This window comes from Poeciliopsis prolifica, unplaced genomic scaffold, assembly GCF_027474105.1.
Source record: "Poeciliopsis prolifica strain line A6 unplaced genomic scaffold, Auburn_PproV2 SCAFFOLD022, whole genome shotgun sequence".
Lineage (NCBI taxonomy): Eukaryota > Metazoa > Chordata > Actinopteri > Cyprinodontiformes > Poeciliidae > Poeciliopsis > Poeciliopsis prolifica.
Window position 1 is genome coordinate 1,700,406 of NW_026562397.1, and position 259,132 is coordinate 1,959,537.

The 259,132-nt window shown below is 40.0% G+C and overlaps 7 protein-coding genes and 2 long non-coding RNA genes across 19 annotated transcripts; 3 read left to right on the forward strand and 6 right to left on the reverse strand.

Annotated features, from left to right (window-relative positions):
• Positions 1-1,263: 1,263 nt before the first annotated feature.
• On the forward strand, positions 1,264-74,690 carry nf1a (neurofibromin 1a). 4 transcript variants are annotated; one of them, XM_055045707.1, is made up of 57 exons: positions 1,274-1,558; positions 6,705-6,848; positions 7,297-7,380; positions 7,687-7,877; positions 8,708-8,814; positions 9,258-9,325; positions 9,418-9,493; positions 10,119-10,276; positions 10,360-10,533; positions 10,652-10,780; positions 10,874-10,948; positions 11,047-11,178; positions 11,340-11,477; positions 11,679-11,792; positions 12,363-12,442; positions 12,745-12,868; positions 12,973-13,219; positions 14,466-14,539; positions 14,846-14,929; positions 16,359-16,742; positions 17,115-17,254; positions 18,456-18,578; positions 18,677-18,760; positions 18,943-19,059; positions 19,379-19,560; positions 19,684-19,895; positions 20,509-20,670; positions 21,758-21,855; positions 23,792-23,927; positions 27,921-27,983; positions 35,385-35,543; positions 36,450-36,547; positions 36,791-36,937; positions 37,031-37,177; positions 38,103-38,213; positions 54,193-54,625; positions 54,732-55,072; positions 56,467-56,669; positions 57,582-57,775; positions 57,860-58,000; positions 62,831-63,110; positions 63,260-63,474; positions 63,707-63,768; positions 63,866-64,007; positions 65,060-65,161; positions 65,879-66,019; positions 66,467-66,593; positions 66,819-66,950; positions 67,276-67,411; positions 67,511-67,671; positions 68,654-68,776; positions 69,094-69,212; positions 69,289-69,389; positions 69,775-69,917; positions 70,028-70,074; positions 70,758-70,974; positions 71,602-74,690. In XM_055045707.1, the coding sequence occupies exons 1-57, from the start codon at positions 1,499-1,501 to the stop codon at positions 71,742-71,744; spliced, it is 8,325 nt and encodes a 2,774-aa protein (XP_054901682.1). In that variant the 5' UTR covers positions 1,274-1,498; the 3' UTR covers positions 71,745-74,690. The 4 variants fall into 4 exon arrangements, with proteins under 4 accessions (XP_054901686.1, XP_054901682.1, XP_054901684.1 ...); XM_055045709.1 differs by having other exon boundaries at positions 16,362-16,742; XM_055045710.1 differs by lacking the exon at positions 27,921-27,983.
• Positions 40,447-45,878, reverse strand: omgb (oligodendrocyte myelin glycoprotein b). Its single transcript, XM_055045712.1, has 3 exons — positions 45,580-45,878; positions 42,933-43,130; positions 40,447-42,585 (listed from the first exon to the last, which is right to left on the reverse strand). Exons 2-3 carry the CDS (start codon positions 43,118-43,120, stop codon positions 41,649-41,651), a joined length of 1,125 nt encoding a protein of 374 aa, XP_054901687.1. The 5' UTR covers positions 43,121-43,130; positions 45,580-45,878; the 3' UTR covers positions 40,447-41,648.
• On the reverse strand, positions 46,515-50,632 carry LOC129369988 (protein EVI2B-like). Its single transcript, XM_055045713.1, has 2 exons — positions 50,310-50,632; positions 46,515-49,223 (listed from the first exon to the last, which is right to left on the reverse strand). The coding sequence occupies exon 2, from the start codon at positions 49,179-49,181 to the stop codon at positions 48,177-48,179; it is 1,005 nt and encodes a 334-aa protein (XP_054901688.1). The 5' UTR covers positions 49,182-49,223; positions 50,310-50,632; the 3' UTR covers positions 46,515-48,176.
• LOC129369989 (uncharacterized) lies at positions 52,134-60,377 on the reverse strand. Of its 2 annotated transcripts, none has more exons than XR_008607007.1 (3): positions 60,024-60,377; positions 53,888-54,048; positions 52,134-53,758 (listed from the first exon to the last, which is right to left on the reverse strand). It is a non-coding gene; the product is annotated as an uncharacterized LOC129369989 (long non-coding RNA). The 2 variants fall into 2 exon arrangements; XR_008607008.1 differs by having other exon boundaries at positions 53,888-54,053.
• A 5,037-nt stretch (positions 74,691-79,727) lies between the features above and the next one.
• Positions 79,728-92,302, forward strand: zgc:113279 (uncharacterized protein LOC553749 homolog). Its single transcript, XM_055045714.1, has 12 exons — positions 79,728-79,837; positions 79,939-80,050; positions 83,569-83,690; positions 84,238-84,262; positions 84,470-84,516; positions 84,609-84,735; positions 84,821-85,127; positions 86,068-86,173; positions 87,626-87,772; positions 88,283-88,343; positions 88,717-88,899; positions 89,512-92,302. The coding sequence occupies exons 2-12, from the start codon at positions 79,948-79,950 to the stop codon at positions 89,595-89,597; spliced, it is 1,314 nt and encodes a 437-aa protein (XP_054901689.1). The 5' UTR covers positions 79,728-79,837; positions 79,939-79,947; the 3' UTR covers positions 89,598-92,302.
• Positions 92,303-101,443: 9,141 nt separating this feature from the next.
• Positions 101,444-106,244, reverse strand: atf5b (activating transcription factor 5b). 3 transcript variants are annotated; one of them, XM_055045715.1, is made up of 4 exons: positions 105,589-106,244; positions 104,746-104,967; positions 103,208-104,396; positions 101,444-102,720 (listed from the first exon to the last, which is right to left on the reverse strand). In XM_055045715.1, the coding sequence occupies exons 2-4, from the start codon at positions 104,885-104,887 to the stop codon at positions 102,534-102,536; spliced, it is 1,518 nt and encodes a 505-aa protein (XP_054901690.1). In that variant the 5' UTR covers positions 104,888-104,967; positions 105,589-106,244; the 3' UTR covers positions 101,444-102,533. The 3 variants fall into 3 exon arrangements, with proteins under 3 accessions (XP_054901690.1, XP_054901693.1, XP_054901692.1); XM_055045718.1 differs by lacking the exons at positions 104,746-104,967; positions 105,589-106,244 and adding an exon at positions 104,664-104,700; XM_055045717.1 differs by lacking the exons at positions 104,746-104,967; positions 105,589-106,244 and adding an exon at positions 104,598-104,669.
• A 14,590-nt stretch (positions 106,245-120,834) lies between these two features.
• LOC129369994 (uncharacterized) lies at positions 120,835-128,193 on the reverse strand. Of its 2 annotated transcripts, XR_008607009.1 has the most exons (7): positions 127,931-128,193; positions 127,351-127,453; positions 126,640-126,679; positions 123,615-123,717; positions 122,914-123,071; positions 122,751-122,814; positions 120,835-120,953 (listed from the first exon to the last, which is right to left on the reverse strand). It is a non-coding gene; the product is annotated as an uncharacterized LOC129369994 (long non-coding RNA). The 2 variants fall into 2 exon arrangements; XR_008607010.1 differs by lacking the exons at positions 120,835-120,953; positions 122,751-122,814; positions 122,914-123,071; positions 127,931-128,193 and adding exons at positions 127,697-127,761; positions 127,838-127,924 and having other exon boundaries at positions 123,497-123,717.
• A 47-nt stretch (positions 128,194-128,240) lies between these two features.
• LOC129369992 (alpha-2-macroglobulin-like protein 1) lies at positions 128,241-155,563 on the forward strand. Of its 2 annotated transcripts, XM_055045720.1 has the most exons (36): positions 128,246-128,474; positions 131,370-131,550; positions 133,139-133,295; positions 134,029-134,081; positions 134,985-135,005; positions 135,409-135,577; positions 135,673-135,757; positions 136,249-136,369; positions 136,800-136,914; positions 137,006-137,115; positions 137,454-137,609; positions 137,924-138,160; positions 138,351-138,414; positions 139,372-139,517; positions 139,614-139,763; positions 139,877-140,107; positions 140,742-140,814; positions 140,894-141,032; positions 141,777-142,002; positions 142,089-142,215; positions 143,386-143,507; positions 144,802-144,853; positions 144,989-145,072; positions 145,198-145,374; positions 145,652-145,733; positions 147,706-147,862; positions 150,198-150,272; positions 150,495-150,660; positions 151,365-151,561; positions 151,636-151,851; positions 152,320-152,438; positions 152,522-152,612; positions 152,676-152,744; positions 152,838-152,943; positions 153,026-153,067; positions 154,941-155,563. In XM_055045720.1, the coding sequence occupies exons 1-36, from the start codon at positions 128,389-128,391 to the stop codon at positions 154,961-154,963; spliced, it is 4,425 nt and encodes a 1,474-aa protein (XP_054901695.1). In that variant the 5' UTR covers positions 128,246-128,388; the 3' UTR covers positions 154,964-155,563. The 2 variants fall into 2 exon arrangements, with proteins under 2 accessions (XP_054901694.1, XP_054901695.1); XM_055045719.1 differs by lacking the exon at positions 154,941-155,563 and having other exon boundaries at positions 128,241-128,474; positions 153,026-153,114.
• Positions 155,335-235,806, reverse strand: phldb1b (pleckstrin homology-like domain, family B, member 1b). 3 transcript variants are annotated; one of them, XM_055045722.1, is made up of 21 exons: positions 235,681-235,806; positions 234,411-234,512; positions 230,300-230,423; positions 229,280-229,450; positions 209,823-209,948; positions 199,046-200,559; positions 186,529-186,792; positions 185,000-185,146; positions 184,762-184,899; positions 184,238-184,366; positions 182,366-182,521; positions 181,600-181,710; positions 181,413-181,502; positions 176,819-176,935; positions 176,293-176,395; positions 173,313-173,637; positions 171,673-171,763; positions 169,895-170,041; positions 169,104-169,323; positions 166,938-167,023; positions 155,335-159,437 (listed from the first exon to the last, which is right to left on the reverse strand). In XM_055045722.1, exons 1-21 carry the CDS (start codon positions 235,714-235,716, stop codon positions 159,297-159,299), a joined length of 4,338 nt encoding a protein of 1,445 aa, XP_054901697.1. In that variant the 5' UTR covers positions 235,717-235,806; the 3' UTR covers positions 155,335-159,296. The 3 variants fall into 3 exon arrangements, with proteins under 3 accessions (XP_054901697.1, XP_054901696.1, XP_054901698.1); XM_055045721.1 differs by having other exon boundaries at positions 186,472-186,792; XM_055045723.1 differs by lacking the exons at positions 155,335-159,437; positions 166,938-167,023; positions 169,104-169,323; ... (3 more) ...; positions 176,293-176,395; positions 176,819-176,935 and adding exons at positions 178,193-179,627; positions 180,980-181,114 and having other exon boundaries at positions 186,472-186,792.
• Positions 235,807-259,132: the final 23,326 nt, after the last annotated feature.

A 259,132-nucleotide genomic window follows, 5' to 3' on the forward strand; every position in this document is an offset into this window, starting at 1 on the left:
AGGCATAATCTGATAATTACTCAACCAGGATCTCATGAGAAAACATCTTTCAATAACTACACTGTTAAACAAGTTACTAGAGCTCAAACAATTTGAGGAAACTGATTGCCTCAGTTTAGGTTTATTGAACTAAACAATTGAGTTTCAAAAATATAAAATTTAAGGACATTTAACTCATATTTTCTGTGAGAGCAGCAAGGAGAAAAAGTTATAGTGCCAGTTTATTATGGAACGTGAACGACGCTAGCAGCACCAGCTAATTACTTTTCAATTACTTAAAACGTGTTGATTGCACTCATCACTGAATCAGAATAACTTAGATGGTAAATTTTATTTAAAGAAAATCCAATTCAGCAAAGTTGTTCAGCTTCATTCGTCTGATGTAATTACAACATTCTAGTTGTCACAACATCCAGCTACTCGATTCATTTGAGGAAACCTAAAACTATTTAATTAACCCAATACAAACAGACGTTTTATACTACAATAAAACGAAATATGGAGTTTACTCAAAACAAATGTGCAAACTTCCTTAAGAAATCGTTTTCAAAACTTAAATGTAGGTATTCGCAAGTTGTAATTAATTAACATTGACTTGTGGAATTTCAGTGAGCGTAACTTCAGCTAATTTCACAAATCAGTGAGAATATTGTAAGAATTCCTTCCACCTGATTTGTGATCAATTGGCCAGGAGTGACGCATCAAGCTTCATTTCCTGTCCTTTCCTTCTTTACATCTGCCTTCCAGTCTATTGGCGGCGGTAATGCGCCTCATTTAGTTTACCATCCGCCAATCAAAGAAGAAGGAGACGCAAGCTACCGCCCTCTTTCTGCACGCGACGGTGTTGTTATCGAACCGATATCTGACATTTAGTTATTGAAAACATCCTGACGACAAACGAGCATTTAGTTCCTAAACCAACTGCGGAAGTATACCAAAGTAGCTCTCCTTCAAAGTAAATTAAGAGAATTACTAACACGAATCACAGTTGCATTTTTAATAATAGGTAACGCCAGAGTTATTAATAATGTCCTTTTTCACTGTATCTGAATAAGTTTGGTATTTTCAGGCATATATGTTAATAGCCGTGACATACAATAAAACATTTCATGAGAAACATAATGGTTGGGAAATCTGAAGAAAATAGTTCAGAATTGGAGAGGCTTCTGTTCTGCTTAAGATGCAGTATGACAATTTCAAAAATAATAAATGTATTCGAGCAGCAAAAGCCCGTAAACAGAAGGGTCAAGTATTTGCCTGGAAGCCATTAGTTTCAGCTAACTTGATCCAACGCCTCCCTTCAGTTGACCGAAGAAGACTTCCGGTGGCTTGTCATGGCGGTGGATCCATGGTGAATCCAATAGAAAGGGGGAAATATTTGCCCGCTTTGTCCTTTCTGAGCCACCCAAGTCATATTTTCATGGGGAAATACGTCTGTCCACCCCGACTCTAAACCTCGGACTTGCCAGCAGAGCTGTGTGTGTCCCCACGGCCGGCCATGGCGGCTCACAAACCAGTGGAATGGGTCCAGGCCGTGATTACCCGATTTGATGAGCAGGTAAAATGGGCTAATTGAGGTGGGCTAATTCAGCGGCTTTGTTGTAGCAGCGCAGAGGTTTTGCTCTGGACACAGATGTGACATGCACATCGAGTTAGGAAGCGGGTTTGTTTCCAGCCAACTAAAGAAATCAACCTGTGTTTGAAACACTAAAGATGAGCTCGGTGCTGCTAGCGTCGTTTCTTCCCAGCTCTCATGTTTCTCGCAGTTCAGCCGCCTTGGGAAGAAGCGCTCAGATTTCGAAAGATGTGCAGTAAAACATCGTTACGTTCGTTTTAAAGATGAATGAGCTGCGTGGAGCTACTTGGCTAAATTTATTTGATCCCGGATAGCAAGCTAACAGTAGCAGGCCAAATACAGCCGGTCGTAAACAAATGCTTTGCTAAAATTCCTGCTGTGGAGTCCGAGCCAGTTTTGCTTCCTTCTCATAGTTTAATGTTCAGACATGTGCGGCGACATGAAGCTCTGTGCTTCCTGTTAGCAGGTGAAACAACAAAGTTCTTTTCCTCTTTTTTTTTTTGTTTTGTTTAAAGAACCCGTTTTTTGACGCGATCTTGGCATTGCTTCTGGAAAACACTTGGAAAAATGATAATCGTAAAATCAGAGAGTGCTGACGTCAGTGTTCCGATCACTTATTACTGTCTTTGTTTTCAAAGCCTCTTAGAGGTTTTTCTTCAAGTGTTAAGTGGAATAAATTATGGCTGTTAAACAGATTTAGCAGCTCAACTTGGATTACGGCAGTTAAGAGTTATTACTACTCTGAACTCCAACTAAAGCCTTTCTGATATTTTGGTTAATCTTGGTAACATTATTTGTGACCCGAACAGTTTTATTTCCTTCAAGCTCTTTTGTTGTGAAGTTGGAAAAATGGATGAGAAGGGGAATACTTACGAGCTTGAGTTCGTTTGTGGGTATATTTTCTAATACACAGCTCTATCTTGTCTGTTACTCAGAGTGGACCAATTTATTTTAATAAATCGGTGGACCGATTTATTGGACAGCCGATTTCCTTAATTTTGGAGATCTGCAGATATTTGCATGTGGAGCCGATCTTATCTTCCTCGGCAAAGGTCTAAAAGTCAACCTTCTGCTCTCCTGTAAGAGAAATTGACTGATACACCAGGTCATGTCTGACCTGATAATGTTTGCAGTTATCAATAGTCACCCCACTGTTGCCAACTCAGTGACTTTGATTTAGCGACATTTCAGACAACAAAAAGTGATATCAGCCAAAACTGGAATCAGCAGGTCAGACTTTTTAAAAATCAGTAATTGGTGATCGACCAGAAAACTGCAATCGATGCACCCATCCTTTTCACTTTCCTAGCAGACATTTAGCTGCTCCTGTTTGGTTTCTTCTGCTTCAGCTCTTCTGCTTTATAACTCAGCCCTAAAAGAAATAAAGATCACAGAAAACTATTCAGGAGGACTTGTGAGATTGACTAGAGGTCTTGTCACATTCTTATCTTAGTTGGAACATTTATTGCCTTTCTATTTAATTTATTTATCATAGCTGAATTTGTGGCCCTCTCTTCTTCTCTGGTTCCTTGGTTTACTCCTTTTCCTGTTCTCATCCCTCTCAGCTGCATCTCTTTCCACAGCAACAAGTTTGTTAAAATGACATTTCTAAGTAGTTTAACCGTTGTCTTTGCTGAGCTGGCATCTAAACTATTTACACTTTTTGACTTGTTGCCTCTTTTCCCAACCTTATGTGGTGCATGTTAAAAAATTTTTTTTTTAGAACTTACATTTTTATTACTTTTACAGAGCAATTATACAGCCATACACCATTCATAACACAAATGTTGACAATATGAAGTTTTCCATAAAATAAAATACTTAGTGAAAGTAGTTGATGTGGCAAATATAGCATAAAAAACAAGAAAAACTTGATGTTGACCAGTAGGAGAAAAGGTGACTGAGTACCTGCCAGTTTGAAGGAAAGGTAATTGACAATGTGAAGACAAGAAAGAAAACGGTAAATAAACTGAAATTCAAAGAGGAAATGTCAAAGGAGAAAATCTGCGATTAAAAAAAAAAAGGTGACGGTAAATATACAATAAAAAATACAAATTCTGAAAAAATTAAAAAAAGAATTAAATGAAACATGACCCTAACTAAAAACATAAAATAAATACAAAATATGAAGTAAAAATTGAAAAAGAAAACTAAACTATAAGATTGGAAAGAAAATAGTAATAAAAGAGCCAGTATAATAATAATGGATGCAAGTCATCACTTAATAAGTTAATCTAAAGTAGATTGATTTTATTGCTCAACTAAAGATTAACTGACAAGCAGTCTCTTTCTTAAAAACATTTTAAGAATGTTTTTTTTCATGCAACTGCCTTTCCATAACACAAGGGGCTAAATTTTTCATAATATGCTGATTATTATGATTAAATTTCACTATTATTTTGTGTCAATTCTGTATTAAAGCTGCAGCATGTAACTTTTATTGGAAAAAAATATTTATTTTCTTGTTGAAACTGTCACTATGTGGTGATGGGTTGGGCAGAAACATAATTTGGAAAAAAATGAAGCTCCTCTGGAAACAACCAGGAGGAGGGTCTTAGTGCTGTCAATCACCCTCCTGTCCGCTGTTAGCTCTCCGCTATGCCAAATGGAAATGGCTTGTACTTGTTTGCATATTTAAATACTGACTGAATAAATAGAATATTTTTCTCACGTTACATATTTAAAAGGTATAACAAAAATAGGAGCCTCTTATGCTGTTCACTAGAAAAATTAAAGATGGAAAAAACAGTTAATTTCACATGAACAGACATATTCATATAGAAGTACTGTACTGTCTGTGGATGCAATAGAAGAGGCTTGGCTCATACCGGTCCTCAAAATCAGCCTTACTTATTTGGTTCTGTTTTCACCCACAATCGTTCTGCCTCATCCCTTCTGCTTTTCTGTCTTCACATCGTAGAACATCATTAATGTCTGAATGAGTAGTTAATGCTTCTCCAACTCGGCTGAATGAGTGCTATGAGAGTGAAATTTGAGAAGCTCGTCGAGTGTTTAAGTTTCAAAACAGATACACAAAAAGTATGTTTTGCATCCCACACAACTTTGTTTCTACTTTTTCTCTTTTCTGTTCTTGCTCTGGCCCTGCCATCGTTATTCCTGTGTTTCCTTTCCGTCAAATTGATCCACTCATGATCTGACCAGCCATGGTGCTTCATTTGCTCTGCCCTGCCATCATGTGGACAATATATGTATAACAGGCAACAGCTTTAATGTGAATAATCAAATGAATGATGTTTGTGAGGCAGCACATAAATTCTGATTATGGTCTGAATTTTGTCATTATCTGTTTATGTTTCCAGTTTTCAAAAAGAAAACTGGAAACAAATGGAGGAAAGGTTTGCGATATGAACAGGCTTTTTACTTTGTAACTATACTCACGTCATTTTATTACACATATCATTTTTCTGCTTTAAAACATTTTTTTTTTTACTAGGCTCAACTTCGGTCAGTTTCTCTGTTTTGAGATGATTTCATTCGATATAGTGAGCTGATGAAGCGCTTCATGTGCATTCTGTGCTTGTGTACTAAGAAATGCATCTGCAGTTTTATAGAAATTAACATTTTCTGTCCTTCCCAATATTTAGGATTCTGCAATATGGTCCAATATTAGTATGCTTGCCTTTATGCAGGGCTCTATAATGCCTCAGCACAGATGAGGTTTCATTTCATTAAAGTTCATTTAAACACAACAGTCACTTCACCCTTTAAAACATCAGAAATTAGGAGAGAGAAATTAGAGCACAGGAGCCCCTGTGTTGGGTATTTGACATTACTATAAATGATTTTATTATTACTGTGTGCTGAACATTTCATGAGGAGAGATCAAAATGTTGCCACACATGGGAAATTTTGGTCCATCACAATGAAGGCACTCAAAGAAATTGCAAACACACATGCAATAAAATCCTTATACCACAAAATGTGATAAGTGGGAAAGGCATGCTTTTTTTTTTTTTTTTGCCGTCCTTTATTTCGATTCACAAGCAAACAGGAGCCGGTTCCTCTAGTTACATAGTATGGTCCCACTTGAAAGGCTTTAAACAGACTGTCTGTCTCATTCTGTCATGCCTGCTCCATTAACACATGCCTCTATGGAAAGCAATCCAGCTCAAATATGCATAATTTTTAAAACATAAACAACACTTAATTGTTTTATACCTGCTTGGGGTTAAACCATTTCTGGCCTCACCTGGAATCAGATTTTGGGGTTATGCAGACTAAAACACAACAGACTTAATTGATGAAAATGGGTTTTCTTAGATTTTTAAATTCATGTAAGATTTTTATTATCATATATGCTACATACTGACTCAAACAGCTTTGTAACCCTAGGTCACAAAACAGGTAACGGATTCAGCATTCACAGAGGAGTCTGTCAAGGTTGTGGAAGTTAATCATAATTATTTATAAAGCCTGTCGATATGCTGTCCTTTCCAATTAAAAACAGTAGAATGACTGGAACTGATGTAATGGACCAGCCAATAATAAGTCGGTTGTAGGATCATACAACCCTTTTGTTGAAATGTGAAGATCAAATCCCATTAACTCTTTAAACCATGAATCTGTTTTCTAAGGCCTCTGGACTTCAACCAAGTTTAGAACATAGCGGAGCTGTTTTCCCTGAAGACCATCCGCTTCCACTATTTAACCTGAAAGTAAAAGAAGATTTGAAATACCTGGGAGTTGTGCTGAAAAAGAATAAATCGGTGTCTGATGTGGTGAATATCTAGAACTATTCATATGGTAGGAGTCTATTAGGTAGGATGGAGAGCCTCTCCAGATTTATCTACCCGACTTGTTCTCTTTCTGCATTGACCAAGATGATCATCGGCCATCATTGGTGGCCATGGCTACTAGCGTGGCAGCCTCTGTTGTGGTGAACCAGCTGTGGCGTAACAGAGAGAAAATTGACGAGCTTGAGCAGCATGTTCACCTAAGTGATTGACAGCGCTCAGACCCTCCTCCTTGCTCTGATTGTTTCTGATGAAGCAGTAAATTTGTTCAGATGGGAGTGGGTCTACAGGGAGAATGATGAGCAGCTCCATATTTTTCACAGATCTGTCTCATACTGTCATGACATTGACATTGTGTTTTTGTTTTCCTCCAGCTTCCTATTAAGGTTGGACATCAAAACACACACAGCAAAGTCAGCACGGACCACAACAAAGAATGCTTGATCAACATCTCAAAGTACAAGTTCTCCCTTGTTATCAGTGGCCTCACCACTATACTCAAAAATGTCAACAACATGGTAAGTGTTGCAGTAATCACACTAATCTGTTTGTGTAAAAAGCCAGTAATAGCGACAACTGATTTTTTTTTTCATTACTGTCACAATTACTGTTCTTCTGTTTCCAACTGACAGCATCGTGAACTTGATTGTTCTCGGTAGTCACATGCAGACTGAACTTGTTTGAGATAACTCCATGAAGAATTTTAGTGAACACAAAAAGTGTTCTAAGCTCTTAATAAATGTAGGATGAGCATATCATAAGTTACTAACTCAAAGCTGCCTGAGAACATGGCTAATAGTTCAATGCATGAGTAAATTCTATTGTGTGGTGCCGAACTGACTGACTGGTTGTTTCTGGCCAAGCAGTAGACTTCTGTACAGGAGCTCAATTTCTATTTTTTTTTATTTGTGTGTTTATCTTTAACTGCTCCAATGCATTATATTGATGGGTTTACTTTTCCATCAGCGAATATTTGGAGAAGCCTCCGAGAAGAATCTCTATCTTTCTCAGCTCATCATCCTTGACACACTTGAGAAGTGCCTGGCAGGGGTGAGTATTTTCTCAGATTTCTTTGACAAATTTCCTGCATAGTACTATATTTAAAATGTTTGTAGAATTATTGTGCAAACAGAAAAAAAGGAAACTTCACCAGTAACCCAATTTGTATAAATAGAAATATATAAGTTTTACATTTCCTGTAACTCATCTCTTGATCTTGAACTGTGAGAATATGTGATTACCTTTTTTTCTTTTCTTTTTTTTGTAGCAGTTGTTGACTCATTGCTAATCCACTATTTCAAACAAGACAATCAAATGAAACTGCTGACATTCTTTTCTTCTCTTCCATCTCCGCAGCAATCTAAAGACTGCTTGCGTTTGGATGAGACCATGTTGGTGAAGCAGTTGCTGCCAGAGATATGTCATTTCATCCACACGTACCGTGAGGGCCACCAGCACGCGGCAGAGCTGCGCGCCTCTGCCTCAGCCGTCCTGTTCTCTTTGAGCTGCAACAACTTCAACGCCGTTTTCAGCCGCATCTCAACGAGGTGAGGCATTTATCCAGTGCACTGTTATTTTAAATGCTTCTCAAACCAGGAGTGATGTGTATGTGCTGCTCAATGTGCTAAAAGCAGAGAAATAACTTCTCAATACAGAAAAACTGTTTACACCCCGTCGTTGGCAGCCATGATTACTAACCTGAGCTTTATGCCAGACTCTCTGCCGGTCTAGTGGGAACTAGCTGCTGTGAAGCAGAGAGAAAGGGGGAGGGTATGACCAACACTTCTACTAGGATGACTGACTGACCTCCTCATTAGTTATAACTAAGCTGTATATTTCTGCAGATAGCAGTAGGAGCACAGGGAGAGGCAAAGGAGCTTCACCTTTTAAATTGTTTTTTACAGATGATGTATCTCAGGCTGTACTTATCATTTTAAGCCAGAATCATTAAGAATCAACTGATATTTTAAGTATAAATTTCCGTTGAGTTCTCTCAAACTCCTCGGTTGAACACATAGCTGCGTTGAAAACTGTCGCCTCTGCATACGATGCGCCAGCTCTATGACAGAGCTACATGGTTCCCCAGGTGTGAGCACTTTTTAAAGGACGCATTCACGCTTTCATTTTTTATTTTTTTTGGTGGGGAAGAAATTGTGGTATTGAGAAACTGCTGAAGACATCTCTGGAGCTTCTGTACAGTTTCTTTCCCTATCGACAAAGTGTCTCGCTCAAAACCCCAAATAAATAGTGAATATATTTTGAACAATTTATTAATGAACCATGTCTATTATTCAAATAAACAATATTAATTTGATCAGTTCTCAAAGGCCATTTTACATCCAACCATCCCAGGTAAATGAAAGCTTTTCTGTCGCAGGCTGCAGGAGTTGACAGTGTGTTCAGAAGATAATGTGGATGTTCATGACATCGAGCTCATGCAGTACATCAATGTGGACTGTTGCAAATTGAAGAGGCTCCTGCAAGGTTGGAATTTGCTTATTTAATATTGTTGGTCTTCTTGAAAAATACAACTTTAAGAATAGTTAAATTTCTATTTTGCTATTCTATTTAACATTATGTAATCATTAATTTTATGTTTGGTATTTTAAAAGTGATTTTCTTTTGTAGAAATTATTTGTCACTTATGTTAAAGGATTTTTTTTTTATTCAAAAGAAGCTAAATCTTGTTGATCATGATTGTTGTATGATGAACCATTCAAAGAGCTGAATACTTTTCATATGAGATCTTGATCTCAGTGTGGCTTTACCTGGTTAAATGAAGGAAATAAAAAATAAATAAGAAAACATATGTATGCATATCTGCTGTTTGTATGTACCTGTGTTTCAGTTTGAAGATCAGCCGTTATATTCTCCAGACACATCAGGAGATTTAGTTGTGTATGATGTTTTTTTCTTCTTTTCATTAGAAACCGTGTTAAAGTTTCGGGCTCTCAAGAAAGCCGCACAGCTTGCTGTCATCAACAGTTTAGAGAAGGTGTTTTCTCACTACAATACAGAATAAAACCATCATTTCATTTACTTCATGGAACCAGAATAAGATTAAATGATCCTGGTATATCTCTGCAGGCATTTTGGAACTGGGTAGAAAATTATCCTGATGAATTTACGATGCTATACCAACGCCCTCAGACAGATATGGCAGGTATGTATAGATTTAATATTTGTTAACTTTGAACCGGACTGTCATTCTGAAGAAGACGTACAAGGGTTGTCTTATGGAGTTGATGATTTCTATGATGTCACCAAACGCATTTGGGTCATTTGTTTCCCAAGACAAAAATTGCAAAACAAAGTCAAATGGTTATATCCAAAACATTATATCCTCAAGGAGGCAGCTAAAAGCTAGGACACAGAGCTATTACAAGCAGAAGGCTCAATGCTTCCGTCAAACTAATGGCCAGGACGTCATTACCATAATATATCCATGTCTAAAATAACCTTTGCTCTGATTTTAGCTTTATTTGGAGATTACTACTGTGCTGGTTACCTGCTTTCAGTAGAGAGAAAGAACTCAGTCAAAGTCTTTCTAGATAACCACTGATGTGGGTACATTCTTGAAAAAAATAACATTTAACCAGAAACTTCAAAGACCACTAAATGAATGTAATATGAATTGAACAGTTTCTGTTTTCTGTTTAGGATCCAAATAAATTTTGTCATTAAATCCTGTGTTGCTCACAAAGTGAATTGGATCTGCTTCTCCTGTGAAGTGCTTTGAGGGGGAAATTGTTGTGAATTGGCACTAACATATGTTGTTTCATTCACAGAAGCGGCAGAGAAGTTGTTTGACCTAGTAGACAGTTTTGCAGAGAGTGCCAAGAGGAAGGCAGCTGTATGGCCGCTCCTGATCATTCTTCTGATACTTTGTCCAGAGATTACTCATACAATCTCTAAAGACACAGTAGAAGAGAGCAAGGCCAACAAGGTGGACTGAAGGAACTCTCGACAATCACATTTAAACAGGTCATTGGTGTCTTCAGTCACTTCACTTCTGTGTTGTATCTGCAGAAACTCTTTTTGGATAATTTGCGGAAAGCTCTAGCCGGCCAGTGTGGGGGCAAACAGCTGATGGAGAGTGCTGCCATTGCCTGTGTCAAGCTTTGCAAAGCTTCTACTTACATCAACTGGGAGGATCATTCAACCATTTTTCTTCTGGTCCAGTCTATTGTCATGGATCTCAAGGTCTGACGTCTCTCTCTTTTTTTTTTTTTTTCCCTTTATTGAAATAACGACAAAATGTCGATCTGTATAAAAGTCAGGGGTCATTTACATTAGCTGTAAGATTTTCTTGTTCCTCCAGACTCTGCTGTTTAACCCAGCCAAACCGTTCTGGAGGGGGACCAGCAGTCAGAACGCTGACGTGGAACTCATGGTGGATTGCTTTGTTTCATGTTTCCGCATCAATCCTCACAACAACCAGCACTTTAAGGTAGATTGACAGGAAGTAGAACTCTTTGTATACACACACCGCTTGTGATTAAATGTGCTGCCTTTGACTTCATTTTTCCTCTTTGCTCTTTAGGTCTGTTTGGCCTCCTCCTCCCCCTCAACCTTTCACTTTGTCTTAGTCAACTCATTGCACAGAATCATTACCAATGTAAGTGTATAGAACACATTTTCTGATACCTTACTCACTTGCTTTTTTAAAAAAAAAAAACATTTTGACTTTACTTTTGTTGTGTCGCCTACTTTCAGTCTCATCTAGATTGGTGGCCGAAGATCGACGCAGTGTACCATTACTCTGGAGAGCTTCGCTTCATGTTCTCAGACACCCTGAACAGGGTGGTGCAGAGCACTGGCACTCATGCTCCATTACGCATGACACCGGTGAGCTGATGACTGCCATCCATACAGCTGACATATTGCAATAGTTGTTATAAGTATTTATTGGAAAGCCTTTATTGAAGGACTGTTAGAAGATAACACATTTGGAAATGCTACTTGTAGTTGCAGTAATTGTCACCACTGGGCCCTTTGTCTCACTATAGAGTCTGACATTCATTGGAAAGAAGACCACAAGCCTTAAGTTTAAAGAGAAAGCCACAGAGCAAGACACTCGAAGTTATAAGTGCCTTCTTCTCGCTCTGGTCAAGCTCATCCATGCAGACCCAAAGCTGATGTTGCACGTAAGTAAACCTAACATGGTGTCTTTGATAAAAAGAACTGATGTTAATGCAATTCTTTTGCTCAGGCTGATTTTTTTAAAAATTTATTTAATGGTCTTATGTTGATTTAAGTGGAATTCAGCTAATTGTGAGGCTACAGCAACAACATCTATTTAAGTCAGAATTATTTTAGCTTGATTTTCCACTTTGTTTATGTGATAGAATCCAGTGAAGCAAGCTTCAGAGATCCAAAGCAGTACAGCAGAACTCATCACTGGCTTGGTGCAACTGGTTCCTCTGAACACCACTACTCAGCTGTCACAAGAAGCCATGGAGGTCAGACTGTCCTTTTCTCACTGCCATGCCATACCTAAATCACTCCATCTCCTGCCCATTAACATAGTGAATACACTCAGACTTGACTCTGATGTATACCCTTTAAATCATTTGTATCTATTTATATAAGTGGTTACACTGCAATTAATTGATTTCTAAGATGCAAATAAAAAATGATCTGTTAATGGAATGTGGTGGACTTCAGTGTAACATGTAACAGTTGATGAGTTAAAACTATGGAAGCTTTGTGGCATTCAACAAAATGAGCATTAAAAATAAGTCACAATAGTTAGTCATTAGTGTACCAGTACTTATATTATTATTAATATAGATTTGATCCAAAGGTGACTGCTCTCCTGACACATTGTACACTTATGTCTGTGAATCAGTAGAAATCAGATAATCTTTCCATCTGTAGACGAGACCTGAACACAAGAGAATTTCAACTAAACTTTACATAAAGTAATGATTTTATTATAGTTACTCATCAATGTTTTATGTCGTGGCAGTAATTCACTAATATATAAAGGTTTTTTTCCCTTCCCTCTCTTCTCTTTGTTTAATTTTCAGGCTCTGTTAGTTCTGCACCAGCCAGAGACCATAGAGCTGTGGAATCCTGATGCCCCCATTGAGACATTTTGGGACATCAGGTACTAAACACTCCCCTGGCCTCTGTCAGTAGATTAGAATATACTTTATCGATATTCTATCAGTTAATAAATTCTATCAATTATAATTAATTACACATTTTGTAATTCAGTGCAATCTAAATTTTTGTTTTAGAAGAAAAGGTATATAAGTGACGCCTTCATATTAGAATTGTTTTTAATGGATACATTCATCATCATATTTACTAGCTTACTAGCAGACATGACCAAACCTGCTATGGCCTTTTAATATACATCCTTTGTGGACAAATCCATCAATATATTTTTGTTTGTTCTGTTTTCAGTTCGCAGGTGCTTTTCCTAATCTGCCGAAAGTTAATTGGCCAACAAATGGTGAACAGAACAGAGGTTCTAAAATGGCTGAGAGAGATCCTTATCTGCAGGAACAAGTTTCTGCTCAAGAATAAGGTGCCGTCTGTTTTCTTATTGATGGCACAATGCTTCTCTGAAAGCTGTAATGGCGTGCACGTCGTTATTTATGCTTAACAATGTGTTTGTCCTGATTATCCCAGGAGTGTGCCACCATGGGGGGTGGCATTCCCATCTGTCGGCAGGCGCAGACTAAACTTGAGGTCTGTCTCTACCTGTTCCTGTGGAGCCCAGACACGGAGGCGGTGCTGGTGGCCATGTCATGTTTCCGTCATCTGTGTGAAGAGGCCGACATCCGCAGTGCAGCGGATGAGGTGCCCGTCCAGAATATTCTCCCCAACTATGCCACTTTCAGTGAACTGGCTTCTGTGAGCACCATGATAGGAACAGGTCAGTACTTTTGGTTTGCTTTTTATTAAATTAGCCTCTGCCTTGGTAATTAGATTTTTTTACAAACTTGATTGGCTGATTCCTGAAAAAGAAAACAAAGAAATTTGTTCTGAGTAATCAGTTGATCTAAATTTACCGATCATATAATTTAGACTAGATTAAATGCAAAATTGCATTAATTTCTAGACAGCATGAACATGTTTGATCACACCTTATTTTTACCCTTATCATTATTACATACATATCATTATTACATAATGATAAGAATGGTTATATGGGTACATGACCAATATGCTACCATCTTGCCATATTGATAAGTTCACTGAGTCATCTATTTGATATAAATGGTGCTGCTTTGCTGTCAGCAGTTTATTGTATTTGCCTAGGCGTGTCACCATAACAAATTTTGCTGGACAATAATTGTCCCAGAGGTTATTTGTTGTTTTGAGATCATTTTCAAGTAATGTGAAAGTGATGGCATAATAACAACAATGTAAGAAGATATTCTCAAAGATCAATAAACTTTACACTCTAATAAACATTTAACATAGTCACTTTAAGACTCTTTAAATATACAAAATAAATAAACAAAAGCAAAACATCAAATGAAATGAATTATAAAGTCTCCGGAAACAAATCTGTCCTTCAAAAAAGGCTAGTAGAGACCAAAGCAGCAAGCTGAAGATTTATCATCCAGTTTTTAGTAGAAAGAAAGAAAAAAGAGAGAAACAATAAATGATGCTCATGGAAATTATTGAGTTCATTTTAATTTACTATAAAATTAATTGACTTATTGCGACAGGCCTATGTTTGGATAGGGTCTGATAATGGAAAATGAATCTGGCCGGGTTGGACCAGAACTGTACGTGTTGGAGGCGGTCTTGTTGGAATCAGGGCATGCTTAGTGAAGAGCCATCAAACTGTTTGGAGGCTCCCACCCTAAGAAGCAACTGTGGCTGAAGAGGAAGGAAACAGTCTAGGCTGGTCATGGAGCCTCCAATATAACACTCACTTAGGTCTAATTAGCCTGTGATGGGTCAGCCTGGGGCAGGGGTGTACTGTAATCAAACACTGAGTTACATCAAAATCTAGAAAGTTTTGAAATTAGTTCAATTGGGCACATTTTTCCCATCCTATAAACTGATATCCACTGTAAATGTCACATAGCCCTGTGACGGTCAGATGAACCTTTTTTTTTTCAGATTTTCATAGTTGTTCCTTGGCAGCATGTTTTTTTCCCCCACAGGCCGCTCCACCTTACAGAAAAGAGTGATGGCCTTGTTGAGAAGAATAGAGCACCCTACACCAGGAAACATTGAGGTATTACTGTTCCACTCTCACATGCTTCCATTGAATGTTGCCTTTTTAGTGACAGCTTTCAGTTTGGTTTAAAGTTAGTTGAAGTTTTAAGATTTTAAAACCCTCCCTATATGTTTAAAAAAAAAAAAAAAAAAAAGAACAAGGGATAGCGGGAAGGGCCCTAACTATGTCTTTTCAAGATTTTATTTTATTTAGGAGCTGACATGCTTTACTATATAAATATTAAACTTTAGGTACCTGTTTCCTGCCAGTTGTTTTGGATTTATTACTATTACTCACTTTGTTTTCCCGTGCTGCTTCATGTAGGCTTGGGAGGACACCTATGCTAAATGGGACCAGAGCACAAAACAGATACTCAACTTCCCTAAAAATAAGGCTGATGATGGACAGGTAAGCAGGTTGTTAGTCAATCTATTTTCTCAAAGCAGTGGCACTTTTTTTACACCTAAATACAATCTTCATGAAAATATATAATTAAAAATGTAAGTCTTCACAATTGTCAGCAATACAATGTTTTGTCTCTGAGGAGAGAAGACGTGTGGTCACCTGTTCAGCTGAGACAGAATTAAAATCCAATCCATCTTAGAGTAACTGTATAAATTAAAATTTTCAAATAAACATAGCCAGCACAAACATTTGCCATTACTGATTGGGGGTCACAGCAGGTGGCTAGAGCAGTTGCACAAAAAAATGACCTGATAAAGGATTAATTTCTTTGTTAATGAAAAGTAAAGCGTTAATAACAGGAGAGGGATAATGTTGAGTTTTTGGCAGTTGTATGTCAGCCAATGTTGTCCTTCGAGAATGCACTACATCCAAACAACATGCCAGACCAGCGGCCTCATGTATTAAAGAGTCCACAGTTTTCACACTAAAAATTGGCGCAGGGGAAACCTTTGAACAGTGCAGCACACATTTTTTTGATGTCTAAAATTGTGTGCACCCATGTAGCTGCACGTCTTTCCTTCATACATCCCAATTTGCGAGGAATAGAGCAAGGCTGCAGGTGCTGCCCTGTCTTCACCCTAAAATACATGATGTAAATTAACACAGAGACCCAGAAGGCTGTCAAATAACGATGGCAACAGATCTTGTTTTTAGTAGAGTAGTTTTAATAATAATAACAATAAGACATTTTATTTAAAACCTGTTGGAAAAAAATAACCTATGAATATTTTTTTATTACTCACAGACACAAACTACTGTTAAATCTTTTCAGGTTCCTCTGTGCGAATCATAGATTCCATGTTACACGTCATAAAATAACATTTTCACTTCTCTGTTTTGAACATTTGGAGCAAAACTTATTCAAGAACCCGCTTAACATCTTCACACTAATGTATTTCTTTGATAATATTTTTCCTAAATACATACGCAAGTCAGAGAATGCCACTACACAAACCTGCTGATGTTGAATCACAAATCCAGCTTTCTAATCCACACTGGGGAAAAAGCCTGTTTGTCACACTGAAAGTGGAGCAAAAATGCTGTGCTGTGTGGGTAGTACCTGTCCCCGTACAGCAGGGGGCGAATTCAGCATCAGAAACCACAAATACCCCCATCTGAAAGAACTGTAAGCTTTCAATAAATGTCATCAGAGTATAAGAAATGGTCAAATTGAGTTTCTGTCACTGTCCACAAATCATTTGTGAATCAACCATAACAGACTGTTCAGTCTATTATGGTTGAGCTCTGTATTTTCTGTCTCACCTGTATGTGGTTAGAAATGAAATGGAGTGGAGTCATTCCTTCACAGCAGACTTTATTTAGTACTGAAGATTTGAATAGATCATCACAGAATCTCTCTGTGTCCCCACAGCAGGAGTGGATAAATATGACAGGCTTCCTCTGTGCACTGGGAGGTGTATGTCTTCAGCAGCGCAACACTCCAGGACTCGCCACTTACAGCCCACCTATGGGCCCACTGAGTGACCGCAAACCCTCCATGATCTCAGTGGGGCCCGGTGACATGACCAACCCGACTCCCTCTTCCTGTCCTTCATCTACCTCCATCGAGACGCCCGTCAGCCGCTTCCTGGACCGACTGCTGGCTCTGCTGGTGTGTGGCCATGACAGAGTGGGCCTTCATGTCCGCACCAATGTCAAAGACCTACTGGGCCTGGAACTGAGTCCTGCACTCTATCCCATGCTCTTCAACAAACTGAAAAACAGCATCGGAAAGTTCTCTGACGCGCAGGGACAGGTTTGTTTAGCTATTGTATTATTTATTATTAGGAATTCTACATATCAACCATAAAAAAGGTAGTGAAGCATCTGTAAGCACAATAAAAGTGGGAAGAAGGTAGTCTCTGTTTGGAGAAACAGACCTTTGTAGTTATTATTTAAATTGTTTGATTATATTGTTCTTTGTGGTTTAGGTCCAAAACATTCAAGATTGAATTGATTCCAACTCTGAACTCTGTTACCTTGTGTATAATTTTTAAACTATTTTTTTAATTAGTCTGGATTTAAGGTTGAAGAATTCACCAACTAGTGAAAAAAGCAAAAAGTTGATTTGCTTAGTTTTTTGATTGATACGATGATGTCTAATCAATCACTCTAAAATTGTTTTCAGGTACCCATTACTGATGCGAACACCCAGTTTGTGGAACAGACTATAGCCATCATGAAAAATCTGCTGGATAACCATACAGAGGGCAGCTCTGAACACCTGGGACAGGCCAGCATTGAAACCATGATGCTCAACTTGGTCAGGTAGACCCCAAGAACAAAATGATTTTTTCATATCTCTTTCATTTGAACGAGCTGATATCTGAAGTTAGTTGTATGCAGCAAACATTTTTTAGAACAACATGATCCTTGTTAATGATCCTTATTAATTCCAGAAATACCCCAAATGACATGAACCAGCAATTTCCAAAAGTAATTGGTTTATCTTCCTTACCTATTGCACCAAAGAGTTTCAGTTCTTTGGTAGAAACTTTATCCCACTGATGGAATTCTTCTTGCTTAAAATATGCTAAAGCAGGCCATTAAAGAAAAGGTGGACTAGAGTGATCTAAGTTGTTACTGGACACATACAGACAGATTTTTGGTACATTTTATCTTAACTGGATCTCTAGTAGCGGAGTCTTTCTCCTGTGGAAATCCAACTTCTTGGAAGGAGTTGAACCCGCCCACATAGTTTACTGTTAATAAAGGAGAATTGGTCTTTAGCTGATGACTGTAAGCCAAGAAGCGTATCAAATTAGTGTAGTGGTGCAGTGACTGATGTAAGAGAGGTCAGTGTCCATGTGCTCTTGTAAGACTAGATGTACAAAAAGGAAGCACTTAGTGAGTCTGTGAGCTGAGTTGGGGAAGTGAACATATGGCTTGGCATAGAGGAAAGTGCCTTTGTATTGTAACGGTTAAGTCCCCACCACCTTGGCCCCACATCTGTGCTGGTAGGGGAAGTGCGATCCATAAACAGATGGAAACCCTGCTTTCTTTGGTACACTGAGCGAAGAAAATCAACGTATTGGTTTTGCAAAGAATTTGGCCGTGTTCTTTGAGTTATTTTCTGTACTGATATTCAGTGGCTTTCTACCAATACCCAAACTTAAAAAGAGCCATATGTTTGTACGTTAAGTTCTGAGTGTGATTTGGAGCTTGATGAAAGTCAGTACTTATAGTATTAGCATTTCAGAGTCAAATAATATGCTGTAATTTAAAAATAATGGTTTCATTAAGCAGCAATGTTTTTATATTTTATGAGATAAGAACATTTATGTCATCTGGTTTTAAAACAAACACTTTTTATACTAGCATTCACAGGTCCGTGTTGATTTGTATTGTCCTTGTCTCTCAGCTTATTCATGCTGTTACACGTTTTAAAAAATATGGAAAGAAAAAAGTGAGAAAATATTGTGAAAAAACACCCGATTTGAGGTGTTTTGATCTGTTTTACATCTTTCAGGTATGTGCGTGGTCTGACCAATGTGGTACACGCAATTCAGGTCAAAACCAAGCTCTGCCAGCTGGTTGAGGTGATGATGGAGAGACGGGATGACCTGTCCTTCTGCCAGGAGATGAAGTTCAGGTCAGTGTTTTAGGCTGACTAGACTTGAGATTTCTGCAAAAATGAACTCATACCAGTGTTACAAGTGTTGAACATTTCTTGCCTCTCCCTCTTTAAAGGAACAAGATGGTGGAGTACTTGACAGACTGGGTGATGGGAACCTCTAACCAGGCTGCTGATGATGACATCAAGTGTTTGACAAGGTGCAGCGCCTTGGACTCTTTTATGCTTTTCTATTTTTAGTTTTCAGTGTTAGTTTTTCCTTTTAGGCACTTTGTGGATTCTGACCGGTGAAAGGTGCTATTTAAAGTTTGTTTCCTTACAAAATGAATTCAGACACTGGGCACACCTCCCTCTCAACATTTTCCTTGCATGTAATCTGCAGAGATTTGGACCAGGCCAGTATGGAGGCAGTTGTCTCCCTTTTGGCAGGCTTGCCCCTACAGCCAGAGGAGGGTGATGGTGTTGAACTGATGGAGGCAAAGTCTCAGCTCTTCCTCAAGTAAGGCAAAATCCAGAACACTACTAGTGACATTATTTTTCATATAGTGATGGGAAGATGTCTTAATAATTTTAGGCTTTTATAAGAACAGAACAATTATTTTTCCAAATAAAAGATAAGAAAATATCTGAAACACTTACAGGTGCAGTACGTAACTTCTACATAAATGTGATTTTTCACATATGTCAACCATACACATATAATGTATCACCCTCCCCCATTATGTTGCCTGATGAAATAAACTCTAAGTCTAAAATATGATGACGGTGTGTTCATTTAGGGGTGAATTGTTAGACCTTGTACTTTGTGCTGTGTGCAGGTATTTCACCCTGTTCATGAACCTGTTGAATGACTGCAGCGAGGTCGAAGATGAGGGTCAGACAGTGGGGGGGCGGAAACGAGGAATGTCCCGGCGCCTGGCGTCCCTTCGCCATTGTACCATCTTGGCCATGTCCAACCTGCTCAATGCTAATGTGGACAGTGGCCTCATGCATTCCATTGGTCAGTATTCTGCTATGGATTTTGCCAGAATGTTGAGACTTTATTTGATTTTTTTGTTTGTTTTTTTACATTTCTGTTAAGATCTGCAGAGTAGAAACAATGTGTATCATGTTTTTTTTTTAGGTTTAGGCTATCACAAGGATCTGCAGACTCGAGCCACTTTCATGGAGGTGCTGACCAAGATTTTGCAACAGGGAACAGAATTTGATACGTTGGCAGAGACAGTCCTAGCTGACCGCTTTGAGAGACTGGTGGAGCTCGTTACCATGATGGGAGACCAAGGAGAGCTGCCCATTGCCATGGCATTGGCTAATGTTGTTCCTGGCTCTCAGTGGGTATGTCGTCCAGCTTTTTTGTATGATAGGTCAAAAATTTTGCATAAATACTTGTATTCTGCAGACTTTAGAAGAAGAAACTTACATTTGGATGCGTTTGACTTTGACTTGGCTTGGTGCCGAGGTATTATAACCAATGTGTTCCAAGCAACACAGAAAAGTAGTTCTTTAGTGAGGCTATGTTTTGCAAAATTGTTGAACTTCTGAATGTTTCTTGGCATTTTTATTTACAGTTAAATCTGAATAATTCTCCATCAAAGCACACTTCAGTTGTTACAAGAATTTAATTAGTGCATTATTTAAACCAGTATTAAATGTTCGCTTAGTCACCTTTGCACAAGAACAATGTGTGTTCATGCTACATTCATTAACATCACCACATTGCATAAAATAATGTTTCTGCGCTAAATACAAATGTTTTTTTAAATCCTAGCACAATGTCAGTTGTGATGTTTACTTTGTGAATTCTTTCTGTTGGTTGCTGGATCACAACTAATAATATCAGTTATTTTGGTTGATGGTTATTCTTTATTAAGAGTATTAGTTTCTGGATTGGTCAGCCTCTGCATAAAGTGTGTTTGTGGTCATGACCCATCTCATCTCTGATTTCCAGGATGAGTTGGCTCGAGTTCTGGTGACCCTTTTTGACTCCCGCCACTTACTCTACCAGCTGTTGTGGAACATGTTCTCTAAAGAGGTGGAACTGGCCGACTCCATGCAGACACTCTTCAGAGGGAACAGCCTCGCCAGCAAAATAATGACCTTCTGTTTCAAGGTGAAACCAAACAACACAGTTAGAATAAAGTCGAGGTCCTAAAAATGCTTTGGTCACAAGAATCGGGATTAGCGTCGCATGCTCAAATCTCACTCTTACGTGTCTCATAAATTTGAGGAAGACAAGCTTTGATATTTCTGACTCAAACGGACAACACACTGATATCACTGATATGTGGTAGAAGATCAGAACATTGTCATTCTACGATTAATAAAACTAAGTTGAGCGTTTATTTATTATTGACCAGTTGTTTCACTCTGGGTTTATGGAGAGACTTTAGATGTGTACTTCTTCTGAGAACAAAGGCAAATACTGAGTTTAGTGTCAGATATATACAGTTGAAACCAGAAGTTTACATATGTTATAAAAAGACTTGCATGCATTTCTTTCACACCGTCTGACATAAAATCAGAAAACATTTTTCCTGTTTTAGGTCAGTTAAAATTACTGTACCAACATTTGTTCTATTTCTAAATGCCAGAATGTTGAGGGAGAGATTTTTTTCAAGGCAATTGTTTTGTTTCTTTCTTCAAAATCAAAAGCTCACATACACTTTATTATTATAATTATGGTTGTATCTCCTTCCAGAAGCTTCTCTCAATAGTTGGCAGAAATTTTGGCCTGTTCCAACTGACAGAACTGGTGGAACGGAGCCATGTTTTTGGCTGATTTTTGAGCTTTGTCCTTACATTTTCAGTTGGATTACAGGGGCGGTGAGGCTGTCCTCTGGCTGTCCTCTGGCTGTCACTGGCTGTCCACTGGCTGTCCACTGGCTGTCCACTGGATGTCCACTGGCTGCCCACTGGCTGTCCACTGGATGTCCACTGGATGTCCACTAGCCGTCCACTGGCTGCCCACTGGATGTCCACTGTGTTTTTGTATTCAAAGATGTTACGTTCATAACAAATGTAAAAGTATTACAGGGTAATTATATGTTATGTGAAGACATTGTCAGTGAAATGCTATTTAAACCCACAAATATCGAGTCTTAACATTATAACTGGTTCCAGATCATTACTCACATTGAATATATTGTTGGCCTAATTTAGATCAAACAAGACAGGTTAACTTTTTGTTGTTGTAACAGGTATATGGAGCAGCATACTTGCAGAAGTTATTGGAGCCTTTGTTAAGGGGAGTTATTTCAACCCCTGAACACATCAGCTTTGAAGTGGACCCCACTAGGCAAGTCATTTTATTTCTGCACCTCTCACAGTTCACCAGTGTATCACCAAAACACAGTTTGGGTCAAAACCTTCTTAAAACAAGTCAAGTTTAATTTTTCGTAAGGCAGCTGCTTGGTAATTTATTTTAATCTTCCTTTTATGTTGATATGCTGACTATGATCTTGCTACCAATAACCAGCTAATAGAGCTGGAATCTAAGTTTGGATATTATTACATATTATTTAAATTCTACTTACTGACCTGTCTTAATGTTGCGCATGGGCATTTGTTTTGAACAAGATTTTCTAACTAACCAAAAGCCTTTACCTTCCACAGCTTCAATTTCCTCCCAGAGGTGTTTTTTTTTCTTAATATGAAAATGTTAGTTTGAAGGAGATCATTGTTTTGATCTGTGTGTAAGTTTGGTTGTTAATTTCACCAGACTTGCACTCAAGTTCCAAAACCACAAATGGTTGTATTTTTAGAGCAAGACTAATGGGATAAAAACAAGAGATTTGTATTAGAGCCAGTTCAGTTTAAGTGCACTGTGTCCCGTTACCAGTATGGCCTCCTTCCATCTAACGAATCTTAGGAAGTTGAATGTTCCTGTTGGTTGCAGCGATGCATCTTGGTACAACTTCATCACAGCCCGACGTTCAGGTGCACAAACCCAGACCCTCACATCCCCCACAGTCCCACTGCCTGGTGGTGAGTCAGGAGTCGGTGTGACATAAACAAATATTTTAGTAATCGAGTAATCTATTGATTATTCTTATGCATAATTGAGTAATCAGATAAAAAAAGAATAAAATAAAACATTGGTAAATCTAACATAACAGCAGTATTACTATCGCTTACCATCATCAGTCCAATTTTTCACATTTGAGTTTCCCTAACAACAACTCTTCTGTAGTTTAGAAAATTAAACTGGAACAATAATGGCTCTAAGTTAACCTGAAGAAAAGTTATACAAAAATCTGAAATTCTATTCAATTTAACTATAAAGATGCAGGCTCACCAATACGTTTATAAAAAAAACATGTCTATACTCCAGCTTTTAGTTCATTTAAATTCAGTGAGTTTAATAAATGAACTCTCAGACATTTATAGCATTTGTGTTCATGTTGGCAACAGGATTTGACGTCTGTGTTCGTCACACACAGAAACATCTACTAGCTACGTGCCGTCATGATGCGCTTCGGGAGGAGAAAAGTTGCTGCACGTCTCGCCAGTCATTTAAAGATGCTTATTGGTCCCCAGAAAAACAACAAAAACCCGCACATTATCATAAATCAATAAAATCCTCCCAGGCCGAACTTGAAAACTGGACTGCTAACACTTCATCAACAACTGAGGCAGAAGTGAGAGCGCTGTGCAACGCAAGTAATACGATGCGTTAAATAATAAAATACAATTTAACAGAAGCTTCGAGGCAGATGCATTTTCCTCGAGGAATTTTAATACTAGAGGTACTCAAATCACTCGAGGAATTGTTTCAGCCCTTAAACAACTGCAGTGTTTAAGAAGTGGGAAAGGCAAACCCTGTTCTTGCTGCTCGCTCAGGACAAACAGGCTGCAGCTGAGCTGCAGAGCGTTGTCGCCACAAAAGTCTCCAACAACACAGAAAAAGAGTCACTAGATTTATCACTGCTTGCTGGTTTTAAAAAAGTCACTAAAGGAGCCTGAAAACTCAATAAATATAGCAACTAAGTGGCTATGTTGACAACAGCCCTGCTCATTCCCACTCTCTGTCATCTCTCTTGGCTCCATCCACTTTGCTGGAATTTTTACAGATTAGCCAGGAGCAGGTTTGCTTTTACAGAAGGATTAATTATATTTTAATAAGCAGCCAAACTAGCGACAGTTTGCAAACTAAAAAGGACTCGGGGTGCCTTTTTCAAAATAAAAAAGGCACCATGAGTCACACAGGTACTTGTTGGTTGTTGTGTCATCAGATTGGAACATGGTGAAAATCTAGAGGAGAACCAGAGGAACCTGCTTCAGATCACTGAGCGCTTCTTCCAGGCCATAATCGGCTCATCCAGCGACTTCCCCCCTCAACTCCGCAGTGTCTGCCATTGCCTCTACCAGGTATTCCCTTCATTTTTGCCTCTTGTCTTCTCATTGTCCCATCACTGATCATTCAGTCTCATCCTACATCTGCTTACACACTTAGGGCTGATCTTCTAAAGGGTGACGTATATAAAAATAGGTTTAAAATTGATGTCATGCACAAACCTGATCTACAAACAACACGCACACAGGATCATGGACCAATACATTTATCACGTCTGCCTTCATGAATATACAAAACATTCTGATCATCACAAAATATTGAAAAGAGGAATATAGGCAAATAATTGAATTTACTAAACCTTAAACAGAATGTGAGGTGCTGTTTTTGTGTCTAAAAGGTAATGATAAATTATTATGGACTTACCTTGGTTTGCAGTATTTGGGTCAAGTAAGTAAAACCCCTTATTTCTAAAATGTTACAAAGATGAGAGGTAAAGTTGGGCCATGAGGTATTTGCAGAGTTAAATAGAGCAGTTTGGTTTCTCCTGCTTACTCTGCTCTATGCTAATTTAAATAAAATGTATTATTATTATTGTTTAGTGGTGTCCCGATACCAGTGTCAAGCTCTCCTGCTCATAAGAGCAAGTCAAGTCAATACTCCAAACTCAAACCACTTTTCTGCTAGATTTTTCTTCTGAGCTGCTTTGCTGTGCAACTCAAAGGCTAAACCAAGCTTCATCCCAGGTGATGGTGATAATACACCAATATGTTATTTCACATCAATTTTTAAAATGACATGTATTGCATTTCATTTTCATTCTGTTTCAAATTCAACAAGCTGAACAGATAAGCCACATTATGCCATCATCAAGCTGAATACATAAACATTTTTTCAGCAGAAACAAAAGTTTTGAAACAAACATTCACCGATTGAAGTGATCAGAAGTCGCCAAGACTCTGAACATTCAGCAGAAGAATTATTCTGCAGCAGTGGTTCAGCTGCTCTAGAAGCGCTCTAAAATCACTTGTCCATAACTCTTCAACGCGTCGCTGTCAGCTCTCAGAGAGCATTCAGATCAGAGATGATTCTCCAATTGAATTCATTTTGTTTGGCTTGATTAGAGGCCTTTTTGCACTGGCCTTTCTCGGCCCTCTTGTTCATGAGCAAAGGGTTTCCTCGAACGTGGACGAGGATCATCTTGTTAGTCAAAGTCCTGTTGAAGTTGCAGAGGCAGCAACGGAAAGAGCAGACTGTATGTCTTGAGGAAGCTAAGATGTTGCAGATCTTCTATCAGTCTGTTGTTGAGAACATTATCTCTTCTGCCATTATCCGTTTGGGGAATAGCATTGAATCAGGGACCATAAAAGACTAAACACCCTGAAACAAGGCTGGTTCTGTTCCGGTGATGACTGTGGACCTTCTGAAGATGATGAGGGGAGGAGAGTCAATATTTGTTCATGCAACCCTTGAAACGGCACAGCTGGACCCGATCAAAACCTCCTCGAGTCATTAAGCTGAGAAATAATGAGATTTGGTATTTAAGTATAAACCAGGCTTTAATGTCAAAAATGATCAAGTCTTCAAAGTCATAAAAATGGATAGAGTCAGAGTGATAAAATACGGTGGTCGACAGGGGCAGACATGCTGCAAACACATGTAAACAAAACAAATGCAACAGAAAAGTGATGCAAAAAAAAAATGCTGCAAAAACAGAAATAGAAGCAAAAACCTTCAATCAACAAAACAAATGAAAACAAAAAGGCTGCAGGTCAGCAGGAGGAAGAGGATCACTGGGAGATTCTGGGACGCTGCATCCAAACCTGGAGCTGTGGCCTCTCCTCCTGAATACAACAATAACAAATAAACTAAAAAAAAGTTCACCCTGCACGTCAGAAGCCAAGCCATGGAATTGTGAATCTCACACACGCACGCACACACACGCACACACACACACACGCAAACGCACACACACACACACACACACACACACACACACACACACACACACACACACACACACACACACACACACACACACACACACACACACACACATAAGCAGAAGTGAAAGTGAAATGTTTTTCTATGAATTTCCATACAAAAAATTCCAAGGAAAGGAATATAATTTGAATGTATAGTTTGTATGGGAAGAAAACACTGTGGCAAGGTTCAGTAAATTCTAATATCTTCAGAAGTATGGAAATCTCCTGAGATGTATATTAGATTTTGTTACACGTATCAAACAGAATGTTACAAACGTATAAAAAGCTTCATATCACACTTTGAGTCGCTACAAACAGGCAGTGGAGAACGACAGAGTGACATGTTGAGATCACTCTGCGTTTAGAGGGGAAGACGCACTCCAACCGCCAGCTGAGCACATTTCAAAGAAGCCTCAGTTTGGATGAATTAAATGAACAGTTGAAGCAATGAGAACTGCTCTCTGCCTCTATTGGTCTGGAGAACTTCCTTTTTGTGGAGCGAGTTTTCAGTTGTTTTTGATATTTGCACCGTTTGTCCCCCTTGATCCTTCTTCTTGTGATTGCAGCATTTTGTTTGTGATTATAGCATTTATTTGTGTTTGCAGCATTTTATTTGTGACTGCAGAAGTTTTTGTTTGCGTTTTTTGTCTTTGCGTTATACACCAAACTGCAAAACTGCTCGTTTCGCAGTTTGCTGCATATTTGCACCTGTTGGCCACCATAACAAACACCGCCCAGCGCAGGGCTCCCCTCGGCTCACATTAGGGGTGAGCAAAGTGAAGCAAAGGTTGTAGTGCTTCTCTTTCTGCACCTTCATTATGGGTACTATCCTGCCTTAATCAGTTCTTGTTTGTGTTGCTGTCGCCAGTCTTATACATTTTGGTTAGGTAAGCATGCAGCAGTGTGCATGTGAGCAGATGAAGAGATAGAGGACAGACACAGCATGATATATCCAAAACAATTGTTTTAATATAAATTAAAAAACGGTATTCTGAAGGTGAGGGCTTTTTTAAAAAAACATCTATTGTTCAAAACATAGAATTAGATTGAATAGACCAGTCTCTATTGATTGGGCACCAATACGCGACCTAGAATTTTTTCTAAAATTTAGATTGAAGTAGGTATTAACACCAGATTGGTTCACGTCTATGATAGGCTTAATTAAAATCTCCTTGTTAGGTCTGAATGCCGCTAATAAGATGAATGCAAGTCAATACAAAGTTGTCAGTTTGTGTAGAAGTACATGGGTGTGTCTGCGTGCGTGCGCACGCGTGTGTGCATGCGTGTCTGTGTGCGTGCGTGAGTGTGTGCATGTGTGTGTGCGTGCATGTGTGCATGCATATGCGTGCGTGTGCGTGCATGTGTGCGTGCATGTGTGTAGCCTTACGGTTGATACATTGCAATGACCATTTCTTTAACACATACAACATTGTGGGGACCAACTGCTCCATAAGGAGCCCAGTCTCTAAAGTATGTTAATCTATTGCCCATACTAATGTATTTTTATGATATAAAAGTATATGTATGCTATCTTAATTTTATTTTCCTCTGGGGTTTTCTGACAAACGAAAGACATGTCTTAGTGCCTCTACTTAAATCTAGCAGTAGATTAGTTGTTGTAATTACAAACAGTGTGGAATGTATACACGTAGGCTACACTATAATTGTAATGTCATATTGACTTTACATTTTCTTTGAATAATGTTACTTTTGAATAGTCATATGTCCCAGCTTTTTCTACTCCTTCAACCACATTCTGACCTCAGGGAGGGAAAACATGATGAAACATTTTTTACTCTACAAACAAGTCTCTTTGTGTATCATTAGCATATTTTTCTAATTTCCAGGACTTTTGTGACTGCTTCCATTAAACTATGTCAAGTTTTTTTTTCACTCTAAATTGACGGTCTTATATAAATACCAGTGCTTTCAATAGGCTCTACAATTGACTAACGAGCATTTTTGTGCATATTTAACTCTGCTTTAGGTCCTTTAATGAAGGAGTGTAGCTTTTGTCATAGATTGTTGAGACTGTTGTTTGTATCTGGTGCTGTGACCATGATTGTGCTCATCTCTGTTCTGTAGGCTACTTGCCACTCTCTACTGAATAAGGCAACACTAAAAGAAAAAAAGGAAAACAAAAAAGCAGTAAGTTTGGTGAATCTACTTTCCTCTACACACTTTCCCCCCTAAAGCAAAAAAAAAAGAAAAGCATTTTAGCATTTTGCTGTTTATTTTCTTCATTCTTAAAATACTGTTTTCAATTTTCTTTTTGTAATTTGTTCTTTTTTTTTCCATGTTTAACTTTATGTGCAATGCTGTCCTAAGAATCTTTATTTAACATTCTATTCACTTTCTATTAACAGTTCTTGGGAAATTGCATTCACTGTTACCTCTGGTGTCTCTGTTGGTGTTCCAGGAGACATTGTAATGCATTTTGTCTGCATTGCTTTCATGCTGCTTCATCTGATGACTGAACTATGTATCCATCTTACCCTCACTCGCAACGCTGCATGCCTTAACCTGCCGTAACGTACTGAACTATTCTTAAAGACATAATTTCTTACCAGCTGAGAAATTTAAACAACTTCCTTGCTGTTGTTTGTGATTCTTTAATATGGTTCAGCACTCCAGTCTGCAAAAGTTTAGTTGTTTGAAGCTATTTATGAAGACAATGATGATTTTCATTTATATACCACCACATTTAAAAAAAGAAATGACTTTGTTAGTTTATTTTTTTTAACCCTCTGATGCATAAGTGAGTCCTTTTGGACCCGGTGAGGTCGTCTTTTTGCAATATTTTTGTAATGAAAAGTTTTCATCTCTTTATATTCCCGGTATTCCTCAAACATGTTATGGATATCATGCAATTCAAATTTTTAATTTACCTTTTTATACATTTTAAGAAATAGCATGTTTTATATTATTACCTCATTCTTCCATAAGTGGGTCCAAAATGACCCGCATTCCTTTCCTATGGAATTTAGTGGGAATCTTTGTTTCTTACCAGCTGTGACATTTTTTTGTGAACCAAACACACTGAGTCCTAAGTGTCACCCCTGAATAATAATATTTTACACAGCAAGACCTTTTACACATAATAATTATCTTTATTTTTACCTCATGAATGTGTGTCTATCATCAGTGCTGTGACAGTGTTATTGTCACAAATCAACCTAAAAGCCTTCTTTGAAGTTAGCTAACAGTAGTTATTTAACCAAGCCAGCTAACATTATATACGATGTATATAATATGTGTGTTATTTGTGTGTGTGTCTCTGTGTGTCTGGATGAGAAAACCAAAAGAAAAAATGTGTTGAATGATGTGCAAAACTTGTTAATCAATGTGTTCAAGGTTCTTTCTTTAATCATCTCAATAAATAAAATAAAAATGTATAACTATGTAAATAAATCCATAAATAAATGAGCTGAAAAAGAATAGAGTGCCTTCTCCGGGTCGGGGAGGATGTCCTGCCCCAAGTGAAGGAGGAGATCGACAGACAGATTGGTGCAGTGTCTGTAGTAAAGCGGGCGATGTACTGGTCTGTCAAGGTGAAGAGAGAGATGAGCCAAAAACCGAAGCTCTTGATTTACCGATCGATCTACGTTCCTAAAGTTCACATCCATGTCAAGTTAAAAAAGAAGTACACAAAGAAGCCACTGAGCAGATTGCCGAAATTAGTGTTAGTTTTTTAGGGTGTCTGGGCTCTCCCTTAGAGAGGGAAGCTCAGTGATCTGGGAGGGAATCAGAGTAGAGCCGCTGCTCCTTCATGTCGAGAGGAACTAGTTGAGGTGACCCTTGCATCCGCTTAGGATGCCTCCTGGACACCTCCCTGTTGACGTTTTTTTTTAAGGGTGACGGAAAAGTCTGACAACCATTTATCATTTTGATAGATTACACACACCTGACCTCTTAATTCAAACATGCAGACAGTTTCAACTTCATGTACAGAGAACATCGCAGAGGTCACTAACTCATTCAATATAAGAAAAACTTCCATCCGAGTTTCATCTCTGATCTAGAGGGCCGACTGTGGTGCATTGAAGAGTTATGGACAAGAGATGTAAGAGTTCCAGGCACGACCCACCCGGAGAAGACCCAGGACGCGCCGGAGGGATTATGTTTCTCAGGTTGCCTAGAACTTCTTGAGATTCCCCTGGAGGAGCTGAAACAAGTGTCTTCTTAGGTTGCTATCCTGCAACCTGACTCCAGATAAATGGAAGAGGATGGATGGATGGATGGATGGATGGACGGACGGACGGACGGACGGACGGATGGACGGACATATACACACACCGTCATGGATGATACGCACAGCACAATATAATACAGACGGCAATAGCTAGCTAGTTTCAAGAAACGTGCTCTTTCTACCCCCACACACATATAACAGACACTGACATTGTTCCAATATATAAAAAAGTGAAAAATTAAAATATTTCAAACATGAAATACTGTGTGAAGTAAAACAGCAAAAATATACTAAAAACAATATTTTGAATCAAAATGACAAAAGTAGCATAAAAATTCATTGATTAAAACCAAAAAGACCCACACATGGAAGACAGTATAGTCAATATGTCATGCATCAGAGGGTTAATCAAACTGAAACATGGTTATTGTGAACAATAACTGTTAGAAAACATGAGTCTGGTCTGTTTTTTTGTTGTAATGTGGAATTGGAACGATGCACATCCCCACATCCCACATTTTATATTTTGGCCTTTTTCCATAATATTATATCACCATAATCTCTTTCCTCAAATTACATACAAATACAAATAATGCATGAGGACAATATGGAATTTTTTGAGAGTTTTATAAATTCACTTTAAATATGGAAAATCAAGAAAACACAATGACTCAAGTATTCACCAGTAGTGGCTGGTTCGCTATGTAAGTGTATCTTAGAAATACAGCTAAATGGCCAATCATGTGAGGTTGCTAGAGAAAAAATAATCAACATTTAGCCACTCTGCATAGCTCAATTTAATGTCTTTGGGGACTCAGACTCTTGACCCCTGTATGTTAGAAGATGCCTGAAAGTTGTGAGTCACTAAGGTAATATAGTTGATAGTGGCGATGATGGCAGTCGAGGGAAAGCATAGACTGACTTCTCCACATTGCATGACAGCGCAGAGGATTTTCCAGATGGCTGGTAAGCTACAGCTTCTGTTCCTCTGTGTTTTATTACTTTTAGCTAACATATCACTCTGCTCTTTCTTGTTGTTTACTTTTTCAGTTCATCAGCTACTTCATTCATTGCTGATTATCGGTTATTAATATTTCTGTGATTTCTTTGCTGCTCATGATGCTCTGCTTAGCAGAATGCTAATGCTGCTCTAGATAAATGCTGCTAATTTTTCTTTTTTTTTATTGTGATGCTCTTGTTGCCCTCTTTGGGTTTCTGCTGTTATTATGATGTCAATGTCTGGTTGATGTGATGTTTTCTGTGCTTTTGTTCAAGAAGGAGCTGAAGCCCTGTTTGCTGACTCAGATCTGTAAAAATTCATATTTGTAACATTTTGGCAAACACCTGATTGTCAGATAAATCCTGGCGGTCGCTTGGTGTTGTGGTTCCAGCAGAGTTTGAAGTCTTTTGGATTAAATGTTACTAGCTGTGATTATTTCATCCTATATCAGTGTGTCTTTTAAGTTGGAAGATCTGCTGCTTTGTGTCATGAGTTGATTCTCTTCAGTTTTAATAGAACTTGGCCTGCTGTTTGTCAGAGTTAAACTAGTTTGATATTTTTCACAATTTTGAATTTGATTTGGAATTAGCTGTCAACTTTTATGTAATGATAAAATGTGGTATATTCCACTAGTTACTGGACAAACCTTTCACTTTTATCTAATCTAACCCTCCATGTTACCTTGGAGGGCGAGCGACTGTCACTTCAATGTGCAAAATGTAGAGGAAGTGGCGTTCCTCCTGTGTGTCAAACCTGAGATTAATATATTTTGAAGGGCAAATTTTCTTAGAGACATAATATTCCATTTAATTTATTTATGGTTTATGTATTTTGAATATATAAAATGTCTTCCAGTTGCAGCGTTCTTTTGAAATTAACTTATTGATCTTTGAGAGGGTGTACTTGCATTGTTATGCCATTTTTATGCAATTAGTCCCACCTTCTCTAGTTGGACTCCTGTTATGTTGGATGGGCATCTCTTCAGAGATGTTCAGTCAGATTCAAGTTGGACTTTGCAACTCTGGGACATTCGCATTCACATATCAGTCCATTTTAAAAATGGAATGACTTTGTTCATTGCTTTGTTTTTACTGAGTGGTTCTGAAGCTAGTCCTCTGAGATCTTGCCCAGGTGCCTTGTGTTGTCGTCCTGCTGAGGAGCAGGTTTTCATACAGGATGTCTCTGTACATTGCTGCGTTCATCTCTCCCTCTATCCCGACTAGTCTCCCAGTTTCTGCTGCTGTAAAACATCCGAGTTGTTTTGGATAAAACACTGTTTTATTTTCCAAAACCCAGCTTTTTTGCCAGTGAGTACACAGCCTGACTTTTGGCATCGGAATGCACTTCCTTGTTTTAGAAATTCTGCATAGATATGCAGTACATATATAAGATGACTACTGAGTGTTTGCAAATTTTTTTGTACAAATAGTTCTGTTGAATATGTTGACAGAGGAAATCAGGCCGAAGCATTGATAGAGACTCAGTCTGTCAGTCTGACAAGTTGGTCAGGGATCTAGTGAGCTGCAGTCTTCAACCAGAAGCCGAATTAAATTAGTGGAAGTCTTTACATAGTTAGTGACTTAAGGTGTTGCTACAATAGTGAGTAAAGAAACTCTTTACAAAGTTGACAAATGGTCGGGAGAGTTATTTGGAAAACATCAGCATAAATGATCAGATCATTTATGCCGATGTGGTGAGTGAATCGTGTTTTTTTTGTTTTGTATTGGGTTTTTTTGCTTATTTTTTGAGGTAGCAGCAATAGAACACTTGACTTAAAAAATCTCAGACTGAAGAAGGATGGGTCTGAATGCGGCTTTGTAAGTTTAAATTCACCTGGAAAGCACCAATTGCTACATTATTCTGCAAAAAAATACAGATTTTTACAGCTATGTTGTCTGTTCATTTTCTAATAATTAGTGTTAGTCATTTGTTGAAGATACAAAGATACTTGAACATACAAAATTAGCTTGTTTCTCAGATCCTAGAAGATTATAGATTATTATTATGTTAAGGTCAGGCTTCTGTGGTATTATTATTATTAATACAATAAACAGAGAAAACCAAAAGAGAGTGCACAATAAAATGGTGTTAATTTATTTAGTCTAAATAGAATAGACAGCCTGTTGAGGAGAGAAAGAAACTGAGGTGCAAACGTTCATTAGACTGTAACAATAAATGCAGCTCCACTAAAAGCTAACAGGAGAAGAATTTTCACTACTCACTTCATTGATGGTCTAAAAACGAAAGCAGTAAAAGCTTAATTCAAATATTATGTTGGGTTCCCTGCTTCCACCCCCTCCTCTTGACAGAGTAGCTGAGCACAGAGCGTAGTCTGCTTGTTTGGTTTCCTCTGTATTTTCCTTGAAATGTCTCCAAAATGAGAGTTTCCGAAAATTTTCCGTCTTGTTGATGGGTTTTTTTAAGGGTGACGGAAAAGTCTGACAACCATTTATCATTTTGATAGATTACACACACCTGACCTCTTAATTCAAACATGCAGACAGTTTCAACTTCATGTACAGAGAACATCGCAGAGGTCACTAACTCATTAAATATAAGAAAAACTTTCATCCGAGTTTCATCTCTGATCTAGAGGGCCGACTGTGGTGCATTGAAGAGTTATGGACAAGAGATGTAAGAGTGTGGTTTTAAACTACTGCTACAGAATTATTGACTTCCATTCATTCCTATAGCCTAAACCTTACCCATACCCATATCCTAACCCTACCCATTACATACCTAATCTTAACCCTAACCAAAACTCAATTCACACCTTATTCCTACCTCTGACCCCTGACCAAAAAACAGCATTTCCTCTTGTGAGAACTAGACTTCGGTCCCCACAAGGAGCAGTGGATCCCCACAACATAGTATGTGTCAGAAAAATGGTCTCCACAAGGGATTACAAACAAATGCAACCGAGTGAGCCAGACACTGTTTGCCATCTGACTACTGCTACTTCACTACTACATGGTACAACATTGTTCTGTATCCCCGCTAAGAGTTAATAGTTCACGGTAACCCTTTAAATATGAAGCCTTGTCCAACTGCATTGTCCCTCTGAAGGCAAATATCTTTCAAACATCATTTTATTTTATTTGTCCGCGTACAGTGGTGTGAAAAAGTTTCCATCTTCCTGATTTCCTATTTTTTGCATTTTGTCATGCTGCAGAGTTTCAGGACATCAAACCAATTTAGATATTAATCAGCTCATAATCACTGAAACTTAAATAACCCTTAATCTTCTTTTTGGCCATCAGTGGTTTTTATTAGGGAACACTGTCATGCAGTCTGTTTTTGCTCAGTCTCTTTCTTATGGCAGAAGTATGACCTCTGACTTGAACTAAGCCAAGAGAGGCCTGCAGTTGTTTTGATGTTGCTGAGAAGTTGTTTGTGACCTGTCTGATAAGTTATGCTTATCAGGGGTTGGGTGATTTTGGTCTGCCGACCTCCTGGGAAGCTACCGTGTTTTCACCATGTGTGGATAACATTTCTCTGGAGTCCCAAATCTTTAGAAATAGTATAGTAGCCCTTTCCAGACTGTAGATCTCAATGACTTTTTTTCTTATTTGTCCTGGAATTTCTTTTGATCTCTGAATGATGTCTAGTTTTTGTCACTGCAGAGGAAAAAGTTGATACGTTGCATAAGTACGTATAATGTTAATAAAGCAACTGAGATTGCGTATCATCACTGGGAACAATTAATTTATGACTATGTGATTCTGAGATCCTCCAAGGCTAGTGAACATTATATAATCTGTAGTGAGTCAATGTCATGTTGTCCTACATAAGCCAAACACAGCAGTACAGAAAGTAAAGTACCTACAGACTGTGAGTGAGGATCATATATATAAAATGTTTCACTTCCCCCCTTTGTTTGGTTTATCACTGGAAGCAAACCACTGCTGAGTGTACTACACTTCCAAGCGAACCAAAACCCACTTTTTCAGGCAGACCAAAGTCCAGTTGTTTGGCCTGCATCAGAGTTTGGCTGCTCTTTCACAACCAAATGATGCAGACAATGAAAGGTCCTGTGGTTGTCTGTTCAAAGCAGCATAAACTGCTCCTCCGTGAAAAGCATAGCCATACTGTCACAGAGAAAACAGCTCTGAATGAACTACGATTGTCTTCCAACCATTTCTCTTCCTAAACTTTTACTAGCCAGGTCAAACCTCACTTTGCTCTGTAATGTCACATATTCTTCAAAATCATTCATTTTTAAAAGTGTCTTGAAAATTAGCCTAAACACTTCTTCCTTTATCTCAAATCCTTTGTTTTTCTTCTTTATTCTACATTCTTTGTTTTCTCTCTGCTTTGTTGTCTTCCTCCCAACCTCTCACCTTCCCTATCCATTCAGGTTGTGAGTCAGCGGTTCCCACAGAACAGCATAGGTGCAGTGGGTAGTGCCATGTTCCTACGTTTCATCAACCCGGCTATTGTGTCCCCCTACGAGGCTGGCATCTTGGATAAAAAGCCGCTGCCCAGAGTGGAACGAGGTCTTAAGCTCATGTCCAAGGTAAGCCAAGAAAGCAAGTTGTCTCTTTGGAGGGGCTGACAAAAAAGAAATGCAACAACACAGTGAGAGTCTTACCACTGCATTCGCAAGTGGCTCTTATGCTATGTTCACATTGTTTAATCCTGCTCAATTTTCACATGATCACTCATACTACTAAATAATGTGACTGAACAGTTTCTGACCTCAAAATAAGATGCAGAAGGACAACAAACACATCATACAACAACATACACTTTACAGCACTAATAACTGATGACATCGTCTATGGATTAATTTTTAAAATATTTCAGAACTGACAGTGTTGTCACAAGATCATAATAATAGGAAAACCTGTAATAGCAATGGCCTTTTCTGGTGCACAGGCTGCAACTGGTCTGTGTGGATCTGTAGTCAGAACTAGTGGTGGATTCGATGTGCTTTATTGACACAAACTTCTTTAAGTGTTTTATAATTGTACCTTTCAGCCATGGTTGTCATCCAGATGTACTGCTTCTGATTTATTCTTATGCATTATTATGATGCGCATCTCACATCTGATAAAAGTACCAACTTTGAATTTACCCCCACTGTATCTGAATAAAAACTGATTTCAGGTTGATTTTCTATTAATGTCATAATAATAAACAAAACAGTGAATGGGAGTTCATCCAAAGTAAAAAGTAAGCCTCTCGTCTTGCTAAAGCCCAGGCAAAACGGATTTGAAAGTTTTTCCAATGTAAGTTTAGATTTAAGGGAGATGGCTATCTGATTGAATGTCTTGAACCTCGTCTTTTGAATGTGCATTGGAATTGGATAAAGGCAACCCATGTGTTGATGCGTTTATGTGTAATCAGTACGAGTAGATAGAATGATGTAAGTCATTTTAAAGATGAAGTCTTTCCATATGTACTTGTGTTTTTCCTGTAGATTCTGCAGAGTATCGCAAATCATGTGCTGTTTACCAAAGAAGAACATATGAGGCCTTTTAATGACTTTGTTAAAAGCAACTTTGATTCAGCAAGAAGGTAAGAGATTATACCTTTCTTTCAAACAGCGCATGAGCAAACCAGAAAGACATTTTTTGATATACAGAATTGCTATTACACCTAACAGAACTCAAACAGTGATTATTTAGCAAGCATTGTTCATTAGACTTTGTCGCTTTTTAGTCAATTTACATATTATGACTTGATGCTGAAGAGAGCATCAACATACCAAACCTGAGTTAAAGAATTAAAGTACCTGATTAGCTGTAATGTCTGCTGCAGGTTTTTCTTGGACATTGCCTCTGACTCTCCACCCAGTGACTCAGTCAACCACAGTTTGTCATTCATCAGTGATGGTAATGTGTTGGCCCTCCACCGCTTGCTGTGGAACAACCAGGAGAGGATTGGGCAGTACCTCTCCAGTAACAGGTCAGGGTCTGCCCATTATTGTTTGTAATCTCAAATGAGAAATATGTTCTAATAAGATGCTTACCTGAGACATCATTTTTTAAATAACTCCAGAGACCACAAGGCGGTTGGCAGGCGACCTTTTGACAAGATGGCCACCCTCCTTGCCTATCTTGGACCTCCAGAGCACAAGCCTGTGGCCGATACTCACTGGTCTAGTCTCAACCTGACCAGCTCCAAATTTGAGGAGTTCATGACCAGGTACAGTAATTAACTTTGTGTTTATTGCATCTTTGTTTTTATTTGTTCATGAAGTATTGTACTTCACAGACACTGAAACTTTCATGAAGAGAAAAGTCAAAACTACAGAGAAGATATAAATAAATAACTCTACATAATATTATCTGCATCTCAGATATCAAATTTAACCATTTGTGGTAGTTCTGAATAAAACTTTATTAACACATTTTTGATCAAATTTTAAGGGAGACAAAAAATGTTTTAATATTTCTGTTCTAGTAATTTATATTCTTTGAGTACATGTCCTATTTTCAAGGAATTACTTTCTATGTTTATTTGCCTGTGGTCTGATTTCTCCTATCTGTGTGTTTAGCCTAGTCTAATGAAAGTAAACAGCAAGAAAAGTCAATTATGCTAATCTGTCTTAATATTGGATCAAACTTTAAATACAATATCTGTACTCCTACAAATAATGTACCTAATCACAGAACAAACTGGTGAGGCAATCTAGCTATAACATAATGTACAATGTCTTAAATAACTTTAATCTGATTACTGGATTGAAAACGGCAACACATTAGATTACTCTTTGCGAAACAAATGCCAGATTAAAGTGGCACGTTACTGACGTTAAAGGTTGACTCAGGACTTCTTATGGAGAACAGCATTCATGTCTTTGTCCTGCTACTGATGCACCAAACACCACCATGCCCTGTTCACTGCATCGACTCTAAACCAGTTTTTCAGAAATGTTTCTGCTCTGCCAGTGAAGTGTGCAGGGTTTGCAGCAAAGACACATGCGGTACGGGGTCTCTGGTGTATACAGAAATTCAATTCAAATTCAAATCAATTCAAAATAAAAGTAAGCAACACTTAGCCTGGGGAAAGTAACTACAGTTTGCAAAAAAAGTGACTAGTCCTAACCCCTATATTTGCTGTTTCACAGGCACCAGGTTCATGAAAAGGAGGAGTTTAAGGCTTTAAAGACACTTAACATATTCTACCAAGCAGGCACCTCCAAGACCGGCAACCCCGTGTTCTACTATGTGGCTCGCAGGTAAGATCATTCACTGTTGGTCTTCATACAAGGAAATCATTTTTCTTTTAAGGCTTGCTACTAATATGATGTAGCATTTGTGTGTGACTGCTAACGGTAATAATGCAAACACAGGACTTCAGACAATTTTGAAATGCAATTTTTAATGACGTAAACATATTAACTAGCATGCTTTTCTTAGTATCCAAAGCAATCAACATATACATGAATGAACTAAACTACCAAACAGAGACTCACTTGAGCATCAGCCTACAGTCTCTGACCCAGAAAAAGCTGGGCTAATCTAGAACTGCAAGCAGTTTAATGGGTTTCTTGCCCGACCCGACAGGTCCCCTACTTGTTTGCTCGCATGAGTCAACAGTCAGGAACTTTTCAGGATGGTTTTTAGTCCCTAAAGTTTTAAATGCAGGACAGTCTTGAAAATGTCCTGTTGTGCCAAATGTGACTTTTGAGTTTTGGTTGTGAGGACAGCATCATGCTTCATAGGCCATCTTCAAAAACTTCCATGTGGAGTTTTCCTTCTTCTTCTCTATTATGAAAGGTCGCAAGCAACTTTCAGGTGCATACTGCCATCTACTGTACATGAGTGTGCAGCAACATTACTTTACATCCATTAAATTCAATATGTTTTATTTTATATCATGAAGATAAATATAGTTATTCTTAATCTATAAATATTTTCTAAGTATCCTTCAGTTCCCTATATTTCTTTAAGACTCCATTCCTGCTCTGTCCTCTACAATATTTTTCTCAGTCTCTTCCTTTCAGGCTCATATATTTTACAGTCCATCAATACATATTCCATATTTTCTTTCTCTCAACATCCTTCATTTTTAACTCTCTTTTTCCTCCCAACTGACTTTTGTATTTTATATAAACACCTTCCTTTCTTATCTTTATTACATATTTTTCTGCCACATTTCTGTTTCTTTACTCTTAGTAATTGATTTCCCTTTCCCAAAAGGAATTGTAATTGTTTGTGCCTTCTCTAAAGCCTTTTTAACTTATTTGTCTGCCTTTTCATTGGCTTTTACACCGTCATGTGATGGTACCTAACAAAACCAAATATCAATCCCTGTGTAATTGAAACAAACTGTGCTGAATTACAGTGCTATGATTTCATTTTTTCTTAATAATCTCTCTTATTGGTTTGGAATGTGTGCACATCACCAGCCTGTCTGGTTGAACCTCCTTTACCAACCGCAAGCTTGTCATGACTGCCAACCAACAGATAGTTGGTTTGATAACTGTTTGGAAAACTATATTTTAAACTTTGGAATAAACATTCTTATTCCCACGCATCCTTCTGTGTTCTTAGAACCATCTGAATATACTTTAAGGCTATTAGAATATGAGTTTCTTAAACGTACATCAGTCCTTACCCGATTACATTTACATTCCAGTCATTTTTAATTTTAAGCTCACATTTCTATTTACTTCAGTTTTGCTCCATCATGTGGCCAGATAGGATGACTACACTATTTAGGCAATGTGATTGTCCTTTATTATATGAATTTTTATGTGTTCAAAAATTCAAACATTCCCTGAAACGTTGTAGTTTGCGGTAAAAATGTGAAAATTTTACCAAATAATCAAACTTGCTTGTCATTTATACTGAATTTTTTAATGCTGTTCTGTTGAAGTATAAATGCATAAAATAACTTTACACATCGAGAACACTCGGTGTCAAAGTCTGATTTGCTTTTCTTCAAACAAAGAAGCACAGAATCTTAACAAATTTTGCAGGATGACTAAGACTGATATGTTCCACACAACTGCAAGCAATTTAGTTATGATTGTCAAAAGATTGTAAAAGATACAGATATTTGTGTTAAAAGACAAACTTACAACAAAAGTGATGGATAATTTGAGCTCATTTGGATTTTTTTAAAGGATTTTTTTAAGGTTTAGAGGTCAGATTAAGCATTGGGCTGACTGTTCTGTTATGGGGTTTTTACCTACTTTGTTTTTGTGGTTTTTGGCGTTGATTCCTCCTGATACACTTGAAAGTGATCTTTGCTCTAGTGGCTCATTCAGATGTTGTCTGTAGGTTGCCTTGGCAATGGGTCTGAGTGTAGTATAAAGCCAATAGAGTGAGGAAAAGCAGAACACAAAGGTTTTGAGTTGTTCTTCACCTGTTTTTGGTGTCATTTTCCCTTTGCTGTGGCACACTGCAGCCGCTGTAATTTCTTACAGTTCAATAAATGACGAAAACTGCACTAATTCCCACATTTATTTGTAGAACATGGCAGTATTTATGACAAGTATTAAATAGGATGAAATACTTTATTTCATAAAGTATTGGAGCCATAGTGAGTTAAAAACTGTCTTTTACAGCAGCAATTATGTAACATTTAATTATTTACAAATATAAAAGATTCATTTGCTCTCTCTTGCATCTTGACAAATTGACAGAAACCAAACTGATTACTGCTACATCCGAATCAGAATAATTCAGGCTCTCTCCACAGTGCAGGACGGTTGTTTACGACGCAGGGAGTTTCTAGTAAGCTTAACAGCATCCGACTGGCGTGTTACATACAACATTGGCATTTAGGTGACATTTCAATGTTCAACAGAGCACACGCCTCCTGGAAGCAATCGTTTCTCAAAGCGCACGCCTCCTGGAAGCAATCGTTTCTCAGTAGTAGAGAGTCCAAGTCATCTGTACGTAGCAAACAGCAGAGTACAAGGTCGACTGCCCTTTAGTCCTTAAAACTGATGTTGGCAAGTTTTCCAGGGAAACCTTGTATGCCTAAGATTTCTGTAAATACATTTTTATTTGCTAGGTACACTATATCTATGTTTGTTTGTTCTTCTGCTTTTTATTTATGCTGCTCTTATTTTGTATTGTCCTCCTTCGTTTGTGACGATGCAAATTTTCCACTTGTGGAGCTAGTAAAGCAGTATCCTACCATGATTGTAGAAATAAGTCTGCTGAAACATTTTTCATTGAAAATATTGTCAAAGTTTCCAACTTTATACAACACTGGGAAAGAAAAACAAATGTTTTGGGTTTTTTTTGTTTTGTTTTTATTTTGTCTTTTGGCTCATCATTAGACCCTCATCATGCATCAAATATTACACTATACCAATTATTACAGCCAAACTTGACTAAGGAATCCAAGAAGAAGTCGTGTTACATTGTAATATCGCTCTACTATAATTCTTGCGGTTCTGCTTCCAGTTTTGTATTAATCTTGTTGGAAATCTTCTAGGGCGAACAAAGTTTATAATTATTATTGGAAATCTTCTAGGGCGAATAACAAATGATCTCAATAGACTTATTTTATTTCCCGCAAAAGGAATGTCTAGATCATGCATTTGTGTTCTAACTATTGAATTGCAAACATAATTACTAACATTTGTAGGCATCATATGGCACTCCATATGTAAGCATAAGGATACTGTGGTGTCTAATTTAGTGCCTTTAGTTCAGTACATGCTGAATGCTATTGTTAGAACAAAAATGTTTAGAAGCACCATATCAATCTGAGCAAATACTTTTTGACTTTTGCTCCGGGAGTTGGCCATCTTGGGCTTTACAGTGGAAGACAGCAGGTGCTCTGTTGTGCTTGTGAGCTTGGAGACGCTGTGAAAACTTGTAGAGGAGGTCCACATCCCCAACCCAGACTGATGCTGTGAAGGATTTGTCTCAGAAGCAGAAGTCACCACTTCAATCCTTGCAGTGGGCATGTCATGATATTCTTCTCCTCTATTGTTCACGGTTGACTCTGTGAGTGGAGCAGGATCCAGGTGTCTTTCCTTTGTTGCCAAATGGCTTTGTCCACAGACTGGTGTTGTATAACAGGGACACCCCAACACAGTCGCATGAGTTTGCTCTGCCCATTTAAGGATTCTTGTTATGTTGTCTTCTTCCTCACAAGCCCAGGGATTATCTCCAAGTGTGATTGTTTTCAGTGCTCTCAGTTTATCAAATATACCTCGAGGCAGTACTGAGAAATGGTTAGCATGCAAATACAATTTAACCAGCTTTGGTAGACGATCCAAAGAGCCAGGCAGAATCTGAACTAAATAGTTAAATGACAAATCAATAATTTCCAAGTTATGAGGCATGTTTGTGGGGACAGTCCAAAATCTGTTGTGACTGAGGTTGAGAGAAGTAACACTAAGGAGAGTGTTGTTGATGAAAACTATTCTCTCCAGTTCGTTATGCGACAGATCCAGCAGTTTAAGGTTCCAGTGGTAAGCTGTATCTTTCTTGTCGAGCGAACGTAGACGGTTCCACGCTGCTTTGATGTCCCATAGAGACCGTGGCAAGACAGACGGCAGGCTTTCCAGGTGGTTGTAGGAGAGATCCAGGATCCGCAGGTGATCATAGCGGCTGAGCTGACCGCCAAGATCCTTCAAGCTGTTGGAAAAGACTAGTTTTATCAACTAGTTTCCTGTATATAAAATTAAACACGTATGCTTTCGACATGCATGAAAGCATACGTGTCGAAATTCATTTGTAAGCAGTACGAGTGTTCAGCAATAACTGAAACAGATCAATTTATCATCGATGAATATGTTATTTGTATACTGTGGAATGACAATACTTGTTTTTTATCACTCATGTTTGCCTTAATCTTGGTACTCTCTGAAAAGAATACAATTTGACTCGTTTTGCGTTAGTTTTTTGACCTCTTGCTCAAGATGTTGAGTAAGTATCTAACATAAGACGTGTCAGAGGTGAAGTGTAGCATTACAGCTATTTACCTGTTAAATGAGAGATTGAGAAAACGGATGTTGTGCTGCAGGCCATGTGGCAGCTTGGTTAGGCTTTTTAAAGAACAGTCCACGTCACGGTGACCGCCACTGCAGGAGCACATAGACGGACAGACGGACAGGACCCAGCCTCCCAAAAGCCCACAGAGCAGCACAAGGAACAGGGAGGAGGTCAGCATGGTGAGGCCTCTAAAGAAGCAAAAGTTAGATGCATGTTATCAAGTTTTCAGAAGAATTAAAAGAAATTGTTTAAAGCCAGTTATGTGTATAAATGTTTACTTGCATTACAATTTTATTTGTCAAATTTGTAAGCAAAGGCTTTATTTGGCATTTTATTTTTGCAAAAATTTCGAAAAATTTTTTCTGTCACGCTGGGATGCTGAGTGAACATTCATGAGACATAATATAATTACGTTTATCTTAGCAAATGGCTGCAATAAAACAGAGTGAAAAATGGTTAAGGGGTCTGAATACTTTTTGTACCCACTGTACTCGTATACATTCAGCACACATCAAGTGAAATTTTTGAAGCTATTATTTCTTATAATTGTGATGATTATGGCTTGCAGATAATTGAAAACTCCAGATTTAGTCTTCTAGAAAATGTAAATACTACATACAGTAAATAAAAAAGGACATTTGAAACAGAAAGGTTAGGATTCTGAAAAGTATGTTCATTTATGTTCCCTGTACACTTGCTTTGGGCTCTGTGCATAAATCCCTGAAACAATGCAGGGATTCATGCATTGTTACAGGTAGATCCCTGCAGTGGTTCTGCTGAGGTCAAAGAACAGGTTGCTCTGATAGCAACCTTCAGGTCTTCTGCATTGTTGGGTCAAATATCTCTTATCTTCTCCTAAACAACACCTCATCGTATCTCTATGTTGCTAAAGGTCAGGGGAGTCACAGTTAAGTTTAGTATTTACTTTAAAATGAGCAACACATTTTTTGGCCTGTTATTATGACTCATATCTTCCTTGCACTAAGCCAAAGAAAATGTTGATAGAGACATTCACTCTTCCTCTTGCAAAGTCATTTTAAAGCCTCACATAAAGCTTCAAATATTGTATATTTACAGCTAAACTACCTTTTATTTTTATTTTGTTATTTTTGCCCAGCTTCTTCCTGGTTAAAGGTTCAGTGTGTTTTATCTCCACAAAAGGCTGTTTGACTTGCACATAAAAATAAGGCGCCATGTCGTGTTGACACTGTTTCCTCCTCTCTGTGTGGACATTTACAATGTAGATAACTGCAAGAATAAATAAAAGTTTGACCAGTTTATTTTGTATTATTATGGCATAGTATCTGGGACTTTATCACAAACTACATCTTCAAGGAATCATCGATCTCTGCCCAGACGCATTGATGTTCATATTACTAAATTATTTCTTATAGTTGTGATGATTACAGCTTACAGATAATTAACTCCTAAGAGAAAAGTAATTCAGTTATTTGGCAATGCATTTTTCATATTAACATTTTTTTTTTGGCGCTCACATTAGAGCAAAAGTCGATTGGCTGATTTTCAGACCTTTGCTGATTCTAATCATCGGCCGATCACTATAACAAATGATAAATTGTCCTAGAACTTATGGTGATGAACAATGATATTGTTGTTTTGATGAAATAATATGGTATTGGCAAAATAATGCAAGAATACTTTCTCAAACATCAATTAACCTTAAATTGTAATGAACATTTAAGCAGTGGAACTGGAAGACATTTTAAATTTCTAAAATAAAAAAACTAAACGACAGGGGAAAAAAATGAATTATGAAGTTTCAGTAAACAAAAATGTCCTTCAAAATAAGGGTTGTCCTTTTCCATATCCATTTGTTTTTCTTTTGTATCCTTTTTCTTCACACGAGTATACATCACTTCTTTTTGGTTTGAGATATAAATTTCCCACAAACTGAAGTATTGCATTGAGATTTAAATACAGGACCTGCACAAACTAGTGTATAATTGGAATGGAGAGAAAAGATGATTGATGGCTTTCATCATTTTCCTCATGTCAATACTTATGCTGGGCAATATATTTTAGAAAAATGTTTGAATTGTGATCTTTTTTAGTTTGCATTCTCTCCTGCTTCATTATGAAACTGAGTTATTCCTGAGTGTCTTGGACGAAGTGTAAAATATAACTTTTTGCCATCATCTCCTGTCGTCTTACAGCTTTTTAGAAGTATATTTCACACACCCATCTCATAACTAAGACATATTTATATATATGCAATAAGACTAAAGTTAGACACGGCCAATTACCACAAGTCAAGTCGCTTGTATGTGGTGGCACTTTAAATCTTGTTTCTGGGAACCAGCTCAGCCACTAAGAATACTGCAGTGCAACAAAAATATTTAGAGCAGTAATTTCAGAAACTAACACATTATTAGCATAATGAAGGCATTGATGTTTTTTTTTAATCTATATTCTTCCTACATATTTATATATAGATTTTCTCCTGGTTTCATTTTTGCCGACAGGAAATTACTTTTTTCATTCTCTCTGCTAAAGATCAAGACATTTGCTGAACAAGACAGCTTGCAGTTTTTAACCTGCGTTCAGCAATTTACAACATCAACATTCCTATCCATAAAATTAGTCATCCGTTTCTGGTATCATGCCAGGATCACTCACCTTGTGATTTCAGTATTAGCACCATCTCTCCCAATCTCTGGTCATTAACTCCTCAAGCTCCACTCGTCTTCCTTTGTGCATTTTAATATGATAAAGCCAAGCACTTTTTCTGGGCTGCTGTGTGTGTAGTGATGCGTCTTAGTCAATGCTTCGTGTTAGTCCCGGCTTCTGCACGGCTCAGTTATGCAGGGAGTTCCAGGTTGCAGTGCAATATGTGGTGGTGAGGGAGAGAAAGAAAGAGGGAGAAGAAATGCAGCAAAGAGCCAGTCCACTGGGCCTTTGATGAGGCAAGCACAATCTGTGTGCTCGATAGGAGCAACCCTTTTTTTTCTCAACGCTGCATTTTCAGTTTTCTTCGGGTAATTTTTATTTATTTTTAACTAATTTCATAGACCTGTTGAGCTGGATTTCTTTGGTACTTTTTCTCTGTCAATTAAAATTTCTTCCCTTTCTGTTGCTATGGTCTTAAACTGATCTTCATCTCTTTATTTGGACAAGCATAATGAGGTAAGAAATCTAAATGTTGGAGCAGAGAACTCTGGCTGGGCTTGTTTGTCTTTTTTGCTTTCCAGAGTTTGAAGTTGCATTTCTGGTGGTTTGTCCCACTGTATTCGCTTGGTTCCTCCAGTCTGTCCTTTCCTGCTGATGGAACCAGCTCAGCCTCTGGTTGTCCACCAGTATTATGCTGTGCATAATTTAGGGTTGAACAATTAAAATTGTGTTTGTCTCTGACGTGAGATATAAAAAACAATCATAAGCCTACACTGATCATGATGGCATTATAGGTTAGAGATATGTTGCTGCTGTGAAATACTCATCTCACAAACCATTTTTGTGGTTTGGGCACAATTTGGTCAAGAACAAATCATGTTTTGTTCTTGACTACAATTTCAACAATAAGAAGAAACAAAAAGGATGACAATGATAACGTCATTTTATTTCCAACATTAAAAACAAATGTCAAATTAGAGAAATAATGACATAAAAATAGGAATGATAACCAAATACAGAAGTTAAACTTTAACACTTAGTTCGAAAAGGCATAGGAAAACACTAACGTTCAATAAATCTTATCCCCAACTAACTCATCCAGTTTCTTTGTCCGTTTCAGTCTTGAATAAAGGATCCAAATACTTTCCAAGCTATAAATATTTATTCATGCAATTTGATCTCCAAGTCACAAATATTCACTGTACACTTTCAAAGAAATTATTTACACAAATTATTAGACTAGTCTACAGCATCTGCACAATCAACAGATTCCTGTAAGATGGCAGTACAACTTCAAAACAACCAAGAACCATTTTCTGTTCTTTATAATGCGATATACATACATAATATACATGCACTCATTTAAAATCACCCAACAACATGCCACTGGAGGCCCATTTTGCCCTTAAAACACTGCTCCATTCATAAGTATTTGCACTAGTCATTTTTAAAAATGTATTGAACTTTACACAGCGTGAAGTACTGTTGCAAATTATCCTAATTTTTGTCCATGCTTTGTTTCCTAAATACACCTCTTCTTTGGAAGAAGGATTTTGTTATTATTTTCTGGCAACCATTGTTTTGCTCTGTACATAATTATACTTGTTATAATTATTTTTTAATTGGATGCAATTCATAAATTTGATTATGTTTCACTTTAAAAACTATGTTTGTGTTCTCTAGATAACCCAACGTATAAATTGTCCATCTTCCTCTTTTTCATAGAGGAGAATAGATCAAAGCAAGAAGACTAACACATGCCTGAACTAATTTTTTAAGCGTGTAAGATAATAGATTTAATGGATGGATGGATATTAATTTCCCCACATTGATAAATAAAGCATTCATCTATCCATCATATTGACCAACCATTTCAACATTTCTAAACACAGATGACTAAACAGAGCTTTGACAAAGAAGCATTTGTGTTGCACTTGATGATGAAACATCCTTATAACGCCATAATTAGTTTTCTAGGTCTTTAAAACTAAACTGGTTTGTGATATCCTGCATATTGAGTTTATATCTCCTAGAATATGGTCTCATGACGGTATTCTGAAGATCTTTTGTTCATAGTGCAGTCTGCATTACTGTGTAGAGAGCAAATCAAGCATGTGGCATGTCGGCAACATTTTATCTTGCTGTGTGTTCCTCTTACAACACTTCCTTCTGCTTTTCATTAAAGAGCAAGAGAGATCTATACATATCCAGTTGCATTTTGCACTAGCCAAGTAAATTCCCCAAGAAAAAAACGATTCAGATAATTTCTGATTGTCATATTTGTTGATATTGTAGGTTTAGTTACTGTGTGCTGATGTGAGCATAATGATCCAGGTAATGACTGTATTAATGTTGAAATGTGACACAAATTTCCACAGTGCCCCAAAATCCATTCTCAGGCAGGAAACTAACCATACAGTTTTCAGATTTGATTCAAGATTGGATGGCCACCTTTTGTTTTTTCCGTGAAAGCTGAACACTTCAAATATCAGAATGACCTTGTCTGAGGATGATTGTTGGTTCACTAAAGAGAACTCTGCGGCAGACATTACAGCTATCTCTTCAGTTTCACTTCCAGTGTTCTCTTCTGGAACAGCAGCTGCAAACTATTTTTCTTGTGTATCATTTCCATCAATGGCTTGACCAAAGGTGCTTCCTTGGTGTTTTTCTTCTAATGTGCCTCTTGAAGTGATATCTGTCATCTCATTTGTTTCTGGAAGTAAAGAAAATGCCTTTGAAAGTCTGTTTGGCAAAAAACTGGTCATGGAAATTCGGTTGGATGATCCCAATAACGCATTGTCATTGTTAGCTTCCCCATCCATTAGTGGCGAAGGACCTGCCCAGCTAGTAGTCGTCTGCTCCTTCTGAAGTCTCTGTATGCGGATGTATATCAGCAGAAATCCCACAATCATCAGTGACAGCATTGAACCTATTATTGCTGCCACAACTTTGCTGTCTTGTGAACCTTTTTTCTTTGCCTCATCAATGATTGGTGTCTCTGAGGTGGAGGATTGTGTCGTGTCACCACCTGGAACTCGCTTGGTACTTTTAGATTTTCTTTCTTCAACCTTGATCGATGTGGTTCTTGTATGAGTGGCCATCAATGTAGATGTCGGTATAAATGAGGAGGTCACTTCGTTTAACTTGATCGGTGAGGTTGATGTTCTCTCTGTGCCGCGGTTTTGCGTAATGTTGCTTAGCATCGGAGGTGCTGTTGAATTGTTGATTCGCTGACTGGTCTGACGAGTCAGAGTTGTTATGGATTTCCAAACATTAGACTTAACAGTTGGTGTGTTTGATGAATTGGTGACAGTTGGTGCTGTCTCAGTATTTACTGAAAGTATTCCTGGATGTGTCATCTGAGTTGTGTGCAATGTAGAAGTAGAGATTCTTGGGTCCTTTGGTGTAGTCCTATCAACACTGGTAGTAATTGTAGTATTGACGGATGGGATCTCTGACAGCTGTTCTAAAGTTGATGGCTGTTGTGTTGCCAACTGAGTGTTTTGGGTCATGTTGCCTGTTGTCACATCTGTGGTGTTGATTTGAAGCTCAGATTTTACTGTAATGATTGCTGCCATTGGCAGAAAAAGAATGAAGGTAAAGCTGGTCATTTTGGCCTCAGCTCTTCTGTTACACACGCCTGGTGTTTCACACTAAAACAGACGGAGATCCAGATTCATTGTCAATGACTTCTCACAAATAACCAACACAAAGATTTGTAACTTGATATGCTTCATACATCATAATAATTTTTTCTTATTGTTGATCCCAGGTTCATATCTTACAGTTATTACCTAGGAGAATGATAAATTACAAATTTTTTCATTGCATTACATTTTTCCATGTACTGATGTATATAATATATGGTGCTATCAGGTCTTTCTGAGATCTTGGATCTCAATGAGAAAACCTGCATAAAGATAAATAAATAAAAAACATGACAAAGCATACGGAAACAGAAGGAAAACTTATTTAATTACCACATTCTTGAAGCTGCTTCCGTGTTTTACAAAAAGACACACAGAAGTCGCTCACACTGCATGTGAGATGTACTTATCTTTCTAGCCTTTGTTTTAAAGATTTTAATATCATTTGGTGGACATTATAATTTTGCAGATTTGCAAGTTAAATCTGTTGACATGTTTGCTGGATTTTATATGTCCAGTAATCCAAGGTGAATTGTGACAGATTTGGAACTCAAGCACATCATATTCTGTGTATTATTTTTTCTTCAACTGAAGTTATATTTGGCCTCAGTGAAGGCTTCAAGCAATTGCAAGTCAACCGTATCCTCATGCTAGCACCTTGATGAAAATTAACCCCATATTTTTTCTCGTATTTGGCTTGTTGAACCAGATGTCCAACCTACAACAGTTGCACTTAGAACATCATACCACTGGCCTTCTGAGATGAGCTTGTGTTTGGACAGTTCAGTTGTTTTTCTGTGTGTAAGTGATGGGTCCTTTTTGGTTTTACAAAGTTTTAACAATAAATATATAAAAATGTTCTCCTTATTGAGTCTTAAAATGTATGAAAAGTAACCTTACAAATGACTGAAAGTCAGTTTGAAATATTTTAATAAAATCTGACATTGCTTAGCGGCTAATTAATAATTTGAGTTTTACTGTATTTGTAAGATCGCATTGCATCTTGAACATCTTTTCTAGAAACAGCCATAGAACATGAACCTAATTTTTAAGACAATAAGAAGTATTTTAGATTCAGAAATTTGTACTTACCTGTGACTCTACAAGGATAACCCGGGTTTGGTATCAAAATGTATTAATAGCTTGAAGATTAACCTGTTAGATTCACGTAATGTTGACCGAAAGACAGCAGAAACTAAGAGCAGAAAATAACCCCTCCTTTTTGAGATGTTGAAACCGACACTTTGCTCACTGACAGGAAATGAGACATTTCGAACTGACAACCTTATGTGCTTGCTCTCCAACTATTTTGCTAAACCCTAGATAAGAAGACAGTTAATGTAAGACAAAAGTTCAAATTTAGAAGCTAAATTCTGAAAATAATTGAGCTTCTCTTTAGTTTCTGTCAAAGATTATTCCAGTTATTTTCTGTCAAAACTAATGTAAGAATTCACCATTAAAATAGTTAAAATAACTGATTACAGTCATTAATCAGCTATTAATGATTGTAATTTTATTTTATCTGCAGCATAAAATATCTACAGCATTTTTTTGCAGATGTTTAAAGACTTAAGCCTTTATAGAAGTATAAGGTAACGTTAATTAGAGGACGTACATCAATGTGTCCGTAATACATCTGTAGAGAAACCATCATTTTTTGTCCAGGTCTGTTTCATTAGTTGATTTTTTTTCAATGATTCTGCTAAGCCACATTTCAGAAGCAATGTCTGGTTTACATGGTAGTACATTTTTATGTGAAACTTGTCACAGTTATTTTGGTGAACATTATGGGCTTTTTGGTCATTAATAGAAGGGTGCCAAATATTTTGCTGACAAGTATATATTTGGAAGCTCTGGTTGAACATCTCTATAACTCTATAGATCATCAGCTTTGCCTGCACATAAGATCAGCTGTGTCCCATCTTGATTACATTTCTATAATTTTTTTTTTTTTTTGTTGCACAGCTCCAGCTTAGTAAGAGAGTGCTTATGTTCTGGTAACCAAAGTCCAATCCTACTTGTGAACATGTTGATAACAGATCCAGAAGAAGGCCAAATGTATAACTGGAGATCCTCAAGCTTCTTTCTGGAGAGCGGTACAGGAACTAAAAAACACAAACCACCTGACTTAGAGACAGCTTTTTTCCTAGAACTGAAATTTTTTCCCACCCTATTGTAAACTCAACCAACTTCCAATGAGAAACAAATACAATTATGAATATGAAAGCGGTTGATGACATAAAAACTGTAACTTGCGCTTTTCTATACATCTCACCTCAAATTAGTGCTCATAAGTTCTATGTGTAACTAGCACATATTATTCTCTGCACCTGTGAACAGAATAACCAGCCGAAATTTCTTTGTGTGATCACACAAGGACCAAAAAACTGATTTTGGTAAGATCAACTAAGATCTAAAAGATTTTTTGATCTTAGCTGGACTGCAATACCTGTTTGATTATTTATAGGGCTGCACCTATTAATTTAATTTAACCGAAATTTAGGGAGCTCAGTGATCGACCGATGATTAAATATGAAAGCAATATTATCCACCGATCTTATCTACCTCAGCAAATGTCTGAAAATCAACTGCTATCCTCTTTTGCTCGCTGATAAGAGGTTTGACTGACAGACCGGCCCACCAGGTCATATCTCCATGTTTGCAGTTAATTGTCTCCCACTGTTGCCAACTCGTCAACTGAATTGGTATATTTAGCAACATTTCAGAGAAAAAATATTGCTATCAGCCAAAATTGGAATAGGCAGATCAGGGCTTTTAAAGATAGGTAATCAGCTATCAGCCTGGAAACTACAATTGATGCGCCCCTAATTATTTAAGTTCTATGTTTTTCTTTTTTCATATAGAAGATGTAAAGACCACACATTATCCAGAGTCTATGTGTGTCATTAACTCAAAGCAAAAATATTGCAAGGCTTTTTAAAAAAATTATTTATTTATTACAAATCATATCATTATTGTGACATTCACCAATATTATTTCATATTTCAGGTTTTTCTAGTTTGATGCTGATCCCCAAGCTTTCCATTGATCCATACCATTACCCTTTCACTCTGGAGACTGCAACAAAAAAAAAAAAAAGCGCTATCTGAAGAGAAGAGAATGCATGTTATGTTATTGTCTCCTGAACTGTGGATATTTTGTCATGTTTTAGTCACAAACCTTATCTTATTAGGATTTATTTGATAACCAGATGCAAAGTACTGGATAATTTCGAAGTGACATGAATGCTTACATAAGTGTGTTTGAAAAATTATGGATAAGAGCTACACTCTAAAGCACTTATTGGCTGTCAGATGAGGTTAAAGACAACATTATAATCAGAATATTCTGTCATGAATGCAACAAAAATGTGTTTTTTTTTCCCCACAATCTCTCAAAGTTTTGGATTAAAAATGCACGTATTGGGATGTCAAACTAATTCTTCATAATTTGGACTGGATGAACTCTTTTGTAACTGAAAGTTTAAGATATTCTTTCAAATTTCTCATATCCTATGAACATAAGTAAGTATTTCACATATTTATTTCTGCATTTCCTTTTCCTTTGTTTAATTGATAGTGACCAAAAGTAGTACTGTGGCATCATACAGCTCAAACATCAAACTTTGCTTTGTGTATAGACACTTTTTTTCACATTTAAACTTGAATCTGTTAGTAAAAAACAATTTTGACACAGCTATACTTTTTCAAAAATTGTACAATTTGTAATCTTCCACCAATGTTAATTTGTTGGTTTCTCTATAAGTTTAAATAAATCTTAAATTCTAAAGATAATCCCAATTTTTTAATATCCAAGTAGCTTTACGTTTTACAATAACTTTAGTTTCTAAAAAATAAGGATAAAGACAATAGAAGAAATTTGGTATTTTTAGACAGGGGTGGGTTACCATTTCATACAACAAGAGGCATGTCTTCCAAATCCTTGGGGATCTCCAAACAGGAATCCTTAGAACTGGAGCTCTGGATCTGAAAGACTTTTTCTTCAGGTTCAGTAGAAGTTGTTTTCCCTTCATCAAGTCCTGCCCAAGCTTCTTCCTTAGTCCCCTGTATGTCAGTCGTACAGTCTGTTCTCACCTCCTCTAGCATAACAGTAGTGTCACACGGTCCGACCAGCCCTTCTATCTCTGTTTGATCTGCTTCCCAGTAGTGAGTACCACTTATGTCCGTGTTAGATCGGCGACTTCGGGGGATGTAGACCCGGTGCTGAAGGACACAGATCTGACATGCAAGCACAGATGTTGTAACCAGTAAGCAGAGGATTAATCCTCCTGCTGAACCAATGGCAATAAGACCCATCTCAGTGTCAATTAAGCAGTCGCCACCAGTGGCGTTGATTGCAGCAGCTGGGTCTTCATGGTAAGTTGCTGTGAGGTGGGACTCTGCTGTGAATGTTGGGCTGCCTGTTTGGTCTTGGGATGTGGGTAAATCCATGGTGGTAGTTGAAAGACCTTGGTCTGCTTCAGCAGGGTGGAGCAGGAACAGGAGAAACAGGCACAGAGTTCTGGTGGTTTTCATCATGTTCTGAAAAAAAAAGAATGTCGTTGGGGAGAGCAAAACCAGTTTTGGTTATCTTTGCATTATTTTTACATTTTCTTCTTACCGACTATCATTGCTTTAAATTCTTTGCATTGTTTCTAGTTCAATACTTACATAAGGTAGCTTCCAGAAGGCCTGTGTGCTGAAACGGAGAGATGAATAAACTGATGCAGACTTGAGAACTGCTGTGAATGGTCCTCTCGCCCTTTGCGCGTGATCTTTTTCTCTGCTTGGTTATTTCAGGGTGTCAGGTCTGAGCTTCAGAGGCTGAAGAGCTGTTCTTAAAGAAGCAAATGCATCAGTATTTTTAGACATTTAATGTTTCAAAGCATGCTTTGTGTCTTCTGTATATTTGTGTATTTGCTTTACAGAAAAACCCAAGGGTATATTTTACCATATCTATATTTGTCTTTCCTCAGGTTCAAAACAGGCCAAATTAATGGTGACCTGCTCATCTACCATGTACTCCTCACCCTCAAACCTTACTATGCTAAGCCCTATGAGATAGTTGTAGACTTAACTCATGTTGGACCAAGCAATCGCTTCAAGACTGACTTTCTATCCAAGTGGTTTGTGGTCTTTCCTGGCTTTGCATATGAGAATGTGGCATCAGTTTATGTCTACAACTGCAACACCTGGGTGAGGGAGTACACCAAGTATCATGAGAGGCTTCTTACTGGTCTGAAGGGGAGCAAGCGCCTGCAGTTTATTGACTCTCCAGCCAAGTTGGCAGAACACATTGAACAAGACCAACAGAAACTCCCAGCAGCCACTTTGACTTTGGAAGAAGACCTCAAAGTGTTCCACAATGCCCTCAAGCTGGCTCACAAAGACACCAAAGTTTCAATAAAGGTACGGTGGCAATGAAAAGTTAGATTTCAAACAAGCAAGAATTATATAATTCTAAAGGATGCAGCAAGAACAAGATTTCTGAAACCTATGAATATTTTTTACTCAGGTGGGTTCCACAGCAGTTCAGGTAACCTCAGCTGAGCGGACACGGGTGCTTGGCCAGCCCGTCTTTCTCAACGATGTTTATTATGCCTCAGAGATTGAGGAAATTTGCCTGGTGGATGAGAGTCAGTTTACTCTTACCATGGCCAACCAGGGAACACCTCTCACATTCATGCATCAAGAGTGTGATGCCATTGTTCAGTCCATAATTCATATCCGTACTCGCTGGGAGCTGTCTCAACCTGACTCAATTCCCCAGCACACAAAGATCCGTCCTAAAGATGTCCCCGGGACCCTTCTCAACATTGCTCTGCTCAACCTGGGAAGTTCTGATCCAAGTCTCCGGTAGGTAGCTCAAAGGCTTCAAGCCAAAAATCATTTCCTCATAAAGCACAGCAGCTTGTAGAGCTGTAATGATTCCTCAAATCATTCGACTACTTCGATCACTAAAATTCCTCAAGGCAACTTATCTGCCTCGTAGTGTCTTTGAATTAGGTTTTATTACTTAGATAAATAAATAAAACAGCAGTCATTTTTAAGTTTTTTATTATTTGCTTCGGCCGGGTAATTATTTGTGTTGTGCAACGCTCTAACTTCTGCTTGAGCTGCTGGCAGTGCTAGCAGCATAACATCCGATTTTCAAGTTCGCTCCGGAGGATTTTATTGATTATTGATAATGTTCGGGGGTTTATTGTTTTTTGGAAGGCCAATAGGCATCCTTAAAATGACTGGCACGATGCATGGAATGCAACAGCCTTTCTCCTTCTGGAGCTACTGCCGAGTGACTGGTCCAGAACGAACCTGTATTCATACAGGTGGAGCAGATAAACCCAACACTCTGGGCTGCTGTGCTGCAGTTGATACTGAATGTAGCATTAGCTTTACTGATGAACCGGAAAATAAATTTAAAAACGTATGCCGGTCGCAACAAATGGGTGGCGGAGCCCATTTGTGGCAGTACAAAGCTGGTAGATGTGTTTCTGTGAGTGACGGAGGAGCCAAGTCCAGTTGTTCACATGGACACAAAATCTATAAAGGGCTGGAAAAAGTTGGAGTTCACCTATTAAGATGCCTAAAGATAAAAACATAAACTAACAACTGGAGTATAGACTTTTTTTTGGAAGTATCTTAAAAGTAAAAGTAAAAAAGTAAGTAAAAATACTTTACTTTTTTAGAAGTAAAGTATCTTCTAAAAAAAGGTAGAAGATATAGAACCTGCCTTTTTATTATTAAATTAAACATAATTTAATAATAGAATATTATTTCATGAAATATAATTTCAGATTTTTGTATAATCTTTATCCAGATTAACTTAAAAAGTGAGCTATTACTTTTACAAATAATTTTCTAAACTACAAAAAAGTAATTTTCAGGGATGCCCAAATCTGGACATTTGGCCCAGTGTTGATATTTGATATTAATAGTGCCATTATGGTAGTATTTACCAGTATTTCATTTTATTAATTTATTTGATTACTCGATTAATCATCAGAGTAATTGATAGAATACTCGTTCCTAAAATAATCACTTAAAACAGCCGTAGTAGCTTGTCAACATTATACTAATTGAGCTCCAAAAGCATGGCTGATCCATGTATGACTGCGTTATGGAACAAAGACCAGGAAGCACAGATCTGTGTGACAAACACAGTCAATGTTGAATTTAATTAAGACCAGCTGTACTTTGTATAGAAATACTTGACCTGACCAAATATTCCTCATTGTCTTTTCCACATCCAGGTCTGCAGCTTACAATCTCCTCTGTGCGTTGACTTGCACATTTAACCTGAAGATAGAGGGACAACTGTTGGAGACATCCGGTCTCTGTATCCCAGCGAACAACACGCTTTTTATTGTCTCCATCAGCAAGACCCTTGCTGCAAATGAGCCGCATCTGACTCTGGAGTTCTTGGAGGAATGCATTTCTGGCTTCAGCAAATCCAGTAAGACTGCTACACATTTAGCGTGACATTTACCTGAAGCAGGTATTTGACACTTGACACAATGTAGACAATTTGCTGGTCCAGGAGGAGTGAATGCTGCAAGGCAATGGATTCACAAAGACTCTTGTTCTGCTAAAGCTGACAATAAATTTAAATTCTGATCATTTCTGAAGTGAGGGTGTTGCACTGAACACATTCAAAGTACAGGGTAGAGTAGAAATTTACAAATATCTCTCGCATTTAATTTTTATTAGTTTAAAAAGAAGATTTTTTAAATGAATCAGGACTAACTAACTATTTATTGATCGATCAATCGGAATGCAGGAGTAGATCACATTTTTTGGAGTCAAAAAGTGGTGAAGCAAAACCATAAGTTTGCTTCTCACCTACTTATAAAACTGGTTTCTTCACTTCATTCTTCAAGTGATGTTTTGTAAATGTTTTGTAGAGTATTAGAGCTGTAATTCGAAAGATTCCTGGTAATTTGAAGGAACCCCCTGCAGGGCATCCAAAAATAGCAGAGGTATTTCTTACAATTCTATGAAGCTTAGTTTGTGCTTTGTCTGTGGTAAACTGTAGTGTGATTGTAATGGTATTTTTGTGCTTTAGTGATACCTGATAGTTTGCAGCGAGACCCCCACTTTATAGAATGAATGCACAAGTGTGTCCTTTATCTTTTATTTTTTAAAAATTTGATGTCAAAGTTTTTGCAACTCCTAACATGTCCTAAATCTCCATGCAATAACTATATGATTTGGAAGGCAATTGTAGTTACAGTGGATAGCAGGACTTTAAGGAAGACTCATCAGTGTCAAAAAAAGGAGAAAATGCCAAGAAAAGTTTTGATAATTAATAGTAAATACTTGTGTTTTCTGTGAACGTTAAGCAGAAGTTCTAAATGTTTTCTTACAGGTATTGAGCTCAAGCATCTCTGCCTGGAGTACATGACACCCTGGCTTCTAAACTTGGTCCGCTTCTGTAAACATAATGACGATGCCAAACGTCAGCGTGTCACAGCCATCCTGGACAAACTTATCACAATGACAATAAATGAAAAACAGATGTATCCCTCCATCCAGGCCAAGATCTGGGGCAGCCTGGGCCAAGTGAGTTTTAACCCAAGAAATGGAGAACCTCTTTTCATTCCATCAAGGTTCTGTCAGTTTGGGACTCATTTCTCTCTTTTTTAGATAACGGATCTGCTTGATGTGGTGTTAGACAGCTTTATCAAGACTAGTGCCACAGGAGGCCTCGGCTCCATCAAGGCAGAGGTCATGGCTGATACTGCTGTTGCTCTGGCTTCAGGGAATGTTAAACTGGTGTCCAATAAGGTAAGATTCTCCACAAATCAAGTGTTGGTCATGTGTGGTGTTGCATTTTTTAAATAATGTAATACAAATCTGACCTCTAAAATGTAATAAAAAGTAATTAAAACTACATTAAGCAAATAATTAGAAATGTTACATAACAATTTTTTAAAAATCTGTGAGCAAATTTTGTAATAGTTTTTGGCGCATTATGCAACGTTATTACATTTTGCACTGACACTAAATGCAGAAGTAGCTCTTTAAAAGAAAATAATGTGGCACATTTTGTGATGAACAGTCACAGATCAGTGTTTGTGTTCATCCTAATATTTATGCTTCTTATAATGATCATTTAATGATCATCCAGTAACTTTCAAAGATTTAAATCTTTGAATGTTTGGCGTTCTAATATTATTGCTTAGGATAATCATAATCAATCATCCTGGTGTGTGTTGTATGTTAAAACTGGTCTGGTCCAGTCAGTAGAATGACGGAGACAGGTAGCCAATCAGAAAGTCAGACAATATATAGCCAATTGATTATATTTCATTGCCAATTTCAATATTGTGTCTTTGGGCAATGACAATAAAATAGGGATGTTCTGTTCAGGTTTTTTCTTTGCTTTTGAGTCCTTTGATTTTGAGTATCGGCTGATGCTCACAGCAACTCTCACTGTTTTCTCTAACTGCTTTCAGTGGTTTCCCATTTTTTCGCCAAAGTATCCAACAAACCAGAGAAACTAGCTGGATTTGTCGCTCATTGCTTTTTTTCTATACACTCAAACTGGGATGGTTTAAATATCAGATTTATCCTGCATGAATACTTTCTGGGGATATTCTTTTACCTTTGTTTTAATCAGTCCTAAATCTCCCTGGAACTAAACCCAGCAGGCCTTGATCCACCCCAAACCACGAGGGGTTCGAAACATTTTCATGAAAATTGTGGAAGAAGTTGCCTTGACCTGCTGTTCGAAGCAGCTGATCAGATGTTAAGTCTCTATAGAAGCTGCCCTGATCCCCCGCCCCACTGAGTTTGACAGCTGAAGTTCAAGTGACATGTACTTTATTAAATCATGAAATATCTCATTTCTAAAAAATAAATCTGTGCATTTAATTAAAGGCACATATAATTCTATATTTTATAAATCATTCCTATATTTTCTTTTTTAAATAAATTAATTCCACATTTAAATAATTATTTCATAGCTTATCTGTGCTCTGCATAGATACTGATGTTGTTGTCCACCAATCCAAATACCATAGTTGTGGTGCTGCAGGTCATATTTAAACCAATTTACTCTGAAATTTGAATCTTTCAGAGTCCAAACCTGTCGCACATTTAATAAAAGATCCACGAATTAAACAAATGTTTTAGTAGATGTATAGTATAGTTAATATGTGTTAGTAGTGTTGTAAAAGACATTGTGCAGTGGAAGTGGATTGCTTATTTTTTTACAAACATTTAAAGATGGAAGTAGTTTTTGGATTAGCTTCTATATACCAACATTAGGCCAACAGGATAAACGCATGGTGCACGACTTTATTCTGAAAGATTGGAAGGTCATTGGAAGAAGACTGTTGCTGTTTAGTGCAACTTCTCTCAGTGTCTCAAACTATCATGTTACACCCATGAATCATTGTGAAATGTCCATAGCAGAAGAGCTTGGTAGATTTTCCTGCTACAATGGGTGGTGATTACTAAAACCTACATGTTTTTTTTATGTATATATTATATGTTTCATGCCTTTTCTATAGTTGCTAAAATATACTAAGAATTGTGTCTTGAGAAAGCCTCATGGTTTGTGAAACAATTCTTTTGGCTAATACTTTTTTTGTGGCCATATGTAATATGAACTGTTCAATTTGATATAATAAAAAAAAACACACACACACCCAAATTTTAACTGAAGGTTATTTTAAGATGTCAAAAGAAATAAAATTTTCACCCTAAAAGACTGGAGACAGAGCTCTTCACAGAACACAGCGAATACATACAATGTTGGACGTTTTGTTGTGAAAAGTCTGCAGGAATTGTAATCATTACTTACATGGTAGAAGTGCAATTCCAAAGCAGTCAATTCCTCGTGACTTACAGAAAGCAAAAAGAAAAACTCATCCACTCACTATCCATCATCTGTGTGCTTTGTGTCAATTTCAGCCTGCTGCCCAGATAAACAAACACAACATACACAAGCAGACACAATAGAAAATTCTGGGCCTGGCTCCTATTATGGCACACATCAGTACTACTTTGAATAGTGGTCATTGTGAAGACTGTTGCCTAAGAAATGGCAGGCAGTGTTTGGTTTGAGCTGCTGCTCTGCTGTGGGTTTAAAGTGGCTTCACCAAACTGTTCCAATGGATACTGATATGATCCCACCTGGACAGCAATAAATACATACACAAGATGATAATAGTTTCCTCAGACGAGCTTTTTGAGATGGTCTTAGAATAAGTCAGCAGTTGTTTACCAATTCATTTCAAGGCTCAGTTAAGATACATGTGACTTCCATTCTATCCTGGCCAACATAAAAACAGATCAACAAGAGTTTAACCCATTCTAAAACACTCCTGGACCTTGAAACTGCCTTTGCAATAACACATAAAACTTTATTTTTGAAACTTTGAGAACAAAAAGCTTGATTCCACATTGAGCTCACAGTGTCAGTCTGTGATCAATTATAAAATTCCTTCTCTTTACAATTTTTATTTAAAGCAAACAAAAGCAGAACACAAAGAGGGAACAAGGGGGCACTATTTTCAAAAAGCATTACTTATATGTTCAAATAAAGGCAATTGTTTCAATATAAAGGAAAAAAAATAATTCTGGGGCTGTGGAGGACTTTATTTTTTATTTATTGCTTGGATCATAGAATGAGACTAAATAGATCAGCTCTTATCGCCCTTTTTTCATCATTATCGGATTGGAGCATTTCTAGACAGGGTTAGCCACAGAAACAGGCTGCAATACCTCGATCCACTCCAGGAAGGTGTCACTGTTAAACCGAAGCCAAGATATAACTTCAGTGAACAGACTGCCCTGCTATGGAATCGGCTTTAAGGCACACCGTCTTCCAGGATGATGCTTAAAGTAAACTTTTCTTTATGAAGCTTACACAGTTTTTCTCAAGAAAACTTGCTAAATCTGGTGGCAGAGGCGCTGTGGCAGTCCACCAGCAGCCAAAACATTAAAGGTGAGAGGAAATTAAAAATATCTCTTGGTAATTATATTGGAAGACATTATAGAAAATACTTACACAAACCTATAATCTTAAAAAAAATATGCTTGAATTTTATCACAGACCATAGATCAAGGATTTTAACATTTAATTATTGAGATTGATAATACTGTTAGATCAGATTTAATGATTTCAGCATTGATAGATTAAATATTTGTAAAATATTGTAGAGGAAAAAAATTCTTCACATACTCGGGGGCCACAAGTGATCAGTGGCTTTGTGTCTATGTACTAGTTGATAATTTTCCCATTTCCACTATAAGTTCTATCTGCTAGATTAGAGAGTAATGTCAGATCTGGACCTGGCTATAATACCAACAGTATGTAGCCCTGTGCTGTACATGGGGCTTTACTCTAGTGTTATCTGATGGCTTACTGTTTGTTGTCATTCCAGGACAATGTCCTGAGCACAATGGAGCATTGTCTGCTGGCCTTGAACTCTTTGTCACCAAAGATTTGAATCAATTCTTTTTTTCTTCTTCAGATGGAAGAGCTGTTGCATTGTCATGTGCATCATTTACCACACATCTTTAATGTGTATTTGCATTTGTTTTTATTAGTCCAACATTCTTTTAAAGTATTTTACAATACTGACCCATTCAATAAATTAGAATCTTATTGAAAATGAAAAGCCCATTTATTTCAAGACCTTTATTCTGGAAGGTCCTGGAATCACATACAGATTATTACACACATAGGTGTGTAATAACAAATCATTTATTGATGATTTTGAAAACATGACATTGAAAATTAGAATATTACATTAGACTAATTAAAAATATATATTTTCAAAACAAGAATTTTGACTAGATGAAACATAAATTACATATATATATATATATATATATATATATATATATATATATATATATATATATATATATATACTTGTTTTTTGAAAAAAGATTTTATTCTAATGCTTGCTTAAAGATTATTTTCAAAGGGTCTTTTTAACCTGACAAAATGGCCTCTTCATGGTGCATATGAGATGAACATAATTTGCACAAATATTTGACTAATGTAAGCATTAAAAACAATTAAAATTGTTTCTTTAAATTGGGGAAGTCAAACTTGAAATGAATTAATTCTGAACAGAAGAAACTCTTCACTGACCCACTTTTTTCCAGAGAATTTATTAACAAATAGCCCAACATAACAGCTGAATTATCCTGTCAATAACCTCTTTCTCTAAGTACCGACATGCAGATGTAACAAGACATAGCAAAGACATGAAATGACGTCAGACTTGTTCAGCCGTTTTCAACCAGACCTAGTTGCTTAGTTTTTAGTTTTTCTTGAGGATAAGCTGATCTGGGCCTTTCTTAGGTATTGTCATTTAAAAATAAATAATACAAAAATTCATATGATATTGTGGTGCATTATAGTGGGGAAAAAATGACATTTTTGTGTAGTTTCTGTTCTTAAGCATTGGGTCTAAGAATTTAATTTAATGGAAACCTTTACTGGGCTGCACAGTTGGTACCACTGTCGGCTTGCAGCAGGACGATTCTGGGTTCTCTGTTGTTTTCTTTTCTCAACTGTCAAAGTAACTACACGAGGTAGTCTGCTCCTGTTCGTGACTTTCAAGGTTTAATTGTTGGCTTTTTCTTTGGCAGGTTATTGGTCGGATGTGTAAGATCATAGACAAGACATGCCTGTCACCAACTCCGACGCTGGAGCAGCACCTCATGTGGGATGACATTGCGATCCTGGCCCGCTATATGCTCATGTTGTCCTTTAACAACTCTCTGGATGTTGCAGCCCACCTGCCATACCTGTTCCATGTAGTAACGCTACTAGTTGCCACTGGGCCACTGTCCCTTAGAGCCTCTACCCATGGTTTAGTCATCAACATCATCCACTCCCTGTGCACCTGTTCACAGCTCAGCTTCAGTGGTAAACAACAATCACCTTTGTCTGCTGATATTTAGATATTGAAAGCTTTTCTAAAGTCAAGACCTGAAGTAAAACTCAGTCAAAAAATACACAAAATTTACACAAACTAATAAATAAGAAACTTGTTTTGTTGTGTTAAATCATTACAGAGGAGACAAAGCAGGTTCTGAGGCTGAGCCTGACTGAGTTTTCGTTGCCAAAGTTCTATCTGCTGTTTGGCATCAGCAAAGTCAAATCAGCCGCCGTCATTGCCTTCCGCTCCAGCTACAGGGACCGCTCCTTCTCACCAGGCTCCTACGAGAGGGAAACCTTCGCTCTGTCCTCTCTGGAGACCGTAACTGAGGCCTTACTGGAAATTATGGAGGTCAGACAGACAATTATGCATCTATTAAGCAGAACTTGGTCTCTTTGTCATAGTAGTTGATTCTCAGAAAATATTTTTTTGAATAAATATTTACCACCATATTTCTTTAATTCTCATTTTATCCTTTTGTTTGCCACAATAATAGTTTGGTTTACATATACTGTATGACTTTTCTTCAAGAGCACATAACTACATGTATGCTTATTGTATTATTTCTCTCTTTTGACTCCAGGCCTGTATGAGAGACATCCCAACTTGTAAGTGGTTAGACCAATGGACAGAGCTTGCTCAAAAGTATGTATCTTTCTAAGATATATAGATGTATATATTTTTTAATGTATATAGTTTTGCTTAAGTTTTGAGGTATCTAATCTTTGTGCTTGGATTGTAGATTTGCATTCCAGTACAACCCTTCCCTACAGCCCAGAGCCCTCGTGGTCTTTGGCTGCATCAGCAAGAGGGTGACTCATGGCCAGATCAAGCAGATCATCCGAATCCTCAGCAAAGCCAGCCCTTTGCTCAGCATAGACCGGGTAAGATCAGTCACAGTAGTGTCCCATTCCACTGTCTGATCCATCATCATGCCGTGCTGCAGCAACCCAAAAGTTAGGATCATACTGCAGTACAAACCAATCCTTAAACTTTGACCTAATCATCAAATGACTCCACTTTCCTACCCACTTCAAATCATTTGGTAGATTTTGTAATGTAGGCAACCTAGAACCACAGGTTAGCTTGAAATGTGTTTTACTGGACTACTGCAAAGCACTTCTCACTAGGATTCCTAGAAAGAGCCTGCAGAGGCTCCAGTTCATCCAAAACTAGGATCCTGATGAGAGCGCACAAACAACCATATCACTTCCATCCTCCTCTCTCTTCACACCGATTCTCCCAACTATCTCAAAGAAATGCTGAGCCTACAAAGCACTGAACCAGACAACACATGACAACACCTTGTTCATTACACAGCAGCTGGTGAAAAACATCAGGAGATTCTTTTCACCAGCTCCTGTGTAATGATTGGATGGAACTCTGAGCTGAAGTCAATGAGAAGGACTTGTTTAGTTTCTCTTCTTTTCTAAGTGTGACAGAATGTCACGGCGTCTTCTTTCTGTATGTATAGAGTCCAGATAGACCAGATAGTCCAGATAGACGGTGCTTGTTAAGGCATTGCAAGTTGGCAGAATATAGTCAGTGATGTCATGAAAGTCCAACCAAATAGCTTTTAACAGATAAAGAGTAGCTGCACGATTGGTTTTCTGATCCCGGTGACAGTTTGTTCCTTTTGGACTCGATTCTGCATCATTAGATTTAAAAACAGACAAGCTTATTTGTGGCTGGATTTACTTCTCATTTTTGATTAATATCTGAATGTAGTCAGTAATGGAGATACTAAATTATACAGTATGTTGTATTTGTTAGAACTACTCTCATGGCGAAAGAATATTTTGCTGCTGTTAGAAACGGTTTATATGGTGACTGTTGGTGTTTCTCCTACATCCCTAAAAAGTCTGACTTTATGTGCTGCCCTGTGATCAGTTCTGTCTCATAGGCATGTCTCCCTCTTTTCTGTGGACTGTTTTAGGGTCTTGAGAGCTGTTTGAAGGGACCCGACAATTACAACAGCCAAGTGTTAATTGAGGCCACTGTGATTGCTCTGACCAAGCTGCAGCCTCTACTCAGCAAGGTATGAAATTGAGCCAGTCGCCACTTTATTCTGCCATTTCTACTGCCACATTGAATGGCCTTTATTTTCATGTCATCATGACAAGTTGTCATGATGAAAAAATGTCTTCATGATCTTGCATTGGTCAGATTTTGTCATAATTTATATTGGAACTCTAAACTATATTCTGGTTGCCCGTCACAGCGTGTTTCGAGCGACTAGTGCAGCGCAATTTGAAGCGTTTGACGCGTCAAGTGTGTCAAATTAATAGGCTGGCAACGAAAAACAACGGCTTTGGTGATTCTGATGCAATCTAAACTCGCCTCCACTTAGACTTTGATTGTAACCCGGATGTGCCTGACGCTCAAAACACGTTTGGTGAGAACGCATCAATAGAATATCCCAGAAACCCCACATTCATCCCATAAACCTGCAGATACATTCTCCACTGGGATGAGAGGCTACAGAATCCTTTTTACCTCGAGTATAAAAGCCAGATGTTCTATTTGACTGTAACATCTGTTCAGAGAAGTTAGATTGACAGATAAATCTCCTCACACAGAGAGCAACACGTCTATCTGTGACACAGCAGAAAATCTTCAATTTTACTATGATCAGTTTATGAGCTGTCACTAAAACAGCTTTGCAGTTTTACATTTTTTGAAGTGGTTGGTAAGGGGTTGCTGTCATTGTTGCTGCTAAATGATTTGCTTCCTGTGTGAACGGACGTGTTTGCAGGACTCTCCGATGCACAAAGCTCTGTTCTGGGTGGCAGTAGCTGTGCTGCAGCTGGATGAAGTCAACTTGTACTCTGCCGGAACTGCCCTCTTGGAGCAGAACCTTCACACTCTTGACACAATGAGGATCTTCAATGACAAGGTAGAGCTTACAAGGAATGACAGAAGCAGCGTCATAACATCTGTGTACTTTGATGCCTCGTGGTCAAAATTTGTCATAAGACAGAGAACATTGTCAGAGAACTTGTCTGCATTTCTTTTAGGTCAAAGAATAGATGCATGAAAATAACAACAGGGCTCACTGTCTTAAAATAGCTGCCAGCTTGTTTTCAGCCAGAAGAATGTCTCTTCTTCCTCTGTTGAGTTTACTGCAGTTGTTTCAATGAAATGTTCACACACTTGAAGCATTTTGATCTACTTATTAGAACTTTGTTTTGTTCACAAATTTCTACATGAATCACTTTCATGAACTGACATGCTGAAATGCAATATTTTTACCACTTGTATAAAATTTAAAGAAAAGTCCTATTAATAAAGATGACATGGTGATATGGAGCACTTTAACCAAATCTGTTGTTTGTTTCTTCAGAGTCCAGAGGAAGTTTTCATGGAAATTAGGCGTCCTTTAGAATGGCACTGTAAGCAAATGGATCATTTTGTGGGCCTCAATTTTAGTGCTAACTTCAACTTTGCATTAGTGGGACACTTACTCAAAGGTAAGGTCGTTTGCATTTTCACTTTCTTGACTAATATTTCATTGTTTTATCAATCACTGGAAAAACCGTGAATGTAGATAAATCCTAAGTCAGGAATAAATGTGTTGACTTTTGATCAGTTCGTCTGCAGTGTTTGTGAATAATTGTCGTTCATGAGCTAAGAGGCATTTTCTTTGCTACCGTCAGGTCATCTATATTTATCATGTTCTGCTTTTGTCCCTGCAGGCTACAGACACCCGTCTCCCACCACCGTGGCCAGGACAGTGCGGATCCTGCACACGCTGTTGGCTCTAACAAGCAAACATTTGAAATGTGACAAGTTTGAGGTCAACACTCAGAGCGTGGCTTATTTAGCTGGTAAAAACCAACATGCAATACATTCTTCAGATCTTCACCTTCATTGCTACATGATATTGTTCTAAAACTGATGACAAGCCCACACTAAAGTGGCCTGAGCGTAAAGAAAGTTTCACTAAGTTGTGCACTTCTATGAACTTGCAGCTAAAAATAGTTATTGCTCGGTACACATCAACAGTTTTCTATGATTAGATCATCTGCTGCTGTCTTGGTTCTGAAAGCCTTGTTAAGGTTTGTTAGACACGTATACAATGACCGCACTTCATATTCAGCTTGTTTTGCTCATACAGAGATTACTTTTTTTTTACATGCACTTTTTCTGCAGCCTTGCTGACTGTGTCAGAAGAAGTCAGAAGTCGATGTAGCCTCAAACACAGGAAGTCGCTGCTTATTTCTGAACTGTCTGTGGACCCTGTCCCCATGGAGACGTACACCAGTCACATCACCAACCCCAAATGCAGGTGTGCTCACAAATGGGACTTTGTTCTATTCCCTCACGTGATGCACCGGAGCAGAATAAATGAAATGCTGCATTTCTGCTCACAATGTTTTATTTTCAGAACTGTGCAAGAGACTCAGCCATGGACATCACCTCAGGTTTCAGAGCGCTACCTTACTACCCATCATTACCCCACAATGGGCCAGATAAGCCCACGAACGCGCAAGTCCATGAGCCTGGACATGGGCCAACCATCACAGGCCAACACAAGGAAGCTTCTCGGTATTTATTCTTTCCCACATAAGAGAATCCATATTATGTATGATATGGTGTGTGTGTGTGTGTGTGTGTGTGTGTGTGTGTGTGTGTGTGTGTGTGTGTGTGTGTGTGTGTGTGTGTGTGTTTGTGTGTGGGTGTGTGTGTGGTGTAAAGAAGTTTATTTGAGAGTGTGTGCCTAAGACTGACATGACACTGTCATTAACATGACATAACACCTGTTATGACGATGAATGAGTCTTTATGAATGTTTATGACTGTTGTTATGAAGTGTCAAATGACATTTCATGTCTGGTTTCTCCTGATTGGTAAATGACACTTCATTACAACAGTCATAAACATTCATAAAGACTTTCAATGCAAAGTTAAAAGCCCATTAAAAGTGTCATTATTTACTTTGTGACACTTCAAGACAAGAGTCATGAACATTCATGAAGACTCCTTCATGTTCATAATATTTATGTCAGTGTCATGTCAGCGTTATGCACATCCTGTCAAATAAAGTCAAATACCAAACAGGTTTGTTTCCCTCCTGTTTTCCTTTTTTTGCATGTTTGACGCTTCAAAAAGTGTTTTATTGAGGGAGAAAAAATACAAACCCACCTGGCCCTGTGTGCAACCTAATTGCCTCCCCGTTAAAACAGTATTGTAGTTCATAGTTTCACACAGGGCCACATCGTTTTGGATGTTTTTCTCTTAATAAAAACACCTTCATTTAAAAACTTCATTTTGTATTAAATTGTTGTATTAGTTTTAGAAATTCATGAAAAGCACTGCCTGGTTGCTGAAAATTTGCTATATAAATAAAATGACCTTACCTTATTTCATTAATATTTAAATTGGTTTGATTTTTTGAAATGTTGAAGTGTGGCAAACATGCAAAATATATGACTGCATATGTATATTTGTGTAAATGTATATTATATATCTAATTGGATTTATGTGGCTCTTCAGTTGGGTTGTCCAATGAATACATTGTCTATTCCAGGTACTAGGAAGAGCTTTGATCATCTCATATCAGACTCTAAGGCACCAAAAAGGCCAGAGATGGAGGCGGGGATGACGACCCCCCCGAAGATGAGGCGTGTAGCAGAAAATGACTACGAGATCGGTAACAAAACTGAACACAATTCCACACCAAACACATCAACAACGTAAGACGTGTGACAAAAAAAATCATTTATTTTCTATTGACTCACTTCAGCCCCTGAGGCCCAGCGTTATTTGAAGCCCTTTTAAAACAAACACTTATTGTGTAACTTGACAGAATTGCAGTGATTTGTTCTGTCTTAGCAAAATTCACCCAGTATTAAAAAAGAACTTCTTTCGATTCCCCTTTGGTGTGTTTTCTATTTTTTAATTAATTTATTTTTTTCTCTTTTCTAAACAAGCAGTTTGTAATTCTGATCTTTATTGTTTCTGGTAAAGAGACGCAAAGAATTGGAAATTCTCACCTGCGAAAGGTGTCTGTCTCAGAGTCCAATGTTCTGCTGGATGAGGAGGTGCTGACTGACCCGAAAATCCAGGCTCTGCTGCTCACTGTGCTGGTGAGTTCCCCAGCTCAGGCACCGTAGAGATGATGTGGTGCCTCCAAACTTTTCAAGTTCTTCTTCTGTTCTCCAGGCAACCCAGGTTAAGTACACCACAGATGACTTCGACCAACGCATTTTGTACGAGTACTTAGCTGAAGCCAGTGTTGTGTTTCCTAAGGTTTTTCCAGTTGTGTAAGTTCTAATATTGTATTTCTCACTTGAAATGACCTTGGTCATGAACTTGACTTTTGACCGGAGATGCTTGTTTTTGAGTTCCTTTCTCACATTCCATGCTATGCAGGCTCATTAAAGTTAGACTTTCTTTCACCCTCATTTGCATACTGTAAAAAGAAAAACTATTGTGTCTTTTTTTGTCTGGTTTTGCTTTTTGTCTCCTTTTTTTGTTCTTTACTAAACTTACCTTTCAAAATAAGAGTTACCAGTGTTGCCTCTATCTAGCCTGCTTACTGCTGCGCCTAAAAATTCTCAAGCATGAAATGTGGCAATATTGAAATATTGCCACATTTCAATAGTCAACTTCCTATTGGTGATACATGTTTATATGTGCCCTCCTCAGTTATAACTTACTGGATTCCAAGATCAACACTGTGCTGTCCATGTGCCAAGACATCAACCTCCTGAACCCCGTCCACGGCATCGTACAGAGCGTGGTGTACCACGAGGAATCCCCCCCGCAGTACCAGCCTTCATATTTACAAAGTATGACATTTTGTTGTCTTTGCATCTTTACAGATGGAATGTCTTCTAAAGTCATGTGAACTGAAGTGGATACGTTTGTCACCTGTCTCTCATTCATTTTTATTGAACAGGCTTTGGCTTTAATGGGCTGTGGAGGTTTGCTGGACCTTTTTCTAAGGTATGGAGGTTTCCTCTTCATGTTGTGTCTTTGTTTTGTTCTGGAGCGTCCTTAGAGCTATGCAATACTTGTGCTGCTAAATTGGTATAGCGATAAAAGAAGGAAGTGCATGCACTGTCAAATTCACATGCAGCTAACGCAGAAAACAAACACGCCTCTTCTGCTTTGGAGATTTTAGTGAGTAATAAATACACAGTATTCAGCTGCATTTCTATACTTTGACTTCATTTCTACACAGAGGCAAAAGTTGCTTATGTTACAACTTTTTCCAGTTTGGTGACCTTAATAAGATCTTTAATAAACTGTGAGCTTCATTATTATAACCAAACAAAAGTTTCATAAAACATTAGGTCTGGTGATTGAACAAGATAGTGACATTAATATTCTTAGAAAGTGTTGATAAATTGCATGATCTAAAAAATAATTGAGATAACGTAATTTTAGGTTTGTAATGTTACAGAAATAGTAAAAGATTTTCTGGCTGCGCATTTACAACTGAGCCAAATCCCATTGTATTGTTTGGCTTTAAAACTGGATCCCATTTTTGTCTGGTTGATGTTACATTGTTTATTGCATTTCTGAGTAACAGGAAGTATATTTTTATGATGTTCTGAATCAACACTGGGCCAACTGTCCGCATTGTAAGCACTCATTTTTTTTTTTTTTTTTTTCCGTCCCTGCAGCAAACGCAGATCCCAGACTATGCTGAGCTGATTGTCAAGTTTTTGGAAGCGTTGATCGACAGCTACCTGCCCACAGCCGATGAAGAGAGAGGAGAGGAACAACTACGAACTCCCACATCCCCGTATCCTCCCAGCAGCCAAAGCCAGCTGAGCATCACTGCCAATCTGAACCTGTCAAATTCCATGACCTCACTGGCCACATCACAACACTCCCCAGGTGTGACCCAAACACAAATACACACTCTCAGTCAGACCTGCTTCAGAGTTGAATATTTCTTTTGGTCTAGGCCTCCTTAACCTTTAAAGGTTATTTTCTGGTTGGATTAAAAAATATATATATACAACTGACTGGATTCACAACTTAATGTTTTTGGATCTTCAGTTTTATTGAGCTCCAAATACACATGGTAAACCGTCACAGCAGTTCTGAAGTCGACTGTAAAGGGGTGAAAGTTCCAGGGGTGTGCAGTATGATGGCATACATAACACAGATTGTCTCCTCAATCTGCCAAAGCAGAGATGATGGGATTATCTACAGAGCAGATGATTTGTTCCAGAAGCAGCTTCATGGATTAACTTTTATGTTGCAAGGCTGCTGTGATTGCAGTTCTTGCTTACTTATGAATTTAACTTTGCCATAAAATTTCGCTTGTAAGTTGTGAAAATAATTTTTTTAAACTATTTGCATGACCATAAAAGTCATCATGTTTTCTTCTTTGTCCGTCAACGAGGTCATGTAGTCATTTGATTTTGATGTTTTATATCTAGGTCATCACGCTTGCATTGCGGGAGTCGTACACTTTGTTTTTGATAGAATGCATCTGTCCTTTCTTTGCTCTTCCAGGTGTGGATAAGGAGAATGTCCAGCTGTCCCCCAGCTCTGCTCTGTCCAGTGGTGGACGCATTCGCCACGGGTCAGCCAGTCAGGTCCAGAAGCAGCGCAGTGCGGGGAGCTTTAAGAGACCCAGCATTAAGAAAATAGTCTGACTGCCCCTGCAGGCCGAGCCGCCAGCCTTCACGCTGCGCTCTCTGTTTACACTCTAGTTTCTCCTTGTTCTTCATCCTCGCTGCATTGGCAAGACAAGCAAAAGAAGGAGTGCGAACTGAACGGAGGTGTTTCTCTTCTCATTCTTTGACGGCAAAAGGTATGGGAGATGCTTCTGAACTGCACTCTGTTCTGTGTGAAAGCGTTTCCTACCTGCAGGAAGTGACGGCGGGGACACTACAGCGTTACGTTGACACGGACACAGAGGGACATGCAGTTGAAGTTCCTGGGTCTGAGTCAGTCAGATACACAACATGAGAGCAGCGCAGAGTGATGGGACCAACATACTCGATCCGCTTGGACATATCAGTTGCTCTCTATCCTGTACATATTTGACATAGACTGATGATGTACATCCAGTCCTTTATGCTAAATTTGCTGTTTTCTCTATGGTGTGCCTTTGTATGTGTTTTTCTATATGTACACTTTGTAAAGTAAAAGTCAAACCTTGCTGGACACAATAAACAGGTACTAATTATGAAGACAGGCTACTCATATCAAGCTGCCATGATCTGCCTGCGGTGACGGTCAAACAACAGTTAACCCCGATGCCTGACACTATTTACTCCTGTAGAAGTAGATGATGCTACACAAATCTTCCTGTTCTCAAAACACTTTCCAAAAATATATATATATATATATATTTTCTTTTTTAACACTTATCCATTATTACAAAACACTATGAAAAATACAACCATGTAAATACCTGCAAATATTTTTGGTTTCATTGCTTTTCTGTTTTTCCAATGATAAATTTTTAGCAGCAAAATCGTGTTATTCAAGATTTGTGTAAAGGGCAATAATCTGTAGCTCTCCAAACGCTTTTCCCCTCCGATTAGCAACAGAGCAAACGACTCACTGGGGAACGGAGGTGACCCATCCCACAGCTCTGCAGCCGACCCGGGGAGCGAGTCGCCTTGGTTTTCACCTCCTTGCTTTTGTTTTTGTGCCATCGACAGGCAATATTATCTATTGTTTACAGATAGCAAACAATAATAATATTGTTTCCTAACCATCTCCGTGTTGGTTCTGTTTTGTTCTTTTTGTTTTTCAGCGTTGTGTTTGTTTTTGACTTCTGTATAGAACGCGTAAAGATGACCAAAACAAAAACAAGTTCACAAATTCATAATCATGGAGACTGGCCAGGCAAACGCAGCACATGTTCCATATGAGAACATCTTCATGTTCTATATTTTAGAACATCTACATGTTCTCATAGAACAGAAGACATTCTCCGTGCTTGTGCTCCATCGTTTACCATCGCCACTTCCCCCTCACACTCCACTGTCTCCAGGAATATGACGACTATCTCATTAAACTTTCATCTTGGTCTGCGTTTTCTGTATAGCTGTTAGGTTTGTGGCAGGATAATACTGAGAGTCTAACATGCCACTGCAGATAGTTCAGGGTTCTCAAATGTTCAGAACCCAGGTTTTGCTATTCAGTTCAGTTCTTATGTTTTTAGTGAGCATCTGGTAGCTGCTGTCCTCCTCCAGGTTAGAAAGATTTAAGACAAGCAGCTGAGATGAAAGAATTGCACCATGACAGTATGACGTTCAGTGAAGCTGAGTTTGGGTTGGGGAAATGGAAATAGTATTCTAAAACTGCTCCTTGTCAGCATGAAGATGGGTAGGGAGCTCCTTTAAAGACGAGGTGAAAAGGTTCCCTGAGGTTTGATTCAGTTGCCATAATGTGTGTTAAGAGACTGAAGTGTAATTATCGACCTGTGGTTGAATCAAGTTCCCACCATTTTCATTTATACATTTGCACAGATCTTGGCTACTTCTACCTGGAACATATGCATCAGGTTTAGTCTGAGCTGTCGGTGATTAGTGCATGCAAGTTTAGGACCCACAGATAATGTTCAATTATGCCCATCACTGTGTGTTTGATGTCAGAATTACAGAAACAGTCACTCAGTGTTGACTCAAGAACACTGAGTGACTTAGTTTGTGAATGTTTGGTTGTTTCCAACCCCTTAACCATCACACCCAAACGTGTTCATGTCAGTCATTGGGTCTGTGAGGACAGCAGTGTCTTTATGGCGAATCACGAGTCGAAGCTGCAGTATGTAACTTTACAAAAATGTTATTTTATTTTTTTAACATATTTGTTCAAACTGTCACCATGTTGTGAGACATAATCTGTGAAAAGATCAGTTTCCTCCCCCGCAGTAACTGCTATTGAGAAATCCACCACCGCTCCCAGTCAAAAACAACCAATCAGAAAGGCCTCAGTGCTGTCAATCATCCTTGTGGTACATGCTGCTAAATGTGTACACAAGTTACTGGACACCTTAGCGTTCCAGTAAAGCTGTTTATCCGCCGTCACTGGTGGCTATGCTAACTAGCATTCATGACAGGCTGTGAAACAGCAGTGACCTAGCAGAGAGCAAAGGAAGCGCTAACACCCTTCACCTGGCTCTAATGGTCGACTGCCCAGTTTTCGCTCTAACACACTTGAAGCGCCATGCCTGGATTTCTTCCTGAAACATGCAACATGTTCACCTTTGACCTACAAGAATCTGAGGGCAGCTCTCTGAGACTGACTAAAGAACAGATTACATACCCAGGACTTCTGAAACAGATGGATGACTTGCACTAAGTTTAAATGGGTCATTGCTTTGTAAAGATGAAAAAAAAAAAATCCAAATGTGGCATGTTCTTTTAATGTTATGCAAAATCTGTCTTGAGTATGTTCTGAGTAGTCTGAGTTTTGTTTTTAATCCAGTATGTGTGATAATTGTAAAGATTTTGTGTACAATTTGAGATGATATATTTACTACACTGTACATACCTGTGATATTGTATCATTTTGTTTTTGTAAAGCAGGTAGTTTCTGTATCATAACACATATTACAGTGTTAGTAATAAAAGGTTCTGCTAGTGCCTGACATTGTCTTCTTTAAACTTCAATGCTTCTAATTTATTAATAGAAGAGTTTATAAAAATTGTTTAAGCATGCATCACTGGCACTTCCACATTCAAAAAAACAATTGTAATAAATATGTATTTTAACTAAGCATGTTATTTGAGGGGCAGTATTATGTGTTTTCCAGCTAATTTGTTCCATTTTATAGCATCATAATCAAGTAACTATGTTATCCTCAGTTCTATGTGTATTTCGAAATATATTAAAAATGTTACTTTGTAATTCAACACTTTGAAATTAGTCATCACAACATGGCTCCTCTATTAACTCTAGCTATATTTTTACCAGCCTTGCAGTGAGAAGCAGCTCGTTTAATAAGCTCATCTCATGCGCAGTTGCACCAGGTGTTTGCTAACTGCTGCAGGCTAGTCTGAAGGAGCTGCTTTGTAAGGTGGAAGCTTGAAAACTGCATCTGAGAGGAGGAGCCTTGCCCTCGAGGCGACGCTCAGTTTGATTTGCACAGCTGAAAGGTTGCCAAGGGAGATTAAAGGATTTCTCCAACATGCATGAAAGGATCACAGTAACACTGTGTATGTTTTTGATGAGAGAATAACATTCTAACATGAGGTACAGCCCAAAACAGTCAATTGTATGTAATACCGGCCCTTTAACATATGCAATGCCCACCTGATGGTCTTTTGGAGCCATTAGAACCAGAGACACAACACTATATGTGTAAGACCCCACACACACACACACACACACACTCTATTCAAGCTGTTATTTCAACAGTAAGCTTTTTTTTTCTTTCTTATGTATCCATATTTTAGTTACAAACACATTTGGGCTTAATAAAGCTGTTTTTTTCTTTATTTGCAATTTCTTCAGCTCACTGATGAGTTTTTTCTCTCTTAAATATGACATCCTTGTCATTCGGGCCAGTTCAGAAAGACTTGGCTCACAAACTTAAGACCCAGCAGTTTTCTGAGCTGCGTCACCACCCAGGATGACTTTAGTTCCCCAGTGCCAGGATGACTTTAGTTCCCCAGTACCAGGATGACTTTAGTTCCCCAGTACCAGGTTGACTTTAGTTCCAGTACCAGGATGACTTTAGTTCCCCAGTGCCAGGATGACTTTAGTTCCCCAGTACCAGGATGACTTTAGTTCCCCAGTACCAGGATGACTTTAGTTCCCCAGTACCAGGATGACTTTAGTTCCCCAGTACCAGAGGGTCTGTGGGTCAGAGTGACTGTCCCTCTAGCTGCAGCTCTGTGCATAGCATCATGTAAAACCTTAAATCTGGACATAAATACAAATACTAAAAACACATTGACAGAAATTTACTGTAAGAGGAGCCATGAGAAACCTTCCAGCATTTCCATGTGGTGTACATTGTTTAATTTATGTGATGCGCTGTGTCATAAAAATGAATTTGTATCGTAATTTATTTAAACTAAAATATATGTATTTTTTTACTATTTGAAACATATTTGCAGGTCTTATTTAATTCATTAGGTCTTCATCTGGGCTGAGTTTGTTACAGTAGAATCTATTTTCACAGACTGAGCTGCGATTGATGGGGAAAAACACTGGAAGTCCGTGAAAACTGTTGGTCTTTCCTTAAATCTGTCTGTCCAACAGGGCCCTTTCAGTCGGCCCTCACCAGGGCCCCTGACAACCAGCACAATTGAAAACTCTTTTTTCACACAGAGGAGTTACAGGATGTTTTGACACAAGAGACACATTTTGAGTTTTGTCCCAAAATTTGGTTTTTAGCACTGGTGAAAATAATACAAACTCATTTCTTCAGCGTCTTTCGTCGTTGGCTGCAGAGGAAGTTTCCTGCTGATGTGGAAGGACAAATGCAAACACCAGATGGCAGCAGAAAACCAATTTTTCACCACCTAAAATTCAAGTTCACATAAAATTGAAGCATTGTGACATAAAAAGTGCATCTGAAGGGTGAAGGTTCAAATGTAAACTTTATGACTAACATTTGTCCATGGAGGTCATCCGGCCTCACAATGTCTGACTCTCATTTGAGCCCAGAAGTTGTTCTAAAGTGTGTGTTTACAGCCAAATTGACTGAAGTCTTGTGGTGGATTTTTTTTCGGTATGTTTGCATCATTAGGTCTCAGGGCTTTGGTTCTCCTGTGTCTTTCACCATTCAGCTCCACAGTATCAAGCGTAGGCTGCACATTATGGACGATGTGCTTCTTGGCAGACAGTGAAAGGCCGCAGGCATAGCTGCCTCACGGCACTGCAGAGTGAGCCGTATTTATAAAGCACAATTCCCATTCAGACAGTCATCTAAAACAGTCGAGCATCAACCATTTAAACAAAGCAGGGATTTGGTCTTTTTCCATCAATTGGAAGGAAAAAAAGGGGATGAGGGGAGAGGAGGAGGGAAAGAATCTCTAATCTCCACCATTGCTCTTTTGACTGCAAAACTATATTCACTGAACTTCTGGTGCCTTAAAGCAAATCCATTTATCTGCCACACGCTGCTGGTGGGAGAATGTTGTGCTTAAGAATGCTGCCTGTAGCTTATCTGCTGAAATCAGAGATAATACTAATATGAAAAGATTTGATCACATTTTCTGCTGCCGGGAACCACAAGGTGTGAAACTGCAGGAGTTTTGTCTTCCAGTTTCAGCGCAACAACACAAAGGGGCCTGAAGCAGAGGTTTTAGCAGCTCACATGGACAGCACACTTCCCCCAGGCAATTCTTTGAGCCTGTAATTGCATTTTCAACCGTCCTAAGAGTATTTCAAGCCATGTCTGCAGGATTTTCACCCATCCTGTTTCGCCCAAGGCGTCTTCAGGGAACGCAGTGGGTCTCCCATGCTCTTGGATGAATTTCATGAGGTAATGCAGAGTGGGATGCTTGGTCTGTTCTGTTACATTATCCTGGCACAGCAGATGTTTGATCTGATAACCTCTGAGTTTCATTCATCCATCTCTAACTCTGAAGAATCTGAGTCAATATCACTTATAGCAACATTTCATTTCCAATAAAAGTATTTTTGAAGTTGAAGCATTTATCTTTTTACATCCACTTCATTCTACCTCCAATGTGATGATTTGATTTAAACGCATTTATCAGGTACAGGTACTATACATTTGTTTAAAACATACTGTATGTTTTAAACAAATGTACAGTATGAAGCTTCAGGTGAAAGACGGAGAACCAGGCAGATGAACACGCAGAGACAGAAGGAGACCAATTCATCAGATGAAACATGAACAGTACTGATCATTTATTTGATAAATCATGCAGTGATGATGATTTTACTGTCAAAACTGAATACCCCCCCCAAAATAATTTTCCATCAGTGATTTTTATTCCCAGGTGGCCAATATAATTTGCAGTAGCAACATGTGTGCATACAGAGCCAATAAGGTGAACTATAATTTATCTAACTATAAAACTAAAAGACAAAATGGCTGCCTAATTTCTCGTCTGGGTCATAATCAGCCACAGTTTATGCAAGATATCAGTATTGCCAACCTGTAAAGCAGTGTGTAAATGATATACCTCCATAGCAATAACATTTTAGACTGCTAGCCAGGAAGAAATCTAAAGTATTGCTAAGCGTCTGCTGAGGGCCCTGCACATCACAGGGCCGGCCCTGCAAGAGCCTCTGCACTGCGGCGCTCTCTGCTGGAAGCCAAGGTTAAAACAGCTTTACATTTTTCATTACAGCATAGTTTTTTATTTTGTTGTGACTTTTTGTCTGCCTAAATCAGTTAGCTTTAGGAGTTTGCTAGTTTTTATTAGTTATTTATAGTTAAATATTGCTTAGTTTTTGTTTAGTTTTAGTTTTTTCATGCTTTGATTAAGTCGTAGGTGCAGAATTCCAAAAGGTCAAAGTATTGTATTGTGATTATGCATATATTGATTACTCAGGTGAGTATTAACTGGTCAGAAACCAGTTGAAGAAGCATTGAGGGAAATCCCAGGATGAGATCAAACCAGGAGCCGAGGGCACTGGGTCAGAGGTCAACGAGTCGGTGGTGAACTCAGGATCTTCGAAGGAAACTGTGAAAGTTGAGGCCAAGGTTCCCACAGTGTGTGTTAGAACCATCTGCTGTGTGTCTTTATTAGCCCCCCACACACACACCTGAGCGTAAGCAGTGGTCTGGTAACTGACTACTTATCCTGTCTGTCTGCTATTCATCTTTTTTATCTGTGCCATAATAACTTCACAGGAGCCTCTCATAATCTTGTGGCATGAAGTGTTCATGACAAAGACAAATAGTTTTCGTGGTTGAGCAGAAGGCCTCTTCTCTGTTTTCACTCCCTTCTCCTGCCTGACTGGATCTTCCAGTGAAGAATTCTCACGATATCTTCTGGCCTGTAAGTGCAGCTCATGCAGGTTGTCAACGGCCTGCGTGACAAAGTGTTTTATTGTCACAACAACACTAATAATACTATACTGATGCATCTTTTTGGCTCATGCATTTGACAAAAGTGGCATCAAATGAGAGGCGGCCGTCCTCAGTTTCTTTCTTGCACGTTGTTGTGGCCATTTATGCTACATTTTGTGGATTGCAATTTCTACCAATTTAGTTTTAGAAATTTACAAAACTGTAAAACAGCTAAAACTCTGAGTTCCTTTAAATTTGGATTAAAAACACACCTGTGTAGAGTTTGCCTTTGAAACAAAATCAATTGAACATTAATTAACAATCTGATATGTAATGACGTCGAAATGTAATGTCTCAATTATTGACTGTGTCTTCTATGACTATTTATTTTTGTTTTCATGATGGAAAGCATTTTGCCTTGTTGCTGGAATGTGCTTTTTTTATTTGATTTGGAGCATGATCACTACTGAGAACCTTTCTAGCCCAAAGGAGCTCATATAAATCTTATAACTCCGTAAACAGGAGTTGCAACCATCTCCAGTATGAAGCGTGTTTCCATCATCACCTGTGATGTTGCTCTAGCAGTTAAAGTGATCGGTATGTGAGCCCGCCCTCCAGCACCGCGTTAAATCTGAGAGGCTGGTCTTCCTGACAGCATTCCTTCTCCTCAGTGGAACACAGAGTTCTGGATCAGATCAGATCAGAACAGAACAGCAGCGGCTCTTCAGTCAGCTCCTAATCGAGGACGCAGCAGCAGGTCACAGTGACGCCCGGGGTCAGAGGCTGCTTTTAGTGAGTTTCTGTTTCTAGACACATCTTCGGCTCCATAGAAAAAACAAAAAAATATAAGAAAACTTGGTCTTTGCTTTCAAGAACCTTGTGTTCCAGAATAGATCCAGGAGATGAAAGGGCAGAAGAACAGAAAGACAGCGGGGGCCGGACTGGGCCCTCTGCTGGAGGAGCCGCCCGCCGAGCCAGGCCCGCCTGGCTGCAAACGAAACAAAGGTAGGAACCATAACTTTTACTAAGGAATGATGTGAACAATACGGCATTTCAATTTAGTTCAAGTAGTTCTAGTTGTTGAATATGTTAATAAAATAGTTTCTCATGTATATATGGGTGTGACAGGCCCCTTTAACATGACATTTGTTTGATGTCACTATCTGTAATTACTTTCCAGGTGTCTTAAAATTAGTTTAAGCTAAAAACAACTTCAATTTGACTACCAAGAATTTAAGATATCCACATTCAAATTCTGATTGGTCAGGAGAACAATTCAATATGTCCTCAATAGCATTTTGATGAATAAAATGCTTTTTGAGATTTCTCAAATGATGTTACCAGATTAGCCATTTGAAACATCGCGACTCAGATTAAATTACAGCTAGTGGCTGTTATATTCTCAAATATCTGAAATGAGAAATTACGCCTGACAGAAAACATAAAGCTGCTTTTGTTTGATTGGCTGGTTATCAGATAATGCCAAGTGCATTTCAAAGCATTTATCAGGGTTTGCCAACCAACCGCAGGATCAGTGAAACAATCATCTCCAAACTCCCACATCGCTTTTACTTCCTAGTGAAATATAGAGGCTCTTACCTTCCGTCGTTTCATTAGATGTCAGACTTTTAATTAGTATGATACTTATAACTTGGAAATTTCACAAATGTTGAGGCTGGAAGGCCTCCCTGCCATCACCCCAATCTTTACCTTCCACTCAGAAGAAACATGTTTGCATGTTGTAAGCTAACAGTGTGTTTACTTATAAGCTCTCAAACACTGCAGCAACGTGTCACGTGTAGTAATGGTTCAAAGTACCATCACAAAGTTTTACATACAAGTCGGTCATGTTGAGAGACATTGAAAAATCTTTTGAATTATACTCCACTCAATTATACACACAACCTCACACAGTTGACCCGTCCTCAGTGAGAACATTTCTTGCCTCACTGGATTTTCCATCGATAGGAACAGATCAAAACAACAGGCTGACACAACAAATAACTGAGGAGGATATTAATAAAGTAATTTCAAAACTGAAGGGGAGCAAGATGATGCTTTAACCATGAACTCTCTAGGGGGGAAACACCACCGTCTTGCAGAAGAGCAGTGATCTCAGTGAAAACAGAGTGTAGTTCTTACAGACCAATGTTCGTTTTAAACATTTATTACAGGATATTTGCAACAATACTGGCTAACGGGATGAAATTCAGAATCCCAGAAATTTCAGACAGGATCAGACTGGTTTTGTTCAAGACAGGCAAACCCATGAGAACGTGAAACGTTTTCATGGGTCTCACATTATCATGAGACCCTCATAGACCTCATTTGGTCTATGAGGTTCTTCACCTCATAGACCAAATGAAAAACAGAATCGATAGCTGTCAGTTTAGATGCAGAAAAGGTGTTTGACTCTGTGAGTTGTAAATATCTTTACTTGGTTTTGGAAAGATTTGGCTTCAATAATCAAATGATAAATTGTCTTCAGTCATCTGCTAGGATTAAGACTAATGGGGATCTATCAGATAAAATACAATTAGAAAGGAGCTGTCACCACGGCTGCCCCTTAACGCCCCACATTGTTTGTGCTTTTAATTGAGCCTGTAGCCATCAGAGAACACGACAACATTATGGGTGGAACCATTAAAGGCACAGGGCACAAGATATGCCTCTACGCTGACGATGTGTTCGTAACTCTAAGTAACCCTGATCGACCTACCTAATCTTCTTTCCTTACTCAAGACATTCGGCACCTATTCAGGGTATAAATCAAATTTAAAGAGAACACAAGTTCTCTCATTTAACTATCAACCATCACCAAGAATTCAGACAATGTCCAGATTCAACTGGCACAATCAATCCATAAAATATCTGGGAGTTCAAATTCCTGCAGAGTCAGCCAGCCTTTTTGAATGCAGTTACATCCCACTGACAACACAATTGGTCTTTGTTACTTATGAACTTAAATAATCGAATAGACATATTAAAGATTAACCTTTTACCAAGGATTCTTTATTTTTTCAAGCTCTGCCTACAAAGATACCTAACAAACAATTATGTGATCAGGATAGAATAATCTCAAACTTTATCTAAACAAAAACCGAGAGTAAAATTTAAAACATTACAACTGTCAAGAGAAATGGGTGGATGGGCTTTACCACATCTAGAGGATTATTATAGAGCAGCGCAGATGAGAGTGTTGGTTGGTTGGTGTGACCCAACATGTGAAGCTAAATGGAAAGAGATAGACCTGACCTACAGATGATAGAGATAGAAATCTTCTACCCGCAAGAATGGAGAAGAGATTTACACAGAGGTTACAAAAAGGCATCACAAGTTACTGGAAGATTACAAACCATAGAGAATCAAAAAGTTTGAAACAACTTCAAGATAACTACAACCTGAAAAAATGTGACTTGTTTACACACCTTCACCACTATAAGAAAAGTATGAAACTTTTGGAGGAGGACGAGACAAGTATACTTAAAATCCTTTTAGATTCAAGCAACAGAAAACCTCCAAAAAAAATATCCAAACTATACTCATGTCTACAAACAGAGAGAAAACATAATACAACATATCTTAAGGTTAAATGGGAAAAAGAAGCCAAAATAACAAGAACTGATGATATTTGGTTAAATATATACAAATCTGTGATTCACACATCATGTTCTAGAAATTTTTCTGGAAATGCAGTGCGTTTTTTTTTTACACATAATATTATAAGTAAACGACGTTGAAAAGGCAAAATGCAGGAGGAACTGTGGGAATACACCTGTGAGTTACAGATGTTTTTGCAGCTGCTAAAAATGATAACAGAAGTTATCTATCAGACTTCTTCAGTTCCTGAGGTGAATTACCCAGGAAAACCACAGCGTAAATTTATGACTGGAAAGACATAATAGAGGAAATTCATGCAATCTAAAGACTGACAATTTCGTTAAGATTTGCCACGTATGAATACAACAGATACTGGAAAAAATGGAAAATTCATTGGAGCCTGACACCAACTGTATAATTGATGTAATTGCCTTTTCTTTTCTTTTTTGTTTTCATTGAGTATCACTCAACTGCTCCTTGTCAAACTAGTTGCTCTGTAATTTTTGTTAGAGGGAATTCTAACTGTTCAATGTATGCATGTATGTGTACTTGGAAGACCACTAAAATGATCAAAAATAAAGTATTTTTAAAAAAGTCAGTCATGTTGGATTGTGAGTTTGTTCCCTCTGTGCATTCTGAAGTGTTTTTTTTCCCAATCTTGAGGTTTTAACTTCAGAGTAAAACTAAAGGACAACATGTCAGCCGATGACAATCGTATTTATTTTCAACTCGGGGGTTAAACACTTGGCTGGGGCTTTTCAGTAAACATATTCAACCCAGGTGTGTGGATCAGAGAGCCAACAAAATCTTATTACCTAACCTCAAATGCTTTCACTCTTTCACTCTGTAATTAATGGTAGCTGGAGTTGAGAAGCAGTTTTGATCCTGTCCAACAGGCCTTTTGTTTTCTGTTTCTCATCGAGGCACAAGATGTTCAGTCTCTGGCGGTGAGCAGGTCTACCTCGGAGTTCGTGTCAGAATGCCGGTGAGGGATCTGCTGAAAAACATCCGAGTGCCCAAAGACATGGACCCCGACGACTTTAACGTAAATCCTTTCTTCTTTTTGTTTGAAAATGACTGAATTGGTGAGCATATGTCCTCTTCCACTTCATCAGTAATTTTTTTTAAAACAACAGAAATTTAAAGGCAATGTCTAAAAGCATTTCCCTTTGGGTTTGATGAAAATACTTCTGGAGACACTCTAAATGCAGTGAGATGATCTTTATCTCCTTAATTTAACTCCGGGGACAGAAACCACTGTCTCACTGTTCTATACACAACATTTCACAAGTTCTCCAGAAACTCAGACGATATCAGTGAGTCAGTCCAGGTGTCTTCAGGGATATCATGCATGTACAAGTACAGAGATGCAGGCTTGACCTCGCTCACCATGTCTTTGTGAAATATTGAATGTTTTCATGCCATTCAATTTTTTTTTATGTAGTTGTAATTTAAATCAGTGATTCTTGAAGTGCAGTCATTTGCTATGGTGCATGAAGAAGCAACATTTTAAACATATTAATATACACTGTGCATTGATGAAACTTTTTTTTTTTCACTTTTCTCCACAAAATCTGCATGTGTGAATGTAGGAAAAAGGCTCGATAAAAGGCTCTGGTGAGTGAACTGATGTCATTACTCCTGTTCAAAACACTGAAGCTGCTCCAATAATATTTCTTGGATAAGAAAACTGAGTAAACTGTGGTCTATGACAAGACAGACCTGTAAAGCTGCCTTGTTTTTGTCAGGTTTATATGAAAAAAAAACAACTGTCATTGATTTGCTCCTTGATCTCCTGATGATGTTTGTCTCTCTGTTCAACAGGAAACAGGAAGCGTGCCAGAGCCCGCTCAAAAAACAAAGTTACCAGGGTGTGTGTAGGATCATAAAACAACAGTGGATTACTCATCTCCATTGGTGACAGATTTTGGATTGCTGAGTTTGGCATTGCTTTTACTTTCAGGCACAACACCCTGTGAAAAGCCTGGAGGAACTGGCGATCATCCTTGAGGTGTTGGAAGAGGACCTGAGATCCAGCTGCATTCCTCGCTCCCTGATCCCAAACTCCCCTCCGTCTGATTCCACTTCCTGTAACACACTGAGCACTTACAGTCCGATTCGCTAAAATCGGGTCTGGAAGAAAAACTTAATGCTGCCCCTGTGTTTCCCTTGTAGATGTAAATTCCAGTGACGAATACGATGAAATCATTCCCAGCCCAGAATCCTACATGGCCTCCTCTCCCACCGCCTCGGAACACGACATGCCCTGGACCCGACCTGACTGCATGTTTTTCAGCCTCCAGTCCTCCGGTGGAACTGATACACAAAGCTGCAGAGACAGAGAGGAGGGCTGGTTCGAGCCTGAGAACAACTGGGATCTGAACACTTCTGCCTTCTTCTGGACACAGCTGCAGAAAGAGGAGAGCCGGCTGAGGACGACCTCTGATGCTGAGCTGCTGACCACCGATGAGCACGGCAGGACGTAAGCATGTTACTGTCTGGGAGGAGAGGCGTCTTAAGCTCACTTTTTACACTGATTTTATGTTCCTCCTGGTTGACTGTGAAATTGAAAGTTTGATGACTAAGTTATGGTCCTCCAAATATTTTGAGGACTATAAATTGCTCTGGGATTTAAGCAAAAAATGAAGAAAATCTCATTTAGATTAAAAATCTCAAGGGAATCCTGGGCAAGACTGGCAGCAGCACCACTAAACATTACAGAACATTCGCAGCAAAATGAGGTCAGTGGATGTTGGCCGCGCTTTCAAATACTGAGCAGTCAAAGTTGGAGAAAGAGGAATATTAAGATATTTTGTTGCTGGCAAAGATGTACCGGCCCACAATTTCCAATACGTTTCATTAAGCTGGTGCATTGCATGTATCACAGCCAATAGATGATGACTGGGTCAAATCATTTACTGTTTGAATACTTTAGTATTGAATTGATGGTGAAGAATCTGAATCTTCTGTGTCAACTTGGCAGACACAGGCAGTTGTTTTCCATAATTTCTCTAAATTGTTCTGAACCAACACTAGTAAGGCTTCGTCCGTATTCACTGCCTCGTGATTTTAACGTCGTCTATAAATAGATGCATTTGACGGCGCTGTCATCTTTCTATGATAACAGAGTACCAGAGTTTCCTAAGATCAAAAAGTGTAGAAAACTGCAGTCAAGTGAGTCTGAGGTTCAGTTTTATTTCTGACTTCAGATCAACGTCTTGTCATGTTGGCAGGAAGGTGGGAATGAAATAATTCAACCGCAGGCAGCACTCGACTCATCCTGACTGCAGCCTTTTTCGTCATGCTGGCTTATAATGTATTTCATTATAAGCCAGCATCCGTGTTTTAGATTAGTAACTTTTTCATTTTGTTAGATTCTCAAATGCATCTTATTTTCCCAATCTGTCTGTTTCTCCCTCCAGACGTCTGCATAAAGTGGTGTGTCTGGGAAAGAGAGCAGAGGCGTATGCCATCGCCAAAAGAATGTGGGTGATCAGCAGCTTGGACCTCAAAGACTCTGATGGAATGGTACCGTACACACACTTTTTACACCAACATTTAACCGTTGAAGGTTTGCAGACTATTTTTGCCACCAAAACTAAACACAGCAAAGCCGTTGAGATATGGAGAGAAAAGCAGTGAAACAGTTCACCCTCTATTCCTGGTAAACTGAAACATGTATTGCCTCTTTATAAATGTTGTATTTGTCACATGTTTCTGTTTATCAAAAAAAAAATGTCAATATCAGATTTCTCAGGAAAAAAAAATGTTTTGAAAGGATGATTTTATTTAGTGATGGGAGACAAACCAATCTGGATCATCAATTAATCCCCAGAAAAGAACATGTCTGACGACACGAGGTGAGGTAGAATATCTTGAAAACAAGCAACTTTGTCATATTTGTTGCCAATCGTTTGACCCACATGGAGAACACATGCAGGAGATGGAGAAATCAGTCAAATAAAGTTTATTGTACAAAAAGCAATGAATGGGTTTTCTTTGTCTGGGACCTGGAGCAGCTACAGGAACAGCTGGGGAGTCTGAAGCACTGAGGACAGAGGAGATGAGAGGTGAGCTCAGCTTGGCAGATGATTGAGAGATAACCTTACTTTGAGGTGCAGATTGATCCACCGGTCGAAGAAAGGCTGGTGCTGGGGCTTGGTTCCTTCACAGGAAGTTGGGACTGTTGCTAGGAAACCCAGTGAGACTGCTAGGTGGTTGTTTTCATTGGGAGGTGAGCAGGTAGCAGCACAGGCTGGTGAACATGGAAGTGGTTTGTCATGGACTCCAGTACCTGAGGCTTCTTTATGGAGATTCTTGTTGTTGAATGGTTGGACTCAGGAGGCACAAAGGGTAACATCCAGAGCTCCACTGGAGAACCTGCAAGGAGATCACAAAGGTGGGTTGAGTGTAGCACTCAGAAAACTCAAAGACTCAGGAGGAGCAAACACTGATGGGCACAGAGTACCATGAACGGCACCGAAGGACAAATATCAGGCTTCTTTTGTACAGTGGCTGATGATGCAGATTAGTTGTGGCTGTGTGGACTTGTAGAAGTGTGTCACTTATAGATTCATGGAATTAATGTTGTTGTCCCAACATCCCTGTCAGTGATAGGGACTCACTCCTGTTGTTAGAAGCAATAATGGCTCAGCAACTTATTTCAAATGCTTAACTCAAGCGGTTGTTAGCTAATAACTTTTCCACATGGGACTTTGTTATGTTCCACAACGTTTCTCTCAAATTTAATGAAGAAATAATGACACTTTAGTATTTACTCAGGCCATCTTTGTCTAATATCACATTTTGTTTTATGAATCATTTAAGTGAGACAAAACCAGATTACATATATGGGGGTAATATACATATATATTTATATATTTACAACATTGTATTTTGCATACTTGTGTAGCTTTAGTCTGCAAATTGTCACAAAATTTCCGAATGATGTAAAATTATGATCACGCTTTGCACCCACAGACTGCCCTCCTGTATGCAGCAAAACACAACCAGCACCTCATGGTGGCGGATTTGATCCGCCTGGGGGCAAACGTGAATGAGACCAACAACCTGGGAAAGTCCTGCCTGCACCTGAGTGCTGAGAATGGCTACATCAGAGTGTTAGAGGTCAGATGATCTGTGTGCATTTTGTTTTTTATCATTATTTCCATCACTACTAGAATCAGGAGCACCGATTTATGATTCTGCTGTTGGTTGCTCACCATTGACAGACCTATTACTGGACTGAACGTCACGTGACTAATGGTCACGTCGCCATCACTGTTTTGGATATCGATCGTCGGGGAAAATAACAGTCATGCAAAGAATCTGGAAGAGACAAAGTGCTTTACAAACTGATTAGTACATTATTGCGAGAGAATGCAAAACCCATTGTGAGGGAATCTATCCAGCTGAAAAACCATCTCTTACATGAAACATTTTTTAAGCAAAAACCCTGAGTTTCTCCAAAATTGTCATGTTTTCATTGATCAAATATATTTTCCTAATTACAATTTGAATCATTTTACAGTCCATGGAAACGCAGCTAATAATGAGCATTGTCATCAAACAAGATCACCTTCCTTTTTTTATTCCCCCCAAAAGAATTTCTTTCCTTTCTTTTTTCCTCCCTTCCAGGTTTTAAAACAAGCAATGATGGATGGGCTGTATATTGATGTGGAAGCCACTGATAACTCTGGTAAGTCCTAGTCTGCTTAGCTATTTTCAATATTAGATAAAATAAGAAGAAAACACTATTACAACTTAAAAACAACTCTGTTTAGGAAGAAACTAGAAGCATTTGAATTTGGCTACTCTGGTGCTGATACAAGGCTTTACTAAGTTTAGCAGAGCATCGTCTGCACAGCATTATAGGTTGTGCCTGATATAACCTTTGATATTATGTATCATAAATGCAGCAAAGATATCAGTAATGCCTTCACTAAGCGACTCATTGGAGAGGGAAGAACTTCACACATAGAACTTAAGAATTGTCCAATTGGGCCAGTGTGTTTCTTGTAAACATAGATTTATGCACCAGAATGTGATCAACATCAGTCATTTGCTCTCAGGGATGAGTGTCCTCCAGTGTGCCGCTGTGGCTCTGAAGGCCAGCATGAGTGAGGTGGACAGCAGCATGTCTCTGAGTCCCAGCAGACTTCACACTCTGCGCCAGGAGCACATGATGGAGACACTTAAGTGTGTCCTGCAGATGGACAGCTTCCTGCATGCTGCTGCCAGCTGGTCTGCTACAGGTATGAATGAGAGGGAAACTGATTCACAGCTTCAAACACTGGATGCACAGAGACTGCTGGTTAAACACAAACCTTTCGTGTTATATATACACATATACATATACATATACATATATATATATATATATACATATATATATATACATATATATATACATATATATATATATATATATATATATATATATATATATATATATATATATATATATATATATATATATATATATATATATATATATATATATATATATATATATATATATATATATATATATATATATATATGTATATATATATATATATAATTTGGTGGATAAAGCATTTTTGTTGCACAGAATTCTCCCACAATTCTGTGAGGTTCTGGTAAAGTTATTGGAACATTAATATTGAGTACATGTCTAATGCAAAAAAAACAACAAATTATGATTTATTGAAATGATTTCAAAGTAACCAGGTTTGTTTCTCGTGAGCAACTTTAAGAATTTTTAAAAACAAATAGTAGTTATTTATGGGTTGGTTTGCATCACAACAGGAACTCTAGAGAAATAATAGGTCTTTTTTTATGTATTGTGCCATGCATAAAATGTTATGTTTTTTCTTTTCTTTCAGATCCAGAGTACACTGTACAAAGCTGGCTGAACAGCCAGCATGTTTGCCCTGCAGGGCATTTTGGAACCCCGACAGTAATGTTCTGAGTTTGTTCAGGCTTGACTTCAGTCAGAGAGACTACAAATATTTAGTTTCTCGCTCAAGTACAAGTTCAGGTCTGTTCTGTATGTGAAGCATCTGTTAGGCTGTGTGTGGTTGCAGGTATCTGGCTTGTAGTCAGTCCTGGACTAAAGCCAGCACAGAAAAATCAGATGCACCTTCACTGGTTTCTGTGAAACTTCCATTGTTTGTTACAGTTTAGTAACAAGTTGCCTCTTAACAACTGCATCCCTGCAGACTCCAAAGTGAAATCTTTTGGCTTAACTTAAAGTATGGTAGTGTGATTGTGCCTTTCCAGCATATTTCTTCAGAATGATTATGAAGTTCTGTAAAAGAATGTTTGAGTCTTTGTTAGCATGTCTCCATCAACGTCTTTTTACGCATATTTTGAGGTATTTCATTAAAAAAACTTTGACGGAAACAGCAAAATTTTAAAAACACTTCATTTTTGGGAAAAAAAAGAGTTAAGGGGGCAGTGTTACATAAAATCTACCTTTTTAGCTTTACATCATGTTATAATGTTATTGTGTTTCCTCAATTCCTTCATGCATGTTTGAGAAATCCTCTAATCTCATTGGAACCATTAAGCTGTGCAGAACATCTGGACTTAGCTCCGCCTTCGAGGCGCAGCTCCTCCTCCTAGCTACAGTTTCCATGCTACCGAGCTTCTGCCTTACAGAGCAGCCCACCCCACTCAGCTCCTTCAGACTAGTCAGCAGCAATTAGCAAAAACCTGATGGAACTGCTGAGCTCATTATACTCACTTCTCTTTTCAGTGAAGTGCTAATAAAAGTGCTACTAAAGGGTTATCTTAAAGAGATTCAGATAGAGGAGGAATTTTTAAAGGGACAAAGGCCCAATTTGAAGGCAATACATAATACTGCTTCTTTAATCCACAAAAGGGGAGAGAAATACATTTGCTGAATAAGTTCTGATGTAGCAAATTTCCCATCTGTGCCTCAAAACTCTGAAAACTTCAACGTTTTTGACATGCGTGAGCCATTCTTGTTTGTGCAGTCTACTTCCTGCAGACAGGAGAAACATGAACATCTGGCAAAATGACATCCTGCGTAGCCTGGTTGATTCCCTTCAAATACGGTTAAATCTCGCTTTCATTTATTTTTTGGTTTTGGGAACATTTTAAAAATTGGCTTAACATTTGCATGACTACTGGATGTAAGAGCAGCTGTTAAACAATGGGAGTTATTCCTCATTGGTCGCACTTTAACTGCAGGCTGGTTTAAGATACGATATATGTCCTGAACATCTGGTTGGTGAATTGAATAAGCACAATCACAATACAAATATAAACCAGGTGAAAGGTTTCAATCAGATCAAAGGCACTGGTTTGACTAACTGAATGGAGAGCCAATGAGATCCAAGAAAAAAAAGCCAAAAAATTAAATTTACATGTTGGATGTTTTCAGGACTGTTGTTAAGAGCGCGTTGAATAGTGAGTAGTTATGGGAAAGTATTTCAGTTACACTTCACTGCTTTCCCACGACTCACTAAAACCATTTGGTGTGTGGAGTTTTTTGCATAGTCATTATTTTACCTAATGTCACATAAAGAGTCTTTCTTTATAAAATGTAATATTTTTGTTCATTTATGTGTCCTATGAATATATATATATTTTTATCATTACAGTTTGAATTTTAAAAATTCTCAGAGAAATGAGTTTAAAACCTAAAAAGAGAGAGGGATGTTTTCTCACTTAATATAGCAACTTTAGTTTTTAAGTAAAAAGGGAAAAAATTGTATTTGTTAATTTCCCCACAAAGAAATCCCATTTATTGTGTCAGTTCTGCTGAATATGTTTCTATGTTTGCACCACCTCTTGTTGTTTGTATAAACTAAACAGATTAGTTTATGGGCTATTCTTTCTGATCCATGGTGCCATGTGGTGATCATGTTTTATAAATGTAAAGAAAACTGTATATTGCATTGGGAATATTGTATATCAGTAAGGGTTGTTATGGGTTATGGATGCTTTACTTTGAATAAATGACTTTTTGAGTATCTCTAATACAAAATATGCAAAGAATTTTGTATTTGTAATTGTAGTTTCTAATTTTTGTTGTTGTTTTAAATGTATTCTGGAGTTTTTGCTGTGTTTGGAGGGCGAGCAACGTCAGAAGTTGGATTTTCCACACTGGCAAACGGGGAGCAACTGGATGCTCGCTGAAGAAGGTAACGCTTAAAATGATGTCTGTAAGAGGAACTGCCAGCAATGTCTGTGGGCATCGTCATGTTGAAATTCCTGCTTCTTTTCTGGAATGCTTTGTCCTCAAGTCTGAACCTGTCAAGACATCTCATAAATCACTGAGGCGTTGCTTACTCATACCACAGTTTTACCTCAGGCTTTACTAGGATGACACATCAAAGTTCGGAGTTGGCTTCTTTTCTTTTTTACCTTTAGTTTTTTAAGTTCAAGAGCACAAACCTAAAATCAACCCCCACAAAGCTGGTGATTAAACCTGAAAAGGTTTCTACAGGGAATAAAAATCCAGAACATGACACAAACAAAGCCATCAGTTTCTAGCAGCTCCTGCCTTTATATTCATTTGTTATGCACAAAACCTGTGAATTGGTTTGTAACAAACGTACTCCCAATGTTAATGTAAACGTATCCCACAGTCTTCTACAAATTTTAATCCTGCAATTCAATAAAAAAAAAGGTTTATTTAACTAATTTATAGTCTGTTGTGTTTTAATTACCTACATAATATAATTATTGAAGTGAATACCTGCTGCAGTTTGTATGTGTGTCCATAAAGCACATTTACCTCTGACAGATCAATAACTGATTATTGACTCACTATGGCGGCGCATGCGTGAGATATAGCAGAAAAAAAGAGAACAGTCCTCAAAGTTGATGTGTTGGGACATAGGGGCAACTTCCTGAAGGACTGGTGTGGACATGTCCCCACCTACTCTGGCATGAAGGGGACAGTCCCCACCAATATTTTCTGCCCTTTTCTTTTTTTTATGTACCTGCATCTATATAATGAGTAGCAGCTGCCGGTTGCATTAACAGCCAGGCGATGCTTTTTCAAATTTCTTTGCAAAACGTAAATGGCTAGTCTGCTCAGTGATGTAGTGGCCTGGACATCAGGTGACTTACTGTGCGCCACATGCGCCGCTGCTTTGCACTGAGTCAGGAATGTCAATGAAAAACACTTAAATGAACAAGCTTTTGTTCATGACTTGTTACTTTTTAATTTGAATAGGGTTTCTATTTTTGATAATGTAGACTTTTTCTGGCAGTTCAAGACTAATAAATAAACATGCTCCTGTACGTAAAATTAGGGTGAAGGGGCAAAATAATCCATGGTTTTCCCAGCTATTGGGGCTCTGCTTAAACAAAGAGATGCAACTTGGGCTAGGACATTTAAAAAAAAACAATAGTGAGGAGAGCTGGCTTTGTTTTAGAAAATTGAGGAATAGATTTACTTCATTAATTAAGAAAGCAAAGTCAGACTATTTCCTTGCCGAAATGACAAAACATTTAAATGATCCAAAGAAATTTTGGAAAACAGTTAAATCAGCTACTGAGCAGGCGCCACTGAGTGACTTTCGAAATTTTGTTTGGAACAAAAGTAAAATAGTGTCTGATAAATGAGCGGTTTTAAATTATTTTAATGAGCATTTTATTTCTGCAGGCTCTCTGTTTGATCATTTAAATTCATTCGGCCAAAATGTAAGTACTGATGAACTGTTTTTGAATAATGATTGTAATTCCACCACTTTTAACTTTTCCCCTATTTTTCCAGATGAGGTTCTCAGAAAACCAAAAAACATAGACACCAGAAAATCAGCAGGGCCAGATAACCTGGATCAGTTTTTTCTAAAGTTGGCTGCAGAGTTTGTAGCAGAGCTTTTGTCTCATATTTTTTAATTTAGTCTAATCTCTAACAAAATCCCTAATGTCTGGAAATCAGCATTTGTTTTGCAGCTCTTTAAGGGTGGGGAATCATCGCAGGTCCACAATTACATACCAATCTCAAAACTATGTATCCTCGCAAAAAAGCTTTAAAATTTAGTTGCAGATTAATTAAAGATTTTTGTAAGATTCTAATTTTGTTTTACAAAATGTACAATCTGGTTTTAGAAAAAAACATAGCACTGTTACTGTCTCTTTAAAGGTTTTCAATGATCTTATACAGGTTCATGATAACAAAAAACATTGTGTTACTTTGTTTATTGATTTATCGGAGGCATTTGACACAGTAAATCACACGCTTTTAATTGAAATGCCACACAAGATTGGGCTCTCACATCAAGCTACCATGTGGGTAGCTGATTACTTGTCGAACAGGACCCAGAGAGTCCAATTGGCTGGCTTCACTTCTCCTATGCTCACTATTTTAAATGGAGTACCTCAAGGCTCAGTTCTTGGTCCACTTTTACTCTCTTACATAGATCTGTTAGTTCTCATTCTCTATACTCTAACATTATTCTTCTGCATGTTCCACATGTTCGAACTGAAAAAGGGAAGCAAGCATTCAGTGTGTTGCTCCTACAGCGTGGAATCAACTTCAGTCGGAACTCAAGATGTCGGAAATGGTTTTATTGGACTTATTTTGAGCGGTTCTTAAAGATAGGAAACAAGATTCTATAAAACAGTGTCACTGCTTTTAACTTGTTTTTTTTTTATTGTTTCATACTTGTGAATATGTATTAATTGGTTTTATTTTGTAACCAGGTTGCTGTGTATTGCAGACTTCTGCCCACATCCCTCTTGAAAATGAGATCCAGATCTCAACCGGGCTTACCTGGTTAAATAAAGGAAATTTAAAACATTTTTAAAAAGAAATGATGCAATCAAGCAAAGAATCTGAGAAGGGGATGCAAAATTTTGATATTAATTGTCATCACTAGGACAGCAAGACAACAATGTCCAAAGGGATTATTCGTTCCATTTTCCAGATATCTTTGAAGAAATATCTTTGATTTGTTCCAAATACCTCAAAAACTGCTTGACCTTCTTGAACTTAAGGGTGAAGTAATAAAGTTCTTAATTTTGGTCATATTTTTAAAAAATATTTCATTTTAGTTTTGCAAAGCCCTGATATGATGTAGATCTCATCCAAGTCATTTCCCCTTTGGTCTAACAGTGCTGAGTGCAGTGACCTGTCAGGGAACTGGGCGGTTGTGTTTTCTCCATGGTGCTCTCCAAACACTCCCAGCTGGTAGCCAGCAGAGGGCGCCAAGGTGAACCAGTTGCAGGGTTGAGGACTAATTCTCTGCAGGCGTGGCAGATCACCTGCAGCTCCCCAACACTCATTGCATCTTGGATATAAGGAGCTGATTACGTGTCACTCTTTGCCATGTGGTAACGTCAAGCCTCAGTGGAACTCCTTGTGTTTCCCCTCCTTCAAGGTCTCCCTGAACATCTCCTAGGCTCTACCAGTGAAACCTTAAGTTGAACCAGAATCAGCCATAACCCTGAGTTGGTTTCTCATTAGGGATGCATCTATTTATCGGCCAGCTGATTTATTGGGGTCCCTTTTTCTTAATTTTTAGAGATCCGAGATTGGCCGATTTTTACATATGAAGCCAATCTCATTCACAAATCCTAGCTAGCTTGGCAAGAACCAACCACTGTTCTCTTTTGGTCTCTGATGAGAAGGGTTTTGACTCACAGACTGGCCCACCAAGTTATGTCTTGGTATCGGTCAAAAAACTAAAATTGGTGCACCACTAATTCTCATGACTGGTAGCTTTAAGCTCCACCATCAACATCATTGTTGTACTACCTGTCTGTCCTTCAATAGTCCTGCACAAGTCACCATCAGGTTCTCTGGCTACCTGACTCTGACTAGTTGACCTCATAACTCACTGATGGACTTCCCTATATCATCCTCTGTAAGTCCATGTCCTACCTTTCCTCTGGTTGCCTTCATCTGCTCCACCTATTCATGATTTCTTCCAGAAGTTCTGCTTCCAGATCACCATCTTTGCACGTTTTTTCCACTTTGTAAATAAACACTTTTAACTCTTTTCATCTGTATGTGGGTCAGAAGCTTCAACAAAGATATGGCATGAATGTGACTTTGGGATGTGTTCACAGTGCCTAAGTGTATCAGAATTGCTCCTTTTGCCAAAATTAGATTCATTAACTAATATTAAGATAATAGAGTTTTATTTCAGATTTTTCAACATCACACCAGATGTGCTGTTTTTTCCCCCCAAACATAAACTAACGTTGCATTTATCCTGGGGAACTTTACTGGAAAAGAAAACAGCTCTCGGAAACGTTTTCTTTCTGTCTCTTTTTTTTTTATTTTAAATCCAATAACTGAAGTGTGCACATCTTTAGGCTAATACTTTAAGTGCCTTTGGATCAACACAGACTTTCTACATCTCATATCTTGACTTGATGGTCTTTGCCAACTTGACCTTGCACAAATTCTCTAAATCTTTTAACATACCAGTCTGACCCCACAGGACATACGCCACATTAAAAATGGGAGCTGAAAAATTATTAAAGTCTAATTATTTTTAAATGATTTTTTTTTCAAATCATAAAAACCTGGTATGTGTGGGATCAGTGCATCTGCAGTTCAAATCTATTTCATTGATTTTTACACTGCAGCAGGGAGTCACTTTACTCAGGTTTGACCAGCATACTCTGTGCTGCTGTAGATTCTTTAAAACTTGATGATCATTGTTAGACACCAAACCTCACCACCAGCTTTCCTGTGAATTACCAGTTAATCTAGTGAAATGTGATATGAACAATTTGTAAAACACTGTTTGCATAAACCACTGTTGAGTTGAGTTATTAACTTACAGAACCCCAATTATAACATTTAATATTTTTTATCATTGAATTTATTTGCAATATCACAATTGTGTCTATTTTATTTTATTACAAATTTTATATCCCTTACATATTGTATTTATTATTATTTAACTGTACAGAACAAACAAGCAATTTCCATTTGGGATCAGTAAAGCATATTCTATTGTATTTATGGAAAGACTGAGACAAGATAACATCATAATAATTAATTAATCCTCTTCTGACAAGATAATATCCAGATCACCAGAATTTATGCTTTTGTTTCAGGAGTTTGCCTTATTATTTTCATCATTAAAACAGATGTGCAATAAATAAGTGCTCATGCCCTTTTTTTAAAGTAATTTTTTTACTTACTGTGGAAGTTGTTTGTTTTTATTGTGTACTTTTAATGTTGTAATCACAGAGTAAAGGAAGAGATGAAAACTTCATGCCCCACTCTGTCTGATAGAACGGTAATAAGAGGGAGAATGAAACAAGGTCACACTGTGAGGAGGTGGCAGAATAAATGTTTCAGGCTGAACATTAAATTCTAATTATTATTATTATTATTATTGCAGTATAAAATGTGTGGTATGTTAAACCAAAGTCAAAAGTCAAACCACAGATTTACCCTCTTTTTCTGTCCTCACCCCTCTGCATTTGTCTGTAACTGTATCCAGACCGTTATTTAAAATTTAAAGCCCTCTCACTATCCACACACACACACACACACACACACACACACACACACACACACACACACACACACACACACACACACACACACACACACACATGCCTTGAACAGAGCTCCAGGCCATTTTCACAGTGAGCTACATCTCCTCACACTCTTCCAGTGTGGATGTGCTCCCTTTACCCCACCTCCTACCAGCCTCCTCCTTTTCAGTTTCCCTCTTGCATCATATCCCTCCTCTCCCACATGCTTCTCCCTCTCCAGCTCCAATATCTTCCTGTGTTGCCTTCATCTTCTTTCTTTAACACACATGTCTCCATATGACCTCTGCCTTGTTGAGCATGGAAATTCCCATATGGAAAAGCTGATGCAACAATGGCATGATGCCTATGTTCATGATTCTCCACTGAAGACCTGCTGATGTTATTGGTCAGTAACTGGTGCAGATTCTTCTTCTTCTGTGGAACCTAAACTGACTTGGAACTAAAGTTCTGCAAATCCTTTGACCAAACTAAATGTGTGAAGCATATTGGCTGTCGAGTCTCTGACAAAAGTTATAATAGAGGTTCAGCTGTTTTGCATTTTGTCACAATTTCTTTTTGCATTTCATGTAGATTTTATGCAACTATCACAACATAGCACATGATGTAGTGTAACACATGTCCTAGTGTCATGTGGAAAGAAAAGATATTTGCTTTTAAAGGGGCCATATGATGTGTTTTCCAGACACATGGAGCCATTCTATGTTTCTTTCAATTGTTATAAAAATGCTATACATATCCAACGACCCCTAAAAGAAATTTGACTTTGTATTTTAATGCCTTGAAATTGTGCCTCTGTCTCTTTAAGAAGCTTCTCCTCTTTCTGACACTCTGCTTCAGGAAGTCATCTCAACAACCTGTCTCCATTAAGCCTTTAACATTCTTACCCACGTTGGACTGCAACTGGCGAAACAAATGGACGGAGAGAACAGCTAGACCAGGGGTGTCAACATCCAGTCTTCAAGGGCCGCTGTCCTGCAGTTTTCTGATGTGCCACAGGTACAAAGCACTGGAATGAAATGGCTTAATTACCTCCTCCTTGTTCTCCAGAGCCTTGCTAATGACCTATTATTCTATTCAGGTGTGGTGCAGCAGAGGCACATCTAAAAGTTGCAGGACACCGGCCCTCGAGGACTGGAGTTTGACACCCCTGGGCTAGACAGACAACACTGAATACACAGTTTCAACAAGGACCCAACGAGGAACAAGGAACACAGGTGGGGTCAAATACACAGAGGGTAATCACAGAACGAGACACCCCTGGGAATAATCAAAGGGAGACAGGACAACATGAAGGCACTGAGATACAGAAACTCAAAATAAACAGAAAAACGCACATCACGACAATAGTGCTTCGTTAATGTTGTGTTTTTGAATTTGTAATTGTGTTATATTAATATTGAAGTGGTTTGCACCCAGTGACGGCATAGTTAAAGTAACTTTAATCAGATTACTGATTACTCCTTGAAAAAGTAACTTAGTTAGATTACTGACTACTTGATTTGGAAAGTAACTAAGTTACATTAAAAGTAATTTTTCAGTTACTTTCAACAACGCTCCACCACCTGTCAAAGTTACATTGATCTTTGCCAATACTTAAATGTAAGCTGTTTTATAATGGTAACATCAACAATGTGTCTCCACTCAAAAGGTTGAACTGAAGAGCGGTGTATCTGAATGTTAACTTCTTTTCCTCCCATTTAGCCGCTCCCCACTCTGGAAGTCTGAGGTGATTGGCCGACATAAAATGAGAAGGCGGGACTTCACCAGGCGGCCTGATGGGAAAAGGGCTGCCAATTTCAAATCTGCTGCTTTACACAAGGCTCTATAAATAAGCCTTGTTTTCTGTACAGCCAAGACTGACTGACTTCTCTTTCCACATCTTTCAACATAACAGCAACAAACCAATTCATTTATATACTGTAACTATTGGCAGATGTTTTTCTAACAGATGAGCAGTGACATTTACAATATATATATATATATATATGTTGGATTTTTAGTAAGCATTACATTTTGTCAAATGTCATCGTTACACGAGACTCAGTAAATAAGCACCAACATCAAATGAGTTTTAAACAATTAATATCAAAAGCTCTAAACAGGCAGGTTTTAACTAACTCAGTATTTCAGCTGTTTTGCAGTTTTCTGGAAGTTTGTTCCAGATTTGTGGAGCATAGAAGCTGAAAGTTCTGGTTCTGGGGATCCAGAGCAGATCGGAAATAAGAATTTGCAGCATTATTCAGTTGCTACATGTGCAAAGCTGTAAATTTACAGCTGTAATTACACAGAAAACTAGTTGAACATGGTACCCAAAGAGACTAAAAACACATTTATGTCATTTCAATTCTAGCTTTTACTGTGCCACTATTTCTTGTCACAAAAATGCATGACTTTTTTTCCCCCTCAGTTTGTCTCAATTCTCTACATAAACGGCTTTGCTCTTGTTCAGCTTTTTGCCACCGTCTCTTTAATCTTACCGAACTGGGGCATCAGAAGGAAACCTCACGCGTGCGGCTCTTTTTAAAGCTCACAGTGACACCTGGTGGTGGTGGTGGGGATGTGTGCCCACGTTGATGCAACATGAAACATTCGACTCTTGATTCCAAGATAAATGTTCTCACTATCTGATTTTTTTTTTTTGCTCGTTTTTTTACAGGGTTTCTACACTTTTATTGTTTGGGAGTTCAACACTTTTCCAGACTCAAATATCAAGATTTTTTCTACTTTTTTTCTTTAATACATAATCTGTTTGTAAAAGTAAGACATAAGATTTCAGAGTATAAACCTTATCTAATTCTTGGATGCAAAAGCAATCTAGATTATCCATTTTAAATTAACTTTGGGTTATCTCACTTAGTTAGGTGATCTAAAATCAATTTCTTTTTCAAAGTGTGTTTTTCAGTCTTTATATTTTGAAAAAAAAACAAGCATGATTAAATCCAAAAATCTAAAATTGAGAAATATATTTTTTCAACCAAATTTAAATGAATTACTTTTAAAATAGACACATTTTCAACTAGTTTAACAAAAAATAAATACATTATGGTTAAATGTTTCAGAAAAAAATTATATAAAAAATTAAAGAATCGTTTTTGTTTTCAAAATTCTGATTTTGTCTTTTTGCTGACAGAATAAGAAAAAGTTTGGGAAATCAAACATTTTTCAATAATCAAGGTTTTTTAAAATATTTTTATCCAAACCTAGAAAAAATGACCAATGGAGATTCCAGACTGCATAGAAACCCCGTTTTTATGGGTGTGTCCTGTACATTGAGAATTTCCTTGTATTTTTGTCAGATTAAAAGAAAAAAAAGAAAAACTTAAATAAAAAATTATTTTAGTAAGCAATGATCAATTTCTCCCTGTCAACCATAAAGTCAGGCACATATTTATTGTAGCTTTATCTTTCTGCTCTGGTCCACCACCAACAGACACAGAAATAACCACAAACTCACACGTTTCATCTGTTCACTTTTATTTTAATATATTTACACACATCATTTCGATGTTCGCCAGTGGTAATGAGATTCTAAGCTTCAACATGAGAATCCATTTGGTATTCATTTCCATGTCATATCTTACACAAACAGAAACAAATCAATGTTGAGTTATAATGAAGCCTTATGAATCTTTGTCAGGTTTTTTTTTTCTCCCCCCTAACAAACAGAAGCGATAGGCTTTAATGACATTCTCTGTCAGGCCGGCTCGCTCTCATTCTCACACTTCACTTTGGGTCTCTCTCCGTCTCCGGCAAGTATTGTGCGATATTGCCTCATTCACTTGAAAGGCCTACAACTGCTAGGGGAGATACCAAGAGATTTCACACACACCCGTCTTCACACACACGCACGCACGCTCACACACACCCACGCACGCAAACAGCCTCTTCAAGCTGTAGTAGATAAGATAGGCAACTTCTGTTGTCTGTTGACAGCTGCAGCTTGATACGATTCCACTCGGCCCCATGGGGAAACCATCATGATGAATGAACAAAGAGGGTAAATGTCTTTTTTGTTGGGGGTTAAGGGGGGGCTGGATCAGCCATGCTTTCTCAACCCCAATAGTGATTTAATATCAGATCAGAATTCTTAAGGAAAACGGTTTTATTAAGCTGTCAATCAAAGCCTGTTTTTCATTATTATTTTGCTCTTTGTGATATTACTCGACTTGTGCAACCCTAATCCCAAACCCCTTCACCCTTACCAGCAGTGACCCTACCTGGTCACTGCTGGTAAGCATTGTGATGGCTACAAGACAAACGTCTGATAAGCACCATGCAGCCGAAACAAAAACAGTCCAAAGGCAGAGATGAGTGACACCACATAACTGGTTTATTTGGCTGTAATCTACCTGATGAATAAGAAATTCATTGACATCCAATAATAAAAAAAGGACCTGAATCTTAAGATACATTAAATAGAGCCGATTGACAACAAAATTCCCAGGAAGTCGACAACGATCATTGTTGCCTCGATGTGATTGTGTGTCCGCAAAATAAAGTCAAGGGGCAGATAGAGAGGTGTAAAAAAAGGAAGGGACCTAAAAAGCGGGGTAAATGTATTACTCTCCGTCCAGGAAACCAAAAATCTGAGCGGAAATCGCATCAATTGGGACAAGATGAGAGAAAAGTCGTAGGCTGATTGGACGGAGAACTGATGCGAAGTGAAGATCTTGAAGCCATGCAGTTAACATAATATTGCCTTCAAATAACACTCGCACATGCGTTTCCAAAATCAAACATGCATCGGGTATCTCAGTGGAGAGGGAGGGGGGACAGGTGGAAGTACTCAACAGTTTAGCAATACAAATTCTCTAAATGTCTGCAGTAGTGAATATTCATAAAGCATGTTACACACTTTCGCCAGCAATCCCCTTTATTCATTTGATTGTTTTAACCAAACGATAAGTTATCAGGTAAAAATAAAATTATAAAATAAAATATATATATTTAGTATGAGTCTGCCTTGATGCTGCCGATGTGTGCCACGAAAAAAAACGACTAGCAAATTTCGAATGACTACCACGAATCCAGAGAGCAATGACGATCCATCGGCGCGTCATCACAAGGCTGTGAGTTCAGTTCGGATCACAGTGGTCACGGACAAGTTCGGCATCTCCTCACGAAGCCACCTCACTAAGGCTTCTCACAGTTCACTCACCCACTTCCACACTTCTCTTTTTCAGGACAAAGTTTCTTTCTGTTCTGTCTCTCTTTTTTGTTTTTCTGGATATGAACACTCAGGATCATGCAACTACCCTTTCAATTGTGCTGAGACAAAAACCAGTTGGTGCTCTTGGCGTGATTGTTCACTCTGTGCTGGCTGGGAGGAACGGTGGTTGAGGTGAGAGGAGGGTGAGGTTGGGGTAGTGGAGGATGGGGGACGTTTGACGGGGTGTCTTCAGGCACTGCCATCCTGTTTGAGCCGCTGACTGCGAGCTTTGTACACCTCAATCAGTAAATCTTTGACGTACTGGATTTCTCGCTCCACCGACTCCGCCTTGTCACGTAGCTCCCGGTTCTGTCCCTCGAGTCCGTGCAACTCCTCCTCCAGAGAGTCCAGCTCCGCCCTCTTACGCAGCCTGTACCTGTAACAGGGACAGAGGGGTGGGCGGGGGAGGATTAGGTTGCATGTACTGATTTTTGCTGCCTTGCAAATTTAGTCATGAGTCAAGGTCCCTTCACTATCCTAAGTTTTCATCGATAGTTCTGAGTTCAGTCCAAACAGCCTGACAGAATCAGCTAGGTGGGGCAGAATTTGGCAGCCAGTGAGGGGCTTTCCGATCCCTCCTACGCTCCACAGGAACAGCTAAAGTACTGTGGTCTATATAACAATCAAGCCATCCTGGAAAAGATGACATCGTCTTTGTCTGATAGAGGGGACATAATATTGCCCTGGCTCTGGGTGAACCCATCTCTCACCCTGACAAGCTGTAGGGAATGGACAGACGCTCACTTATGCTCTAAGTTCATCCCATTTCTTAAACCTAGTTTATCACTTTGTCTTGATTCAACTGTTTTCCAAGGTAGGACCATGCTTTCTAAGGAAATAATAGAGTGAAGGGTGTTGCTTACCTGTGAGCAGCGGTTTTGTTCTGGTCTCTTTTCTTTTGCTTCCTTTCTCCATTGCTGGTATCCAGGGAACCCGCTCCCATCACCAGAGCTGGCTTCATGGAGCAGGGCTCGTCCTTTAACCTCTGGGTGGGGCGATGTATGGGGGCACCCAGCAGTGGTCCCTCACCTTCCCCTCTCGACAGACATTCATAGCTTTGGTCCGCAAGGCATTCTGGATAGAGGTAGTGGCCGTGTTGGGGCTCCACAGCCTGTGCCTGAGCCGGCTGGTCTAGGTCTCCTATAAAGCTATGGTACGGATCCGTGCTGGCCATGGACTGATGGAAGTAGCTGTCACCGCCCGCCATTGTCTCTTGGGGAAGACTTCCAGAGAGTCCGCCATCCTTGCTGCAGTGCAAGACCTCAAGCCCTGCGCTGTCGTAACTTACATTGACCTTCACGTTGTGCATCAGCTGTCCTTCTCGCTTGTGGTGGCCGTCGAACGAGCTACCCAAGCAGAAACCTCTGGCAATCTCTTCGCTGCAAAACATTCCTTCGGAAAAACAGTAACTCTCCTCCTCCTTCAACGATAAAGCACATTCTCTCACCTTCTTCACGCTCCCGATGCTGTTCTTGCTCACGGTCTTCAGTGTGGAGTAGTGGTTCACGGAAAACTCTGTGCTCCCTGAGTAACATCCCCTGGAGCCCCAAGTTTCCAGACCCACTTCGTCGCCGACTTTCACCGACTCGCCCAGGATCCTACGGCCATTGTTGTGGTGGTAGCGGTGGTGGTAGCTGTATGGGGCGGGCCGTGCAATTTTGGTTCTGCTGATGGGACCACCACAGAAGCTGGCCAGGTCCAGTTCCCCTGTTGCCAAGGTAACTACCACAGGGCTGGTTTCTGATTGGCTGGTCCCGTATGAGCCATAGGGTAACTGATAATAAGACTGGGAGCCCATGGCTTGGGAAACCTTGTCACATTTTGAGGATTTCTCCAACTTATTTGTGGTGGATGTGGACTCGGAGCGGAAGTAGTCCTCCAGCTGAGCCAGCTCCTCCTGCAGTAGGGAGGTCATAACCTCCAGATCCGAGGGCACCTTGACATCTTGTTCTAACGGCGAGGGTGGAAGAGATGAGCTCGGAGAAGACTCGCTCGTTGACACAAATGAAGACAAATCAACTTTCTCTGTCATCCAATCAGAGTGACCATCACCTAGAAAAAATGTGATATAAAATTATAAGAATGTGTTAATTTTTTTTAAAGAAATCCATTTTGTTGCAATTGTTTGAATAAAATATGCACAATAAAAAATGACAAAAACAGAAAAAAAACCAAAAGAAGCGAGCATCAATTTGAAAAGGCTTAAATCAAAAGCAAGCAACACATCCGATAAGATCCAAGCGAACAACTAACCGATCATCTGAAAATGATTGAACAGCATTGTCTGCATTCGATAAAAATCCACTTAGCAGTACTCACTGTACGACATTAGCCCCCGTGCTGCACTGCGGCTCCAACCTCGGGATGTGGAAAAATAAAAAACCGTCTTGGCAAAACTCACCAATTAAGCGCTGCCTCTCCGCTGGCTCCGCCCCCGACCTAAGCCGTGATTGGCTATGGTTAGCCTGTGGGAGAGGGGGAGAGCCGAGCTCGCCTGTGGAAATGGGGGGAATTTTCTTGCGAAGGATCGATGCCGCCATCATGCCGACTGCTTCGATCGTGTTGTCCAAAAGCACAAACCATGCGCTGGCTGGAGGCGAGAGTTGTGGAATTAACTGTAGACCTGTAGAAAAGTTTAAGAAAGCTGTTAAAACCCACAATATCTAATTGCATATCAATTTCTAATTCATAATAACGCAAGACAAAAAAAGTCGATTTATAAATGGCTAACCATGGTTTTTCAAGTTTAAATAATCTAATACTGATTCTTTTAAATTGAATCTGCCGTTGACCTATAATTTTACAGTATGAAAGGTGTATTGGATTTATGGCATTTATTTCAAAATCATTGAGCAAAAATTTTACACAAAAAAAATTAAATATGTATTTTTAATTAAATAAACTTACACAAATAATAAAAGTAAAACCAAACTGTTTAGTTTGGGGACAACAGGTTTGTAGAACTAAAATATTTATAATTTAAAGTTTACTAATGAACTAAAGTGAAACACATCCCTGGGGTTTCTTAGTATACCAATATTTTTAAAAGAACTGGAAAAAAAATGTCTTTTCTTAATAAAAAAAATTCTGCTCGTCCCTATAAATAGAAATATCAATTAAAGTAGCGCTTCAAGTTAATAACTTCACTAACCAGTCAGTAAAACAAAGAGTCTCAAAGTAACTGTTAACTAACAGTTGTTGTTTCCCTGCTAACTTTCCTCTGCTCCTCCAAAGCTGTACTCACCCCATACTTGCTCGGTTGTTTTGTAGGAGCAAAGCAAGCTTAACGTCGCAGAAGGAGGACGCCGTTCAAAGAGCCATTATTTCGCTTTTGGAACTCAGTGACTCTTCATGGAGCGCTAGAACCACGAACAGACTTGCAGACAGAAAGTTTTTAAATCCGCTACTTCTCCAACTCCTAATGCCCAGACCTGATCACCGAGCTGGAGATCAATCCGCAGTTTCCAGACTTCTCGCGGTCGTTACGTCATGAAGCCGGGGACTTTCCCATTATCCAGAGACCTCGGGCTGTTTGCGTCAGCGGCACGAGCCCGTCCGACAGGTGCTGCTCCAATTTATGTCAATACCACGGTGTTACTTTTACTTTCTTTTCAAGAAATGGCATACTGCTCCACCAGAAAAATAATTTCGCTTTTCTAAAGGTATTTATTTGTACTTTTAGAAGGTTTAAAAGTTATTTAAAAAGCCTAAACGGATGTGTGTAGTTCGTAAAATAAGAACGCTAATAACCGTGTGTAAAGCCTCTCAGTTACTTATCTAATTCACGTTCTCGTCACGCCAGAATCAAACTATTTAATTAGAAACTAAAAAATGCAACAACAAAAAATAAAAAACACAGCGTGGATGAATAATGAACATCCCGAGCAGATGGAACACCCGGCACTAGTTTCGGGTGCGCTGCAGCGGAAGGACATCATGTTGCAGTTCGGAGTAGTAACTTTAGTTGCAGTCCTGTTGCATCAGATCCGCAAGGGATTCGCTGAACGCTGTAACATTGTGGCCCCATCATTGGTCTATCAGGGGGAACTTTTCTATTCCTATTGGCCCTGCCATCACTTATTCTCTGATTGGTAATCATTAGGCATTAACACCAACCTGGGACCAGAGACCGGAGCCTGGCGGACTGTGGGTCAGAAATAGTGGAGCGTGGGGGAAAGGAGGAGAAACTCACCTGCACCTGGAATTACACATAATCAGCAAATGCCATTTTCTCCCCTTCAATTAGTTTTTAGTGTTTGGCGTAACACGTGTGGATGTATTTTGGACTTTTTAAGAAAAAAGCAATAGCAAATCTAAACAAAAAGTATCAATCACTTTACCAAACATTTTTAAAGAAATTCTGATCTTTTCTGTTACAGATGTTTAATCCTAGTTGTTTTATCATCCGTTAGTTTTTTTGTTGTTTGTTTTTTTCTCAAAGAAAACAGAAGTGGGCATTGATTTTGAGGTTTGAAATACCAAATTTTATGTCACTTAAAGGATTCTTATAAAAATTATTCATTTGTTTATTTTGATATATATTATCAGTCATTATTACACATAAAAGTAATAACAACAACAATAATAATAATAGTAGTAATAATAATAATAATAATAATAAAGGAAATAAATAAATTGCAAGAAATGGAAGAAATTCTAAAATTTACATGAATTAAAACAAACAACTTGGATCTGCTGTATCAGCTGTCTTAAGTTAGTTAAGTCAAAAAATTACATGTTTTTATTCCTTTCTTTGATCTTTGATGGAATTTGAACACAGAGGCAAGTTTGTGCATATGCACGTTTTTTATGGCACACTTATTTATTAGATGAAACGAGCTGATAATGAAGGGTTGTTTTGATCAGTGATGTTGTTCCCCATAAATGTTCTTACAGCTAAATACAGAGAGAGAGAGACCCAGAACAAAGGCCTCCAGATAGACCTCCTCTGAAAATGTCTTCAACTTTTAACAGGAAGTAACAAATGTATCTTTAAAAATATGACTGAAAAAATAAATTGATGATTGTGCGGTAAGCAAGTGTACAGGGCTTCAATTCGTCTTTATTCTTTTTAAGATTTAGGCAATTTTGAAATGTCACAGAAAAGGTGTTCAGCAGCAAGCTCACTATATGCATAAGAATAAAGACAGTAGCTCCTAATAACTTCTGATGGCTTTAGTTAGTTCGATTAATCAATAATAAACTGAACAAAAAACAGTTGGAAACAGTCACCAGGCTGGAGAGAATGAGACACTTCAAAATGCTTATAAAGAAAGCAAAAAATACAACATAAACTACCAATGCTTAGTTTTAAAATAATTTTTGCAACATTAAAAGCATCAAAGTAAGAATTAGACAAATTATTTCTAATTTTTCCAGAGATCTGAGGATCCACAAAGAACAATTTTAGCCAAACGTGACAACCATATTTACTAGATCAGAGTCCCTGCATACTCTAGAAAATTGGCCTCAACTCCTAAAACCTGTAAGAGATGAAGATCTAAAGATTGTTGAGTTTAATAAAAATGGACACGAGTCAAAATATACTGTGTCAAAATATTGAAATTGATTTGAAAGCTGATGATAGTGGTTTGTGCCATGTCATTGTATTGTCTTGAGATTTGTGCCTCAAGACAATACTGTTTCCTAAGTCTACAGGTCTTTTTTATTTTCATTCTTGATGTGTGACCTCTGACCTGCACTGTCAACTGTGGAACCTATTATTGACAGGTGTGTGCCTTTCCGGTCAACTGTGTACACCATTTACTAAATTTGCAAAGAATCTGACATGGAATATGGAATATAAAATGTGGAAGTGAAGTCAAGCGCTTTGAAAACTTTCCAAATGACAATCTGGGGATTTTTTTTATTTTTTTCTACAATTTGGAAGATACAAGTGTGCACTTCAGTAAAATGAATTACACAAATGTATAAACATTTGTGTAATGTATAAGCATTTCTTGTTTATACATAATCTACCATCAGTGTTTACATAGGCTCTGTTCCACATTCTTGAACATATCATGGTCTTATTATTGTAATTGTCAGGCATAAGAAAATTTTTAATTTGAGGAGGAAAGAAATTATATTCATATTTTCCTTCAACTTTTCTGTTCTGTTAAAAACAGCCATTTGCTGCATCTCTCTTTGCCCTTTTTTCTGTCCAATGAGTAAAAAAATAAGGCACCATAATTAAAAAAAAAATAAAATAAATACACACGTATGATTTTACATATGCTGTCCATACCATTTTTTCTACATTTAATATTATTACATCTTAATAGTTTTTAGTTTTCAGAAAAGCCAATCTAGGGATTCAAACTAGCCTAGGCTATTCTATTCACTTTGTCTGTGTTGATGTGCTTCTGTCCCTATCAAATAAACCTAATAAATAAATCTAGCTTTTTATATTAAATGTATTAATGATATTTCAGTGAAATGTGTAAAGAGTTAAAGACTGGTCTTACAATTAAAATAAAAAAGTACATATTTCTTGTGTTTTCTGTGTGGAATCAGGATCATAATGACTGACTTCAGTAAATGAGGAAAATGAACAATAATTACTGTCAACGTTCATTCTCTTCTAAACTTCTTCCCTCCTCTGCTAACATGAATTCAGATTTCTGTCAGGTAAAAACACAACACTGATGTTAGGCCATGATTTGAAGCCTCCAACTGCGCAGCTGAGTCACAGTCTGCCAGACTCTGTTCGTTTGGGAACCAAAGTTGCAAAACCCCTTTAAAGCCATGTCCCCTTCCCAAACGGGGGCCCTCAGTCACCAACCAATAACCACCGCAATGCAGAGACAAGCTGGGAAAGTTAGAGTGATTCCACAGGAACACAGCGCCAGGACAGGTGGAACTCGGTAAAACTCAGGTCCTCGATGTCTCTGTGTTTGGTTCTGACGTAGGGCTGGGTATTTATCACGTTGTTTGTAATTTAGCATGAAATCTTATCCTGATAAGAATTCTGATTTATTGTTGTCATGACAAAATTCAAGTACTGATGTCATACATATATGTGCATATATCGTTAAAAAAAAAAAAGCTAAGTTTGCAGTAAGATCACAAATGATCATTTTTTGTTACACGAGAGCTTCAATAAATATCAGTAAATTTGAAAATATGATTAGATGTAATTACTGTGTGAATAATTCTGTTTTAAGTACATGCTGTCCTTAAAGAGCCTTTTGTTCCTGAAATGTTTTTCAAGAATAATATTTGTGTTTGTGGGTTTGTGAATACTGCATCATACATTTCCCTAAAAAATAAGAAATAAGTTTTTTTTTATCACAGTCTTTATCATAACCACAACATTGCCACAAATTATCACTGTAAAATTCTTAGTACATATCTCCCATCTATATCTTGACTCAGTCTCAAGCCAACGATTTGATTTTCTCCCACTGGCTTTTGCTGCTTTTACTATCAAACTTCTTCCTTGCACTCAACTTTCCACTCAAATGACAAATCTGCGAAACGTTGTTCTAAAGGCTGTTGAATAATGAGGTGTGCTAAGTTTTTTTTTTCAAGCAGTGGTCTAAGCATTTGTTTCTCTTATTTTGTAAATGATAATGTGGAATCTGCTGTGTGTTTTGCATACTTGAGGGCAGATATAAATCATTTTCAGAATGGCCTGATCATTTTGGTTATGTGTCATGCATAAAAATCCCAAAATTAAGCACTCGGTTTTTTTTTTTGTGTGTGTTTTTTTTGTGAAAATGTATATTGTGCAGATGAATTTGAAAACCAATAAATAACAGCCCACAACATTGGGAATGCATAAGAGGTCTTCATGTCACATGGTCCTCATGTAATTAAAATATGAGCTTTAGTGAATCATTAAAACAACAAACTTGTTCATGAATGTTGTGGGCGTTGGTGCTGTGAGCAGTACGTGTGTGTGTGTGTGTGTGTGTATCTGCAGCAGATTGAATGTGTTGGTCCTGGTGAAAAGTGATGATGACTGGCTATATTTTAATGATCACTACTCTCATTTTGGCTGTCTGTCTGTCTGCGTGTGTGTGTGTGTGTGTGTGTGTGTGTGTGTGTGGGTCTGACCTCCCCAGCATGACGGGCATCATGACAGGCGACGACACTGCTGAGGTCGTACAGTCAGGATGACACCTCGCCAGTCCCGCTGGCCTCATTAGCAAAACTAAGATGTCTCCCCACACGGCTCCCTGGCCTATCCTCTGCCAGCCCGACAAACCAGGAGCTGATTGAAGCAGCCAGGTCTTCCTGTTGCTATAGTAATAGGCAACAGTGGCTCATCAAGCCCCCCTCAGAAACATGGTTTTGGCATTCCTGGAGCTGGGCGCTTTTACGGCCTTCCCCCTCGGAGCTCCTACACACCCCCACGTTGTTTATGCACGTGCTGCTTTTTTGCAGACAGCAGCTGTTTTTGGGGAGCTGTGTATGAATGTGGAATCTCTGTGGGTCACAAGGATCAGAAAAAGTTATGGAGTGGGAGCGCACAATTACAACCACAAACAGACGAGCACAAAGCAGCACCTTAGAGACCTGCTGAAGACAAACAACCTTTTTGTTCCACTGACAAAAAAAAAAAAAAAATCAGAAAAATGTGACAAGTGTTTGGTCTCGTTGCTCCGAAATAAGGTCCAGTGTGAGTGACAGTAGACACCCAATTAGTAAACAGAATTAGTTATTTATTGAGCGTATAAATTCAGCCGTTCTGTGAAGGCACCACAGGTTTATTGAAGAACATGAGAAAAAAAGCAGCATTATGAAGACCTCTGTTCAATCAAAACCATCTGAAAATGGAAAGACAGCTGGAAGCCTAACAAGACACGACTGTCCACCTAAACCAGGGGTCAGCGACCTTTACAGCCCTGAAGCCATTTGTGTCTTCATTCCAGCTAAATAAAATACAACAATAGATTTGGGCCTGTCTGTCCTAACATTGTCATGTAAGCGGAGTCTTACAAGCAAACATGGAAAAAAAAAAAAAAAAAACTAACAATAAATTCTATCCTGAACAGACCAGACCCGCACAATGATACATCCTCATTCTGTGAGGATGCTTTGTTCAAACAGCACTGATGTGAAGGTGGGTGGAAATATAGTCAGGAAAATCAATGACAAAAAAATGACTAGATTAGCCTAGTAAATGTACCTCGGCTTACTGGCCTTCCCCCCCAGGCGTAAATCATATTAAATCATGTGTTGAATAATGAGTTGTGCTAAGTTTTTTTTTTAATGCAATGGTCTAAGCATTTGTTTCTCTTATTTTGCAAATGATAATGTTTGCAAAACATTATCATCTCTTATGATTATCAATCAATCATCTTGATGATTGATTATTGGTGGTGGCAGACACTTTCCAACCAATCTGATGAAGCCTGAGTCATTTTGTAGAGAAGATGACACAAAAATGACAGTTTCTAGACGGGCATTGTGTATCTGGAACACCAAAGAAGCACCATAGATTCCTGTCTGGAATTACAGAATTCCAGCAAAATGTGGTTCAACAAAATCCTAATGGGGGCTAAAAATAAAATCATGCCACACTTTTCAGAATTATGATGATAAAATAATTTTGATTCTCTGAACTTCACATAGTATTATGTGTTGGTCCACCACATGAAATCCCAATGAAATAATTTGTTGCTGTTGTAGCATCACTTTATAATATTCGATTTCAAGGTAATATATTTTAAACAGGGTCTAAATATTAAAAAATAATGGCCTCATCATTTTTTCACAAAGTTTTTTTTTCAGCCTACATCATCTTTTGGTAAAAAAAATAAAAACAACAACAACAAAAGACTGAGTTTATTATTTTAAGAAGGTGACAATATTTTACTTTAAATCATGTCATTGTTCCAGAGGAAAACAAACGTTTTGAATTGATTGTTCATGATTAGGCTCCATATGTTATTTTAGTTAAGCAGCTGGAATTATAAACAACTCCACCACTGTCATGTTTACCCCACACACTGCTTATTATCTGTATACATCCCAGTACTATTTCAGCTCTGAATGCAATAGCGGAGCCACGTATGAATTGCTTAAACTCGTGTGCAGTAAAACGATTGCCCGCTCTTTGTGCAGTATTGCCCTCCATCTGTCTGTTTGTACTGTACACGGCATGCAGCAGCCTTCTCCAGCAGAGCATCGCAGCGATGGGAAGAGCCTCCTTCAAAGACGCGAGTGGCCATGCACTCCTCTGCTATGGCACATTGGCATCAGTTACACCATAATTTCATCACCGCCAGCTCCCTGTGAATCCTGCTTACATTAACTTTTTACAGGGATTGGCAACACAGAGGCTGAGACGCATGGCAAGCGCCAGCTCTCCAGCCCATTTACATTCAGCCTCCTCTCACTGAACCAGTTGCTCCCAAAGTATTGTGTTTTTGTGCGTGTGTGCGTTGTTGTTGTGTTTGTATGAACAATTGGTGCAAATGGGGAAGAATCCCTGCAGTTACAGTGGGATTACAATGGGAAGAGGATGAGGATTAAAAAAACAAGAGGACAGGGAGACTTCAAAGTGAGCAGGGCTGTGTTTGAATGATGGCTGCTGTATTGTTTTGATAAGTGTTCCCTGAGGAGAACAAGCAAGGCAGCATGTCACTTGCTCCTCTCATCTGTGCGATATGGAGCCGGGCGCGTCAGCAAACCCAGCCATAATTACACAGTTCCCAGGCACCCAGGCACACAGGAGCACACACGCATACACACACACCTACACACACTCACACGCACAGTATGCACTTATGCAAAGTAATTAATTAGCTTTTTAACAGGAGCTAAAATGAGCATGTTAGACAGTGAGATGGAGATGATAACGCTGATGAACACGAGAGGAGAGGACGCTTATCAAATATTAGATCCCATCCCTCCTGAATTACACACCGACTGTTATCACTGATTTCACCAGCTGGAAGTGAATGTTAGGAGATTACATTATCTCCACTGAATATGAATTGATATTTAATAAAAGACGCCCTATTAGATGAAATCAAGATTAATGGATGTCCCTGGATTTTTTTCACGGTCAAATTCACTGCTGTTATTTGCACGTTTTTCCACTTCTTGTAAATAGTCTACTGGTTTTTTTTACATTTCCAAATATTCATTGTCTGAATTTGTTAGATTATTCTACTCAGTTGCACATTTTGAAAACGGTATTTATAATAACTGTTCTCCAGTACAGTTATTAGATAAAATAATTAGATAAAATAAACAATAATTGGAAATAAAAAATACATGTATTTTTTACTCATACTGTAAAATTGCCCGTCTTGTGCCGTCTATTAACTATTTATTTTCGTGTTCTTCGGCTTACTGCTGAATTTCACCACTGAGGGATAATAAAACTTATTTCTCTATTCAATTTGTTTTCAGATAAAATAATTGCATGGAAATATTGTATATTTAGTTAAAAAAAAGGAGAAAATCATTAGAGAAGATGAACGAGTGTGGATGCTATTGTTTCAAGGAGCTCATGGTTCAGGTCCTTTCTATCTGTTTGATCAGCTGAAGATAGCTTATTTCTTCTTTATTTTCATTCGTTTGTTCAACTTTGAATTGTTTTTCTGAGTCAATTCTGAAATTCATTCATTTGTGTCTTGGCGCTCAATCTAACTGCCATTTACAACAAACGTTTTTTGCCTGAGAAGGTTTTAGGAAAACTGACAGAACTGAAAGCAGTATTTTTAAATCCTGGCCTTGTTGCCTGGACTGTGTGGTCAGATGGAGGCCAGAGATGGATGCTGGATGCTGGCCTCAGTGAGAATCCTCTCCACACAACAGGTGCATCAAACTACCCTCCACATGTGGAAGCAGAAAATGTCCCTCTGTGTATTTCCTGTTGTGATCATTTTCTGTCATGGTGTTTCTCTGGAAATGTGGCCATTTGCTTCACACTAGCATCTTTGTTTCTAGCAGGGTCATTTGGATCACTCACAAACTGATTCTTTTTTATTTGCATTACATAATCATGTGGTAATCACACTGCTCATGTGTGAAAACATTCTAATGAATTCATCTTTATCTCTTCCTAGCAAAAAAGAGAAAAATCAAACTTTTATTCATCTCCATTTATTCAGGGGTGGGAGAAAAAACATCCCATATTAACAGATGATTTAGGCAAAATTACTGACACTCTGCTGCCCTGTATGACCTCTATTCACCAACAGGACAGCATGTGGCAGGAAGCTCATTTTTTAATTTTGGTGCCTGTTTCTTTGCTCACTTTGTCAAACAATTTGGGTCTTCATCCTGCTAAAACAGCCAAAAAAGACTCATTTTGAGAGTTATGGTCAAATTTAGCGGCACATAAAACCATGCATTCCAACAAAGTTCCAGACACTTCAGCAAGAGAAGCAGGCCCAGAGCATCACAGATAACCCACCATGCTTGACTTCTGAAATGAAACTCATTCTTTGCTTTAACAATAGACATGATTCCACTTGGTATTTAGGAAACTCTCCATGTTTATATTTGTGGGGTACTGAGGTGGTGCAGGGATAAAACTTAAACCACTTAAGGAGGCCTTTATTCTCGATGTGACCTGATGACCTTTGCTGCATGTCTTCCCCCTCTCTCATTATCCACTTTCCTCTCTGACCTCTCTCAAATAAAGGTCACTGGAGCCAACAATACCTTCATCTGATGGCTGCTATGTCTCTGTTGTTATTGTTGAACCATCCTAATATTTTTCCAGGCCTGGTCTGGTCACTCAGTGGACATGTCTCTGGGAGCGGCACTGAACAGAATAAATGGAAAGAAAAGTAAAAATGGGGCTTTCCCTATACATTACATCTGCTTAAATGCAAAAAATTAACCCAGACAGGTAAGATGTATTTGCCTGTGCTGGTCGTCCACCACTGTCAGTGAATGGACGTCAAAAAATGATATATGTAGAAAAAAAACAGCATTCCATTTCTTCTGCTTTGTTTCTCCAGCTTTGGTTCTCTAACAAGATCACACACAGAGCAGCAGTTTACTCCCAGAGAAACCTACATTGCTAGAATACTGTTGTCTTTCTCAGGGTGTTCCACTGCGGTCTCTCATAACGATGTTGTGGTAGTTTGGGGGGGGGGTGCACACCGAGCCATCCCAGTGATTTCAAGTCATCGTGGTCTCATTACAGCAGGCTGTTGGTTATCCTCTGCCTTTGATCTGGGAGCTGAAGGGAGCCGTGTTTTACTGTACTTCAAACAGCTTTCTCTCTCTCTCCCGCTCTCTCTCTTCCTCTTTCTCTCCCTCAGCACCTCCAACCAGGAGCCTCATGGCAGCAGAGGAGTCACAGCCCGGCGGTGGGGAGGTTGGGGCTCGGCTTGTTTTCCCTCCTCATTTAGGTCAGAGCCACAGATGGAGGTTGGCTGGTGGCATTTGAGTCAATCTGAGGTTAACAAGGGGGGAAGAGAGAGGGTGAGGGGGGAGGAGGGGGGGCAAGAGGGGGAGCCAGAGGGGGGCACTGTCAGGGCCGGATTTACAAGGATGCGGGCCCCTGGGTGGAAACCTTTTGGGTGCGCTTTCCACAAAAAAATAAAATAAAATAAATAAAATAAATTCTAAAGCAAATTGCAGAATTTCAACACGTAAAACCATAAATGATTGAGAAGGAATTAAGAATGCCAACTCAGTTCATTGTTGATATTAGGTTTAATGTGTCCCTTAGCTAGTAGCTCCATGTTGTTCTAAAAATAAAATTCAACAAATAAAAACCAATGTCTGCAAAACATGCATTCATTACAAAACATTTTAGAAAGTGAAAATGGGGCCCTGGCCTGCTGGCCCTGTAAGCCCGTTTTACCCAGGAGCCAGTACAGCACTGGGTCCCTAATTCAGTTCTCTACATGTCCTTTCTCAAGTCAGGATACACCAGAGTGTGTACAATACAAATAACACGCAAATCTCAACCTTAAATACCTGTGAAAATCTAATTATTGCAATCTCCATTTTACTTATTTTTCAAGCTAGTGTTAATTGAATGCTCAATTTGAATGTGCAGCATTGCACTGTAATCCCCATACAGTTCATAATGTCCACTTTCCTAAAATGATGACCAAAATTGTTTTTTTTAATTTTTTTTGGTGCATAAAACATATTTTGGAAAGAAAAATGTGTTGATTGTTTTTTGTTGTTGTTGTTGCAAAAAGTACAAAAATGACTCAGGCCGCTAATTTAGGAAGGTGACGTTATTTAGTTATTTTAGACAACAATACGATTGAGCATTGTTCGTTGCAGTTAAAATCAATGGATCATTCAACTGTTATCATTTCTATCATTATCATAGATGAGGCCACAAATGTTGGCCTCATCCAGAGGAATCAGAGGTTTAGCAGGATGGTTGCAGTGAAAGGGCTGAAGTCTACAGCTTTAGTTTATTATAAATCCTTGATGGCTAAAATGCTGTTGAAAATTATGACAAAATTTAAGATGTAGAAGAAAAAACATTTTTGTTATTGGTTGCCCTTAGCGAGGATCAGCTGCAGACTGATGCTGAGCAGAATTATGGGTAAAATACTAGAAATCTCCAGTTATCAATTCGCATCTAGAAAAAGGATCAAAGTCAAGGTGATTAATTGGCCTAAAGAGGTCAAAGGTCAGTGATATCATTCCCTGTAGGGTTTAAGCATGTACTGATGGTACATTTATTGATGTAGATTCTTTCAAATTCAAGATAATTCAAAGAGCAAAATGAAAAAAGAACAAAAACCTTTGAGAATGAGTTTAAATAAAGGTCAGCTTAGCAGAAATACATGCAGGCTTTTTCAAAACAGCTTTGTTCAGTAACCTCAGTGTATGAATTTTGATGACGATTCAATTCATTATTTAGAGGAGTTAGATTTGAGGAAAATCACGCAAGTGCAAAGAAAAACGGCGTTCACTTTCCTTACAACTTCGAGGTGGAAATGGAAATTACATGTGGATTTAATAAGCTGACACAAGTACCATCTCATATTCCTTTGGGTTAATTATTTTCATATCAAAATTGTAAAAAAAAAAAAAAAAAAATTAAAAAAGGATCTGGGGAAAAAAAATTAGGCTACGGAAGAAGAGTGTGAATATTACAGTGGAAGGTGAATTGATTGATTAGATGAAATGCTTTTATTTTATCAGTCAATCAATAACTCATCATTGACCCAACTAATATTTGATGTATCAGTGCTTGCTGCAAACTGATCTCCCGTTGTTGTTGTTAATATTCTATATAGTTTTTGATCTTATACAGATCTGATCATAGTAAGTGAATAGGGCTAGTTAATACATTATTAATTTTAATTTGTATTCAGGAGGGGAATCTGGATACAAATCACAATGAAGAGAAACAAATACTGCTTCACATCAGATACATATATCAGTCATTCATAAGTGAAAATAAATCATTCAGCTACAAGAATTTCAGCTCTTTTAGGAAGTCTTCAGGGAGGTTTAACAGTATGTTAGGAAGGTCAGACACTGATGTTGGGTAAGGAGGAGTGATTTATGGTCTCCGCTCTAATTCAACCCAAAGTGTTGTCCTGGGATACCAGCAGGCCTCTTCTGGCCAACAAAGGCCCCAACATTCACTTCAGTGCACGGAAATCCGCCGGACATGTCCACACAAGCATCGATTTTTATGTCCGCGCACATTAAACTACCTGGTGGAACGAGTTCACATCGAACTCGTTTTTATGTGGCTGATAAGTTTGAGAATAAGGTTTTTATGAGTTCATGTTGTTTCAAAGTTGACATCAACATGATAAAAGTCAACATAAAGTTGTCACGGGGACATGACAGACATGTTGAGTCTGACTTTTTTTTTTTTCTCGAACAACGACAAGGAAATGATGATCGGGTATGTGCTCCTTTTCGATTGCTACAAAATTATTAAACCGACAACATTTCTGCTTTTGGGACATAATAAACAAAGCCTATTGTTTACGGATTGTTGATTACAGCTAAGGCCAGCGCAGCCTCCTGTTGATCTGTTCCTGAAATCACCAGCCCAGCAGTTGTTTCAAAAAGCCAATGATCCAATGCAGAGGCGCTTCTAACCTGTTTGGTTTCCCTGGGCGAGCCAACCTTCCTGTTCCCCCGCCACTGATCTAATGTACAAGAGGTGAATCACAACATACAGTTTTCTGTTGGCAGTAATGCAGTCTGTCTTCCCAACAACCAGACCACTGTTCATCCCTGAGGACCTGATATTACAGCTGGTTCCGTCCAACCTGGGACAAAACACCCGCTGAAGTTTTTGATGATTCTGATTGGCTACTTGTTGCATGAAGACTCCAAATCTCTCTGTGGTATTTCAAGTTTCTGAAGAGTGAACATTAAAGCTGAAACACAGATCTATGCGGGGGGTGAGGGAGGCAGTAAAGCTCACTGGGGAAGAAACGGCGATGTGTCCAGCTTCCTCAAACTCCCGCGAGACTCCTGAAACACACCCAGAGGTTTCTGTCTACAGAAACCTACAGAAACCTCTAGAAACTCCACTAACTAAAGAACAGACAGACCCGAGGCAGACGGCTCTGTTACATCCAAAACCTAAAGCCCAGCATATCCTGGCCTAAGCAAACACACACACACACGCACACACACACACCCAACGGATTTTGTTATACCAATATGAAAGACACACTTTGGACTGACAAATATTCCCTCATCTCGGGTTTATGTGTGCCACCACCGTGGGCTTGTGTTTGTCCCCCGATCTCCAACATTTTTGTTCATGAGGATTCCAATAAAGGCTTGTTAAACAACAGATTTCATTCTCCGACTCGAGAGGGCCCTGCTTGGCCCAGAGGCGTAAGCTGCTCCTTTGAACATCTAAATCCCCGTGAAGCGTCTGACTTCCCTTTGTTATTCACTGGTGGACTGTTTCTCTGTCTGAGCCATCGCTCTGGAAAGGCTCCAGTGGGCTGCGTTCAGGGAGCTTTTAGCGGCAAAAGATCATCTCTCTGAGATCATCAAGGCCCGTTTAATTGCACTCCTTCAGAACGTCTTTGTAGAGGAGCGTTTTAATGAAGAATTCATCAGAAAAGAGGAGATGGGAAAAACGATTTAATGAGCCCATCCCCGAGGTGGAGATGAGAGAAAAGAAAACATTTGCTCAGCCTACGTGTCTGCTGCCCTCTGCTGCTGGGAGCACACACACGTCTATTTGTAGCGTTTAACTGTGGGGATGTTTGGTGGAATGAAAATCAAATTCAAAACCTCAAACTAAGGGGTGAAATGATTATTCAAATAATCCATTAATCAATAGCTGCAGTATACAGACTCAAAACAAGCCCAGTGTTGAAAGAACAATACCATCAGAGCAGTAATTCAGACAAAATTTAACCAAAAATATACTCATTTTGCATTTAAGATTAAAAAAAATATGTTCCATGTATACCCAGAACTCCTCAAAAGTTTCAAATTCAAATTCAGATTTATGTTAAGAAAATAATCATATTAAACACCCTTTCTATCCAATTGATCAAGATAATAAAATGAATCAACAAAGCAATCTACAGATCAATCCCTCACTTTGTTGCTGTTAAGTCAAGCAGAAAAAGCTCAACTCTTTACATGTTGAGGTTAGAAGATTTTTTTTAAGCTGCAGATTCTTCCTTTGCTACAAATAATCAAGCGTTCGGTAAAGAAATGCTGTCATTAAATTTTAGTCGATAAAATGGTTTTCTTCTTTAAAAAAATAATTGAATTTTTTGTTTTTGCTGCTACATTTTTCAGAAAACATCTGAAAAATGTTTCCTCAGAAAACATTTTTTTGAGGAAACTCATGCTTGGTGGCCATAAAACTACCTGAGGGCAATTCTTTCTCTGTAAAATTGCCCTGAGATGTGTCTGTCTTGTTGTTTGTGATGGACCAGCGACCAGCAAAATAAAAGCTGGCAATTTTTTTTCTCTCTTTTAGTTTTTTACCTCTGGCCCTCGTTCATGTTTGTCAATCACAACAGGCAGCGAAGAACAAGCTGTCAGTCAAATACCTTCAGATGAGTGAATGAGCTGGAAGTGTGTGCTGCGTTCCATTCCTGAACTGCTGCAAGGTCAACGCAGTCCGATGGCCCGTGGCCAAAATAACGGCCGGGAAAAATCCGCCCTCACCTTTTCTTTACGGTTCACACGGCTCTCACTGTGAAGTTTACTGGCATTGTTAACTGCAACACATTCTTCACATTTCTGCTGTAGTACACCACATGAAGAGTACAACAATACTCACTCAGCCTGTCCCTTAGCTGCAAGGGAAAAAATACTGTTGTGTTGATGAGCTGTTATGATTGTACAGCAATATTAAATCTTTAGTGGTGAAAATTATTTTCCAAAAATAAAATAATTAACCTGATTAACACTTAAATGGTGCAGTGACAGTAGATCAACATCATTTTGTTAACTGGCTGCACCTCTGAAGGTACAAAATTAAGAAATGTGTGTCAAAGACAAACCTCCTTCCAAACACTGGACACACTGCTTCAGGTTGGTCGGCCTTTATCATGGCCCAGAAAAACATACAAATATACATTATTCGTTCAAATTCAAAAATACTTTATTCATCCCAAAGAGAGTTAAATGTTGTTGTGATTCATTCATTTTTAAAAGAGTTATTCTAGATACTGATGGCTGTTAAAATATTTCTTGTAGTGGAATCTGAAGAAGACAAAAAGACAAAAGAAGACAACAGGATGGTCACAGTTGTTCATACTCTTCTTGATTTTATGAAGAATCATTTTTTGCATAATCATCTCCAGAGGTTCTCCAGAGAACAGAACCAGAACAGAACCAGAGCAGAACCAATGCAGAACCAGAACAGAACCAATGCAGAACCAGTGCAGAACCAGTGCAGAACCAGAACAGAACCAATGCAGAACCAGAACAGAACCAATGCAGAACCAGTGCAGAACCAGAACAGAACTAGTGCAGAACCAGAGCAGAACCAGAGCAGAACCAATGCAGAACCAGTGCAGAACCAGTGCAGAACCAGAACAGAACCAATGCAGAACCAGTGCAGAACCAGAGCAGAACCAGAGCAGAACCAATGCAGAACCAGTGCAGAACCAGTGCAGAACCAGAGCAGAACCAGAGCAGAACCAGAACAGAACCAGTGCAGAACCAGAACAGAACCAATGCAGAACCAATGCAGAACCAGAGCAGAACCAGAGCAGAACCAATGCAGAACCAGTGCAGAACCAGAACAGAACCAGTGCAGAACCAAAACAGAACCAGAACACAACCACAGCAGAACCAGAGCAGAACCAGTGCAGAACCAGAGTAGAACCAAAACACAGTGCAGAACCAGAACAGAACTAGTGCAGAACCAGAACAGAACCAGTGCAGAACCAGAACACAACCAGTGCAGAACCAGAACAGAACCAGTGCAGAACCAAAACAGAACCAGAACAGATCCAGTGCAGAACCAAAACAGAACCAGAACAGAACCAGTGCAGAACCAGTGCAGAACCAGAACAGAACCAGTGCAGAACCAGAGAAGAACCAGTGCAGAACCAGAGAAGAACCAGAACAGAACCAGTGCAGAACCAGAGAAGAACCAGTGCAGAACCAGTGCAGAACCAGAGCAGAACCAGAGCAGAACCAGAGTGCACAGAACCAGAGAAGAACCAGTTTTCTTTATCAAGCTGTAGAGTTTTGTTTTTTTAGGTCCCTGGTTCTGATGCTGCTGCCCCAACAAACAACAGAACAACAACTTATAAAAAATATGCAGCATTTTGCTGCAAACCTTGAAGGATCTTAGCTTCCTCAAGAAATCCAGTAGATCATAGATCCTGTATGAGTTTGAACCTGAACAAAGATGTTAAGAGTAAAGCTTGGTTCGTCCATCTGATCACTCCAGCTATCCGTCCACTGCATGCATGACTTTAGATAAACACATTTAATCTGTTATTTTTCTACCACATCTTGGATGTTTTTGATAAAGATAAAATGTGATGTCATGCTTGTTGTGCTGAGGATGTTGTAGATGTGCTATATCAATAAGCTTTGACTTGATTGAACTGTTTGAATTGTATAATTCATGGATAATGGATAATCTCCTTGGATGAAATTTCACTCTGGAAAACGGTTTCTCTTATGTTTGGTCATAAAGGATTTTTTTAGAAAACTGAATCAAAGTTTTAAACGCTCATCTAGTGTTGATTATTTTCTTCCTCAAAAAGTAACAAACACAATAGTAATTGAGGAATAGCACTGTAATAGCCATGTAGCCAGGAGATATTAGTTTTCTATTTGTTAATGTTGACAACATGTTTCAGTCAATATCAGATAGTAGTCTGTCTTTTAAAAACTGTCCAAACACTCATAATTATGTAAAGCAACTAATCAGGCTTTCAAGTAATGCAGTAAGAAAAAGAAAAGAAGAAAAATCCCATCTGGAGTGTGGCATCAGGGAAATAGCCAACCAGCTCATCCAGACATACATGAGATACTTACTAAATGATGGAGCAGTCTGTCCTGAGGACAAGAACTACAGCTTGTTATTCCCCAACCTGTATTCCTAGAACAAAGATCAGTTTGTCATCTGTTTTAATCAAAGAACAACATCCTAATCCAGAAAAGGTCAGAGATTGATTATGCATGCTGTGCGTTCACAGACGTTTATATTTTCTTGCTCTGTATCCTGTGATGAAGGGTTATTATGGTTTTGGATGTCTATAAGGATGGCCTTCAGTGACGAATGGAAGACGGTGGACAGCTTGTTTCTCCTCGTTACCCAAACTAACCAAATGGTTGTGTTTGGAGACAGCGACTGGGCTGCAGAGAGAAACAGTGACTGTGACTGTTGGTCCTGCTGGTCAAATATAGGCTGATCATCCTTAGCTTCATCACCACTGTTAAAGCTATAGTTGCTGGTGGGAGTTCTAGCAAATCGCGTCAGTACTAATGTCTCCCTATATTTACCACTATGTTCTCAAATAAAATGAAAATGAAGATAGTTTTAGGTTCATTCATATTAACATCACCAATGAAAGCAGATTTTAGGCAAAATTTTTCTATTTCTGGTTACAGTCCTCACATGCTCTATGCAATTTTGATGCCTCGCTCCATGCATAAAGAAAAAACCCCACCACAACATTATGATGTCATCATCATAATGTTGAGGAATAGCACCGTGCTTCAAAATAGGGATAGTGTTACCTGGAGCAACATTTTGTAAAAGTAATTTTATTGAGCTTTACATCATGTTACAATGTTATTTCTGCATCAAAAACATATGTGGAGTGTTGCTTCGATTCTTCCATGCATGCTGAGAAATCCTTTCATCTCCATGGTAACTGTGTCAGCTGTGCAAAATACCTGGGTGGACCGAACGCTCCTCCTCAGAGCTGCAGTTTACAAGCTTCCAAGCTTCTGCCTCACAGACAAGCCCTCCTCCGCTCAGCTCCTTCAGACTAGTCAGCTGCAATTAGTAAACAACAGGAGCTGGTAAAAATGTTAAAAGATTAGAGTAGTGCTGTGATGGAATTTCAGAAAGAGAAGGAGTTTTTAAAGAGGCAGGGGCCCAATTTAAAAGTGTGAAATTGCAAAGTCAATTTATTTTAAGTAATGTTTGATGTACGTAGAAACTGAAGGTAACATAGTTATTTAATTGTGCTATAAAATGGCATCATGTGAAAATACACCACTGCCCTTTTAAATGATAACAGTTTTTCTCCAGGCATGAGAAAAATCGAATATCCTATAAAAACAAAACGAAAGTTTTATTTTTGTTTCATAAGAACAAAAACTTTCTCCTGCTCTCACAATCTCAAATGTGTGTTTCTGCTAAATTTAAGCAGCTTATCATATGCTATCAAAGAGGAGTGGCTCCCATCTGCTCACTCTGCCATAAAGTCCTGATTGCTACATTGACAGTAGTTTCCTCTACAAGAGGAAACTGGAACTCTGCCTTGGTGACCATCGTGTATTTGATCAGGTTTCTGGCTAAGGCCATTCTTCCCCAGTTACTTGTTTTCGTCAGGTCTGCAGAGGATCCGGGTGGTTTCAAACTTCATCCATTTCCAAGTAATGGAGCCAACCATTCTACTCATGACATTCTACTCATGACATTCAATCTTTCCTGAGATTTGTGCTGTTGCTCAGTTAAATCCTGGACTACAAGAGGTAAGTCCTTTGACTTCCTTGTTTGGTTTCTGTGTTGTCCACTGTAAGAGCTTATTCATAATTATGTGTTCTATTCCAAATAATGTTCTGTCCACTGACTTGACCACAGGTGGACTCCAATCACGTTGCAGAAGCAGCAATGAATGAATCAATCAGTCTATTCACTTGATTTATCAAGTATAACCATTAATTCACAAACACATTCTCCTGCCACACAAACTAAAGACGAGTGAAAAGTTAGCAGGAGGAAGAACAAATCTTACAAACCTTCTCCTTTCTCAAGAATTACAAAATACATTTTCGTGGCAATAGAGATCAAATCAACAATATTAGCTGCAAAAAATATGTAAGTATGTAAATGGTACATAGTAAATGGTACAGAGTCTTGTGGACTTGCAAATTTAGAAAATGTTTTTGTTAGACATTTGCAAAAATGTCTGCGACTATGTTTTTGTTTTGTCATTGCTGTTTTTTTGTTTGTTCTTGTTTTTGTTTTTTTTTAAAGAAATGTAAGCTACACTGAAAACAGTTTTAGACCAAATATATCTTAAACCTTCTGGAAAAATCTGACCAGGCAGGATACAGCCACATTTTTGTTGCAACTTTAAAACAATAACACCGGTCATGTGATTAAACTGCAACGTTCTCCTTAGATTTTGGACATAAAAGAATCTTTACTTTAATCTTTTTAAATATAAATGAATTGTTGACTCCTCCAGAACAGCGATAGTGAAGTCTTACGTCAGCTTCCCAGTAGCTCTCTGCTCTGCCCCTCCTCCTCCAGGTCCAAAAAACATATTTTTTATTTTAAGTGTCTTAAAGGGAATGTTTGACTAAGTGTCAGGACATGAATATTTATCTTGTTTGAGGGCAGCGTGCTCTACCTCTCGCATAATAACAGTAGGGACAGTCTGAAGCCCAATTTACTGAGGGTCTGTGTGGCAGGGTGGTTTGTTTACACATTACTATAAATTTTACTAAAGGTTCAGCAGGATCCGGTCTGACAGTATACTGGCCAGCATTACATAAACCAAGCTTAGGAAACATACAGAACTGCACAAGTTGGACTCTGATTAGTATTTCCACCTGACTGCACATTCATTCATCTGTGTTGTTTTGTGATTCTGCTAATCATATTTAACATTTACGTTTAAGACACAAGGTATGTGTGAATATGACTTGTGCACCCTAAACTAAAGAAATCAAGTGTTCAGTTCTCCGGTCAGGATAAAAGTGACAGTTGGCTTGTCCAGCAATCAATTAAAAAACTGTGAGAGCTGTTCACACTGTCATTTTTTTAATGTATTGAAGTTTATTGCTATAGCGTGGTTCACAGCAAAAAAAAAAAAAAAAAAGTCTAAACTTTTGACTCTAGTCTATGAATATCTGGAAGTCAGATATTCCAGTCAGAGTATTCTTTAAACTCCATGCTGGAGTTTAAAGAAGGGAAGGAGTCTGGATTTCTTTTACTCTGAGCTGATAAACTCACCCACGCCTTTCTGCAAATTTGAATAACTGCGTTTTAAAATGTAAATGGAAAAGATTTATTAGAAGCCCAAATAAACAGAGAAAAGATGGGTGAGATAATGCTAAGCTAGCCTGGCAGTAATCAGCTCCTTATTCTTGGATTTACTTTGTCCAGGGGGTCAGAACCATTGGTTACTGAGAAGCGATTGCTAGCTGGAGGAGTTGACTCTGTTGACACTTTAAACAACTGGACCTGATTTTACCCAATCGCCAATGTATGTGATGCGTCAGCTCTCTATGAAGCTTTCCAGAAATTGCGTGCGCTGTAAACGTGGCCCTGCTCAGTGGGGAGTGGGGCCACAACCTCCCTGCCAGTAACCAAACATCTTAAACATTCCTTTTGCTCAGACTTTAATTGCTCAATATTTGAAAGCGTCACCAACACAGGTCAAACGGCATCTTTCATTCTCTGCCATTGCCAAACTGCAACCATAAACTACAATTCATTAATGCGGCATGGCAAGCTTGAAATCAGGTTGTACCATGAGCCTCTTTAGAGTGACGTAAGAGAACATCAACGGCAGAAGCGAGGAACTCTTCATTAGCCGTACCAGAAGAAGAACAAAGCTAAAGCTGATTGCAGAAAAGGAAAATATGTAATAATTTCTTTTCCAATTCAGTATTGAATTTGTAGCAGCAGAGATCAAAGAGAGGAGGAGGCATAAGATAAAAGCACATAAAAGATACTCACTGTGGTGCCTTCAGTCAAACAGGCTCTCAACGTCACTAACCTGAAATTAAAGACAAAAAAAAAACAACCTAACACAACCTGATTTCAGGTGCTTTTTTTCCCAGTGGAGTCAGACTGAAATGACGTCTGTGTTGTGCAAATTGCTCTCTGCTTATCTGTATTCTGCCTCCTCTCCTCTCTCAGGAATGAAGGGAAGATATGTGTCATGTCAGATACAGAAGAAATTTAATATCCTGAGAGGAATTCTTCTCATGTTTAACCTTTCCTGCGTCCCGCTGGACTGCAAGCCTCGTCTGTAGTTGTCCTTGCTGTGCCTTGTTTTGTGCCAGAGTCCTTCATTTGTGCACCAAAGCTTTTCACTGACTGCTTGTCATTGGCTGGATCAGGTTGGAATGCAGAGAAGCAAACATGTAGGCCGACTTTGCTTCATCTACCTGCAAAACGTTGGCTTTCCAATGACGACTTCAGTGGAGTTTTATAAATATCTTTTGGATAAACTTTTCAGCAGCTGATTTGATGTTTTGTTCTTTTTATTTAGAAAAAAAAAAACATTTTTTTTCTAGTGATAATACCTGCTGATATTCAATATAATTTAAAAAAAATTCAAAGTCATCAGAACTTTCATTCTGTCTGTGTCCACTGAACACAACAGTTCAAATAAAAGTAAAAGGGAGTATGTATTCCCAAAACACCAAATCAGGTTTTACTCACCGAGTTCCAGTTTTCCCAGCTTCTGGAGGAGCCTGAACAGAGCCGGCCCAAGGCAGAAGCAAACTCAGCAGCTTCTTAGAGCTCCTCTCCTCCTGTAAAAACACTGGACCCAGAGGCAGGCAGCTTTAACAGCTGTTTTAACAATTTCTTTAAATTATTGAGAATGATAATGCAATTAAACTTTAATTAAGTGCAATTGTGTAACATTAGAATTTTTATGTGGAAAGTTTATTTTGTAAATGTTCAAGGAATAATCTTTGTAGTTTGATTGTGTGTTACCATGGCTACAATCTGATGCAGTGAGGTTAACCTCAGTGTTTGAGCTCAGTTTGTCCACAAACCTTACCAAATAATAACGAGTTATCAGCGATCTGCCAGATCTCCACCCAGTCTGTGTTGGGCGGTCATGTTCTTAACAGAAAGAGATGCATCTAAATGATTTAAGGCCCCATAAGCAGGAAAGGGGCCAAGTCTGAATAATGTTTACTTTGAGCAGGTGATGAAGCCTCTACGTATCAAGCCAAAACATATCCAGCCACAGATTCCCCACTGACAGGCGAGTTGCTAAAAATGTCATTACCTGGAGTCCTTTTTCCAGGCTCCCAGGGGCCAGATCCAGATGCTGACAAAGCAGTTTAGTAAAAACTTGGCGTGGTCATTGAGGTTGTGTATTCACCTTTCCACCCACTGTTTTTTTTTCTTCTTTTCTTTCTTGCTTTTTACAGAAATTCTTAAGAATTTGGAAAGGTGGCCTCCTGACTCTCCTTTTTGGAAGGGGAGGAGGCTGCAAATGTCCAACGAACTTTGGGGGAGTGACCCAGAGGAAGGGGGGTAATAGCTGGAGGGAGTTTCGGTGTTATAAAACAGCACCGCCACCACAGTGAGGACAGTTCAGAGCAGGCAACATCCCCAAGTGTCAGGCCACAGCAGGGACCGCAGGCTGGAAGACCCTCCTCCGTCCTCTTCAACCTCCCCGTTGCTCCTCGACACTCCGGTCCGGTCCGGTCCGGTCGGGTCGGGTCGTCTCGCGCCGCAGACATGGCACCTGTCCTCCGAGTCCTGGCCGCTGCCATGTTCGCCTCAGCTCTGCTGCTGACTGCGACGTGGGCCAACCTGAACGAAACGTGAGTAAAAAAAACAAAAACAACTTTCGAACCAACTGCCGCAGGTTGTTATGGCAACAGAAGTTGGTAGAGAAGAGCTCACGCGCTGGAGTTTGCAGGATGACCAGGCGCACGTGACCAAACAGGAGGAAAACGGGAGTTTTAGCTCGCGACGGACTGCTTGTGGTTTGGTTTCCTCTGATAGCCACCCTGCGGAGTCCCGAGGCCTCGACGCTTCTTTCAACCACTTTAACGAGCTGTCCTTAAAACTTCACTCAGTCCACTTTATTTATTTTTGCCTTTTAAAAGGGAAATGCTAAATATTGCAACATTTTGTAAGTTGAGAGATGGGTGTAAGTGTAAGTATCTCATTAGCGTAATCTGGGTTTAAATTGACCTGTTGGAGTTAAACACGCAACTAACAGTGGGCCAGTGTGTACCTAGTACATTTTCTGAACACAACCTAAAATAAATCATAACTCTTCATGTGAAACCAATGAAATATGTGTTTTAACCTCTTAAATGACCTCCTAATTTGGGTTTATGTTAAACTGTAGCGCCGTAACCTTCATCACAATATGATGTCATCAAAAGACTTCACAGAGTGAAATATTTATTTGTCTAATATGTTTGGAGCACCATAAACCTTTGCTACAAAAATATGTTTGGCCACTTGGACAGACTTTTACCCCTCATTTATCCACTCAACTGAGCTAAATCTTGCTGACATAAGTTCAGACAGCTTGTAAGTTAATCAAATCTTGTGCAAGCATAAATCATACTAATACCATTTATCTTCACTTCTAAACACTGTACCAGTGTGTAACAGTCAAATGCAGTCAACATTAACTAGAAAAGAAACAAGAGTCAGCAGTGTGTAAAGTTGTTGGTTTGCATTCATTAAATAAAAAAAAAAATAAATAAATAAACGTCTGCTTTTATGAATGCATTCAAAATGAGGTTCTTAAAATTCATCAAAGTACATTCTGATTGTTAATGTGTTCACTGACCGTGGGATTTTTCACCTTTATTGAACAGAAGGGACGGAGATTTTTGGAGCGTTCGCCTGCTGATAAGGAGAAATTGTTTCATTTCAATCACCAATCGCCAACTGATTGGTGCAACGACTGACATTTTGTGTGTCTTATATGTTAAGAACCAACAGACATTTATTAAATTAACATCTTTGCAAGAGTCACCATGTCAAAGTGCATTTCTATAGATACCCCATTAGGTCTACAGCTATACAGAAAACCAAGTTCTCCTCAGAGCTTAGTTTGCACTGAGTGCTGTTTACACTTGGGATATTCAGTCTGTGCACAGCCATCTGTAAAACTGCATGTTGCATAGAAAAAAGTGTGTTGTTGAGTCAAGAGTTTCACTATGCACAGTTAAAATGAGCTGCAAGGAGACAGCTGGCCGATTATCCGGTACGGTAGTTCCCCAGTAATGAAAAAAGAAATCCCATCTTGTTTTTTATCTGCTCTAGCAATCAGAGCCCAGGCATGACCAAATGATGATGCACAAGAGATTTCTTTAAAGTCGGCTATAACCAGAGAAGAGGAGATGTTATCTAATTATACTGTGTGTGCTTTTTTCACAAAATGTAATAAAACATTTGGCATAACTGCATGAACTTACATAATTGTATTGAACACGAACATCTCTCACATTATCATTGTGGCTAAAATGTTTGTGCTTATGTAGACTGATCCAATAAGTGCTAGCTGCTTGGGTAGCATTAGCATTTTCAGCAGCACCATGGAGACATTGAGTTGTGTCGATTTGTTTGTTTCCCTTTCAGCTACAACAGCGGTTTGCATTCCGTGTATCAGATTGTAAAAGTTCTTTCAGAGAAAACAAATCAGAAAAGGATGCAATAGGGTTCCAACTCAAAGGTGTAACATGTAACACACAATTTCCACTGCTATGAAATGTATGTAGATTCTATCCAAATGTTATGACAATATGCATTGTTACTTGCATATTGGTTTGAACCAATCTTAACCAAACACTTGTAGAGGCGTCTTACAAAGGGCTTTCTCTGTTGCCGTGGCACTTCTCAGAGTAACGTAGCAGTGGTGAGAGTTAAGAGGTATTTGGCAGAGCAGTTGAAATAAACTTTGTAGTGCATTCTAAATAAAGTCTCGAGAGCTGCTGGATCCGAAGAAAGGAAAGATCTTCAGTAATCCTACAGCTCTGTGGATTAAGACAACTTTAAAAAGATGTGGCACAAGACGATTTGGTTGACTTGAATTTAAATATGAAGGAATTAAGGTCATCTGACATTCAGCACTTTTTTTTTCATGAATTCACTATTTTCACTTTCATACACACAGGTTTATAAATGTACGAGCTAGTGGAAACCTTTGTGGAAGATCATGTCACTTTCAAGACAGTCATCACTACAAAGTATTCCACAGTCAACAGTTGGTGGTGTTATGACAAAGTTAAAGCAATTGGGGAAACACAGCAACCCAGCCACAAAGTGGTAGGTAAAGGAAAACCAACAGTCATCAACTTTCTGCAGTGCCAATAGCTACAGACCTCTAAACTTCATAGGACCTTCAATAACTCAAGAAAAAAAACAGATTTTTAAATTGATTTGGGAATAGGAAAACTTGACTGCTTTACAAAGATTTGACCTTGGTCACTTTTGTTATGAATCGGAGCAGATACCGCTAGCTATGCCTCAGTGGCTGTGTTCTGTAAAACATTTTTAATATTCTGCTGATGTATTTCTGCAACATCTTTTCAAATGCTCATGAAAGAAAACAGCGAGAACTCCTTCAGTTGAAGTTTGTTCTGAAGCAGATTCCATGCATTCAAAGCTGTTCATATCAGAACATTTTGGGAGACATTTTCTACCAGTTACACTAAATAACTTTTTCTTTTTCTTTTTTGTAACCACTCCAGTATCTATGCAGTGACTGTTAGCTCCCGTGTGACTGGAGGGAAACAGGAGACCCTGTGTGCTCACGTCCAGAACCCTGCTGAACGCCTCTCTCTCTCCGTCTCTCTGACTGTGGAGTCCACCAGCAGTGTCATTCTGGAGGCGGCCGTCTCTGAGGAATTCTATCGCTGCCTCAGCTTCCAGGTCAGCCTGCCTTCCTGTCTGCCAGCCTTTTTTTTTCTCCTGCAAAACTGAGCAGAACTCTGAATTTTTCAAAGTATTTAATGCATTGATGATGTTTTTAAACACAGTGTGCTCTCCTCCCCTCATCCTCTCATTGTTTGGTCACAGAATGCCGCGGATCTTGGCATCATTACGCTCCTCATTAGGTACCGCCATATCTCAGGCTGTCAGCGGTGGGGTTCAGTCATGAATTCTCTGGTTCCTGTTAGCTTGCGGCTCGCAGGCCTTGCTTCATATTGATGAGGAAAGCCTTGAGCCTGCTTCTAATCTGCTCTGCAACAACAACAAGTCTTCGTTTGAGTTTGTTGGGCCCCGCTTCAGGAACGATCGGGTGTTTTCACGCTCGCAGCCAAGCGCAGACGGCTTTCTGCCAGAGGACTAGCCTTCTACCTGCATTCTTCTGAAGAACACCTCCTGTCCTGTACCCTCAAAATGCACGCATGTGGAAAAAAAATCCCCTTGAAACACTTTCCTGGAAGAAGTTTCAGTTCCCCGTTACGCAATAGCAGCTTTACTGGCAAGCAAAGACACACAGAACAAGTTTTCTAATTAAATTGTTGGGAAAGATCTGTTTTTTTAGCTTATGAAGCTCAATTTACTCTATTTTCAAGCAGTTATTATCCTGTGTTATACAGGGCACACCTATTCCCTGGCCGTTCCTCATATTCTTTCCCTTTCAGATTTTATCACATCACAACCAATATGTTTTGGCTGTAATGTGAAACAGATTTTTTTTGGGATTTTTTCTGATGGACCAACACAAAGTAATGACCCAGTTGTGAAGGGGAGGGAAAATGATCAAATCTGCAAAGTTTAAATACTTGTGAAGCCTCCTTTACACTGCCTCAAAAATTATGTCAAAGTGAACGCTGATTTCTTTAAAATGTAAAGAAATCAGGGTAAAAATAAGATTTTACGCAAAACAAATGATTGTATAAATATTCCCCCACCTTTGGCGGCAATCCCAGGATGTAGTATGTTTCCCAGTCAGACTTCTTCTTCTTCTTCATTCTTCCCCCTGTACTGTTGTAGTTCTTTCAGGTTGGAGGGGATCAGGTTTCAAGTCTAAGCACATGTTCTCTATCATATTAAGGTCTGGGTTTTGACTGGGCCACTCTAGAACCTCCACCGTGTCTTCAAATCTTGTCTGCGAAGCTCCTGCTGGATGCTTGGGTTTGTTGTCTTGCTGGAAAATAAATGTGGTCCAGCATCAGTTGGCAGGACCTCAGTTGAATTAGGTCCGTCACTTTAAAGAGTCAATATTTATGCAATTTCTTCTTCTTTTTTAAATGATACATTATTTTATTTTATTGGAATTTTTTGTAGAAATTACAATAAAATCGTAATTTGATTTTAGAGGGCATTTTTGTAAGTTGTTTTTCTCAACACAACCACATTTTGTTGATGCTGATTGATTTGTAAATCAGAGAGTAAACCTGCCAGGTGTGTGATTATCTCTCATAAAGCCCAATAAAACACATCTAGGCTTGTGATTGATATCAAATGTTTCAGATCTGATTGGATGTTGTATTATTTTGTGGCATTGCAGGTGCCAGCCGTACCGGTCAGGAGGGTAGCAGTCGTCCAGGTGACCCTGGCGGGTGAAGGTGCCTCCATGAGCAAGAAGACCAAAATCGTCATCGAGCCGCCCGGCTTCATCCACATTGTGCAGACTGACAAACCCATATACAAACCTGGACAGACCGGTGGGTGTCTAATGTCGCGCCACGCTGGATGTGTGGAAGCACTGAAGCTTTCAGCTGGGTGCTGGAATTAGCAATATTCAGCTTTTGTCTCTGCACTGCTTAGCAATTCAGCTGCACCAGCATAATTTTGGACTATTTTGTTGCATCTGCATAACGCTGAGCCATCACTTAACAAGTTTGGGAGTTGTTTCTAAATGCACAGAACCACGGTTTCCTCAACAGTTCTCATCAGGAGGGGTTTGGATGAACTATAAATTTAATCTAATCAAGGCACTAAAAAAAAAAAAGAAACCAGGCATTTTCTTAATCACTTCCTCGTTTCTCATTTCTTTGGCTTTATTAGGAGAAATTATCTTATATCACAAGATTTCTTCTCATATTAAAAAGGAAAAAAAATATATGTTATGTATTTATTGGGTTTTACATTTATGTCTTGTTTGAAAGAAGAGTTTTTTTACTTATTATTTTAAAGGGTAAAGCAGACAAACTTCTCAATTTCTAAAACAAATTAAAATGCAAAGGATTCCTTTAACTATTTTTTTGTTTTTATTTTATTAGAAGATACTCCACCTTTCCTTTGTAACTGGAGTAATATCATTAGATTACACACATCATTTATGTTTATTCCCCTCTCAAAATAAACTATGTTGTATAATCTGTGTTTTATTTTGCTGTTTTGCTCATATTTAACATTCTTTCTTTCTTTGTCTTCTTTCTTTCTTCTCTTTTTAAGTCAAATTCCGGATTGTCTCTTTGGATGCCAGTTTCATCCCTGTGGTGCGAGTGGTATGTTCTACTTTTATTATTATTATTTTTGTTATGCCGCTTATCTTGTCACTCTTCTGCAGCCGTATGAAACGTGTTGGGGTTACGACGAGTGAACTCAGTAATGGGCTGTGATTTCTTGCGAGCAGTCGGCGAATGCGATCACCGGGGTCTATTTTGGTTCAGGCAGAGTGGGAGGCGGAAGCAGGGCTGTTTGTTGCTTTTGGAAGATGGTGTGGGCGTGAAGCAGTGTGTGGAGTGGTGCGATAAACACGCTGTCAGAGTTCATTTGGCGCACACCGCGCGTGACCTAAACATCTGAATCAATACGGGTGCAGGCCTTTTTTTTTCCTCCCCGTTTCTAATGAGGGAGATGAGAACATGGCAGCATGCTGTGAACATGAAATTTCTATTTCCATCAGTCCAATCAGATGGAAATGTAAAGACGTCATCTCTTCACTCTTACAGGATGCAGGTTTTATGAATTTAGCTTTTTTTATGTCTTCAAAATATCATCAGAGCAGAGAGAAAAGAGTGGGTCTGTAATTGACCAATAATCTGAAATGGGAAATATTATTTAGATGTTCTGGATAATTTGGGTTTATAACTTAATCCAGTGATGTTTTAATAGACCATCGATGTTTCTTTTTTGTGTGTATTAAATTAAAGGAAGTTTTTCTCGATGTGGTTGAAAATGGATAAATTTAACCATTGGACTAGACACTTTTATTGGGGAAATAAATCAAATAACACTTTTTGGATTTGAAGAAGAGAAATCTGTTTATCAAAGCATGCATGGACCCATAACTGTACAGTATTTGCTGGAGAAGAGGAACCACTTTCAGCTGAGATTGATGTTGTCTGGAGAATTGTGCACCTTCCCTTGACTTCAACTAAATTTTTTTGTTCTTTCTTTCTCTTTAGTACAAAGAGGTGGTGCTCCAGGTAAGAACTCAGATATTTTCATGCTGACATATCTGCTGAAGTCTGCAGGTTTTTCCTGAGGAGTTTTGCCTGCAGGAAGAAAGAGGCAAAAAAAAAAAAAAAATGCAGAAATGCAGCGGGTCTGGCTGATGTTAAGACTCATAGATCTCTTTAGCCTTTTACTGGTATTTAGGGTTAGAAAGCTCAGAGTTTGTGGAACACCCCTAACATTCAGTTAAACATAACCTCAGTAAAAGGTGATGGTAGAGGCAAATATTGTTAGAAATGTAAAATAAAAACACTTGTCAGCTCAAATTCTCACCAAATAATGCTAAATTATAATGCAATATTTAATTAACAAAAAAAAAAAAACATGAGGTTAAGTATTTACACTAATTAGTATTAATGAAATTCCTGTGTGTAGAATCCCAATTCAAACCGCATTGCCCAGTGGCTGAATCAGACGATCAGTGGCGGCATCCTGGACCTGTCGCACGCCTCTATCCCCGAGGCCGCTCAGGGAACTTACACCATCAGCGTTGTGACAGACAAAGAGGAGGAGATCTCCCACACATTCGACATCAAGGAGTACGGTGAGTTTTTCTGGAGATCTGGAGCAACAGATGGGCTGATCGAGCTAAACGTCTGTTGCTCTGCAGGTTGTTTCATTGGTTTCATTTTGTCGCAGTTTTGCCAAAGTTTGAGGTAAAAGTGGACCTGCCCAGTGTGATCACCATCCTGGACACAACGACCACATTCAAGATCTGTGGAAAGTGAGTGACCACTAAGTGCCGACCTGCAATATGCATATGTTTTCTTGTTCACTCAAATACATTTTGTTAAATGAAACACGTGACAATACTATCCCAAAATTCCAAACTTCTGAACCTCAAGCTAATGTTGGCTTGTGAGGAGGTTGACCATTCAAAAAATAAAGTTGAAGTTTGTTATGACACTTGATATATTTATAATTAAGGTTTTGAGTTTTAGACTTCAGACTTAGAAAGCTAAGGTCTCTTTAACAACAATGACCTTAAAATCCAACGTTACTGCTGCCCATGAAAGACAATGTATGTTACAAATTCTGGTTGTTGTGGTACTGGGCTATTAAAATGCTACACTGTAAAATCTAGAAGCAGAAGAGTTTCACAGGCAACAGATAAAAAACGCTTGAAATCTCAATTTTCATCTTACCAAGTATTTGTGCATGAAGTGGCTGACTACACTATTTCCTTTTCTCGTGTGTTTTGTCTTTTGTTTGCAGATATACTTATGGGAAACCTGTTCTTGGTAGAGTTAAGGCTGAGTTTTGTAGGAAATACTTTCTATTTTTCTGGCGTTCAGATGAATCAAACAAAGACATTTGCAAGAGCTTTGATTTGACTGTGAGTATTCCAGAGGAAATGGACTGGAATCACTTCCTTTTTTATGTTTGTTAAAGTGAAGTCTGTGCACAAGTGTCTTAATAAGTCTTAAATTACTGTACCTAACGTTAAGGCCTTAAAATGTCTTAAACGCTTTTGAATAACTTGACCTTAAATACGTTAATCACTACTACTGATTACTATCTACGAAAATATCATTGCTACTTAGCTAGCCAGTTTTTTTGCATTTATCTTGGGTAACTGCAAACGTATCAGCGATGTTCGTCTTCTCGCCAACTCACATGATGCTACTTCCATTCTTACATGCAATTTTCTGTTGTACATTTGTGTCATGATAAATTTCATTCATTTGTAGTAAAAAGTCTTAAGTTTGAGTTGATGAAACCTGCAGGAATCCTGTAAAGTATGTCCATATTTTCTTCTGTTCCAGCTGGATAAAAGTGGATGTGCCTCAGAAACTGTGAGCTTGGCAGAGTTTGCTCTAAACAAGTTCTCATATTCTGACCGTTTTGAGCTAAATGCCGAGTTGGAGGAGGATGGAACAGGTTGGCTCCCAAAGATTTCGGTATCATTTTCGACTCTCATTTTGGTATCATTTTCTACCAGGATGTGAACCATGTGTTTGCCACTGTCTAGGGGTCGTTCTTAAAGGCTCAGGGACGGCCAGCCTCAGCAGTCAGATCAGAACTATTACCTTCGAGAATGTACCTGGATCATACAAGCCTGGTATACCATTTGAAGGAGAGGTAAAAAGCTCCATCAAAGACCTACTAGCATGTTTTTGGTGTTTTGCTAATAGAGATGCAGCAAAAATTGTTCAACAACCTTTGCAAAGTGCATTTATTGGCAATTTACATATGCGGCCCACTGTTTGCCGTAAAAAGATTAGCTTAATACAGCTAATCAGCTAGAATTAGGATTACTTCTGATTACTCATTCAGTATCAAGATTAGTCAACCTCTTTGCCACAATCATATTCTATACTTAGTAGAGCAAACGTCTGATGTTATGAGCAGTTTCTGTGTGTCTTCCTCAGGAATGGTGACTGATAAACATTGTGGAAACCTTTCTTTCATTTTTGCAGATCAAGCTGGTTGGCCCAGACAGTCAACCTGTTGCTAATGAGCTGCTTTACTTGTTGGTTGAAGACTCCAAGAAAATGATGCTCACGACAGACACAAAAGGCATTGCTCAGTTTTCTCTGGATACGTCTGAGTGGAAGAGCTCTGTCTCTCTCAAGGTCAGTACACTTTTTGTGGTTTGTTATTGTTTGTAGGAGTTTGTAGCTTCAGATGATTAAACTGGTTTGCTCATGAACCATTGCAGTTGCCCTTGTTGTCTGTTAGTCCAGTTGCCTGATTTGTGGGTTGACCTGTAGAAGGATCTGGATCAACCTTCGCTGACTAATTTAGACGACAAGATTTTTGTCCCCATTTCTGAATGAAAATGCTTATTTTAACTCTTTGCTGGTCTTCACTTGACTGAACCAAGATGACTGGATGTTGGTGTATGTTTCAGTAATGGTCTAATTCAACCCTTGATCTTACTGAACAGGTTCTCACTAAGGATACAAGGGAAAACGAACCTTATGTTCACAACTTACGGCGACCAGACTACGGATTGGCCTACCTGTTCGTCTCACCTGCTTATTCCAAGAGCAATAGTTTCCTGATGCTCAAGCATATTAGCAATGGTTTTGCCTGCGACAGAGATGCAACTGTGACGGCTCACTACATCATCCAGGGAACAGAACTGAAAGAGGGACAGACGGTCCTTAACTTCTTCTACCTGGTCTGTGTCACATTGTGTTTCTGTTGCAGTAACGTTAAGAAAATGTTCCAAAATTTCTTTATTCGCCTTGTTATTCAGTTCTTTCATGACTTTTTTTAGTTTTACCATTATACATATCACTATAGATACAAGAGGATTAAAACATCCCATGTGGCAGAATTTTCTCTTATTACATTCTCTGCCTCTGTAGGTGCTGTCCAAAGGTGAAACTGTGCGTCATGGTTCTGTCCCAGTGAATGTCACAACAGGAACTGGTATGAAACCAATCAAGTTTCTAAAGCATAAGCTCAGTGACAGACAATCTGTGGCACCAAAACTGGAAATGCACTATATGCAACACATATAGAGCATGCCCAGCCTCCGCTGGCTGATCTAGATGACAATAGAGTCACTGTGCTAAAGGGAGCGCTAAAGCGATGAGGAAATTCTTTTTCCTTGGCCTTTTTTTGTATTTGACAGCTTTTTATGTAATTAATATTTCTGTCGCTCTCCCACACACACCAAAGGTGTTCCAGTGACCTGCCACCTTACTACTAACTTAAGTTAACTGGAACATTTACAAGCCTTCTCTTCATACAGATGACAACAAGGGAACTGCAAAACAACAACTCTTATTTCACAAATGAAATGACAAAAATTAGTTACAGCTTTGGATAACATGAAGAGCCCAATGAACTGAGCCCTTTGAAGACCTCCTGGTTATTCCACCAGATATTGATTTCTGAACTCTACCTGAGTCCAAACATTAGTATTGTTGTTTCTAAATGAATATGAACTTGTTTTCTTTGCATTATTTGAGGTCTGAAACCACTGCATCTTACATTATTTTGACCATTTCTCATTTCTGCAAATAAATCTTTGCTTGTAATTTCAGAGACATGTTGTCACTAGTTCATAGAATAAAAGACCAATGATCATTTTACTCGAACATAAACCTATAAAAAGTAAAATCAGAAACTGATCATGTTAAGTGGTCTCTTTTTTTGTATCTGAAAAGAAGAAGCAAACATGGAATACAGTCTTTGTTGATTTGTTGACCAATCGGGACATGGAATGTGGTCTGTTTTCTATTTTCATCTAGTGCTCATAACTTAGCAGGTGTTGTCTTCAGATTATTAGCAAAGAACAAAAATGTCATTTCTTATTTCTCTGAAATAGATTCAGCTGTTTAATCATTCATATCTTTTTACGTGTGTCGTTCAACGCTGCAGTCAACAAAGGGGAGCTGACCGTCAGACTGAGTGAGGTGATAGACCTCGCCCCTGTTGCCCAGGTGATTGTTTACTCTGTGATGGCCAATGGGGAGATGGTGGCAGATAACTATGACTTCCCCATTCAGCTCTGTCTCAGTAACAAGGTAGGAAACACAAAATACAGTTTTATTTTCTTTAAACCAACACATGGAGAAAACAGAATTCCTCTTACGCCTCTTTGTGATTGGTTGACTCCATAGGTGTCCCTGAAGTTCTCGTCCGTTCAGCAGCTCCCAGCAGAGCAGACGACACTGTCACTGAAGGCCAACCCCAAATCCCTGTGCTCCATCAGAGCCATCGACCAGAGCGTGTTACTGCTGAAGCCAGAGCAGGAGCTCACCGTTGACTATGTATGACAACAAGCATCTCATCAAAGTGATGAGGCTGACACATTGTGATTCCCTGTGGAAAACGAAACACACAAAGGTTCAGCTCGCTCTCCTTTGGGTTCGTGTCCTAACAGGTGTTTAACCAGCTGCCAGTCCAGAAGCTGTCAGGGTACGACTATGAGGTGGAAGACCTCGATCCGTTCCGCTGCTTCCCCCGCCCGATCCCCAGGCCAATTCCTGACCTCCAGCTTGTTCCTGAAGCTGAAGTTACTCCAACACCAACCGCCGACGTCAACGTTCGACCAAAGCGCTCACTCTTCCTCCCTTCACTCTATCAGAAGATAGATGTCTACAGCATTTTTAAAGTAAAGATTTATTGGAATGAGTTTCTTCTATTTTTAGGCCAGATTATACAATAGCATCCGTTTTAACTTCTCCATCATGCCGACTTCTTAGGCATTTGAATTTCCTCTTCTAAATATCTTCTCATCTTTTTTCATCTCTTGATTCATTTTCAGTTCTAAGCCTCTTTGATCCTTTTTACTTTTTTCATAGCTGCATTTCGATTGACCATATAATTGAGTAATTTCACATTTCGGAAATAACTGCTTATTGGAAACAAAGCAATTTTGAAAAAAAAAACTGTTGATAAAACGTTTTGGTGCTGGGATCAGATGGTGATTTTGGCTGTATCAGAATTGTTTTTTTTTGTTTTTTTTGCAAAACTGCTAAGCTCAAGACATTAACATGATTAACAACCGCATGTTGCTGCTGGTGCAAGCCATGAAGAAGATGATGACAGGAAGATGACGGCGTGGCATGTTTTTTATCACTTATTCACCAGTGATTTTAATACACACTTTTTAACATCCCTTTGTAACAACCCTCCATATGAGTAATATTGTTACTCATATGCAGTAACGGTTTTACAATGTGCAATAAAATGACACTGGTCATGCTACGTTATTTCTCTTTCTGTCTTTGTCTCTCCACATCTAGGATATCGGAGTCAAACTTCTGACAAACTCAGACGTGAAAAAACCTTTCGAATGCATCGCGTTCAAGGTTAACGGTATGTTTGTAGTGTTTTGTTGTTCTGCCCATTCTTGGTGATGAAAGTAGCCACTGTTACCATTTTAAATTTTATTTAGCAATGCCAGAGGCTCTTCCAATGGTAGAAGACGTGGTCATGCTAGCCGCTCCAGCGTCAAACAATCAAGCTGGAATACCTAAAGAGACAATTAGAACAAACTTCCTTGAGACCTGGATTTGGGATCTGGTCTCAGTTGGGTGAGTACTGTGGCAAAATGAATGATTGTTCTTTTTTTATTCATGTCGTTGTAGAAGTAGGCTTGGCTGGACTTTTTGCCTTCAACATGGCAATGGCTAGAGGAGGAGGAGCTAGAGCTACAGTCAGAACAGAATTTCCTAAGACCCGGATCTGGGATCTTATTACTGTGGGATAACACCATGTGACCTAAAGAAAAGAGCTTCATACTAATGTTTAGCATCAATTACTCAATCAGTTTAACATTTAAAAGGTGCTTTATATTTTTTATGGCAGATTAATTGGTTCTGGTAATCATAGCAAAAAGGGATTTTAAATCAGGAAGAGTGGGTCCTTTTAAGATGGGTGAAGAGAGGGAGAGATGGAGAGAGGGAGAGCAAGATGAAATGACTTAATGCTTTTTTTTCCTCCAACACAGTATCACAAATTAATTTGATAACTCTGCACGAGCCCAGCTTCACACGCTTCAAACATGTAAAAACAACTGTCCTTATGGATCAGGCATATTGTCACCAAGTCTCAGTGTAGAATGTTTTTCAACATGAGGACTGATATAGATATTAACATCCAATCGGTGCATCTCTATCATAGCTTGTGTGAAGGAATTAGCTTTCTGTATTTTTGCATGTTGTTCAATCTTTCTCCATATTTAAATTTGTAGTTTTTAGTTCTTTTCTAGAAATGTATAAGAACTGTTATATGAATTCAAACTCTTTTTGAATTTCCCTGCCTGGCCCTGTGTCCAGAGATGGCGGGTCGGCAAGTCTTCAGAAGACGGTTCCTGATACCATCACCAAATGGGCAGCCAGCGCCTTCTGTGTCTCCCCTACTGGTTTCGGCGTGTCACCCAACACCGGGCTCACCGCCTTCCAGCCGTTCTTCGTCAGCCTCACTTTGCCCTACTCCGTCATCAGAGGGGAGGTGTTCACACTGAAAGCCACTGTCTTCAATTACCTCTCCCAGTGCATAATGGTGGTTATTCACATTCTTACAAAGACATTTTCCTCAAGAGAACATGAGTGATCTGACTTATTTTAGTATATGGTTCTGTTTCACAGGTCAAAGTAACATTGGCTGAGTCTGACCAGTTCACCTTCAGAGACTATGAGGGCTACCAGTACAGCATCTGTCTGTGTGGAGAGGAGAGCAAGACCTTCTCCTGGATTGTGACTCCAACTGCTCTAGGTACACACAACTAAATTGGTTGCTATACAACTAATTGGATAGACACAGAAATGTAGGCTTGTTACAGTCAACAGTAAGGTCTTCTTTAGCACTGAAAACTGCAGCGCAGCAGAGAACAAGAGGGAGGATATGAGTAGTGCGCACATTGATGATTGACAGTGCTAAGCTCCTCCTCCTGGTTCTGATTGGTTGTTTCTGACCCAGGTGTGTATTTCTGCAAAGGGCTGTGGGGCCACAGGGAAACAGAGGAGCTAGATTTATTTGTTTGTTTCACAAATTATCTGTCTCATAGTATACTGTCACGACATGGTGACAGTTTTGTACAAAAAAGTATATTTTAAAAAAGTTACCTACTGCAGTTTTAAACATATCCTGTAATATAATAATTTAGACTCCAGATTAAATTTTTTTTTCATGAATTGAAATTGTCATGTGTGAACATGTCAGAATGTGGGCCGTTTGGCCCTCTGTAAACCACACCAGCCAGCTCTCATTACCTGGTTTCTGACATCTCACTGTTGCCATATGTTTGCATTTCATTAAGTGAAGTGTTGACGTGCATGCTGCGTCCATCAGAACCTTCAGCTGCAGAGTGAAAGCTGATTCTGAACAACCTAATAACTCCTCACTGAGTGCGCCGGCGACAGAAGTTGATGCTTTTACCGTAGCGCAGAGGATTCCCATCAGCCTCCGTCAGGAGGGATGGAGAGGGGGTTCTGATGTATGTCAAACCGCGATCTGCTAACCCCCCCTCCATTACCCCATTTTCTCCCAAAGCCCCCTCCCTCAGAGGAATGCTGACAATCACTTGTACTAACAAGTCAGGTAGTATCTCTGACGAAACATTCAGAAACCTCTCCCTGAGGGGCTGATCTGTACTTGTCCTCTGTGTGAAGAATTATGGGCTGTGAAGGAAGCGAGGGAGGGCATGGGAAACAGAGCTGCATGGAGACACGGAATAATAAGGCAACAAATGGGGATTAATGAGGAGGTAAACAGGAGGAGGAAAGAAAACCGAGGAAGGATGGAGGAACAGGAAGGGTAATGAGATGGGAAGCCGTCCTTCCTTTGCACACAACGTCTGACAGGTGGGAATCGATTAAACACCCCCAACGCCTGTGTGTGTGTGTGTGTGTGTGTGTGTGTGTGTGTGTGTGTGTGTGTACACAGGCGACGTGAGCCTGAGGGTCAGCGCCGAGGCTCTGAGGACCCGCGATCTGTGTGGTAACGAGGTAACCACGGTGCCAGACGTGGGCCGAATCGACACGGTGGTCCGCACGCTGCTGGTGGAGGTCAGTGAATGTCAGAGCGCCCGCATCCCGGCGACCGCAATACTTCTGCTTTTTTAGCTCTAGAGTTGATGTGAACGCTGTCCGGTCAGCCTGTCCTGGGGAACAAAGAACAATTTGGAAGATGAAAGCAGTTTTTCCAGAGCTGTGGGAGATGTTCTTCTGTTCTGATTGGACGTTTCAGATCAGAGGTCTCATAGCAACAGACAAACAGAAGCTCTGACAGGCAGCCATGGAACAGACTGACGATTACTAATGAATGTCACAAAGTGGATCTAGATAAGAATTATAATGGTTCATATGTGCAATTGTTGCTAAAAAAAAATCAGTGTGAAGGTTTTGCCCTTGTAGTGGAATAATTCATGTGTTACAGATGAAACAGGTTGAATTATCTATTTACTTATGCAGTGATTTGTTTCATGCAGCTGTCAACCATTTTTTCTAAGAGCATAATGAATAGTGTCGCATATCATTTGAATTTGAATGTATTATGTTTGATTTGTTCTCAATTTTTTAATCAAAGCTATTTCCATTTAAAATAGCTGAATATTTTAATGCTCCACATTAAGGAGGCTCAGGGCTTCGCTTATTGTTTGTCCTTGCAGGAAAATTACTGGACTTTAATCAACCAATAGGAGATCTGCATCCTTCCCAGACGTCTGTCAGGGTCACAGATATATTAACTGAAATTAATGGCTGTAAAAATAAGAGCAAATGTTTCTGTCTTTCTGTCTGTAATTAAGCCAAAACTGAAAAAAACTATTTAGATTTTAGATTTCAGATTTAAAAAACCTTATTTTGTAAATTCTACCAAGAATTCATCAAGGTGCAGTTTTAGCTTCATCCAGTTCAAATTCTGAAAAAAAAAAAAAAGAAAATTTCTTACTAACCACCTTTTACAATCCAATAATCAATCTGTTAATCCAAAAACAGATCAATTACAGTCCTACACTGAATTGATTTGCTGCAACGGACATCATTTGCTACAGATGATCAAATTTTCAGCAGAGAAATGCTAAGTTATTGTATACTAGCTGGTCAAATCTTTTTTTCTTAAAGGAATTGAATAATCTGAATATTTTAAGGCTCTTCTAATATTGTATAAAAATGCTTTAATGAACTCATTAATCATCAGAATGAATTACTAAACTAATTGTTAGTTTCAGCTGTCCTCTCCCAATATTTTATATTGTGGAAAACATTCAGATTTTCCAGGCAGATGCAGATTCCTTGATTTTCACCCCAGTACATTCTGAAACCATGTCAGGCTTAGTATTCTCCTGTGACTCTCTGTCAGGCTGAAGGAACGCCTCAGATGAAGAGCCACAACGCCCTGCTGTGTCCTGCAGGTCAGTGTCTGCACTTCAAAGCTGGGTCTCTTGGTCTCCAGGTTTCTGTGGAGAAAATCTCTTCATGTCATAATGCATGAGACTTCTATCACAAAACCAGCTCACATTTCAACAAATGGCTGTTTTTATTACCAGATGGTCCAGTGGAGAAGAAAATCTCTCTCCAGCTACCTGAAATGTTTGTGGAGGGGTCAGCCAGAGCGTCCGTCTCTGTCCTGGGTAGGTCTTACTCTGACCTTTGGCCTTCTGTGACACTGCACTGAGACTGCTAATGGTTAACTCGTCGGATAAGCAGAAGGTGTGCATAAATGTCAGATTTTTTTTTTCTTCCCCATCTCTCGCAGGTGACCTGCTGGGCCGGGCCCTTCAGAATCTGGACAAGCTGCTGGCCATGCCATACGGCTGTGGGGAGCAGAACATGGTGCTGTTTGCTCCAAACATCTTCATCCTCAATTACCTGAAAAGTTCCAGTCAGCTGACCGAGACCATCCTGGAGAAGGCCACGCGCTTCCTGGAGAGTGGTGAGGGCACTTCGCTCAATCTCTTCTCTGTCCTCTTCAACAAGAGGAGGGGGTGAAGCTGAATCAAAGAAAAGATTGCATTTATAATGGTGGGTGTAATATAGCAAAAGTTCAGGAGGAATCAAGCTCAGAATGTCAGAGCCAGATAAACTCCAGAGACTTACTCTTCCAGAACAGGAGTAGAACGCAACTTTCTGTAGGTGGAGAATCAGTTCTGAACAAGCAGGTTTTTTTTTTTTTAAGTATTTCTGTTTCTGTTTGCTTCTCTGTGTTGTAGGATATCAGAGGGAACTCAACTACAAGCATGATGATGGCTCCTACAGCGCCTTCGGGAACAGTGACCCCTCTGGAAACACCTGGTAAGGACAATGATCTGCAGCTTTTAACCAGGAGCTTCACAACGGACATTTCCATATTGAATGAACACATTAATTCATACAGTCATAATATACACTTTATTGTAATAAGTGTTAAAATCACAAGGCTATCATCCATAAAAATAAATTCCATAGATGGGTTCCTATTTATACTCCATACACTGAAGTTGATTGAAGTTGAGTAAACATAATTTTATTGAGTGACTCCAACACGTGTCTGATGTTTGTTTGGAGGGCAGAAACATGAAGATAGAACTGGTGTTAGACTCAGGTTGCATCATTCGAGAAGCATTTAAAACATTTATCCAAAAGGTTTGCTTTTCATATCTCTGGTTTCATGTGACAAGAGAACAAAATGCAATCCAGACATGGTGGGAGGAACACGCACACACAAACATAGTCGTCTTCGCCTGCTGCCAAAAGCAAGTATCCTGATGCATTAGTTTTATTAGGAAGCTTGCAGAAAAATGAAGATTTTCATTTAATGGGCTTAAAGCAGAGGCTGCCTGGGGGGATTTAACGAAAAGGGGGCTGGGCAGTTTTGGCAATCAGTGAATATGTGGGGGTGTGTTCACCCCCCTTTCCCTCATCTGGTTGGGAGAAACTGGGGCTTAAGCATTTACTCACATTAGAGCTTAAAGAAGCTGTAAAAATGAAATGATTTAAAAGGAAATCAGTTTTCTGCACACAGTGATTTCAGAGTTTTAGTCCCCCTGAATTCATCAGCCTGCTGTTCTGAACACACACACTACGAGCTACGGCTAGTAGTTAAACTAGTGTGTGTGTTGGGTTTATAGTTGTCAAGTGAACCAGAATCACTTTTCACATAATGTGGCTTTAACTGTGAACATGTAGGAAAGCAGTGGTCCATGTTTACAGATCAGAGTTAGTGTAGGCTGTTCACTTGTTTACAAAAGTTTAAATCTTTCCCCAGGCTGAAACAATTAACCAGGAGTCTTGCAATATCCCTCAACTAACTTAATTGTTAATAACTACAGACTCTACAACATGCCATTTGCTGAAAGAAGAACTCCTTCACAGCAGATACTCAGGTCAAAACTGAATAAAGAATATAAACCATTAAGATGAAAAACCTTTTTGTCTGTAAATCTGTTCTACTCTTATGTGGCAGTTTCATCTTCACCTGATTTAAATGATCAAAAACAAAAGCAACAAAAACTTCCTATTTAGCATTGTATGCTGCCCAGTTTTTAATAGATCAATCCAAGTAATCAACAATGTCATGAATACATTAAAAAGATGCATTGATATAATAAGCGCTTGATTATTTGTAGCAAAGGATGAATCTCAGCTAAAACATACTTTTAATGTCAGCATGTGAAAAGGTCAGAGCTATCTGACTGAACGTCAATAATCAGCTGATCTGTTTATTGTTTAATTAACTGATTAATAACTGGATCGAAATAGGTGATGATAGGAGGATTTTCTTACAGAATTTCAACCAAGCGAAGCTAAAACTGCCACTGGAGGAGCAGTTTTGTGGGTGGAACATATTTACAGACAAACGTTCCTTTATCTCAAATCTAAATTGTGATATATTTTGTACAGTTTTGGCTTAATTAATGCTCTAACTTTATTGCTCTTTTAGCAAAATTTACTTTTCTTTTTAGTCTGTGTTCTCCAGCTTACAATTATTCAATTTCTAAATTAGCTGATGATCATTTTAAAAATAACAAAATCAATGTCAGAATTCCTGAATTTTGACTGCACACGGAAACTGTGTATATATTTGGACCTGTATGTATAGTTATGAACCTGCTGGCCTTGCAGAACGTCAGCAGAGTGAGCAGCGGTGTTGGACACACAATGCAGTGTCCCCACTGCTTCAGGTAGCAGGTGTTTCTGAGTGCGGCTGATTGAGCCGGTCCGACCTGCCGCTGCGTATCGGGGTCATCGTCGGGCCCCTCTCTGACCGCGCGCCTGTCGTCTCCAGGCTCACTGCGTTTGTGATGAAGTCGTTTGGTGGAGCCAGAGATTACATCTACGTGGACCCACAGCACATCAAGGACGCCAGGACCTGGCTGTCCAGGCTGCAGAAGAGCGACGGCTGTTTCACGTCTGTTGGGAAGCTCTTCCACAACAGCATGAAGGTACAGCTGCTCAGGAGCTCTGGACTTAATGTTCACTTGTCTGCATCACATGGATTATCAATGTAGATATATTGAGGTTCTTTTTGTGGGCAGCTTATAAATTAATATGTTGCAGCAACAAACAGAAAATCTCAGCTGAAGCAGCAGCAGAGCACCAGGACCGGCCTTACTCTGACCTTTGGCCTTCAGTCATGACCCCTGCTTCCCTTTAGCTTTGTACTGGTTGCCACTCTGATTTCAGTCTGGCGATAACTGGAAAGTCTAAGATAAGTTGAGAGGTGCTCATGTTAAAGATGCAGCCATGAAACATGAGCTGTTGCTTTCACAAAATCCCTGTTTTATCACTGAAACACAAAATCCTGCATCTTGTCTTCCAGAAAGGAAACACTTCCCATGGTGGTTATGATAAAAAGTAAAACTTTTTCACAGATGGATGTCAATTTGTTCTAACAGCAAATTTAGACTTCTTACACTTTTTAGAAAATTCTAGCAGAGCTTTGGAACATAATCAGTTCTACAGCTGATAAGTAGTTTCCAGTTTTAATCTGTATGCTTGGGGAAAAAACACAGCTAATGTGTTGCATATTATAAATGTTAATTCATTAATGAAGATACAAGATAATTAAGTGCGCTGACCCTGCTGTGACAACATCTGGCCACATGGTGCTGCTGTATAATGGAGTTGTTAAACCACTAAAGGAGTTAGCAGAGCAAGAGACTTCTGACTGATCAACACATATAAAAACACACAACACAGGTTCAGAAGATGCTTTTTTTTTTTAAAGTGCACTCAGAAAATGCTACTGCTTCCAGAAAATGTAAGAGTAACCGTAGCAACCAGCTGCTTATTTACAGGTGTGGGTGAACACAATGTCAAGATGAAAATCAATCAGCTTGACCTTGGAGAAGCAATGTTTCCAGTGTGACATTTGCTGGAGGAAGAACATTTCTTCCATCATTTGTCAAATTGTATTGTTTTCCCCACAATTCACTTCCATGGTATTTGCTGTGCCTGTTCATTGATGCAACATTCTGGTGAAGCTAACACACAAATATATTTATGTCCATGAATTCCAAACATGCAGAAGACAAGAAACTGATTTGTACTTGATTTGGTAAGCTTAAAAAAACAAATAAGCCACAGCTATTTCTAAAAGTTACATTTACTTATCTGATAAGTCTTAATATAAGATAAATAATAATAACAAACTTATCAGATATCACTGATTAGTAAATGTATCTGTAATATATTATAATACAGACTAGAGATGCTAAGATCTAAGGCTGATTTTTGATCTGTGATTGTTCTAAAGATTATATCTGCTACACTGGTTCAGATTTTTCTTAAAAAATAATTAAAAACACCAAATATATGGTCTAGCCTGCCATGGCTGGTCATTACTTATTTATATTAGCAACAAAGGCAAAGTAAAACTGTGTGAGACAGTTTCTTAAGTAGAGTTTTACTGATCATTTTTAAAGGGAAAAACTGTTTTGAGTTTGATTTTTAAACCATTAGCATCTAATGTTAGCTCTTGGCATGGCTAACATTTGGAATTTGCTTGCAATGTGTGTGTTCCTTTAAGCAACGTAGTCGCATACCTTAAAGATGAAAGAATGAAACAGATTAAACTCACGTTTATACATTCAGCCTTCTTGTTATCTACTGAACTCTCATTGTTTAAAGTTAGCTTGAATGTACAATAGAAACGTAGTGCACACTACAGAAAGTAGTTTCCTTCATAAATGGCCTTTCATATCTCACGTCTTCTTCTGAGTTAATTGCGAACTCCTCAACAGTGAAACTAGATAACTTTTGAGTGTCCAACTGAAGAGAGTTGTTGTTGGCGCTTAGCTGTGGCGCGTACATAGGAAGATCAGACAAAATGTCAGTGACTAGTTCGTTTCTGCATCTCTAATGAAGCACCGACTTACATGTAGAATCTTGCAGTTCTTATTTTAAAACCTGGACTGTTAGCAGGCAGACCCAGGAGTTTTATCTGTTTGAGTTTGTATTGATTAGTAACCTTAACCTAAATTTTTAAAAAGAAGGATTTCTACTGAAGGGTTTCAACATTTTTCTCACTACCCAGCTAAATAATTGAAAATTTAAAAAATAATTACAGTTATGGAAGATTTATGTGATGTAAAGGACCTGAAACTGAGGTAAATATCATTACATAATTCATTTAAAAAGGATCAATTTTCTCCAAAAACAGAGTTCAGACTGGTCCACAATGACTCGTATTGGTACATATTGACCCAAACTGATGGCAGATTGTTTAATGAAGCCCATGCCTCTGACCTGCTGCGGTGTAATCTGGTGTTTCCACAGGGAGGAGTGAGTGATGACGTGTCGCTGACGGCTTACATCGTCGCTGCTATGCTGGAGCTGGACGGAGTCGCCTCGGTCAGTCTCAGACTTTCTACTTTTTGTTTCATCTTGATCAGTTTTTACTGTTATTATCAAACCACTTTTTCACGAGATATTTAGAGAAGTTGAAGGTGTTTTCAGTGCATTTTTCTCACTAAGCTGTCACAGCAGAGGGGACAGCCGCTGTAGAAGGAAAAGGAGACGGGTGAACTCCAGCTCAGTCTAACTGTCTTCTTGTGTTTGGCTGCTTTGGGTCAGGACCCCGTGGTCCAGAAGGGCCTGAGTTGTCTGAAAGATGCTGTGGCCAGGGAGTTTGACAACCTGTACACCATGGCCCTGATGACCTACACCTTCAGTCTGGCTGGAGATCAAGAGATGAGGAGCAAACTCGTCACCATTCTGGACCAGAAGGCCAAACAGGACGGTAGGAAGAAGCGTGTTTTCACACCTGATAGTCCAGTAAACTCAGTTTGATTGGAGTCAAACCAACCAAACACTTTGAAAAAAATGTTTACCTCCTCATCTGTGGTGGCGCTGCACCAAGAACTACTAAAGGAAACCTCTGGAAAAGGCACTGAGTGCAACTTACTGTTTGAAGATGCCACTCTATTTTTAATGAAAAATAGAGTGGCATCAGATTTTAGTGATTGTAGAATTTTTCTTATATATTTGGCAATAGACCACGAGCCATTCACTACTTGTGCTAAACTTTTGCAATTTTTCTGGTTCACTTCCTCCTTTTGGAGCAGTCTGTTAGCTTTCACATGGGCATTTTAACCGCATCACATTTCACTTCAGCCTGGGTTTGAAGACAGACCAAAGTTCACTTTTTTGAGTTGATCTGCCCCTAAAACAAACTAGACTTTCTGGTGTGGATGAACCTGAGAGAACACAACAAATCCTGGATGACGTCCTCAAAGAGTGCAAGAAGACTGGATTTAAAACAATTTGAGAGTTTTTTTTCTAATAAAGAAGGCAGAATGATGAACAGAATCAAGTTGAAGTAATTTTTTTCTATCCATTATTTTCCCACCACTTTATCTAGGTGGATCTTTTTGATGGAGACACTGTTGGTCCATGTTTTGTTACCTGCTGATCTTGTCGTTTCTCCTACATCCTGACTGGTAGGTGGCACTATTCACTGGGAACGAGTTGGATCTTCTGATGCGGGCCTGGACGCTGTGGAAGTGGAGATGACCTCCTACGTGCTGCTGGGCCTCCTCCTCTCTCCTCCTCTGGAGGGTTTCAGTCTGGACTACACCTCTGGCATCATCCGCTGGCTCGCTCAGCAGCAGAACCCGTACGGCGGCTTCCTCTCCACGCAGGTATCGTAAGCACTTCCAGTAGAACCGCAGCCCTGCAGCGGCCAGAGCTAACACCTGACCACTCCGCTAAACAGGACACGGTGGTGGCCCTCCAGGCTCTGGCCATGTACGCCGAAGCCACGTACAGCCCGCAGGGAATCACCACGGTGACGGTGACGTCCCTGGGCGGCTTGAGGAAGGAGTTCACGGTGACGCAGAGCAACAGGCTGCTGTACCAGGAGGAAGAGCTGAGCGAGGTTCCTGGAGAGTACACCGTCAGAGCCGAGGGACACAGCTGTGTGCTGACTCAGGTACTGCTGCGTCACACATGGGATCAGATCCCACACTGGGGTTAAAGGTCACAAGGTTGTCCTGTAGGGATGGATTTAGCAGTACAGACAGGGAAGCTGCTCAGACCTGATGAGAAGATGGATGGAGATAAATACAGGACAGTGATGGGAGGAAATCTGTTAGAGGATGAAGATCACTGGAGCTTCACCTTCCAGAGCAAAGACCTTTAACATTCAGTTCCAGCTACAGACCCAAACAGTCAACGTTCCACTAAAGGCTGTTGCTAATAGCGCTGCTTTCTTTCTGTTAGCTTGCTTCATGTTGTGATCTTGTTGCCATATTGTCAGCTCTCAACTTTAGAATCGATCCAGATGTTCAGCATCCATCATTACATCTATAAACAATGTGATGGTAATCACATTTAAAGTCTGTTGGTGTTTGTGGTTATGATGTGAAATTCAGTTCAGGCTCTGAATGTTTCTCTGCAGATCTCTGCTCATTACAACATTCCTCCTCCTGATGACTTCTCATCCTTCACCATCACCAAGTGCATCGAACCCCAATGCAAGCTCAGCCGGCCACAGCTCCACCTGGCCGTTCATGTCAGGTACTGCAGCTGGAGTGTCTTCAGGTCGCTGCTGGACGCTTTAATGCAGCTGGTTTACAAACGCTTGATGTCACTTCCTGTAGGTATCAGGGCAGGAGAGAGGAGACCAACATGGTCATCATCAACATCAAGCTGCTGTCCGGATATGTTCTGGACCAGAGCTCCCTGCAGCTGGTAAGTTCCCTGTTTGACTTATAAAACTAAGAAGCTGCATTCTGACGGCTGGCTCTGCTGCAGCTGAAGAACGAGCCATCAGTGAAGCGCGTGGATTCAGACGAAGGATTCCTCAACATTTACCTGGACGGGGTGGGTGTCCCTCACACTGTGTTCTTGGCCCCTTTACGTTTCCTTCCGTGTTGCTGTGCAGGAAGTGAGAGTTTGGAATGTTTATGATTCCAGCTGAAAAAGGACGAGCTGCAGACATGCAAGGTGACTCTGGAGGAGGATCAGCGGGTCAGGAACCTGAAACCAGCTGTGATTAAAGTCTATGATTACTACCAGCCGAGTAAGAGCTCACCTCACTGCCTTTGCTCCACCATGTTCTGCGTGTTCTGTCAGTGTTTACTCATGCATCTCTCCTGTTTCAGCTGACCAGGCTGCCACTGACTACACATCCCCCTGTGCTGAGAGTAAGTCAGAGTTCTCCAACTTGGTCCTCTAATGCTAGTTTTCTGTAGAGCCACGCCCACTGGGATCTGCAAGGTGGTGTTTAAACTGAATAGCTGAGGCTACATGGAAGCTACAGCTGAAAAAACTGGAGAAAGCAAAGGTGTAACTTTGTGTTGCAAGTTGGTGGGAACGAGGAGGATGGGAGGCTGACGCAATGAGGAAAAAAACAGTCTGTCAGCCATAGCACGATGCCATGGCAACCAATAGGGCAGAGCGAACAATACGTTCAAGTGCATCAGGAATTAACATTAAAAAACCACAAAACATTTCCCACACAAAAAAGTCCGGAAAATCATCAAAGTGATTGTTTGAACTCTCGCGCTGGTTGATTAGCTACTTAAATATCTGCACTAATAATTATCTGTCAGAAAATGTGTGTAATTCACCTTATTTTGTCTTCATTGAAGTGAAATACTCTGAACTGCATAGCGAGGGTACATGTTGATTAAAGTTAAGCTAGCATAGTGAACCTACTCTCCACTTTCTAATATACATTTTTAATGAAAGCTTTTTACCGAGCTGTGAAGTGTTTCCCTTTGGTCCTTGTTGTCTTGCTGTCGTATCGTTTTCAATTCAAACTTTACTTTTTCAGATTCTTTGCTTGACTGTGTAATTTTCTCGATCACCGATATTCCTGACTCAGTGCAAAGCATCAGAGCAGTAAGTCATGTGATGTCCAGTCCATTAGATCACTGAGTGGACTTTAAATTTGACGTTTTACAAAGCAATTTTAAAATCATTAACTAATTAATGCTTTGAATACAACGTCCAGCTGCTGCCGAGTTACTGGCACATAAAGAAAAAGAAAGAAGCAGGAAATATGGGGACTGTCCTCGTCAGGCCAGAGTTGGTGGGGACATGTCCACACCAGTCCTTTCCTTCAGGAAGTTACGCCTATGTGGGAGAGAGAGGAGATTCTGGAGGAAACATCAAAAATGTTTTTCTTATTAGGGGGGCGATGCTGCCTATGACCAAACATTCTCATTCTATTAATGTTTAATTTTCATTAACATAAAAAGTACTTCTACATCTGTTTCTTTATGTCTCTGCTCTTGATCCTCAAACCTTTACTTTACTTCATTGAACGTGCCAACAATGCAATAACAATAAATGTTCAAAGGAGTGGGTGGAACCATAAACTTATTAAAAATTGGTCTTGTCAGATGTCTGCTTGTACTGAGCCAGGTTCTGGTTCTGCTGCAGGTTTCTTCCTGTTAAAGGTCAGTTTCTCCTCTCCACTGTCGCTCCATTCATGCTCAGTCAGGCATTTCTGTAACGTCAACATAATGAGCAACTGTCTTCTGAAGGAGAGGATGCTGAAAGACATTTCAGCTGAAAGACGTTCCAGCTGAAAGACATTTCAGCGTTCACTCAATGCAATCTGCTGGGTTTCCTTATGAACTTTTTAAACAACTTTGAATCATTAACAGAGCATACTGTTCTGTTTGACAACTAAAACCAATGGGAATCCATGATTGGATTGAAATGTCTTTCTTTTAAAACATTTTTTCTGGCTCTAGTGATTTTTATTAAACATGAAAAGAAAGCATGTTGTGTGAGAGTGAAGACGTGGCAAAGGTCAAAGGGCCAGGACTCGAACCCCTGATGGCTGTGCCGATTACCCCTGTGCCACCTCTGCCCTGAAATAACTTTTTTTGTTATGAAACTAACCTATAAAAATAGACTGAATTGTTTAATTAATGTATTGAAGCTGTAAAAACAATTTGCTGAACTGAGCAGATCCAACTCATCTTCAATCCCACTCTGTAAACCTCAATATTCCTAAAGCAAGTATCATGACCCTTGGTGTGTGTGTGTGTCATTTCTCTGCAGGTGACAGCGACAACAAGCTGTAATTCCTCCTTCCACCAGCAGGACAGAATTAACAGCTGAAGGAACTACTGTGTGACGTCTAGGATTATTGTTTTGAAACTCTTTGTTAAGTTGGGATCTGAATCTACTTTGGGTAATGTTAGATACTTTAACTCTTAGTTTATCAGGTTTTATCTCTTATTGTGGGTCACATGCTGAGCATATATATATATATATATATATATATATATGTAGATATATATATATATATAGATATATATATATATATATATATATTTTCGTTGGTGGTGACCAGCAATGGTCCGATTAGTTTGTGTCTTTGCTCAACACTGGAACAGTCACACTATTACGCACTGGATGCAACACACAGCAGAGGAGTGTTTACTGATAGTCATTTTGTTTTTTTTTTATTAATAGATCTGACAGAAATCCACATTATTCATACATGAAAGTGACACATGACACAGTAACAGCATAGTCAGAGTGTTGATTGTGTCTGAGGGGAACATGAGGATCCAGTCTTAATGGTGATGGCTGATTTATTCTGTGTACACGTACCTGCACAAGTGTTGTACCAGTAAAAAAAAAAAGATATTCATATGTGACTATTGTACAATTTCAAATGCAAGCTGCAATAAAAGTTCTGAAATGACAAAAGTGAAAAGTCATCTTTTCATACAATATCACTGACTTTCCACTCAGGCATTCATTCTCTTTACAATACGATTTTTCTTTCATATATGTGTAGATAACAGCAATTAATGACCAACAGATGTCACTTAGAAACTTCTTGGGGATAACATGCGACTGCATACACACTCACTACTGGACGACTGAAGTGTCTCCATGCTAACGCTCCGTGCTAAAGGCCTCCGGTCTGGTCACAGTGGGGTGTTAAGAGGAGCTCCAGTGTTGAGGCAGCTTCCCGAAACACTATTTCAGGTTTCTGTTGGACTATTAAGGCAGAATTATAAAACACGCTGTGAACAAAAAAAGGCCTCACTAAAGTACAGCAGTAGCCAATTCAATCTGAACATCAGCATACGGTGAGGTTCCTGCTCGGGGTGGGCGAGATGGACTTCAAGTTTTATCACAATATTCTCTGCTCTTGTGATAACAATGAAAGTGACAATCACAATAAATATTACATAAAGAAGTGTGATTTGTACACAGTAGCTACATTTAATCATATTTTCAAATATATTGATATGTAATGATATTCTCATTGAACAGTGGAGAAAGTCCTAAAATGACAACATGGAGTTTGGTTTATGTTAAAAATATTGATTGGAATCCATTGTGACAACAATAAATCAAAATTTGTATAACTTCTCATGATAAACATTGTGTTAAATGCCCACCCCTAGTAAACAATCAATAAATTAGTTTTTCTGCAAACCAGGGAGCGTGCTAATAGTTGAACGAAGGACAAGACATGAACGTTTTCTCATGGCGTTATGCAGCCGATATGCACCAGATGAATTTTTTCAGTCTGGTTTTTGTTTTATCTAGGATCATAAAGTCCATACCTGCATCCTATAGATATGGTAGTGCAGAGGTTTGTGGAGGCTCATTTATTGATTCACAGACTTCCAATAATGACTAAAGATTATTCAATACAGATCATTACATCTGAACTACTTTTTCTACAGTCTGATGCCAGTCAGAACTTTTTGCTCAATCATCCCAGATTACCTTTGTAATCATTCTGCTGGCATTGTGTTGACCCATGCCAGCTGATATTTAGTCATTTAATATTTTAGTCATTTGCAAATGTTGGCCTTATATGAAATGGAAAAGAGCTGAAAAAAGCAGCATGCTACCAGCATGGCAACTAGTTCTGCCCTCCTGCAGTGTAAGAAACCAGGTCAATTGGACTCCACAAGCTTTCTATCCTGTGCGTAATCTGGTGAGGTTGCTCTCACCAGACTTTTGTCAGGGTTTTTTTTTTTTTTGGTTAATGTGTGATTTCGGGTCTTTCCCGCTGTTGAAATCTGCCGTGTTCCTCCTGAGCATCGCACTAAAAGACCACTGGAAGGTTAAATCTACTCCTGAAGTGCTTCCTGTACGGCCAACCACAAGGTGCAGGGATATCCTTCAGATCCCTTGGATCCAAGGCAATCCTTTCAGTGACAGGCGTTTGGAAGGGAGATTCCCATGAAATAATTCTTGGTAGACAGGTTCACACGAGCAGCCATGTTGTGAGCCACGTGTTCCACATTGTCCAATTTAAAAGTGAAAGGATTGCTTCTAGCAGTCCACTTGACTTGTTTTCTCAGATTGTAACAATCCTTTCTCAAGGATCTGTAGTATGTCTCCTAGGTGAAATTTTCTTTAACTGATCCAATGAGGCCACCATGTTGGGACCCTCTGGGATCATGAGAACCATTTCCAAGGTAAAGAGGAAAGCATGCAAACCTGTACATGATACTATTGGAGAGCTCAAAGAGACAGTGGTGTGAAAGCGTCCGTGTGATGCAGGCTCCACAGTGAGGCTGTGCAGGACTCAGGAACATGTGGTGAAGGCACAGGTCTGAATTGCATCATCCAAACAGTTGAATGTGTGCTTGCTGCTTTAGGCTGGTTGTGGTGATGCTGCTTCCCATCATCAAGTTAGCTAAAGGCTTCCTGAGCCTGCGCCGTGTCAGAACCGGAACCAGAGCGATGAGTTCAGGGCATCATGGCAGCTTTGGTGAAACCAATGGACAGTGTTTTGTTTTGGCAGTCAGCCTCAGAGTGTTGGGTTTTCTTTCATTAAATACATACAGTTCTCAATTAAACGAGCCTAAAACAGCCGCCTGACGAGAAGGGATGCTTCAAAGCTGTCAGAGGACTGATGGTTTCACACACACACTTGGTCATGTTTAGGAAAGCTTCAGTTAGTTTTCACAGTTTAATACTCAGTTGTCACCTTTTTGTTTCATTTCCGCCTCACTGCTTAAGCATCTCCTGCGAGGTTACAAATATGAATTATGGAGGTAAGTCATACAAATGTTTCAATGCTAATCATAATCCCTGTTGAATAATATTTTACATTACTTTCTATTTCCAATGATTCTGCTTCTGATCCACTCAACCGGTTTTAATTCGACCACACAGGGATAAAGACTGAGCAATAAATTAGAAAGGCACCAATATGCAAATCTGGACCAATATAAATACCCGATACCAATACTGCTGTTATCACTGATAGCTAAATATATCTAGGTGAATATTGGAAAACATGACTTCACCACTGCTTCCCCATAATCCTTTGTTGCATCTCTCTGTCACATGACCATAAAAATGGCTCCTGACCAACCTTGACCAGAAACAAACAAGTTGGAAATAAATATTGGTTGTTAATATCAGCCCGTTTATTGGACCAATACCGATATGTCAAAAATGACCGGTTGGTACCGATGTTGGTGCTGATATAACCAAATAATAAATAAATAAAATGACCAAATGTTCAGGGCTGGACAATAATGTATTAACAAAACCTCGCCCAACCTGGGAACTCTGGAAAACAGAGATGGAATCAAAATGTCTGACCAGAAATCGCTCTGATTATTTTACACTTTCTCTCTTTAGTTACAGACTTGATGCTAACCTAGGATAGCTAGGTTAGCATAAGTTTAAGCCAGCCTCTTCTGACAGCTTTGAAGCATAGAGACCATTGAAGTTTTGTTGTGTAATGGCGTCGATCAAACCATTGCAGCCCATAACTCTGTCCTACTGAATGGACTCTCCTGTGGACGGCCCGATCCTTTGGTAAGCCTGGTGAAGACGTGGATCTGGGATCTGAGATCATCTCTGCTGCTGCTGACCGTTAAAAAGAAAAAATGTTTCGGCAGCTGAAACACGTTAAAGTGAAGGGAATTCTTCAAATCGTCTCTCTTTACACTCAAAGTTACAATAGAACACTCAATAACATTGGCAACGTGTCATTTGGCAATTTTTTCTCTAAGTAAAAAAAAAACAAACAAATAATACAAAATATTCAACAGTAACTACAAGATCTCCTTTTGGCAATATAGAAAGGCTTTGAACAGTCCTGGACAGGTGAACATTTTGGTTTATATACAGAGATGTGTTTAGGTGTGTGTGTGTGTGTGTGTGTGTGTGTGTGTGTGTGTGTGTGTGTGTGTGTGTGTGTGTGTGTGGCAGCAGCTCCCTTTTTCAATCCAAACAGAATCACATTGGAAACATGACGAAGGAAACGCCTGCATGGAGAAATGATTGTGTGATCAAACGCAGAAATAAAATCAGAAACGGTAACAAACAGGCGTGGTGTCCAAGTCGGAGCGGACGTCAGAACGGATCCCGTGGATCGTGTGTCCAATCGCCGCAGCAGCGTCCCGCTCGCCCTCCTGCTCAGTTCATGAACTGAGTGTATCCCTCCGCTCCCGTGACGATCACGTCCATCCAGATCCTCATGGCCTCCGCCGATGGCGCCACCACGTAGTAGAGGCGGTCGTGTGTTTTCACGCAGAAGGTCAGCGATGGGTTGGGGCTCTGAGGAGGGGGTTTGGGAGGGGCGGCAGACAGACAGAACCAGAGTCAGTAGAAGTTCTCCATCAGCCAGGTCTGACCCTGCCTCTTGCATTCACGTCCCGGCTGAGGCTGAACCAATAATCAATCTTCTCAGATTCTAAATCTCCTTTTTTTTTTGAAAATTCAGATGCTTCGGCGAGTCCGAGCTGTAAGTCTTTGGAGAATCTTTACAGCTTGGAGTTGTTGTTTCTCCCTCTAAATAATAAATCAGAAAACTAAGGTGAAGGATGAAACTAGAGACTCTGCAGCTTGCCTCAGACTCAAAAACAAAGTTCTGCTCTGCTCTGTTTGTTTCCTCTCAGAGCGATCACCCAAATGACTTCCAGAAGAAAAGCTCACCCCCAACTAACTGACCAAGTAATAGAGCTGAAAGAGTTGGACAAACAGTGTTTTCCAATGGATTTTGTTGTGGTGGTCCCTACTGGTCAGCACTAGAGATGCACCAGGAAACTGGCCAGCAGCCAGAATGGAGCAATCTTCCTTTGTTTGATTGGTGCTGACAGTTAACCATCCCAAACATCCCAAAAGTTAAAAATCAGATTTTTGCCTCCAATCAGTGAAAGTATAAAGATGCAACTGACTGACTTTAGAATGCAGGAGACATTTAAAACCTTTGCATTGGATGAGGGTGGACAGTGGACACAGCAGGTGTGGTTTAAAAGACACATGTCATCTGGCTACATGCATAATGCCAGCGAATGGAAGCAGGAAACAATGAAACTAAAGAACCTCAAGTTAGTGGAGACTGAGGAGAGTAAGACAGTTCTATAAATCTGTTCTCTCAGTTTACAATCCTAATATTAAACGTTTAATAAGCTTTCATGTATTGGATGTCATGGAGCCTTACAAAACCTGAAATGGGAAAACAGGCACAAAGTCAAGCAGACGAGTTTAACAAGAGGGGAGGCATCGGCTTATTCTGGAGAGGAAGAATGAATCTACATAGCAATAACAGCTTTACTCTTTACTCTAGTAAAATAAAAAGGTTCAGTGCAGTAAAACTGCTCTTATAGATATCAGTTTTTCCAAAAAAAGTTACTCAAGTGAATGTAACAAGTACTACCCACTTTCAAACATCAGCAGCCTATAGACCTTGTTCCTGGGAGGTTTACTAGGGAATGGATTATGGGTTTTACAGAAGTAACAGTATTTCATTATAATTTGTAGGTTTTTTGCTAGTCTATATTCATGATAGAAGTTACATCTCTCTTTTCAGTTATAATGCAATATTTAGTAAAACTTGTTTACTGATAGACCGTCAGAGGATCAGAATTATGAGCTCAGGAACTCGGCGTTAAGTTTTGGAACGGGATGACAGTGAATTAGCAGCACAGCTAGCAGCTCTGAAGAGCTGACAGCAATAAAGACAAAATCAGAGAAGCTGGTCAGAGATCTGAGCTGCAGGTTTGTACCGACTTCATAATATTAGCTTGATGTGATGGGAATGAGATTTTTCACTCGCATTTAAAGAATAATAAAGTTCATAAAGTGGCTGCAGCAAGTGAGACTTATTATTATATTTAGGCCAGCAATACATTTCTATGAGACAAAATAAAATATGAGAGATTATTTAGTCCATCAGAACCAGAACCCTGAGGTTCTCCATTTCTGAGTGTCGCTGCAAATTAGCAGAGAAATAACCTCAGCTGTTGTGCTGCAGACCCTAATGCTCCCCACTGCACTAGAACCGAACAGAATCACACATCGACCCGTTATCCAGCGCAACTTGACACTGGAACTAAGATGCCCTCGTAAAGCTCGGCTGACTGTTGTGCTGTTCGTGGCTGTGCTCCAACAATCAGAAGAAGTTTGATGTGTGGCTGCAGTAAGCGTGGTTTGAACGTGCTCCCAAAACAAAAGCAGTAGTTTTCATTGCCTACCGACAGATAAGGAAACAAAAAGAATTTGGCTAAAAATTCTAAACTTGAAGAGAGAACCCAAAATGAGGTCAATGTTCCCAGTTCATTGTGTGAACAAAAGGCCAACTATGCTGCTATGATTCTAACACACGTGAGTAACTCTGCACAGCAGCAGCAGGTCGAAAAACAGGTTTCAACGTGTTAGCAACAATTACAAGGTTTTAACTGCTGAAAAAAGTAAAAGATCAGATGCACATATGGAACGTATGGAAGCTCAGACTGTATCAAATCGACATGGGAATAACAGAAAGTTGGCTGTTTTATGGTAAAGACAACAAACACTCCGACCTCTCCTGGTGTGTGTAACACATGACAATCACAATATTTCATATGTTTTCTGGAGATGTCGGCATCAGAGCCGCTGACCCAAGTCTCCCTGGAGACAAAGCAGAATTTTATTTGGGGTCGTCTATATGTGCTATGAACAGGGAGAGCAGGTTGATTGCTGCAAATCAACAGACGATTAGATCATTTGCACAGCTGCTATAAACTCATTGCATCTCTGAATAGTGCTGTTAATGTCTTAATTGCATATTATCTAGTGGTGGCAAAAGCAACAAAAAAAACTAGCATGATGTATTTAAGATGGACTATATGCACACATATTCATGATGTGCTTTCATTAAATTAATAAATGTAATTCCATTACTGAAAAATTAACTATATACAAGGTGAGTCTCTCTAACCTGAGGATGTGAACTTGTACTGGGTTGATTCTGTGCCTTCAAATAATTGAACAATGCTGCTGTAGAAGATTCATAACTTATAACTCATAATTCTGAAACAGGAACAGGTCTGAAAAAACAGCCTGTGTGCTGCACTCAAGAGAGAGATTCATTTGATGCATCAAAGAGTGATGTCATCACTGCTGAAGTCATTGTTACCATTGAAGCTGAACATTCTAATGATGCATTCACATCAAACATGTTTTGAGTGTCAGACAATTTCTGGTTTATATTCAAAGTCTACATGAGAACATGATTGGAACATTCAGTTTATATTCCAGACTTCAGTTAACAGACCTGTATCTGAGCAATTATAACAACATCGACGCTAAACCCTTCAAGTTTTAGGCGAACAGCTGTTCCACTGCATCCACTGGAGTGTTGGATGCACTTGAAGCCTCAAACCCTCCAAACGGTTAAAATCACACCGTGCTAGTCGCTTGAAGTGCGTTGCAATGGTCCTCAATGTGTTTGAGCATCCACATAGACTGAATGCAAACCAGACGAGCCTGACGCTCAAAACGCATTTGTTGTCCATTATATGTCCAGAGTCACATTTGGTCAGTGCTTCTCAATTCCAGTCCTTAAACCTCCTGCTCTGCATGTTTTAAATGCGTCTCTACTTCAGAACAGCTGATCCAAATGATTGCATGACCTCTGCAGTCATTAAGTACTGCAGATGCCTGTTGGTCACCCAGAGATTCAAACCAGGTGCGTGGCAGAAGGGGAACATCTAAAACATGCAGAGCAGAGGGGCTGAGAAACACTGCATGATGTCCATTATAGTAGGACCAAAGCCCAGTCCTAATATGATGGACTCATTGCTTTGAGTCAGGGGTAATGACACAAATCAAGTTTTAGATAAGGTTAGGAATGGACTAGTACTGGTTAGTGACCTAGCTTAGTTCCACCTAGGTATGGGTCGACGTAAAGGCGTAAAGGCCCGTCCCACCTTCAATTCCCTATTCCCGCCCCGTGCACGGGACAGTTTGAATAGGGAATTGAAGGTAGGCACGGGCTGCCGCACGCCGTCCGCATGAAGGCCCTTCATGCAATCAGTGGAGGTTGGTCCCATGGACGTCTGTCTTTCCTCTGACCTCCATGTTTGTGTGGAAGTTTGGCTTTGCATGGACTCCTCTGTCTGCAACCTGAGTTTGGGTCGGTGCAAAGGCTGAGCCAGGCTATGCATGGAGCCCCCTGGTTGATTGTTGGTCTCTCTTTCCTTGGTCTCCTATAGGGAGTCTTCTGTTTGCAGGGGGGCCTCTGGTTGGATGGAGACTCTAGGATGGTTGTTTTCCAGAGCAAGTTTCAGCTTCACCTTCAGGTCTGAAATCTGACCCTGCAGAGATTTCACTGTTTCCTCCTGTGCTTTGAATTTGGAAGCTTGCTCAGAGTGACTTTTGAGCTGCTCCTCATATTTAAGTCTCACTCTGTATTCTTCAACCATTACTTCTACCAGACCTTTGTTGCGGGAGGCGTATTTTTCAGCCTCCCTCTTGAAGTACTCCAGCTGTTGAAGAATGTTCTTGCCGGCTGTAACTTTGGAAGAGCAAGAAATCTTTGACACATCTTTAATCTCTGGCACGTTTCTTCTATGTTGATGTTTGACTTGCATGTGACGTTCTTCTTCTAACATTTTTTTGCAGTTTCTGAATCTCCTGCTGCTGTGATTTGACTTTAGCCTGATATGCAATCCTTTGGTCTCTTTCCTCATGGAGATCAAAAATCTTACTCTCCAATGCTTTTTTAAGATCGTCTACCTGCTTTGTGAGATCAATGACGTGTTGGTTGGCTCTTCTCTTCCACGACTTCCACTGAGGGGGTCATCTTGAAGCCAGCAGAGGGATTTGTTTCCTGCTTGACTTCCAGTGATGTTGGACTCTCAAAGTTGCTTGAAGGACTTGATTCCCCCTGGATCTCTGCCGATTCATCTTCCGACTCAATGGGACTGTCACTGTCATCCTCAAAAGGGAAAACCACTGCATTGTAGTCAACTTGGATGTTGAGGTCCATCATGTCGACCCATGAAAGCTCAGCTGGAGAAGCTTCATGTTCACAAGCAATCTGTTGTTGCTGCATGTCTGTATTCTGGTAAATTCCTGCTTCTCTGAAAGGTGTGTAATATCTGGAATGGATATTCTGCTTGTTTTGAACGTGCTCTGAAGAGTGATCTGTCGCGATAGAACTGTGGAACAGGTCTAAGAAAACTGCCTGTGAGTTACGTTCAAGAGAGAGATTCCTTTATGGTATTATAGAGTGATGTCATCAGTGCTGATGTCATTGATGCCATTGGAACTGAACATTCTATTGTAGCCTGATGCAGCCCTTAACACATAAAATTGTACATGTTAAGTTTCACTTCTTCATCTTCTTTCTCTCCTGCTTTGCTTTTTTCAGACATTGATATCTACTCTGATTTTCTAAATAAAATATCTAAAGACAAATGAGCTGATGGATTCAGTGTATCTCCCTTTGTCAAAATAAAAAAGGATTTTTCCTAAACTTTTCTAAAAACGTTATTCAATGTAACAAGTACAATACACTTTCTAACATAAACAACATCAGTAGCCTACAGGCTACTTGCTAACAAGCTTAAGGTGCTGTATTGGTATTAGCTCCTCATCTTTTAGCTAGCATTAATCCAACGCCATTACTCAACTCAGTCGGTTAGTTTGGGGGAAAAACTGTGAAAAGTTCTTTGCGTTTTGTTGGTTTGCTGCCATAATTCTAACACATCTGAGCAGCATCAGGTGTGTTAGAACAGCATCAGGTGTTAGAACAGCATCAGGTGTGTTAGAACAGCATCAGGTGTTAGAACAGCATCAGGTGTGTTAGAACAGCATCAGGTGTTAGAACAGCATCAGGTGTTAGAACAGCATCAGGTGTGTTAGAACAGCATCAGGTGTTAGAACAGCATCAGGTGTTAGAACAGCATCAGGTGTGTTAGAACAGCATCAGGTGTTAGAACAGCATCAGGTGTTAGAACAGCATCAGCTGGTCTCCTTGGCTGCTGCACAGGTGTAAACAGTGCGAGCGTCTTAGTTGTGTTTAAAGGTTACGATGTGCTAAAAACAATTAAACAGTTTCAACTGTTGAAAAAAGGCACAAATATGGGAAGTTCAAAAGCCTCTATTTTATCAAATCGATATAGGATATTGTAATTTCCTGTGATTCAAAATAAACATAGATTATGGAAACTGGCAATAAAAAAATTAATCCTGAGCAATATTTAAAGATAAAAAAAATATCACTTTGCTCATTCTTCATGACAACCAGAGCAAATGTGTGGAACAAAGTTACCACCTGCAACTGTTCTCAGCCTCTGAAAGCAGTGTGTGTCTGGGCAGAGAGCAGCTCACATGAAGCTCTGCCTCTTGGTAAAGTGACATTGGAAGTGACAAGGAGAATCAAAGTTCCAGGGCTGATCAGAGCCGTGCAGTAAGTCAGAGTGTGCTGCGCAGCGACAGGCCATCAAACACGCACAGATGAGGAGGCAGCAGCTCAGCTTTGTGCAGAAGTAAAAAATAAAAAATAAAGATGATTGTCAGAAACAGAGACGACTGCATGTACGGCTCTGTGAAAAGGAACACAAAGGATGAACCCAGATTCTCTCGCTTCATCTCTCAGTGACTGATGGTGACCAGATCCCGTCTCTTCATGCCTGAAGGTAAGTGTGTTTGCTTCCATTGATCCATCCAGCAGGAAAATGTTTTGGTCTCTCGACTATATTGTTTCCAAATTGAAGGAAGAAATTGCCACAATTTGACACCCTGAAATTGGGCTTCTGTCTCTTTAAGAAGCCTTTCTGTCAATTGTCACCAGGTCATTACAACAATGTTCCTTCATTTTGCCATTAACAACCATTCTTTAGCTTGGACTGAGAATGTGCAAATGTTCTCATATGATAAGTGCTTTAGAGTTTAGTGCTTTAGGTTTAGCTTTCTCTAAATCAGGAGTGGGCAACTCCAGGCCTGGAGGGCCGATCCCCTGCAACTTTTAGATGCATCTCGACTTCAACACACCTGAGTCAAATAATGGGGTCATTAGCAGGACTCTGGAGAACTTGACTGCATTGATTCAGCTGTTGGATTCAGGTGTGTTGGACCAGGGAGACAACCAAGAGTTGCAGGACACCGGCCCTCGAGGACCAGGAGCGCCCACCCCTGCAAGTCCAAATAGTCTTTTAGTGTTAGCTTCCTCTAAATAGCCTGTTAGTGCAACACTTTAACAGTAGGCTCTGTTAAATAAGTTGGAATAGCACTGTAGCGTTAGTTAGTGCTTTATCTGCCTATGTGTCCTTCCCTCCCTGACAGGCTGTTATTGTAATTCATAATAACTCACATGGCTAAATAAAGGTTGAATAAACAAATTTAGGGTTAGCGCAGCTAACTTTGTAGCTCGTGGTGTCCACCACTGCTCACAATGTTCCCGACAAAAAATGAATATAACTGCTCTGCTCAAACCACATTAACTGTCAGCATCAAAGAAATCTGGAAAACATGTGAAGGTTTGTGTTAAAGTTGTTTTCCAGACACTTGATGAATTCTGCTGGGATCCACAGAGGGAGCAGGAAGGATTAGCAAGTCTCTGGCTTTAAACCGACAGGCGTCACAGTCTGTACTTCCTGAGGATTTTAGGCTTCAGGGCTCGCAGCACATTTAACGCCATCTATTCCCCCCGTCCTCCCATTTCACTAACAGTTTGTACACAGTGGACTCAGGGAGGGGAGGGGAGACGGCTGAACGGGACAAACATGAACACGGGACTCGAAGAAAGCAGGGAGCAGAAAGAGAACGGGTGAAAGGACAGAGTGGTACCTTAGTGGCACTGCGGAGGTGATCGTAGTAGACCTCTTCTATAGCCTGGAAGTAGATCACACCCTTCAGCTTGGTCTCATGTTTGTCTGCAGACAGAAAGGAGAAGAAAAAAAATCATCTCTGGTCAGAACCTGATCCGTTCTGACACCGTCTCAGCTGGAGGAGCCGACTCACACCTCACGCATGTCACCCAGAATCTTCCGAGCAGATCCGCACGATGTGCTCATCAGCGCAGGAGCCCGACTTTGATCATGACCAATTTGAGCTTTGTGATGATGGATGGGAAAAGACAAGCACAGCAATATTTTTTTCTCTCCTTTCTGTTTTTTAAAGCAAGTGGAGCTTTTCATTGTGTTTTCAGACTTGCCTGCATTCTTACGCTACTCTGGTACATGATTGCAGTTTGTTTCATCAGCCACTGCAGAACTGCAGTAAGGAACCGGTGGGGAACTCAATAGCCCTCTCTACCTCCAGGCGAAAAAACACTCCAGCAGCCAACTTAAAGAGCAGTAGGTAGAGGCGGGCGCAGCGCCTTCATTTCGAGGAACAACAGCCTGCTTTTAACACGCAGCCATTATCTGCTAATGACCTCTTTAGCATTCAAACAGCCGCGCATTTGCATCTCATTTGACTCCGTCTAAATAAGCCCAAACGTGGCTGTGTTTGAGGCTGATTAACAGGAATTAGCGGCGCTGCTGACTCCTGCTCGTCACCTCCTGTTACTCCGTATTCAAGGTCAGGAGACGGGGGCCGCGGCTCTGCATCCCAATCAGCTCGCTCAAAGAGCGCGGCACTGTGGTGGGCTGGGGCGCGTTTCAGCCCCTGCCAAGGTAATCTCAGTACGCCTCCTCGCCCTGGCTCCGTTTCAACAAGGTACCACTTTAAGCATCTTTGAGCGGAACCTTGTGAGGACTTCAAAGGGCCCGACAGCGAGCGGGTGTCCCACAGCTCCAGGAACCGCGGCAAATTACACAACATGTCACCCTGCTGGAGGTGCGGAGGACGCATGTTCCGACTGTCGCTGGGCCGCGGCTTCTGCCGCCCTCCATGTTCTACTCTAGCATTTACATATGGAGGCTGATGCAACCCAAAACTAACACCCGAGTTCCTCCCCAAACAGAATCCTGCACGAGGAGCACTTAACGCTCCGCAGACGAGATTAGCCATGGATGGAGCAACAAACATGTTTGAGTCAAGTTGACAAGTTAGTTTAGACTCCAATAAAAAATGTCTCCGTTTCCTTACATTTGGGGGATCGTACGATACTTGCATGAAATATTATCCAGTGATTGTGTTTAGCTGCAGATGCATTATTTACTACAAATCACAAGAGTTCACTAAAGGAATGCTGTGTTGTTGAATTTTAGGCTGAAACGCCTATTATCTTATGCAAAAAAGGAATTGAATTGCTCAATTCAATTGAATTGAATTTCAGTGACAATTTGCTCAGACAATAAAATCATTTCATTTGTGTAATATTGTAGAAAATGACCTCAAGTGATTAAATGAACAATTTGTCATTTAAAAAAACAACAGAGTTAATCAATTAATTGCACTATTAATTGAATAATCAATCATAAGTATAATCAATTGCTAAAATAAACATTAGTTGCAGCTCTAAACTAAAGAGTGTCTTTATTTTGCAAAACAAAATATAACTAAGTGGAATAAGAGTGCAATACCAACAAAAGGAACTAAATAACTAAATACAAGCGTTTCCACCCTCAGTCCCACTCCAAAGAAAAAGGAGAAACTTTAACAAACATTAAATGAATCTAGAATCTGGGTGCAGATATAGTGCAGTGCTGACCCACAAGGAGAGCTCAGAACCTCCGTTAGAATCTGTGTGGTTTACCAGGTCTGGACATGGTGACCAGGTCACACTAATAAGACTGAAGCTGAGAACTTCACATTTTACAACTCAGTCAAAAATGCTTCAAATAACACAAAAACAATCAGGAAGCTAGAGAGATTTCAGGACCTGTCGTAAGAACAAAACTCTACAGTTTGTGAAAGAACTGAGACTGCAGAACTAGATTTAATCAACGGGTTCTTTTCTCATGTTCATGGATGTTCAGAAAGTTTAGCTAGCTTCATTCATCTCTGGATTTCATCCAGAGTTCAACGGAAGTGCGAATAGATTCCTGCTTCCTAAACCTGACTTACCAACGTAGTAGGAGAAGGTCCTCTTGAGGCGGTCGAACACAAACCAGCGCTTCTTCCAGGACTTGATCTTGCCTCCCATCTTCACCAGGTAGCCCTTGCACATCTTCTCTGTGAGGATGACGTGATAACACGTCTCCACGCTGTGGCCCGACGACTCCACATGCGAGCGCAGGTCAAACTCCTCCCTCCTGATGGGCAGGTAGCGGGTCATCGGTCGAGCCTGGACAGATGGGAAAGAAAGATTCCACTTCTGTCCTGAAGATCCTGCTCTGTTCAAAGATGGCGTACTCAAAACTTTGGTAACACTTTAGTTGCAGAGCTGTGCAGAAGACTAACATGGCACTGTCATAAACATGACATAATACCTGTTATGAACATGAATGAGTCTTTATGAATGTCTATGACTGTTGTCACAAAGTGTCATTCACTAAATGACACTTTCAATGCAAAGTTGACACTTTAAAAGAGTTTCAATGCAAATTTTTCATTAAACTTTTAGTTAAAAGGGTCATTATTGTCCAAATAATGCAAAGTTTACACTTAACGGACTTTTAGTGCAACTTTGTATTAATAGTGTCATTATTTACCGAATAACACATCATGACAACAGTCCTAAACATTCATGAACACTCCTTTATGTTCATAACAGGCGTCATGTCATGTCAGTCCGATGCTTCAAATACAGAGTTACCAAAACATCTTAAACGAGTTTCCAGTGTTATTTGTTTCTTTACATCTAAATGCCGCTAAATAACAACCTCTAGCATACTAAGTGAGACCATCACACTGACCTGAGAAAAGTTCTTGGACCTCATCTTGACCTCCTTCTCCACAAGCTGCTTTCTGTGGAAAGTTTCATCCTGGAGTCTTTTCTCCGCCTCCTCCCTCTTCCTCCTCTCCTCCTCCAACATCTGACGGCGAGCCAGGCTCTCTCGTTCCTGGGGGAAAAAGTGCTTTCATTAGATATTTTTTTGATCTTTGGGATCAGCTTTGCAGCGTGTACAAGATTCTCTCTCTTTTCTTTTTTTTTTTTTTTTTTTCGTCAGCACAGCACTCATATATTTATGGACATGCTCCCCTGCTGGGAGCTACACATAGACTGAGTGCTGACCTCTGAGCAGATCTACCACAGCAGTGCGGCTGAACCAGTCAGCGGCATCGGCTGGCTTACAGTAGTTACATGTCAGCCATGTTGGACACATGTTTTTTTGACATACCTGGGCAACAGAGAAGTACAAAATGGAATAAAAATGGAAGACACCTGCAAACAAATCTGATCTTCACAGACGTTTCAAACTAAAATGTGTTCCCATCAAACCACCTAACACTTTCCCACACCTTCACTACAGGGTGAACCTCTGCAGCTCCTCCAGAGCAACTATGGTCCAAGAGCTACGTGACCCTTCAAAATAAAATGTGGGATTTGATCATCTCCAACTGAAAATTTGTTTAGGCTTTTAATTCAAGACAATTAGATTTTTGTTTTGTACGTTTTAAGATAAAGAAAATCAAACTTCTACATAAAAGACAAAAATATTTTATGTAGCAAAAGGCCAGCAGTTATTTATTACCTTTACAGGTTGAAACATTGCTGAGTCATCAGGACCCCTTACAGGACAACTGTTTTTATATTCATGGGATTTATAACACATGCGGTTGACACAATTTGCCTAATTATTGATTTAGGGGTATTGCAAGAAAAAGAGGCACAATGTTCACTGCACTTATAAGATTTCTCTATTTATTTGATAAAAAACAACAACAAAAAACCCCAGGAGTAATTCCTTTCACTATGCAATTAAGCTCTACTTTGTGTTACTTGATATGAATACTTATGTGATAAATTTGTCACTGATGACAATAAATTAAGGCTTTATTGTATAAAAGAAAGTTTGTACAATAATAAAAATAAGCTAAAAGACACAAATCAACAAGTGATTTTATTACATTTAAAAAAAACAAAAAACATTTTATTACCTAAAATGCAACAACAGTATTCCTTTAGTGAACATTCAGTCATTTACGGCAAAGTACAAATCTGTAGCTTCAAATCCTTCTAACATCAACATGTGAAGTTCAGACCTTTCTGCTGGACTTATCAATACAGCACAGGGCTGATCAGGTTTTTTTTGATTGACTGTTTGATTAATAAGTGGATAGCAAAATGTTTCCTAATAGGATATGTTTTTTTCTGTTCAGAATTTGTAGCAGGTGAGTTCTGGGTGGAACATATTTATACATCTAGACGGTTTTTCATCTTAAATGTATATTTTGCATTTAAGATGCAAAGTGTTGGATTAAATCCTGATTCATTGTTTCAGCCCTACAATAAATATAAAATACTCTAAGGTGTTAAATTAGTGTCAGGTGAGGTGGATTTTGACTTTCATCATTCCGCTGACTTCCTTCAGCAGAGAACATGTTGTGAACCAAAGACCTGAGCTGAAATCACAGTCTTTATGTTTTTATGTTTCCATATTCCTGCTCAGTTATGGATGAGATTGCTACACAGGCTGAGGCTCATCTGTCACTGAGGACGGATCCGGGATGGATCAAGTCGGATTCTTACCCGCGATTCGATCAGTCTGGCTTTCTCCAGCTGCGCCTCCTTTAGCATCTTCTCCATCTCCTCGATCTTCAGCACGTCCACCCCTCCAACACTGCCAGCAGACACAGCACAGCAATGATTACCTCACCTCCTGTGGAAACACCTCAATCCATGCAGATCAGTAGAAATCTTTAAAAACAAAGGAATTACAGCGATAAATATGATTGTTTCGTCAGCAAGGAGGTATTGATGAGCAGGCCGGTCATTAATCAGGGAGTTCCAGAGGTGCTGCTCCACCTCGACCAGCCCCCCACCCACTCTGTGGTTCAAAGCTGGCTGTCTGGTTGTGGTTTTGGGCTGTGTTTTTGCATATGTCTGCGAGTGTTAACGTCTCGTTTTATTGGTTCAAACATTTGCAGCCTGCGGTTCTGGAGCCGCATGCAGCTCTTCTGTCAGCCTGCAGGGATGTGTGTAACTTTAACCAAAAACAACAGTTAAATATTGCATAGAAACGCCTCAGGAAAGATTTGTTGTAGCAATCGCTCTTTCATTTACACCCCCATCACTGGTCTGCACGTCTGACAACTTCCATCCACATCAGCTGCCACCTTCTGGATGTTTGCCCAGTTTTGTCACCATGTGTAGTTTGATGCATTATGTGAATGGAATTTCAACCACACAGTCACCTGAACTCGCCCAGATGTATTAATCCATTATGATTATTGGCTAATTGTGACAAGCTTTCACTAATGTTTCTAACTTGTATTGAACGGCTAATCCAATTAGAAAGTATGCATTTCACTTATCCAGTCCTTGGATGATGAAAACCCTTCTGGATTTTGAAGAATTGTTATAAAAATATAGAAGAAGCCAATCTCTACACAAACAAATCTTTAAAACTGCAGTATGTAACTTTTATAAATATGTTTTTAACATTTTTGTTAAACTGTTATCATGTCATGACAGGATAATATAAAAAAGTATGAGAAAGAAGAAAGAAAGAAAGTTTAAACCACAGCAGCAGCATTACTGTGTTGATAACATACAAATATTTGTAGGTATTAAGTCAAATTTTGTTGTATCGAGGATATATTTCAATATTGAATGAAATGTAACTGTTATAATGTAAAATAACTTATAAAACTTATTGAAAATTATAACTGGAGGTAAAACAGAAATAAATCTTATAAGGACTCTGTCCGCACATCAACATGTTTGGTCATTAAAGTCAATTTGACAAAAATCAATTCATATTGATAGTTGAGTTAAAGTTTGCATCTTATTAGCTTCTGCATTATTTCATTTCTCAATAGATCTAATAAAAAATAACACAAAAATGAGTCGGATTTATGTTTTAAATGGGTTTCCAGAAACAAACCAAATCAGGCTGCTGTAACATTATGACTGATTGTTCGGAACAATGGATGCAAATCCAAGCAGCAAATGAAAAGAAGCAGGGGTAGCATTAATGCCTCTGATTCCTTCCAGTATGTAGAATAAATTAGATGAATGGCAACATATTCATCAAAACAGAATTTTTAAATCAAACTTCAAATTTTGTTCTACAAATTGATTTTTTATATATATATATATATTCAGGCATGTAAAGATCCTTCCTGCCATAAAAAGTGTGCCGCAGCGTGTGTTGCTGTCGTACTCACCCAGACATGTTGTCGGGTGAGCAGGCCGAGTTGTTGCCCGTGGAAATGCTGGTGTCCATGCTGTCTGAGCTTTCCAGGCTCAGGGTGTCGTAGGGCTGCTCTCCCGCCGATGGAGGCTGGTGGTGCAGGATGGAGTGGTGCACCAGGGATGGGGGGCCTGATGAGTTGTGGCTCAGAGTGGGACTGTTGGCCATGAGGGGGGAGTAAGAGGTCGGGAGGTGAGGCTGGGAGCCGTGCAGCGCCTCCCACTGGCACTGGGCCTCGGCGGCGGCTCTCTGCTTGAGCTCGGCCAGACGGCGGCGCTGTTCCTCAATCACCTGCTGACCTGACAGAAAGAGGAAGAGAGAAAAGAAGGGGTGAATTTTGTTCTTTATGTGGATTTTAGAGGGAGAACAAGACAACAAGCTGATTTGGTCTGAACACATTGACTGTATCTCAACCAGCAGGTCTGAGACACGGTGGCAAAACCTGAAACTGCTGCTGCGCAAGTTACTTAGCAGTTTGTTGCTAGGTAACCAGAGAGTAAGTAACCTTGGTTAAAAGTCTGTTAGAGGTTGTATCTCTCAGAAAGTTGTGTGGTTCTGGAAAGCAGTTCAGTGAATATTCTATATACTGAACATTGAATATTCTTAAAGTTGTATTGTTATTGATCACCTGTTGATCCCAATATATATTGTTATTGATTTAGCACACATCCAGCTGTGTACTCAGTCCCAAAGCAAGCAGAACAACAAAGCTTCTCTGAAATTCTCTTTCAACATGCATTATTCATGAACCATCAGAGAAAATTGATGGAAGAAAAAAGGGATTCAGGCTGCAAAAAAAAATGATAATGCTATTTTTTGTTGTTATTTGGTGGGTGAAGATTGAATGAGACCACAGAGAGGGGAGGAAAAATGAAGGTTGGGGTTTGAAATGAGCAGTCAGGTTGTGTAAACGTTTCCTCTGATGAACCAATCAACAGAGCCAAGAAGTCAGGCAGACGGGTTTTCATCATCACAAAGCCACATGCAGAGTCTGGGCTTTGTTACGCTGAAGCCTGCAGGCTAGCTGGATGCTGATTGGCTGCCTGATTGTTATTGTAGCTTTGTCTGCTTTTCCATTCAGCTTCATTAATGAGGCAGCGTCTGGCAGAGCCCTGGTTTATAGAAGCAGTAACAGATTCATAGAGAAACTCAGTATGTTACTACTGTCTTTTATTCAGATTTATGTGACAAACATAAAATTGTGCACAATTGTTTAGTGGAAGTAAAATTGTGCTTTTTTTGTCTTTTTCTTTTGCTTTGAAAGAAAATTTCCAAAAGTGAGATTGTTGTCTGATTCCAGATCCTTTCGTTAGGACGGCTGTGAATGAATGAACAGAGAACCTGCCTGATGAAGCCCTGCTGCGTTATTCTCACTGGCTCTTTTTCTAGACTTTTCTTCATTGTTTTTTTTTTTTTTCTTTTTGAGGCACGTGTCATTTAGACATTTACTCCTTGGATGTTCTTACGTTTTTATTTTGGGTAAGTTATGATGTGTAACCATGACAAGATTGTGTTGTTTTCACAACTGAGAGAAGCTGACTAACATCTCAAAAGTTCAAATAATGCTTGAACTTTGACTCAATTTGTCATGTGAGTCTTAATACAGTCAGAGGCCTCTTCAGATGTATTGCAAGACTGACTGCTACTGGAGTCACTCTTTGAAGATGCTTGTTTGTTTTAAATTGGAATTTTTTTTTTTTTTTGCAATGTCAGGTTTTGCTACAGATCCCCAGGTGGGTTTAGTTCTGAACTTAGAGTAGACCATTAGAACACCAGCCTATTTTTTGATCTGAACCATTCACATAAAGACGTTTAGGGCTGGTTTTCAAACTTTTTGCCACGAGGGCCAAAAGCATCACATTAAAAGCTCCCAAAAGCCACAAAAATATTTTTTTTCTAAATTAGAATTAAAAATAAATATATAAATACAAGGGCATTAAGAGTTGTTTTATTTCAGAGACAGTAGTCAGATAAACAAGGCTGCTGTCGATGACATCATCTACCTGCTGAGCTCTCCTCTAAGAGCTTCTGTCTGGAGATCCGGAAGTCTGTGGTGCAGCAATGCAAGAAGAGATGAGACGTGAGAAGGAGCTGGACAGCAGACGGAGACAAATCTGTCTCCGGCAGCCGTGGGTGGGCTAAATGAGACACTGCGCTCTGATCCACTTAGTCACACATGCAGCTCAGAGACGGAACAATATCCAACGTCAGTCTACCTTCCATTCCCACCTTTCATCATATTACGTCTGCATGTGGCAGCAGTCTACATATGGCAGCAGTCTGCATGTGGCAGCAGTCTGCATGTGGCAGCAGTCTACATGTGGCAGCAGTCTGCATGTGGCAGCAGTCTACATGTGGCAGCAGTCTGCATGTGGCAGCAGTCTGCATGTGGCAGCAGTCTGCATGTGGCAGCAGTCTGCATGTGGCAGCAGTCTACATGTGGCAGCAGTCTACATGTGGCAGCAGTCTACATGTGGCAGCAGTCTACATGTGGCAGCAGTCTGCATGTGGCAGCAGTCTACATGTGGCAGCAGTCTGCATGTGGCAGCAGTCTGCATGTGGCAGCAGTCTACATGTGGCAGAAGTCTACATGTGGCAGCAGTCTGCATGTGGCAGCAGCCTACATGTGGCAGAAGTCTGCATGTGGCAGCAGTCTACATGTGGCAGCAGTCTGCATGAACTGAGTTATGTATATTGTGTCTGACCTGCAGATATTTCTGACAGTTGAAGAGAAATTTACAGATTTCCCTGGGGAAGACCCAGGACATGCTGGAGGGACTACGTCTCTCGTCTGGCCTGGGAACGCCTCGGGATTCCCCTGGAGGAACTGGAGGAAGTGGCTGGAGAGAGGGAAGTCTGGGCTTCCCTTCTTAGGCTGCTACCCCCGCAACCCGACCTCTGATAAGCGGCAGATGGATGGATGTATAGATATTACAATCCTTCCAGCCTGTTACCTTTCTGCTGCAGAGCCAGCTGTCTCTTGGTCTCGATGTCCTGCAGAGTGGCAGCCAGGTTCCTGGGCAGGCTTCCAGTGCTGCCGGCGGCCAGCAGGGGGCTCTGATGGGTCACAGAAAGCAGGGTAAATCCATGACACCCAGGGTTACCAGATCTGACTGAGTTTCCATCCCAAAAACAACTTCAAGAAATCAAAACAAAACAACAAAAAAATCTCTCTCTATATATATATAGTGCCTTGTGTTCCATACGTCATTGACTTGATAATGTTGTTTGACAAATTCCACACAGTTCAAAATAAATTAATAATATAACTGCAATATCATGCTATTTTATTAAAAGTTTTGTGCTATTCTGCTACACAATGACAACCATTTCAAAAGGATTTTCCCGCCACATGTTGTGAAACGCGTTTTAATAACCTGCCCAAAGCTGTTTTTTCTGACCAAATGTTCAAAAGCAGCCCGAATGGGAGGAAACCCTCCCAACCTGGGATGGGGAGGAGGATTGATCCAGCCTGCGTACCTTGGAGCTGGTGTTGCGCCCCAGCGTTGCCGCTCCGTGCTGCAGGGGAGACGAGGAGCCTGACTTGGACTGACAGAGCGGAACGCCGGGATCACTGTCCAGCTTGGAGCGAAACACCTGACAAAGGAGAATGTTTCACAAAGTGATGACAGAATACTGACCATGTGTCGGGAGATGGGAGTGTTGTGAAAAGTTCTTATGTTTTGTCATTTCTGAGTCTGAAAAAATGTTGCAGAACAAGGACAGTAGGGGAATACTTTTATACTTTATTGGCTGTTAGGAAACGGCTAAGAAACATTTAGCAGATGTAGCATGCAGCTTTGATTTTAAGAATATTTTAATTTGTCAGTGAAAATCAGAGCCAGAGAGCATGTGGTCCAGCCCTGTACACTGTCAAAGTTACACTGATCAGTGTTAACTTTTCAGAGTTGCTTTTACTATAATTAGAGTTAAATTGAGTTACACAGTAAACTTTATTAACAACTTCAATTGTTAATATATTTTTGCTCTATAGAGATACTTGAACTCTTGCAGTGTTACTTTTCAAGTGTTATTCTGATTGATGTCCAATAGTGCCAGGTCACAAGCTGCTGGATTGAATTTGTCTCTCTTGTAAACAATGGAAAATGTAGTAATAATCTAACATATAACACTGGAACTGGAATACATTTTAAATATCGAGAATAAATAAAAAAAACTACAGAAACAAAAAATAACATAGACACTCAAGTCCTTTAAAAAAAGGAAAACATTTTGGTCCTCTTTTTGAGGCTTTGGTCTTCGGTTTGAGACCAGACCTTCAAATTGAAGACTTTTGTCATCCAGTTTTTGGTAGAAAGAGAGAAAGAGAAAAGTGGTAAATCATGCAAATAGAAAATATTGAACTTGTTTTAACTTATCATACGATTAATTGATTTATTACTTACTGCAACAAGCCTATGTTAAACTAAAGGAACAGGACATATGAAATGAAAACTCTTTAGAAAGTCACTTTGGTAACCAGCTCATGCCTTTGAACCCAGCATGGAGCATCATCTTTCATCACGACACAAATGTACTTAATTAGAAAGAAATTCTTTTTACCTTGTTGAATCTCAACCATTGTAAAAATATTAAACTGCATACTGAATAAGTTATTGGTTATTTTTTTGTGCAAGGTGGGCAACTTAAAAAAAAAAAAAAAAAAAAAAGAGTAAGGGACACACACAAAGCACACACTTGGTTTTAGACTGTGTGTCAGCAGGACAGTGACGTTTGGCAGCCCAGAAAACACAGCAGAAAGATGAGGGGTGAAAGGCTACCTGCAGCACCGGTCTGCTGCGCGACTTGGCGGCAGAGTGGAGAGCTGTGGGGGGGTAAAAATCTAAGGGTACCACTGCTCTAAATCTAGTGTGGGGAGGTGAGGCCTACTGGGCTCACACTGGTGCTGGAGAGCAAATCAGATGAGCAGCAGATAGAGGCAGAGCACCAAGGTGGAAAACGGAGAGGAAATAAGAAAGCATTAGAAAGCACTGAAAGAGAGCAGAGACGGGGATGAAATGTTTGTTTCAGACACATTATAAGTTCTACTTAATATTCTGCTGCTAGACAGACTTTATGACTAACCAATGTTTGAGTGGCTCATAAAGGTAATGCAATCTGAATTTAGAGATACATGTGGTGAGACCGCCATGCAAAAATTGAAAGGTGTTTAACTTTTGTTGCTGTTGTCGCTATTCCCTCTCATGTGTTGGGTTCAGCTGAGTGGCAGACACTCGGTGAACCACTCATTACTGTTGGTTGAGCCCGGTGTGTCGAGTCCAGTGGGTTTTCCAGTTGCTGCATTCCCCAACTCTGGACTTCAGACATAAGCTACATTTTTATTTACCATAAAATGGCACACTTTGGAATTACAAAACTGTATTTGCTTAACAGAAACAGTGTTTTCAAGCAAATTCATGTTTTTTGATCAAAAGTTTTTGCGCTGCATCGGAAGGAGTTTTTTCTCATCATAAATGAGTTTATATCCAGCAGCAACGCATTTATGTAAAAGGCACTGGCCAGCTGGCTCAACCAAAGGTCCCACAGTATTTCATTCATTAAAAGTTGAGTTTGTCATTCAAAATTGCTGAACTTACAGACGGCCTGTAAAATCCCCAACTATAATTTTCCAAAGGTGCCGCATGCATAGCGGCTCCCACGTTCACTGGGTTTGTCACTCAAACATTTCCTCTGATGACTGATGATGAGTCCAAGTGGAATGGCTCAAATATAAATGTATTTCATCCATATATTACACCCATCACTGCCATGATTTATAATGACTTATTGCAAAAAAAGACTTGTTCAAGTGTGATTTTAATTTCATCACATAATTTATGTTCGATATTTTTAGCTGCCCTTATTGTGAAATTAGTTTTTACTTTAACATTAAAGAGTTTATAACTGTTGATCACGATTGATACACAACAGCAATACAAACTGTAAAACAAAAAAAAGGAACTGTATTTAGCACTTTAAACCATTTGAATACGTCTCTTAAATCTCCTCTTACCTCAGTTAGCTACCTCCATACCTCTAACTAAGACACGCAAGCATTTCTATTGCTTACACTCCTAAACAAATACACCTGCAGGAGAGGGAGAGGAAGAGGAGGATAAACACACACCTCCACAGACAGAGAGAGGGAGGAGCCATGCCGAGAGGGGAAGCAGGAGAAGGCGGGGTCTCCTGCTCCGGGCTGCAGGGGCTGGCGAAGCGGGGATGTAGGGGAAGACTCTACCTTGGGCATCCCATAGATCTGATTTAACTGGCCCATTGTCACATACTCCTTCACAGGAGGAACAGCCACACACGATGGGAGGCAGCAGGAGAGGCGGGGGGAGCAGAGAGAGACAAGTCAGCCAGACCAGAACAGTGGCAGGAGGGAAACAGGTGAACAGGAAACAAACGCTGGATTACCATCACAGTTAGTTTGAAAAAACACAGTTAGAAGAAACATCACAGTTAGTTTGGACATTTCTCTTCTGGTATCTCCAACCACACAACAACCTACTTCCAACAAACATGCCTTTCTCACACTTCATTGATTGAAGAGCACAGCAAACGTTCATGCGGCACAAAGCCAACCAGCAGAGGGAGCAACATGACATGAAGATGGAAGGATGGGAGGAGAGACAGAAAGATATGTCAAGAGTTAGACAAGCAGGAAGTAAGAGTACCTCGGCGGCGGCGGCTAACGGGCGGCGTAGTGAGCCGGCCCGGTACAGCATACAGGCGTCTGACAGCTTCACGCACTCCTGAGGCCCGGCCGAGGCGAGGCAAGAAGCAGACAGGATGAGAGGCACTGTCCTCTACAAACACTACCACAACACTCTTGTACACACAACAATGCCATGGACGGTTGACAGCGGCTCTGGTGACAGTCAGATACACTCTGAGTCAGACGTCACATGTGGCCCACACACAACAAAACGTAACTGTCAAGCTTGGTACGATGGCCAACCTGCGACTGCTAGGATCAACCGCAGGGAAAACACTGAACACCAGCAGATCACAATGTGTTCACACCAGGGGAAGTGCACTATGAAGCAGGATCAGTGTGATAAGTTTGTTATGAAGACAGAATTGACAGGGTTTCTCATTCCACGTTTTACCAAAGTTAAGACTTTTAAAGATATTTTTAATGTCGCCTTAAATAAGATTCAAGACAGAACAAAACTATAACTATAGGGAATGGTTATAGTTTCCCTATGGTTGGGGGTGATGCTTACAATGAAGTAAAGCAAAAAATAAAGACAACATATTTTGTCAGCCAGTTACCAGTAGCCTCAACCGTCTCAAGTCCCAGAGCATAATGACAGAAAACTCCAGCAACAAAAAAATATCATCTGAAAATACAACAGTCCTGTGAAGACAAACTTTAAGATTTAATATTAACATATTAAAGACCAACTGGTTTTTTCAAATGAGCTTAAGACATTTCAAGGCCTAAATTTGAGATACATTAACATTTTTAAGAATGTGTGGACACCCTGGTTTAGTAAGCACATAACTGAGATGTAGCTTTAAATGAGCTGACCCTACTTCACAATACAGGCCGCTGCCTGATGATGGGTGAGGAACACACCACAGCAGTGGAGGGAGCAGCAGGCATCATGCGGGGGTCAGCAGGTCAGTTACCTCTGTGGGGCTGCTGGGGAACAACCGACAGAGGGGGGGAGGATGTAAGAAGGAAGGAGAGACTCCACACAGGGAGGTCTGAGAGGACCAGACATCCCCCAGCAACAGCTCAGCCTCGCTGATATGGAGAGCCTCCTGTTTGGACAGGTCAGGGGAAGGTGCTTTTATTGACCACAGTCAAGGTTTGGGACTCTTCAGGTGACTGGAGTTTCAACAACATGTTTCCATTGAACTAATTCATGTAATACTCAATAAATCATTCGCAATTAAAGCAAGAATCAGCTGAAAAACCTATGACTTGCTCCCAGAAGTTGCATTAGATCCAAACAGTTATTGCAGACTTCATGCTAGTCTACAGTCAAGGGTCAGATCTGAGTGAGATGATGGTGAAATGAGCGTGGCGTGGGAAGCTAATCTTCATTCTTTCACTCACCTCTCTCATGGCAGAGGAAGACTTGGGGAAGCTCTTTCCTCCGGTCAGGGTGTGGTACCTCTTCTCTAGAGCCAACAGTCGCTCCTTCTCCTGGAATACAGACAGAATTTGGAAAGTACTGACACATTTTTTTCTGAGATTCTCAGACTTTAGGGGAGGCAGCGTTTTCTTTTGTTATCTTCAGTACCTTTTGGAGCATTTGCAGCATGAGCGTCCGGTCCTTGGCCAGCCGCTCACACTCCTGGGAAGCCTGTTGACCAAGCTGGCTGGCCTGCTTCTCCAGAGCAGAAACCTTTTCCTGCACAGGGGAAAACAACAGCCCAATGCTCAGGGTGAAGGTTTTTTGACTCTGAATGCAACCGCAGTCATTTGTCAGCCGAACATAGGAGGTACTCATGTTTTCATCAGCATTTTTTTTTATTTGAAGAGATCCAATAGAAATTGTTGATGGCAACAGCAGAATTAGTATTAACTTTGTAAAATAAATGTAAAAAAAAAAAGAGTGGTAAGAATGGTTAGTAAAAAAAAACAAACCTTTAGGTGGTTTTCAGCTCTTCTGGAAAAGAGTTAAAGCGCAAAAGTGGAGATAGAAACACATTTGTCGAATAATGATGGGTCTGAACAGAGGCACAGAAATCTGAACCTTTCTAAGTCTAAGCTTCCAAAGTTGAAATTTGTTCTAAGATGTGTGCTTCATGCTACTTTGAAACTCTGGCATCATGTTGATTACAGCCATGCATGGCGTCAACATCTGCTGAAATGATACTTCACTTAGCCTGTTGCTTTGATTCACTCCAAACCAACAGAAAAATACTTCTAATTTGTATTTTCTTTTTTTTTATTTGCAACGTTTCAAAAGTTCTGAAAAAAATTTGCATGACAACAGGATGGAGCCACAGCTACTGCTGTGTTGTTTCACTGGTTTGAAGGCAGTGCCTGTTAAACGTCCTCACCTTCCTCTTGGCCATGCTGCGGTGGTACTCTGCCTTCTCCTGAAGGAGCTGCTGGCTGAGCGTCTCCCTTTCCTCCTCCAGGCTGCTCTCTCTCTCCAGCTGCTGGAACTCCAGATCCTCAAACTTCTTGGTCCCTGCTTCCAATGCCTCTCCGTCCTAATTGAGCCCATCAGAACATTGTGATTGGAACAAACATGCGACAGCACGTTGCCCACCCTTGATCCAGGACTCTCAGGAACCAACTCCACTTTTAATGAAACCAGCAGCAGTTCTCAGCCAAACAAACTAAAACACTGGCTTTCAAGCTTTGTGTTTGAGGAATGATGATTTGAGCTCAAGTGATTGCCAATGACTTGAATTTGTGTGTATATTGAATCATTTTGGAGTGAAAACAAAGATTCTGCTGCAGCACAAAGACATGCAAAAATTAGTCAACTCATTGCATTTTACCCCTTCTTTTTTTTTTTGCCAAATTGTAAAATAAGCTCATTTTAGATCAACAATTAAAACCAACTCAACCATAATGAAGAATTAGTTGAAAGCCAGCCTATTAACATGGGAGAGTAAATCTACAGCATAAAAAGCAGAGCTTTATTTGAAATGAAGTGATTCACTGTTAGAAAGAATGTATGAAGCTGATCTTTAGCACAAATCTATGTAAGCAGTAAAATGTTTTTCTGCTGCTTTACAGAAGCTGAATTGGAGACAGAATAAAATTTTATGACCAAGCCTCTTGAGACTGCAGCCTAGACGGCCCAGAATGTTAATTCACAACTGACCCATTTAACGGGAGTTCAAAATAAAGAAATAATAGAAAAAAACAACAACCCTAACACCGAACAAAGAAGTTTAGGCTTTTCAGGCTCAGCTTCTGTTTATCCTGTTTGGCATTTCTACTCTTTCCATCGCTCTGTTCTCTCCCTGTGGATGCATTAAACCAAATGAAGCAGAATCGATATGAACCAGGCAATGACATAATTTCCATGAAAGCAGCTTTGGGTTGAAAACAGTAAAAACACAGAAGGGGTCTGACACAGAACTCATGTTACTCTATTACGGTCTCAGCTTTAGCGATGGCATCGACAGCAGCCGAGATGATTGGCTGCATTGTGAGGGGAGGTAACGTTTCCTGCAGCTAGCTGCTACACAACACGTGTGATGAGGTTTCGCAAAGTTACTCTTAACCAGCAGGAAATCAGATGTGTATATCTAGATGATGAGTTCTTTGGTTTAAAGTCATTTCCCCCAGCTTAGGTTTTACAACATTTTAGGCAGAGATGAACAGGACAGAGAGAATACAGATGAAAAGAGTTCTTGTATCATGGGATCTTGTGATGATGTGAATTGATCTCTTATTTAGTAGCGTAAAAACAGCTACCAAATAAGAGAACTGCTAGCTAAAAAGTTAGTTGCATTTGCATTAATCCTAACCCTAGCCTTAGACTAATAAAACCCAAACATTTAAGATGCTGATAATATTATAGGTTTTGTTAGTTGAACCTTTATTTCACCGACTACAACATAAAGAAGGATTTCTTATTTACAATTTTAGCCTGAAACAGCTTGAAGGCGGCCGTAGTTATCAACTGCAGGTTAATATTGAGAAAGAAAGTTTGGATGACATTATTAATTATGGATTTGTAAAATCTGAATTTGAACGCTGCAGTTCATATTGGGCACAAGCATGTAACAGTAAAACAAACGTGATCCCTGGTCCCACCTTGTAAAAAGAGCCTGTTTGAACACAGTGCTGAGCAACTGAGGACTCCCTGGACAGATAATGTCACATCTAATGTTTTAGCTCAACTTGTTAATACAAAAAGGCTACAACCTCTGATGACTGGTGGAAAGTGGGGGAAAGGGAAGACGCACCCTTTTGAGCTGTTCCTGCAACTGTTCCCTCAGGGACTCTGGACAGTTATGAAGCTGGTTCTTCAGCTCAGCATAGCCTTCCTGGATCCTCTGCAGGGCCCGCCGCTCGGCTTCAACATTTGCCCTCTCCTAGGAAGACACACACACACACAGGAAGAATATATGGATATTTGGGAAGGATTAATGAGACAGAAAGAAAAAAATAGCTGGACATATTACTGACTTTTAAATACTAATTATGCAATTTGGAAGCGAAACCACAATCCAACCTCCAGCATTGGCCAGCACAGAATCCTGAAGTTTTAAATTTCACCCAGTCTAATGGATCAAAGTAAGGCCCGTCCCTAACCTGTTGCTGTGCACTGCCAATCAGGGCATGAAGCAGAAACACAGCTATGGACCAGATGTGAATGCAAAGGCTGCTCAGAGACTGAAGCAGCAGAAATGGTGAACTTGACTTTTTTCTTTGCCAAACCAGCCTATCAGCTGGAAATCCTGACGGCTCAGGTTCCTGCTGTGTGTACCTTGTCCTTCTCCCTCTGGATGGCGCTCTCCAGCTCCTCCAGCTTGCGCTGCAGCTGACTGACGACGTCCGTCTCAGCCTCTATCTGGTCGAGCTCGGCCTGCGTCTCGCCCTGCAGCAGGGCGCGCTCCATCTCCGCCTGCAAGGGTTTCAGCATACTCAGACTCACACGGCACCACCATGAGACGGATCATTCTGAGCCTCGGCTCATTTCCACCGCCGTCAACGCCGGGCTGCACCTCTTGTTCGGACTCCTGGAGTTGCTGCTCCAGCTCGGTGAGTCGGGCTTTGAGTTCATCAGTCCGGGCCAGAACGCGGGTCCTCTCATCTTCCAGGTAAGTCAGCTCTGAACGGCCCGCGCTGCCTGAGCCAGACGAGTCCTCATGCTGCACAGGAGAGAGACGGTGAACTTAGTCCAACAGGAATAAAACCAATCAAGAAGTAGCAAAAGCTTCAGTGGAATCTGATTCAACCTTCATAGAAAGGATGATTCATTGACTTCAATTAAGTTGTTAAAAGAAATTGAGACAAACTGAGACAAATCTCTTGAAAATGGACACTTGAAATACCACAAACCAAGACCTCTAGGAGAATTACACTGCTTGGACAGAGAGAGGAAAGCCATTTCTTTCTAAAATGTATTTCAGGTTTGAAAGAAAGCAATGTGAATGTTTCACACACTGACACTGCAGTACTGTACCCTTTAATTGTACTGTGCAGCACCAGCCTCCATTCAGTTTCTAACAGAAGATGTAATGTTTCATCAACCACATGAAAAGAACAATAGCCATGTGTAAATGTATGAAAGCAGGTGTGTGATTAATGAGCCACATACGAGACCGACCACAGGCAGAATATGTTCCTACGGCAACAGAACCAAGCCTGCAGCCGGGCCAAGACCTAGTTTTCTAGAGCAGACTAATTCTGAACTTCTAATTATTTAGTGCCTTCGGACTTTAGTCAACAACACTTACATCAGGAGTGTGAGTCCATTCAGCTGGCCAAATGTATCATTAATATGCGGAGTGTTAATATACTGAAATATAATAGAAAGCAGTAGCGATACACGATACATCAGAACTAACATCGTTATCAATCGATTCAGTTATTATTTAATCAAAAGGAATGCTTTCAAGTCCTGGCCTTCATTTAGTCATATTAGAATCAGTCTGATAAATAAAACTGGACCAATATTATCAACAAATATTAATTTCCATATTGCTGCAGTTTGTTTCTAGAGGGGGGCAGAAGAAGGTTGGTCATGTGACAGTGGTAGTGATGCAGCAAAGAATTCTGGGGGTTTTAACTGAAGCAGTGGGGAAGTCAACAGGGAGGTTGTTTTTTGCAAAGATATGGAAAGGGTATCTATCTATCTGTGTGTGTGTGTGTGTGGGGGGGTGGGGGGGGGTGGGGGGGGGGGGTGTAACATCATACACACAGAGGTTCTGATGGAATCGGTTTCAATCTTTTCAAAGAACAATAGCCATGTGAAACCAACCGGAAAATTCCTAATTAGTGTAATTAATTACCTGTAACTATGATAAACTGACCACCTGAAAACAGAGCTGGTTCTAATTGCTTAGCTGAGTTCTGTAACTGTAACAGCAGCAAAGCTGGTTCCAGCAGAGCCATGCAGATGCAGCAACCACGGCAACGCATCAGCAGCATGCAGAGGGAGAGTGTGTGTTGGGAAAGGAGCATGCCCTCTGACCTGTGGCTCTCCATTGTGGACCGCTGACACTCTGCTGGGGGCAGGAGAGGTCCTCACCTCCTGATGGGTGCTCTCGGTGCTGCTGCATTCCTCCTTCAGGTTCTCCTCGTCGCTCTCCCTCTGTCTCTGCGCCAGGCGGAGGGCAGCCGGCGACGTTGGGGTTCCTCCCAGAAGATTCTCCAGGGACGGCCTCCGCCCTGAGAAGTCACCCAGACTCCCAGGGAAACCCAGCTGTCCTGAGCCCAGGGGATCCAGCCCCACGCTCTCACCTTTGTTGTACTCGGCGCAGAGGGTCAGGATGGTCTCCAGTCGCTGCCTCTCCTGTGGAGGGAGCCAAACACAGACGGATAAGGAAGAAGCCAAACCCTTGTGGTTTTAATCTTAAACAGTGTTCCTAAAATTGGGTCTAAACTCAAGCAAAAAGACTCAGTCACTGACAGAATCTCAAAATAAAAAACATATATATGATTAAATAGTCCTGCCTTGACTTGTTATTAATGCACTTAAGGTCAAATTACTTTCTTTTTATGAATTTAAAGAGGCAGTATAACTGACGCCCTGATGACTCATGAATTAACAAATGAAACATTTATTTTGTTCCGTATCACAAAGTGACTCAAGCCAAAGTTCTGTCTGTCAAAAATCCCTTCATGAGAAGCTCTGACAGCACAAAGTGGTCTAAGGCTACATTCATACCTCTGTATGAAAGATGACCCAGATTCTTTCCTCCCTTTTTGACTTTTTCATAGCAGGCTGAACAGTCATGTTGACTTTTACACCAAAGTGAGACGCGTCATGATTCTGCACCGGCAGGAGCTAGGCGTAAACAATGGCTGAAAATTGCATGAAATTATGAAGGAATTTTGTGTCAGTGAAGCACATCATAACACAATCCCTGGGCTCTGATTACACATCCAAAGAGACATTCCTACAAACATTGCAGTCAATGTTCCTCTGAAGGCCAGAGGTTCATTTTTCATTTTTCTTAGCTTCCTTCATCTTCTTATGATCTTGTGACGATATTGTCGGATCCCATTGCCGAATAACTTGAAAATCGATCCATAAACGCCTCCGTCTATCATTAATTTGTAACCAGAGCGCTGCTGTGTGATGTTAAGGTTCTTCATCTGTGCATGCGAGTCACAAAAAGTGAAATCTCTGACCATGAAATGAAACAGTTGCCCCTCCTGAAATAACAGAGGCCTATCTCACAGCTGATGTTTCAGGGGTCAGAGTGTTTTTCAGCTGTCACTGTGTGGTCTGTGCACCCACACGGTGACCTCTGACCTCAACATATCCGCATCTGTCAGAGCCTGGGCGAAGTGTTTCCTAGATGGACTTCTTGACAGCACTGTATGCACAAGAGACCAAATGTTTTAGGTGCATTTCTTTCTTAATGTTTAAAGCTAAAACTGACAGAATGTGTTTCTTTCAAAAAATATAGCAATATTAGAAAATCTAACCATGGCCATCTGCTGCTTACATAAGAGCTGGGGCGGGGGGTGGACCTGCATGATGAGCAGCTGCAGCCCCAGCATTTACCCCCAATCTCAACCTGTAATCTGGGAGCAGTTAGCTTCTAACTGGAGTGGGAGGGAGCAGAAGACCCCTGGGAGCAGTTCAACATTCACAACAAAAGAGCCATAATTAAAACCTTTACTGGCAGGGCTACAATTCCACACGTCCTCCCGCGCAACATCTGCTTTAATGTGCACGTAAATCAAGCCCTGCTCTGAGCGCCGCTCCAAAGCCCAGCGTTCTGAAGCGCAGAAGATGACGGCAGCGGCGTCGTTCCCTCTGCCAGACACCCTTCAGGCTCTGCTGGATGATTAGTGAGATCACAGACGCTCTGATTACCTTGATTTCTGTTGGCTGCGACATGAATCAACTTTGGCTTTTGACGTCTGGCTTCTGCAGATTGCGGAGAGACCAGTTCTCTGTCAAGAAGATGTTGACAGATTTAGACAAATTAGAGGTTTCTCTCATTTTCCAGGATGCTCTGAAATCCAGAAAATGCTTAGTTTCTGGGTTCGGTCAGATCGAGCCAGGAAAGAAGGAAAGGTGATCCATTTTTAACCAAACTGGATGAAAATTAGGTTTATGGACTTGAGCAAGTCTCTGATGCCCTGACAACGCTGGGGACCTGTCCATGGGGCCAATTGACCCCTGTGTAAACCTTCAAGGACAAGTGAGTTTAGACAATGGATAAGAGGATAGCATGCACCCATGGTTCCAATGTCAGACTCCAACTTTATATGAAAACTATGTGATTCACAAATATAACAAAGATATTTTTCAGAGAGAACTGTGTGGCGCACTTAGTTCAAACAGCATCAATAAAAGGCTTTGGCATGGTGAGAGAGATGCTGTCTGTCAACCTACAGGGCAGCAGAAGAAGCAAGTCCTCTCCTCATATAGATTAACTTCAGCAATACAGAAGTGTTTTCCTTTAAAGCTGGTAATTATCCCCTTCATTCTGTATGACAGCAGTCAAACAAGCTCCTCATATCCTCTTATTTTCATCCTCTCAGCCTCCCTTCTCTTTCCCGCCTCTGAGAGTTGGTGTCTCCTGTTCTCTCATTTTAAGGTTTCTTCTTCTTCCTCAAGCACCCTGAGGGCTTCCATCTCCCACTTCCACTACAATTGGTGGTGTTTTGATCAGAGTGCTCACTCCTTGCTGCTGCGCTCACCTACGTCACACGTGTAAACAGAAGACTCCAGAGCGCAGTATTTCCACAGTAAACTGGGGAAGTTCAACAAAGCTTTATTCACTACATAAACCTTGGAGGGGGGAATTGGAAAATTCACATTCCCCCGCCTCCTTCACAGTCTGCAAAATAAACCCCATTCAACATCAAACTGGGATCCTTGGAGGGCTGTGCTTGTTCTGGTCCCAGAGGAGAAGCGAGCACAAAAAGACAGCACAGTTTTATTCTCTGCGGCTGCTTTTGTTTCTCTGAGTCCCTGCAGAACGCACAAGGATCAAAACGGCACAGGAATGGGACTAGCAACCCTCTCTGGTGGCCACCAACCCCCCACAGATGACAAGCTGCTGGTCTTCCATGATGCTGGCACCGATTTCTAAATGACATTCAGAGTTTTTGGCACCATGGAGGTCAACCAGAGTTGAACCCACTAAGTTCTGGTGTATGGCAGAAGCCCAGCCTGGCAGGCGGTTGAAGACCGGGTTCCAGTAATTTCAAACAATTCCAGGATAAAGACGAGAGAATCAAAGATTAAAGACAGACGAAAGGCTTGATATTCCAGTCTCTAGATACTTTTAGGGATGACACACAAGATTCGTTCAGGTCTTAAAAACACTCATTCTGCAACAGTTACATCAGCTGCATGGTAAACTATTTGCTTTGGACAAGAAATTTGCACAACAATCGACAGCATCTCTGCAAAATAAAACCATAACAGCTAGCAGTGGTGGGCACGATTCCAGATTAGCTCAGCTATAACCCGATAATAGCAGAGCTGGCTTTTTAGGTTTTCCCAAATAATTTTTAAACCACTGATCAAGTTACTAGCTAGCTATTTTGTGAACTTTCAGTGGATCGAGTTTGACGTCTGTGTTGAGGTTTTGGTAATCAACTGTTAATAATTCTTGAAGTAATTAGATATTCCTTATCAGAAGCATCAGTCCGTTTCTTCACCTCACATTCCCTCTTTTTTTTTTTTTGCTAATAATTATTTCCAACAGGAAACATACAGGAATAAAATTAAAAAGACAGAGAAGAACAAGATATTATCGTAATATCATATAACAAGTAAATTAGGTCAAAATTCAGGTGGTGTTTGAAGATTGTAGTCTTTCAAGGGCAGATGTGACTTGAATTGAAGTTGCTTTGGTGCTTTAGCATTAGCTACCATTAAATTACTGGTTGTAGCATGTTGCGCTAATGTTTGTTAGTCCAGCAAATTTTTTAGTTAGCTGGTTGGTTCAGCACCTTAATTTTCATCCATCTGTTCCTATAATTCACTTCCTGTTGGAAGCTTGTTACAGACTGAGATGAGCACAAAACAAGTTTCTCTACAAACACTAAGACATGTTTGTAGAACATTCCCCCGCCTCAGGCCTCCAAAAATGAGGCCTGAGTGTTTGTGGCCCTCAGGATGAACTGGAAACCACTTTGGTTGTTTTGTCAAAATATTGTTGTTCAGTTCATTCTGCCAAGCATATGTCATGTGTCTTGATATTTCAACCTCCCATTATGCATTTTTTTTATGTATAGATATATATTTAAAAAATCCTCAAATAGGTGGATTTTCTACAAATGATTTGTTGTTACATTTCACAGAAGAAGCAGTGACTGGGCGGGGATCCACTGCTTGTCCTTTTCTCTGCATTAATACAGAAAAATTGGGCTGTTTTTACTTGTGGTAACGATACCAGAAGAATCTCATACAGGTTATGATGTAAGATAAGATTGAAATACATTTTTTGAATGACTTGTGAATCGCCACTTTATAAATAAACTGTACGAAATTAAAGACAGTGAAAATGCTTCATGTCATTGATTTGCTATCCTAACATTAGAAAATGATCTTCATTTTTCCATCTAAAGCAGAAGAAATTGTGCAAAAAGCCTCCTGTGGTCAAGCGGGACTTGTTTTCAGACTGAAACAGAAATACTTTCCAATCACATTTATTTCCAAAAGTGAGACAAAACCAAAGTGCATGTTCTCCGGTGCCAGTGGCTCGGGAACTGAAGTGGTTTAATCTCCGGCCTGAAGCGGTTGGTGGGAGTGAAAGGTTCTCTTGTTAATGATTGAACGCCTCGGCATCACATGCAGAAAGCAGGTCGACCCACATCCCCAGCAGACAGAAACATTTCAGCGAGCTTCAGTTAAATATAGTCGGCGGCGGCATCGGTTACCTTCATGAGTGCTGCAACGCTGCTTAAAAAGACAGGCTTCTGTTTAGTCAGAGCCAGCAGACACAGCAGGGACTGCGTCCCAGTCGGAGCTGGCCTCGTGGCCGGCACCGTCCTGCTGCCTCCTGGTGTGTAAAACCGCTCCATTACAGCGGCAGCGCTCCGTTTGTGGGTGCTGCTCTCCTGGTGAACGGCCTCAGAACCACCTGGGTCACTCTGCTTCAGTGGCAGAGAGGTAGGGATGGATCAGCATGTAGGGACGTCCTCCTGTAGGAGGCGGCCTGCTGGTTTGCTCTAAGAAAAGCAAAGGGACTAACTTTATATACCGAGTAGAACTTTATACTGTTCGTCCAGGCTCCCCCGTGCTTGAAATAGGCCGATAACTTCAAGAGACGCTGCCATGGCCGACTGCTTTCAGCTGTTCACACTAATCCATCACCATCAGCAGATATCAGCCATGAAAAAAAAAAGCTTTGAAGTGTTCAACGTTTGCCACGTACCGTCTCAAAGCTCAACTTTGTGCAATTATCCTTCTTTTTAGCCCTTAAATAAAAGAACAAATAAGTATGAGGCTTCTGAAGTGTTTTATGGAGCTTTAGACATCAAGCGGAGAGAGATAACGACAATTAAGCTTTACAAGTCAGAGCGTTTCAGGGTGTCACTGTCATCAGGAAGGGAAGTGAAGGCTTAGGCTCCACATTGCACTAAAACACTGGAAGACGCCATGGCCACTGGGAGAATTATTCATCCAGCTGTTGCTCTCTGGCTCTCCGTCAGTTGACTAATTAAGCAGAAGATGTGGTTCACCGATCGGCTTCTGTAAAACAGCAACACTGTTGTTGTGTTGCAGAGGCCAACAGGAGGAAAACAAGATGTTTCTGCTGCAGGGTGCCCCACAAGGTTACTGCAGCCATGGGAACTCAGCAGCTCATTAGAACACAAGACTGTTTTCTAAATAACACATTTTACTGCTCATCGCTCTACTATACAAAGGTCTTATAAGGGTTTCACTGAGAAATCAATGCTGAAGCTGGAATCCTCTGCCTTCTCCCTGCTGTCCTACTGCTGTCTGCAGAATCAATCAATCGGAGACAGCAGGAGCCAAACCTGCATGTGCTACACTTCAGCAAATATACTGTTATACTCATAATGTTATTTATTTTTTATTACATTATTTTTTCTTCATTGCCTTTCAAAATAAAAACCTTTAAACATAAAAAATGTATGTAATTCTGAATGAAAGTACTAAACAAATTTACTTTTAATCCATCAAATAATGCTGTAACTCATTTCATCCAAGGCTCTTCAAGTTATTGTGGATGGCCTCGTAGCAGTCAGTCTCACAACGCATCTGAAGAGACCTCTGACTGAAGACTGTCTGACAGTGTCTTGACATGCTCACAGATGGTAGAGATGCTGTGAACTTTGTCCTGGTCCTGCTCTGGTCCTATAACAACTCTTCTTGGGTTAGAAGTCGTAGTTTATACTAGTCAGATGGTCCAAGTTTTAAAAACAATACCTTGTTGTCAGTACAGCTGAAAAAAAAAAAACCCTGGCAAAAATCCTTTCAGTTTCACATCATCCAAAAGTAGACTCAATGAATGTCTGAACAAGCAAGAAAAAATGATAATTAACAAAATAAAAAAATTTAAAAAAAAGTCAGAGCCATAAAAGCAGAGCAACAACAAAACATTGCCACCATGTGGGGAACAGATACAAAATGTTAATGCTGGCAATGCTATCTATAAAATTATGATGGTATTTACAAATTAAAGTTTCAATTCAAAAATTTTGATCATTTTCTTTATTTTTTGAAAGTGAAACGAATTACATCGCAAGTATACTAAATATTCCAAAAAGAAATCCTAACCTTTAATATTCAACACAACTACGAAATTCTGATAGATGCAAAAGATTCAAACGACACCAACAGAGTCGTAAACAGAACTAAGCCAAAACAAAAAAACTAGCTCAGAATTTCTTCATGAAATCCCCATACGAGTATTTAATGAAGCAATGTACAGCTTATCTCACCCAATATCCATCTATTATGAAGGACAGATCCTGACATAACTGGCACTAAAGACAGAAATAAATAAATTGCTTGGCAAAGTAATTCATGTGCCAAATATTGCATCTGGAAAATAAAAATAAGAGTTTTTCCAACTTGTTGTGCCAGAAAGGAGCGATCTAACTTCTAAAGACTGTAATAAATCACTTTTCTTTTTTCTCAACAATAGACTTTCAAAATGTTTTTTTGTAATTGTAAAGTCATAAACAAACTGTGGTGTAGTTTGATTGCATCTGCAGCTGTGAAGCCAGCAGAAGATGGAGACATTACAAGATTTTTCCCATTCATCAACCTTAGTTTTGATGAATTCAATGAACAGTACTGGACCTGAGAATCAAGGGAAAATATCATCTAGTTCTGCTCAACATTTCTATCCATCAGGGTTAGAGTTTTATTGTATTATTTCACCCACATTTTATCATAATTGTAATCCTATGTGTTTAAAAATGCTATGTTCCCTAAATCATATGCACTAACAGCCAAAAATACAAAATAAAAGCAGATATGAAAAGCTAAATGATGCTGCAGAAAGACAATCACCCCCTCTAGTGGAGAAATCAGAACACAGCAGGCAGAGGGAAGTTTCCACCTCGTCTGATAAATCTTCTGAAAGCAGTAAATCAAGTTTGCAGAGAAGTTGAAAGGAGGACAGTTCTCATCCTAATTTGGCTTTTGTTGTGTGATGAGGATGAACGCACATGGCATATTTGTTGGATTTGTCTCAACACCGGATTACTGCAGCTTTACTTTGGACCACAAACAGATTTATTGCTGCCCCAGATAAGGAGCCACCCGGCCGGCCGTCTAGTGTCACAGGATGTCTCTCCTCGTTTGTTTTTCACCGGTTTATTTCAGATCAGATAATTTGTTTTGTCCTTTTTCCTGCCACCAAACAGAGACGTCCAGGCCTGAGGCTGGCAGCAGAGGTGCTGCCGAGCCGCAGACCAAGGATACGACAGTTAACTAAAACTGACTAAATAATTTTTATAGTTAACTAAAAAACTGAAACTGAGAAAACATTTGTGTTAAAAACCGTAATTAATGAGGAAAAACTATAACTAATTGGAATTACATTGTGAGTCTATAAAATGAAAACATATTGAAATTATAGACATAATATCCTTCATTTTCATGTTTATGAATGTTTAATTCACTTTTTATGTAGATTCCCCCCCCCACCACACACACACACACACAAAAGTAGTCCACGTCAGCTCTCGGTAATTTACACCGTTCTGCAAAATGGCAACAACAAAAGTTGGAATAAAACACCATACTCAGCTCTTGTTCAACAATAACTGAATATTTTTTTGAAAACGGTATCTCCTGTTAAATATTCCAAACAATGTATACATAATCACAAACTAAGATTTTTGTGATAGAAAACTACCTGAAGTAGACAAACAGAAGACTAATTAATAACCATGATGCAGATGAAGCTGCAGGTTGTGTGCAGCTCAGCAGGTGGATATATTTAGTCCTCCTGGGAGATGCTGGTATATGTTTGCTGGGCTCCATTTATCTGGCTTGGATGTATATTTAGTTGGCTGATCCTGCAGGAGGGTCACAAAGATGCCAACCATGCAGGAAACTCATCAACATTTCTGGCATCCTGTCAAAATAAAAGCTACAAGAGAGGACAACAAACCTGAGAGCAGAGAGACCAGCTGGACATCCTCCTCCATTAACCACAATGCATTGCAGAGGACTGCCCCCCTCCACCCTGTCACTTTACAAAGGCATCATAACTCACTCTGCAGTCAGCCTGGCTCAAAATAGTAAATGACAAAGCACTATCTCTGTCCTTTGCTATTCTGGGTCCAACTTTTCATCCTAACAGCTTCATCCTCCTCCCCCAACCCCGTCCATTATTGGTCTGAGGCAATAACTGAAAAGTTCCCCTTCAATGACCTCACAGGAAGGATGATGTCATTCACGGTGGACGTGAGCGATGGCTGACTTTGCCCCAGATGATGTAGGCTGAGTGAGTCTGCCAGACTACGGCAGACTCACTGTTTTAACATAAAATCAGCTTCACCACACATTACATTCCAGATATGTGACATTAGTGTATGATTAGACATATTAGTTCATTAAGATGTCGCTAGTCACATTCTGACTAAATGACATCATGTCCTGTCTGTCTCTGTGTTGTCCTGCAATGGACTGGCGACCTGTCCAGGGTGACCCGGCTTCTCGCCCGCTGATGATGGGCACCAGGACTCCTCGTTACCCCGTAGGGGATACGCGTAACCAGATGATGGATGGTTTAGCGCCTTGAACCTGGGCTTCTGACTCTTTTACTCCAGCTCTTTCTGAAACGCCACCTTCAAGATGTCATCACAACACGACTCCTCTATTAACTCTATATTATGTCACCATGACAACTAAAATACTGACAATGACGAGAAAAAATCCACTTGACTGTTCTTCCAACTTGTTTTCTGTATCATTTTAACTTTTTCAAAAAATTCTAACTTGCTAAATTTTACACACTTTTTGTTCAAATACATGGAAGACGGGTGAGGAGAGGCAGTGATGAGTTGTGCCTCATAAATGTGCCGTGGAAACACACAGGGTGAGGCAGGAAGTACCATGCCTGGATGATAGGGGGCACTGCTGAGCTGCAGACCCACAATGGGCAACTTCTGCTAGTTCTACGCATTGAAGAGGCTGAAAGTCCACATCAGGAATAGAAGTGATACAGGATTGCTCTCCTTGGCAATCAGCTGCATTGAAAAAGAAAAACTTCAAAAGATAAATGCAAAAAAGCACAAATAGACAGACAGACAGCGGTATCCTTGGAGATGGACAGGAATATGAATTTCATACACAAATAAAGGTAATGTCATACGCAACTTTCAATTCAGAAACAGAGATCGGCCTAGAAAAATGTTAACTTTCCAAAACCAACTTTGACTTTATTTTTTATTTTTTATTTTTTTTTAACTTCATATCATCTTGTTGAACAGCACAGAATTGATTAACGGATAATTAAAACCTTTTAAAACAACTAATTGTTTCTATTTTGGTCAAGTTTGGGTTTTATATACTTGTGATTCCAGAGGAGTCAGTGTTGGTCACGACACTCACCGAGCATCTCTGGTCTTAACACCACAAAAACTGCTTTTTACACCGTTGATAATTCAGGATGGTAATGAAAAAGATTGTGCAGTTTTTCTGTATTTTTAAACACAAGATCTACATCGAATTTCTACAACAGAACAAAAAAGGAGTAACAAATATATAGTTTTAAATTTCAATTAACTTGGTTACAGATAAATGTTACGAGGGCAAAAAGTGTGAGTCTGACATGTTGCTGACCCTGGACGTACCTCAGAGAGAATCTACTAGAGGTTAAAGGAAGCCTGAGGCTGGAGCAGACGTTCAACAACCCTACAGCCAGAGGTACTATGGGACACTTTAGATTAATACATAGTCATCTGTTAAAGTGGCCTAATCAAAGGTCGGACTGCAGTTAAACATAGATGCAAGATACATTGAAGATTGTGGTTGCAATATGACAAACTATGGAAAATTCAGTGAGGCTGGATACTGTTGCAGTGAGCTAAAAGCTACACTGCAGCAGCTGCCTCAGCTGCCACTAGACAGAAGCCTAATGTCCAGGCATTACATTAAAAAATCAAATGAATGTATTTTAAGTCATATTTGTTATTATAACGACTAAAGGTAACATAGTTACTTGATTATGGTGTAAAATGGCACGATTTGACCGGAAAACACATAACACTGCCCCTGTGGTACATTGTCAAAGTTACTAAGTTGGAAACACGCTGTAAACATGACCTGAGTCAGTCAGGTCTGTCTCAGGCAGCGCAGAAGGGACAGTGGCTGATTTTCAGTCCCTTGCAGGTGTAGAGAAGATTGGTATCTCATTTAAGTTATCGGCAAATTGCTGATCTCGAAAGAATTTAGGAAATCAGGGCCAATTTACTGGTTTAGCTCTTGTATTTTGAACTTTTGTGTCTGAAAATGTACTGAAATTCCACCTCAAACTAATGAGACTTGCTTAAAACTTTAGAAATATAGTTAAATTGTCATTTAGAAAACAGAACGTACCAGTACTCAAATCTCTGTCTTCATCAAAGGCAGATTATGAAGCGGTGTATATCCAACCCAAACGTTTATTATTACACTCACAGATAATCAAAGACATGAAAACACCTTGGACTATTTTCTCTTTAGGTTTCTACAACCAGGAGGAAAGTCAAAGCTAAACGAGACGAAACGTTAAAAGAGTTAAACATGGTCAGAGTGTGAGAGTAATGTTCGGTCCTATCAGCACACTGCCACGTCTCCAGAGGAAGCACCAGAACTCGACCCGGCTCAGACCCAGGCTCCGAGCAGCTCAGCCGTCTCGGCTACCCTCCAATTACAGACAGGCAGCAACACATAGAAAACCTGCCTGAAACAGACTTCTGTGTGCGTCGCTTCAGACAAGTTCAGGACCCATTCTCACCTCGGCCCGTTGGGCTCGCTCCGGTTCAGGAGACGAAAACACTGCGGTTGCTAAGGACTCCACAACACTGTGTGTCAGCAGCAGCTTAGACAGACAGCAGCCAAGACAGCTCACTGACATGGTTTATGGGGCTGGGTCACTCCTCCTTTCACAAACAGAGACGCGGCGCTCATTATGGCCAAGATTAGAGCGTAAACAACAACCTGCAAGAAGCTCCAGATCATCTCCAGCCACTGAGAGCTTAAAGGGAAATTTTATGGCAAAACAAGTGATAAATCAGTTCAGTTCTTTTCAGGAAATGTTTGCTACACTGAAAGACAAAATCAAACTACATCAAAGAACCATAATAATCAATGCAATTTTGGAAACCGTGTAAATACTTGGAAATGTCAGACTTTAATAACAACATCAAGGAACAAAATCTCACATGTTCAACAGAGAAATAACCCATATTTTATTGGAATAACTAAACAATGTAACGTCTCTTTAAGACTCTGCTAGGTATTGGTAATTCTTCTATGTACTTTATTTGAGCGTGGGTTGCACATATTTTATGCGTTTTGCCTGAAATACATAACATAGTCTCTTTTGTCTTTAGCAAAAGACCACAAGCAAGCACGACACTTGCTAGTTATATTTACCCAAAGCAGCCAATCCAACAGGAAGATTTATTTTCCTTGGCTCTGATGATTTTCACAAGCATGATTTCCACAGTCCGTGTTAATGACTGTTGAAACACCAAGGTACAGTTGGTGTTTCAACTATTAAAAAGTATTATTCAAAGAATATCTCAAGTATTCGTGAATTTCAATTATTCACATGTGGCTGTCGTCCCTTATCCCAGCGAGTACCAGACTCTGCCGTATTAATGCTTAGTGATATCCTTCACTATGGTATTTTCCTGTCACCAGGAAGGCTAGTTCAATTCTTCAACATACCATCTAAAACAGAAGCAAACATATTTCACAAAGATGCCAAACTGCAAACACCAGTAGCAGAATGTGCCTGAATCATCTGAACCAGTCTTATTCAAACACATGTTGGAAAACTGGAGGATTTTCCAAAGATACTCTTATGTCACTATGCTCATTTTACAGTAAACACTGATCCACAGCCACTTGTTGATGTGAAATCGAAACTCACCAGCCTCTCCATCTCCTGCTCCCTGAGCCGCTCCTCTCGCTGTCGGCGGTGGTACTCCAGCAACTCGTCTTCGTTGTCGCTGATCTCTGTGATGCTGTTCTTCCTCTCTCGCATTCCTGGGTGGGGTCTCCCCAAGGACATCTTCCTCTGGGTCCTGGGGCTGGCTGCAGGGGATGAGACAGGTAGGGAGCCCAGACTGAAAGCGGGTGATAAAGAGTTCCCGAAGCTTGCCTTACGTATCCCTACTCCGCTGCTACCCTCCATTAACATGGAGGTGGGGGACGGACTGCGAGCTCGGATCCCTCTGCTGCAAGACGGCTCCTCTGACGCGGATCCGGTTTTGCGCCGTAACCTGGGACTCTCTGGGACCAGCCTGCCCAGACATGAGGGGCTGTCTGGCGTCCTTGACGTAGAGATTGTTCCAGGCAGTGCCCCTGGAAGAACCGGAACCCCCCTCCGGGCCAGTGAAGGACTAAGAGGCGGCAGCTCTCTCATACTGCTGCTCCCTGCGCTGCCACCATTCAATTCCAAGTTCCTTCGGGCCAACCTGGGGCTTTCAGGGGGATGCAGCGACCGTGGATGCTGAGGGAGAGGAGATCCTTGGATGACGTGAACGATGGGATCCAGGGGGGGCTGAAAAGCCTTACTGGGCTGTGAAAGCTGCCTGGAGGAGTTGGAGTTCTGGGATCCATCAGCTAAAATGGTCTGCTCTCTGAAGGGACTGGCCGGCCTTTCCTGGAGCACTGTGGCAGTCTTGGTTCTGGGACTAGATGGTGAAGGCGATGGAGACGGCGATGAACAGCTTGGAAATTTGGGGGTGACTCTGGGGCTACTTGGCACAATGTTTTTACCACTGAGAGACTCACTAGACGATACAAGAGGAGTATGTCGAGGGCTCCCAGAGCCATCCTGGTCGAGTCCCCGGCGGCTGGGCTTGGGGCTCGGAGGGGTCTCTGTCAACACTTTCCTCTGTAGCCTGGGGCTTTCCTGGACCTTTTGGCCCACCCCGGTGCTGCTAAAATTAGGCAGTATGGTCCTTGGCAGGGGAACAGGCGGAGGCTGGGTGCTGAAGTTGTAGCTAGAAGAGCGTATAGGCACAGGTGGCAGAAAAGAACTCTGGTCGTGGTGTCCTCCGCCAGGCGATGGGCTGGTGAAGCTCCCACTGCTGGCAGGCGAGGGGGAGGAAAGGGGCGAGAAGGGAGGGGAGGCATTTTCATAGCTGGACCCCACAGACATAGCACCTGGGCTGGTGGGAGGGGACAACAAATACCTCCCCCCTCCATTGACCATAGGCGACAATGGGGAGTGGTGCATGGACTGCCCCCCAGGGGGCTTTTTTGCATCAGAGGAGGAGGGCTCAAGGTCATCCATGACTAGGGAATCCATGATCTCCTGGAGGTCCTTCTCAATGGAGCTGACGATGGCGCTGTGCTCAGACTGGACTCTTTCTCCAGGAGCTGAGGGAGACTGGGAGGAACTGGCCTGGTGATTTCCATTGACCAAACTCTCAGTGTCTGATTGGGAGAGAAGACAAAGGAAAGGAAGAGAAGACCGTTATTAATGTTCTGTTCATGGTGATGCATGTGTAACAAGTGTAACAAAAGACGAAGACCTGAGCCTGTTGCAATAAGCAATTAATAGCATGATAAAATGAAATTTATAATTTTCTATTCTGATAAGGGTAATTTTGCTTACATAATCTATTTTATTCATGATTTGTGTGTTTTTTATTTCCATTTTACTTATTGTTTGTGTTGTATTTTATTTTGGATATTTAAAATCTCTTCTTCTTCCAGTGCTAAAGGTTCTCTACATAATTGAAGTTTTATGGATTATGGAATCTGTAATTATCACTAGATTATTTAAAAATGGTTTCAAAACAACAGTATTATCATTTATTGTAATAATTATTGGGAGAATTTATCATCCAGCAAAATTTGTAATTGGGATAGTTAGATCACAAAATACATTCCAACCAGAAAGTAAAAAAAAAAAAAAAAAGTGAATAAACGAAGAAAGACACATATGGGGACATAAGCAGAAAGACAGGTCTGTGACACTGGGCAGGTGTCAGAGGCAAAAGAAAGCAACACAGCATACAGACCGGCTAATCTAATCTCAACTCTGTAATGTCAGCATGGAGCAGATGCTCAGGCTGCACATGAATGGCCTTGGCCAAAATGCTAAAGGTCACAGAGATGGAGGCACAGATTAGAAAGTGAGGAAAAACAAAAATGGGCAAATGTTACAACTTATATTGTCAGCATTTTTAATATAGTGCAGCCCTAATTGTGACAAATAAAATGAAAATACAGATGTCATATTCAGAAGATAAATGGAGGTAGTCAAAGAAATTATATCAAACAACCTCTGTCTAAATACACAGTACTATTACTTATAAAGGGCTTTCACTTTGTCATTTTTTGCATTGTAGAAAAGAAAACATTTAGTGGTTTCTGTTTCTGATCTAAAAACATGTGCAAAGTAAAAGAGCTGAACTGAGAATCACCAAGGCATGTTCCTATTAGAGGCTGCCATAGCCAGCTTTCAGATGATGACATAAAACTACACACAATATTAATTGTGCGTTTTTCTATTCCAATTAACTGCATTAGTTGGAGCTTAACTTAAGTTTTAGTCCAGCAAAGTCATGTTTGATTCACCCAGCCAAATAACTGATTAAAAATTGTTTCAGGTAACACCTGCTGATCTTCATAAAATCAGGCTTACTTATCCCATCAAATGATGGAAATCATTCACATGTTTCAGATGCAACTGTAACTTTCCTGACCATTGAGCTGCAGGTGGTTCATCCCACACCATGTGACAAGCACAAAAATTTATATTTTTTGCTGTTTTGAAACTGGGGTATTCTACTCTTACAAAATGGACCATTTCCAGATAATTCTCTTATTTCACCCAGATTATTCCTTTGTGATTGCTAGTCAGGCACTTTACGGCAAGATCTAAAAGACCCTCAGGTTTTAATGGATTCAGTGTAAACTGAAAGGCAGAGACATTCAGCTCTCTATTTAAGCTTTTGAAGAACACTGCCGCTGTCTTTTATTTTTTGCGGCCATAGAAGTTGTCAAATTAATTTCAGATTAAACTTCTGTAAACATAAATATGAATGTATGTGTTCTTTGTGTGTACAGATGCAAACACAATTAAAGGACACAGCAGAAAAATATGCACTGAGGTCTGTTTTTGTGTCTTGAAGCTGATGATGTCACAGACGTGTCCCATGAGCAAAACAAATGTAGAAGATTGAGGAATAATGCATTAGTTGAGCTTGCTCAGCTGAGCCCTGCTCTCTGGGTACAAGGCCGGATCAGAGCACACGTCAGTGCCACTTCACTGTATTCCAGCCATCTGGATCCACCAGGGACCGTTTAAATGTCACTGTCATGTCGTTTATTGCAGACAACAAACCGACGCGATGCTTGTGTGCAGCGCACAAGGAGGAGGAAGAGGAGGAGGAGGAGGGAGGATGGAAAGGGGGCGGGGTGACAAGAAATTAAAGCGACAAGAAAAACCCGACCAATGATGTCATGGGGTACGGATCATTGATTACAGTGCAAGGCCAAACTTCTCTGAAAAAACAAGCCATTTAACATCAACAAAATCCACATCAGCTCCGTCTGTGGGTCATGGAGATAAAGGATGAATGCAATGAATCCAAGACGTTTCCTATTGAGGTAGAAGCAGAACACATAGGCTTGTTCACATGTAACGATGGAACTGTTACATTCAGTGCTAGGACTGATATACCGTCCAGAACCAGCACAAAATGTTAAACCGACTAGTTGTTAATGGAGTTCGGTCTGAGGCGGATTCCCATGACCGGTGTCGCTCAAATCTCAGGCGTTCTGGCCGCACACTTACTCACATGAAGGGGTAGGAACTGCCAGCCGGGGTCCAGAGCGCTTCACCTGCTACGTGACACACCGGGCGGGCCCACATCCCGCGGACACGCCGGTACCGGAGTGGTAGTGACGGAGTGCCGCCGCGCCAGGCTCCATACAGACCGACAGAGAGCCAGCGCTTCACTGCCGAGGTGATATTTCAAGCAGCGGTTGGGGTGCCGAGCACAGCCGCCGAGTGCTGACAGGCTATCCGAAATACGACCGAGTTTCCATTTTTCACCTTCAAAATAAAGGCTGCCGTCTTAAACGTCAATGCAATGTTGACATGTTTCCCCGTGTCAAACTGGCACTCACAACACAAGATGGATCAGAAACATAAGCTCAAAGCCGAGGCCGGTCAGTTGTCATTAACAAACAGACGTCGAAGTGGGACTTTTATTTTGAAAACGCGGTCGTTATACTTCCCGTGTTGTGGCTAACTCAACAGCTGCCAGTTTACAGACTCACGGCAGAGACAGTCATGCGTGATCAATGTTACTTATTACCATTACAAAACTTTGACAGCTTTTTTTATGAAGCATAGCAGAAGAGCATTAAAAATACTACATGTGCTTAAACTTTTACTAATACTTTCTATATCCATGAGCAACAAGGGACGAGCTGCGACTCTTTACTGTAAATTTTTACTCCAGTGTCTCAAGTGAAGAGAAATAGTGTGAAAAGAACAAAAATCAGATTTTTAGACGAAATGAGTAATTGTGAACTGAGATATCATTACGATCATTTTCCTTTTGGATCAAGAGTTTTATTCTATTTTGGCTTCCCAAAGAAAAAAAAAGGCCACCAAAAGCTTCCTTTGCTGCCAATAAAACCCTGAAACCCTTTGAGGGGAAAATGATTTCTTACTATAGCATCTCAGTCTAAAAATTTAGAAAATCAGACCTTAAAGCTATATAAATTTTTTTCAATGAGCAAAGAAAACTCCACATATAGAAATAATTTTTATTAACAAAATCCCTTGTGGCACCATCATAAAAAAATTCACTGATATATTAAATAAATAATACATCAATATATCTAATGTGTGCAATACTGCAGATGGAAAGGTCTACTTGCATGCAATAATTAGTCAGCAAATGAGGTTTCATGTGCTGTCGGTGGAGGTAGTGAAGGCCTGTTAGATTGTCCCTGATCCCCAGGCTGGAGGGACATTTTCAGATGCTGATGCTTAGAGAGAGTGAGGTGGTCACTGTGATTTAGGAACAAAAACAGTCAGGAAAATGTGGGTTAACCCAAATGATATTGTTATCTCATGAAGCCCTAATTCATCCATTATCCTCAATTGATGCAAGATTTCAAACATTATTAGTTTTCATTTCCGTATTATTCTCCAGAATGAAGAAGACGTGACGCCGACTTCCTGAGCTCACTGTTCAGAACATTGTGAACAATGAGAAACACTTTAGGGTCACCCAGTCTCCATAGCCACTCTCAGAAGCTATCTAGAAAAAAGCCTTTGCTGCCTGAAATGTAAAAGTAAAGTTTGCTAACGTATTTAGGACGCTAATTTGAAGTCTTTGTTTTGGTAAAGAAGGATTTAAATGAAGGTGTTTTTGTTTTGAACTACATCTGCAAGTTCTCTGACGTGGGAATGTGTCATTCAGGACATTTTAGAAACGCATAGGAAAATGTAGTTGTGTGCTGTATATTTGGATCTATGTAATAGTAGGTATTGTAGGTACCTATACTATAAGGTACCTTCCAGTACCTTATAGTACTTCACAGATAGCAATTTTATTAATACAATAGATTACACTGCTGGTGTTGTTACAACTTCTGAAGGAAAGAGTGACGTACCTGATGATGATTTCTTTGTCTCTTTTAACAAACGCCTTAGAGTAACTTCTTACAGTCTGAAACAGGTGTGTGTTGCAAATAAAAGTGGTTTGAGGTCGTACTTATAAATTTATTTTAGGTGTACTGTATTGAAAACTGGCAATAGATCTGGAGTGACAGATTTGTCTGGACGGACATGTGGAACGCACCTCCTGTCTGTTATGTATGGTGTAGGATCTGTGATCCTTTGAGCATATTTCTCTTGAAAAGGTTTTGGGAAACTTGCTAGAATATGTGGCATCAGGAACCCTCAATATATAGCTAAGAGAGGGCGGTGGAATCTAATCAGATGCTCAACTGATTGACCGTTTCACTCTACCTCTAAGGGAGAGCCCAGACACCCTGCGAAAGAAAACTCATTTCAACCGCTTGCATCCATGATCCCATACTTCCAGTCACTACCAAGAGTTGGTTAATCGAGAGCTTCATCTTTTGAGTCAGCTCTCTCTCCATAACAGCCCGGCATCACTGCAGACACCACACCACTCCACCTATCATTCTCCTGCTCCATTTTTCCCTCACACGTAAATAAGACCCAGAGATATCAAAGCTTCTCTAATTCTCCCAAAGACTGCACCTTTTTCCAGTACAAGACCAAGATTATGTTCAGAACTATTATTTTCAACATCATTTCCCACAAAATAAATGTACTCCAAATTGAGGTTGGAATTGTCTAAATTTTTCAGTGAGATAAAAAAAAATACTTCATAAAACATTTTAGACATGATTCCTTTAAAATCATTCAAGTTTTAATGTTAGATGTCAATTGTATCCACTACACTTGTTCATACTGTAAACAGCTTTAATTAGTCTATCCTACACAGGGATTGACCTTCAAACAGCATCTGAAGAGAAACAAAGAGAAGCACACATACTGGGCCAATAGGTGGGTTTGGGGGCAAGTACCAAAGAGGAAAAAGACTGACTGGAGCTGGAAGATTATAAATAGTCTGTGAAAAAAGAGCCTGTAATCCCAGCCACAGGCCTCTTTCAGTGCACAAAGCTATCTGCTGCTCTGTAAGAGACACCAAAAGCAGGAAATATTTTTCACTGACTAAAATCACAGCTTTAACAACTCTTCTAGATATGGAACCAAACAAGAGTCAAGTTGCTGATATGTCAGAGACAGAATGTGTTTGCATGAACCTGTCTCAAAGAAATGGCACGTAAGTCATCTAACCAGGGAACCTTCAACCACATACAAACTGCAAAGCGTATTCTGGTTTCGTCTGGCAACTCTTCTGTGGATGACCTTACTGTTCTGGGATATTGTGTATAAAATTTTGAGAGTCAAATGGACTTACTTAATTTTAAAATAAGGATTTAGGCATAACAAAATGTGAAAAAGCTGAAGTTGTCTGAATCCTTTCCAGATTCTATGCATGTGATGAAGACTCCACTTCTCCTTGAAGCAATTTGTTCAACAGCCCTAATAAACTCAGACTCATAAATAAAGACAGTTCTCAGTGACAGACTGCGCTGGCTCTAAAAACAAGAATCAATCTCAACATAAAGAACTGTGCAGCATTTCAGATTGAACCGTCACAGCCTTTCGGGCTGGTGAAAAAGGACATTCCCATTCATAGGAACTTTTCACAAACAGACTGTCTTGTTTAGTAAAGTTCCTCACTGAATGAAATGACCTGGAAGTACATAAGTGTCACCCATGGCAGAAGCTCTTTGGGTGCTTTAAATGGCGCTGTGAGGAGTATCAGTGCTTTCTTTGTTTTTTCTTTTTGGCTCAGAAACTCTGGACCATCCTCTATAAATAGAAAGGACACCATTCAGTCTCTCAGGTAGTTAGAGAACTTCAGGTCCTTGAATGAGGCTGACTTTTGCTAAGCTCTTAAGAATTTTCCTTCCGTTTACATTCTACCCTTATATTTACAAGTGTTTTTTTTTAACAAGGTAAGAAAAACCCTTTGAACCAGGAAAAGGGAGTGATGTTGGAAGTACGAGATCTGATATTAATTATCAAAACAGGAAGTTTATTCATATTTGTATGAAGAAACTACATCCTTTTTAATTATAATTAAAAAAGGATTTGTTCAATAAAGGGAAAACAATACAAAGATGTCTCCAGTGTCCACTGGACTGTCTGGTCCACCATAACACTTGCTTGGACTTCTATGTATTTTGGATTCTGTCACCGGGTTTTCTGATTCAACAGCATGTGTTCTGATTTCTCCTCTGGAAACTCCACACACACTGCGATATCAGGCCAGGACAATCTAACATGTTGAATATCCCCAATTATAAAACAATTTCAGAAACTTGACTTGTTTTTACAGTAGTGCTTAATTTGGACAGAAAGATGCCAAAACAAATCATCTTTTGGTTTAGTTGTGGTTTATTGTCTTCTTTCTTGAACTCAGACATAGATATGAGCTCATTTCTTTGCTTTCTGACATTTCAGATAATCCCTGTTTATCACGAGAGTGGTTTAAGCAGTCCTCATCTGGATGCAGCACAGGAATGCATAAATGATACGTTTCTAAACAACGGAAGGCTTTCATTACTGGCCAGGAAGTGTGCCGCCGGCAGCGTGCCTGTGCGCGCGCTATACTTATCCCCCGGTGGCCGGCAGCGTCAGCGGTGGAACAGCGGTGACAGTTCCACCATAGAGGCTAAAGATGAAGGTATGCTTCTAGTTGTAGAGCTGCCAAGAGGAGCACTCAGAACACAAACACATACTCAGCCCACAGCAAGCAGCTGAAGACTCTCTCTGCCCGGAGACACGGAGGAATGAGATGCTCATAAAACATGCATGGTGTGAACTGCAGCTCCAGGTCCCAGCTGGGCACGGCTCCCCCTCCGGGTTTCACCGGGTACTGTGCTCCACGGATTGAATGCTGACAGATCGTGGCCTGTCGCACAGCTAGACAATGAACAGAACCTGCTGCAGTTTCCTTGGATTTGTAAAATGAACCGTTTGAGGGATGGATTCACAGCTTAAACAGGATGGTAATCCTGTTTAAGTTGTTATTGGTAATATAATAACAATAACAACAACTTTATTTATAAAGTGTCGAACAGTCGTCCAGTGTTGGTAGAGGTTATAAACATGCAAAAAACAAGAACTAATTTATAGAATAGTAGAAGCTTGTTGATAAGTTTGCATTAGTGATGCACCAATTTCAGTGCTGATATTGAAAAAATTTTGGATCTGCAACAATGACATAAGGGCAGATCTTTCTAGTGTACTTCTACGTTTTGTGCTCTGCACGACGCATGCTTTATTATTTATCTTACATTTTATTTCAAATATTAGAAATTTATATTCAGGAATGTCCTCAGATGGGGACAGTCCTGATAGTCCTCCACTGAGGCATGTCAGAGAGCAGCACAGTGTGGCTGTGGTGACAGTAAAAGTGTGAAACATGTGACACTACAGCCAGCTGTCAGTCAAACAGATGCAGGAAGAACCCACAGAGTGGGGGCCCAGTCTGTGTGGACTGCAGCTGGCAAACAGTCGACTCGCTGCAGTCAATCAAATGGTCTCCAGATGTTATCATCTGAATGGAGAAACCTCATGTAGGCAGGCTGTGCGACTTGGGAATCACCAACAGAAATCAGATCACTTCAGCTTAGCAGTAAATGGCCATCATACACATAGAAATGAGCGGTGTAACAATAAATCAGCCCAAATTCCCTCTTTTTGGGAGGCTGGTGATTGGTCGAGACTTTTACGTAAAACCGATCCGGTAATCAGCCACTGTTCTCTTTGGTTCTGCCATGAGAGACGACTGACTGACAGAAATACCCATCAGGACTGACTATAACAATAGATGGTAAATGGACTGAACTTATATAGCGCTTTTCCAGTCATTTTGACCACTCAAAGCGCTTTATACTAGAGTCACATTCACCCATTCACACACACATTCATACACCGATACGCAGACCGGTAGGCAATTTGGGGTTAAGTGCCTTGCCCAGAGGCACATCGACATATGGCAGGAGGAAGCTGGAATCGAACCTACAACCTTCCGATTGCAAGACGACAACTCTGCCACACAACCACAGTCGCCCTAGACACTCCACTTTTGCCGTCTTAGTTACTTTGTCAACTTTAGCAACTTTCCTGGCCAAAAATGTTGCTAATTTTAGCAAAAGAAAAAAGCAAGAGAGATTATTGACCGGCCAGAAAACTGCAATCAGTGCACGGCTTGTAGAAACAGGAAAACTTTGGCTCCCAAGTTAAGAAGAAGACATCAGAAGTAAAATGACAAAGTGAAAACATAAAATAAAAGTAGTCGTCATGGAGAATAAGCAATGGGTTGCACTGAATTGTAGATCTTAGTACTGGTCATCTACAAGAACCTGTCCAATGGTAGAAGACCTGAATGCCAGATTTTCCCAGATTTGATCGGATCAAAGTCAGATTTGTGGACAAGCTCTAGCTGTCATATCCCACCTGAGCAGTGGATCTCTGCAGCTCCTTTATAGCTATCAGGTCTCTTTTGACTGATTCTTTGATTTATGCTCTCCATCCTCTTTCAGTTTCCAAGTGATGGACTGAACAGAAGTCTGTTTGAGACATTGTTTAATAACCTGACCTGTCTGTCTGTCTGTCTGTCTGTCTGTCTGTCTGTCTGTCTGTCTGTCTGTCTGTCTGTCTGTCTGTCTGTCTGTCTGTCTGTCTGTCTGTCTGTCTGTCTGTCTGTCTGTCTGTCTGTCTGTCTGCTGTTCATGATGCAGTTTGTTCTCTCAGAAACCAAACAGCTGTATTTACACTGAGGTTAAATTGCCTCATGATGGGATTAGTTAGTTAGTTAGTTAGTTAGTTAGTTAGTTAGTTAGTTAGTTAGTTAGTTAGTTAGTTAGTTAAACTGGGCTTTATTTAGGGACAAAAGAAGAAAAGCAGCAGGATATATGCCAAATATCAGTGACTTTTATTGAAAGAAAAAAAAAACGTAAGTGAAGTTTGAGACTGTAACGCAACAACTTGTGACAGATTTCAACGGATTGGAGCAGATACTTTTGCAGGGAAGCGTAAGCACACGACGTGTTACCTGGACTCAACGTGTAGCTCCCGGTGCGAACACCTCCTCCATGAGGCATCATGCTCTTCATCCTGAAGGCCTCCTCAGGGTGGTTGAAGCGGAAGAAGGCTGACTGTCCAAAACACAGCATACAGCCTGCAAGGAAAACAAGAAAATCACATTTAAAGTGTTGCAATGGGACACTGAATATTGGAAATGTAAAAACACAAAATCGTACAACGTGTTTTTGTTTTGTGTAGTTTCGAGTGCAAATATCTAAGTACAGTTTAAGTAAAACAAAATGAGCTTGGAAGTAAATTCTTGTTTAGCTTGTCATGATAACACAATTTGCTGGACGAAGTTATTGTGATAAACAACAACATTGTTTTGAGACAATTTTCAAGTTATATTATGGTAACAGCACAATGTGAATTCGCCCTCTCACATATCAACGAACATTAAATTGTAATGAACTTTTAACACTGGAGCTGAAAAACATTTTAAATGTTCAAAATTAAGAAACAAAACAACAAAAAGAACAAAATTATTTTATCTATTTATTGCTCAATAGTTCAACTGGAATTATTGAGGGATAAAGCTATGAGTCTGCTTATCTTCAGTGTAAATTACATTTTCAGCTAAACGATCATCTAAAAGCTGAATTTAAGCTGATTATCTTAAATGAGCTTCAAAGCAGTAAACCAAGGTTAAAAGCTAAGTTAGCCACCTTTTCCTGCTGTGACCTCGTTCAAACACATGCCATTTGTTTTACTTTGCTTTTCTAATCTATTGGAGCAGAGATTAAACAAACAAGATAAAACTTGTGGTCTCTGGTGGTTCAGGGAGGTTTGATTATTGTCCCTTGGCTGTTTCCTGCTTCCTGTCTCATAGATAAGAAGAGCCATAATGTTTTAATCAAAGTTAAAGTCCTCATCAAGAGCGAGACAACAGGTGTAAAAGTCCTAAATTTATAAGAAAAAGAAAAAGAAAAAGAAAAACAGCAGAAATACAAACTCTCCCTCAAGGAAGGCATAGTTTTAACATTCGCCATGTTGTTTTGTCTAAGTCATTTCCATCGACATGATTATTATTCTGGAGGATTTTTCTGAGGTCTTTGATTATTATTTTTGTTCTTACATAATAAAATTTTTCACCCAGGAGGAGCTGGGTGAGACATTAGACATTATTGTCTAGTATAATATCAGTCAATAATACAGTATTAGTCAAAGACAAAAACCATAATTATTCATGGCTTATTATCCACACTGTGCAAACATTAGCATTAGCTAGAAATGTTGCTTTCCTGACATTTATCTATACGTTTCCCATACATGATGCTGTTGCTGCTTCAGTGACAGACATCCTGTGTGCACAAAGCAGCGTTTTCACAGATCCTTCCTTCCAGCAGCTGTTAGACTTTAAAACCATCACTGCTCCCAACAAACCAAATACATGTTTATATCCCTGTAATTATTTGTAGTTTTCTATTTAAGTTCTAGCAAATAGACTGTTTTTTTTTTTTTGCACAAATATTCACACACATTTTGTACATTCTTTACTCTATCAGTTGCACATTTCTTTTAAACAAAGTATGCTGTCTTGATAACTTGGCAGTATCTTTTCCTCATGTTGTAAATTTGCTCTTACTGTATAGATGCTTATTTTGTTTTTTTATTTTCATTTCTATTCTATTCTGTTCTAGTAGCATTTAGATCTTGCTTATGCATAAAAAAATTACATAAATTTTATTTTAATTGTGTTGAATTTTTAGCTTTGGAGATTTTACAAATAAATCTGATACCACTCCAACCCTCCTGCACAGTGTTTCCTCTAAAATGAGGAAATCTGAAGCTATTTACTTCAACAAAAACATTTTAAATGAACAGTATTTTGGGAAGCTGGAGGCTGCATCAGAAATGTTTATTTCTAAGAATAAAAAACTCAAGCTGCTCTTTGATGAAGTGAGATCCCACAGGTTTACACAGTCAATAATCTGATCTGCCTCACCCTGATATCCTACAGGAAACACATCCAATTATGGAGATAAGACTGTAAATACAGTTTGTTGGACATTAAAGAGTAAACAAAGAAAAGACAGACTGAGATCATCATGACAGGTTTCAAAGGCGACTTCATCTCGTCAGTGTCTCACATCAGCTACTAAAGCAACTCTTAATGCCTAAATAACCTGGATGTATGAGACCAAACAGGAAAAACCCATGTAGCAACTATTGGGCTCATTCTCACCGAGTCGCCATGGTAATATCCGTCCCATCCACTTTCTGTCTGGTTTCAAATGTCAGAGCGCGTCACGCGTCTAACTAATCCAGCCCTCTCATGTGCCATGAGGTCAGTAACAGATAAGCAAACAATTGTTTATAGCTCTCTCAATATAGCACCATTGTGTCACGCTGGGTCTGCAGGGGGAAACGTCTGCAGAGACTTGGGCAGGAGGGTCAGATAAGATCCCTTCCTGTCGTCAGCCCTGAGGAATAGATGGGAACCTTCTCCATCTCACAGAGAGGCTGTGATGGTTTACAACACGGACAAACGGCCCTCTGCTATGAGCAGACACACGGTGACAGCCTGGGAAGAGGACATCTGACAATAGGGGTGTGTGTGTGTGTGTGTGTGTCGGGTTGTGTGTGTGTGTTGGGTTGTGTGTGTGTGTGTGTGTGTCGGGTTGTGTGTGTGTGTGGGTTGGGTTGTGTTGGTTGATGGAAAATAGGTGTTTGTTCTGCCGCTTCAGTTTTTAGCAGGATGAGATATGAGAGGAGATAAAATAGACCTGCCTTGGTGAACAACACAGTAAATGGTCAAAATTAGGGATGCACTGATCCACTTTTTTCACTTTCAATATGATACCAATATCTGAGCGTAGCCGAGTGTATCGGAACCAATACGGCTCCGATAAGGAAAGCCAGAGCTGACTTTTAATAAAAAAATTACTGACTTAAAATGTTTCTTTTTTTATAAAACTAAAACAAGCATAAATGTACTGAATAACAAAATTATTTGGGAACTTCGCACCAAAACAAAAAAACTTTCATTTGTTTAGTGCAACTGGTTTTGTACATATTGACAGAAACACTAAGCTTTGTTTCGGTCAAATATGTTTAAAATAAACTGCAACAAACCCGTCAAACGGTTCAGAAAGGGCAATTAGGAATTCTAAATATAATATCCATCCATCCATCCATTATCTCACACCCTTAGTGGGGTCATGAGGGGTCGGTCCTGGTGTCTATCTCCAGCATCAACAGGCAAGAGGCGGGGTCGCTCTGGAAAGGTCACCAGTCCATCACAGTCTAAATATAATGTAAAATAAATAATAAAGCATGATGTCGCTCAGAGCACAAAGCAGGTAATTGGATTAAATAGATCTGCCATTATGGATTGAGCACATGGAATTTTTTTCAATATCATGATCAATACAGGTATTTATTTTGGATCGGTGCATCTCTAGTCAATATTGCATATCATATGATGGATAATCTTGACACAGAGCTGATTCTTCGATACAGAAAAGCTGTCCGTCTAACAGTCATGATTTTTGTACTGTGGTATGAAGACAGAGAGAACCCACGCTTGGGAAGAACATGCAACGTCCACACAGAGAGACCCCAGGCTGGGATTCAAACCACAGACCTTCTTCCTGCAGGGAATTAATGCTGCCAACTGCGTCACAGCAGATTGAAAAATAGCCCACGTTGCTTTCTGTCTAAGGAAACCAGCAAATTTCTCCCAATATTCCCTGCAGTCAACTCCTCTATGCTGAGCAGACACAGGGTGACACGAGTACATCGTGATCCATGGAAAAGCTTGCAGTGATAATAAGTGGTTCCAGTGTCAGAGATTCAATTCCTGACTGGTGGTTGCAGCCCTGGGTCCGATCCACACCTACATGCGCTTCTTAAACCTTTTGCTTTTTCTGTGTGTTTTTGCAAGTTGTTTGTTTTTTGTTTTTTGTCAGTGATTGTGTTCTTTTTTCTCTCTCTCTCCTACTGGTTGTTTTTTACAGCCAACAAACTAACAATCTGCTTCCTGTTTATGTTTACCGTAGATTCCAGAGTGCTTGTTCGTCTGCGTTAAAAGACATAAAAAGTATTTAAGCTCCAAGCAACAAAGTGGAAATAAATGTTATGTAAACCAGTGTGGTTAAATTCCACATGCCTGAAGTATATGAGCGGTGTAAAAAGGAAAACTTTTTCAGGTTTGCATTAGCACTGCTGTCTTTAATCAGCACATATAAAATGAATGAGAGTCTGTTCCAGAAGATTTCCATCGTTTCAGTGAACATTTTCCACCGACCAGTTTTTTTCCTGATGATTTGAGGCCAAGAACGAGTAAAAACCAAGAACCTGCTGAATGGATGATTTAAAAGTGGTCATTAACACTTTGATCCTGTGGTATTTCGAGCCACGTCAGCTCCCCCCACCACGTTCTCCCCACACTCATCTAACTCCTTCATTTAACTCCCGCTCTTCTTCAGGACTTTACCAGCAGCACTTCCCTCTCCCTCCACTTCTCTGACTCACCGTACACATGCCAACCCATTGACTAGACCTAACATGATCTTCTAAAAGAGATAAATTCAAATAAAAAAATCACATTTAAAGAGATGTAGCTTGGAGCAACACATACCAGGTGCTTTAATCATGACAAACCATTGTTTAGGTGGAGCTGGAGGCATAATTCATAATTCACCCAACAGTTGGTTAGAGAGAACAACTAACTTCTCCAGTAACTATCTGGAGAAGTTAGTTACTGTCTTCACTACTTCTGTGAAGTATTATAGTCAATGCTGGACTATCATTAGAATCGAAGAAAAATATATTTCCTGAACTGATTATTAACTAGAAATTATTAACTAGAAATTGTGAGTTTTCTTCCTGGTATCAGCTTTGAAAAAAGTAGCTCTCAGGACGACTGCGCTGAATACGATGTTTTCCATCCTTATTACTAGAAACTCTGTGAGGCATACTTCTAATTATTCTGAGGAAACTTAAAACAAAGACACTGATGGGCTGTGAAGCCAAAACGCAGCATGTTTCAGTGTGATTGAGCTGACAAACATGCTAGAAATAAATGGATGAATGAATGAATGAATGGATGGATGGATGGATGGATGGATGGATGGATGAGCTGTGTGCGTGAGCATCTAAACCAGGGGTGTCCAAAGTCCATCCTCAACAAAAGGTGCTGCATGGTTTAGATCATTCCCTGATTCAACACACCTGAAACAAATGACGGTTTATTATTGTGCCTCTGCAAAACTGTAACATACTGATGAGGTTGCTGGATTATTTGAATCCACTGTGTTGAAGCAGAGACTCGGGACAGCCAGTGATGAGGACTGGAGCTGGACATCCATGCACTGCTCAGGATGCAGCAGGTTGATGAGGGAAGACATTTCTCCTCTTACAGGCAGTAGACACACATGCACTGACCCCTCTGCTGCCCACATTGCCCCCTGACATCAGCAATGTCAGGCCGAGTGTGTGTGTGGGAACTGACTGTGGACACAAGGCCAGGAAGAGCTCACGATAACTCAGCAAAACAGACAGAGCACATGGTCTTTGAGAGACACTGCCAAACTACAACGTAACACAATCTACTATGTACCACTTGTACAACTCTATAGCTGTTGTTTGATCCACTAAAGAAATAAATTGGAGGAAGCTCACAAGCATGAGAAGACTATCTCAGGAGTGGCACCATCATGTTGGAGGGTGATTTGCTAATATATATATATATATATATATTAAATGAATGGTTTTAATATACCACTGTCAATCTAAACTTAATATTTAACTATTAAAATCCCTGTCTTGATCCCTCACTTCCTAAAATATACGCTTCCAACATCCGTCATGATTAATCATTTGCCTCAAATGATTAAGTGACACAGTTGCAAAGGGTTTTAGTAGTTCGAGTTATGGAGAACTGATCTGACCGTTTCCCTGGCAACGATCAGAAGCAAGACATTCCCCCAGAACTACAGTGAGGTCATTGTGGCTATGACCTCAATGTGTCATCTGTGTTGTAGATCTGTGTCTATGTCATGATCTATGTCATAGATCAAAGAACATATGAGGTTCTAAATGCTTCCATCTCAAATCATCAGGTCATATACAAGCAGCTCTTTGACCTGCAGCACTGTGTTTTGCAAGGATTTTTAGCATGAAACAGGTTTTAGTCACCATGTTTTTCCCCTGACTTTTGGCGCTGGATATTTGATTACCACAGGAGTGAGGAAAGTTTTCTTCCTGGTATCAACTTTGAAAACGACTGCGCTGAATACGATATTTTCTATGCTTATCTTCTCAATCCTTCTCTGGTTGGAGTGAGTTTTCAAAAGACAATACTCTTGAAGAGACGACTGTAGTTGGAAACGATTTCGCCAACCTTTTTAAAGAACAAACTTCCTCACCTGGAGCAATTGTGACCAAGATGCTGAAGTTTGTTGGGAGAAATTGGACAAATTTCCAGAAAACCATTGCAATGACGCCAAAGATGTTTGATCCAAATCACACAGCTTAAAGGTAATTCATCCACATATTATATAAAAATATACAAACAATGTCTGCCTAAAAATAAAGCTCATTTTTGGTCATTAAGAGGAAAAAGAAAAATCCCAGCTCAGCTAAAACAGAAATATTTCCCTGTTTTAAAGCCACACGATGAGGAAATGCATCTTTTGTAGGTAATTATTTTGAACAAATATGAGATTAATCTTTATTGGATTTTTGATCCTTTATATTTCACAGGTGTTTCAGTTATTCTATGATTGTATTTCTAAAGGCATCCTATTATTGTTAATAGTAGAGAATACCTACATAATTCTGTATATCCAACTTGGATTTAAGTACCATAGCCATTTCTTGAAACTTTGCAGCAATGTTGACATTTTACAGAAAAAAACAAGTTATTAATATAGAGAGAATGACCTTTAAAGTATCTTTTTAAATTGAGAACACAGTTGAGAAGCAAACCCGACATGATAATTCAATCTATCTGTAAGGTCTAAGTTGATACTGAACTGCTGTTGAGAATATCCATCACCAACAGTCTCTGGATGCCAATTAGTGCTTGTCAGTTAAGCCATTACCACACCACACAAAGCACTCATAATGATGGATCTCCCTGCTGTGAGGAGACACACCACGAAGAGAAGGAATGGATCCCTGGTATAGACCAGAGATAAAGAGACACTCTAAAAGGGCCATGCATCACACTCAGTGGAGGGAGGCTGGAAAGTGTTGCACTCATAAATCATGCAGATTTTTATTAGGCAGAACCAGAACAGTTTAAACACAGGAACTGCTGTGCTTTATTTTCCAATTAAAAAACTGAAAGGTAATCTAACACAAACCCTGGGAGTAAAGTTGTCGAGCAAGGTCAGCGTAATCAGCTGGGATTCTTTTAGCTTAAAACCATCCAATCTTCTGTCCACCAATTTATGCATGCAGTGGTCATTGGCTGAGAGGTGAGGTACAGCCTGGACAGACAGACCCCAGGCCAGGATTCAAATCCCAAGGTCCTTTTTTGTCTTAAGGCAGCAGTGCTACCAAAAATACAGTTACCATATCATAAAATCTTCTGGATAGAAAGGATCACATTCACAGCTCATTTCAATTAGTTGTTTATAGAAAGAGCGTCTGTTTCTTGTCTCAAGCACCCGCCTCCACCCTTAAAGTCTGGGTTTCCCCGCCTTATCTCCAGGACCGAACAGACGTGTTGCAGACATGCCTGTAAACACAGACCTGGGTGGGGTCGGTTAATGAGACTAGAAATGCCAAAGCTTAATCGTAAAGAGAAATTAGCCACTCCTGAAAACCACTTCAATTACTCATTTAGGCTGGAAGGATGTTAACCGAGATGTTTGTGATGAGTTTGTTTAATCTGAAACACCTGTAGGCTGCTTACCAAGACCCTGACTATATCTCCTACAGAATGTTCAGATAAACATCAGTTTTTGGTTTATGGTCTCCATTAAGCGTTTGGATGATTTATGTTTGGTTGCAACCAAAATTCCAAGAAACACCATCACCATGGCAATGATCATCTTCCCCTGGGTTCTTATCCATGTGAACCCGCTGGTTTTGCTTGGCGCTTTGGTTGTATTGCTCAGTCAAACTAACAGTCAAACTGTCTCTCTGGAGCTAAAATGGGAAAATTTAGATTCAGTGGAACATCAGTGGTCAGAGTGTCCAAAGGAAATCCTTCATTTTTCCAAGATATGTTTGAACAAGACTCTGAAGAGCAGATGATTTCAGCACCATGCGGTTCAGGTGATATTTGCAGTTTCTTATCTTTGACGTTTTATGCAGTTAGAGATATATTGTTTCATCTGTTCTGTTTTCTAACTGTAAATGGTATGTTGCAGAAACAAAATCTAGCCTTCCTGGTGATAGGAAACGATCAGACTGAAGGATTTCACTGATTGTTAAAATGGCAGACCCTGATACTCGCTGAGGTTAGGGACTACAGGCATGCGAAGAGCTGAAATCTGATGAGATGTCCTCTAAAAATGCTTAGTTGCCTATTTCAAAAGTTCAAACACCTGCTGTAACTTAATATAGTCAATGTGGACAATGCAATACTGCAGAAGCTAACATATGCAGTCTTCCTCATCACTGTTCTTGGGGTAACAACCAACCAATGCCAAGGAAACTAATCTTGTTCCTGGATTGGCTTTGAAAACACAAGTCAATAGCATGTTAAGTAGCATTGCACTTACAGTGCACATACACCAGTCCTGTTTGGTCTACTTTAATTAAAATCTAGTTTATTTGCCTATAAAGCCAGGTTGATTTGGGGAATAATGAACACCCAAGCAAATTCTGTTGTGACCCCAAAAAACGAATGCTGATTTGCCTAAAGTTTGGTTAAAATAAACTCTAGTGCGGTTTGAATGCACAAGTGAATCCAAGTAGACCGGAAACCACTCCAAAAGCAGAAAGCAAACTACATAATAATTGTGAAGTTGAACTAATGCATATTTCACTTAGAAAGAATTTATTTAATAAATACCATAGTAGATGATGGGTTTGAATCAACCTGGTTCCAGTCTGAGGCCTCATTCTGATCTTTGTGACTGTCAATAATACACTTCATTCTTACTTCTTAAAACAACAAAATGCACCAAACTCTGTGCAATTTCAGCCTGAAATGAATGGGCTTCTCTTTTGCCAGCTGCTGTTACTGTTTTATTGGGCAGTACTAATGTATCAACAGCACATGTGGTTTAACACGAAGTTGGCGATAGTTACTTTTGATTCTACTTTCTTTCCCTCTTTCAGAGAACCCATTGACCCCTGGGCAAGTCTCTGAGTGTTCTTCCAAGAACCAGCGGTTCACTAAAATATGTCAGAACTGCGTCTCTCTGCAGCTGAGCTCAGCGAAACAGAAGCTTAATACAGGTCCCGACACTTTCCACCAGCAACATGTGATATTTCAATCATAACTCCCAATGTGGTCGATTGAGAAAGAACCGCCGGTGACGTTACAGAGAGAGCGCAACGACCTGCGAGCTAATCAATGAAATACATCCTGTGGATGGTCAGACATTAAAAGGTTTCACTCTCAGGAAATGACCTTGTCAAGGAGCAATTCACTGGCTTCATCAGAAAGAGTGCACTTTGATAATTACTGCAGAAACAGCAACTTTCAGCTGCACTCTCAAGTGAGGAGGACACAAGATTCCCACCATAGTCCTACAAGGACGCCATGATCCTATTGTACAATGTACTGGCTGGGACTCCAAAGTGGATTAATGATCAGTGTGACGCAGACAAAAATGCTCAGTGAGTCAATGCAGCAAGGTTAATGTCAAAAGAGAAAGAGTCCTGGGGCCTCATGCATAAAGTAGGGGTTAAATGTGCGGCAGCATATTTTACGCACAAGTTGGCATGTATAAAAATGCACTTTGCGTCAAAGTTTCTGTACATATTCATACACTTTTTGCTGGCGTGAAAACGTGTGGCAGCCATGTAAACTTTTTCTGTGGACAATGTCAAACTACAAAGCATCAAAACTCACCTAAACACACTGAAATCTGAATCCAATCTGTGTTATTTAGACCAAGAAGCATCAAACTCAATGTTTTTCAAGATTTTAACATTTTATTGTTTAAAGGTAAACGATGAAACTGAAGCATTCTACTATTTGGAATAAACGTCCACTATCCCCACTCGAAGGACTCTCTGACACGCTGTCTGTCTTTAGATCCCGGCTGAACATGCTCCTGTTCAAACAGGCACTTGCAGGATATCTTTATCTTTTATTTTTTTAATTTGGATTTATTTTTTCTTTAAAATGTATTTTTATTTTTGTGAGGTAACATTATGTGTCCTCAAAGCATCATTTAAATAAAATATATAATTATTACTATAAATACTTATACTGCTTCGAACAAGGAGGTTGCCATGATTATTGCTTAACTTGCTGGCAGACTTCTGGGTATTTATATTAATTTACATATGTACCTTTGAGTGGCGACAGGGTGGACTAACAGCTGCACTCTGACTCCTGCAAATTAGGATTTATAAAGGAAAGGTGCACAGCCATGTGCGTGCGCGCAGCTTTATGCATCCGATTTATTTATTTTTTTGTGTGCTGCACTTTTCTAAATTTTTCCATCTACCAAGTTTGAGTGTGAAAACTGGCACTCTTTTATGCATGAGGCCCCTGGTCTTCTGTTGGAAGCATTGTGCTATATTTCTTTGAAGTCGTATTCAATTTTACTGAATGAACCACCTTCCATCAACAAATTATTTAGATTCAACCAGTCTTCCCCTGCAAAATGATGCGACAACAGGCTAAAGAAGACGCCTAACTGAGTTTTTTTTGAATTACCAGGCTAGTTCCCCTGAAACCAGTGAAGGAAATGGCATCTCAATGATTGAAAATGTTGTAGCAGCACATATGCTATGGACAGAATCCACATTCCACAAACAGGGTTCCTGAAAAAGTTAAAAACTGAGTGGGTCTAATAGCACTTTGCAATAATCTGATGGTTGACGAACCTCCATATTTGTTGGTGAGCTCATATGTCTATTTAATCAATAATTTAGCAGAAAAAAGGCTTTTAGAATCGAAAATGTTTGGTCAATGTATGGTGTTCAATTAAAATTTGATTAATGTAAAAGCAACAAATATATTGTAATAGAGTCTCACTATGAAAATCTTCAGAATGTTACAAATCAAGAAAGATTTCATCCAACTCTGGCTAAATGCCACTGCTGACCAATGAGATCCCTTTAAGCCTGGTGGAGTATTTCTGAGGGACTTTTCAGGCCAACTGGTTTCAAAGCAACATCTTGCCATCAGGGCATACTGTGGTTACAAACCTCACTAAAAATCTGAAACCCGTAGACCAAATGCTCCATCAGCTGCCTAATAATATCTGCAACTTGGGATTTTATTTTCCCTTTTTCCTACACTGGTGTTACCACATTAGCTTTTTCCTCTGTTGGCTTAGCCTGAGGTATATCTGCCTAGAAGATTGGATCAGAGGACAGCGAGTCGGTCAGAGCCAGAGCGCTTCACGTTCTGCCAGGATCACGCTGTACGTTCTGAACAACATCACACGAGTCCACAACAGTCAACAAACACCAAGACCCGCTGCTCTTTTATTAGCACAGCATGTCGTTTCAACTAGTGGTGAATGAGGCTGAAACGATGCACAGAAAGAATCCAATTACAAAGAATCTCCAAGCAAAGTTATGGACCCATCAAGCAGGGCAGCATGCAAATCTGTTTGTTTAAATGAGAATGTATCATTATGGGCTTTAAACGAAGGTTTTACCACTAAAAGGCCAACATGCGATTGGAAAAGGGGAAGACCATCTGCGTGCTGTTTCTCAGGGTTTCTAAGGAAAGCTAAGAGGCTGGTCCCCCAGTTAATCAATGACTGCCTTCCAGAGTACTCAGGCACACCAAAGGAAGATATGTTGCTGCTCTGATGGCAACACACACACTCAGCAGAAACGTAACATTCCCATCAGTGGGAAAAAATGGCCAGAAAAGAAAATGGCTGGTTGGAAAAAGTGATGATATATCAGAATGTGTTTGACGCCAGCAGAGACCACAAGATGCTCCTGAGCAGCAGCTACACACACACACACACACACACACACACACACACAACACACACACACACACACACACCACACACACACACACACACACACACACACACACACATTCCAGCTGATTCAATTCTGAGGTGGGGTGAGGTACTGGTAATTTAAACCAAACCTGGAGGTTTAAGAAAAGTTATGTCAGATTCACTCAGTTACATGAAAATGTGTCCAAACCGTCAACATCTCTGTCTTAATTTTTTACCACTTTCTCAAAATTTGAGGACATTTTACTTTGAGTTCTTCATCTTTCACAGAAAGAGACTACATGCAGTGTGTTAAGGGGTCCCTCCTTGTGGCGAGTCGAATTCACACCTTTTTGTCACAATCAGTTCCTGCTGCTCTCAGCATCCACAACCTACAGACCAGATGTTCATCCAGCAGGCTGTACGCTGGTGCATATGAGCAGCATGTCAGGGGCCGGTTCTGGCTTGTCTGAACAGATGTTCTCTGCCTCTCTACCCCCACACCACCACCTCCAACCATCCACTTCCCTCACCTCCTCCCTGTTAACTACAGCTGGCTGTTCAACTTGTTCCCTGGAGCAGAAGGCCACAAACAAGAACACTGATTTAGAAGAAGTCAACCATGTAAAAACAACCACCAGAAAAACAATATAGAATAATCACTCCAAGCGTGTTTTCATACCTGATATTATTTACGTCGGGGGCCAAAATTGCAACTTTTGTTGTGTTTTTATCTGGCGCAGTTCGCTTTCATACTGAACTGTGTCACATAGTTGAAACTAATTGAGAAAACTGTTGCACTTCCTTGTCCAATTTCTAACATAAAGGTTAATGGGGGAAAAAGTAAGGACAATATGATCAGGAATTTGTTTTTATAATTGTATGGTAGTATATCTGAAGACCATGTAATATTGTATGCTTTTTTAAACATTACTATGTTTAAAAGACTTAGGTCTGCGCATACTCAAAGCAAATGTCGGTGCCAAGGTTGACAACAAGTTTATGAGGTTGAGAATTTGCACAACCAGTCAGAAAGATGCCATTTTGTGCTGCACTAAGAGGCAGCACAAATGAAGGAATTTGTCACAAGAAATATAGGCAATCGGTACTCTTGGGTATGAAATCTTAACCGTTGGCAGACAGTGCATGGAGTCTCCATGGTTCACAAAACAAAATGCCTTAGTATGTGGGAGCCTTAAATATTGATCTGCCAACATATTTGAGCTCGAAACCATTTCGAAACAGATCCTTTCTCTGTCCTTGTGGTTGCTTCATTTGTTCCAACTAGGAGGGTGTAGTTTTACTAAAAGACATTTCCCATGATCCCTTTCTCTTTATAAATTCCGAATGGGACCAGGCAAACTTGGGAAAAGAAATACGAGGGGCTGATTGAGAGGAAAGCTATAAGATTCATCTATGATATACAAACAAATGGAGGAGAGCGTGAGGAATTCGCCCAAAGGTATATTTGTAGAGTCTAATGAGCCTCTCGTTCAGGAACCTGCTTTGACCTGGGGACAGTCAGAGGATGTACGGTCACATTCTGTCTACAACATCCAGGAACACACACGCTGACCCACCACAGCGGGGGACACCAGCTGCTATCAGCCTCCTTCCTCTCATCATGGCCCCCATGGGCCCCTTACACCTGTCTGACCTGTGCCTGTGGCTCCCCCAATCCTCCTGGGAGAGCACATCATTCTCATAGCACTCTGATGAGTGTTTGCTGGGGGAGCTTCTCTCTGTCTCTGACTCATCACTTCCTTTCTTTACAACACAGGGGTCAACACAATGTGTCACTGATGACACGACGGAATGGCCACTCTCGTAGAGCAGTGGGAGCAGGTCAGAGACAACTAGGTAGGAAATGTCTAATGGGATCAGGGGTTGTGGCCCCCAGGTGCCAGCAGATATAAGGGGAAGCTCCATTCTCTTCCAGTTAGCAGTTCCAGTTTGGTCGCAGTAGACACCAGGAATAGCAATGAAACAGTAGACAGAGACAGTGTGATCCTGCTAGGCTGGATGGGATGTCGCAGGGCGGGGGTGTATATGTTTGTAGACTATTCATAGAGTTCACATGGAGTCAGGAGGGACGTCAGAACTGTGGGACTGACTGGTTGGAGACTGCAGGTGTTGGGTTGCAAGTCCTGAGAGTCACACCAGCTACAGCAGAAACCTAACACTTTCTTCCTGTAAACTTGAAATATTTTCTCATAACAATTCAACGCCAAGGAGAATATCAAGGACTGGGCACACAAAGATCATCTTAACGGGTTCTCCATGGAAAAGCAGGAGTTTCAATGCCAACACGGAATAATGAAAATCTTAAACACATGCTGTTGGTGTTCTGCAGCGCAGATTTTTAATTCATTTTTTTAAATAAGTAAAAAGAAAAACAGGTCTGTTTGTCAGGTGTGTCAGAAGGATAACTGAAGAAATTTGGCTGAAAATAAAATCTACTTTATTCATCATATGAATTTAAATACAAAAATCTGATTACCTAGCTAAGAAGAAATAAAATCTTGCAAGAAAATCTCAAAAACATGTCATTTTAAAACAATAAACATGTCATTTTAAAACAATAAACATTTTCATCTTTAAAAGGGGTAAAAAAAATAATAACCTGCATTTATAGTGTATTATTAAGTCAGAGGACTCCAAAGCTCATCATCATTCAGCCATTCACACACTGATGATGATGCAGCCATGAGGCAAACTGACAGAAGAAATGCTGCAAGTCAGTCTTTGTCACCAGGCCCCCAGATCACCACAAGCAAACAGGAGCTGGGATTTCAACTAGCAACCACAGGTTGGAAGTTAGCTCAGTTGCTACGTCCTAAGTCACTGTCACCCAACATAAAAAATGAAGAATGAGAGAGAAAGAGAAAGAGAAAAAACATTCTTGTTGTTTTTTTTCTTTTTACCAAAAAGGGGCAAAAATGTGCACAACTTTATACTTTTTTTTGTCTTTATATCTTAATAATATCTCATTTGAAAAGGGTATGTGAGTGTGGTGACTAAAGTTAATATATTCAATGCATATTACTCAATCTTAAAGTGAATTTGGTTAAGTGCAGCACAAAAAAGCAACAGTAATGTCCAAAGTGAGCCCAGAAGCCCAGAAGCTCGTGTGGCCCCCAAACACAACTCAAGCAGAGCACCTTTCTGTACTCACTATAGTTTTATTTCATAAAAAGAAGAAAAATAACAGAAATACATTATTTTCACCAAATATATTGACTTTTTAAAAAAAATAAGAATGAATGAAGGATGAAGATGGAAAGAGAGGGAAAAACACTTTATAAAAACAAATTTTGATTGGCGATTTTTTTTTTCAATTTAATAAAAACGAAAAAAGAGGAAAAGTTTGTGGAGGGTGAGTGTTTTTGTAGATTCACACATTCAACAAGTCTGTTTTTTACCTTGTCAAAACATGCATACCAAGGTCAGTTAAGTTACAAGTAGGTTTTAACTATTGCATAAAATAAATCCTGTCAACCACACGTCTTCTGACTGAAAGAACAACTGGTGCATCTCTGCAGTAGCGATTCATTAACCGCAAGGTTAATGAATCTGAAAACCAGCAACTGCTTCCAAAAACGCAAAGTCTAAAGACTGAAAGCAAACAAAAGTCCGACTTACTTCAGCTCTTCTGAACACAACTCTGCAGTCCCTCCGCTGCTTTCATCGCTTCTGCTCCTTTAAATAAAAACCACGTGTTTGTGCGCGAGCCGCGCTCAGAAACGCCGTTTGTTTGTTTACTGGCTGCTTTTGTCCTCCGGGTCGCGCTGCAGAGGTGATGATCCCGGTAAGCTCGCGGTCCGGCGGGTCATCTGGACGGTCACCGTGGCGGCTGGCCGCCTGCTCACTGTGGATCCCTCCGTGGATCACTCCGTGGATCCTTCTGTGGATCACTCTGTGGATCCTCCGTAGATCCTCCGTGGATCCTCCTCACTCCGCAGCCGCGACGGGACTTCACTCGTCTTTGTCATCTATTTGCCCATTGTCTCCGTGATCCCCCCTCACCCCGCCCACGCTCCGTGAAGACGCGATGTGGCGCGGCGAGGCTGAGCGAAACAGCTGGCTCACAGTGACGTCACAACCCGCGGAGGGAAGGAGAGAGTCAGGGGGAGGAAGAGGAGCAAGAGGAGGAGGAGGAGGAGGAACTGCTTCTGACCGCTTGATTATAGCAATAACCTCATTAGGCAGCTCTCCTATTTTCCTGTCTTATCCTAATCATTAACGAGCAAAGGTTACAGCATACAGACATTTATGATGAGCCATAAACACAGTGGACATAGAGGACGCGTCCTGTCCAAGAGCTCCCTGGAGACACATGAGCCTCTGCAGGAGTTATCACTCTGTGTGTGGCAGGATCATAACCAGAGACCTCCAGATGACCAATAACCCATTACTAGTGATAATGCATACTATCAGTCATTGGCAGGACAGTGCATGCTTCGCTGACACCCTCACCGCTTTTACATGTCTAAAAAGGATTTTAAAGAATGTAAACCAAAAAAAAAAAAAACGAGGCAAGGACTTAAGCCCAAAGGTTTTGACCTGAGTTTCAAAACGCGGTTATCCCTGACATTACTAAATGTTTTCTGGCATTTAACAAATAGAACTAATTCTGGTCATCTCAACTAATCTGAAACAAGAAAACTTTGGTTTGATTTAACTTCAGGGGGTGAGAAAGCATTGCGTTGTACCTTTTTATTCAATGTGTGTAAATAATCTGGTTTCAGCTGAAGCTGGCGATTATTTCAATAAACCAAAACTTTTCCACAGCAAACTGAAGGTGATTGTCGGTGCTGGCAGAAAACACAGTGACGCTACAAACGCTGAACGGTTTCATAATGTTTATGGAAAACAGATAAGCGGCACGAACAACGGATGAATAGAGACTAAAAGATGTTTACATAGGTGCTAGAAACTACATGATGTCTTGATCTGAGCCGCTGAGGTTCAGTAAAGACAACACGCCTTTCCCACTTTGGTCTTTTATTGCTTTGTATCCTGCCTTCTGTAAACTGACTTCCTCTTCACATCCCTGTGATTGTGAACGGATTTCTCTCCACCGGCTCCTCTGACTTCACAGCAAATCCAGGAGAATTACTTTCAAAAGCTTGTCGGGCACATTTGCTTTGTGCAACAATAGCTGCTTGTTGATGCTTGAATTTGTTGAAATCGACCTGCTGACAAGTCAAAGCCTTGAAGAGGTGCAGGTTGCTTCATTAAAAGGAAAGCCAAAGGATTCAATTAGGGGGATTTTTGGCACATGGGACAATCTTGTCCTGGCTTGCTGCGATGCAACCTCTCCACCTATTGATGCCCCCGCTTGTACTGAGAAAACTGAAGCACCTTGTAACGTATTGCTCATGCAATGCATGGGAGTGGCAAGTGACCAATAAAGTCTGATCCATTTCCTGTTGTAAAATTAGATTTGCAGATCGCTCATTCATTGCCCTCCAGCAGCCTGACAGTGCACTCAGGTTTCACCTCACACTCAGTCTTCAACCTGAAACCTCTGGGTTTAGGGTTTCCTCTGTCTGGGGCAGAGAGGGCAGTATAAATAGCACCGTGTCTCCACTCAGGTTACTTTGCCAGAGTCCATGTCCAAATACCAGCAGTGGGAGACACTGACAGACAGTTACATCAGGCACAACACAAACCACTCAGTGCTGCGGATATGACATGATTTATTACGGGGCGGTATTATGTGTTTTCCAGATGCGTAGTGCCATTTTATAGCACAATCAAGTAACTATGTTAACTTCAGTTGTTATAAAATTTCCGTAGAGATCAAATATGACTTAAAAGAAAATTGACTTTGTAATGCAACACCTTGAAATTGGATCTCTGTCTCTTTAAAAACTCCTGCTCTGTCTGAAACTCCGCCTTCAGGAAGTCATCACAACATGGCTCCTCTTTTAACCCTTCAGCAACATTTTACCAGCTTGTATAGGAAGATTAGGTGTTTGCTAATTTCTGCTGGCTAGTCTGAAGGATCTGAGTGGGAGAGTCCTGGGGGAGGGCTGGAAGCTCAGAAGCTTAGATATTGGAGCTACGTCCAACCATGGAGATTAAAGGCTTTCTAAAGCATTCATGAAAGAATCAAAGCAACATTCTGGGTATGGCTTTGATGAGGGAATACGATTTTAACACGACGTACAGCTCGAAAAAAGTTCATTTTACATAATACTGCCCCTTGAAGAAGCCTATGTTAGTTAAAGTGAAGTTTGAGCGATGAGACAGCAGCACAGGGGGAAGTTCACAAGCTGTGAGTAATGCTGAGTAGTATCGCCTTATCTCACCCTCAGTGTTCAGTCTGGCCCACTCTGGCCTCTGGAGGGAATTTCTATGAATTTCAATGACTAACAGTGGAACACTTACAGTTTCACTTCCTCAGTGAAGTCAGTCAGGCTTACAGTGCATTTCCAACATGCTGAATGGAACAATGTTCCTCACTGTTGTACAGCACACAAACATCAAACTGGATAACATGCATGTTTTTTTCCTCTCTCTTCTTAATTGAGTCTTGAGGATTTGCTGTAGTGTTAGGAGGGGCTTGGATGAAGGAAACAATTTTGCAGAAGTGAAAGTGGGTCTTGTTTAATTTGTATGGAGTCACGTCAACGTCAGGTCGTACTGTGATTCCCAGAAAACGTCTGCAAATAACGATGACTCGTAGAAAACAACGGGATACATCTGAATCTCATCGTCTTGAATATCTCCACATATTATCAAATTACAACCAACAATGTTTATTTTAAGGGGATGCCATGACACAAAGAAGAGGATCGTGGTGAAGTGGAAGGAAATGGACACATTGTTTTCATTTGTTTCTGAAATCTGAAAATTATGGCATGTATTTGTATGTAGCCCCTTAAATGCGTTACCTCTTAAATCCCTTAAAATTCAAAATCCTAACCTCTGTGCATAACTTGGTAGAAATCCAGGTGTACTGTGAATGCCTCATAGGTTGTTTAATGCAGTGTTTTTCAAACACTTGAGTCAAAAAAAACTCTCCAGTCAAGCAAATATCAGACACATCCTACTTTAGTCAGAGTATAATTAAATTCCCCTCCCTGTGGTTTTGTCAATATGGATGCTGGTGCTAGCATTGGTTAAGAGCATTTTCCCACCTAATAGTCCAGCAGACTTGGTTTGATTGGTGACCAAAATTGCAACATTTGCTGTATTTGCAGCTGGTGCGATTCGCTTTCACACTGCACTGCGTCAAATAAACCAAAGCATTTGAATAACCTGTCCCCCCCTTCCTGTGGTGGCGCTATACCAAGAACCACTGAATGGAACAACATGCTGCACAACTTAAAATAGCTGCTTTTTGTAGAGCGTCACAGATCCATACCTTGTGACAGACGGGTGGGCTGTTGGACCTGGAGCCCATCGACAGCGCAGAGGTTCCCAGAAGGATGCAATGTGATGACGCCCGAATTGTTCTCGATGTAGCAGTGCTGTGCTGCCACACCAGGGCCCTGGATGTTGATGTCCATGGCACCGTACCCCAGAGTGGTTCGGCCTGAAGGAAGGGGCATGTATCACGCTTCAAAAAGACGGCATCAAAAACAGAACTGACCTCTGATGATGTCAGGTCTACCAAAATATGTATTTTGTAATACGCATATATAAACTTATTTTTATGATGATTTCTGCACATTTGACAGTTCAAGCGATGGCCGAAGTGTCGGCTCTCGCGTTCAAAATGAGAAAAACATTTGACGGTTGTTTGTTATGCAAGAAATACAACAACATAACAGCACATACACCTACAGATCTAATTTCAGTGATAAGAGAACAGTATGATACTTGCAAATTTGATACAGCATTTTTTTTATTGATTTCTTGAGAAGACATTTCAAGAATACATGTCAGGCTCAAAATGGCTAATTATGGAAAAAATCTCAGTGTCTGATTGGATAACCTGGAATAATTGGATTGAATGGGCTATTCATTTAAATAGGGTCTTCATAAAACAACCAAATATAAACTGAGTTAAACTATGATGAATAACATCTGAATTGATCTGATCACCTGATTCTGTTTTGTGTTCTTCTGGAAACTCAAAGGGACTCTGACCTGCACTCTGCCTCCAAAATGGAAGCAATCTTCCAATCAAATGTCACAGATGGAGACAATGCATGACCTCTCAGCCTGGATAAAACCTTCCAATGTAGACATCAGTTGGGTCATATATGAAATTAAGTTAAATAAAGTTAAAAAACAAAAAAACAAAACTGGATGGCAGAAAATGTGAAATGTGGATGTGATTACTTGCACTCTACTCTCTGTCAGCTGTACTTTTCTACAGTGAAGTACTTTAGATCAGTTTTTGTCTCATTTGTCTGAACAAATGAGGTGACCAGCTCACCCTCAGGCAGAGGCAGCAAGGTGATCGCTGTACTCAGTCGTCCACTGCCCAGGCTGACCAGGTGGGGGCGCTCCGCTTGAAACTTCAGCCCCTTTCCAGTCTCGATTAAATCCAGTGGGGTACTCTGCAGACAAGGATTTAACACACAGAACCATGTCAAACATTGTTGATGGTGATGATGTGGCTCTGACCACTGCAGAATGTTACAGCTTCAGTGGATCATGGTCCACCCAGACAGAGGGCCTTATCTCCCATCGATCCTCTGACTTCTCTTCTTTCACTTTTAATATTTAAGTATTTTTAAAAGTCAGTACTTTTTTAATCAAGTAAAAATGTTAATGTGGTTCTTGTGCTTTTACTTGAGTACATTTTGTGAGTCCTTTCTCCACCGCTGGTTCACACACTAGGAAAAGTGCGTGTGTGTGTGTGTGTGTGTGTGTGTGTGTGTGTGTGTGTGTGTGTGTGTGTGTGTGTGTGTGTGTGTGTCGTCTTCCCCCTCCCAGCTCTCCCTGAAGCGTCACCATGTGCTCAGCAAGAAGGGGGGTGAGGGGGTTGTCACCATGGCAACAGCTCTCCACAGTTCTGATGCTGGAGGCAGTTCAGAGAACCAACTTGTGTTGAGCTCTCAGCACAGCCTGAATATAAAGCCAACTCTGCTTTTCAGTGATTTGCTTTTCATTAAATTAATCCCACCGCAGCAGTTTTGTGCAATACCTCCAAGGTTTCAAAACACTGAATAAATTAGTTTTTTTTTCCTGCTGACTTTATGCTTTATGTACCAATACCTCGGTGCTAAAACAGGCATTTCGATATCATTCAGCCCTCTTATTTACCATGACTTATTTCACCCTCGTTTTCTATTTAGTGCATGTGTGAACTCCTACATAAATGAGCTTTCTTTAAGCTAAATTCAGTTGAAATGTTAAAAGCAAGGCGCAAACATCATATTATTCAAACACTGAATTAAAAGAAAGACATCAGTGTGAGGAGCATAGTGGCTGTAGCTAACCTGAAGATGCTAAGACAGAGCTGATTCTGACTGATGCTCAGCTAGAAAACTGATCTCTATTCCAATGGCGGCTGCAGGAGCGTTTAACTGCCAAAGCTGAGAAATACATTCAGGTGCAAGAAACCTTCTCATTATAACTGTGTAATAGAATTTTCCAATTAAATATTTTGTCTCAACATAAAACCTTTTGGGAATTCTAGCTAACTTGAGCTTTTCCAAACATCTGTTCCACAAATGAAGTCTTTGTTTATGATGTTTGGACAACTTCTACCTCAATTTCTACCAGATTGTGTTAAGGATATGAACAAAGTTCTTTTTTTATTTATTTCACAGGCAAAACAGAAGTAGCATTACACGCTTTGAAGTGTACGACTCAAAAACAGATCTCTATGCATAACTTATTTAGGGAAGATCCATTATCTTTCAACAGTATATTAGGAGGATAAATATATGGTGGCCTGCAGAACCACATCATAACAAAGTGACCCAGTCCAAAATTTGCAGGCGCATCCCTCTAAGGGCAGCGTTGGAAGATTAGCAACATAATTTTGGATGCATTTTAACAGCTTTGCAGGCCTCAGTGCTGTACTTTTGAGGTTGTTATATATTTTTATATCTTTACTGTCTTTGACACTGTATGTCAACCTCTGGCTTATTTTAACATTTATCTGGCATATTGGTTACATGTTGTTTGCACTACTTTGATGTACCGTTCCAACAATGCAAGGCTCAACATTTGAACAATGCCAAACACCGCTGGCCCTCAGCCAAACTCGATCAGGCAAAGTGGTTGTGATTATTAATTAAAAGTCTGCATCAATGGACATCTATCTGATACAGCTCTTTGTTTGACTGGGTTTGACCGTTATTAAATGATCATCATGATCCAACGTATTTCTAGTTCATGACATTTCTCCGCTCTTTTATTGTAACTGTCATGTTTTTTATTTTCATTTTATTTGATTATTTCTGGAGCTGTCGGAATATGAGCTCTGATGGGTTTGGACTCATTCAGTAGTGAAGACATTTTATATGAACACATACCGTGACTGTGTCTTTTTGTGCCACTTTTAAGCCTTTATGCTAACATACTTGGTACTTGAGAAGCAATTATTGACCCGGCCACTTGTTTGGCTGTTCTACCTCTGTGTGTGTCCAACTAGGATTATCTAGTTGTGGTGGTCTGCCGGTGAAGTGGGGTCAAGCCTAAGAGGATCACTGAGTTACAGCCTGGCCTGCTGGGAAGGCTAACAGGGAGTAAAGGGAGTAGTGAGTAGCTGCAGGGATTCATGCCGCTGCATCTGCTGTGCGCTGCTGCTCCCAAGTGGTGCATTCTGCAACTGCTTCATGCTCTAATACTTCAGATTGCCCACGTGCACGCAACGCCTTCATACAATCTAATGCATGCAACGTTGGTAGAAAATTTACTAAGGATTTCCACATTTTTGGTTGTCAAAATTTCCTGCATTCAGCCTAATTAGAAACGTCATAAACTAACTTCCATTTGTTAAACTTGAAGTCTTCTCAGTGATTCAGCAGCTTCTAAAAACTGCCAGCAGTAATAAAATCAGTCAATTCTGTCTCTGTGGAGTCATTTTGGCCCTCTTTTAACTCTTATCCGACTTCCAGAAGTAATTACAGTTTTTTTTTTATTTAATGCATTTAATTTGATGTGATAGGCCCACACAAACTTGCCCACAAGCGTTTTACAAATAAAAATATAGAAAAATTTGATGTCCATTTCCTAGTCAGTCTTCTTTATTCTGATAATTCTCAATAAAATCCAGAGTCACATCTCAAAGAAAGGCGTTAGAAGTCCAGTCAAACAGCAAACATCTGGAACAAGGTGCTCCGGTCAGACTATGTCAAAATGGATACAGACATTTGGCGGTGGAAGCGTCATGGTGTGGGAATGTCACTGCTCAGCAGCGACAGGGAAGCTGGTTAAAGTTGTTTGGTACCAAATGTGGAACACTTCAAAGCACATGAATACATATTCTAAGTTCATATTTCACTGATATATTCAGGGATACAGCTGCGTCTGCAAAGCCACTTCACATACTGAGCACTCCAACACAATCACATATGCATAACTTGTTATTATTAGGGCTGCGGTTTGATGCGTTAATCTGAATTAATACATTACATCCATTATATAGGTTAAAAATTTTAATGCAGTTACTCATATTTTTCTTCTTAACGTACAAAAGTCCTAAGCTGGAACTTTTGTTTCTGGTACGCCTGTAAACCTGACGCACAAACGACGTGCTAACAACAGAGACTGATGAAGCCAGTGGGGATTCAGATTTACCTGGAAAACACTGTTGTTGTGTTCAAGTTGTGCTAAAAGGAGTTAGCTTATCAGAGGAGCTATTCAAGCCTAAGATAGCATCGCTATGCTAAACATGCAACAGCAGTACAACGTCAGGGTCCACAGTCCACATTTCTAAAGACGTTCCATGAATGATTCCTCAAGCATCTGGAAGCTGAATGGCTATAATAGAATTTTGCACCAATCAATTGGTTGAATAACCAAACTAAGAGATGAAACATGATAAATATCTTTGTCGTTGAGCTTGTATAACTATGTATCTAATAATTTCGTAGCAAAAAGGATTTTTGACTTGAAAATTTCGCTTATTTTGTCAATAAATAGTTTTTTATTCATTGCAATTAAGTAATTAAGACCTTGCGATTTTAATTGAGTCCTAAATACAAATAAATACAAAAAGATCACTCCTCACACACACACACACATACACACACATAGACTCAAACTCCTCCCCTTAAGGCCTAATCGGATTGTCAGAGACAGCAGGTGGGAAACAAAGACTTCCAATCTCGGGGTTTGTCTAATTACTCAGGGTGCTTAATGACACACTGACATCTGCTATCAGAATCCGCCACAGCTGTGCTGCCTCAGCCGACCTGGAACTTTTTCACCTCTGATTATCATCTGAAGAGAGCTGGAGCAAGAATCTGTCAAAGCCACCACATCAACGGATGCTGTCATTCAGTAAAGACTTTCGTGTTGTAACCTCCAGCTCTCATCTAGTGCTACCTCAAACACATGCACACACACGCACACACCTACACACTCACCTGTAAGACTTGGTGAGTTTTTCGCCCGAGCTCAGGCATGTTCCTGTTGAAGCGATCCATGTCCATGGAGTTGTCCACGTCTTCCTGCGACACATGAAGATCCTGGAAAGCAAAAAGGACAAAGCAGAGACAGAGACAGTGAGAATCCCAAGTTACCCTCAAGAAAGGCAGCAAGGATTCATGTGATGAAGCCTTAAAAGAGCATGTTTGGGCCTTTAGAGATAGAAAAAAAAAGTTTATATTTTCTCCCAAAAATGTCATAAAGATTCCAGAAAATCATGGCAATTTAAGAGTTTCAAAGTCAAAAGAGTTCGACTTTTGGAACTCAGGAATTTCCAATTTTTCTAGACAATTTCTGAGATTAACCTGAATTTTATTTTTCTAGTTTTTTTGAAGTTTCAAACTCACAAATTTCCATGTTTTTTCTAGATAATATCTGGCTTATTTACGATGGCCCTGACACACGGTGGAGGTCTTCTCATGTAAGAATGGGAGAATTGTTTTCAGAAGGTCTGATGATGTTAACTGGGGGTTCCCAGATCTGCCTCCATCGCATCTTAACTCTGATTCATATTGCCCTCACAAAGACAAAACAACAGATGGCAGAGACAAGAAGGTACACACACATTCACACACACACCCACACACACACCCCTCCCCCCCACACACATACACACACACACACACGTTCAGGATCGTCACCTCCACTGAACACACATCAGATCTCATAAGGAGCATTTTACCAAACCCAACCTGGAATCCTTTTGGGTATTTCCATCAAGTCAGCAGCACAAACCCAACCTCTTTTTTTAAAATTATAATTATAAAATCTCACTGTGTATGCTAGCACAAATCTTCAGCAACCACATTCTACGTAAGTGTGAGACGGTCTATTTGTGCAGTCATTAGGTGAGACGTGAGACACGCTGTGGTTTAGCATGCAGCAGACGTTAGAAAGCACATAATTATCCCAGAGATGTGAGTGCGGCGGGGGATGGAAATCTGTTTGCGATGAGCTTCAGCCTGAGGATGACTAAACACCGCAGCAAACATCCTCATGTTTGCTCTCCTGACAGAGCCGCAAAATGATATTCAGACAGTGGAGTCAGCCTGGAGGAAGCGCCACACAGGTTCACAAAGGAGAAGTAAAACAATGTTTGGAAAGTCTCGTCTGTAAACTCGAGCATAGCAAAAGAAAAAATAAAATAAAATAAATAAAGAGCTCGTTCTCTATTAACACCAGTTTTCATTACAGGTTAGTGATATTTACCTGTCTCCAGTTGTCCAGCATGTGCATGGCCTCCATGGCAGAGAGCTGCTGCTGGCCGGCTGAATCCCAGCAGAGTGACCCTAATTTCCCCAGACAGCTTACACACGGCTGTGTGTGTGTGTGTGTGTGTGTTTCTGTATTGGACTGTCTTTTCATTTAAAGCTTCCAGCACGGTGCCTGCAACAGACTACCTCTCAGGAGGTCAGACCTGTTGCTGCCTGCTCCACTAGGGTAACACCTGCATTCCTGAATGGCAGCTCCAAAGGGAGATGTGTGTGTTGGGATGTGCTTGTGTGTGAACTGTGATCACAAGGGAGGACTGAGGAAGAGAACAACTCAAAGGAAAAAGAACAAAGTGATGAGTGAAGTATTTTCAGAAAAATTCCACATGGAGACACCAATGAACTTACTGAACGAGCCAATATTAACTTGGGATGCGTGAAGCGCATCAGAAAAATTGTTTATATGCTCTATGTGGTGTTATCTATCAGAGGTGGACCGAGCCTTGGTGACCTTTCTGGCACCTCCCTGCCCCCACTAGGTTAAATGTTGACATTTATATCCTCGGTTCATGTCACCCTCCCACAAGATTCCACCCTGGGTGGTTGCCAATGTCACCCATATCAGAAACCACCATTGTTATCTTGAGACGGCAACGTGATTCATCCTAACAGCTGCAGCGTGTGACGTTTATTTAAAAAATATGTTTTTTACATATCTGATTCACTTTTCACCATGTTGTGACTGATGACATGAGACAGATCATTCGAAAAAGCTACTCTGTCGCTTCCCTGTGGTCCTACTGCCATCTGCAGAAACACACCACTGGGTCAAACCCCCCCCCAAAAAAACAATCACAGCCAGGAGGAGGGTGTTAACGCTGCTAATCATGCTCAATATGATTGACAGCGCCAATAAAGACCAGAAAACCTCTTAAATCTGCACCAGGAAAAATCAGTGTAGTTCTGAACAAATGAAGAGGTTCAACCTTGACCAATTAACGTCATAAACTGCAGTATGTAGCATTTTAGTTTTTTGATTCTTGTGGCCTTTATTTTTAAGTGCTCAGACAGGGAAGTCGGTAATGAGAGAGAAAGAAGACATGCAATACATGTCACCAGGACGGGATTCAAACCTGTGATGGGCATGTCGAGAACTAAAGCCTCCTTATGTGGGTTGTGCTTAACTCCTGCGCCGCCACAGCACCTTCATATGTAGTGTTCTTAAAAAACAAAGATTTGCAGTTGCTACTACAACCATCTGCAGAAATCAGTAAACATCCAGATCACTTGGTCTTACTAACTCAACTGACTCCTTCCAATGATTCTAACTTTATCTTCAAGTCGTAGTCAAGCAATGACTACCAGTTCAGATGCTTTTCATCAGCAGACAGTTTCTGAATGGCTCAGTCCACGTGACTCTCCATCCAACCTTCACTGGAAAACCAGTTGTGTTTGATGCATAGAGATTGAAAAAAAAAATCAATAAATTACAGATTTTTGATGTCTTCTTTCTGATGTAAAATGCTTTTTGAAGCAACACTGTTTATCTTCTGGGGCTCAAGCAACACACACACACACACACACACAGATCAAAACTTGAGGCCTGGTTGTTTTTTCAAAGCACAATATGGTAGAAAGATCTCTAACTGCCACTTTTAGACACTAATAACTAAAAAGCATATTGTCATTTTTATAGTTCCTTATTTCATTTTACACACCACAGATGAACTCCCACGTTGCTCTCGCTGTGGGTGTTGGATGGCTGCAGACAGAAGAAGATTCCTGCAGCGCTTCCTTCTGAAACTCAACTTCTATCTTTCCTCTTCTAAAGTCACAGCAGAAAGAGCTGGCATTGGTTTATCTGAGCACAGCTGAATTTCCAGCACTATTTTGAAACAGAAGACATTTCTGCAAATTGAAATAGCTTCTTAAATTTGAACTAATGAACTAACAGGGCTTCATCTTCCTCCTTTTTTCTTAAAATAGGTGGTTTCACAGTCGGGTGGAGTCTTGTCATAATGAATACATGAAGATATTTCCTCAGACTGTTCATACATCAGAGGATCATAGAAATGTTTATATTCAGTACTTTAATGTTACAAAGAGCAAAAGGGCTTCATTTCTATCCACTCAGGTTCCTTTGTGTTCTTAAGAAACATTCTTTTATCTCTGTAAAAAATTGTTTTTACTGAGATAAAACATGTAAGTACATTTTTGTTAACTTGTAATCTTTGCAATATAAAAACAAAGCAGTTCTTAAAGTTAGGATTATTCAAAAGTTTGAACCCCGAAGGCACGTTTTGTTTTATTCTAAAGAACTCCTCGCCGATATTCGGCAGGTTGGATCATGTGTCGGTTGCAGAGTAGATGCCGTCTGTAGCCAGAGGTAATTCACTGCAATCAGCAGCTTCATGACCTACTATGAAAAAGTATTCACAGAGCAAAAAAATAGAAAAATGAATATGAATGTGGTGGATGGCTTCACAAGGCTTTGCAGGTGTGTCACGAACTTCCTCGCAAACACACCTGGATGCATTATGGAGCTGCAGCAGTTCGGTGAAGGGGGGTCAGATCACAGCAAATTATTCAAATCAAACATGTTACAAGTTGCTTGCCGAACCATTCAGAGATTCTTCCACACTAAACTGTGTCTGCAGCACTGAACAACATCACCTTCTGCTGTCTGAGAACCAAACGTTTCAGAGTTTCGCTTTCCTAGCAGGCTTGTTAGAGGTTGGAGACGCTAACATTGATCATTTCAATCATAGAAACCAGAACAAATGTGTAAGAGACTGTGAAAGGCTCCTGTCATGGTTAGCATGCACATATACATGTATATATTGTATATAACTCTGGAAAAATGAAGAGATCACTTAAAATGATCAGTTTCTCTGATTTTACTTTTTATAGGTTTATGTTTGAGTAAAATGATCATTGGTCTTTTATTCTATGAACTTCTGACAACATGTCTCTGAAATTACAAGCAAAAATTTTGTATTTATTTGCAGAAATGAGAAATGGTCAAAATAATGTAAGATGCAGTGCTTTCAGACCTCAAATAATGCAAAGAAAACAAGTTCATATTCATTTAGAAACAACAATACTAATGTTTGGACTCAGGTAGAGTTCAGAAATCAATATCTGGTGGAATAACCAGGAGGTTTTCAATGGATTCAGTGCAATGTTATCCAAAGCTGTAGATTTATATTCGGTGAACTAAAAACATGTGGTTTGTGGGTGTAAACATGAGGAAAGGAAGGAGATTTTGAGTCATTTTCATGCCAGATAATAAAGTCGTAAAACATTTTCTAAAATAATAATAAAAAAAATTAAATATCTCTCATTATCCTGACATTCAGAAAATAGAATTAACTTCTGTAATCCAAATCGATCCAAAACAAGAAAAGTTGAGTTTCATTTAATCCTGAGCAGTCGGAATAAAAATTGAATATATATCTTCATTCGGTGTATTTACGCATGTGACTTTAACTATAAATACTCTGCTAAGCCAACATTCATCCTGGAGTAGTTCTGTTAAACATGAGCTGCTGAGTTTTTCTTTGGTGAATGTAAATAGAATGAAGTAACGCATGCTGTTTTCAGACAGGAACCACAGAAATGCAGTAAACACAAGTTCTGGCAGGACGTGCAGACAGACGGAATGCTCAGCATGGACTGTGGAAATGACAGGCAGCTAATTGGAGCATCTTAAATAACCCCGTCAGATTCTGACTAAATGTCTCTTTCAGCTGTGTTTACGCGACTCGGCTGAGTAAATGGACTCACAGAGAGTAACAGGGAGGCAGCATCCTGACGGCACAGGCAGGGAAGTTTAAACGGTCTGCAAACTTCTACCGGTGGACTTTTATAGACACAAGTGAGCGGGGCACTGGAACTGCAGCTGAGACGGGATTCAGAGAAGTGAGGAGGAGGAAGAGGAGGTTCATATTTAAAGATGCAGAGAAACAACATTCAGAGGACAAACACCCGACTCACTGGAAGAAACCGATATCCTTTCAGCAGCTGTAGCAGCACAGATGTGGATCAAAGATCAAACTTTTCACTAATAATAAAAATAATGCACAACGGTATAATGCTCAGAGAAATGAACAAAGTCCCTATTGGGCTAATAAATGTTAAAATTCATAATTGTATATGTTCTAAAACATATAGCAAGGGAAAGAAGTTTAGGCTTCAATATCTATATAATTATTCCAGTATAATTTCAATGGGCAGAAAGACTGAAAGGACAGATGACTGGTCATAATGGCTCCTGATGGCTAGAGCTATCTATCTATGATTTAGATGAGCATATGCTGGATTTTAACATTTGTGTTGTGTACTTTGGTGGTAAGGTTAGAAGACATTTTGATGATGAGAAAGTGTCGCAGCAAAGTTTCAGGTCTGTCATGTCTCATGAGACCATCTTGAATCTTTCTGACGGTCCAAACTTATGGTCATATTTTAAACATCTGAACATCTGCTTCTATTCCACCTGCCTGCAAATGGGGTTTAATAATAAAGGGCTTACAGGAACCGGCGCAAGAGAAACTAGAGGAGATCAGACAGGAAATAACAAACCAACTGGACTTCAGGACAATTGGCAGAGAGAAAAACACTCAGCAGAGAATGGATGAATCTGGCCAGGTGGAGGGGAAATCCACAGGCTGCGAACTACTGGGAAGGTGGATGAGTGGAATGAGAACCAGGCGTGATGGATCAGGAGAAGGCAGAGCAGCTGGGGAAGAACCTGAGCAGAGCAGCTACTGGAGGAGCATTATAGAGCCAGTGTTGTGTAAAATCAACTGTTTTGGGCTTTACATCATGTTCTAATGTTATTCCTTCATCAAAGGCAGAACTGGAACATTACCTTGATTTTTTTCATGCATGTTTCCTTTGGCGCCCACTCAGCTCCTTCAGACTAGCCAGCAGGAATTAGCAAACACCTGGTTGAACGGCACGATAGGAGGTACTGACCAGTGGAACGCTGGTAAACATGTTGTTAGAGGGTTAAAAGAGGAGCCATCTTGTGATGACTTTCTGAAGGTGGAGTTTCAGAAAGAGCAGAAGTTTTTTAAAGAGACAGACGTCCAATTTCAAGGTGATGCCACAGGTTTAGTATCAAATATGTCACATTTCAACTGTGTCATATTTGATATGTAGCATTTCCTTAACAACTGAAGTTAACATTGTTGCTTGATTGTGTTATAAAATGGCACTAAATGTCTGGAAAACACCTAACATTAAACTTAATAAAATTTTTAGTATAAATGTAATTATTTTAGCAGCAGATGATTTTCTGCTTTGAAATAAGAGTAATCACATTATGTTATGCAGGCGTACTATTATTTTTACCTCATTTTTATTCAAGGCTGTCGTACAGGGAGAATCTTACATTGCCTACTGGGATGATATTGCTATAATTTCACATTTTATTACTGCATTAAAATCCACAATAAGTTGTGTTTTCTCTGGTTTCCCACATGACGGAGAAACATCACAAGGAAAACAGCAGGAAGTTGTGTGGCAGATAACAGAAGCAGAAGAAGACATATGTCTTCACTGAGCTGTCTCTAAAAGTGGACTTCCTGTTCAGAGAGCCAAACCAGGAATCATTTCCTGTTAGCAGTTCACACCGAGGTCAGAGGAACAAACTGTACAGATCTGCATCTAAGCATCAATTTCCAATGTGTTTGGATTTTGATTTGAGTTAAATTTCCTGCGTGAGGTCGATGATTCATACTTCAGAATAAAAATGTTTTTTTAAATGTCTCCTTCATATAGAATGAGACGGCCTGCTGGTGGATGAGAGGCTCCAGTTTATGAATACGAGAGCCGACCTTTCAGTGAAGCTCACAGCTGGAAATGAGGTGTGGCTTGTTGGGGCCCAGGCTCCCAGTTAGAAAATTATGATTAACCTCCTCTGGACAGAAAACATGGAAAATGTTTCTCTGCTTCTCTGTATCTCATTACACCAGTGGAACTTATAGAGTGACTAGAAAGGAGAATTCACCTCCTTGGATGTTTTACCGCCTTTGTTGCTTCTACAAATCAATCCTGTTCAACAAAATGTAGCTTTTTTAATTTGATATTTTTATTTATTTATTTATTTTTTACCAAAGAAAACTTTAATACTAAAGTGAATTTGATTCCTACAAAATAATGGCAATTAAATAAAAAGATGAATAAATATTCAACACAAGTTGCTCTTGATTCTGAAGTGATCATACAGAGAATGTGCCTCTGTCATCAAATCATTCCTGTTAACTGATTAAAATGTCATTTTTGCTGATGGAAAATTCAATTTAATTCAGTTTATTTATCTGATGCTAAATTATAAAAAAATTTGTCTCAGAAACCAGGGATGTGAGATACGGGGAATTTTTGGTACTGATCCGATACCAAGTAAATACAGAGAATGTATCACTGATACCAATTCTGATACCGATACTTTTTTAAAAAATGACATCATCACTGAATGATCTGCTGATTTAACTTCAGTGATTACGATAAAACACTTTTTTTACCTTCTATTATGCAAAATTGTTCATTAAGTTTTTAACTGTAGTATGCTTCCTAAATACAATTACTATTCCCCCTTCAATACTAAATGCAAAGCCATCATCATAATGAGCCACATTAATATGTATAAACATTACAAAGAGCATGAAGCCCTGCTCTTTATATCTGCATTCCAGAATGAACTCTGTGAGACAAGTCCTGTATCCATTCAATACCAATACGCACGTTGGTATCGATAGTATTGATATTGAGATCAATGCGCCCAGTCCTTATCTGGAACTACACAACTCATTTCAATGTAAATGCATGAGATGCTGTGTTCCCCCCAACAGCCTGACAGCCTGAGTGAACACACATTCATTATTCTGCCATCAGACACCAGCAGGTGGCTGAATGTTGGCCCAAACCGATGCTCCTCCACGACTCTTCATACACACAAACATGACAGAGTGGGTCGACACCGGAGGGTTTAGACTGCAGGCTGGATGGAGATGAGTGAATTCTTAAGTGACGCTTTTCACAGATTAGTTCAAAGAGAGCGCAGAAACCCAAAGAGCTCCTCGTGAGCAGGCAGGTGACTTTCCTCAGATGATTAGTAGCTGCAGCGCTGAGGCATGTAAACAGAGAAAACAGCCGGACACGCAAACACAGCTGGCTATCTCCTGCAGTTTGGGATCAAAGTGCGGCACTGGCGAGAATCAGGACCTGTCATTATCAGATTACCATCAGCAGTGAGAGGAGGAATTACACCTCAGGAAAATCCATGACTGTCAGCGTTCAGAGCTCAGTTATCCAGCAAAATCATATGTTTGACTGAGAGCCTGGGCAACAGGCTGGGCTGATCCGGCCAGAATGACTGCGTTCCACTGGCAGCCATGTTCTCCACTGTGGGAGTGGAAACTATTAAGAAATGTTTTTTGGAAAAGGCTCTTATTTTCGTTACGGTTAACAATATTTTAAAAAAGGACTTGTTGCCACTGTCCACCTCCCTTTTTCAGCTCAGAGTTTCCAGTTGCTTAGTCAGAAGGAGCTGAATAATCTACTGGTCCAGCACCAGCGCCAAATATGGAGAGAAAAAAATCAGATTGGGCTTAGTTAAACCCAGCAGCTCCGGTCGAAGAAACTAAATGATAGAGCTAACTATGAAGACTGCTTGTTTGTTTATTTTTTGAATATGTACAGAAAAAAGACCAAATAATATGAGGAATAATGTCAAAACTTCCCACTCCTGAACCACCTACATAATCTTACATATAATTAATAAATCCATAATTGTTAGTTCTTATCCACTTCATGATGATCATAAAATCAATGACAGAAACACAAACAGATTGAGTAATCATTCAGCAATAATCATATACACATATGATTATTGATTATGAACAGTTTTACACTAAGTTCAAAATTTAAATTATTGCAGTTTGATTCCACTTTCTGATACACCAAAGTTTTTACTTATGGTTATAAATTTGCACAATTTATTCATAACTTAGAAATTTACTCCTTGGTCCTTTCTTTTTTCTCTCTTTCTTTCATTTTTCATCCTTCCTTCCTTTCTTCTTTGCTGCCAAAGGCCTGATAATTATACACTAAATTAATCCAGAAGTAAAACATGTTGGTTGGTGATGAGTGTACTCTATGCAAAGGCAGCATGTGGCAAAACGTATTGATCTGTCCAAATGATCGGTGACAGTCTGGATGATAAAGGGACCAAACTGTGCGTGCTGCAACTTTTAAGTGCATAGGAAGGCAATGCACCATCATGTATTAAACCGTCACACACACAGCACTGTGTGGGAAAATATCTGTTCTCCCAATAAATAAACCCTAAATAACTCAAGAGGAATAAACTGACTCTAACCCTTGTCCATCATGCATTATGAAATGAAATGTAACCTGACACAATGTGTCAACTCAGCAGAACGCTGAGCAGTCCACTGCATCACCATTTGCCTTCAGTCGCATCTAGGCTCTGGTTTCCCAAAATGAATAGAAAAAGGAAGAGCATCTCCACAATGAGTCAAAAAATAAAAAATGGTTGGGAAAGTCCTAAACGCAGCAGGAAGGTTCTGGAAAGAAATGTTCTCAACATCTGATGAGAGTCAAGAGACCTGGCTTTCTTTCTTTACCCATGGAACAGCAGGAGAAGTGGAGGCAGTATGTGTCCTCCACCAGATGGTTTCACTCCAATTTTACCCAAGTTCAGCGGCGACAGCAGTGGGAAATCAGTAGGAAGGAATGGCCAGCAACGGATTATTCCACTGCTAAATGGATCTGCTGACTTTTGGCCTGGTATGTCCCAAAGATGTGAGGCAAAGAAAAGCAACAAGGCTCTTTTAGCAGCAGTAATCCTCAGAAGGAGGAGAGGAAACAGAACAAACAGAACTGATTTTCTCAATGTGTGGGAACAACAAGAAAGAGAATATTTAATGTCATGTGTAAGAGTATAGAGTGGTCCTTTGGGTTTGGGGGTGAATCTCTAGTCCCAGGTGGAGACTGGGTGTCTTGATCACAAGCCACAGACAGGAGTGGAGCAGTTGGACTTTTGCTCTGGGTCTAACTTGGAGAGAAAGGTGCTGAACCATAACAGAAAGTTTTCACATGCACAGCTCTATCTGTTTTCAAACCTCACCTTTGTCACGATCACAATCCACAAAAGAGTGAGATCCAAGATACAAGCGGAATAAACGAGATCAACCACAAGATGTCCAGGTTCTGGTTTAGAGGTGGAAGGAAGTGGAGTTTGAGTTAGTTGAAACGGTTCAGGAATCTAATGCAGACACTTCCTGGACAGGTAGATCCTGTTGGGATGAGGGGTACCCAGGAATAGACCACCAACTTACCTGGGAATACCTTGGATCTCTGAGCGAAACTAGATAGATAGTTTGGGTGAGACCTCAATGGTTAACATAAACCAAATATGAAGATCTCACTGTTAAACTTAAATCAGACCAAACAACTCTTGAGCTAAACTTACGATCGTTATTTATCTAACAGGAAACTTTGCCATTCTTTAGATCAGTATCCTCAACAGAACACAGTGGTTATCTTTAACAATAGATTTGTGTGTTCATCGCCTGCCCAGCGTAACCTGCACTTGTAGAACATGTTCATACGTCTTCCGTTTTGTCTCCAAAACAAACAACACCATGTTGCTCTCCTTCTGGCAGCCTGAAGGCACAGCTTTGACTTCCACGGCATAAAACACACACAAACATGCGCACACACTCTCTCACAACAGCAGTGTGACTCACCAACTCTCCTCAATCCTCTTCTTCAAGGTTTGATGCTGTCCTTCTCTTGTCAGCTCATTTCAGATGTAAGCTTCAAAACCCTTATACATCTTCAAAAGTACACTGAAGAATGAACATTGTTTGGTGGTAAACTAAGAAAAAGAAGGGAGTGACAGTGAGGGGGTGGAGGCTGGGATAGGAAGGGAAGGGAAACGGAGGGGAGGGGATTCGGCGTGGGATATCCCTTTGAGTCATGGAAGCTGATCCAAACAGCAGACATGCTTGCAGACAGCCAAGCAGCTCTGAGTGTCTCTTTGTATTGTCCTGTCAGTCAGCATCCATAACACTGTGAGGACATTCAGCAGCCTCTGGAAAAACTTACCCAACTTCCTCGTAGCGCCGTCAGTGGAAAACATGCACAACATCCAGAGTGAACACACATTCTCTGTTTTCACATTCACCCTGGTTCTCTTCATGGATGTGTTAAAGGGGCAGTATTATGCAAGAAATCTATGAGAAATCTTTGAATCTCCATGGCAACCATTCAGCTGTTCAAAACGCCTGGGTGGACATAGCTCCGCCTTGGAGACGCAGCTCCTCCTCTGAGCTGCAGTTTCCAAGCATCCGATCTTCTGTCTCACAGAGCATCCCTCCTCTACATCTCCTTCAGACTAGCCAGCAGGATTTAGCAAACACATGGTGAAGCTGTGCGTCAGCTGAGCTCATCATAGGAGCTACTTCTCAGAGCAACACTAGTAAAAACGCAGTTAAAGGGTCAATAGAGGAGCCATGTTGACTTCCTGAAATTGGAGTTTTAGAAAGAGGAGGAGCTTTTAAAGAGACAGAAGCCCAATTTCAAGATGTTGAATTACAACGTAAAATTTCTTCCAAGTCATATTTGATATATACAGCATTCTTTTAACAACTGACATAACATAGTTATTTGATTGTACAATAAAATGGCACTATGCACCTGGAAAACACATAATGCTGTCTCTTTAAAGTGTTAAATGTTGGTAAAAATTGTATCATTCCCCCTACAATTTCAGTAGAGGGACGATACAATGATTTTGTGTGTCTTCTTCCTCTTCTTTTGCCCTCCTGCTGCTTTTAGTTGGTATATACTTTGTTCATATAAATAAGAAAGAAAATGACAGCAAATGATCAGAGGACATTTGTGCTTTTTAAGTTGCAACACTGTATTGCTGACTGAAAAAATAAATACATTTTTCAATTTTCTTCCTGAGGCATCACTGTATGGAAACGAGACTCAATTTACAATGAGCTCATCCTTTACCAAGCCAAAAAAAAAATCCCTTGAGAACTCCTTGGGGAAATGGTTGTGTTGTATATTCATTTGTAGTAAGAAAAAAAAAGTATCTTTTTGTTAGAATGATGTTTTTAATGACTCCTTCAAGAGAGTTGTGAGCATCAAAGTGACCGTGATCTGAGCAGCGTTTGGACCTTTGGCCTGAAGGCTTTCTGCACATGAAAGACAAAGACAATGAAGGGAGGAAGTAGTGAGGGAGGAGAGAGAGGAATAAAAGGGAGTGGAATCTACAGAGGTCAAACCAGGGGCTGCAGATGACATGAATTCTGATGGAGTGAGAGACATGTGTGTTAAGTTTGTGTGAAGAAGAAGCAGAAGGAAGAGAATAAAGAAGGCCATTGCAGCATCTCAGAACTAAAATGACCTCTGATCTCTTGACCTTTTCATGATATTCTGTGTGACTGGCTGTTGGAGTGGTGGTGGGTCACACTGGGCTTGAAAAGAACTGTCCACCTCCAAAGAGCCGGTCTTGTACTATCACCAGGGCTACCAGCGGAGCAGCAGCAGCAGCAGCAGGCAGAGTCTGTGCATCTGTTATAAATGAGTCAGACTTTGCTTTGATACAACATCCAGCTTTATCTGGTGGCATTTGCTGCCGAACATTCAGCTGCTTTCATCGGAGCTGGTGACTGGCTCATGCAGAAAGAACGTTGACATTTTCCTAATCTCTGAAAGACAGCACCAACTACTTGATGCGTGACCTCCTGTAAACTGATGCAGACGTGAATGATATTGCAGTATTATGTTCTGTTACCTAATAAGTCCTGCTGCTGTGCTCTCTAGTGGAACCATCTGGTAACTGTAGTAAACCTGGGTTCAAGGATAGTCACAGTGGTTTGAGAAAAATACCTCAGAAACTTTTTCTGTTATGGTTTTTTGGCATGCTTACACTCTTAAAGCTGCAGTAGGGGACTTTTTTACTTTAAAACAATTGTCGTAATATCCTGGCAGAACAACATGAGACATATGTACTGTGAAAAAAATTGAGCCTCTTTACCTCCTTGCTGTGGTCATACTGCCATCTACAGAAATTCACTGCACAGTTAGAAACAACCAAGGAGACAAAAGTGGGGGTACAACCTGGACTCCAGACAGAACAAGCTGGAGACACAAACGGCCAATAATCATGCACACACACATTGAAACTCTAGCTAAATTCTATGCTAGTTGTGATCCAGACGCTCATTAATATTTGTTTTATGTGAGCACTGTCTTCATGGCAGACAGGTTTACAGGGGAGGCGAGTGAGCGAGGTGGAAGCTAAAGGTCGACAACATGCTAAAATTACAGCGCCATGTTGTGACCCGGCATGACAACTACAGCTGACTGAAGATGTGTTGGCGGCGCCATCAAAACGTGGACCATTTTCCCAATAAACATTGAAAACACAGTCAGTTTCCTAGCAGTGACCTCGTATAAACATAGCCTTAATGGCATCGTTTTAAACATCCAGACATGAGAACACACAAAGCCCAAACAGAGTGGTTTCAAACCCAGAACCTCCAGGTCAGTAAGTTATAGTCCATCTAATTTTTATCACATGGTTTCTGGAATGACAATAAGGATTATTGATTGATTGAAAAGTGATAAGTGATTGCTGAAAAGGTCTTCACTGTGCCGAAGTGACACGGAGAAATTACATGAACATATTGACAGTATTCTGGGCATCCAGAAGCACCTTCTGCCTGATGACAGTCAATGTCACTAATGTTATTAGCAGCTAAAATAAGAGAAGAGAGAGCAGCCAGAGGAGGCATTAGGACCCAACACAGGGTGAATGTGGGAGAGAAAAGGGTTGGTTAGATGTTTGGAGGCTGGGGACTGGGGCAGTAGATAGAGCGCCTCTGTGTCGGCCTGATTATTCTCTCAGCAGAATGAGCTCCCTGTAACAAAGGATTTATTATCACAAGCTGGAGAGCGGCTGCACTTTGGAGACTGTGCACAGCCGTTTTCACTGGCAGCTTCCAAAAAAATGTGGAGCAGCTCAGCATTGGTTGGGTGCTTCGAACAACAGCATACTCTGTGCACGGGTCCCTCTGTCCATAAAGCGGCCAATGTTCGGGCATGGCGGAAAAACATGGGGCTAGAGTGGCCGTGTCAACCCAGCTACGTCAACACCATGTTCCTGGCAAAAGGGAAGATCAGAGTAAAAGTGGAATTTAAAAATAACAGAATATACAATTTGTTAGGTCAGATAGACCTGGAAAGATTCTCCACTGAACGCTCCATCTTTACGGGTTATGATTCCCACTAGCGTTGCTGCACACGAGTCATGTCAGTTTGTATCCGGCAGCCTTGCACTTATTTGTGTCCACTGGTCTCCCGGGATAAGGCGCAGTTGCTTCCACCAGAAGTCTGACAGCATCGCACAGTTCATCAAGTGCGGAGCTTGTCATTAAAAAGTTCTGAATCATAGCGCTGATGTAAACCCCCCAACAACAGTTTCCAAAAAAATCCACGTAGTCAATCTCAAGTTCAAGGGACTTCTTGCGCAAAAGAATCAATAGCTGCATTTCCATTGCACATATTATTGCACAATTTGAAATTTTGAAAAAAAATTATTCATGGAAACATGACAGTTTTGACAAAAGGTTTTGTCAATTGTCAAAACAATTGGCTTGTTTTGCAAAACTGAAATGAAAATACTTTTTTTGCATTACAAGTCACATGATCAACAACCGGATGTTGCCACTAGCATAAACTATGAAGAAGAAAAGAGGAACAACACAATTGCAAAATTGTGTTTTTTCGACATTAGCAGAATACTGAAAAAGCTTGCAACAGAAACTCAGCTGTTGCTGTTCTCCAGACACCAAAAGCCTTAGAAAAGGCATTGCAATTCTTTCCATAGAAAAAAAATCTAAGTGACCTATTCTTAAGATCTTGGCACAATGTATTGCTTTTTGAAAATGCACAGTCAATTTCATGTTGTCAAACAGGAACAGGTTCTATTTGAGTCAGTTTCTACTGCACAAGTCTGGCAGTAATCGATCTGGATAGAGCCTGGTGAAATTGGAATGAACTTACCAAAAATCGTGGTAATACCTTTTTGGCAGGCTGGTGTGTTAGGGAACACTTTATCGCATCCGCCACTCTCTGACTTCATAGTTGAGCGACTTCTCAGCCTGTTCACGACTGTTGTGTCTGTCACTGATAAACCAAGGACAGCTCTAGTCTGAACTCCTCCGGTTGCTCCAGGTTGGTCATTAGTACCAATAAAGGGTGACTCTTTTGGGTAATCATTGTAAAAACAGCAGCTCTCCAATCCGGCGTCACACCCACATGCTTCTCAAGTCTTCAGGCAAGACATCACTGGCTACATAAAGCTCTTTCTGATAACAGTGTGATAAGAACAACTGGAAAATGTAACCGAAGGCGACACTTTGCCAAGAAAACATCACAAGCAGCCACATAAAGAATTCCTGTACAGAAGCCAGCATTATTTTGCTTCCTCACATGAAAATAAAGAGAAACGTAACAAACCAGGGCATGAAAGGCAAAACCTTCACTCTGGTGCTGGTTCTAGTGCGCAATCTGTCGACACGAACACCTGCACACACACATCAGGATGTTCACACACTCTTAGTTCCTCAGAAGGCTGCCAGCCAGCTTTCAAACAGCAGTGATCCTTTGGTTGTGGTGAGGTGATGAGTGTGTTTTACCTGCTGGGGTGATCGGTGTTGCAGGCCGTCTGCTCTCACAGGTTTAAGCGACCAGTCCGTTGTCCCAAAACCCAACAACTCTGACTGGGATCCAGAGAGGAAGACTCCTGATCTCTGCTAGCTCCTCTCCCTCACTATCTCTGCTTGACACACACATTCACCCAGTGTGTAACTGGCTGTCATAACACACACACCGATCTGAAGCCATGTGGTTGAAACTCTTCTGACACACTCTGTCTGTCTGTCTGCTGCTGCTGCTCCCACCGCCTCTCCTCTGATTCACATCCTCCTGCTTTCTCTTGCTCCCTCAGCATTACCAGTCCTCCACCTATACACACACGCACACACACACACACACACACACACACACACACACACACTGTTCCCTCACTGTGCCAACACTCAGGGTTCCTTCAGCAGGGAGACACAAGGCGCTCATTCTTCTGGATGAAGAAATGCCGTGTTGTTCTGCACAAACGTTAACCTGAGCCTGGACTTATAGGTAAACATGGTGCTGAAAATGAGCGTAATACAGTCAGAGGGCAAATGTTCGTTGGAAAACAGCCACATTCGCTCACACACTGGCACCACTGTTATGGTGAACAACATTTTCTTTCTGATAGAGACATTCTGACCCAGGAAACCAGCATACAGCAACTCCAGATAGACAGGCGTTAGATACGGTTAGTCAGCAAAACCCAGTGCTGTTTCTGCTGATATTAATAGAATGCTAAAGATTGTTTTGTTTAAAGTGGGCTCCATTAGGAGCTTCAGAAGAACCAGAATCTTGCCCGCAGACTAGGGCTGGAACTATAACTCACTAATTATGATTAATTAGCTAAACAGATTTAAAATGTGTTAAGAATGTATAAGGTACACCCATAAATCTGATGCATAACCAACATCCACAAACAAAAGCAATGAACGACAGAGCCAATTTTTTACCTTTACGACAGAAATATGAAGAGAAATTCTGTTGTTGAGTTTGTCTCACTGAATAAGCTTTACATAGTTCACATTAAGCGGAAAATGATGGACAGATGGAGAAAGAAAGAATGCTAAATTAACTCTGAGCCTAAATGCTAACTGATGCTAAGTCAGTTAGCATTTAGCTAGATGTATGCATTCTTCAAGGTCGTCTGGTTTGTCTGTTTAACGTGTTACCAACATTTTAGATTTATTAGCCAAGCAAGAGGATTACAAGTTCAGGTTGTAACAGTACAGCTAACTGAACACCTAGCGCCCAGCGCAACCAGTTGCCTTTCCCAGTAGTCTTGTCTTCATGGTGGAATCCTCTGGTCTCCGTCTCAACTCAGTCTGAGTGAGCAAGGTGGTCTCTGTTACAACAATTAGCATTAGCACAGCATAACTTCATTGTGCTTTGAATTGGCACATATTTCCAAGTTTAAGATACAATGAGAAGATTCTGTGCATGTTGGACTCAAGATCCAAAAATACCCGTAAGATTTAGTGTAAAGAATTGTTGAACTCTTACAGACTCCTATAAAACTGACCACAATGGTAGATTCATTCTGGACAGTCCAACAGCTATAATGGAGGGGCTCAAATATGTTTTTGTTGTGGCTAAGAAAGTGAAGCAGACTCTCTGTAAAAAGTCAAGCCTTAAAAAAGAGAAATATTCCTTTTTTTATCCTGTCGTAGTTTGTGTTTGTGGGCAGCAGAGCAGCCTCAGACTCTAACCAAACCAGTCATTTAGAGTTATACTAGAATGATGTCTAAAGCCCAGTTGCTGTGTGTACACTTTACAGGCTCAATGTCCTGATCCAGAAAAGCTTCCTTCTGGATGTGACAAACTGCACATACCAAACATTCCTGGAAGCCTGGGTGGGATTTAACATGATTTAGATAAAGTGCATTCATCTGTCAGCCTAAATCACACAGCTGGTCTGTCACCCACATAAACATCCCAACCAGGCTCACATCTCCCCGCCTCACAGGAATTCTGCAGATATAAAGGCAGCTGGTGGGAAATGTTTTCAGCCGACACTGAGCTGGAAGTTATCAATATGGGTTGATAGGGTGTAAATCAGAACCAAGATGCTTGCAAACTCCCGTTCCACTTTTTGTTCATTGCAAAAACAAGCAGAGCTCTACCTCCACCATGATCATCACATCTCCAGCCAGCCCAGCAGCATGGGATCCATCTGTCAAAGCTCAATCCTGTAGCTGACATTTGGTTTTGTGTTTTCAGACAACTGTTGATTCTAGTTAGCAACATCTTTCTCACAGGTTGTAGTGTCTATTTGTCCATTGAACAGACAGGCATAAAAACACACGTCACACAAAATAACCAAGTAGTCAGCAGACGAAGAATACCCAGCAATAACAGCTCCAAAAATTTCCTATCCAGCTATATACACTTCAGCCAAAATGTAACACAAGTGTCAGCAGTTCTGTAAGCAACTGAAGAAAATGTCAAATAAGCATATCTTTTTTGTGGCACTAGAGGTTTTTTTTCCTTTTTGCAATAATCAAATGGGATATTGGTGGACAGAGAAGGGGTGAAAACATGCAGGAAAGGTTCCAAGGTTGGAAATCAAACACTGCAGACCGGCTTTTAGTCTTGTCTGACCAGAGCATCCAATTTCTTTACTTTGAGAGTTCCAAGACCCTGACATTATGAATCTGGACATCACTTGAAGAATCCTGAGGAAAGCCGGTATAAGAACACATTAACGCAGCCATAACCATAGTTTTTAGTAAGGGTGCCATTTTCGACAATACCTTCAGACAATAGTCTTTGAGATACATTCCACAGGAGCCATGACAGCTGTGAATGTGTTTTACTATTTCCTCTGACCACCTGGGGGGAAGGAACAATGCATCCCAATAAACCGTAGATCCAAGGCCTGTTTCTTTGTTGTGGGAGCAGAGGGAAGGCATCACACAAGCAGAGCAGCCACCGTATACACGGACGAGCCCACAGGTAACTTACAAATCACCAGGGATCCACAGGAAGTTTCTCCTTTAATTTCAACACACACATCCACCCACTCACACTTGGCATAAACAGACGTCTGAGACAGTAAAAAGCTCTCCTCTCTTTCATCTCTAATGAAAAGCATGTTGGGTTCTGTCGCTCTCTTCCCCCAGTACCCACGCACCCATTCAAATCCTTTATAGAAACATACAGCACAGTGCTGCAGGGCTGAGCAGAGGGAGTCGCTCATTATGAACATCAAAGGCCTTAGTGGGCGCTGACTCCAGAGGACTGGAGCTGCTCACTGGGTGAATGAAATATCTCACACCATCCCTCCACACTTCTGATATCGTCAACAGAAAAGGCAAGTCAAATAGCAGAGACGAGTCAGAGCCAGGATGAACTACCTTTGACCAGACAGACCAGTTAGAGACGGCCACGTCTTCCTTTGGGCACATTCTGCCTCACAAAGTTGAAAGGTCGACCCTGGGTTCAACAACCAACACCAGAAATTTAGTTCAGACTAAAGTGTTTGTGTGAGCTGTTGCTCTGCAGGTTTGAAGACTTCAACATTTCTGAGGCGGTCAATGGAACAGCACTGCCATCTAGCGGCTGTTCACTGCGATGGTGTGGTGTGGCCCTTGTAGAGAGAAAAACAGAGGAATATAATTCAACAGAAACATTTAGAGATGTATCAAAAAGTTTAAAGTTTTTCTACAAGAAACAAGAAAATTCTGACTTTGACAATTAGAATATTGACAATTATTAAAAAAGAAGAACAGAAAGTTTAAGATTAATTTCAGAAAATTCCTACAAAAAACACAAATTCCTGAGTTTTAAAGGTCAAGAATTTGTTAGACAAAATAGATAAATAAATCAACTTTTCTCGCACATTTGTGGCTTTTCAATCTTTGAAGTCTATCTAATTTCCTATACAAATTTCTAGACATTTTCCATCAAAAATTTCTGGGACAACTTCTTTTGATTGTTTCTAGTAAGTTTTTTAAATTTTCACTCAGAAATTTCCTTTATTTTTTACTTTTTTTAATTTTTTTTTTCAGAAAATGCCTGAAATTTCTCAGCAGAAATGTATTCCTTCTTGTTTTACTGTCTACATACATACCAGTATGATGAGCTCAGAAATGAGCAGAGGCTATTCTTATGGGTTTGGACACAAATTGCAAACACAAGATATTTAAAAATGATCAATATCTGGATCTCAGCGGACCATTGTTCCCATGGAGACTGAGGTGAAGGATGAAACATGCCACGGCAGTGTGAGGAGAAACTCAAGAAAAAGCTCCCCGCTGTTTGAACAGCCAACAAGAGGAAATTCCACATTTGGATACAGAATTCGTCCAATTTCCTTCCAGCCTCTGCCTGACTCCCTGGAGGGCTTTCATTCAGGATACTGCTGGATGCTCTGAGGAAAATCACCAAAAATCACAAAATGTCTGCAGCTAATCATCTTGTGTCCCATTGTGCACTTTCACCTTTAAGAAACTTATATAGATATTAAAATAGTTGATGCTTACAAGTGGCAAAAAAAAAAAAAATCTTAAAAAGGCCATTAAGTTAAAAAAAAAGAAAAAAGAAAGAAAAGGGGTGCAATAAGTATAAAATTAAATAGATCAAGATAGTTGGCAATAAACACATGCTTTAAAGTGCTTTCTACTTTTATAAAAATCTGCACATAGTGACAATAGAGACTTTCAAAAATACAATGTATTGGACTTATTGTTGTTAATATTTAGTGAGGAGAAAAGTACTGAGTTGAACCAAACTGTTGCAGTGAGAGTTTTTATGAAAATGAGCAGAGGCTATTCTTATGGGTTTGGACACAAATTGCAAGCACAAGATATTTAAAAATATCTGGATCTCAGCTGACAATTTTAGCTTCTATTGATTGGGATAGAATTTAAAATAATCAGTTCAACCTATAAAATCCTACATCACTCTTATAGTCCTATTTTCACAAAAAAAAAGAAGAAAAAAAAAAGAAGAAAAAAAACAAAGAAACCAAGTAGCCGTGGCTGGTTTTGATGAGTCTTTCTGTTTATAACGGAACTATAGGACAAGATCAATATTTCTGATTGGCTGTGCTTTCTGAACACAATCACTCAGCTCCGGAAAAGTGTCACCTTTGAGCAGTTGGTCAGAACAGCTGATCTCTGAGCAGAACTTTAGCCAGATAAGGGTCATTTATTTTGTTGGAAATAATTTTAACATCACTTTGAAACCTTTTCTAATGCATTAATATCCAAACAAAATGTTTTAAACAGACGTTTTCTTAGAATACAGAAATAAACACAAAGTTCTGACACTTTTAAGTAAATCTGACTTTAGCAGCAGGTTTGACCAGACACATGAATCAGCATGTCATCAGCATTCTATGGATCCGTTACCAGACTGTGATGGTGTTTTCTAAGAAATACAAAAATTACTCTGAAACCAGTTTGGCCAGGAAAGGAGGAACTGTGGGAGTACTGATGCTGATCTCACTGGCATTTCCACATTCTAAATGAAGCTTTCCATTTAAAGAGATATGCAACTCTGTCTCTGGTTGATTCTTTGAAGTCGGTGAGAGGCAGCAGATCCTGGAGCGGAGCAATAATTATCACCTCGGTGTCACCGCTCAGACCGAGCAGCAGCTTCTCCCTTTGAACTGCTGCTCAACCTGAGGCAGGAGACCCAACATGAGTCTGCTGCTGCTCCGCAAAGGGACAGAAGGCAAAACCTCCCCCTTACAGGTGGATTATGAGACATCAAACAACAGGTTTCAGGTCGCAAGCATTTCTTCTGGTACTAGTTTGTTTTCTCTTTTCCCATTAAGAAGTCACAAATAGACATATCTAATATTTAAAACAGCCGGTCGTCGTCCATGGAAAACAGAATCAGTTGTGACTCGAACGGATTTCCTTACCTTGAATCGTACTTTCTTGCCCATCATCCTTCAGTAGCAGGTGGAGTGGATGCTAACAGCTGGGTCAGACGTTAGAGAAGTTTTCCTCTCTCAAGTTCCATTCTGGAAGGACAAAACTCCAGAAACCAAAGTTGCTGCCAGTCGGTCCTGATCCAGTCAAAGCCTGCAGACGGAGGCTGTGATGCTGCCGGTGTGCTTCAACAGGACAGAGACAACAGTCTGCCCGCCCCCTCCGCCTGCTCCACTGAGAGTTTTATCAGCCAGCTCATTCATTCGTAAAGCACACACCCTCTGTTTATGGTTGGCTATTAACACCAACCCCCCCTCCTCAATCCAGACACGGCTGCTGGCTGCCTGGCAGCTGACCCCTGTGACCCTAAAGTGGCCCCCTGATCCCACTCCGTCCCCGTCCCTCTTCGTCTACCATCATTTACCCATCTGTTGGCCTGTAGCGTCTCCACTCAGCATCTGTCTCACCTTCATCCTCATGGCTGCTGATGAGATGAGTTGCGTGTGGAGCAGGAAGCAAAGCGAAATCTGTTTTAAAAGGTTAAACACCAAACATAAATTCACAAGTTTAAATTAAGCAACTAAGAATTGGTGCGCACTGGCCCTGATGTATTTCAGTATAAATGACGTGGCTCTCTACCCAGGGAGTCACAGCATGTGGGAGTACAACAAGAAAAAAAGGGATCTGTAACTTGTTCCCCAAACATGTTGTCATTTGTTTAATTTCATCTTTCAGTCAATGACAAGTGGGTGTGCTGTGAGTTATGTCAGAGCTGTGACAAAATATGTTTGTATACCATTCTAAAACCAATAGATACCAACTATAGCGGCATTTGCAGCTATAGTTGGTATCTCCATTGAGGCTTCTGATTTAGAGGTAAAATGAGATGTTGTTGTGGAGAAACTGGGATCTTTGGGTAAACTAGAGAAACAATTTTCAGTTCAGTAGCAGAAAACGCCTGTACAACATCTGGACAGCATTCATTGTGCTTAACTGTTTTTATCATTTGTTATGTCATGGATGGATGAACAAGCTCTTTCCTCAACATTTTACACAAAGATACCCCAATAATGAGAATGTTGAGATTTTTTGGAAATGTGTTCAAAATACAAAACCAAGAAATCCCATTTACACAACTATTCACACCTTTAGCATAATACTTAAAATATGGCTGCCTCCATACATTTTTCATAATCTCAAAAAGATGTGGAAGCTCCTCATTCAAGACCTCCTTCATGAAGTTGGAGCCAAACTCACAATTCCACCATTAAAACATTTTATAATTCTTATTGCATTGACATGAACACATCAATGAAGATGTTGAAGTAAAATAAGTCCAGTTTAGATTTCATTTGATCAATGAAAGACTCATGGCGCCACACCAGCTCAACAGTTATTGTTGTTAGCGTGTCCGTGACGAAGTCGCACCATTCCAATCCGCTGATTGCCAGCTCACCCTGTACCTGCCAGTAGTAGACGTGTGAATGCCTCAAAATAGCACGGCCATCCTGAACCTTGAGGTGAGCAACCTGAGACGCATCATTCTTCATACTGCTTTTTACCTCAACCAGTCCAAACGGGGCTGATTCTGACGGGTCAGACGCCTTGCCATCTGGAGTTGCACCAAGACATGATGTGTCAGGGCGAACATTGAATCCCACAGGGATCACATTGACCCTCAACATCTCAGCATAGTTTGTCGGCACCTCAGACTCCAACTGCAGACCACGCTTCATGGCGGCAGTCTGATCATGCAAGATGTCAGTGCTGTGGCAGCAGACTCCTCCTCTGCACTTCCTCTACTAGCATCACGGAAACAGCTAGCAGTAAGTCTTGGTTGTTGAAGACAGGACATCTGGACTGCTCTCTTGTTCTGGCCTCTATTCCATAATACATTTCCAGTATCTTTTTCATTGTCTACAAAACAGAAATATTCCAAAGAAATTATGAGAGAAATTATATTTGACACAAGTAATACTGAGATTACAACAAATTTTATATGGCAGTTATAAAATCTCTCCCTCCCGCCCTCCCTTGGTCACGACCCAAAGCTCATGACCATAGATGAGGGTAGGAATGTAGATCGACCGGTAAATCGAGAGCTTCGCTTTTTGAGCTCTCTCTTCACCACGACGGACCGTTACAGCACCCGCTTCATGGCAGATGCTGCTCCAATCCATCTGTCAATCTCCTGCTCCCTTCTTCCCTCATTTGTGAATAAGATACGAGATACTTGAACTCCTCCACTTGAGGCAGGACACCCTCCCTGACCCGGAGAAGGCACTCTACCCTTTTCCAGCTCAAGACCACGGTCTCGGATTTGGAGGCACTAATCCTCATCCCGGCCACTTCACACTCGGCTGCGAACCGTTCCAGCGAGAGCTGCAGATCATGTCCTGATGAAGCCAATAGGACCACATCATCCGCAAAAAGCAGAGATGGAATCCTGACGCCACCAAAACGGATCCCCTCAACACCTTGACTGCGCCTAGAAATTGTGTCCATAAAAGTAATGAACAGCATCTGTGACAAAGGGCAGCCCTGGCAGAGTGCAACCCTCACTGGTAACGAGCCCGACTCATTGCCGGCAATGCGGACCAGACTCTGACAGCGGTCATACAGGGACCTGACAGCCCGTATCAAAGGGCTTGGTACCCATACTCCCGGAGAACCCCCCACAGGGGACCCAGAGGGACACGGTCGAACGCCTTCTCCAAGTCCACAAAACACATGTGGACCGGTTGGGCAAACTTCCATGCACCCTCCAGGACCCTGCTGAGGGTGTAGAGCTGGTCCAGTGTTCCACGACCAGGACGAAAACAGGTGAAA

Excerpts from the sequence above, each read along its gene's own strand:
- LOC129369988 (XM_055045713.1), bottom strand. The coding sequence starts at position 49,181 with ATGACCAGCTTTACCTTCATTCTTTTTCTGCCAATGGCAGCAATCATT.
- nf1a (XM_055045707.1), top strand. The coding sequence starts at position 1,499 with ATGGCGGCTCACAAACCAGTGGAATGGGTCCAGGCCGTGATTACCCGA. Across the intron at positions 10,949-11,046 it reads TGCACAGAATCATTACCAAT|TCTCATCTAGATTGGTGGCC; the intron begins GTAAGTGTATAG and ends GCCTACTTTCAG. Across the intron at positions 19,060-19,378 it reads AAGTCTCAGCTCTTCCTCAA|GTATTTCACCCTGTTCATGA; the intron begins GTAAGGCAAAAT and ends TGCTGTGTGCAG.
- zgc:113279 (XM_055045714.1), top strand. The coding sequence starts at position 79,948 with ATGAAAGGGCAGAAGAACAGAAAGACAGCGGGGGCCGGACTGGGCCCT. Across the intron at positions 80,051-83,568 it reads TGGCTGCAAACGAAACAAAG|GCACAAGATGTTCAGTCTCT; the intron begins GTAGGAACCATA and ends TTTCTCATCGAG. Across the intron at positions 84,263-84,469 it reads AGGCTCGATAAAAGGCTCTG|GAAACAGGAAGCGTGCCAGA; the intron begins GTGAGTGAACTG and ends TCTGTTCAACAG.
- atf5b (XM_055045715.1), bottom strand. The coding sequence starts at position 104,887 with ATGATGGCGGCATCGATCCTTCGCAAGAAAATTCCCCCCATTTCCACA. Across the intron at positions 104,397-104,745 it reads GGAGAGGCAGCGCTTAATTG|GTGATGGTCACTCTGATTGG; the intron begins GTGAGTTTTGCC and ends CATTTTTTCTAG. Across the intron at positions 102,721-103,207 it reads AACAAAACCGCTGCTCACAG|GTACAGGCTGCGTAAGAGGG; the intron begins GTAAGCAACACC and ends TCCCTGTTACAG.
- LOC129369992 (XM_055045719.1), top strand. The coding sequence starts at position 128,389 with ATGGCACCTGTCCTCCGAGTCCTGGCCGCTGCCATGTTCGCCTCAGCT. Across the intron at positions 135,758-136,248 it reads ACATTCAAGATCTGTGGAAA|ATATACTTATGGGAAACCTG; the intron begins GTGAGTGACCAC and ends TTTTGTTTGCAG. Across the intron at positions 138,161-138,350 it reads TCCTTAACTTCTTCTACCTG|GTGCTGTCCAAAGGTGAAAC; the intron begins GTCTGTGTCACA and ends CTGCCTCTGTAG.
- omgb (XM_055045712.1), bottom strand. The coding sequence starts at position 43,120 with ATGCTGACCTCCTCCCTGTTCCTTGTGCTGCTCTGTGGGCTTTTGGGA. Across the intron at positions 42,586-42,932 it reads CTCAATCTCTCATTTAACAG|CTTGAAGGATCTTGGCGGTC; the intron begins GTAAATAGCTGT and ends CTTTTCCAACAG.
- phldb1b (XM_055045721.1), bottom strand. The coding sequence starts at position 235,716 with ATGGAGGCCATGCACATGCTGGACAACTGGAGACAG. Across the intron at positions 230,424-234,410 it reads AAACTCACCAAGTCTTACAG|AGTACCCCACTGGATTTAAT; the intron begins GTGAGTGTGTAG and ends CCTTGTCTGCAG. Across the intron at positions 184,367-184,761 it reads TCCAGAGGGAGAAGGACAAG|GAGAGGGCAAATGTTGAAGC; the intron begins GTACACACAGCA and ends GTGTCTTCCTAG.